The sequence below is a fragment of the Loxodonta africana genome, chromosome 19, assembly GCF_030014295.1.
Source record: "Loxodonta africana isolate mLoxAfr1 chromosome 19, mLoxAfr1.hap2, whole genome shotgun sequence".
Classification (NCBI taxonomy): domain Eukaryota; kingdom Metazoa; phylum Chordata; class Mammalia; order Proboscidea; family Elephantidae; genus Loxodonta; species Loxodonta africana.
This window is the reverse complement of record NC_087360.1, coordinates 34597074-34885431: the sequence shown is the minus strand read 5'-3', so window position 1 is coordinate 34885431 and position 288358 is coordinate 34597074. Positions and strand designations below refer to the sequence as shown.

At 44.5% G+C, this 288358-nt stretch overlaps 5 protein-coding genes across 10 annotated transcripts; 3 read left to right on the top strand and 2 right to left on the bottom strand.

Moving 5' to 3' along the window:
* Nucleotides 1-78684: 78684 nt before the first annotated feature.
* On the top strand, nt 78685-79555 carry LOC135228267 (protein FAM246C). Its single transcript, XM_064272951.1, has one exon. It carries the CDS (start codon nt 78685-78687, stop codon nt 79399-79401), a length of 717 nt encoding a protein of 238 aa, XP_064129021.1. The 3' UTR covers nt 79402-79555.
* A 4991-nt stretch (nt 79556-84546) lies between these two features.
* DGCR2 (DiGeorge syndrome critical region gene 2) lies at nt 84547-243537 on the bottom strand. 5 transcript variants are annotated; one of them, XM_064272582.1, is made up of 11 exons: nt 200767-202351; nt 200240-200362; nt 199825-200054; nt 146800-146925; nt 143960-144179; nt 143286-143362; nt 137297-137473; nt 130478-130681; nt 91093-91245; nt 89478-89714; nt 84547-87176 (listed from the first exon to the last, which is right to left on the bottom strand). In XM_064272582.1, exons 3-11 carry the CDS (start codon nt 199955-199957, stop codon nt 86920-86922), a joined length of 1584 nt encoding a protein of 527 aa, XP_064128652.1. In that variant the 5' UTR covers nt 199958-200054; nt 200240-200362; nt 200767-202351; the 3' UTR covers nt 84547-86919. The 5 variants fall into 5 exon arrangements, with proteins under 5 accessions (XP_064128652.1, XP_064128651.1, XP_003422332.2 ...); XM_064272581.1 differs by lacking the exons at nt 199825-200054; nt 200767-202351 and adding an exon at nt 243232-243536; XM_003422284.4 differs by lacking the exons at nt 199825-200054; nt 200767-202351 and adding an exon at nt 243232-243535 and having other exon boundaries at nt 143960-144170.
* Nucleotides 243538-243985: 448 nt separating this feature from the next.
* Nucleotides 243986-249369, top strand: TSSK1B (testis specific serine kinase 1B). Its single transcript, XM_023541443.2, has one exon. It carries the CDS (start codon nt 246192-246194, stop codon nt 247290-247292), a length of 1101 nt encoding a protein of 366 aa, XP_023397211.1. The 5' UTR covers nt 243986-246191; the 3' UTR covers nt 247293-249369.
* A 2721-nt stretch (nt 249370-252090) lies between these two features.
* TSSK2 (testis specific serine kinase 2) lies at nt 252091-253302 on the top strand. The gene has a single exon (XM_064272580.1). The coding sequence runs from the start codon at nt 252216-252218 to the stop codon at nt 253293-253295; it is 1080 nt and encodes a 359-aa protein (XP_064128650.1). The 5' UTR covers nt 252091-252215; the 3' UTR covers nt 253296-253302.
* A 1958-nt stretch (nt 253303-255260) lies between these two features.
* ESS2 (ess-2 splicing factor homolog) lies at nt 255261-267570 on the bottom strand. Of its 2 annotated transcripts, none has more exons than XM_064272577.1 (10): nt 267371-267570; nt 265989-266157; nt 265804-265899; nt 262665-262837; nt 262429-262546; nt 261952-262145; nt 261093-261195; nt 259381-259490; nt 256297-256412; nt 255261-255779 (listed from the first exon to the last, which is right to left on the bottom strand). In XM_064272577.1, exons 1-10 carry the CDS (start codon nt 267503-267505, stop codon nt 255500-255502), a joined length of 1494 nt encoding a protein of 497 aa, XP_064128647.1. In that variant the 5' UTR covers nt 267506-267570; the 3' UTR covers nt 255261-255499. The 2 variants fall into 2 exon arrangements, with proteins under 2 accessions (XP_064128647.1, XP_064128648.1); XM_064272578.1 differs by having other exon boundaries at nt 261952-262085.
* Between the last annotated feature and the right edge of the window lie 20788 nt (nt 267571-288358).

Sequence of the window (288358 nt, the reverse complement as noted above, 5' to 3'; positions counted from 1 at the left end):
CGCCACACCTTCAAAGTGGGATGCAGAATGTTTTCATAATAGAATTTATTTTGCCAACTGGCTTAGAAGTCCCCTTAAGCCATAGTCCCCAAACCACCGCCCTTGCTCCGCTGACCTTCGAAGCATTCAGTTTATCCCGGAAACTTCTTTGCTTTTGGTCCAGTCCAGTTCAGCTGACCTACCCTGTATTGAGTATTGTCCTTCCCTTCACCTAAAGTAGTTCTTATCTACTAACTAATCAGTAAATAACCCTCTCTCACCCTCCCTCCCTCCCCCCTCTCATAACCACAAAAGAATGTGTTCTTCTCGGTTTATACTATTTCTCAAGATCTTATAATAGTGGTCTTATACGATATTTGTCCTTTTGCATCTGACTAATTTCAGTCAGCATAATGCCTTCCAGGTTTGTCCATGTTATGAAATGCTTCATGGATTTGTCACTGTTCTTTATCGGTGCATAGTACTCCATTGTGTGAATATACCATAATTTATTTAACCATTCATCCGTTGATGGACACCTTGGTTGCTTCCACCTTTTTGCTATTGTAAACAGTGCTGCAATAAACATGGGTGTGCATATATCTGTTCGTGTAAAGGCTCTTATTTCTCTAGGGTATATTCCGAGGAGTGGGATTTCTGGGTTGTATGGCAGTTCTATTTCTAACTTTTTAAGAAAACGCCAGATAGATTTCCAAAGTGGTTGTACCATTTTACATTCCCACCAGCAGTGTATAATCTCTCTGCAGCCTCTCGAACATTTATTATTTTGTGTTTTTTGGATTAATGCCAGCCTTGTTGGAGTGAGATGGAATCTCATCGTAGTTTTAATTTGCATTTTTTTTTAATGGCTAATGATCGAGAGCATTTTCTCATGTATCTGTTAGCTGCCTGAATATCTTCTTTAGTGAAGTGTGTGTTCATATCCTTTGCCCACTTCTCGATTGGGTTGTTTGTCTTTTTGTGGTTGAGTTTTGACAGAATAATATAGATTTTAGAGATCAGGCGCTGGTCGGAGATGTCATAGCTGAAAATTTTTTCCCTATCTGTAGGTGGTCTTTTTACTCTTTTGGTGAAGTCTTTAGATGAGCATTGGTGTTTGATTTTTAGGAGCTCCCAGTTATCTGGTTTCTCTTCGTCATTTTTAGTAATGTTTTGTATTCTGTTTATGCCTTGCACTGGGGCTCCTATCGTCTTTATGTTTAGGTCTTTGATCCACTTGGAGTTAGTTTATGTGCATGGTGTGAGGTATGGGTCCTGTTTCATTTTTTCGCAAATAGATATCCAGTTATGCCAGCACCATTTGTTAAAAAGACTATCTTTTCCCCAATTAACTGACACTGGGCCTTTGTCAAATATCAGCTGCTCATATGTGGATGGATTTATGTCTGGGTTCTCAATTCTGTTCCATTGGTCTATGTGCCTGTTGTTGTACCAGTACCAGGCTGTTTTGACTACTGTGGCTGTATAATATGTTCTGAAATCAGGTAGAGTGAGGCCTCCCACTTTCTTTTTTTTCAGTAATGCTTTACTTATCCGGGGCTTCTTTCCCTTCCATATGAAGCTGGTGATTTGTTTGTCCATCACTTTAAAAAATGTCATTGGAATTTGGATCGGAAGTGCATTGTATGTATAGATGGCTTCTGGTAGAATAGACATTTTTACTATGTTAAGTCTTCCTATCCATGAGCAAGATATGTTTTTCCACTTATGTAGGTCCCTTTTAGTTTCTTGCACTAGTACTTTGTAGTTTTCTTTGCATAGGTTTTTACATCTTTGGTAAGATTTATTCCTAAGTATTTTATCTTCTTAGGGGCTACTGTGAATGGTATTGATTTGGTTATTTCCTCTTCGATGTTCTTTTTGTTGATGTAGAGGAATCCAAGTGATTTTTGTATGCTTATCTTGTAACCTGAGACTCTGCCAAACTCTTCTATTAGTTTCAGTAGTTTTCTGGAGGATTCCTTAGGGTTTTCTGTGTATAAGATCATGTCATCTGCAAATAGAGATCATTTTACTTCTTCCTTGCCAATCCAGATGCCCTTTATTTCTTTGTCTAGCCTAATTGCTCTGGCTAGGACCTCTAGCACAATGTTGAATAAGAGCGGTGATAAAGGGCAGTCTTGTCTGGTTCCCATTTTCAAGGGAAACGCTTTCAGGCTCTCTGCATTTCGAATGATGTTGGCTGTTGGCTTTGTATAGATGCCCTCTAATATGTTGAGGAATTTTCCTTCAATTCCTATTTTACTGAGAGTTTTTATCATGAATGGGTGTTGGACTTTGTCAAATGCCTTTTCTGCATCAATTGATAAGATCATGTGGTTTTTGTCTTTTGTTTTATTTATGTGGTGGATTACATTAATGTTTTTTCTAATATTAAACCAACCTTGCATACCTGGTATAAATCCCACTTGATCGTGGTGGATTATTTTTTTGATATGTTGTTGAATTCTATTGGCTAGAATTTTGTTGAGGATTTTTTCATCTATGTTCGTGAGGGATGTAGGTATGTAATTTTCTTTTTTTGTGGTGTCTTTACCTGGTTTTGGTATCAGGGATATGGTGGCTTCATAGAATGAGTTAGGTAGTATTCCGTCATTTTCTATGCTTTGAAATAGCTTTAGTAGTAGTGGTGTTAACTCTTCTCTGAAAGTTTGGTAGAACTCTGCAGTGAAGCCATCTGGGCCAGGGCTTTTTTTTGTTGGGAGTTCTTTGATTACCTTTTCAATCTCTTTTTTTGTTATGGGTCTATTTAGTTGTTCTACTTCTGATTGTGTTAGTTTAGGTAGGCAGTGTTTTTCTAGGAATTCATCCATTTCTTGTAGGTTTGCAAATTTGTTAGAGTACAATTTTTCATAATAATCTAATATGATTCTTTTAATTTCAGTTGGGTCTGTTGTGATATGGCCCATCTCGTTTCTCATTCGGGTTATTTGTTTCCTTTCCTGTATTTCTTTAGTCAGTCTGGCCAATGGTTTATCAATTTTTTCAAAGAACCAGCTTTTGGCTTTGTTAATTCTTTCAATTGTTTTTCTGTTCTCTAATTCATTTAGATCAACTCTAATTTTTATTATTTGTCTTCTTCTGGCGCCTGATGGATTCTTTTGTTGCTCACTTTCTATTTGTTCAAGTTATCGGGACAATTCTCTGATTTGGGCTCTTTCTTCTTTATGTATGTGTGCATTTATCGATCTAAATTGACCTCTGAGCACTGCTTTTGCTGTGTCCCAGAGGTTTTGATAGGAAGTATTTTCATTCTCGTTGCGTTCTATGAATTTCTTTATTCCCTCCTTAATGTCTTCTATAACCCAGTCTTTTTTCAGGAGGGTATTGTTCAGTTTCCAAGTATTTGATTTCTTTTCCCTGATTTTTCTGTTATTGATTTCCACTTTTATGGCCTTGTGGTCTGAGAAGATGCTTTGTAATATTTCGATGTTTTGGATTCTGCAAAGGTTTGTTTTATGACCTAATATGTGATCTATTCTAGAGAATGTTCCATGTGCACTAGAAAAAAAGTATACTTTGAAGCTGTTGGGTGGAGTGTTCTGTATAAGTGAATGAGGTCAGGTTGGTTGATTGTAGCAATTAGGTCTTCCATGTCTCTATTGAGCTTCTTACTGGAAGCCCTATCCTTCTCCGAAAGGGGTGTGTTGAAGTCTCCTACTATAATTGTGGAGGTGTCTATCTTACTTTTCAGTTCTGTTAAAGCTTGTTTTATGTATCTTGCAGCCCTGTCATTGGGTGCATAAATATTTAATATGGTTATATCTTCCTGGTCAATTGTCCCTTTTATCATTAGGTAGTGTCCTTCTTTATCCTTTGTGGTGGACTTAATTTTAAAGTCTATTTTGTCAGAAATTAATATTGCTACTCCTCTTCTTTTTTGCTTATTGTTTGCTTGATATATTTTTTTCCATCCTTTGAATTTTAGTTTGTTTGTGTCTCTAAGTCTAAGGTGTGTCTCTTGTAGGCAGCATATAGACGGATCCTGTTTCTTTATCCCATCTGAGACTCTCTGTCTCTTTATTGGTGCATTTAGTCCATTTACATTCAGCATAATTACAGATATGTGATTAGTGCTGTCATTTTGTTGCCTTTTTGTGTGTGTTGTTGAGAACTTCATTTTTCCACTTTTTTGTGCTGAGATGTTTTTCTTTGTAAATTTTGTGTTCCTCATTTTTGTAGTAGTTGAATTTATGTTTGCTGAGTGGTTATGTTTTTCTTTGTTTTTATTTTGAGTTATGGAATTGTTAGACCTCTTTGTGGTTACCTTAATATTTACCCCTATTTTTCTAAGTGAAAACCCAACTTGTATCATCCTGTATCAGCTTGTTTTCCTCTCCATATGGCAGTTCTATGCCTGCTGTATTTAGTCCCTCTTTTTGATTATTGTGATCTTTTACATAATGACTTCAATGATTCCCTGTTTTGAGCATTTTTTTTCTTTTTAAAATTAGTCTTAATTTTTTTGTGTGTGATTTCCCTATTTGAGTTGATATGAGGATGCTCTGTTCTGTGACCTTGTGTTGTGTTGGTATCTGATATTATTGATTTTCTGACCAAACAATTTCCTTTAGTATTTCTTGTGGCTTTGGTTTGGTTTTTGCAAATTCTCTAAGCTTGTGTTTATCTGTAAATATTTTAATTTCACCTTCATATTTGAGAGAGATTTACTGGATATATGATCCTTGGCTGGCAGTTTTTCTCCTTCAGTGCTCTATATATGTCATCCCATTGCCTTCTTGCCTGCGTGGTTTCTGCTGAGTAGTCTGAACTTATTCTTATTGATTCTCCTTTGTAGGAGACCTTTCTTTTATCTTTTATCCCTGGCTGCTTTAAAAAATTTTCTCTTTATCTTTGGTTTTGGCAAGTTTGATGATAATATGTCTTGGTGATTTTCTTTTTGGATCAATCTTAAATGGGGTTTGATGAGCATCTTGGATAGATATCCTTTCGTCTTTCATGATGTCAGGGAAGTTTTCTGCCAACAGTTCTTCAACTATTTTCTCTGTATTTTCTGTTATCCCTCCCTGTTCTGGGACTCCAATCGCACACAAGTTATTCTTCTTGATAGAGTCCCACATGATTCTTAGGGTTTCTTCATTTTTTTTAATTCTTTTACCTGATTTTTCAACTATATTGGTGTCAATTGCTTTATTCTCCAACTCCCCCACTCTGCATTCCAATTGCTCGATTCTGCTCCTCTGACTTCCTATTGAGTTGTTTCATTCTGCAATTTTACTGTTAATCTTTTGGATTTCTGAATGTTGTCTCTCTATGGATTCTTGCAGCTTATTAATTTTTCCACTATGTTCTTGAATAATCTTTTTGATTTCTTCAACTGCTTTATCAGTGTGTTCCTTGGCTTTTTCTGTAGATTGCCTTCTTTCATTTATGAGGTCATCCCTGATGTCTTGAAGCATTCTGTAAATTAGTTTTTTATATTCTGCATCTGGCAATTCCAGGATTGTATCTTCATTTGGGAAAGATTTTGATTCTTTAATTTGGTTTAGAAGCAATCATGGTCTGCTTCTTTATGTGGTTTGATATCGCCTGCTGTCTCCGAGCCATCTATAAGATATTGTAATGACTTATTTTATATTTGCTCACTGAGTCTTATCTTATTTTGTTTTCTGTCAATATATGTAGATGGGCTACTAGATTGCGCTGTCTTGATTGTTGTAGGCTTTGAATCACTTATGTCCTATTACCAGCTGGTTTGGGCTGTTACCAGATATATACGCCTAAGAGTCCATTCACTATTCTTGAGTAGAATCTGATTTTGGGTCATCAAGTGTGTGGTGTAGACCGTCACCTATCCACCTAGAGAAGTAGTGGTGATAGTTGTGTGCACCAGATTCTAGTAGCAGCAGGGTTTCACACTCCAGGGGGGACAGGATGCTGACAGGCTTCCCCCAAGTGCCAGTGAGGTAGATGTGTCTCTATTCCTAAAGCACTTTGGTGGGTGGGCTCTGCAGCTGTAGCTTAGGCACCCAATGCATGTACCTCTACAGATTTGTAGGTGTCACCATCCTCAGACCCCTATGGCAGGAGGCTAGGTGGTTTGGGTGGAGCTTCTGCCCCCAGTTCCCCATTGTTGGTCAGTGAGGGCTCTGTTTAATAGGTAGAGATATCAGACCTGGGAAACTTGTCTTTCCAGTAATCCGCTAAAACAGTTACAGTCAGATCAGTATCAGAATGGCCTTTGCATTATAATAGCCACCTGGTTGCCTGTAGGGATGAAAGCCCAAGACTGTGGATCTCATATGCTTGGCTGGAGGTGGTTCTGTATCTTTAGTCCAATTTCGGGAAGTCAGGGAAGGATTTTTGGCCCCTGGGCTTTTTGTAGTTGCTTCTCTCAGGGCAGGAGAATGGGTTAGGAAAAGACAAAAAACAAAACAAAACAAAACAAAACAAAACACCCCGCAGAGCACTTCGCTCCCGGGCCCAGGAAATTCCAATGTTAATAAAGCTGCCTGGGAAGGGGAGGGGAGGGATCAGATAGATAGGATAGAGTAGCACCAAGGAATATAGACAAAGTTACTTATCTTGCTTGGTGATTACTCTTTTATCTGAGATTCCCAAGGGGCATGTAGCCTGTGTGTGTTGGCTGGGTCAAGATTGCCCCTGAGGGTCAGGCCCATGTTCCGTGCTTGTGCTGTCTCAGAAGCCGTGGTCAGTTCCTCCGCTCCCAATCCAAAGCCCAGCACCAAGGTTCCCTGGCTGGGACCCGCACTCCAGGCTCCAAAACCAGTCGCTGCCTCCCAGTGACTTCTCCTCCTGTCAGCCGCATCGCCGCGCTGCCTGCATGTGCTGGCTGGGCTTCCCCCAAGGTCACCTCAGGGGGCTAGGGCTGTGTCCTGTGTTTGTGCCATCTCAGGATGCCATGCTCAGCTCCCCTGCGCCCAGTCCAAAGCCTGGCATCAAGGTTTTCTGACTGGGATGCTGGCTCCAGGTTCCGAAAACAGTCGTTGCTTCTCCGTGGTTGCTTGTTCTCTCGTTAGCCCCGTCAGTGTGCAGCCTGTTTGCACTGGCTGAGTCTCTACGGAGGTTACCCCCGGGGAGCTAGGGGTTAGGGCTGTGTCCCATGCCTGCCCCACCTCAGCAAGCTGCAATCAGCCCCACCACTCGGCACCTGGGAATCACGAGGGCTCAAGGCTGTGGTGTGGGTCGCCAGTTGCAGAAGTGGTCGCTGCTTCAGGGTGCAGCTTTTTGCTCCTCTGTCACTCAAGTCAACTCTTTAGATCTGTGTTTGATGGTCAGGGTTCATAGATTGTCATGTATGTGATTGATTTACTTGTTTTTCCGAGTCTTTGTTGCAAGAGGGATCCGAGGTAGCTTCTACCTAGTCAGCCATCTTGGCCCCGCCTCTCAGCTATATTTTGAACAGAGCCTGCACCATTTTCCAAGGACTAGAGATTTTTCTTTTTTTTTTTTAGAGATTAACCACAGCTTATACAGCTATATAAAAACATATAAGAAAATATATTCTCTCTAATACTAAAACACTAGAGAAAATGCATTTTCTCTACTTCATGTCTATCTATCTCCATTACCCATCTGTCAGTTTCTTGTACTGTGGTGACTTGGATGTTGCTGTGATACTGGAAGCTGTACCAGTGGCATTTCAAATACCAGCAGGGTCACCCATGGTGGGCAGGTTTCAGAGGAGCTTTCAGACTAAGACAGACTAGAAAGAAAGGCCTGGTGATCTACTTCTGAAAATTAGCCAGTGAAAGCCTTATGGAATATAACAGAACATTGTTTGACTTGCTTGCTTTGGTTGAACATGGCATCAGAAGGGATCAATCCCTAAAAGAGAATATCATGTTTGATGAAGTGGAGGGCCAATGAGGGCGAGGGAGATCCTCGGCAAGATGGATTGGCCCAGTAGCCGAAACGATAGTGCTGAACATGCTGGCGATCGTGAGGAAGATGCAGGGCTGGGCAGCATTTCTTTCCATTGTGCACGGAGTCACCATGAGCTGGGGACTGACTCGACAGCAGCTAACAACAACAGAAAGCCATGAGACGTGACAGGGGAGAGTTGTAGGGGCAAGGCTGTGGGGTTGAGTATCACCTCCAGTGACCTGCGAGTCCATGAAGTGTGTTAGATGAGGCTGTGCTTAGAAACAACCATGGCTGACCAATGATGGGGACCAGCTTGTGTACGGAGACATAGGCATAGAAGCTAATTCCAGTGCAACAAAAATCTCCAAGTTCAACAATGCAGAAGTCCACGGAATAAAAAGAGAATGCTTCCCTAAGCCACCCTCCTTTTGAGGCCTTTTTGTGTACAAACGTTAGACCATGATATTTATGTTTTCTAGAAATTACTTTTCTCTTTTATTTTAACATGGGCATGTGCCCATAATACTGCATGTGTAGAATGGTCTTGTTCTTTTTAATGGCTGCATAGTATTCCATTTTATGGACATATTAGGTTAAAATAGACTTACCAAAAGGGTGATTTTGATTTATTTAGCCATTCCCTTCTTGATGGGTAATTAAGTTGTTTCCAATTTTCTGCATGCTAGGGTTAACAATATTGCAATGGTCCTTGTTGAAAATATGTCTCTAAGCTCATGTGCAGGTATTGCTCTAATACAGATTTCTGAAAATGGAATTGCTGGGTCAAAGGGCAGACATATTTAAAAATTTGATGGGTACTGCTTACGTGTTCTCTAAGAAAAAATGTCACCCACTTGTACCCTTCCTGAGTGGAAACCGATATAGGGAAATTGTATTGAAACAGTATCTTTTGATTCTTGCTCCAAAGATGTTGTTTTTGTTGGGCACCTTTGAGTTGATTCTGGCTCATAGCAACCCTATAGGACAGAGTAAAACTGCCCTATAGGGTTTCCAAGGCCATAATCTTTATGGAAGAGCCCTGGTGGCACAGTGGTTAAGCGCTCAGCTGCCAACCTACAGGTTGGTGGTTTGAACCCACCAACCACTCCATGTGGAGAAGATGTGGCAGTCTGCTTTCATAAAGACTTACAGCCTTGGAAACCCTATGGGGCAGTTCTACTCTATCCTATAGGATCGCTATGAGTCAGAATCCACTCGACAGCAATGGGTTTAATCTTTATGGAAGTAGATTGCTACATCTTTCTTCTGCAGAGTGGCTGGTGGGTTCAAACCAGTGGCATCACTAGGGTTGGTGTCACCCAGTGTGGTAACTCATGGTGTCACCCTCCTCCTACCATGGAGCTCCTCCTGTACCAGACCATACAGAATCTTTAGTAATGTTTTCTGTACTAATGTTACTTGTGAATTGTAATCCCCGTCCATCATTCCTTCTTTTCCTATAATTACTCCTTCATTCTCAAAAAAGTTATTGATATAGGCTCACAAATACTAATTACCACAATACTGTAGCTAAAATACGGGAATATTTGACAAAATCAGTGCTGATAAAACATTGGCAGCAACGAAAACAACAGTGCGTGCTTGTAGCACGTGCAGATGAAACCTCATAATTTGAAGCATCACTGTAATTGCATAATGATGACAGCTCTGACTGGAGTGCATTAGAAAGTCCAAAAAGTAAATTAGCATAGAGTTTTAGCCTTGTAGGTATATTGATACATACGAGCTGGGCTTTCAAAATTTGTTTTGTTGTTATAACTAACTACAAGGATATTTTAAAAAATATATATATGTATTTCTGCTGAAACACTGCACAAAAATTTTATAGACAGTCATTTTGGTGTCACCCCTTCTGATAGTGTCACCTGGTGCAGTCTATGCCTCCCCTGCACCACCCTAGTGATGCCACTGATTTAAACCACTGACATTTTGGTTAGCAGCCGAGTGCTTAACCAGTGTGCCACCAGGGTTCCTTAGAGGCTACATAATAAATGACCACATCTTAAGGCGTATAACAAAAAGTATTTACTCTTGTGCTCCATAAAGACAGTATACACAGCGTTGGCAAGTGTCTATTTTACAGGATCCTCATGAACACTGTGTGTTACCAGTAAAGAAAAATATGCTGATTTGACCATTTAAAACTGTATCTGGTTTTGTAAATTGCATTTCTTTCAAGTGAAGTTTAGTTTGTGTTATGTGCGTTTTTTGGCCATTCCTTTGCCTTCTTTGATTAACTTACATTCATAGACTTCTTCCAGTTTTTTTTTTTTTTTCTATTTACTTTTGCTCTTTGGTTTCTTAATAATATCCAAGAGGTCTTTACATATATCATGTATATTAACCCTTTGCCTGGTGTATATGAAACAAATCATTTTCCACGGTTTATGGTATGTCTTTTTTTTTTTTTTAACCTGTTTTCATTTTTATGTAGTTTAATCAATCGGTGTTTTCCTTTACCGTTTATTGTTTTGTTTTTATACTAGAAACATCCTTACTATCTGAGGTCATAAAACGCTAACCTACATTTTGTCTAAGGGCTATAGAGTTTTATGCTTTACAGATAACTCCAATCCATTGGGAATTGATTTTGCTGAATGTCTGTGAAGTAACAGCGTAACTCTATTTTTGTTCTCTAAAAGGACCCATGGTGGCGCAAAGGTTAAGCACTTGGTTGCTAACTGAAAGATTGGTGGTTCGAACCCACCCAATGGCTCCACAGGAGAAAGACCTGGTGATCTGATCCTGTAAAGATTAAAGCCTAGACAACTCTATGGGGCAGTTCTACTCTGTCACCTGGGGTCTCTATGGGTCTAAATCAACTGGAGGACACCCAGCAACAACGATAGTTAAACAATTGTCCAGATGCTGAGTTGCAGTGCTACCATTGTCCCATGCAGTCTCTTACAAATCCTCATGTCTATTTCTGTTGTTGTTGCCCTCAAGTAGACTCCAAGTCACAGCAACCTTATGTATAACAGAACGAAACACTGCCAGACCTGTGCCATCCTCACCATCTTTGGTATGTTTGAGCCCATTGTTGCAACCACCGTGTCAATCCATCACATGGAGGGTCTTCCTTGTTTTCACTGACCCTCTACTTTACCAACCATGGTGTCCTTTCCTAGTGCTTGGTCTAGTCAGAGTTGACTCGATGGCAAAGAGTTTGTTTGGTTCTTTTTTTTTTTTGGTCTTTCTTGATGATGCATCCAAAGTAAACAAGACAAAGTCTCTCAATCCTTGTTTCTAAGGAGCTTTCTGGCTGTACTTCCTACAAGATGGCTTTATTCATTCTTTGATGACTAAGGTGTGCCTGACCCAACCTATGGTCATTTCAATCACCTCATATGCATATGAAAGCTGTACAATGAACAAGGAAGACAGAACAGGAATTGTAATCTGTTTCTAGGCCCTCTTATTTTTTTAAATAAATGAGCAAACACTTCTCTAATCCTTTCTTAGATTATCTTTCCTACTCTCCAGCTCTGCTCCTGAGGAAGACCTTTCCCATGTTTTCATTCATTCATTCATATTAGTCCTAAAGTTATGTGACCTCTAGGATTAATGATACAAAATGAGCTCAAGGTGGTTGTGCTTTCTGCATGGGACCATGAGCTACATAGGTCACTTACTCCATCTTATTGACTCCTCCAGACAACTCTTGCAGTAGGCACTATTTTTAGCCCCTTTTAGAGATGTGGAGACAGAGGCTCAGAGAGGACTTACCCAATGCCCCCTAGGAAGTAAGCTCTGAAGAGAGATTCAAACCCACTTCAGTCTAATGCTGGCACATTAAGTAGCACACTCTGCTGCTTCCCTTGTACAGTAATTGCTACGGTACATTGGGCACCTGAGGATCCCTGGTGGCTAAGTGGTTACGAACTTGGTTGGTAACCTAAAGGTCGGTGGTTCGAACCCACCAGCTGCTTTGCAGGAGAAAGGTGTGGCAGTGTGCTTCTGTGAAGATTAACAGCCTTGGAAACCCTATGGGGTTGTTCTACTGTGTCCTCTCGGGTTGCTATGAGTTGGAATCAACTTGATGGAAATGCTTTTTTATTGTGCATCTACTATATGCTGGAAATTGTGCAGTTGTTGTTATTAGTTGCCATCCAGTCCATTTGGACTCATGGTGACCCCATGTGTGCAGAGTAGAACTGTGCTCTATAGGATTTTCAAAGCTGTGACCTTTCAGAAGCAGATTTCCAGACCTGTCTTCTGAGGTGCCTCTGGGTGGGTTTGAACTGCCAACCTCGTAGTGGAGTGCTTAATCCCCAGGTGGCCAGACTCTGTCCTGGTCCTGGAGGAGATGGCAGCCTGATGGTTGAGGCAGGTCTTTCCTTGAGCAGACCAGTACAATCCAGTGTGGTTAGGGCTAATATAAGAGAGCGGAGCAGAAATGCAGTGAGGGCTTCCCCAGCTAAGCAAAAGCTTTCAGCTTCAGGAATAATGGCTTTGCTGTCTGCTCGGCAAATTAAAAAGCCCATTTAAAGGTGAGACTTGAAGATCCAAAGCCAGAATTTTCTGGCCCCATGGCCCATCCTTTTGCACGAGGTTGCAGCCTCCATGTAGGCAACATGAGCAGGAGGGGAAAAAAAAAAAAAGCAACATCCTTCAAATCGGCCTTCTGGGCCCCAAAGCTTCTGAAAACCTTGCCACCTGTCCACATGAGCATGTTCCAAAGTTTTAAGTACCTCTTTCATGAACTCCATTAAAGTTAACCTGGCCTTATACGGGGGAAATCTGCTATAAATAGAGGTAAACAGAGATTGTAAAGATAAATAACAATACGAGCATGTGAGGAGTGGTAATGTACTCTATTTATTGCCCAACTCTGAAAAGGAATGGCCGATGAGGCGATGTCTTTAATGACTTAATTTTGCCTTGGCAGTCTGGGCTCCCCATTAGGGTACTAAAGATTCAGTGACACAAAAACTTACCAAAAAAACCAAAGCCAGTGCCGTCGAGTCGATTCCGACTCATAGGGACCCTATACGACAGAGTAGAACTGCCCCATAGAGTTTCCAAGGAGCCCCTGGCAGATTCGAACTGCCAACCCTTTGGTTCGCAGCTGTAGCACTTAACCACTATGCCACCAGGGTTTCCCCAAAAAAAAAAAAAAGCTTACAAAACAAAAATCAAAATTTAATTATCTGTCTGCAAAAAGCTTACAGATAATTAAATTTTGATTTTTGTTTTCTAATCCTATATAAAAATTGTCCTGGGTCTCCTGATGGTGGTTTTATCTCACCAGGACATGGGGAGAGGGAAGGGCGTATTTTAACCCTCTTTGCTCTCCTGTTGAATCACGTTGGGGTGTCCTTTGGGACAGGGGGAGTGGCAGGCATGGCTCCATGGGCCTGTGAGCTGTGCAGGCACAAGGGACCTGCAGAGACAAGCCCCCAGCCCTTGGTTTAATGCTCAGCTGGCACCGTCTTGAAATTCTTAATAATTTTTGAACAGGGGGTCCTACATTTTCACTTTGCACCAGACCCTCTAAATTATGTGGCTGGTCCAGGGGCCTGGTTAGCCTTAGCAATCATGACAACACGCAGTTCTGGACCCTCAGTTCTCCCTGCTGACCAGCACTCTCTCTCTCCTCTCCCGAATTTCACCAGCCAAGTCAGGAACTTCAAGTCTGGGGAGAGGGCCAGGAAGAAATTTGTGATGAGAACAGTTCTTCTCCCACCCTCTGCTCCCTTCTCTCTCTCTTTCTCTTAAAAAAAAAAAAAAAAAAAAGCACCTCATTGTTATTTTGTTTCTGGAGTGTGGTGCAGGACATCTGGCAGTGTGGTGGAGTTTCCAGCTGACTCCTGCAAGGAAGTGGCATCCACCACCAGGCCCTGGGCTCCAGCCAACATGCAAGCAGTGTGCAGAGGGGTCACAGGGCCAGAAGTGGAGAGCAGGTCTGGAGCCAGGTCCTACTATCCATTTGCTTTGGGGTCTTGGGCAAGCGAAAACCCTTCTTTGCCTCTCATCTGTAAAATGGAGACATTAATTTTGATCCCACTGCCTGCCCCCTGAAAGCTTCAGAGCACTTAATTGTGCTCATGAGGAGCTTTTACATAGATCAAGAGGCAGTTGTTTGGACAGAACAAGGGCATACTGATTGGTTTAAAGTCAGGAAAGGTGTGCGTCAGGGTTGTATTCTTTCACCATACTTATTCAATCTGTATGCTGAGCAAATAATATGAGAAGCTGGACTATATGAAGAAGAATGGGGCATCAGGATTGGAGGAAAACTCATTAACCACCTGCATTATGCAGATGACACAACCTTGCTTGCTGAAAGAGAAGAGGACTTGAAGCTCTTACTAATGAAGATCAAAGACCACAGCCTTCAGTATGGATTGCACCTCAATGCAAAGAAAACAAAAATCCTCACAACTGGACCAGTGAGCAACATCATGATAAACAGAGAGAAGATCGAAGTTGTCAAGGATTTCATTTTACCTGGATCCACAATCAACAGCCATGGAAGCAGCAGTCAAGAAATCAAAAGATGCATTGCATTGGGTAAATCTGCTGCAAAGGACATCTTTAAAGTGTTGAAGAGCAAAGACATCACCTTGAAAACTAAGGTGGGCCTGAACCCCCCCCGCAAAAAAATCCCAAGCCATGGTATTTTCAATCACATCATGTATATGAAAGCTGGACAATGAATAAGGAAGAGAAAAAAAAAAGGGACCGAATAAGAATTGACGCCTTTGAGTTGTGGTGTTGGCGAAGAATATTAAATATACCATGGACTGCCAAAAGAATGAACAGATCTGTCTTGGAAGAAGTACAACCAGAATGCTCCTTAGAAGCAAGGATGGCGAGACTGCATCTTACATACTTTGGACATGTTGTCAGGAGAGATCAGTCCCTGGAAAAGACATCATGCTTGGCAGAGTACAGGGTCAGCAGAAAAGAGGAAGACCCTCAACGAGGTGGATTGACACAGTGGCTGCAACAATGAGCTCAAGCATAACAACGATTGTAAGGATGGCTCAGGACTGGGCAGTGTTTCATTCTGTTGTGCATAGGGTCGCTATGAGTCGGAACCAACTCGACGGGACCTAACAACAACAACAACAGCCTTCCCCCTTCTCCAGCAGGACTGTGGTGGGCAGTGTAAGTTAGAAAAGAAATGAGGATGTGCAAAGCATTAAGAATAATAGCTAACACTTACCTATTGGTTGTTGTTCCTGGGTGATGCAAATGGTTAAGGTACTCAGCTGTTAACCAAAAGGTTAGAGGCTCCAGTCTACCCAAGGGCACCTTGGAAGAAAGGCCTGGCAATCTACTTTTGAAAAATCAGTCGTTGAAAACCCTATGAAGCACAGTTCTACTCTGACACACAAGGGCTCACCATGAGTCAGAATCAACTCCACAGCAACTTGTTTTTTTTTTTTTTTTTCCTGACCTATTACTTACTAATAAACTATGAGTTGGAATTGACTCGACGGCACTGGGTTTTTTATTCACTGGGTTATTGCTTACGCACTTCACATAAGCTATTTATAGATGCTAATTAATTTTTTTTTAATTAATGTATTCTTACTAAAGGCTTAGCATAAGCTAACTCACTTAAGCCTCACAGCAGCTTCATGAAGTAGATGCTGTTACCAACATTCCATTCTACAAATGGGGAAACCAAGACACAGAGAGGTTAAGCAACTTAGCCAAGGTTGCCAGCCAGTAAACAGCAGAGTGGGAGTTTAAACCATGCACTCTGGCTGCACAGTCCTTGCTCGGTAGGATTGTCCCTGGTTCTTTTGTTTCCATGTTCTGCAGAAGGTGCCAACTGGGGGCTTGCAGGCCACGGTGGCTCACAGAGCATTTTTGATTGGTCTATCTACACCCTGGTGGCGTAGTGGTTAAGAGCTACGGCTGCTAATCAAAAGGTCAGCAGTTCGAATCCATCAGGTGCTCCTTGGAAACACTATGGGGCAGTTCTACTCCGTTATATAGGGTAGCTATGAGTCGGAATTGACTCGACAGCAATGGGTTTGGTTTTTTTTTTTTTTTTAATATACACCGTGTAGGCCTGCAAAGCCTTGGAAATTTGAATTAGTTATCATTATTAAAAATAAAAAAACCCTGAAGATTTCTACATTAGAACACAGATTTCCAGCATCTCTTAGATGCCTTGGTAATTATGATCTCCCATGCCTACACGGCAAAGATCAGCTCTGGTTATGTGGTTCTTCATCTGTCACAGTCCCCACCCTTCCCTATTGTCGCCCTGACACTAAGGAGCTGGGTCTATTTTCAATTATTTCATTGCACTTTCCCATTGTCCTCATATGCACTGGCTACCTAGCCACCAGGAAAACTAAGTTAGTGGCTGTTTCCTTGAGGTGGAAGGATCTACTTGTAAAGAGAAAAAACTCCCTCCTTGTGGCTTTACAGGTGGTGTCCCCTCTGTAAACCCATTGCCATTGAGTCAATTCCAACTCATAGCAACCCTATAGGACAGAGTAGAACTGCCCCGTAGAGTTTCCAAGGAGAGCCTGGTGGATTTAAGCTGCCGACCTCTTGGTTAGTAGCCATAGCTCTTAACCACTGCACCACCAGGGCTCTGGGGGGAAAAATTAACTTTATTGGTGGAGGGGGTGGGGTAAGGGAACCCAGAGGAGGGTCAAGCCACCAAAATGAGCTTGGAGCCCTGAGGCTTCTTCTAAGCTTGAGTTTCAATGGTCTCAATTTTAGTAATTCCAAGAAGCTACAATTGCAGGACCACACCTATCTGTCAGTTTGTCGTTCTGTGGTGGCTCATGTGTTGCTGTGATGCTGGAAGCTATGCCACCAGCATTCCAAACACCAACAGGGTCACTCATAGTGCACAGGTTTCAGCAGAGCTTCTATACTAAGACTAGGAAGAAAGGCCTGGTGATCTACATCTGAAAATTAGCCCATGAAAACCTTATGGCTCACAAGAGAATATTGTCAGACTCACTTCCTTTGTTCATGTCGTCAGGAGGGATCAGTCACTAGAGGAGCACATTATGTTTGGTGAAGCAGAGGACCAGGGAGGGCGAGGGAGACCCTTGGTGAGATGGATTGACACAATGGCCACGACAATGGACTCGAACATGCCAGTGATCGTGAGGAAGATCCAGGACCAGGCAATGTTTCTTTCTGTTGCACGTGGGATTGCCATGATTCAGAGTCAACTTGATGGCAGCTGTCTATCTATAATTGCAGGATACAAAGTTTGAAAAAGAGATCTATAATCAGGAAGTACTAAGATTCTACAATCCAAAGAATTTATAATTCTAAGACCCCCAAATCATAGTGTCCCATCCCTCCAAAATTCAAGCTCTTCATTGTTCAGATTTTCTGATCTTAAAACCTTGTGACTCTAGGTTCCGTCCCTTCTGAGATAATGTGATGCTCTGAATGAAGAGTGTTGGACCAGGGTTCGAGGTCACCAGCAAAAGACACTCACACTCTATTTGTGCATGGACTAACATTTTACTCACATAGAGAACAGACAGTGAGATTCGCTTTACCATTGGGCACCAGCCTCTCACGGCCAGCAGGATCTCCACACATGCGGCTGATGCAGGCAGATGTCTTACACACACCCCTCTCGTGTAGTAGACTGGAGGGACCTCATTCTATTCCCATCGGACAGATATAGAAGAGGACTGGCCAGGTGCCATAGGGTGCCCGCACATGTGTAAGAGGCAGAGAAGGTTACTGTGTGCCCAGAACAGGGGGAAGGCTTCTCTGGTAGGGAGAAGGAGCTGGGAGAGAGAAGGTGACCTAATTGCCAGCCTCCTTATCAGAGAAGGAGGCTCTACGCCTCCCCTTAGGCGGCCCAGATGGCCGGCATAGAGGCAGACTGTTACCCCAACAGAGTGCCAGAATGCTGTGGCTCCCTGGTGCCGAGGTCTCACGATTCTGTGATTCTGTAATGATCAGCTCTGGAAACTCAGAGAGAAGCTAATAAATGGTTAATTAAACAATAGAGACAAACGATGCAGCCTGAGTGCAACCCTGTTATGAGGGGAGCCTGGGATTTTCCCCAGGCCATTTAATCTGATGTGACTGTCCATTCATTTTCCTAATGAAATCAATGCCACGAAAAGGGACATGTGCAAGTCTGTGTCTCACTTTGAACAAAGCTAAGATGTAAACATCCAGAGCTAAGAAACAAGCTTTAGGGAAACTATATTTGTTATGCATGTATAGCAGGTGCCTCAAAGCCCCACCCAGATCCCTTCATCAGGTTGTATTTAAAGAGTGAGAACTGTGATGACTGTGGAGGCTGACTCCATAGAAGGCAGTTTGACTGAAGAACAAGGAACGTCGGCTGGGCCATGCTGGGCGTGAGCGGATTAACCAGTTGCTGCTGAGCGGACTCCGACTCATGGTGACTCCATGTGTGTCAGAGTAGAGCCGTGCTCTAAAGAGTTTTCAATTGCTGGTTTTTTGTAAGTAGGTAACCAGGACTTTCTTCCAAGCAGCCGCTGGGTGGACTTGAACTTCCAACCTTTTGATTAGTAGCTGAGCACAATGGAACAAACTTGAAGTTCTTCAGCTGGAACCAAGCCGAACCCATTGCTTTTGAGACAGAGTAGAACTGCCCCATAGGGTTTCCAAGAAGCACTGGTGGATTAGAACTGCTGATGTTTTGGTTATCAGTCCAGCTCTTAACCAGCACACCACCAGGGCTCCAGCTGGAAGGAGGAGGCTTGTTAGCACCACACTGGAAATGTCATGTTATCCGTGAGTCTGACCAATGGGAGATATGTTTTCAGATCAGCCTTAACTTGGGGGTGATTCTTCCCGAAGCCCATAGACCTGGCCTGGAGGGACCACAGAAGCAGCTGGCTAGGGACAGAGTGCTAAGTTGGAGAGAGAGAAAGCGGAGGGGCCACGGAAAGAATAAAAGGGGCCATACCAGGGTGCTGAGGGCATTTTGCACAACGCATTGTAGGAAACAGATCTCATTAGGTATGTCATTGCAAATATCTCAATACTTGGTGCTAAATTTCAGCAATTGCACCTATAAACTGGGAAACGCTCTGCAAATAAAAACAGGAGATCCTGACACCAAGATGCCACAGCCAGCACAGAAAAAGTGAGTCAAAACCAAGGTTTCTCAGCCTTGGCACTAATGACATTTGGGGCTGGATAATTCTTTTATGAGTACAGTTTTTCGTAGTAATCTCATACGATTCTTTTAATTTCAATTAGGTCTGTTGTAATATCTCCCATCTCATTTCGTATTTGGGTTTTTTGCATCCTCTCCTATTTTTCTTTTGTCAGTTTGGCCAATGGTTTATCAATTTTGTTAATTTTTTCAAAGAACCAGATTTTGGTCTTGTTAACTCTTTCAATTATTTTTCTGTTTTCTATTTAATTCTGCTGTAATTTTTATTACTTGCTTTCTTCTGGTGCCCGAGGGTTTCTTTCATTGCTCTCTTTCTATTTGTTCAAGTTGTAGGGATAATTCTTTGATTTTGGCCATTTCTTCTTTTTGGATGTGTGCATTTAATGATATAAATTGACCTCCTGAGCACTGCTTTCGCTGTGTCCCAGAGGTTCTGATAGGAAGTGTTTTCATTCTCACTGGACTCTATGAAATTCTTTATTCCATCCTTCATGTCTTCTACAACCCAGTCGTTTTTGAGCAGGGTATTGTTCAGTTTCCAAGTGTTTGCTTTCTTTTCCCTGCTTTTGCTGTTACTGATTTCTAATTTTATCGCCTTATGGTCAGAGAAGATGCTTTGTAATATTTTGATGGTTTGGGATTCTGCTAAGGCTTGCTTTATGACTTAATATGTGGCCTATTCTAGAAAATGTTCCATGTGCACTAGAAAAAAAAGTATACTTGGCTACTGTTGGGTGAAGTGTTCTGTATGCATCTATGAGGTCAAGTTGGTTGATTGGGGCATTTAGATATTCCGTGTCTTTACTGAGCTTCTTTCTGGATGCCCTGTCCTTCACTGAAAGTGGTGTGTTGAAGTCTCCTACTATCATTGTGGAGCTGTCTATCTCACTTTTCAATGCTGTTAGAGTTTGTTTTATGTATCTTGCAATCCTGTCACTGGGTGCATAAATATTTTATATGGTTATATCCTCCTGATTTAATCATTATATATCGTCCTTCCTTAACCTTTGTTGTGGATTTAGCTTTAAAGTCTTTTTATCAGAAATTAATATTGTTACTCCTGCCCTTTTTGACTGCTGTTTGCTTGATATATTTTTTTCCATCCTTTGAGTCTTAGTTTGTTTGTGCCTCTAAGTCTAAGACGTGTCTCTTGTAGGCAGCATATAAGACCGATGGTTTTTTTTTTAATCCATTCTGCTACTCTCTGTCTCTTTATTGGTGCATTTAGCCCATTGACACTCAGCGTAATTATGGATAGGTATGAGTTTAGTGCTGTCATTTTGATGTCTTTTTTTGTGTGTTGTTGACAGTTTCTTTTTCCCACTTAGTTTTTTGTGCTGAGTAGTTTATATATTGTCTTTTCCTCTTGTTCGTTTTTGTCGATTTTGTTTCTGCTGAGTCTCTATTTTTTCTTGTATTTTATTTTGATGAGTAGGATTGTTAGTCTCCTTTGTGGTTACCTTAATATTTACCTCTATTTTTCTAAGTTTAAACCTAACTTTTATTTCTTTATATCGCCTTGTCTTCCTCTCCATATGAAAGATCTATGACTATACTTCTTAGGTCCCTCTTTATTGCTTTAATGTTGTCTTCTTTTACATAATAACGGCACTGTTTCCCAGTTTTGAGCGTTTTTTTAATCTTGATTTATTTTTGTGATTTCCCTATCTGGGTTGACATCTGATTGTTCTGTCCAGTGTTCTAGTCTTGGATTGATACCTGATATTATTGACTTTCTAACTGCATCCTTCTTTTTATCTAGAAAGTTACATCTCTCCTGAAAGAAGAAGGTTTCCCTTTCTGTTACTTTGTCACATTTCAGGACCCAAATGTAAATAAGATTATGCCTCTAACGCACCGGGCACCACTCTCCTTGCAGAAGCTATGTACTCTTCCGGAACCTGCATGCACAAGGATGCAGAAACGTTAAATATTTTGCCCAGGAAAAAATGTTAGAGAAGATTTCTTGCGAAGTGAATTGTCTCCTCCTCCTTAGGGCTTCATCTGTGCTGAACCCTACCAACCCTTTTCTGAAGACAGAGCTAGTGAAAACCCTGAGAATAAAAGTGGGAGTTGATTTTGTGCTAATATACGTAAAGAATGTGACGACAGAGTATAGGTAACACAATGAACTTAGCTCTTTTCTTCCTTTTTATTGAATTATCAAGACTAGTTTCTGTAGCAATTGCTGCATGACGTTGTACATTGCCAGAAAGATCTACTTCACTGTTTCCCAGTCATCCTTGTAAACACTTCTACTTTTTTTTTAACGACGTTCTAGGGGAAAACACAAGCCCTTTCGGCTTGGCAGCAATTGGCTAGCCTGTTTCAGGAAATTAATAAAGCCGAGCAGGCTGTTTTTATTTTCTAAGTTCGGTAGTTGGTTTTCCATCCTCACCCTCAGCAGCTACTTGTCAGGCAGACAAAGAGGGAAGCGGGGAAGCAGGAGAAAACAGGGGTGATGGGGGATGGGAAAAGCTGTGCACCAGAGTCACCCAGAGCTGGCAGGAGGGACGTGAGAGATGGTGATGCAGATCCTAGACTTGCGTCTCTGTTGACTTGAGAGTAGCTTGGAGAACCGCTGTCCTGGGAACCTTCTCTTCTCAAACCAGGCTTGAGGGAGGACCAGACCAAACCAGTTGCCTTTGAGTCAGTTCCAGCTCATGGTGAGCCCCTGTGTGTCAGAGTAGAACTGTGCTCCACAGGGTTTTCATTGGCTGATTTTTCAGAAGTAGATTGCCAGGCCTTTCTTCCAAAGTGCCTCTGGGTAGACTTGAACCTTCTACCTATCGGTTAGTAGTTGAGCTCTTAACTGTGGGGCTACCCAGAGGATGTTTATAAGTTCACAGAATGTCCGGCATGAGGACCACATAGAGGTGTCCTGTCAGCTGCTTCCTAACTGTATGTCTCAGAGTTGCTCCCTGGGCCACTGTGGGGGCTGGAGAGATGACGTTCTGGATGCCCCTCCATTCAAAGCCCCCGCATCCACCAGTGGCTTACTTTTATGAGACTTCCATAATGGCTTCCCACATTGTATTTCATTTCCAGAAAACCATCTGTCACTAGTGGATATTTGCAGACACCCCTTTCCAGGCTACAAATGAGGAAAGCGACACCCAAAAAGGAATGGATTGGACTAGGAAGAAAGGCCTGGTGATCTGCATTCAACAATCAGCCAATGAAAACCCTATGGAACACAGTGGTCTCACCTGCAACTGATCATGGGGATGACACAGGACTGGGCAACGTTTTGTTCCACTGTGTGTGGGGTTGCCATGAGTTGGGAGCCGACTTAACGGCAGCTAACAGCAACAAACGGCATCAGTGAGGGCTATGGATGGCCAGAACTAGAACCCAGCTCGTCAGATTCGTAACTTGCCCCACTGTCCCCTGCACCCTGCTGAAGAGCCAAGCTTTGGGTCATTAGCAGAGGCCACTGTCATGAGCAGGGAGATTCTGAGCTGGGCTTTGGGAACCCCACATAGGGGCTCACAGCTTCCAACCTGAGAGGGAGCAGTGCCTGTAGCATGAGCCCTCAACACCTTTATTCATCTGATAAGGGGCCTGCTTCCCCTCCATTCGCACACCCTGTCTCCTGCCCCTGGGGGGGATCAGACAGGGGAGAGAGATGCCTAGACGGTGACTAGGAGCTCGGGCACTGGAGTCAGACAGTCTGGGTTTAAATCCAGCTGTGCTTCCTACTAGCTGTGTGCCTGGGGCCAAGTGACTTCCCTCTGCTCTGCCTCAGTTTCCTGACTTCTAAAATGAGGCCAGTGACAGACGCATGGCAGAGGGGTTTGTGAGTTTCCCAGAAGATGGTTGTGGATTAAGTGCTCACACCTATGAGGTGCTGTTGTCTTCAACGCACATGTATTCACTGGCATGTACCTGTGGGGCCACCTTGAGTGAGTTCATTGTCTCGGAGCCCTGGTTTTCCCAGCTGTAAAATTAGAAAAGTAGGCTTGGTGGTCTTGAAGGTTTCTCCTAGCTCTGAAATTCAAGGGTTTTTGGATTCTAACAGCATAGCTGGAAGGAGGAAGTAGGGAGGGCGAAGGAGAGACAGGAAGAGGGAAGGAGGGGAAGACGGAGGAAAAGAGGGAGGGAGAGAGAGAAAGGGAGAGCAGGAGGAAAAGAGGGATGGATTGATAGATGAATGGAGGGAGGGAGGTGGAGAGAGAGGAACATAGGAGCAGATGCCTTAAGCAGAAGGAAAATTCCCTAAGTAATGAGGAGCCCTGAGTTCACTAAAATGCTTAACCAAGATAAGAAGGATGTAACCGATGTTGGAAAGATTATTATGAGATTAATAAAAGTGATTAAGGGGTTAAAACTTCTCAACAGAGATAGTGAAAGGCCCACCAACGGGAAAATCCTTCCTCACCCTGTGTACTCTGCAGCTCTTCTGGATTTTCAAGTCCTCAGTCATGAAGACATCTAACAAAATGGGCTCAGCAGATGCTCAAATAGAATCCTGGCTTAAGCCCATCGCAGACACTGGGAAAGGTCCTGTGTGCCACGTATGCATAAAGCCAGCTGCTGTTGAATCAATTCTGACTCAGGGTGACCCCATGTGTGTCAGAATAGAACTCCGCTCCATAGTGATTTCAACAGCTGACTTTTCTAAAGTAGATCTCCAAGCCTTTCTTCCAAGGTGCCTCTGAGTGGACTCAAACTCCCAGCCTTTTGGTTAGTAGCTGAGTGCTTAACCATTTGCTTCACCCAGGGAGGAGCGATACATACATACACACACATACGCACACGTGTACACACACACACACACACACACACACATATATATGTGACACAGTGGTTAAGAGCTCGGCTGCTAACCAAAATGTTGGCAGTTCGAATCCACCAGCTGCTCCTTGGAAACTCTATGGGGCAGTTCTACTCTATCCTATAGGGTCACCGAGTCAGAATCGACTCAATGACAACGGTTTATATATATATATACATGTATATATATACATGTATATATGTGTGTATATATATATGCTGTTGCTGTAGTTGTTGTTAGGTGTCATCGAGTTGATTCCAACTTATAGCAACCCCACATGACAGAGTAAAACTGCCCGTAGGGTTTCCTAGGCTGTAATTTTTACGATAGGAGATTTCTAGGTCTTTTCTTCTGCAGAACTGCTAGGTGGATTCAAACCCCCAATTTTTTGTTTAGCAGCTGAGCACTTAACCATTGTATCACCAGAACTCATACACACACACACACACAAACACATATGTGTGTGCTCCACTGCTATTCATATGCATATACATATAAAAAAAATACACCTATATATTATACATATACACATACGTTTTAATAGATATACGTGTACAGCCTAGGAAACTCTGTGAGGCAGTTCTACTCTGTCAAGTGGGGTTGCTACGAGTTGGAATTAACTCGATGACACCTAACAATAACTACTACAATAATGGCAGTGACTACAACATGGGCTCAAGCATAGTAATGCTCAAGCATCCTCAAGATTGTGAGGATGGCATAGGACTGGGCAGTGTTTTATTCTGTTGTACATAGGGTCACCATGAGTAGGAACTAACTAAACGGCACCTAACAACAAAAACAAATGTACTCAAAAAAACCCAGTGCCGTCGAGTCGATTCCGACTCATAGCAGCCCTATAGGACAGAGTAGAATAACCCCACAGAGCTTCCAAGGAGCGCCTGGCAGATTAGAACTGCTGACCCTTTGGTTAGCAGCCGTAGCACTTAACCACTACGCCACCAGGGTTTCCAAAACAAATATGTATGTATGTATATATACGTATGTAACTGTGGGTTTATTTCTGGGAAGATCTAGGGGAGTTTAAGAAATACCTTTAGGGCCAGAGGTTTGAGTGGGGATTAATGAGTGAGGCTGTTCTGGTTTTTTTTTTTTTTGCCATATGCCAAGCACCACACCAGGCTGTTTTCATGTATTATTTTATTTCACCCTCACATCTCACCCATGAGACAGTGAGATCGTCACTGTTTTCCAGATGATGAAATGGAGGCTCAGAGAGGTTAAGTATGTCCCCAAGATCACACAGCTGGGAAAAGTTGGAGTCTGGTTTTGAGCCTAGGACTGACTGGCTCCAAAGCTCTTGAACTGACCATAAAGCCTCTCTCAGAGAAAATTGCTGATGGATGGGCACCATTGATCCAAGTTCCTGTTTGTTATCCCCAGAACAATAGAGAAGCTTAGAGTCTTCCAATGAGGGCACTGGACAGCCCTTTGCAGAGGAATCCCAGTAGGTCCTTTGTAGAGTGCTTTCCTACATGTTGTGTATTTCAACGCTGACAGTGGTGGGTATCCTTACCCTCATTTTACAGGTGAGGACGCTGAGGCCCAGCCAGCAGGATTGGCATCACTGGGGTCTTCCAGTTCCTAAGTACAGCCCCTACCCCCAACATGCCACTGGCTTCCTTAGGATGCCTGACTCCCATCCCAGCCACCCCGCCACGAGTTTCCCAATAAATGAAATAAAGGTATTGAGAACTCTTGCTTCAGGCACCCCTCCCCCCACCCCCTTCAGAAGTTTTGCACAACCCAGGGACTCCTGGCAGATGACACATACTCAAAAATTGCCAAACTTCCTCCCCATTAGTCAACCCCACCCTGATATTGTTTAAAGATCTTTGCCTTCTCACCTTTGTCTTCTGACAATGTGTGAGCCAGCCTCCAAGATGGCACCCAATGGTCCCCACCTCCTGGTATTCATATCCTCTGTGTGACCAACTGCATATAGTGGATGTGATGGTCTGTCACTTCTGAGGTTAGGTTATGAAAAGACTGTAACTTCCTCAGCTGAGGAAGAAGGAGACTCAAGACACCAAGAAGGAGCTGGACTGCAGGCCTAATTACATAGATCTAAGTCCATCCTCATAAGAACGAAATGGTGCCCAGCTACCATTTCTGATTGCTTCGATCAAGGATCCAATAGATTGATCCTGATCAAGTGGAGGAAAAGTATGGAACAGAATTTCAAATTCTTATAGAAACCAGACTTTCTGGACCCACTGTAATTGGGGGAACTTGCCCTGAGATAATCTTTAAGCATTAAACTGTAACTATCCCATGGAGCCAACTTTAAACTACAGTTTAGCTCAACTAGTAAATAAAGAACGTTCTTCTTGAGCAGTATGCTCTTTTAAAGAATTGTCAATATGAGATCAAATTGACAACAGTAACTCTAAAACGTACAGAAGAAGTTTAGGGAACAGAGAGTCTAAGTTAATGGTGGTGAAATGACATGGACAGAGATAGAGAGAATGGAGACATAATGCAAAGAATAAAACTGATGTCATTGAACTGTACGTGTTGAAAAGGTATATGTTTTATTATGCATATTTTCACACACACACACACACACAAAGACCATAACTTCCATCTTGGTCTATCTCTGCCATGGATCGCTCACTCTCGGGAGAGCCATGTGGTGATCGGCCCACATGGTGAGGAGCTGAAGCCTCCAGCCAACAGCCACACAAGTGAGGTTGGAAGTGGATCCTTCAGCCTCAATCAAGTCTTCAGAGACAGCAGCTTTGGCTGATAGCTAGACTACAACTTCATGAGACACCCTGAGCCAGCACCACCCAGCTAAGCCACTCTCAGAATTCTGACCTTCAGAAACTGTGAGATAATAACTGTTTCTTGTTTGAAGCTGCTAAGTTTTAGCATAACTAGTTTCTCAGCAATAGATAACCAATACAGGCAATTTCGCTAGCTAAAGGTCAGCCTTTCTGGAGTCTGTGTTAACAACAGACTGTTGTGCTCTAGATGGACCCACACAATGCAAAGTTGGTTTCCTGGTTTATTTCACAAGAATAATCTCAGCTACAGCCACCTCCCCACCCAACTCCAAAGGCTATTTTCTTGTTTTGAGCATTTGCTCAACAGTAAATGATGAGCTCCATTTTATAGAACAGTACACGGAGGCCAGGAGATGGGAAGTGGCTTGCTCAAAGTCACATGGCAGGTCACATGCAAAGCTGAGTAAAAAAATCAGGTCTCCAACACACCATCCATGCACTTCTTCACTCTCCGAGTAGGTGTTCATTGAGGGCCTTCTATGTCCTGAGCTCTGCACTAGGTGCTCCCCGCACTGTCCTGCCTCACTCAGGGAGGAGGCCTCAGGCAAGCCCTACTTCCAGGAACTCACGGGAGAGGATGTTATGCACCAGCTCCAGGACCAGATGTGTGTCCCGAGCTGTGTTCAAGTGAAGGGAGATAAAGGAAACTCTGATTGGTTGTAGCTGTTGGGTGCCAGCAAGTTGCTTCTGACTCACAGCAGCCCTGTAGGACAGAGCAGATCTGCCCCTAGGGTCACCTGGGCTGTAATCTTTACAGAAGCAGATCTCCGCATCTTTCTCCTGCAGAGCCACTGCGGGAGTTTGAACCACCAATCTTCCGGTTAGCAACCGAATGCTTAATCATTGTGCCACCAAAGCTCCTTCCCCTACTTTGAGGGAGATGCTGAAGGCCACCACCTTACAGGGGGAGAGAGCTCGCCAGACCCCCAGTTTCTCTGAGAGCCCCCAGTGCTGGCAGAGGCAGGAAGTGCCACCTCAGAGTGAACTAAGCCTCACTCTGGGAACTTCCTGGCCTGGGAGAGCCAGGCCCCCTGTCCTCACTCAGATGACCTTCGCTAGATCCCCCGCCCTGGAGAGCCACAGCCTGGCCCCCAACAGCCTTAACTGGGAGGACAGGGATGGCAATCATGTTTTTGCTGCTGCTGCTACTGCTGCTGGCAGGTTTCTTACCAGTTGGGTGAAAAATTTCTGCTGGCTCAGCTGCCACCATTGAGCCCAGAGGGACAGGGGAGGGGTAGGCACAGTCACCACACAGTGATGGGCTAAGCATGCTGCACCCAGGAACCAAGCTAGGGCACAGCCATCGGTGCTGGAAGCTGACTGCTCCTACAGGGTGGGTGTGGGCTGGGGAAGTAAATACCCAGGGACAGCACGGTTGGGCGGGGGCTCTGCTCAGATATAAGGTTGTGTCTCACCTCTTTTCCGGACATAGAAGCCATATGGGTTTGACTTCAATATCTCAGGCTTTTGGGAGGAAGGGGGTAGGCGTGCTCCCTGACCTAGGCTGCAACCCTGGGGAAGGGGGCATCCACTTAGCCAATTGTGAGCACAATTGACTTTTGGGGTTGGATAATTCTTTGTGAGGAGGAGGTCTGTCCTGTGCATTGTGGGATGTTTACCAAAACCATCTCCAAATATCCCCTGGCTGAAAGCTACTGACTTATATTCATAGCTTTCTCTCTTTGTGCCCCCTCCCTCCCCAATTTCCATATTCTTTGGATCTTCAGGATGAAACATCCAACAAGTCACCAAGCGCTGACTAGACACCAGCTAGTTATCTCCATGCTTCACTGTATCCTCACAACAACACTACTATGAGATGGGTACGAATGTGATCCCCATTTTACTGAAGAAGAAATTGAGGCTTGTTGTCAGGTGCCGTCCAGCCGACTTCTACTCATTGCAACGTTAAATGACAGAGTAGAGCTGCCCCACAGGGTTTTCTAGGTTGTAATCTTTATGGGAGCAGATCACCAGGTCTTTCTCCTGCGGGTCCACTGGGTGAGTTCGAACTGTCAACCTTTCAGTTAACAGCCAAGTGCTTAACGGTTTTGCTGCCAGAGCTCCTTAAATTGAAGCTGAAGAAGGTGAAATTTGCCAGATTCAAGGTGGCAGGAGGATTTGAATGCCATTACTCTGATTCCTGCCTTGGCCCTTAGAGTGTCTTGTTCTATGCTGTATTCAGTGTCTTATATAAAGTAGGTTCTCAATAACTAATTTTTAAATAAATGCATGAGTGAATGGAGAAATAAGGTTTCTCCACATCCACCTTGGTCAGAATGCTCCAAGCCTGGGGACCAGTGGGCTGAGCTAGAATATGCTGGCTGGTGGGAGAGAGGAGGCCTGGGGCTGAGCTGCTGCTACAGGGAAGGCTGGGTCTCTTGGCACCTCACCATATCCTGGGAAGAGAGAACGTACACAGGGTCCCATTTGGCCTTGATCCTTGCCTATTGCACGGGCCTCTGCACTGACCTCCCTGCCTTTAGCCTCTCTCCCTCCCTTCCTCTCAGCAGCCAGAGCCACCCCAGCACAGGCCAATTGGATCATGTCAGGGCCTCCCATGCAAACCTGCCATGGAGCCTATGAAGGACAGGGCCTTTGCCTGCATTGAAGATGCTTCAGATTTTGGTCCCAGGCAACTTAAAATAATCAAAATAATGACTGTCACCAGAGTGTGTAATGACATGTGATACATGGCTGGGCCTCAATAGGCATAAGCTCTTGCCACCATGGTTCTTATTATGAATATAACAGTGCACAGCCGTCAGCACTCTCAGGGACAACAGGCCAGTGGACAGTGGCTGGGAGCATGGCTCAGTGGCTGCACAGAGTATAAAATTCCCAGCCTCAGGGTCAGTGAGGCCTGGGTTTGAATCACAGCCCTGCTGTGTGCTCTTGGGAAGGTCACTGCACCTCTCTGAGCTTTAGCTATGACTTTTCTATAACAGAACTTTAAAAAACTGACTTTTCACATTGGTTGTGAGAACAAAATGAAATGATACGTGTCATGCATGTAATCACAGTGTATGGTATACAAAAGGCAAAAAAAAAAAAAGTTGCTGTCCAGTCAATTCTCACTCATGACCCCATGTGTGTTAGAGTGGAACTGTGCTCCACAGGGTTTTCGATAGCAGATTTTTCCAAAGTAGATCCCCAGACCTTTCTTCTGAGGCACTCTGGGTGGACTCGAACTTCCAACCTTTCAGTTAGCAGCTGAATGCATTAACACCACCCAGGGACTCCATACATCAGGCCCTCACTACTTATTATGGCAAGAACTCATGAATCATTTGATTCTGACAACACCCCCTGCAAAGTAGACCATTATCCCAATTTAAAGACAAGAAAACTGAGGCTGGAGGTAAAGGCTGTCCAAGGTGTCCTGGTCCTAGATATGACCCAGGTCCACCTGACTCCCCAGGTCACTCTTTGGAAACTGGTCTTGAGGTTCCAAGAAAGTTGGGGCACCTGGAGACATTCTCCCCACGGCCTGCACTGGAACTCTGAGTTAACCTACCCAAGGTGATGCAGTGAGTAGAAAACTTCAGGGTTCCCTTCAGGCCCTTGGTGTTGGTAGCTGAGTCATGCAGCAGAAGTAGCCCCTATGGAGACAGGCGCTGAGTGGGAAAACCAAGTCCCTGCCAGCCCTTTGGAGACCCTAGCACCTCTGTCCTCTGAGCTGGAGCAAACACCCCAGACAGGGCAGCCAGGCCAGAATCTTGCCACTTAGAGAGAGACTTAGGGGGTGTCGGTGGGAAATCCAGACACACTGGTTGCAAATTTTGCTGGTCTTTTTAGCGAGGTTGGCAGGAGGCCCTTCTGTGGCCAACTCTGTCAGCAGCTGGAGATGGCAGGGTTGGTGGAAGGGTCCGTGGTCTCCCTGTACAAGAGCGCTGGCCAGGGGAAGGAGACTTTGCTTGTATCCTGGAATTTTTGTGCATGGTGATTATAACTTCAAAGCATGGTCGTCTTCCAGGGAGCCCCATCAACTGTTACTAAGTGATCACTAGGAAGCTGGCCTGGCTCTGGACTCAGCCCAGGTGTCAAGGCATTGTCTCCATGTACAGACAAGGAATAGAGTCTCAGAGACAGGCTGGGTTTAACTTTGCACACACTGACTCAGTCACCATTGAGTCAGTCAACTCATGGGGATCTCATGTGTATCAGTGTAGAACTGTGCTCTGTAGGGTTTTCAAAGGCTGATTTTTGAGAACTAAATCATCAGGCCTTTCTTCTGAGGTGCCTCTGGGTGGAATCAAACTGCCAACCTTTTGTACCACCCAGGGACTCCCTGAACTACTAAATCTTCCAACAACTGAGATCCGAAGGGGTTAACTCATTTGCACAGGGTCAGCCAATTAATAAGAAATTGAGACTTTCCTAAACTTCTCCATTTTCTCATCCACAAGATGGGTATATTACTAATACCTATGGGTTGCTGATAGTATTCATCACAATACTGCATGTAGATTCTTAACACAAGTCTAGGCACACAGAAAGTACTCAAGAAATGGCAGCAATTGCTATGAACTCTGTTTTGATCAGAATAAACTAGCCAAAAACAAGAATAAGGGCTTTCCCAGAATCAAATTGTTAAAACAATTTGTGCATTCATTTAGGTAGCATATATTTATTGTTTTCTTTTTTTTTTTATTGTACTCTAGACGAAGGTTTACAGAACAAACTAGTTTCTTATCAAACAGTTAGTACACACATTGTTCTATGACATTGGTTAACAACCCCACGACATGTCAACACTCTCCCTTCTCAACCCTGGGTTTCCTGATACCAGCTTTCCTGTTCTCTCCTGCCTTCCAGACCCTGCCCCAGGGCTGGTGCACCCCTTTAGCTGCGTTTTGTTCCATGGGCCTGTTCACCCTTTCGCTGAAGGGTGAACCTCAGGAGTGACCTCATTACTGAGCTGAAAGGGTGTCGGGGCCATACTCTCAGGGTTTCTCCAGTCTCTATCAGGCCAGCAAGTCTGATCTTTCTTTTTGAGTTAGAATTTTGTTCTACATTTTTCTCCAGCTCTGTCCAGGACCCTCTATTGTGATCCCTGTCGGAGCAGCCCATGGTGGTAGCCAGGCACCATCTAGCTGTACTGGACTCAGTCTGGTGGAGGCTGTGGTAGTTGTGGTCCATTAGTCCTTTGGACTAATCTTTCCCTTGTGTCTTCAGTTTTCTTCATTCTCCCTTGCTCCCAAAGGGGTGAGACAAGTGGAGTATCCTAGATGGCTGCTCATAGGCTTTTAAGACCCCAGACGCTACTCACCAAAGTAGAATGTAGAACATATTCTTTATAAACTATGTTATGCCAACTGAGCTAGATATTCCCCGAGATCATGGTCCCCACAGCCCTCAGCCCAGTAATTTGGTCCCTCAGGGAGTTTGGATGAGTCTATGGAGCTACCACGACCTTGCCTTGTACAGGTTGTGCTGGCTTCTTAAAAAAAAAAGTAGCATATATTTATTGAGCAACGGCTATGGGCTAGGCTCTGTCCTAAGGATTACGGTTGCAAAAATAAACAAGATATGAAATGGTCTTCATGACTTTGAGCAGTGAGTTGCAAAATAAGTAAATTGTCATATAAACTGCTAGGAGGTTGAAGGGCCAGTATTTGGTCTGGGGCATCCAGGAGTGAATACCCCAGGGAGCAATATTTGAGTCCTAGGAGATGAAAAAAAAAAAAAATTTTTTTTTTTTTTTTTAGGAGATGAGTAGTTGTAAAACTGGCAGGGGGAAGGTAAGGGTGCGTATGCGTGTGTGTGTGTGTGTGTGTGTGTGTGTAGGTGTGTGTGAGTGTGTTAGGCAATAAGTCTGAGCTTCCAGGCAGAGAGAACAGCATGTGCAAAAGTATTTTGGTAGGAAGGTATTTCGTACACGCCAGTATCCTCTTATTTAATAACTCATCTACATTCAAGTCCCCCTTTTCCCCCAGAACATCCCTTTCAGTTGGTTCTGCAGAATATCCCACCTTCTGGGTTACTCTGGTTGCTTCCTTGTGGTATCATTAGCTTGTTCCTTTGTCCCCGTATTTCCTAAAAACGAGACGTTGGTTCTAAAGGCTGGATGGATTCAATGTAACCTCTTGTGGCTACAGGGCATCACAGGGAATGTTATCTTCTTCTTGTTAAATATCATCAGGAGAGCCTTCATGTCTGCATGACTGACCTTTTGTGATGTTCCATGAGAAGGTTCACTGGCTTAAGGTGATGATATATCTCTATCATATGCTTATGTTTTTCTCCTCAAGACTATAAAAATTTTTTTTTTTTTTTGTACAGAGGTCCAGACCCCTCACCAGACACTTAATAATTTTCACACCAAATAATCATCCTTGCCTGAACCAGTTACGTAATTGGGAGCTGGCTGACTCCTAATTTCCTAAATCTACATTATTCCTTCCCCACCATTAGCTGGCCTTCTCCAGTGAAGTGAAGCTTCTCCTTGTCAACTGGGCTATTGGTTATTATAAGATACAGTCTGAATTTTTTTTTAATTGTTCTAAAAGTATTTATAACACATTTGCCAATTAAACTTTTTTTGGGTATACAATTTAGTGATATCAATTACATTAGTCACGCTGTGCAACCATCATCCATGATCATTGCCAAATTGTTTATCTGCTTTTCCAGGGCAGGGACTATAAAGTGATCTTGTTTGAGCCCCGGTGCCGATTTAATCCAAAGGGTTTGAACACCTGGCAGGGGGGCTTCCTGGTGCTGTTTTCATGGTGATGTTTACAGCAGTTGCTCTGGGGAGGTGTTAAGCAAAAAGAAGTAGAAGCTGTTCTTAGAAAATCATAGAATCTGAGATCTCAGGACATACAGAGATCTTTTCATTTATTTTTATCTTTGTGTCTTCTGTTATCATCTTGTTACTTTTCTTTTATTATAGTAAATAGATAACAAAATATTTACCATTTCAACAGTCTTCACATGTACAATTCAGTGGAATTATGTTCATCATGTTGTTCAACCATCACCATCATCTGTTTGCAAGTTGTTCCATCACCCTTATAAGAAGCTCATTTTCCCCTAAACCATGAGTCCCCCTCTCCCTCCCTCCAGCTTGCCTGTGATAACCTGTAATCTACTTCTGTGTCTAGGCATTCACCTACTCTAGATATATCATATAAGTGTGATCATACAATATTTGTCCTTTTATGACTGACTTATTTCACCCAGCATAATGTTTTCAAGGTTTATCCATGTCATAGCATGTATCAGGACTTCATTTCTCTTTATGACTGAGTAATAGTCCATTTCTGTCTATACCATGTTTTGTTTGTCCATTCATCTGTTGATGGACACTTGGGTTGTTTCCACATTTTAGCTATCGTGAATAGTGCTGCAATGAACATCTGTGTGCATGTATAATTACCATGTTGCTGTTGTCATTGTTGTTAGATGTCATTGAGTCTATTTCGACTCATAGTGACCCTCATTAGGATTTTCTAGGTTGTAATCTTTATGGGAGCAGATCGCCAGGTCTTTTCTCCTGCAGATCAACTGGGTGGGTTGGAACCACCGGGTGGGTTTGAACTGCCAACCTTTTGGTTAACAGTTGAGTGCTTAACCATTGTGCAACAAGGGCTCCTTATAATTACCATTTAAAAAAACCCAAAACCGTCTGACTGAGACTAGAAGGACCCCAGAGGTCATGGTCCCCAGACCTTCTGTTAGCCCAAGACAGGAACCATTCCCAAAGCCAACCCTTCAGATGGGGATTGGACTGGACTAAGGGATAGAAAATGATACCAGTGAGGAGTGTGCTTCTTGGATCAAGTAGACACATGAGACTATGTTAGCAGCTCCTGTCTGGAGGAGAGATGAGAGGGCAGAGGGGGTCAGAAGCTGGTTGAATGGACACAAAAATAGAGAATGGAGAGAAGTGTGCTATCTCATTAGGGGGAGAGCAACTAGGAGTATATTGCAAGGTATATATAAATTTTTGTATGAGAGAATGACTTGATTTGTAAACTTTCACTTAAAGCACAATAAAAACAAAACAAACAAACAAAAAAAAAACCCCATTGCTATCTAGTCAATTCCAACTCATAGTGACCCTATAGGACAGAGTAGAGCTGTCCCATAGAGTTTCCAAGGAGTGCCTGGTGGATTCGAACTGCCGACCTTTTGGTTAGCAGCCATAGATCTTAACCACTATGCAATCAGGATTTCCTACAATTACCATACGTCCAGCAATTCCACCTCTAGGCATACACCCAAAAGAATTAAAGGTCTTTAAAAGCCCCTCCTTCTGGCTGAGGTGAAAACATCCTATAGGCTAGCACTTCTCACAATGTGCACGTGAATCACTGAGGTCTCACAGAGCAGAGGTGCCGGTGTTGTAGACCTGAGGGTTCCAGCATCTGCATTTCTGACAGCTCTCCTGGGTGCCTAGGGTGCTGATCCACACACCACACTTTGAGTAGCACAGCTCTAGAACACGCCAACCAAACCTTCTTCCAACGGCTGCTTGGAGGATTCCTGAACACAGCCTTTACAACCCTACTTTGTCTGATCCAATCCACCCTTCCAACCACGAAATCAGCATTTTAAATTATATGTTAAAGACTGAGAACCAATGCTACACCATACATATTAAATGAATTGACTGTTTTTTGCTCAATCATACATATGCAATTCTATAGACAAATGGAAGTGAGAATTTAAGCATCCATGTATTTATAAATTCTATACGTGTCTTTTCCTGACTCACCCACACAGCAGCCTTCACTTTCCACTTCTCTTCCAAAGAAAATTCTGGAGATGCTCAAACTGAGTGCAAGTTTACATCCATAAGCACTTCACGTTGTAAAAGAAGGTAACAAGAAGACTCAGTCTATCTCTTCTGAGCAATGCTGTTGGAATCACTTTGTAAAATCACTTTCACTGTGGCTACTATTGAAAGAGATCCTAAAGTAATCTTAAAGAAGATTAAGGCAGTGGTGCTCCAGGCATTGGGTTGATCTGGAAACCTCGGTGTGGCTTCTGTTTTGCCATGTTCATTGGGTAATCTTTACAGTCTTCTCTTTCCACCAGAGCCCATCATTCCTTTATTCATTGAACAGCTCTTCATTGCACACCTACTATGTGCCATGCCCTGTTGCAGCAGGGGTTAGGGTTACAGCAGAGAACAAAGCAGACAGGGATGGCCCCTGCCCTTGTGGAACTCGCGCTCTACGAGGGGACCCAGCTTTGAACAGTGTATCATACTGATGATGAAGCTCAATTTTTGGCAAAGGCCAGGAGTGGAATAGGTTTTTGTAAGCTGGAGCCAAGGAGGGAGATGGGGGCCATGTGGGAGAGCCTGCTGGGCAGAGGAACTGCAGACTTCTATGCCTAGAGGAGGGAGAGAAGGAAAATGAAGCTGGTGAGCTGAAAGCAGGAGGAGTGGGAAGAGATGGCACCAAGGACCAGGCATGGATCCTAGGCTGGCATCTTCCATGACCCCTGTTGACTACTCTCCACTCTGCTCCACCATGCTCTGTGCCTAGGACAATGGCCAGCTTAGGAAACCCTATGGGGCAGTTCTACTCCATTATATAGGGTCACTATGAGTCAAAGATCAACTCAATGGCACACAACAACAAATATATACATATACACACACACACACACATATGGCAAAAAGTTACATATATAATATATAAATAAACATATATATATACCTATAATACCTATTACATATATATATTTATAAATTTAGCAAAAATGAACTCGAAATGTGGTAACGATTTACAATCTATGGATTTGGATGAAAGGCAAAGTTATAATCTATAATATATTGGATATATTAGAATTTTTCTCTATCACTGGAGAATGTTTCCTTACAGATGCCCTCTCTTGGGGTGACCAATTGTCCTGGTTTGCCTGGGAATTTCCTGGTTTTAGCACTGAAATTCCCACGTCCTGGGAGATCCCACAGCCTGGGCAAGCCCATGGAGCTGGTCACCTGCTGCTAAATATTTCAGTGAGCCTTTCCTAAGTTCAGGGGCCCTGGTGGCACAGTAGTTAAAAGCTACAGGTTAGAACCCACCAGCTGCTCCTTGGAAACCATATGTGGCAGCTCTACTCTGTCCTATAGGGTCACTGTGAGTTGGAATCGACTTGACAGCAATGGGTTTTTGGGGGTCCTAAGTTCAAGAGCAGTCTCCTACATAACCACAGTACGATCACCAAAATCAGGACATTTATCCTTTAAAAAAAAAAGCTTTCTCCTGGACCACAGTCCCTACCCAAAATTCCACCCATTACCCTTTATAGTGATAACCACCAAACCCACTGCCGTAGAGTCGATTCCGACTCATAGCGACCCTATAGAACAGAGTAGAACTGCCCCATAGAGTTTCCAAGGAGCACCTGGCAGATTCAAACTGCTGACCTCTTGGTTAGCAGCCATAGCATGTCCATTATAAGGATTCCTCCATTCCAAGCTCCAGGCCTAGAAAACCAAGTCCAGGACCACACATTGCATTAGGTGTCACGGTTCTTTAGCTTGTTTTCACCTAGAGCAGTCCCTCAGTATTTTTTTTTTTATGACCTTAGTAGAATGGACTACAGGCCATTGCATAAAATAAAAATCTTTTCTGATCATAAATAAACAAATGTATTGACGACGAGGCACCTCTTCTCTAGCGTGAACAGAGAAGCCAACTAATAAATGTAGAAGGCATAATGGAGTTTAGAAACCAATGTTTTGCAACTGTCATGGCTTCGGTAGATTCAGGAAAGTATTGTTGATAGATGTTAAAATATAACATATATTTATAGAGTAAAAAATAACAAGGAGGAAGTCTAATGCTTGTGTGGTTGTCTCCTTGAACAACTGCCCCCTTTGCCATGAATCAGAAGAACTGGATGTTGCCTGGCTATCATTACTGAACGTTTTGATCAAGGATTCAATAGAAGAATCCTTGATCAAAATGGGGATTCAGAGCTATATCTATGTATCTATATATTTATATCTGTATCTGTGTCTCTCTGTCTACATATCCGTATCTATATCCAGATTTTGTTCAGGGATCCGGACCGCAGTAGATGTTATTTGCTTACGTCTGTGTCCCCAACTGAGAACACCAGCTCCATGAGGTGGGAGCTGTTTTGTTGGCTGCTGTGTTCCCAGCACTTAAAGAAATGTCTGAAACATACAAGGTGCTTGGTAAATATTTGCAAACTGAAGGAATGAATGGATGAGTGAGGTTTCCTTGGGCAGAGGCTGGCAAAAGAGAAATAAGTCTTTCTGAATCCCCTTTCCATGTTAGCTCTGTTGAGTTAGCCCCCAACTCATGGTGACCCCATGTACAATGGAATGAAATGCTGCCCAGTCCTTGCCATCCCATGATCAGTTGTGGATTGGACAATTGTGATCCTTAGGGTTTCCACTGACTGATTTTCAGGAGTAGATCAACAGGCCTTTCTTCCTAGTCCATGTTAGTCTGAAAGCTCAGCTGAAACCTCTTCAATGTCATAGTAACATGCAAGTCTCCACTGACAGAGAGGTGTGTTGGCCAGAATTAAACCCAGGTCTCCCGCATGGAAGGTGAGAATCCTACCACTGAGCCACCAACATCCTCCTAAAGACGTGACATTCTTCCCATTGGCAATCTAACCAATTGCCGTCAAGTCAACTTTGACTCATGGCAACCCCATATTGTGCTCCACAGGGTTTTCAATGGCTGATGTTTCAGAAGGATATTACCAGGTCTTTATTTTGTGGCCTTCATGGGTGGACTGGAACCTCGAACCTTTCGGTTAGCAGCAGAGCATGTTAACCATTTGCGCTACCCAGGGACTCCTTTCCTACAGGTGTTTATTTTCTTCTGTGCCAGATTCCAAAGCAGAAACGGTGATGGGTGCCCATTTTTAAATGTTAACCGTGCAATAAACATGAATTATCCAAAAGTGCTTTTAAAATAAGGTTAATGGAGCCAACTTTATCTCATTTTGTTGCATGGTTAACTAGATTACCAGTTCCACATTTATTGATGCCCGTTACAAGATTATTTGGAGATGCCAACATAGTCTCAAGTGTCCACCTGATCCAAGAAGCTCACTCCTCACCAGCATCCCTCTCCAACCCATCGTCCAGTCCAATCCATGTATGACTACATTTCTTAGTCCCTTTTTATTGTTTTAATGTTGTCTTCTTTAACGTAATGATATCGCTGTTTCCCTGTTTTGAGCGTTTTTTTACTTGATTTATTTTTGTGATTTCCCTGTCTGGGTCGACATCTGATTGCTCTGTCCAGTGTTCTAGTCTTGAGTTGATACCTGACATTATTGATTTTCTAACCAGAGAACTCCCTTTAGCATTTCCTGTAGTTTTGGTTTGGTTTTTACGAATTCCCCGAACTTCTGTTTATCTGGAAATGTCCTAATTTCACCTTCATATTGTGGAAACCCTGGTGGGGTAGTAGTTAAGTGCTACGGCTGCTAACCAAAGGGTCGGCAGCTCGAATCCACCAGGTGCTCCTTGGAAACTCTACGGGGCAGTTCTACTCTGTCTTATAGGGTCGCTATGAGTCAGAATCGACTCGACGGCACTGGGTTTGGTTTATCTGAGAGACAGTTTTGCTGGATATATGATTCTTGGCTGGAAATTTTTTTCCTTCAATGCTTTATATAGGTCATCCCACTGCCTTCTTGCCTGCATGGTTTCTGCCAAGTAGCCCGAGCTTATCCTTACTGACTCTCCTTTGTAGGTGACTTTTTGTTTATCCCTAGCTACTCTTAAAAATTCTCTCTTTATCTTTGGTTTTGGCAAGTTTGATTGTAATATGTCTTGGTGACTTTATTTTAACATCTACCCTATGTGGAGTTCGATAAGCATCTAGGATAAATATCTTCTCACCTTTCACAATATCAGGGAAGTTTTCTGCAAACCAATCTCCAACAATTCTCTCTGTATTTTCTGTTACCCCTCCCTGTTCTGGTACTCCAATTACTCGTAGGTTATTTCTCTTGATAGAGTCCCACATGATTCTCAAGGTTTCTTCATTTTTTTTAATTCTTTTATCTGATTTTTCTTCAAATATATTGGTGCCAAGTGCTTTATCTTCTATCTCACCAATTCTGCCTTCCACTTGCTGGATTCTGTCTAATTCTGTAATTTTATTGTTAATCTTCTGAATTTCTGATTGCTGTCTCTCTATGGATTCTTACAGCTTATTAAATTTTTCATTATTCTTGAATAACCTTTTTAATTTCTCAACTGCTTTATCTGTGTGTTCCTTGGCTTGCCTGATTGCCTCCCTGATGTCTTGAAGAGTTCTGTGTATTAATCTTTTGAACTCTGCATCTGGTAATTCCAGGAAGGCACCTTCATCCAGAAGATCCTTTGATTCTTTGTTTTGAGAGCTCATTGAAATGATTATGGTCTGCTTCTTTATGTGATTTGTTATTGACTGTTGTCTCCATGCCATCTATTAGTTACTGTATTGGTTTATTTTATGTTTGCTTACTATATCCTAGCTTCTTGCTTTGTTTTGTTTTGATAGGTCCAAATAGGTTGCTTGAGTGAGCTAGCTTGATTATGTCACCTTTGAAGCTCTAACGTTCTGTCACCAGAAGGCTAGAGCTGTTACCAGGTATACGAGCCTAGGAGTCCATTCACTTTTCTTGTATGGATTCAGCTCAGGCGTCCAGGTAGTTGGTCATCAAGTGTGTGGTACAGGCTCTGTCCTACAGTCTTAGAGGGGCAGGGGTGATTGGTGTAGGTACTGGTATCTGGTTGCAGCAGGGGGTCACACTCTGAACAAGGCAGGGGGCTGACAACAATCCCCCGAGTGTCTGTGAGGAAAGCATGTCCCTGTTCCCTAGAGCACACAGGTCGGTGGGTTCTGCAGGTGGACCTTGGGTGCTTTTAGTTGTAAGGACTGGAAGGTAACAGTTATCTTTGGTCCCCTGTCACTGGTGGCTGGGTGACCTGAGTTGAGCCACCAGTCCTTAGGCCCCTGATGTGGGTAGGTGAGGACCCTGTTTAATAGGCAAAGTGGTGTCAAACATCAAACACCCACCTATGCACCGCACAGCTGAAACAGTTGCAGTCTGCCAACAAGAGCCTATTCTCCTAAAATAGGCCCACACAGGTCCATGCAGCGGGGAAAGTTATTCAAAGTCCACAGACTGTTTATGCCTGGACAGGCGCCGCTTCTGTCTTGAGCTCCCCAGGTTAGTGGAGCTGGCAGACTATCTTTTCCCTGATTGTGAATTTATTCCTTCACCAAGGCTGGGAGAATGGCTCAGCATGTGCAGCAGGACCTGTCTCAGTCACAGGGAAATCAACAGCCACTGAAGCTGGCTTTGGGGCTGGGGGCACAGTAAAATATATGCAAGTACTTAGCTTTTGTCGAGATTGCCATTCTTCTCTGGTTCTGGAGGTGTGAGTAGGCTGTGTGGCTGGCTGTTTCTCCCTGAAGAAACTGTGGCCAAACACTACCACCACCCTGCTGCAGGCACTCTGGGGAATGGTGCCTGAGGGATCCCGGCGATTCAGGCAAGGCAACTCCTCTCTGCTTCTGAACCATCTCTTCCTCTCCCTGATGCTCAGTCTGTTTTCTAACTTCGCCTTTGATGTTAAGGGCTTCTGGCTTGTCATAAATGTAATTGTTTCACTTGTCTTTTGGGGTCTTTGTTGTAAGAGGGTTCATCGGAAGCATCTGACTACTCCACCGTCTTGGCCCCACCTCCCTGTGTGCTCCATTTTTTAGCCCAGTGAGCAAGCAGGCATGGTACTGACTTAATCCAGCTTGGCCAGCCTGGGTGTTTGGGTCCCAACCCAGTTCAGTGGTCAGTATGGCCAAATTTAGAGGGGAGGTGGTCGTCAGCATTTTGCTGTTGAAGCCTGTCTGCTTCTTCCCTGGCCTTATCAAAAACCATTCTCCTCTCCTCTGGAGTGGGTAAAATGTCACATAAGGCTTAATAGTCTGCCCAATTTGAGTGGTGGATTTTAAAAATAGAGGCAAAGAGAGCATGCATTCACTTAGGGTCCTCTCAATATGGTGGTAGATTGTTTTTTCAACTGAATAAGTCATAGGTTGTGAATGGGCTGTGTACCCAGACCATGGCTGGAGGTCCTGCAGCTCATCCTTGCCTCCACCTGGCTCAGGGAGTTGCCTTAATGGATATAGCCCTGTTAAGGGTTCTGTGGTCCCCTGACCAAGTCAGGCACCAATGCAAGTATGCGCCAGGGAAAGTATCTCAGCACCAGAGGCCTCAGGGTCTGACGGAGGGTTTACAGGACAAGGAGCAGGTCTGTGACCACCAGTTAAAACTGGGTCCTCTTCCAAAGGACTAGATAAAACAAGGGCTTTAACCTCAGTTTGAACCATGATTTTACATTGTTTCTGCAAGCTCTTATTTTGCCACAATGACATAAAAAGCTTCAACATACATATTCTCATATTGCTTTCCTTCCTTCTCTAGTACAGAACAAATCTCACTGCAGTAGGGTGTTGTAATTTAATGATCCTTTCTCAGGCCAGTGTTTGCCAGACCAAAGCATGTATTGGGGCCAGGCAGCGTTACAAAAAACAAATTCATTTTAGACTTTTTCATTCAGTCATAACCAAAATAAGATCAATTCTTTAAAATACACACTAATGGACTACATTCTAGAATGCTCACATTATTTCCCATGGTACCAAAACTTGAAACTACAGAATGCCTATTTGAAATGAAAGTATTTGACCCAAACTTCACTGGGTAAGCTCTACCATATGTATGGTCTGTCCACTCTCTGAACCATAGGACTTATTTCTGTACTCACCAAGGGTGCCTCTTCTCTCTTTCTGGGGCACCTTATACCATTCAATCTTCTTCTCATGTAGTCAGCCACCTAGTGGTCCAAGGTCACCTCTGACATCAAAGACCAAAGGTGAATGTCCTCTGGAGATAGGTTATTACCGGTGTGCACTTGGGAGAAGAAGTTCTTGTCAATCATCTGGAGGCAGTCTCAGGAGCCAGGCAGTGCTGGTGCCGCCTAGGCTCTCCAGAATGTGCTACCCAAAGCAGGTCATGCTCGGTGCAGCTTCTCATCAGTAAAGACACACCAAGGTGAGAATGGAGGAAGGGCAATTATTGTAAGCGTGCAGGCAAGGAACTAGGAGGTGTATACATCAAATCAAGCTCCCTGAACAAAGGAAGTCAGAACCTTTCATACTGTTCCTCAAAAGGAAGCACATACAAACATCATGGACTATATAGATTGTTATGGAGTGCAGGCACAGTAAGACAAATTGCATTTTTTTCTTTAGCATGTACAGAAAATGGTGGATAAGTCCTACCCTGGGCAGAGATTTTAGTATTCAAATAGGTCTTAATGAGAAGTTACTTTAGGACACTTCTGAGGCTAGTAAACTGGGTTTGACAGGCTTGAGGCAGAATCTGAGCCATGACAGTAGACTAGTCAGACACACTAAGATATCCTGCTGCAACAAAAACCTGAAAAAGCAAGTAAAACAGATGCAGATGCCAATCCTGGAACTCTGAACCTTAAATGAAGGGATAAAGTATTAGATCAGAAATCACTAAAGAGAAGAAGAAACTAGTAGAAAATAGGGAAGGAATAGAGATATAGAGTGGAGATTCCCAGCCAAACGGCATGACTCAGTGTGGCCGTCATGAAATAATACCAATAACCCCACATGCAGAAAGTCACTTCTATGGATTTCCAATAGGAGACAGGTGTGCAATGCGATAGAAGGTTTCAGGAGCAAATTTGAAATAATGGAAGACAGAATCAGTGAAATTGAAGCTAATTCATGGATGACAATTTGTTTGAGGAGAAATCAGAGATAAGAATGAAGAAAAATGAAGAAAGCCTAAGAACTATGTGGAATACAATCAAGAGCAAAATTGGAGTTCAACGATAGGGGAAGAAAATGAAAAACACAGAGAAGATCATTGAAGATTCGCTGATAGGAAACTTTCCTAATATCAAGAAAGATGCAAAGTTGACCATCCAAGTTCAATGAACTCCATATATGATAGACTGCAAAAGAAAGTCACCAAGACATATAATCACACTCACCAAAACCAAACCAAAAACAAAGACAGACTCCTGAGAGCAGCTCGAGAAAAACAACATCACATACAAAGGGGAAACAATAAGGCTAAGCTCTGATTACTTGACAGAAACCATGTAGGCGAGAAGGCAATTGGAGGACACATATAAAATCCTGAAAGGAAAAAACTGCCAACCAAAAATAACATATCTTGCAAAACTCTCAAATATGATGGTGAAACTAGCATATTTACAGATAAACAGAAATTAAGAAAATTTGTAAAAACCAAACCAAACTTAGAAGAATATTAAAGGCAGTTCTTTGGTTAGAGAACCAACACCATCAGAAAACAATCTGAATCTAGGACACAGGTCAGTATCAGCCAAATACCAACCTAGGTAATGAGCTCTAAAGAATAATGCAAAGCTAAAAGATTCAAAACAGGGAACTAGCGACATCAAATTGTAAGTGATGACAACATCAGAACAATAAAAGGGGGAATACACAGTGTAGGTATATGGAGAGGAATTCAAGGAAATATCAAGTAATAAAAGACTAGTTTCAAACTTAGGAAGATAAGGGTAAATTTCAAACTTAGGAAGATAAGGGTAAATTTCAAGGTAACCACAAAAAAAGGTAACAAATCTACTCATCAAAATAAAGAAGAAAAACATAAAGTCTTAGTAAACACAAAATCTACAATAACAAAAGAAACAAAAAAATTTCAGAAACAAAAGGAAGTCAGCTGAGGAGAATAAGAGGAACAAAGAAAACATCAGCACCACCAAAAAGTACTACAAAATGGCAGCAATGAACTCACACCTATCAATAATCACATCGAATGTAAATGGCTTACATGCACAGGTAAAGAGACAGAGTAACAGAATGGATTAAAAAAAATGACCCATCAATATTATGTCTACAAGGGACACACCTTAGACAAAAAGACATAAATATATTAAAAGTCAAAGGATGGAAAAATATATACATCAAACAGCAACCAAAAAAGAGCAGGAGTGGCAATACTAATCTCAGATAAAATAGACGCTAAAGCAAAATCCACAATCTAAGAAGAGGAAGGACACTACAGAATGATTAAAGGGACAATGCATCATGATCACATAGCCATAATAAATATCTATGCACCCAGTGACAGCCCTCCAAAATTTATAAAACAAATTCTAACAGCACTGAAAAGACAAATTGACAGTTCCACAATAATAGTAGGAGACTTCAACACATCACTCTTGGTAAAGGACAGAACATCTAGAAAGAAACTCAGCAAGGATACAGAAGATCTGTAGGCCACAATCAACTGTCTTGACCTCATAGACATATATAGAACACCCCACCCAACACAACTAAAGCATACATTCTCTTCCAATACACATGGAACATTCTCCAGAATAGACCAAATCTTAGGCTACAAAGCAACCCTCAACAAAATCCAAAACATTGAGATAATACAAGGCATCTTCTTTTATCACAATGCCACAAAAGTAGAAATTAGTAACAGGAAGAACAAGGAAAAAAAAAATCAAGTATAAGGAAACTGAACACCATCTTGCTTAAAAAACAGTGGGTAATAGAAGAAATCAAAGATGGAATAAAAGAATTTCTAGAATCAAATGAGAATGAAAACCCTTCATATCAAAACCTTTGGGACACAGAAAAAGGAGGGCTCAGAGGCCAATTTATAGAAATAGATGCATACATCAAAAAAGAAGAAAGGGACAAAATCAAAATGTTAGCCCTACAACTCCAACAAATAGAGAACAAAAGAAGCCCATAGCCACCAAAAGAAAGGGAATAATAAAGATCAGAGCAGACATAAATGAAATAAAGAACAGAAAAACAATACAGAGAATCAAGAAAACCAAAAATGGACAAATCATTGGCCAAATTGACAAAAGAAAAACAGCAGAGGAAGGAAATAACCTAAAGAAGAAATGAAATGGGGACATCACAACAGATCCAACTGAATTGAAAAGGATCCTAACAGACTACTATGAAAAACTACTCCAACAAGCAGAATAAAGTTTTTTTTTTTTTAGTGCTACTAAAAGTGTTTGAATTAATACCACTCAATCCACCGGTTTCTGAACTGTTCTCCTGGCTTGTCAGTAGTAGTTAGTTGGGCATCACGGTTTCAGAATGGTTTTCAAACAATATATATCTGCCCCTACTAGTAACTTTTTTTTTTAGTAGTAACTTTAATTAAGGTCATTTTCACTGCTTCTCACAGGTATTACCGCACATCTTTCATGTCCCCACTACCCAGGTGGCAAGCATTATTCATGCTCCTCCTCCATCCAGACCTAGGAAAACAAAAGCAGTAAGTCCACACCACTCAAGAATGTGGAAGCATTGCAGGGCCCATTGCACTAACAATTTACATCATTTTTGCTGCTTTTTCTGAGCTTCAGGCTCTTGCCCTTTGCCCTAGACTTAGGCCTCCTTTGGAGAACTAAAGGAAACACCCTTTGGTCCCATTTGATATTCTCCGTTGGTAAATGGTACTACTTCCCCCCTAGACAAAAACTAAAATTATTCCTACCCAACCACACAGAGACAAGCTAACTGCTTAACCCCACCCTGAAACCCCAATAAAGCAGCTGCCTGTGTCTTGCTAGTCCCTTTGTGGTTGCCCAATGTCCGGTCATACTCCTGTGTGGCCCTGTGTGGTGTGCTGTCTTGTGTACCCTCTGGGAAATGTGATGTGTAATATATTTAGTTACTTTTCATGGTCTCCCTGCTTCCTCCCTACTGCATTGCCCTGACTGGCCATAGTCCACATCTTTAGATTATGGATCTCTGGCCCTCAGCTCACTCCAGGATTGCAGACTCTAGCACTAGATTTGTGTAATGCACCTACTGACACAGGGCACACACAGTCTTACCTGGAAGAGGTAGACACTGGCTACTTCCTCTTAGAACCCAACTTCATGGATCAGGACCCAGAGGAAAATGAACTGATGAACAGCCTGAAATTTCTGTCTCCTACAAAGCTTTGGGCAGGTGATGAGGGAGCCATACAGGCAAGGCTCTGCTTTGCTTTGCTCTTGCCAGAGGCCAGGTTGCTTTGAGGAATGGCGGGGACGTTCATGGGCCTAGAAGAAACCTTGCTTTCAGGGTTGCTGGAAACTTCACCTGCAAAAAAGAGTCTCTGCTTGAGCCAGCCTCTGGGGGCCTGATTTAAGGTAGGGGTCGTAGCACCTGCAATCACAGGATTTTTCTTAGTCTTGCTGGGTTCTGTCTTCATTGCAGGGGTGCTCTGGCTAGTGAAGCCCCTGGTGTTCAGGACTAAGCCTTTCCTATTGTGGTTTGGGGTGCCAGGGGCCCCACTCATTTCTGTTCCAATGCTAAATGCTCTAAATTTGCAGCTGAGATCTGAGACAGCCCCTCTGCTCCCAAAGCCCACGGGTGCAGCTGAAACCTGCAACCTAGAGTATCCTGGGGTTGTGCTGGCACCAGGTGAGCAGTGCTGCCTCCCTTTGGGCCTACCATTGGTAATAGTGCCAGGTATGTAGGTGGTAAAGCCAGAGGTAGTAGTGGCACCAAAGATGAAAACAACACACCTGAGGCTGGCTGTGTTGTGACATGAGTGTCCAAGGTGGAAGTAGTGGGAAATGAACTCCCAAAAGCTGACCCTGTGGTGGTGCCCAAGGCTTGCTGACCTGGAGTACAGCTTGAACCTGGGGCTGAGGAGTTGGAAGGAGTTGTTTGAGGTGGTAGCTCCGTGCTGCCGCCCATCAGGGGTCCCAAATATTGGCTTGGGGGTGGCTCCAGGGTAAAAGGGAAGGCTCAATGTTGTTTTGGGGCTGCAGAATCTCAGTGCAGGTAGGCTTGTAGCATCTGTGGCTGAGGCAGTGCTCCCACTGTTGGGTGTCTGAAGGGCCTGGGCAGATGGGAAGGGCCTGCTGGTGTCCAAGGAAGGCTCCAGGAGAAGAAGCTGAAGGGGCAGAGAGATGTCCATGGGGGTGACCCCAAAGTAAGGAGCAGGAAGGGGAGCCAAACCTGCAGATGTGCTGGTTGAGGAGCTGGCACTGAGTGGAAAAGCAGCAATTGTCAGGCCGCAGGAGAGAGGGGCACGAGGATCCCTGGTTGAAGAGGGAGTCTCCAAGAAGGAGATAGGAGAATCTGCGCTCATGGATGTAGATGACTCCATCCTGCAGATGCTGGGAGCAGTGGGGATGGCAGCCACAGGAGCAGACAGGTGAGGAGGTGGGCTTCCCATTTTAGAGTCCAGACCTGTGGGAGGGAGCAGGCACGAAAGGGATTGGGGGCCCAGTGTGTGTGTGTCTGATGGTGGGGGGGGGGAGCAGGGGTCAGCAAGGTGAAAGCATTTGAGGGCAGCGAGTGTGACATGGTAGCTGGGAGGGGCAGTGGCAATGAGAAGAGGGGGCCTGGTGAGCTGGGTTTATTCCCACACATGGGATGGCTAGGGGTGGCCACTCCAGCAGGCTCCAGGACAGCCACTGAGAGCTGGTAGGGCAGCTGCTGGAGAAGCAGCCTCTGTAGCAGGAAAGGGGGAAGCACCTGAATGCTGAGGGGCGCTGCAGCCAGAACTGGCCTCCATCTCAAGCCTCAAATCGATGTTGATGCGCTAGAGTGCTGCTCTCTTCTCCCTCTCTAGGTCTTCAGCGGTGACTAGATAACCTGGCTGAAGGGATGGTGGCAGCACCAGAGAGTCCCCCTGCCTTGGTAGCAGCAGAGGAACCCTGCATTTCCAGGGCCTAGAGCTGTTAGATATGGGTGAACAGTCCCTCAAGTTGTGTTTCTGCCCTAAGGTCACATCTGAAACCTTTTCACAATAGATCTTCCTCTGCGACATTGCTGAAACTGAAGTTTGAGGTCCCTGGGCCTCCTGGCTCACTCTCTCTGTGGACCTGTGGGGCAGCTGGGACTGGGATGTGGCAGGACCCCTCCTCCTCTTCAGTGGTGGGAATCCTTGGGTGGAACGGTATGAACTCGTGATGGCATCTCATTTGATGCATGAGCTCAGAAAGAGGGTCTGGGATGTATTGACAGAATTATCTTCTGAGCTCTTGGAATGGAGGCTTCTCTTCAGGAACCTCTTCTAAGCACAAAGGAAGAGAGGCCTCCATTGCCTGTCAGGAGCCTAAATGTGGGTGTTGCTCTCCCTGTGCCATCAGGGCGTTTTCTCTCATGGTCCTGCCTCCCTAGGACCAAGGGTCTTGCTCCTGCTTCACCATCCCAATGGCCCTCTACACAGCCTTCTCTGCACCAGAGTCTTGGGCACACCAGAGTATTATGGGTGGCATAGTGGTGACTGCCTCATCTTGTGCCACAGAGAGGATCCATTTGCTGGCTAAGCTCACCGAGCTACAGCACACCATGGAGTGGTGTGCAGATAGCCCTCATCTCCTCTGAGAGTGATGGCAGTGCATGGAGGTGAGGGCCCCCAGGAAAGACCACAGGGTCTGCAGGATCCCAGGGTTTCACCTCCAGGAGGATCTGACAAAGCGCCCTTGTAAAGTCCCTGGAGACTTATAGACTGGCCTATGAGTCCCTCCATGGGCAGAGGCAGGGGCACCTGGGGGACCGCAGACAGCCCAGGAAACACAGTGGGAGCAGGGTGTGGGCTTCAGGCAACTGGGCTCCCCTGGTGGGACCTCAGCCCTCAGTCCAGGTGACCAAAGAGAGGGGCCAAGCTTGCCCAGGGAACTGCCCATTGGTATAGTTGTGGAAGTTTGGTCTTTGTGTGGGAACAGACTTGACAGCGGTTTGTTTTAGTTTTGGATTAGAGCCAAGTGCCGAGTGTTCTCTAGCTGCCAACCCAGACATTTGCCTGTTGCTGGAAAGCATCTTTTGAAATTGTCCTCAACGAGGGCATGCACACAGAAAGCATGCGAGGGAAGGGCACACACAGATTGCCAGAGGTGTGTGCGCATACACCAAGCACTCTGGAGGAACAGGTTGGAGTACAAAGGAACCTCGAAGAACAGGCACATGCGCAAAGAATGCTCCAAGTACAGGTGCAGGGAAGGAACGGTGCAGGCAGAAAGAACACTTGAGGAAAAAGCACGTGCCCAAATGACTCACAGGAACAAGGGCAGAAGCAAAGGACCTTGGAGGAAGGGGGGGGCACAGAAGATGGGGGAGAGCTGAGAGGGTGCATGGAAGAGCACTGAAGAATTGATGCATTTGAATTATGGTGTTGGTGAAGAATATCAAATATATCATGGACTGCCAAAAGAATAAATAAATCTGTCTTGGAAGAAATACAGCCAGAATGCTCCTTAGAAGCAAAGATGGCAAAACTTCGTCTCACATACTGCGCACGTTATCAGGAGGGGTCAGTCCCTAGAGAAGGATGTCATGCTTGGAAAAGTAGAGGGTCATCAAAAAAGAGGAAAACCCTCAATGAGATGCATTGACACAGTGGCTGTAACAGTAGGCTCAAATGTAACAGTGACTGTGAAGATGGCGCAGGACTGGGCAGTGTTTCATTCTGTTGTACATAGGGTCGCTATGAGTTGGGACTGACTGGAAGGCACCTAACAACCTGGACTCTCCAGGAACAGTTGTGAGTGCAAATGACTTGAGGAACAGGGGCAGGCGCATGCACAAAGACCTCACCACTAACAGGCGTGGGTGAGAACAGGCTCAGCAGCAAAGGCTGTGGCTGGCTCATCCCCTGGACCCTTTGGCACTTCTGCATCTTCCCTGAGGTTGAAGGTGTGTGACCTGAGCAAGGTGAGTTTATTGGCAGTTTGGTGGCCTCCTCTCACCCTGACCCGCCCAGGGCTGTCAGGGACTGGATAGGATGGGTCTCTGACCAGGCAGAGGAGAAACCGCTGGTAGCTGGGCTCTAGGCTTTGCAGCTTCCGCACAGGGCAGCAGCTTGGGGATCAGCCCCTGTGCATCCCCTCGTCCTTTCCCCTGGGGATCCTGGAAAGGTGACCTGATAAGAACAGAAGAGGGACAGCACAAAAAAAGAGAATTACAGACCTATATCCCTCATGAACTTAGATGCAAAAGTCCTCAACAAAATTCTAGCCAACAAATTCAACAACATATCAAAAAAATAATTCACCGTGACCAAGTGGGATTCATAACAGGGGATGGTTCAACATCAGAAAAACAATCAGTGTAATCCATCATATAAATAAAACAAAAGACAAGAGCCACATGATCTTATCAATTGATGCAGAAAAGGCATTTGAGGAGACTTCCAGCCAGTATGGTGCCATAGACAGAAGCACCACACCATACTTCTACAACAAAGGCCTGAAAAATTAAAACAGAGAAAAACATCATTCCTGGAACCTAAAGTGTCAAAAGAAGAAATAAAGAACTCACCCAAGCACCAAATGCGATACGAAACTGACAGAGGTCAGAGAGCGAGGAGAGATACGTGCTGAAGGCCCCATCAGCTAACAGAGCACAGATCCGTCATCTTGGACTTCTGTCAGGGATCGGCAGACAGTAGCATGGGAAAGCAGCTTTGTGAAACTCCCAGCAGGAAACAGAGCACCCAGTAACCAGGGATAAATGCTTTCGCACCCCCCGTTCTCTCCCACTGCTTTACCTTCAAGCCTCCTGGCTGGCTGTGGTGTCTTGGCTGGCCGGGAAGTGCAGTGTCAATGCTGCTTGGATTTGCACCACCCACCTCAGAGATCAGTGGATAGGGAGTGTAGGAAAGCAGCTTCAGGAAGGTCCCAGCAGGAGACAAAACACCCAGTAACGAGCAATGTACACTTTCCTAACCTTCACCCCTTCTTCCTGACCACTTCAGCCTTCTCTGCTTCCCGCCAGCCACTCTCTCTTGGCTGGGAGGCAAATGCTTTGGCCTCAGGCTGTGTGGATTCGCCCTGCCCGTACTGGCCGAGACCCTGAGCTGGTGCTGGTTCTTTCTGTCTCTTTTGGTCTCTTATGTGCCTCCTACTACCTCCCCCTCCTTTCTCTAGAACACCTGGTTCTGTGTGCCATCTTTGCTTCTTCTTGAAAGGCTGTGAAGCCACACTTGACTGGGGAACCACTCCCCTGGCCTGCAACACCATGCTGGTGGGATCCCTGGGTTTTTTTTTTTTTTTTTTGCTTTGTTCTGTTTTGTTTTCTTTCTCTTTTCGCAACTTCGGAGCCCCTTCTAGCTGGGCTGCACTGCACAGCTTAGGAGCCACTCCCCCAATCGGCGCAGCTGTGTAGGTGGGATCCCTAGGGGCATTTCTTTCTTTTTTGTTTCTTTTTTCTTTATTTTCTCTCTCTTTTTCCCTTTCTGTTTTCTTCATTTCTCAGTACTTGTCTCTCTACAGTTATCTTCTTTTCCTATCTCCCGAATACCTGGTGCTGTGTAACATCTATACCCTCTCTAACCAGGCTATACTGTGCATCCTGGGGGCCAATTCCTTCGTATTGCCAGCCCCACCAGTGGGACTCCAGGACTCCTGGGAGATTTTCTTTTCCAAATATTTATCTAGTTATTTTTTCTTTCTTTTTCCCTTTTTTCTTTCTCCATTTCTCAGTTTCTCATCTCTCTACTCCAATGGCAAGCTCCCTTAGCACTCTTTCTTTCTTTGCTTTTTTTTTTTTTTGGCTCCTGTTTCTCCTCTCTCTCCTCTTTCCCATACCCCTGTTAGCTCCACACATCACAACCCCACCTTTCCTGCCTACCTGCACCGTGCACTGAACATCGCACCCCCGAGCAGCACAGGCATAGCCTACTGGAACTTGTCCAGCACCGATTCTTGGCCCTCCCTGTTGGCCCCAATACATGCTACAACAACCCATCCCAGCCCCTCCCCTTCAGCCGGACCTGCCCTGCTGCACCACAGCTGATTAACTGGCCCTGCCCATTGGACAAGGAGGTGAAAAGTATCGTGACTACAGACGGACAAACAACAAAGAACACACAGCCCGCCTGCTCAGACATAACCAAATAAAAGAAAAAACAGGACAAAACAAACAAATCTACAATCAGGAAACAAAGAAAATAACTACAGAATGTCCCAAAAGACAGCAGACAATATCAAAACATATTAAAAAACAGGACAGGATGGTTACAGTAGACATCCAAAATAAAACAGTGGATGACTTTCCAGTAGAAGAAAAGGCACTAGAACTACCTGACAGGGAATTCAAATCTCGAATATTTAGAGTAACCCAAGAGTTGACTCAAAAGCAGACAAAAATGAGGAAAAAAATAGACAAATTTATGGAAAAGGCAGACAAATTTCATGGAAAATACAGACAAAAAATGGAACAATCCAGGGAAGTAATACAAGAACAAAGTGCTAAAATAAATTCACAACTGCAAGTCATACAGAAACAACAATTAGAAATCCAAAAGATAAACACCAAGATCTCAGAAATGGGCAGTGTCACAGAAGGGCTGAGGAGCAAGCTTGAAATGATGGAAGACAAAATCAAAGAAAAATTGAAGACAAACACTTGGATACTACTCTGAGGAAAAAATAGAAAAAAGAAAAATGAAGAAACCCTGAGAATTATGTGGGATACAATCAAAAGCAAAAATTTGCGAGTGATGGCAGTTCCAGAGCAGGGAGAGAAAACGGAAAACACAGAGAGGGTCACTGAAGACTTGCTGACAGAAAACTCCCTTAACATCATGAGTGAAGAAAAGCTGACCATCCAAGAAGCTCAACAAACTCCATATAGGATAGACCCCAAAAGAAAAACAGCAAGGCGTATAATAATCACACTGACTAAAACCAAAGACAAAGAAAAAATCCTGTGAGCAGCTTGAGAAAAACAGAAAGTCACATACAGAGAAAAACCAATAAGACTAAGCTCTGATTATCCTCACCACTGATTATATTGCAGAAACCATGCAGGCAAGAAGGCAATGGTATGCCATATATAAAACCTTGAAAGAAAAAAATTGCCAACCAAGAATAATATATCCTGCAAAACTTTCATTCAAATATGATGGTGAAATTAGGACATTTCCAGATAAACAGAAATTAAGAGAATACATAAAATCCAAGCTTCCAAAAACTATTAAATGGAGTCCTTCAGTCTGAGAACAAACATCAGACCACAGCCTGAATCTAGAAAGCAAGATTGTACCAGCCAGATACCAGGCTAGGAAAGGAACTCTCAAGAACTATCCAGAACCAAAACAATTGCAACAGGAAACAAGAGAGATTAATCTGTAAATGACAACAACGTAAGAACAATAAAAGAGGAAATAAATGGTATAGGTATAGATCTTTCTAATGGAAAGGAAGGCAAGACAATACCAAGTAATAATAGACTGGTTCAAACCTATGAAGATAAGGATAAATTTCAAGGTAACCCCAAAGAAAGTTAACAAACCTACTCATCAAAATAAAGAAGAAACACATAATGTCTCAATAAAAACAAAATCTACAAAAACAAAAGAAATACACAAACAAAAGGAACTCAGCACAGGAGAATAAGAGGAACAAAGAAAATGTTAGGACCACAAAAAAAAGCACTACAAAATTACAGCAATAAACTCACATCTATCAATAATTACAGTGAAGGTAAATGGCCTAAATGCACCCATTAAGAGACACAGAGTGACAGAATGGATTTAAAAAAAAAAAACAAAAAGCAGGATCCATCAATATGCTGTCTATAGGAGATATGCCTTAGAAACAAAGACATAAACTAATTAAAAATCAAAGAATGGAAAAAAATGTGTCAAGCAAATAACTACCAAAAAAGAGCAGAAGTGGCAAACACTAATCTCAGACATGGCATGCTTTAAAACAAAATCCACCATAAAAGACAAAGAAGGGCACTATATAGTGATTAAAGAGATGACCCGTAACGAAGACTTAACCATAATAAACATCTACACACCTAATGACAGGGCTCCAAAATACATAAAACTAACAGCACTGAAAACAGAAATTGACAGTTCCACAATAATAGTAGGAGACTGCAACACACCATTCTCAGTAAAGGACAGAACATCTAGAAAGAAACTCAACAAAGATACAGAAGAACTAAAGAGCACAATCAGTCAACTTGATCTTATAGACATATATAGAACACTCCATCCAACAGCTGCAAAATCCACATTCTTTTCCAATGCACATGGAATGTTCTCCAGAATAAACTACATCTTAGGCCACAGAGCAACCCTCAACAAAATCCAAAATGCTGAGATAATACAAAGTATATTCTCTAACCACAATGCCATCAAAGTAGAAATTAACAACAGGAAGAGTAAGGAAATAAAATCAATTACATGGAAACTGAATAACATCCTGCTTCAAAACCACTGGATAATAGAAGAAATCAAAGATGGAATCAAAAAGTTCCTAGAATCAAATGAGAATGAAAACGCATCATATCAAAACCTTTGAGACACAGCAAAGGCAGTCCTCAGAGATCAATTTATACCACTAGATGAACACATGAAAAAAGAAGAAAGGGACAAAATCAAAACATTAGTTACACAACTTGAACAAATACAGAACAGCAAAAGAAGCCCACAGTGACCAGAAGAAAGGAAATAATAAAGATCAGAGCAGAAATAAATGAATTAGAAAATAGAATAGAAAAACAATAGAAAGAATCAACAAAACCAAAAGTTGGTTCTTTGAAAGGATCAACAAAATTGACAAACCACTGGCCAAACTGACAAAAGAAAAACAGGACAGGATGCAAATAACCCAAGTAAGAAATGAAATAGGGGACATTATAACAGACCCAACAGAAATAAAAAGGATCATAACAGAGTATTATGAAAATCTATCCTCCAACAAATTTGAAAACCTAGAGGAAATGGACAAATTTCTGGAGACACACTTCCTACCCAAAATAACACAAAATAAATTGAAAATCTGAACAGACCCATAACAAGAGAAGAGATTAAAAGGGTTATAAACAAAAACTCCCAACCAAAAAAACCCTGGCCCAGATGGCTTCACTGGAGAATTCTACCAAACACTCAGAGAAGAGCTTACACCAGTACTACCTGAACTATTTCAGAACATAGAAAAGGAAGCGATACTTCCAAAGTCATTCTATGAAGCCAGCATAACCCTGATACCAGAACCAGGCAAAGACACCACAGAAAAAGAAAATTAGAGACCAATATCTCTCATGAATACAGATGCAAAAATTCACAACAAAATTCTAGCCAATAGAATACAGCATCATATCAAAAAAATAATACACCATGACCAAGTAGGATTCATACCAGGTATGCAAGGATGGTACAACACTAGGAAATCAATCAATGTAATCCACCACATGAATAAAAGGAAAGAAAAGAATCACGTGATCATCTTGGTTGACACAGAAAAGGCAAATGACAAACTCTGACACCCATTCCTGATAAAAAAAAATCTCAATAAAATATAGAAGGGAAATTTTTCAACGTAATAAAGGGCATCTATATAGGGTCGCTATGAGTCAGAATCGACTCCATGGCAGTGGGTTTGGTTTTGGTTTTGGATGCAAAACCAATGGCCAACTTCGTTCTCAACAGAGAGAGGCTGAAAACATTCTCCTTGAGAACAGGAACAAGACAAGGATGCCCTTTATCACCACTCCTATTTAACATTGTGTTGGAAGTCTTAGCTAAAGCAATAAGGCAAGAAATAAAGGGCATCCAAATTGGTAATGAAGAAGTTAAATTGCCCCTATTTGCAGTTGATATGATACTGTACTTAGAAAATCCAAAAGACTCCAAGAGAAAACTCCTGGAACTAATAGAAAGTTTTAGCACAGTGGCAGGATACAAGATAAACATACAAAAATCAGTTCAATACCTATACACCAATAAAGAGAATGATGAAAAGGAAATCGGAAAAACAATACCATTTATAAAAGCCCCTAAAAAAATAAAATGCTTGGGAATAAATCTAACCAGAGATGTGAAAGACCTATACAAAGAAAACTACAAAACGCTACTGCAAGAAACAAAAAGAGATCTACATAAATGGAAAAACATACCATGCTCTTGAATAGGTAGACTCAACATTGTGAAAATGACACTTCTACCCAAAGTGATTTACAAATACAATGCAATACCAATCCAAATACCAACAACATTCTTTAAAGAGACGGATAAACTTATCATTAACTTTACATGGAAAGGAAAGAGGCCCCAGATAAGTAAAGCACTATTGAAGGAGAAGAATAAAGTAGGAGGACTCGCACCACCTGACCTCAGAACAGCAACGGTAGTCAAACAGCCTAGTACTGGTACAATAACAGATACATTGACCAATGGGACAGAATTGAGAACCCAGATGGAAATCCACCCACCTATGGTCACCTGATCTTTGACAAGGGCCCATAGTCCATCAGATGGGGAAAAGACAGCCTTTTTAACAAAGGGTGCTGGCAAAAGTGGATGACATCTGCAAAAAAGTGAAACAGGACCCATACCTCACACCATAGACAAAAACTAACTCAAGGAGGGGGGCCAAGATGGCTGACTAGGTAGACGCTACCTCGGATCCCTCTTGCAACAAAGACTCAGAAAAACAAGTGAATCGATCACATACATGACAATCTATGAAACCTGACCAACAAACACAGATTTAAAGAGTTGACCTGAGTGACAGAGACAGAGAACAAACAACTACGGGGAAGCAGAGACTGTTTTCGGAGCCTGGAGCCAGCGTCCCAGTCAGGTAACCTTGGCGCCGGGCTTAGGATTGGGCGCAGGGGAGCTGAACACAACATCCTGTGATGGCACAAACACGGGGTGCAGCCCTACCCCCCTGAACTGACCTCAGGAGGGGGCCCATCCAGTCAGCACTGGCGGCACGACAACGCAGCTGGCAGAAGGAGAAGTTGCTGGGAGGCAGCAACTGGTTTTGGAGCCGGGAGTGCAGCGTCCCAGCAGGGGACTGGCAGTGGAGAAACTGACCACGGCTTCTGCGGGCCTGACCCTCAGGGGTAATCTCTACGCAGCCAGCACACATAGGTCACATGCCCCTCGGGAATCTCAGATAAAATAGTCATCCCAAGCAAGATAAGCAACTCTGGCTATATTCCGGGGTGCTACTCTCTCCTGTTTTTCTGAACCCTCCCCTCCCCTTCCCACGCGGCTTCATTAACATTGGAATTTCCTGAGCCAGAGGGAGAACTCCTCCGCGGTTTTCTTTTCCTTTTTTTTTTTTTTTTTGGTCTTTTCCTAACCCATTCTTCTGGCCTGAGAGAAGCAACCACAAAAAACCCAGGGACCAAAAATCCTTCCCTAATTGGACTAAAAACACAGAACCAGCTCCAGCCAAGCATATGTGATCCACAGTCTTGGGCTTTCATCCCTACAGGGAACAAGGTGGCTATTATAATGCAAAGGCATTTCTGACAGGGATCTGACTGCATTGTTTTTTACCAGATTTACTGGAAAGACAAGTTTCCCAGGTCTGATATCTCTACCTATTAAACAGAGCCCTAACTGACCCACAACAGGGAACTGAGGGCTGAAGCTCCCCCCAGACCACCTAGCCTCCTGCCTTAGGGGTCTAAGGAGGGTGACACCTACCAATCTGTAGAGGTACTTGCATTGGGGGCCTAAGGTACAGCTGCAGAGCCCACCCACCAAGGTGCTTTAGGAATAGAGACACACCTACCTCACTGACACTTAGGGGAAGCCTGTCAGCATCCTGTCCCCCCTGGAGTGTGAACCCCAGCTGCTACTAGAATCCGGTGCACACAACTATCACCACTACTTCTCAAGGTGGATAGGTGATAGGGTGCATCACACACGTGATGACCCCAAATCAGATTCTACTCAAGAATAGTGAATGGACTCAGGCATATATATCTGGTAACAGCCCAAACCAGCTGGTAATAGGGCATAAGTAAGTCAAGGGCTACAGCAATCAAGACAGCACAATCTAGTAGCCCATCCACGTATATTGAAAGAAAACAAAACAAGATGAGACTCAGTGAGCAAATAGAGAATAAATCACTACAATATCTTAGTGATGGCTTGGAGACAGCAGTCGATATCAAACCACATAAAGAAGCAGACCATGACTGCTTCTACAACCCCCCAAACAAAAGCATCAAAATCTTTCCCAAATGAAGATACAATCCTGGAATTATCAGATACAGAATATAAAAAACTAATTTACAGAATGCTTCAAGACATCAGGGATGACCTCAGAAATAAAATAAGGCAATCTGCAGAAAAAGCCAAGGAACACACTGATAAAACAGTTGAAAAACTCAAAAAGATTATTCAAGAACATAGTGGAAAAATTAATAAGTTGCAAGAATCCATAGAGAGACAGCATGCAGAAATCCAAAAGATTAACAATAAAATTACAGAATTAGACAACGCAATAGGAAGTCAGAAGAGCAGACTCGAGCAATTAGAATGCAGAGTGGGAAATCTGGAGAACCAGGGAATTAACACCAACATAGCTGAAAAAAAATCAGATAAAAGAATTAAAAAAAATGAAGAAACTCTAAGAATCATGTGGGACTCTATCAAGAAGGATAACTTGCGTGTGATTGGAGTCCCAGAACAGGGAGGGAGGACAGAAAACACAGAGAGAATAGCTGAAGATCTGCTGACAGAAAACATCCCTGACATCATGAAAGACGAAAGGATACCTATCCAAGATGCTCATCGAACCCCATTTAAGATTGATCCAAAAAGAAAATCACCAAGACATATTATCATCAAACTTGCCAAAACCAAAGATAAAGAGAAAATTTTAAAAGCAGCCAGGGATAAAAGAAAGGTCTCCTTCAAGGAAGAATCAATAAGAATAAGTTCAGGCTACTCAGCAGAAACCATGCAGGCAAGAAGGCAATGGGATGACATATACAGAGCACTGAAGGAGAAAAACTGCCAGCCAAGGATCATATATCCAGCAAAACTCTCTCTCAAATATGAAGGCAAAATTAAGATATTTACAGATAAACACAAGCTTAGAGAATTTGCAAAAACCAAACCAAAGCTACAAGAAACACTAAAGGAAATTGTTTGGTCAGAAAACCAATAATATCAGATACCAGCACAACACAAGGTCACAGAACAGAACATCCTGATATCAACTCAAATAGGGAAATCACAAAAACAAATTAAGATTAATTAAAAAACAAAAGCTCAAAACAGGGAATCATTGAAGTCAATATGTAAAAGATCACAATAATCAAAAAGAGGGACTAAATACAGGTGGCATGGAACTGCCATATGGAGAGGGATACAAGGCGATATAGGACAATACAAGTTAGGTTTTTACTTAGAAAAATAGGGGTAAATATTAAGGTAACCACAAAGAGGTATAACAACTCCATAACTCAAAATAAAAACCAAGAAAAATGTAACAACTCAGCAAACATAAAGTCAAATACTATGAAAATGAGGAACACACAATTTACAAAGAAAAAGTCTCAGCACAAAAAAGTAAGTGGAAAAATGAAATTGTCAACAACACACATAAAAAGGCATCAAAATGACAACAATAAACACATACTTATCTATAATTACACTGAATGTAAATGGACTAAATGCACCAATAAAGAGACAGAGAGTCTCAACGGGATAAAGAAACACGATCCGTCTATATACTGCCTACAAGAGACACACCTTAGACTTACAGACATGAACAAACTAAAACTCAAAGGATGGAAAAAAATATATCAAGCAAACAATAATCAAAAAAGAGCAGGAGCAGCAATATTAATTTCTGACAAAATAGACTTTAAAGTTAAATCCACCACAAAGGATAAAGAAGGACACTACATAATGATAAAAGGGACAATTGATCAGGAAGACATAACCATATTAAATATTTATGCACCCAATGACAGGGCTGCAAGATACATAAATCAAATTTTAACAGAACTGAAAAGTGAGATAGACACCTCGACAATTATAGTAGGAGACTTCAACACACCACTTTCGGAGAAGGACAGGACATCCAGTAAGAAGCTCAATAGAGACACGGAAGACCTAATTACAACAATCAACCAACTTGACCTCATTCACTTATACAGAACTCTCCACCCAACTGCTGCAAAATATACTTTTTTTTCTAGCGCACATGGAACATTCTCTAGAATAGACCACATATTAGGTCATAAAACAAACCTTTGCAGAATCCAAAACATCGAAATATTACAAAGCATCTTCTCAGACCACAAGGCCATAAAAGTGGAAATCAATAACAGAAAAATTAGGGAAAAGAATTCGAATACTTGGAAACTGAACAATACCCACCTGAAAAAAGACTGGGTTATAGAAGACATCAAGGAGGGAATAAGGAAATTCATAGAATGCAACGAGAATGAAAAGACTTCCTATCAAAACCTCTGGGACACAGCAAAAGCAGTGCTCAGAGGCCAATTTATATCGATAAATGCACACATACAAAAAGAAGAAAGAGCCAAAATCAGAGAACAGTCCCTACAACTTGAAGAAATAGACAGTGAGTAACAAAAGAATCCATCACGCACCAGAAGAAAACAAATAATTAAAATTAGAGCTGAACTAAATGAATTAGAGAACAGAAAAACAATTGAAAGAATTAACAAAGCCAAAAGCTGGTTCTTTGAAAAAATTAACAAAATTGATAAACCATTGGCTAGACTGACTAAGGAAATACAGGAAAGGAAACAAATAACCCGAATAAGAAACGAGAAGGGCCACATCACAACAGACCCAACTGAAATTAAAAGAATCATATCAGATTATTATGAAAAATTGTACTCTAACAAATTTGAAAACCTAGAAGAAATGCATGAATTCCTGGAAAAACACTACCTACCTAAACTAACACATTCAGAAGTAGAACAACTAAATAGACCCATAATAAAAAAGAGATTGAAACTGTAATCAAAAAACTCCCAACAAAAAAAAGCCCTGGCCCGGACGGCTTCACTGCAGAGTTCTACCAAACTTTCAGAGAAGAGTTAACACCACTACTATTAAAGGTATTTCAAAGCATAGAAAATGACGGAATACTACCCAACTCATCCTATGAAGCCACCATCTCCCTGATACCAAAACCAGGTAAAGACATCACAAAAAAGAAAATTACAGACCTATATCCCTCATGAACATAGATGCAAAAATCCTCAACAAAATTCTAGCCAATAGAATTCAACAACATATCAAAAAAATAATTCACCACGATCAAGCGGGATTTATACCAGGTATGCAAGGCTGGTTTAATATCAGAAAAACCATTAATGTAATCCACCACATAAATAAAACAAAAGACAAAAACCACATGATCTTATCAATTGATGCAGAAAAGGCATTTGACAAAGTCCAACACCCATTTATGATAAAAACTCTCACCAAAATAGGAATTGAAGGAAAATTCCTCAACATAATAAAGGGCATCTATGCAAAGCCCCTGGTTGGATGCAAAGCCAACAGCCAACATCACTCTAAATGGAGACAGCCTGAAAGCATTTCCCTTGAGAACGGGAACCAGACAAGGATGCCCTTTATCACCGCTCTTATTCAACATTGTGCTAGAGGTCCTAGCCAGGGCAATTAGGCTAGACAAAGAAATAAAGGGCATCCGGATTGGCAAGGAGAAAGTAAAATTATCTCTATTTGCAGATGACATGATCTTATACACAGAAAACCCTAAGGAATCCTCCAGAAAACTACTGAAACTAATAGAAGAGTTCAGCAGAGTCTCAGGTTACAAGATAAACATACAAAAATCACTTGGATTCCTCTACATCATTAAAAAGAACATCGAAGAGGAAATAACCAAATCAATACCATTCACAGTAGCCCCCAAGAAGATAAAATACTTAGGAATAAATCTTACCAAGGATGTAAAAGACCTATATAAAGAAAACTACAAAGCTCTACTACAAGAAATTAAAAAAGGACATACTTAAGTGGAAAAACATACCTCGCTCATGGATAGGAAGACTTAACATAGTAAAAATGTCTATTCTACCAGAAGCCATCTATACATACAATGCACTTCCGATCCAAATTCCAATGTCATTTTTTAAGGTGATAGAGAAACAAATCACCAACTTCATATGGAAGGGAAAGAAGCCTCGGATAAGCAAAGCATTACTGAAAAAGAAGAAGAAAGTGCGAGGCCCCGCTCTACCTGATTTCAGAACCTATTATACAGCCACAGTAGTCAAAACAGCCTGGTATTGGCACAACAACAGGCACATAGACCACTGGAACAGAATTGAGAACCCAGATATAAATCCATCCACATATAAGCAGCTGATATTTGACAAAGGCCCAGTGTCAGTTAATTGGGGAAAAGATAGTCTTTTTAACAAATGATGCTGGCATAACTGCATATCCATTTGCAAAAAAAATGAAACAGGACCCATACCTCACACCATGCACAAAAACTAATCCAAGTGGACCAAAGACCTAAACATAAAGACTAAAACGATAAAGATCATGGAAGAAAAAATAGGGACAACGTTAGGAGCCCTAATACAAGGCATAAACAGAATACAAAACATTACCAAAAATGATGAAGAGAAACCCGATAACTGGGAGCTCTTAAAAATCAAACACCAATGCTCATCTAAAGACTTCACCAAAAGAGTAAAAAGACCACCTATAGAGTGGGAAAGAATTTTCAGCTATGACATCTCCGACCAGCGCCTGATCTCTAAAATCTATATGATTCTGTCAAAACTCAACCACAAAAAGACAAACAACCCAATCAAGAAGTGGGCAAAGGATATGAACACACACTTCACTAAAGAAGATATTCAGGCAGCTAATAGATACATGAGAAAATGCTCTCGATCATTAGCCATTAGAGAAATGCAAATTAAAACTACAATGAGATTCCATCTCACTCCAACAAGGCTGGCATTAATCCAAAAAACACAAAATAATAAATGTTGGAGAGGCTGCAGAGAGATTGGAACTCTCATACACTGCTGGTGGGAATGTAAAATGGTACAACCACTTTGGAAATCTATCTGGCGTTACTTAAACAGTTAGAAATAGAACTACCATACAACCCAGAAATCCCACTCCTCGGAATATACCCTAGAGAAATAAGAGCCTTCCCACAAACAGATATATGCACACCCATGTTTACTGCAGCTCTGTTTACAATAGCAAAAAGCTGGAAGCAACCAAGGTGTCCATGAACGGATGAATGGATAAATAAATTGTGGTATATTCACACAATGGAATACTACGCATCAATAAGGAACAGTGACGAATCTGCGAAACATTTCATAACATGGAGGAACCTGGAAGACATTATGCTGAGCGAAGTCAGAGGCAAAAGGACAAATACTGTATACGACCACTATTATAAGACCTTGAGAAATAGTATAAACTGAGAAGAACACATACTTTTGTGGTTACAAGAGGGGGAGGGAGGGAGGGAGGGAGGGAGGGAGGGAGGGAGAGGGTTTTTTACTGATTAATTAGTAGATAAGAACTGCTTTAGGTGAAGGGAAGGACAACACTCAATACATGGAAGGTCAGCTCAATTGGACTGGACCAAAAGCAAAGAAGTTTCCGGGATAAAATGAATGCTTCAAAGGTCAGCGGAGCAAGGGTGGGGGTTTGGGAACCATGGCTTAAGGGGACTTCTAAGTCAGTTGGCAAAATAATTCTATTATGAAATCATTCTGCATCCCACTTTGAAATGTGGTGTATGGGGTCTTAAATGCTAACAAGCGGCCATCTAAGATGCATCAATTGGTCTCAACCCACCTGGAGCAAAGGAGAAAGAAGAACACCAAGGTCACACGACAACTAAGAGCCCAAGAGACAGAAAGAGCCACATGAACCAGAGACCTACATCATCCTGAGACCAGAAGAACTAGTTGGTGCCCAGCCACAATCGATGACTGCCCTGACAGGGAGCACAACAGAGAACCCCTGAGGGAGCAGGAGATGAGTGGGATGCAGACCCCAAATTCTCATAAAAAGACCATACTTCATGGTCTGACTCAGACTAGAGGAATCCCGGCGGTCATGGTCCCCAAACCTTCTGTTGGCACAGGACAGGAACCATCCCCAAAGACAACTCATCAGACATGAAAGGGACTGGACAGTGGTTAGGAGAGAGATGCTGATGAAGAGTGAGCTAATTATATCAGGTGGACACTTGAGACTGTGTTGGCATCTCCTGTCTGGAGGGGGGATGGGAGGATAGAGAGAGTTGGAAGCTGGCAAAATTGTCACGAAAGGAGAGACTGGAAGGGCTGACTCATTAGGGGGAGAGCAAGTGGGAGTACGGAGGAAGATGTATATAAACTTATATGTGACAGACTGACCAGATTTGTAAACGTTCACTTGAAGCTCAATAAAAGTTAATTAAAAAAAAAAAAAAAAACTCCCAAAGAGAAAAAGCCCTGGCCCAGATGGCTTTACTGCAGAGTTCTACCAAACTTTCAGAGAAGAGTTAACACCACTACTACTAAAGGTATTTCAAAGCATAGAAAATGACAGAATACCATCTAACTCATTCTATGAAGCCACCATTTCCCTGATACCAAAACCAGGTAAAGACATCACAAAAAAAGAAAATTACAGACCTATATCCCTCATGAACATAGATGCAAAAATCCTCAACAAAAGTCAAGCCAATAGAATTCAACAACATATCAAAAAATTAATCCACCACGACCAAGTGGGATTTATACCAGGTATGTGCAAGGCTGGTTTAATGGTAGAAAAACCATTAATGTAATCCACCATATAAATAAAACAAAAGACAAAAACCACATGATCTTATCAATTGATGCAGAAAAGGCATTTGACAAAGTCCAATACCCATTTATGATAAAAACTCTCACCAAAACAGGAATTGAAGAAAAATTCCTCAACATAATAAAGGGCATCGATACAAAGCCAACAGCCAACATCATCCTAAATGGAGACAGCCTGAAAGCATTTCCCTTGAGAACGGGAACCAGACAAGGATGCCCTTTATCACCGCTCTTATTCAACATTGTGCTAGAGGTCCTAGCCAGAGCAATTAGGCTAGACAAAGAAATAAAGGGCATCCAGATTGGCAAGGAGGAAGTAAAAGTATCTCTTATTTGCAGATGACATGATCTTATACACAGAAAACCCTAAGGAATCCTCCAGAAAACTACTGAAACTAATAGAAGAGTTTGGCAGAGTCTCAGGTTACAAGATAAGCATACAAAAATCACTTGGATTCCTCTACATCAACAAAAAGAACATTGAAGAGGAAATAACCAAATCAATACCATTCACAGTAGCCCCTAAGAAGATAAAATACTTAGGAATAAATCTTACCAAAGATGTAAAAACCTATGCAAAGAAAACTACAAAGTACTAGTGCAAGAAACTAAAAGGGACCTACATAAGTGGAAAAACATATCTTGCTCATGGATAGGAAGACTTAACATAGTAAAAATGTCTATTCTACCAGAAGCCATCTATACATACAATGCACTTCCGATCCAAATTCCAATGACATTTTTTAAAGTGATGGACAAACAAATCACCAGCTTCATATGGAAGGGAAAGAAGCCCCGGATAAGTAAAGCATTACTGAAAAAGAAGAAAGTGGGAGGCCTCACTCTACCTGATTTCAGAACATATTATACAGCCACAGTAGTCAAAACAGCCTGGTACTGGTACAACAACAGGCACATAGACCAATGGAACAGAATTGAGAACCCAGACATAAATCCATCCACATATGAGCAGCTGATATTTGACAAAGGCCCAGTGTCAGTTAATTGGGGAAAAGATAGTCTTTTTAACAAATGGTGCTGGCATAACTGGATATCCATTTGCAAAAAAATGAAACAGGACCCATACCTCACACCATGCACAAAAACTAACTCCAAGTGGATCAAAGACCTAAACATAAAGACAAACGATAAAGATCATGGAAGAAAAAATAGGGACAACCTTAGGAGCCCTGATACAAGGCATAAACAGAATACAAAACATTACCAAAAATGATGAAGAGAAACCCGATAACTGGGAGCTCTTAAAAATCAAACACCAATGCTCAACTAAAGACTTCACCAAAAGAGTAAAAAGACCACCTACAGACTGGGAAAGAATTTTCAGCTATGACATCTCCGACCAGCGCCTGATCTCTAAAATCTATATGATTCTGTCAAAACTCAACCACAAAAAGACAAACAACCCAATCAAGAAGTGGGCAAAGGATATGAACACACACTTCACTAAAGAAGATATTCAGGCAGCTAACAGATACGTGAGAAAATGCTCTCGATCATTAGCCATTAGAGAAATGCAAATTAAAACTACGATGAGATTCCATCTCACTCCAACAAGGCTGGCATTAATCCAAAAAACACAAAATAATAAATGTTGGAGAGGATGCGGAGAGATTGGAACTCTCATACACTGCTGGTGGGAATGTAAAATGGTACAACCACTTTGGAAATCTATCTGGCATTTTCTTAAAAAGTTAGAAATAGAACTACCATACAACCCAGAAATCCCACTCCTTGGAATATACCCTAGGGAAATAAGGGCCTTCATACAAAGAGATATATGCACACCCATGTTTATTGCAGCTCTGTTTACAATAGCAAAAAGCTGGAAGCAACCAAGGTGTCCATCAACAGATGAATGGATAAATAAATTGTGGTATATTCACACAATGGAATACTGCGCATTGGTAAAGAACAGTGACGAATCTGGGAAACATTTCATAACATGGAGGAACCTGGAAGGCATTACGCTGAGTGAAATTAGTCAGAGGCAAAAGGACAAATATTGTATACGACCAGTATTATAAGACCTTGAGAAATAGTATAAACTGAGAAGAACACATACTTTTGTGGTTACAAGGGGGGGGAGGGAGGGAGGGTGGGAGAGGGTTTTTTACTGATTAGTTAGCAGTTAAGAACTGCTTTAGGTGAAGGGAAGGACAATACTCAATACATGGTAGGTCAGCTCAACTGGACTGGACCAAAAGCAGGGAAGTTTCCGGGATAAAATGAATGCTTCAAAGGTCAGCGGAGCAAGGGTGGGGGTTTGGGGACCATGGCTTAAGGGGACGTCTAAGTCAATTGGCAAAATAAATTCTATTATGAAAACATTCTGCATCCCACTTTGAAATGTGGCGTCTGGGGTCTTAAATGCTAACAAGCGGCCATCTAAGATGCATCAATTGGTCTCAACCCACCTGGAGCAAAGGAGAATGAAGAACACCAAGGTTACACGATAACTAAGAGCCCAAGAGACAGAAAGGGCCACATGAACCAGAGACCTACATCATCCTGAGACCAGAAGAACTAGTTGGTGCCCGGCCACAACCAATGACTGCCCTGACAGGGAGCACAACAGAGAACCCCTGAGGGAGCAGGAGATCAGTGGGATGCAGACTCCAAATTCTCACAAAAAGACCAGACTTAATGGTCTGACTGAGACTAGAGGAATCCTGGGAGTCGTGGTCCCCAAACCTTCTGTTGGCACAGGACAGGAACCATTCCCAAAGACAACTCATCAGACATGAAAGGGACTGGACAGTGGGTAGGAGAGAGATGCTGATGAAGAGTGAGGTATTTGTATCAGGTGGACACTTGGGACTGTGTTGGCATCTCCTGTCTGGAGGGGGGATGGGAGGATAGAGAGAGTTGGAAGCTGGCAAAATTGTCACGAAAGGAGAGACTGGAAGGGCTGACTCATTAGGGGGAGAGCAAGTGGGAGTACAGAGTAAGGTGTATATAAACTTTTTTGTTACAGTTTGACTTGATTTGTAAACTTTCACTTGAAGCTCAATAAAAGTTAATAATAATAAAAAAAAAGAAATACAGAACACCAGCAAAAGTAATTACATATGTAAAAAGATAATATAAATGTAGTTTTTGTTTGCAACTTTTTGTTTTTACTATCTGAATTAAAGGCAACTGCTTAAATCAACAATTATACATCTATGATGGGCAAACAATGTATAAAGACGTAATCTGTGATGAAACAGCATAAAGGAGGTAAGGAACTATACAAGAACAAAGTTTTTGTATGCTATTGAAATTAAGTGCAAATTAATTTTTTGTTTAGATTGCTATAAATACAGATGTTGATTGTAATCCCCAGGAAAACCACTAAGAAGATAATTCAAAAATATATAGTAAAAGAAATGACAAGGGGAGAAAATGGTTAACTGGAATATCTATTTAACACAAAAGAAGGCAATAACGAAGGAACTGAGGAGCAAAGAAGACACAAGCCAGTTGCCATTGAGTTGATTCTGACTTGTGGCAACCGCATGTGTGTCAGAGTAGAACTGTGCTCCATAGGGTTTTCAGTGGCTGATTTTTCAGAAGTGGATCTCCAAGCCTTTATTCTGAGGCTTCTCTGGGTGGACTCATCCTCCAACCTTTGTGTGAGCAGCTGAATGATTTAACCATTTTCAATGCCCAGGGACTCCAAAAACACAAATAGCATAACGGCAGGTGTAAGTCCTGCCTTGAAAGTAATTACATTAAATGTAAATGGATTAAACTCTACATTTAAAAGGCAGAGATTGCTCTTCAGACAAATATTAGACTGGAGTATAAGATATAAAACGATACTGGTGAGGAGTGTGCTTCTTAGCTCAAGTAGACACATGAGACTATGTGCGCAGCTCCTGTCTGGAGGTGAGATGAGAAGGCAGAGGGGGACAGGAGCTGGTTGAATGGACACGGGAAATACAGGGTGGAGAGAAGGAGTGTGCTGTCACATTGTAGGGAGAGCAACTAGGGTCATGTAACAATGCGTGTATAAGTTTTTGTATGAGAAACTGACTTGAATTGTAAACTTTCACTTAAAGCACAATAAAATAAAATAGAAGGCAGAGTTTGGCAGAATGGATTAAAAAAAAAAAGTGACCCAACTGTATGGTATCTACAAGATACTCACCTTAGATTCAAAGACACAAATAGAATGAAAGTACAAGGATGGGAAAAGATATTCCATGTACACAGTAACCAACAGGGAGATGGAATGGCTATACTAATATACAACAAAATAGACTTTAAGTAACAAAAATTGTTACTAGAAGCAAAAAAGGACACTATGTAATGATAAAAGGATCAATTCATCAAGAATATATGTATCAATTATAAACACTTTTGTGTCTAACAAGAGAACTCCAAAATGCATGAAGCAAAAACTGCTAGCATTGAAGAGAGAAGTAGACAATTCAACAATAATAGTTGAAGACTTCAATACTTCACTTTCAGTAATGAATAGAACAATTAGACAGAATATCAGCAAGGAAATCGAGGACTTGAAAAACACTATAAACCAACTAGACCTAGCAGAAATGTACAGAACACTCCACCCCAAAACAGCAGAATAGATATTCATCTCAGTACATATGGAAGACTTTCCAGGATAGACCATATATTTAGGCCACAAAACCATAAATTAAAAAAAATGATTTAAATCATATAGATTATGTTCCCTGGCCATAATAGAATGAAATTAAAAATCATAACAGAGGAAAATTTGGAATATTCACAAATATGTGGGAATTAAGCAGTACACTCCTAAATAACCAGTGGGTCAAAGAAGAATTCAAGAGGCAAATAGAAAAATACTTTGAGATGTACTAAATTTAAAAAACAACATACTAAAATGTATGGAATGCAGCAAAAGGAGCACTCAAAGGAAAATTTAGAACTGTAAATGCCTACACTAAAAAAATAAGATCTGAAATCAATAACTTTTCACCTTAAGAAACTAAAAAAGAAAAGCAAACTAAACCCAAAGCAAGCAGAATCAAGAAAGTAATAAAGATCAGAGTGGAGCAAACAAAACAGGGGACTTGAAAAACAATAGAAAAAATCAATGAAACCAAAAGTTGGTTCTTTGAAAAAACCAAAAATACTGATAAACCTTTAACTAGACTGGCTAAAGAAAAAAGAAAGACTCAAATTACTAAAATCAAAAATGAAAGAAGGTATATTACTACAGACCTTACAGAAATACAAAAGATTGTAAGGAATACTATGAAAAATTATATGTCAACAAATTAGATAATCTAGATGAGATGGATAAATTCCTAGAAACAAATTATCAAAACTAATTCGGTCACAGTTAGAAAGCCTAATTTGACCGCTGTATTAATTTCCTAAGGCTGCCATAACAAATTACCATAAATGGGGTGACTTAAAACAGAAATTTATTCTCTCATACTTCTGGTGACTAGAAGTCAGAAATAAAGGTGTCAATAGGGTTGATTCCCTCTGAAGGCTCTGAGGAACAATCTATTCCATGCCCCTCTCCTAGCTTCTGGTGGTTTGGGCAATCCTTGGCATTCCTTGGCTTGTAATTGTATCGCTTCAATCTCTGTCTTCATCTTCACATGGCATTCACTCCTTGTGTCTATATCTCAGTGTCCAAATATCTCTCTTCTTATAAGGATGCCAGTCATATTGGATTTAGGACCCATCTTAATCCAGTATGACCTCATCTTAACTTGATTATATCTGCAAAGACCCTAATTCCAAATAAGGACACATTCACAGATTCCGAGTGGGCATGAATTTTTAGATAGACACTATTCAACCCAGTAGAACCACTAACAATGAAAGAAATTGAGACCATGTTCAAAGAGCTTAGTGGCTGTAATGGACTGAATTTTTCCCCCAAAAATGTGTGTCAACTTGGCTAGGCCATGATTCCCAGTATTGTGTGATTATCCACCATTTTGTCATCTGATGTGATTTTCCTATGTGTTGTAAATCCTACCTCTGTGATGTTAATGAGGTGAGATTAGACGCAGTTATGTTAAGGAGGCAGGACTCAATCTACAGGATTAGGTTCTACCTTGAGTCAATCTCTTTTGAGATATAAAAGACAGAATTGACCAGAGAGGAGAGGGACCTCATACCACCAAGAAAGAAGCACTGAGAGCAGAGCATGTCCTTTGGAGCCAGAGTCCCTGCACTGAGAAGCTCCTAGACTTGGGCAGGATTGATGACAAGGACTTTCCCCTGGAACCAACAGAGAGAGAAAGCACTCCCCTGGAGCCAGCACTCTGAATTTGGTCTTCTAGCCTCCTAGACTGTGAAAGAATAAATTTCTGTTTGTTAAAGCCATCTACTTGTGGTATTTTTGTTATAAAAGCACTAGATAACTAAGATGGCCTCCCACCTCTTTTTTAAAATTCCAGGCCTAGACAGTTTGATAGGTGAATTCTTTAAATTTTAAGGAACAGATCATTCTGATGTTATGACAGGTATCTAAGATAGAGTGCTTCCAAATTATTTTAATGAAAGTACCATAATGCCACATTAAAATCTAAAAGAGCATAAAAAGTAAAAATGTTAACCAATCTCATTTACAAATATCAATGCAACAAACAAACATTTCTCCAGTCTGGACTGACATTTTTAGCCAAGTTGAGTATGTGGTATGTCTCTATTAAATAATTTGGGGAGTGCAAACAAAGTCAGTATGTCCAAAAATTCTTTCCTACTCATGCCTGAAACTCCACCATTAATAATTCATACCTGTAGTTAACACCCTGTGCCTGGAAGGAAAGGACACAAAAAGAAATTTTGGCAGCTTCCATCCTAATTTTGCTTGATGACGTCCCATGACTAGAGTCATAGAGGGATTTCTGAATCTACAAATTGAAATGTCTTACAATTCCCCCAGTAAATGCTGACAGAATTTAGTCCAAGGCCTCAAAGCTTTGGAGTAGGGGACAGAAAATTAAAGAGGCTTTTAATGACTATTTTTCCAAGAGCAGATTCATGACAGTGAGCTGGGTTTGACCAAATCCAGGCTAAGTTATAGCTTTTAATATATACTCAGTTAAAGTTTACTTCAATGGGGGTTGCCATTTGGAGGATTGTGACTGGGAGAGAGCCTTCTGGATGCTATTAATATTCTAAATCTTGATCTGGGCATTTGTTACATGGGTATACACAAATGTAAGGTACATCTATACACCTAAGATGTATGCACTATACTATATGCAAGTCATGCCTTAATAGAAATAAATTCATTAAATAAGATTCCTATAATTCAGTATGAAAAAATAAACAATTCAACAGGAAACAGGCAAAAGATGTGAACAAGAATTTCACAAAGATGGAAACATAAATGTTGAATAAGCATACCAAAGGAGTCCCAGGGTCTACAAATGGCTAAGCACTTGACTACTAGCCAAGAAGTTGGCAGTTTGAACCCACCCAGAGGTGCCTCAGAAGTCCTGCCTGGTGATCTGCTTCTGAAAGATCACAGCCTTGAAAATCCTATGGAGCAGTTCTACTGTGCGCACATGGGGTCGCCACAAGTCAGAATTCACTTGACAGCAACTAACAACAACAACCATACCAGAACATGCCTGACTTCACCAGTAATGAAGGAAACACAAAGAACACTATGAAATCTCATTTTATACCTACTTGATCAGCAAAAACTAATTGTGTCAGTGTCAAGCATTGGAGAAGACATGGATTGAGAGAGATCCTCTAATCCTGCTTGTGAGGGTGTTAATTCATGAACAATTTGGCATTTTCTCAAAATACTTAAATGCCAAACAACCCACAAATCTTCACCCCTCAATATATTCCTTTTAGAAACTCTTGCATATGGACCTGCAGGGCAATGGGTTTCTCTTTATGTATATGTCCTTTCTGGCCCTGGGTTTTTAGTTCTGCCAAAATGATTTGCTAGGCCACAGTCTTACAAGGGGCTTGAAGAGTTTACTTTGCAAATAAGATGCATAAAACTCTTGTGGGTATTGGTTGATTACTATGCAAACTAGGTGACCTACCTATGGGATTGGTCAGCTTTGCCATCCTGCCATCCATGCCTGTGCAGGCACCTTCACTCACTGGTAATGGACAAGTATTTGTCTTGTACCTGCTGTGTGCCAGCATTTTTCTGGGACCTGGGGACACAGGGGATCCTTGCCCTGGGAGGAGTCAAATCCAGAGGGGGAAAGGGCAGGCCCCACACACTAGGAGTCACTTCAATGCTATGTGTCCCTGTAGAGCTCACCGGGACAGCCATGGAGATATACACAGGGCTTCAAGGAAAGCCTTCGTAGGAGGCAGCTTCTGAACTGTGTCCTGAGGCCAAGAATGGGGTGGGGGTGGGGGCTGGCCTCAGGGAATAGCACATGCAAAGGCCCAGAGGCCAGATTGCTGCATGGTAGGAGAAAGGGCAAGTGTCACTGCCCCAAAGCCTCTGCAGCCACAGCAAGGGCCTCAAATTCTTCTGGGAATGAGGTGGAAGCCTTTGGAGGATGCTGAGCAGAGGAGGGTCCCCACAGGCTCTCCTGGGGCCATATTCACTGCAGAGGTCAAGGGCAGGCCAGCAGCCTGGAAGTGAGGCAGGTAAGAGGCCTGGTGCTAGGTCCCGGTGATGACTGTGGGGGTGAGATATGCTGAGATCCAGGTCATTGTGTCAGCGTTGCTATGAGGTCAAGGAAGATGCAGGCAGTGACATGGTCTTGGGCCACAGAGAGGCTGCTGGGATCTTGAGGGGGCAGGCTGCCCCAGCTCATGGACTCCCCTCCCTGGTCCCCCAAGAGCCAGCCATCTGGAGGAGGCCCCAGCCCACCTGGCTGCGGAAAGAGAACCCTCACTGGGCACTCCCTGGACAGAGCATGTTTCTCTGAGCTGGCCCCCATGCCCTGCCCAACAATAGCCCTGTACATGGACCCTCCTTGTCCCCATTTGCAGGTGAGCCAGTGAGTCACAGGGTGACTAAGGGTTTTCTTGCTCAAAGTCAGGCAGCGAGGAGGCAGCAGACAGTCAGGAACCCAGAACTGTCCCACTCCAAGCCAGGCAGGGCCTTCAGAGCACACAGAGCACACAGAACCTGGTAGGCTCTGCTGTCCCACAGGGCAGGGGGGGACTTGGCCCATAGCCTAGACTGGTCAGAGCCACTTTAGTCCAGACATTCCAGGCCAATGACACCAGGACCAGGCAAACAAGGTCATCATCAGGTAATGACCCCATTACTTAGGTCAGGCAACGTCATTACTGGGTAATGAGCTGCCTGCCACAGAGCCACCTGCCCCAGGACAGTTCCTAAGAACACCTGGGTAGCCGGTGTCACAGTTCCTGGGCCTGGTGGCAGGGGGTGTTCAGGTGCAAGGTATGCCCCAAGTCCAGCCCCACAGAACGCCCAGGACTCGCAATAAGACCTGGAGTAAGCCACTTGCCCTCTCTGAGCCTTTGTAAATGAGGGCTACCTGTAGTTCAGGGGTCAAGGAGCCAGGGTCTCCTAGAGTAAAGGCCTGCCCTTTGGGCCCCTGGCCTCCCTTGGCTACTGCGTGGCCACAAAACCCTTCATATCCTCCACAGCCAGCCATGGTTTCCCCAGCAGCCCGTGTTACCTCTGCTGCCTTTGTCATCTGAGGCTAGGTGACAGGCTACCAGGATCCGTGAGGCATGATGAACTAGCCCAGAACCCAGAGTCCTGAGCAATGGTCCCAGCCAGGCCTGCTCCACTGTGTGGCCTGCAGTGTGAGGCCCCCAGGCACCAGGGCCTTCTTTTCCTCAGGGGCCAGTGCTCCCTGCTGGCATCCTAGTGGCAGCCCTCCAAAGGCCCATCCAGTCTGGCCTCCAGAGCAGGCAGTACAGTCAGAGCGAGGGTGGAGAGGTGGAGTCTGACCCTGGGCCATGGCTCACTCTGCAGCCTGCCCTCTCCAGGACCAGCTCCAAGAGTTCTGTTCCCTCACCACCACCCAGGGAGCCAGGGGACCCTAGGGGCAAATTGGACATACCTGTTGTCTGGTCTTAGCTCTCCTGCTGTCTCCTGGAGACCTTCACTTCACCTCTCAAGTCTTCCTCAGCCCCGCCCAGGCCTTCACCTGATGTGCCACCCCCTCACAAATAGACCCTAATGCCCTGCCAGCTTCAGGGACCCTCTCCCCCAGGGACCCTCCAGCCTTTGCAGCATTTTGTAGGCATTTCCACCTCTGCGCTTCACTGAGCACCTGACTAGGTGGGAACTTGGAGTGCAGACACATGAAGAACAAGACAGAGTGGGGCCTGGTCTCCAAGGCCTCCCACAGCACTCTGCCTCAGTGGGCCCTGACAATGGTGCTTCCCTATCCCCTCCTGACCTAGGTCCCTGCAACCCCTCGTCCCCCCCAAGGCCTCCAGAGCCCTCTCCCCCAACATGTAAAGCCAGTCTGGCCCTGCCCGATGGACGCTCCCCTGACTCCTGACTGCCCCCTCCCCCAAGTTCTAGGAAATAAATCACTCCTCAGGTGGGTGGCTGCCACGGTTTAATGACAACAGGGTGCTGGAGTGATGTCAGTTAGTCACACAAGTGCCACTCCATCCTGACTGCTGAGACAGAGCCCAGGGGTTGGGGCACCCCTTGGAGAGTTCCTGAGTGTTTGGCACAAAGGTGGAGGCTCATGGCCCATGCCCCTACTGGGAACGGCTGGTGCCCAAGGAGGGTGGCGGCAGCCGCGGGAGAGAGTGGCTTCTCCACACTCGGCCAGCCTTTTTCCCCACCCCATCATGCCTGGCTCTGCCTGCCTGCCCAGGCACACGGAGGCAGGGTGGAGCGGGGAGCCGGCATCAGCTCCTCTGTACCAGCTGCTAGAGCCAAAGCGGGAGCACAGACTGGGAGCCTGGGTGGGAGCTCCCGGGCTAAGAGGTCCCAGGAGGAACTGGAAGGCAGGCCTGTCTGCACCTCCCCCTCCTCACATCCTCTGCCCCTGCCCCTGCTTGCTGCTGGCCCCCCGCCCCCGACTCTGACAGAGTGCTTTCTGCCCTGCAACCCTGGCCCCAGGCAGGGCTCCCTGCTCCCCACAGCACCTCCTCACCTCGAAACCTGGCTTCTGCACAGCCACTCCACTGAGGAAGCTTGGCCAGGGTCACCACAGCCACTTCCTACTGCCCTTGACCTCCCAGGCTCAGGGTCGTGGTGACCACACGTGCCTGTTGTCTGCTCACCGGCACCTCTGCAGCCCTCACCGGGACCGGGGTCCCCAGAACCTCCCCTTCTCCCTTCCCTGCATGGCTCCTAGCCAACCCCTCTTCTCCATGCCATGGCGTTGGGACCCTCCCCCGCAAGCCCTGGTCTGCAGCCCTTCCAGGAGACCTGACTTCCAACAGAAAGTGCCCTAGCCTGAGCCCCTCATTGCAAAGGCTCAGCCATATCACAGCCTGGTTCTTCAACCTCAACAGTCAGACCAGAAGACAGCAGCTGCTGTCTGTTCAGGCCGATGTCCCCTCACCTCTCTGGCTCTGGCTACAAAACCGGAGTCTTCCCACCCCCTCTGGCCTCCCTGCTTTCGCCTCCCTCATTTCACAGGTGAAGACTCAGGCTCAGAGAGGGCAGAGGCCCCTGGGTCACACAGCTGGTCCTGTGGCCTGGGGACAGAACAGAGGGCTCTCTTGTCAGCAGTATTTTAATTACTGGGGGGGTGCGGGGGGGGGAAGGGTTGTGGCTAACGAGGCCCTAGGGATCAGCAGAGCTTTGCCAGAAGTCTCAGGGGGCGCAGGTGACTCAGCAAGAATGGGGGGAGGCTGAGGAGCTGACACGCCGAATGCCAAATGCTAATACACCCCACACAAACACACACAGACACACATATATACCCACATACTCCCCCACACATACATTGGCACACACACACTCATACACACACATATACCCACATACACACACCCCCATGCATACAGACACACATACACACCCATACACACACACCCCACACACACACATTAAACCTCCCAGAGACAGGCAGCAATGAATGAATGAACAAAGGAATGGAGAGAGCCGAGCCAGGGCTGCCCCCCCGCCCCCCCCCCCCACACACAGCACAGAGCTGGATCTGGGTACACAGGTCCCAGTGGCACTCTTGTCTTCTCCTTCCCAGCCCAGCCTAGATCCACGGTCCACCTGCCCAGGGCACCCAGAGTCCTAACTAGCCCCTGGGGTGCAGTGAAGACGTGGGGGGAGGGGGGGACTGCCCACCAGAGGACCCCCTGCCAGTGGCCCTGTGGTGGGCACAGCTGTGGTAGTGAGGAAGAGTGGGGCGCATGGGCAGGACTTCAGCACAAGTAAAAGGCTTCAGGGCCAAGAGCAGCAGGGAGGAGCCTCCAATGCCAGGCTGAGAGGGTGGGGGCTGGCAGGCCAGGGAGGGAGGCGGGCTGGATCCTCTCCTCAGCACCTCAATCAATGTCAAATGGAGACAGGCTCCCAAGCCCACCCCATCCAGGACCCTTGGCCCCAGACTCATCTCCCACTTACTGCTTCATCCAACGTTCAGCATGTTGGGCACCAGCTAAGGCCCAGGCCCTGGGAAGGACTTGGTCCAGAACAAGAAGGCCCAGCTCTGCCACACCCATGGGACCCAGCTGTGGATGGAAGCGGACAGAGAGTAACTGCTGTTGGGGAGGGGCTTGAGTTACCCGGTAGGAGGCAGAATGTTCCAGTGACTTTCAGCTGAAGGATGGGCGGAGCAGTCAGGCAAAAGCGGGGGGGGGGGGGGGGGGGGGGCATTCCAGGCAGAAGAAACAGTCCATGCAAAAGCCCCCAGAGATGGGATTACAGAAGGTTCAAGGGGACCCAGGCAGGGGCACAGTCTGAGATGGGACCTCACCGAGGGCAGGGGGACACTGGAGGGAAACTGAAACCCTGAAGAGCTTTAATGGAGGGGCAGGACAGGGCTGGAGATGCCCTTGGCAAGGGCAGATTTCTGCAGCTGTGTGTGGACTGGAGGGAGTGGAGTGGGGACACAACAGTGACCTGGACTGTGGCATGGAAGGAGGCGGCGCGTGATCCAGTGACAAGGGGCAAGCAAGGGGTCAAGGGATCCATGACCAAGTAAGTCCTCTCCTTCCCGTGCCTGCAATGGGGACAGTAGCTTCGAGTACAGGATGGAAGCTGAGATCTTGACCTTGGTAGATCTGGCTGCCTGGGCTTCTGCAGCTGCTGCTCCATGTCCTGCCGCCTCTGCCTAGAAGCCGGTCAAGCCCCTCTCAGCACCCGCTGCTGCGGGAAAGTCTGGCACGCTTGGGCTTGCGGGCGTTGCCCTCCCCCGACTCCCTGAGGCCCCGCCGCCCGGGACCTGGCCCTGCCCGGGGTTTCCCAGGCCCCAGGCGGGGTACCTCTGAGGCCTCGGCCGTTCCCACAGCTGTCCCAGGGGCCCTTTCCACGGTGCGTCGCCCAGGCCCCAGCGGTCGCTAGGCTGCGAGCTGGGGCTCCCGGCCAGGCCGGTGGCGGTGGCGGTGGCGGCTGCGGCAACGGTAAGGATGGCGGCGGAGCCGGGGCGCCAGTGGGCCCAGGCGGGGATTGCGTATAGCTCGAGTGAAGCACTGCGGCGCGGCGCCGGCCGCCGGCGAGACCCTGCGCCGCAGCCTAACGGGCCGGGTCCGGAAGTTGCCCGCAGCACGGGCCGGCTGGCTCGCCTGCGGGGCCAGCTCCGGGCGGAGGCAGCAGCACGAGCCGAGGCGCCGCGGCTGCTGCGGCTGGTGGAGCGCGCCGCAGCAGCGCCAGGGGACGGGGCAGGGCAGGGGCACGAGGAGCGGGCGGACGCGCGCAGCCAAGGCTCGGTGTGCTCGGTGTGCGGGGAGCCGCGCGGCGGGGCCACCTATCCCGCCGGAGTCCTGGAGGTGAGTGAGCGGCGGCTGCAGGAGGGCCTGGCGGCCGTGCGCGCCGAGCTGGGTGCCGGGCTCGAGGCGCTGCGCTCGGAGCTGCGGGCAGAGCTGGACGCCCTTCGCGCGCTGCTGCCGCCCGCGCCGCCGCCCGCCCGCCGCGAATGCCGGGCCGCCCCCCGCGCGCTGTCCCGCGGCCAGGCCCTGCTGCGGGCGCTTGGCACTGTGAACGCCCTGGCAGCGCCGGCAGTCCCGCGGCCCGCAGACGACGCCCCAGACGGTCCCACTGACGGCGGCGCGCCCGGGGGGCGGGCTCGGAAACCCTTCAAAAAGATGCCGGTGCCGCCCGGGGGTCCGCAAGGCGGCGAGGACTGAGGGCAGGCCGGGGTGAGGTGCGGGAGGCCTCGGCACTGGCGGAAAAGGGCTCGAGTGCCCTGGGGAGGGAGCGTTGGACATCTCTCTCTTAGAGTGTGCCTGGGAGTGAGTAGGGTCGCCCGACGCCGCCAGCCATGGCTCGGGTATAGGAGGGTGTGGGCAATGGGGACCGGCAGAGCCTGGGGCCAGCCCGGGATGGCCTCTGGGGAGCGCAGGTGGCTCTGCGCAGCCAGGGATCACCGCTGGAGCCTGAGTCCAGGCTGGGGGAGGGGGTGGGCCTGCCTCGGGAGGGCGCGAGGAGAGCCCAAGGGTCTGTGGGGGACTCCTGTGCCTCGGGTCAGGGGCTTGCAAGCTCCTTTTCTTTTCTTGAAGGGTTTTGGGAAGGGGGCAGGTCCTTCATGGACAGGAATAGAGTTTCACTCATACCCCAAGAGCAGACACCAGGGACATTGCTACCTGAACGCAGCCTCACTCAGAACAGCGTCACCCTGATACACTGCCACGTTCCACATAGCGTCAACCGGACACACAAGCTGATTCTGGACAGTCCCATCTACTGCCAGGCGTTCCCATGTGCTCAGTGGACAGCGTCACCCGGACACAGAGCTGGTCAGCGGCCCTTGGACTCTTGCTTCACTTTGGTCAGTGACACCAAGGATACCCCTTCACTTAGCCTCACCACAGGCTTGACCAAGTCTCTCTCCAGAAAGTGTCGTCCTACACTCAGACTCCACCGCCCGGCTTGTGAGCGTGTCACCTGGACATGGCTCCACCATGGACACACCTAATTCCGCTGTCTCCTGGGCCTACAGACCCAGCACGACTGAGCGCCTAGAACCAGCAGCTCCACACCTACTGTATGGGGACGGCCAGCTATGGCCATCATTCCCCACCCCCACCCCCGCGCCCCGCCGTCAACCAGACCTTTTTTAAAATAAAATCTGTATGTGTAAACCTTCACTGAAAACACAATAAAATATTACTAAAATTAAAAATATAAAAAAGTGTAACTTTTGGCTAATGGTAGCGTTTATATAAGACCTGTTAGCTCTTCTCCTTCCAACTGACCAAGGGATCCAAACATAACGAGTCTGTTGGGGGTGGAGCGCCTTCTCCCTGGGAGGGCTCTGGGGAGGTGGGCGGTTCTAGAGGGACGTCTGAGGCTGGCTGTGATGGGGCAGGGGAGGATCACTCGGGTATCCCCCTGTTGTGTGTACCAGCACACGGTTGGGGTGGGAAGAGGCAGCGCGCCCAGTACACACCCCCCAGCCGCTGGCCCCCGAGTGTGTGTACGGTTGACGACAGGAGGGGTGAGGCCCTGCAGGAGCCGCTGGCTGAGCCCCAGGGCCTAGCCCAGCTGAGAGCACGCGGACCCCGGCCGGGCGTCGGGCCGCTGCGCGGGCCGAGGCGCTGGGGGAGGCCGTGACCCAGCGGTCCCCGAGGGGCTGCTGCAGGCGGAAGTTTTCGGTGAGCGGCGCGGGGCGCAATCCGGGGGCCCAGGTCTGGAGCACTGTCTGGAACTGGGCCACCTGTGGGGCGGGGCAAAGACCGGTCATGATGGGCTCAGGCGGCCGGGCGGGACGGCGATCGGGGGGGAAGGGCCCACCTGCTCGCCCCCGTGGGCACCGGCTCCTAGAAGACGGTCCAGAGCGCGGCGGGCTGGCAGCCGTGAATGGTCAGCGACCCGGGGTAGCGGTAGTAGCGCGCAAGGCCGGCGGCGTCCGGCAGCACAGAGGCCAGAGGGAAGGTGGACGCCAGCTCTGCCGAGAGCCCTGGGCGTGGGGGCGGGGAAATTGAAACCCGCCTCCCCGAGCTCGACGCCCGCCATCCCAGAGGTAACCACGGTATCTCACTGCGCCCAGACACGTTCTTTAGGCCCGACACAAGGACCAAGAAGTTGGCGTTGTCAGCGTCCTGCTCCTGGGGGAAGGAGGGGTTCCAAGTGAGGGGGCTCTGAGTGGGGCGTCTCCAAAGGGGGAGCCCTGAGGGAGTCTGGGAGAAACTCTAAGTGGGGGGAGAATAGGCGCCAAGGAGGGTCTGGAAGGTGTGCGGGGTCATCCGCGCTGACCCTGCAGAGCCACGGCCGCATACTGGCCCTGTGCTCTACGTAACCCTTGAACACCCCCACGGCCCCTCCTCCACGGGCTGTGTCTGGGAGCGCTCGGCGTACACGGCCTATCCCTCACTGCCAACAGCACGGCCAACACCGCGAGCTGGGTGACCCAGCGCCTCCTGCAGGCTCCGGTAACACGTGCTTATGTGGACCACGTGCATCTGAGGAGGCACAACTGTCAAAAGTATCCCCGCTGCCCCATCAGCTCCCCAACACTTCCGTGGAGATCCACGGAGCGGCGCTGCCCGTCCAGGCTGTGCTGCGAGCCTGCGCGCGCCGGCGCTCCCCAGTGGAAGTGCAACTGCACCGCGCAATAGGCCGGCGGCGGCACCCCAGCTCCGTGCATCTCCAGGCGGCTCTGGAGTCCAGTGTTCACGTGCAGGAGCACTGAGGGTAAGGGAGCACGTGACACTCCAGCTCTCCCCACCACTGACCTGCCAGTGTGCCATTAGAGCCCAGGAGGCTGAATGGGGTGAGTTAGGCCCGTCTGCTTCTCCATGGGCCCAGGCCTCTCTGCTGGTCAGCCCACCAGCTCCACAAACTGCAACGGGAACCCCACTCTGCAGGACCAGAGAGGTCTGCCCTCCTGTGGTTGAGGCCCTGACCCCCAGGTATGTGGAACCATAGGGGATTGTAATTATCCGGGATGTCCTGGTCCTGGGGTGGATTCTGGCCTCTGGGTATATCCCGATTTCTGCTCCTCCCGGGCAGCAGTGGATCCTGTTGTATGTGCAGGTTCTTGTGCCCTGTTGGTGAAGATTCTGATTCCTGTGGAGAGTTCTCACCCTTGTGTGAAGGTTCTGAACCTGTTTGTGGGGGTCCCTGACTTAACATTTGTAGGGGTTTCTGAGCCTTGTGTGATATCCAAACCCCTCTGTGGGGGGGGGGCCTTACCCCTGTGTGTGTGCGTGAGGGTTCCCAACTTCTGTGTGGGGTTCCTGCCCCTGCCTGTAGGGTGTTCTGGCCTCAGGGTGCTGACCTGTATGGCCATCACTCTCCAGGGTCCACAGGCCTGGGGGTACAGAGTTGTAGCCTTGGAAGATTAAAGGTCCAAGGGTGGGGTCCCGCTAGACCTAGTGAAGGTCAATGTTGATGGGGGACTGGGCTGGGCCTCCACAGGCAGGGGCCATCTCCTTCCAGTGGCTGGGGCCTGAGGGGACAAGGTCTGGAACCTGTAGAGGGTGTCAGGGAGGCAGCCTGAGGGTAGCCCCTCCCTCTCTCCTACACACATCCAGAGAATTGCGCAACCTCAGGACACCCCTTACTTCCTCCACACTACCTCCACCACCACCTCAGGCCTCAACCTACCAGGATATGCAACACCATCACAGGGTAGACGGCCACACAGCCACATATACACTCAAGGAAGATGGGGGTGGGAGGGTCTCCTGGCACAGAGTCACATGCCCACACGACAGAACCCCCACCACATGCACACACGAGATGACCACACTGCAGGCATTCTGGATGCCCACATCGACTGACACACACCCAGGACTGAAGAACGTAACAGATACACACGAAAAGGGACAGTGTCACCCAGCCAGCAAACCCAGGAAAACAGAAACCTGCAGAGACCACAGGTGCCCTCAATATACATGGCTACCATACACCTTCTCAGGAAGCTGTTCTCACCACGCTTTGGGTCCTGGGAGTCGTAGCACCAGGCGCCTGCGGGCAGTGCAGGGGACCAAGCTAAGACTGAGCCCCCTGGGCTCTCTCAGCCCCATCCCAGCCTGCCGGTCCAAGGATGGGGGCGCGGGGCGGGCAGGAGAGGCTAGCGCCCAGCCTGCGGAGCTGTAGCGCCAATTCCAGCATCAACTTCCCAGAGAAAACCCCCCAGCAGCAGGTCCTAAGGCAGAAAGGCGAGCACACTCGAGGCTGGCTGGGCAGAGTCCCGGAGCTCATCCTCCGGCGCGACTAGCCGCACCGCGAGGAAGGCGAGGACGGCGAGGACGAAGCCCGCGGCCCACATGGTGGAGGCGGAGGCAGCGTCTCGGCAGGACCCGGCAGTGGCCCAGGGCCAGTGGAGCACAGCGGCCGGGACGACGCGGCCGCAGTCGTGAGCCCTGCGGCCGGGGTGGGGTGGGCTAGGGGCGGGTTGAGCCTCGTGGCGCTGGCCCGGCCCCCAGAGGGTCGGAGGGGCGGTGCCGGCAGGACCCCCGCGGGGAAGGCGGAGGCTGGGTCCGGGGCTACGCTGCGCGTGGGCGGCGAGTGCAGGCGTTTCTTGGAGCGAAGATGGGCCACATGATCCTGTCAGTGAATCTTCCGAAGGGTCCTATTATCATCGCACTTACAAATGAGGAGACAGAGAATGGGGCCCAGGAATGACATGCCAAGGTCACCAGCTGAGAAATTCACAGCACAGAGACCCGGCGGGGGGGCGGCCGGGGGAGGGGGGCTGAGCCTGAGTCCGACACCTTCCGGTCGCAGAGGCCGGCCCTGCAGGCCCGCCCCTTGAGGTGGTTGTCTCCTGGAACAAGGCCCTTCACTATGCGCCCGAAAGTGAGAATATTTATTCAAGCCGGAGGGGCGGGGCAGGCAGCCCCCGACCCTCTGAGACCTAAAGATGCCCCCGCTGGGGCCACAGGACAGGTTTGCAGGGGGCCCCCGGAAGGGCTTCGTGCCCTGGATGCTAAGGGGCAGCATACGGGAAATGGGGCTGTCCGTGTGTCACATAGGCCCCCCAAGTGCCTCCCCCGTGGAGGCCTATGTGACACACGGACAGATGGCCAGGCTGGCCAGTGCTGTCCTGCCTGCCATTTAGTGGACCCCATGCGAGTCAGCGACACTCAAGCCCCTTGGTCAAGAAGCCAGCACCTGAGCAGGGTTTGGAGCTAGGGTAGGGGGACAGAACCTGCCACCCTCACTGCTTAGTCCTTAAGCCAATGGCCTCAGGGGGTCTGCCTGATGCCCAAAACAGCTGCAAACCCTATGAGAGTCATGCAGGAAAGTGGGTGCCCCAGCCAACCCCCACCCCAGCCTGTGGGAGTTATGGGGGTTGGGTCACACCCAAGTACTGACCAAACCTCTTTCAGAACACAAATTTATTTGGCATTTGGATGAAATGGTTCTCGTATCATCTTAAGAAAAGGATTAGTGCCAACCCAACCAAAAATAAACCCAAACTAAAAACCCTTAGTGAAAGGAAAACATACAGAACAGGCAGAGACAATGTACAGTATCAAATTCCAGATCCACAGGCAGGTCAGAGAGCACCTGGTCTCAGATGCAGTGGCTCTGGGGCCTCCAACTCACAGGAACACAAGTTTCAGCAAGGGCTGGCCTTGGGGATTCATCAGACCCTGAAGTAAAGTCTTATCTTGCAAGAGGTGGCCGGTGGGAAGAAGCAAGGGCAGACGGTACACCCCCATGCTCTCCTTGCTCCCCTCACAGCTGCCTTCCAGCAGAGGGCACGGCTCTGGGACAGCCCCAGGTGCTGATGACCGGGTACCCAATAGTTGTTTGAGTACCTAGGGGAGGTCTGGCGAGGGGGAAGGAGACACTGGTAACTCTGGGAGGGAGCCCAGCAGAGGCAAGCCCACCTCCAAACCCCCAGGGCATGCTACAGGCCACCCCTTCCTCACTGACTCCCACACAGCCAGGTGGCCAACATCTTTCCGTCTCAGAAGGAAGCTTTCCAGTCTGACAGCTCTGGTAAGCCACCGTGCCTGTGCACAAGGCTGTCAGGTCTGGGTCAGGGACTCCCTGTGCTGTTCAGGCCAGGCCCCTGTGGGGCTGTTGGGTGGTCCCTCCAAGGCAGGCACGCTCAGAACCCTTGCTTGGCAACATCAAGACTGTGACAACTGCTCTGGAACTCGGCTTCCTGACAGAGCACACAGGGTTCTTGCTGTCTTTGGCGCCAGCATGGGTACGGGGCACAATTCACAAACGCAGATCAGCCCGTGGGTGAAGGACAAGCCTGCTCGGCAGGGCCTGCTTGTGTCAAGGATGGTAGGCTGCACAAGGACAGGCCAGCTCTCTGGAATCATTCTCTCATTCCATACAGGAAGGAAAACTGGTGGCTAATTCCAGATTGAGAGAATGTGCCTAGAACTGGACTGTGCCACGGAGGCCTGTCACCACAGATCCCCAGACTACACACTTCAGGGAAGGCTCCCTGTCACTGCTCATACCAGTCTGGGAAGATGGTGAGTGAAATAAGGAACAAGGGTCCTGTGGACTCCCCGTTCCAGTGCCCATGTAGGTGTGACACCCACTGTGAGCGGCCCTAACCAAGCTCCCGTTTACCACCACCACCTGTATGAACACGCATACACACAAGACAGGCGCGCACACAAAGAAAAGGTCCAGACATTCAACGTAGAAAAGGTATGGATGTGCTAAAAATCGCACAGAACACACTTCATCTCCTATCTCAGAAATGCTAGAGCCGACCCCCAGGCCACCGCCTGGTACTGCCAAGGAAGGCTGGGGGTGTCTGTACAAGTGACCGCCAGGCACTTGGCTCCAGCTGTTGTGGGGGTGTGCAAGGGGACTTTCAGGAGTTGGGAACAGCCTAGGATGTCTGTTTAAGCCACCCTCCCAAGACACAACCCTTTATGGCACAAACAAGGTGAGTAGGGGGAAGTTGGGCCCAGGACCAAGCCAACAGGAGGCAGGGCTCCAGGGTGCAGCAGATAGGAGTGGCTCAGGCCTGATCCCCAGCAGAGAGTCTAGGACCAGAACCTCCCAAGCACTGCCCAGGGCTTCAGCCAAACTGCAGAGCCTGGGAAGGAGGAGGGGAGAGACACAGCAATGCCAGGAGAGCAGGCAGAGAATTCACCCTCTTTCCATGCTCCATTCTCAGGGCCTTGGGTACTGGATCCCCAGGCCAGCCTCTAGCCCAGGGCAGGGTCACCGGACCATCCCCCAAGCAGCCATCGTTAGCACCCTCCAAGACTGCCTGCCCTGATGCAGACCCACTGCCCAAGCAATGCTGGCAGCCACCCCTAGCACCTGGAGCTGCCCTGGGCCCAGCAGTGTCTTGTGAGGCTCCCCCAGCTGGTAACCTGCTCCTCTTGATAGCACGCTGGAGAAGCAAGCTCACCAAAGACGAGTTTGATTTGGCCCCGGAGCGACGACCCCCAACAGCCTTTTGTCCCTACCTCTGGAACATGTGGTTTGAGCAAACTTTGTCTTTCTTCTGCCATTTAAAAAGAAAAAGACAGCGACCCAGAGCTATGCATGTTTGTGAAGCCCTCAAGGACTCTTGGTGGCACGTCCTTGCTCCCTGAAAGGCCAGTCTCTATGTACATACAGGTGCACGTACACATTTGGGTGGTATGGCAGCAGTGGAGCTGGGTCCAGGCTAAGCCCAAGGGCCCTGCAAGTCTCCCACAGGGGTTCGTGTTTTCTTGACAGCAAACGATGCTCACAGCCGTCGGGGGCGGCTAGGCTGCCCTCTACACCACGGTGTTGAGGGAATTGTGGCTGTGCAGGCCGCCCCCCAGCAGTGCCTCTGCCATCGGAGTGCACTCATTCTGGGTGGGGTTGGGGGGCACCAGCAGAGCGCTGCTGCTGTCGGCTGAGTCTTCCAGGTCTGCCAGAGGGGCCCCCACAGAGGGCAGAGACTGCTCCAGGTGCCGGGGTGAAGCTCCATCACTGCTGCTGTCCCCCAGGACTGGCGGGCTGGCTTCTGCTGGCTCAAAGGCATCGTCGTCTGCAGGGGGAGACAGAGGGCATCAGAGGTAGGGCTGGGGGCCTGGAATGGGGGAGCCTGGGGACATGCTTCCTGCCTGAATGCTCCCTCTGCTGCTGGGTGGGGTGGAAGCCCACCTGAACTGTTGGGACTCCGGGAGGGCCTGCTCCACGATGGCTCCTGCAGGACACACCCCTCCCCACGGCTGGGCACCCAGCATGTGCGAGGTGCAGGGGACAGCATGAGTAGGGCAGACATGGCTCCTGCCGTCACAGTGTACATGTGCAGGGAGACGCACTGATGGAGTCACCAAGTAGGACAAGAGGGCAAACTAACTCAGACTGACGGAATCTAAGACATGACAATCCATGTAGGCTCTGAAGCTCCTAGGCTGGGGCTGGAGGGAAAATATGCAGGGCGGGTGGGACAGACTGCACACACCCTGGCCAAGAACTGTGTCTGGAATGTGTGCGTCAGTGTGGGAGTCGGGCCAGAGCAGGCAGGGCCCTGCAAGCCATGCGGGCATCTGTAGAAAGTTCTGGTCTAACACGGGTCCTGTGGCAGGTCACTCGCTTCATTCATGACAGTTCCTGTTGCTAGGCTGTCTTTGATAATGTCTTTTTCTATGTCCCAAGGGCAGGGGTCAAATCCAAGTCTTTCCTGCCTCCCCAGACCACAGGTGAGCTGTACTGGCCGATTAAACGGACATAGGTGACTGAGACCATTCCCCTGGCAGCACCTGCCATCATGGATGAGGTCTGTGGGATACAGAGAGTGGCCACCAAACCGGGGCAGTGCCGGGAGTCACACTGCAGCGTGGGAACTCTCGTGGGAGCTCACATGTATGAGTCTGCATGTGCACACAGGGCATGAAGCAAAGGGAACACAGGCCGTGATGCCCCACACTGTACACCAGAGACAGGCCAATGAGTAAGACGCTCCACATTTCTTTGCAGACCAGTCCTGAAAGGAACTTTCCCCAGTATTCAGATGAGTAAATGGACTCAAGTAATCAGCCCAACATGGTAGCACTAGCTCCTCCTTCCACTTCACGGAGCTGCCTCCTGACCCGGGGCCTGGCGTGGTGGTGTCTCTTCACTCATCAGAGGGCATGCTTCTTTACAGCCCAGTGGCCAGCTCCTGGCACCTGGCTCTGGGTGGGCCTGGCCCTGCAGCCCTGGCTAGGAGGCTCTGAGCAGCCTCCCCCTCAACCACCATTGCCCTGCTCCCCACTCTCCACAGAGCCTGGCTGAAGGGGGTGTCCACAAAGGCTGTACAGCCAACAGTTGCTCAAGATGGAGAGGAAGAAGTGGTCCCTGGTCCCACTGGAGCCCTCTGCACCAATATGCCAGGGCAGGTGAGGGGCAGGGAGAACAGGGCTTGGCAGTGAGCATCGCCAGGCCCCTTCTGCACGACTTCCAGCAGTTCACCTGCATGTGCAACCCTTGGAGGAGCCAGCTGACAGGTGATGCACCTGCCCTGGAAAGAGCTTGCTCACAGACAGGCTGTGAAGTATAGAATCACCTTACAGAAAGCCATTTGGTCCTTCTTCTCGGTTCTTTAAAGCTGGTACCAACATCTGAGGCTAGTGAGTGAGGGCTGACCAGACCAAGAGGGACCACCTGGGGGCCAATGCCCACTAAGCCACATGAGGTCCTGAGCCCCAGATGGAGCTTCCTGGTTGGTAAGAGTTAAAATCTGCTTTTGGGAGGGTAGTGTATCCTTTTGGGACATGGAAGATTCGCGCTGTGACCCCTCCCAGACCTCACTGTATGAGTCTCTTTGTATCCTTTTTGGTTGTAAAAAATCTATAGTAAGTATAATATGCTCTCTGTGAGTTCTGTGAGTCATTCCAGCAAATTAACGAACCCAGAGGGGCTGGTGTCTGCCTGTCTGACATCTGAAAGCAAGTGTCCTTCTAAAGTGTGAGCTCTTACCCAGCTCTGGGTGGCTGGGCCTGTGAGAGAGTCAGGTGAGTAGCTGGTGATGAGGATGGAGAAGTGGGAAGGTGAGGACTGGATCCATTTCCACACTTTGGGAATCTCATTCATGCTGATCCTGACCACACAGTTAGCAATGAAGGTGGGACTTGCCCTTTACTTAGTGCACAGGTAATGCTGCCGGCGGCCCGGGGAAGGGTCTGCTCACTGCACTAGTCATAGTGCCGCCTTAAAGGGAAAACCAAAGAGAAGACATAGGGCAGAAAAAAGTGCAGGGGAGGAGATTACAGTTCTCTGGAGCTGCAGGGATCCCCGAGCCTTTGGCATGCATGCAGAAGGGTCAGATGATTCAGTGCCCTCTCCCTGGGGTATGGGCAGGTACCTGCAGGGTCAAAGAATACGCTGTCCGGGTTTATGGAGGCTTCATAGGGCGGCGGTGGGTCATCAGGCTGGTCAATATCTGGGTACTTATAAGCTGTGTAGGGCGGTGGAGGATCGTGGAAGTGGAAAGTCCCACCTTCCCCATCGTCTGAAAGATGCAGTGGTGTGAGCCCTGTGCCAAACCCATCCGGGCCATAGTCGAAGCCAGGGATCCTCCGGCCGAGGTTGAAGTGGTGTACTGTCAATCAAAAGTGGGAGACAAGACACAACCACGTCTCATGCAGGCCCGGGGCTGGCATCCCTGGATGGTGGCAGCAGTCGGCATACCACATGAGCGTCTGGTGCGCCAGGTGTCCCTGCCTCAGGCCTGCCCCTTCAGTGAGGGTGCTGGGCTTCCTTGCAGTCCCGACTCTGCATCCATCCAATCCAGCACCAAAGTTGGTCAGTTCTACAGCCAGGCCCCACTCAGGGCTGTCCACTGCCCCCAAGTGCCCTCACCATACCGTTCCCTTGCTAATGTGCCCCTGGGTGTCTAACCCTGATGACCTCTGGGGGTCTGCCCACCTGCAGCCCTATGAGCACTAAGGAAGCCTCAGGGGGAACTGGAAAGCCTCCCTGAGATTGCCTTCCTGGCCCATGGGGTGAGGGAGCAGGACCACAGTGATAAGGGGTCTTCAAACCCGACTGGTGTACCTGAGAGACATTCGGAGGCTCCCCTAAAAGCCATAGGCATGGTGTCCCCTCATGGGTCCCCCATCAGCACCCTGGTCACTTTGGTCCTGAGCTCCACACCCATCTGCCTGTCTGTACCATGCACTTCTTCCCCTGAGGGTGTGTGCAGGGACTGGGGACCTGGCCTCTGCGGAGGCACCTCTAGGGCTTGGGACTCTGCTAAAGAGCTCATCCTGAGGAGAGCAAACCATACTCTCTGCGGAGGCACCTCCAGGGCGTGGGACTCTGCTAAGGAGCTCATCCTGAGGAGAGCAAACCATACTCTCTCCACTATTTAGTAGCAACCAGTTTCTGCTGCTCCTCTTGGGCAGGCTCTGCCTCCTGGCAAGGAGCCCACACTCACTGCTCTGACTGTCACGAGAGATAAAATCACCAACTGGAATATGGCTGCTGCCCTCCTGCCTGTGAGGCCTTGGGGACAAAGGGGAAGGCAGATGCCCAGGGTGCAGCTGGCACCACTCCTATGATCCCCACATGGCCTTGGCCTGTCTCTAATTTCAGCCCCCCTGGGCTGTTCCTTGAATGCCATGTGTCTGCTTCTCCAGAAGTACACCCAGTCTAGGAACAGGGCAGGGTAAAGGATGGTGCAATGCCCTGGAGTGCCTGTAACCACGGGAACAGAGTCCCACCTTTGAAGGCTGTGTTGAGGTGGGCCCCACACGCTCCTAGGGTCACACTATAACACCTACACCATGGCCACGCCCCTACAGACAGCTCCTTCTCCCTGACCCTCCCTGCGCCCACTCCTTCTGATCCCCTCCTAAAGGAGCCACCTGTACCACGCCTGATCTCAGACTCAGTTTTAGAGGGAGCCAAACCTGAGGTATGGGGAGACCCCAGGCTGCCTCATGGCCGTCATGAACAGGAGACCAGGGGGCACTCACAGTTTGCCCCAATCAAGGACTCGATGCGCTCGCGGCGCCTCTGGCGCAGCCGATGGACCATGAAGAGCAGCAGCGACAGGATGAGGAAGGAGGAGATGCAGCTGACGATCAGGCGCATTCCGCTGGCCATGGAGTCGAACAAGCTGCTGCCGTCTGTCACGGGGACAGAGGGAAACCGCCAGCTCTTAGAAAAGTCTCAGCAGGTGTGACACCATGAGCCCAACCCCCACGTGCTCAGCACTGGCAAGAAGGCCAAGAGAATTACGTGGAAAAGGCACGTTGATTCCCAGATACCTTGAATTTGACAATCTCTCAGGATAAATATTAGCAATAAAACAGTTCAAAATCAAGAATACTATAATAACATCAAAAGCAGAAAAGGGGGCTCATCATTTAGGAAGGACGTTACCAAACAGCTCCACGTGAGGCCCCCTTTTCTGGCTTCAGGCATCACGGGGGTGGCTGGGAACCCTGGCTTCCCTGCAGAGGCCACCCTGCCACACCCCTGGCCTGTATCTGTTGGGAAACTGAGCACCTTCATTTGGAGAGCTCCAGGCCTTGAAAGCATGCAAAGGTCCTGGACTGTCACATGAGCAAGAAAGCTGAGTCTTCCGTCCCAGGACAGATATTTCTAAGAAATCGGATGAGAGCAGTGTTCTGTGTGTTTACATCGTGCAGCTGGGGAGGGCACAGGGACACATCTGCAGGGGACCACAAACACACACACGCATACACCCTCCTGGGGCAGGGCCTACATACCGGCTGGCAAGGCCACTGCACACTCCTCCCTCACTCTTCACGGCAACTCTAAGTGCTGGGGAGACAAGCTGAGGGCAAAGTGTCAGCATTCTGTCCTCACTGAGCTTATAGTCGTGTGAGAGTGCAATAATGAAGTATATAGTTTTAAACTAAGGGAAGTGCTCTCAAAACAATGAAACAGGATAAAGGAACAAAAAGCAAAGGGGACGGAGACTTCTGGTTTTCCAGTCCGGCACATAAGGAGTTGGAAGTCTTTATCCAGTCCTCACAGCAAGAAGAAGCGGAAAAACTGAAAAATAACAGCTCTTCTTTGATGCCACAGAGAACTGTGGTCACAGGATAAGCTGGAGAGAAAGATACACTGATACAGAGAATTGCCACTGACCAAAGCAGAAACTGCTGCTGCTGGACCCAGCATCACGTAGGAACACTTAAAGGGTAACTGACTGATTGCTGGGGACTGAGAGACTAGCTCGAGAAATAAAAACTTCTGGAGGGCCAGTCTTGGCGGGGGTGGGGGGGAGGCATACTTTCAAGAGTTTCACTTCCCGAAGACCCACCAGGTTCCCACTGTGAAGCTCAGAGAAAAGTACTCATGGTTCTGGCAGATGAAGGGGAAAGTAACCACTTTGAAGCAGTGCTCTATTCTCAACAGCCTGCTCTCACTGGAAAATAAAGAGCCTAACTAACATGGGTTTTATCAGAGCCTAATAAAAAAAAAAAGTTTTTTTTTTTTTTTTTTAAACCAACATTGAAAAAGGGAAATATCCAACTCCAGCCCCTGCACCTTACCTAAAAAAACCTAGTGCCTTACATGTGAGGAAAGAGAATTACCAAACTCCAGCTCCCTTCTAGCCTTCCTGTTCCTGTCTCACCTAAGGGGTAAAAAAAAAGGGGTAGGGGGGAAAAAAAAAACTGTGAGAAGCACTAAGATACAATCCAGGGAAACAGGCTCACTAAGAGACCTAATCATAGGATTATAAACTCTTCCCCTCCCCCACACCTTACCACCACATCAACATCAATAAGGCTTTACAGGAGATTCCAACTGAAAGTTTATTTTCTTTTACCTGTTATATCATGTCTGACTATCAACAAATATTACAAGGCATGCTAAAAGACAAAAATCACAGTTTAAGGAGATAGGGCAAGCATCAGAAACAAACTCAGATATGTCAGAGATTTTGTATTTATCAGTCCAGGAATTTATGATAATTATGACATATTAATGGTTCTAATGAAAAAGAATGGACAACATGCAAGAACTGGTGGGTAATGTAAGCAGAGAGATGGAGATTCTAAGAAAGAATCACAAAGAAATGTTAGAAATCAAAAGCACTTTTGTAAAAGATATGAAAACTGCCATTTGATAGGCTCCTCAGTAGACCAGACATAGCCACAGAAATCATCACTGATCTTTGAAGATCTGTCAGTAGAAACTCCTCGAACTAAAAGCAAAGAGAAAAAAGACTAGGGGGAAAGAAAAGAACAGAACATTAAAGAACCGTGGGACAATTAATTACAAAAGGTGTAACATGCTTAATGGGACTACGAGAAGGAATAAAGAGAAAGAAACAGAGGAAATATTTGAAGTAATATTGGCTGAAAGTTTCCTAAAGTTGTTAACAGACAAAAAAACCAAAGATCCAGGAAGCTCAGAGAATGCCAAGCAGAATACCAAAAAAACTACACTGATGTATATATCATATTCAAACTGAAGATAATCAAAAGACAAAGAAAAAAATCTTGAAACAAGACAGAGGAAAGAAACATCTTACAAAGATAACAATTACATCAGACTTCTACTTAGAAACCATGCAAGCGAGAATGGAGTAAAATATTAAAAAAAAAAAAAAGAAAAAAAAAAACAACCTAAAATTCTGTATCCACTGAAATTATCCTTCACAAATGAAGAAGAACATCCAAATCTTAAAGGAAGTAAAACTATCTCTGCCCACAGATGACATGATCCTAACCAAAAAACCAAAACCAAACCCACTGCCGTTGAGTCGATTCGGACTCGTAGCGACCCTACAGGACAGAGTAGAACTGCCCCATAGAGTTTCCAAGGAGCGCCTGGCGGATCTGTACTGCTGACCTCTTGGGGAGCACTTACATGATCCTGTATCGGGAAAATTCCAAACAATCACAGGAAAGCTACTAGAGCAATGCTTCAGGTTACAAGATCAATACGCAAAAATCAGTTGTTTCTATACACCAGCCAACGAACAATCTGAAAAGGAAATTAAGAAAACAATTCCGTTTACAGTAGTATCTAAAAGAATAACATACTAAGGAATAAACTTAACCAGGGAGGTGGTGAAAGACTCGTACACTGAAAACTATAAAACTTTGCTGAAAAAATTTTAAAAGAGACCTAAACAAATGGAAAGATAATCCATGTTCATTGATTGGAAGAATTAACATTGTTGAGATGTTAATTCTACCCAAAATGATCTATAAATTAAACGCAAACCCTACCCAAATTCCAAAAGACTTTTTTGCAGATATGGAAAAGCCAATCCTCAAATTACAATGGAATTTTAAGGAACCCCTGATGGATAAAACAATCTTGAAAAAAGAAAAACAAAGTAGGAGGACTCACACTTCTCAATTTCAAAATTTATAACAAAAAGTTACAGTAATCAAAATAGTGTGGTAGGTACTGGCCTAAAGACAGGCATACAGACCAAGGGAATAGAACTGAGAGTTTAGAAATAGACCCATTTATCTATGGCCTACTCATTTTCAATAAGGGTATCAGGTCCATTCAATGAGGAAACAATAGTCTGTCCAACAAATGGTACTGGGACAACTAGATCTCTACCTGCAAAAGATGAACCTGGACCCCCCTACTTCACATCATATATGACAATTAACCCAGAATATATCAACAACCTAAATATAAGAACTAAAACAACAACAACAAAATTCTTAGAACATAGGAATAAATGTTCAGGATCTAGTTTTGACAATAAACTCTTAGATAGGACACCAAAAGCATGAGCAACAAAAGGAAAACAATTGGACTTGAAAATTAAAAACTTCTGTGCATTAAACAACATTAAGAAAATGAAAACACAATCTAAAGAATGGGAGAAAATATTTGGAAATCATGTCTCTGGATAAGGGTTTAATATCCAGAATATATGAAGAACTCCTACAACTCAACAACAAAAAATGGGCAAAAGACTTTAATGAAGTTTTCTCCAAAGAAGATATACAAATGGCCAATAACAAATAAAAAGATGTTCAACATCATTAGCCATCAGGGAAATGCAAATCAAAACCACAATGAGGTACTAATTCACACCCACCAGAATGGGTATTATCAACAAAACAGAAAATAACAAGTGCTGATGAGGATGTGGAGAAATTGGGGCTCTCATCCATTGTTCGTGAGTCTGTAAAATGGTACAGCTGCTGTGGAAAAGTTTAGCAGCTCTTCAAAAAGTTAAACACAGAATTACTATATGACCCAGCAAGTCCACTCCTTAATACATATGCCCAGAAGAACTGAAGGCAGGGACTCTAACATACATGCACACCAGTGTTCACTGCAGCATTATTCACAATAGACAAATGGTGGAAAAAACCTAAGTGTCCAACAACAGATGAATGGATAAACAAAATGTGGTACATACATACAATGGAATATTACCCAGCCATAGAGAGAAATGAAAACGGAAGTCACACACACATACAAAAAAAAAAAAAAAAACCAAACAAGGGCAACAAATAGAAAGCAGTTACAAATAATGGTAGACATTAATTCCATAATATTAATAATCACTTTAAATGTGAATGGTCTAAATATACCAATAAAAGACAGAAATTATCAGAGTAGATAAAAAACCAAACCCAACTACATGTTGTCTACAAGAAATCCACTTTAAATACAAAGACACAGACAGATTAAAATAAAAGGGATGGACAAAGATATACCATGCTAATATTAATCAAAAGAAAAGTGTAGTAGCTATATTAATTTCACACAAAGCAGATTTAAGAGCAAAGAAAATTATCAGGGATAAAGAGGAGCATTACATAAAAGGGTCAACACTCCAAGAAGACCTAACAATCCTTAATGTGTATGTCCCAAACAAGAGCGTCAAAATATGTGAGGTAAAAACTGATAGAACTTCAAGTAAAGACAGATAAATCCACTATTATAGTTGGAGACTTCAACACTCCTCAGAAATTCAGTTAGGACATAGGTGAACTTAATATTAAGCATCATCAATCAACTGGAGCTAACTGACATTTACAGAATGCCTCATCCAACAACAGCCAGACTACACATTCCTCTCAACCTCAAATGGAACATTCACCAAGACAGACCATATTCTGGGCCATAAAACACATCTTAACAAATTTAAAAGTATAGAAATCATACAAAGTATGCTCTCAGACCACAACAGAATTAAACTAGAAATCAGAAACATAAAGATAAGCTAGAAAATCACATAATATTTGGAAACTAAACAACACACACTTCTAAATAACACATGGGTCAAAGAATTTTCAAGAGAAATGAAAAATATCTTGAATTAAATGAAAATGAAAACGCAACTTATCTGAATTTGTGCACTGAAGCTATAACAGTGCTCAATGGAAAATTTACAGCATTGATTTACAGCATTAGATAAGAAAAAGGATCTAATATCAACAACCTAAGCTTCCGAAACCTTAGGAAATTAGAAAAAAAGAGCAAATTACATCCAAAGTAAGCAGAAAACAAGGAAAAAAAAAAAATTAGAGTGAAATTAAGAGAGCCCCCACAGTGCTACATTAAAAATCCTATTTCCTTTGCTTGGCTTCCTATCCCCCAGCTTTGCACTTGAATTCTGTTTTTATGTAAACCCCACTGCACCCGCATTGTATGATTAAGAATGTTGCTGCTCACAGGGAGGAGGCGGGGCCAAGATGGCTGACTAGGTAGAAGCTACCTCGGATCCCGCTTGCAACAAAGACTCAGAAAAACAAGTGAGTCGATCACATACATGACAATCTACGAACCGTGACCATCAAACACAGATCTAAAATGTTCACCTGAGTGACAGGGGAGAGAAAAGCTGTGCCCTGAAGCAGCGACCGCCTCTGGAACTGGCGTCCCGCTCCAGTCTTGAGCCCTTGTGGTTCCCTGGTGCAGAGTGGCGGGACTGATTGCAGCTTGCTGAGTTGGGGCAGGCACCCGAACCCCTAGCCCCCGGGGGTAACCTCGGTAGAAACTCAGCTAGCGTAAGAAGGCTGCACACTGACGCGCCTAACGAGAGAACGAGCAACCACGGGGAAGCAGCGACTGTTTTCGGAGCCTGGAGCCAGCATCCCGGTCAGAAAACCTTGGCGCCAGACTTTGGACTGGGCACAGGGCAGCTGAACACGGCTTCCTGAGACGGCCCAAACATGGGACGCAGCCCTAGCCCCCTGAAGTGACCTTGGGGGAAGCCCAGCCAGCGCTGCCTGCAACGCGGCTGACAGGAGGAGAAGTCACTGGGAGGCAGCGACTGGTTTTGGAGCCTGGAGTACGGTGTCCCAGCAAGGGAACCTTGGCGCTGGGCTTTGGACTGGGAGTGGAGGAGCTGACCACGGCTTCTGAGAGAGAACAAGCATGGGACACGGACCTGACCCTCGGGGGCAATCTCGACCCAGCCAACGCACACAGGCTACATACCCCTCGGGAATCTCAGATAAAATAGTCATCTCCAAGCAAGATAAGTAACTGTCTATATTCCTGGGTGCTACTCTCTCCTATCTATCTGATCCCTCCCCTCCCTGCCCCAGGCAGCTTCATTAACATTGGAATTTCCTGGGCCAGGGAGTGCCCTGGCCTGGATAGCTTCACTGCAGAGTTCTACCAAACTTTCAGAGAAGAGTTAACACTACTACTACTAAAGCTATTTCAAAGCATAGAAAATGATGGAATACTACCTAACTCATTCTATGAAGCCACCCTATCCCTGATACCAAAGCCAGGTAAAGACACCACACAAAAAAGAAAATTACAGACCTATATCCCTCATGAACACAGATGCAAAAATCCTCAACAAAAATCTAGCCAATAGAATTCAACAACATATCAAAAAAATAATCCACCATGACCAAGTGGGATTTATACCAGGTATGCAAGGTTGGCTCAATATTAGAAAAACCATTAATGCAATCTACCATATAAATAAAAAAGACAAAAACCACATGATCTTATCAATTGATGCAGAAAAGGCATTTGACCTAGTCCAACACCCATTCATGGTAAAAACTCTCAGCAAAATAGGAAATAAAGGAAAATTCCTCAACATAATACAAAGCCAACAGCCAACATCATTCCAAATGCAGAGAGCCTGAAAGCATTTCCCTTGAGAACAGGAACCAGACAAGGATGCCCTTTATCTCTTCTCTTATTCAACATTGTGCTAGAGGTCCTAGCCAGAGCAATTAGGCTAGACAAAGAAATAAAGGGCATCCGGATTGGCAAGGAGGAAGTAAAATTATCTCTATTTGCAGATGACATGATCTTATACACAGAAAACCCTAAGGAATCCTCCAGAAAACTACTGAAACTAATAGAAGAGTTCAGCAGAGTCTCAGGTTACAAGATAAACATACAAAAATCACTTGGATTCCTCTACATCAACAAAAAAGAACATCGAAGAGGAAATAACCAAATCAATACCATTCACAGTAGCCCCCAAGAAGAGAAAATACTTAGGAATAAATCCTACCAAAGATGTAAAAGACCTATACAAAGAAAACTACAAAGTACTAGTGCAAGAAACTAAAACGGACCTACATAAGTGGAAAAACATACCTTGCTCATGGATAGGAAGACTTAACATAGTAAAAATGTCTATTCTACCAAAAGTCATCTATATATACAATGCACTTCCGATCCAAATTTCAATGACATTTTTTAAAGTGATGGAGAAACAAATCATCAACTTCATATGGAAGGGAAAGAAGCCCCGGATAAGTAAAGCATTACTGAAAAAGAAGAAAGTGGGAGGCCTCACTCTACCTGATTTCAGAACATATTATACAGCCACAGTAGTCACAACAGCCTGGTACTGGTACAACAACAGGCACATAGACCAATGGAACAGAACTGAGAACCCAGACATAAATCCATTCACATATGAGCAGCTGATATTTGACAAAGGCCCAGTGTCAGTTAACTGGGGAAAAGATAGTCTTTTTAACAAATGGTGCTGACATAACTGGATATCCATTTGCAAAAAAATGAAACAGGACCTATACCTCACACCATGCACAAAAACTAACTCCAAGTGGATCAAAGACCTGAACATAAAGACTAAAACGATAAAGATCATGGAAGAAAAAATAGGGACGTTAGGAGCCCTAATACAAGGCATAAGCAGAATACAAAACATTACTAAAAATGACAAAGAGAAACCAGATAACTGGGAGCTCCTAAAAATCAAACACCTATGCTCATCTAAAGACATCACCAAAAGAGTAAAAAGACCACCTACAGACTGGGAAAAAATTTTCAGCTATGACGTCTCCGAACAGCGCCTGATCTCTAAAATCTATGAGTCTGTTAAAACTCAACCACAAAAAGACAAGCCACCCAATTAAAAATTGGGCAATGGATACGAACACGCACTTCACTAAAGAAGATATTCAGGCAGCTAACAGATACATGAGAAAATGCTCTTGATCATTAGCCATTAGAGAAATGCAAATTAAAACTACGATGAGATTCCATCTCCAACAGGGCTGGCATTAATCCAAAAAAACACAAAATAATAAATGTTGGAGAGGCTGCGGAGAGATTGGAACTCTTACGCACTGCTGGTGGGAATGGAAAATGGCACAACCACTTTGGAAATCGATTTGGCGCTTCCTTAAAAAGCTAGAAATAGAACTACCATAGGATCCAGCAATCCCACTTCTTGGAATATATCCTAGAGAAATGAGAGCCTTTACACGAACAGATATATCCACACCCAGGTTTACTGCAGCACTGTTTACAATAGCAAAAAGCTGGAAGCAACCAAAGTGTCCAAGGATGGATGAATGGTTAAATAAATTATGGTATATTCACACAATGGAATACTACACATCGATAAAGAACAGTGAGGAATCTGTGAAACATTTCATAACATGGAGGAACCTGGAAGGCAGCATGCTGAGTGAAATTAGTCAGAGGCAAAAGGACAAATACTGTATAAGACCACTATTATAAGATCTTGAGAAATAGTATAAACTGAGAAGAGCACATTCTTTTGTGGTTAAAAGAGGGGGGAGGGAGGGAGGATGGGAGAGGGTTATTTACTGATTAGATAGTAGAGAAGAACTACTTTAGGTGAAGGGAAGGACAATACTCAATACAGGGAAGGTCAGCTCGACTGGACCAAAAGCAGGGAAGTTTTCTGGATAAACTGAAGGCTTCGAGGGTCAGCAGAGCAAGGGTGGGGGTTTAGCGACTATGGCTTCAGGTAACATCTAAGTAAATTAGCAGAATAAATTCTATTAAGAAAACATTCTGCATCCCACTTTGCAGTGTGGCGTCTGGGGTCTTAAATGTTAACAAGAGGCCATCTAAGATGCATCAGTTGGTCTCAACCCATCTGGATCAAAGGAGAATGAAGAACACCAAGGTCACACGATAACTATGAGCCCAAGAGACAGAAGGGACCACATGAACTAGAGACTTACATCATCCTGAGACCAGAAGAACTAGATGGTGCCTGGCCACAACCAATGACTGCCCTGACAGGGAGCACAATAGAGAACCCCTGAGGGAGCAGGAGAACAGTGGGATGCAGACCCCAAATTCTCATAAACAGACCAGACTTAAGGGTCTGACCGAGACTAAAAGAATCCCAGTGGTTATGGTCCCCAAACCTTCTGTTGGCCCAGGATAGGAATCATTCCCGAAGACAACTCATCAGACATGGAATGGACAATGGGTTGGAGAGAGATGCTGATGAGCAGTGAGCTACCTGTATCAGGTGGACACTTGAGACTCTGTTGGCATCTCCTATCTGGAAGGGAGATGGAAGGGTATAGAGGGTTAGTAACTGGCAAAAGGGTCACAAAAGGATAGACTAGAAGGAGGGAGCAGGCTGACTCATTAGGGGGAGAGTAAATGGAAGTATAGTAAGGTGTATATAAGTTTATATGTGAGAGACTGACTTGATTTGTGAACTTTCACTTAAAGCACAAAAAAAAAAAAAAAAAGAATGTTGCTTGATGTAACTTGTTTGAACTCTCTACTCGTAAACCTCTTAAAAGTAACTTTCCTGCCCACCCTTGGGGAGCAGTCTGGGTGGCAGCAGCTCTAACTGATTCCTTTTCCTTGTACAATGAAATACAGGTACCTTTCCTGTTCTCCCACCTCGGTCTCTCATTTATTTATTTTTATTACAACTCATGCCAAGCAAAAACCTGGGGTTTCTACCCTGTCAAGCCAGCAAGGAGCCACCTGCTCAGTTCCTGAGGTAGATGCGAAAACAGACTGGAACTGGTATCTGGTGCCACCAGATTTCCCGTGGAGACCTTGGATCAACTCTGAAAGCCAATCCCCCTGGGACCCAAACAATGGCTCTGTGGAGACACAAAACTTGCTTGGGTTGTTTGGTAAGTACCTAGGTAAGGCCTTAGTGGAAACCCTGGTGGCATAGTGGTTAAGAGCTACAGCTGCTAACCAAGAGGTCAGCAGTTCAAGTGCACCAGGAGTTCCCTGGAAACCCTGTGGGGCAGTTCTATTCTGTCCTATAGGGTCGCTATGAGTCAAAATTGACTCGATGGCATTGGGTTTGGTTTTTTTTTTTGGTAAAGCCTTAGAAGAGTCCCAAGAAGCGGGAAAACTTGACCATTGAGGGCATTAAGAATCTGAGGTTATTTGGTAAATAACAGGGTATTTCCTAGGTAAGGCCTTAGAAGAGTTCCAAGAAGCAGGAGGAATTGACCGCTGAGGGCATAGAAGGCTCAGGTACATGTTAAATTGGTGCACTGGATTAGGTTGTGTGAGTGTAAAGTATGTGTATCCAGAGAATGGGGAATATTTGAGGGATCCCAAAATGAGGCCCACTAAGATACATCCTTAAGAGCTGGGAACAGAGACTTGGACAGACATGGCTCTGGCAACATGTTTGTCCTTTTCCTACTTTTGCCTCTTTAAATATATGCCAAATAAAACCTTTCTTTTTGCTTTACTAAACTCTGCAGTGTTTTCACCCGACAAGAGTTAATGGTGTAGTTGTTGCTGGGAATCTAAAACCACGAATCCAGTTGACCTCAAGGAGACCTGGACTGTGGAGCAGAAGCTGGCAAAAAAAATAAAATAAAAAGTCCGATTTCCTGGGCCCACACGTTTGCACTCCCTGTCCCTTCAACACGGATGGGGTGAGTGCCCTCGGAAAACAAGCCTTCACTTATTCTTTTTGTTCCCTTTCCCATGTTTTCTTAAGCTTTGTTTGGCATATTTGTTTTGAAAACCAGTTGTTTGATTAAGGAGACTCTTAGATTTTTGCTTGATCATGTGGTTAAGAGTAATATCTAGTAACTCTTGATGAACTGAGTTTACTGTTGAGATACAGGCGTTTGAAACTTTAAAGAGGTAATTCTATTTTCAAACAGCTCTGAGCCACTATAAGCTGCAAAAATTCGGGCATGTGTCAACCAGTAAAAGCTATCAGGGTGGTCGCCAACGCTCACCATGAGGATAGGATAAAGTGGTCACGTGGCGTTCCTTGTTAGAATTTTTTCTGTGACTCAGAATATCTGGAAAACAGTGCCCTGTTTTGCCAAATTCGCAGGGGGAAGGTGGCAGCTCCTGAAGTGTTTTGCCAAATTTACTGGGAGAAGTGGTAGCTCCTGACCTGTGTTATGAAATTTGAAGGGAGAAGTGGTAGCTCCGGTACCTTTTTTTTATGATACAGTTTTTCAATAAAAATCACAATGTTAAAATTAAAATCATCAATAGCTACTTTAAAGTACTTTCCAAACAGGAGGAGCAGGTATATTTAAGGTCTAAAATAAGAGACTAGGTCCCTAGCCAGCAGAATGAATTAAGTTCAAAAAGAAGGAAACCAAAAGCTTGAACCTTAGAGCTTAGCACCTTTGATAAATGCTCCTGGATTCTTCCCTACACTACGGAGACACTGGTTTAGGGTCCACATTTAAAAATGCTATAAACTGAATATACTAGAAGTAATGTGGTATTTCAGCGACTACTTTGGGAAAATGAGCTTTTACTTGTGCTGTCTTTTCCTTTTGGGAGAACTTTTGCTTGATGCTCAGTTTTTGTCAAAGGGTCTAATATTCCTCCACCTGAGGCTCTGGCAACTTGGTAGGTTTTATCTAAAACCTGTTTTTTTTTTTTTCTTGCGAACTGAGTCAAGAGAGTGGGGGTGTGGCAAGATCAGACCTCCCCAGCCACCAGTCTTGGTAGCCAAGAATGGATGGATTCATTTACAAAACTGCTAAATGGCTTTGCTATTTACTGGGTAAACAGCCTTTCAAAATGCCTGTGTGGTTGTTAGGTGCCCTCAAGTCCGTTCTGAATCATAGCAACCATATGTACCACAGAACAAAACACTGCCCAATCCTGAGCCATCCTCACAATCACTGTTATTACATGAGTCCATGGTTGCAGCCAGTGTGTCAATCGACCTCGCTGAGGGTCTTCCTCTTTTCCGCTGACCATGTACTTTACCAAGCACATGTCCTTCTCCGGGGACTAATCCCTCCTGACAACATGTCTCGCCATCTTTGCTTCTAAGGAGCATTCTGGTTGTACTTCTTCCAAGACAGATTTGTTTCTTTTGGCAGTCCATGGTATATTCAATATTCTTTGCTAACACCACAATTCAAAGGCGTCAATTCTTTTTCAGTCTTCCTTATTCATTGTCCAGCTTTCACATGCATATGATGCAACTGAAATTACCATGGCTTGGGTCAGGCGCAACTTAGTCTCCAAGATGACATCTTTGCTTTTCAACACTTTTTTGAGGTCCTTTGCCCCAGATTTACCCAGTGCAATGCATCTTTTTGATTTCTTGACTGATGCTTCCATGGGTGTTGATTATGGATCCATGTAAAATGAAGTCCTTGACAACTTCAATCTTTTCTCTATTTATTATGATGTTGCTTATTGGTCCAGCTATGAGGATTTTTGTTTTATGTTGAGGTGTAATCCATACTCTAAGGGTGTGGTCTTTGATCTTCATCAGTAAGTGCTTCAAGCCCTCTTCACTTTCAGCAAGCAAGGTTATGTCATCTGCACAACGTAGGCTGTTAATGAATTATCCTCCAATCCTGATGCCCCGTTTTTCTTCATTAGTCCAGCTTCTCAGATTATTTGCTCAGCATACAGACTGAATAGGTATGGTGAAAGGATATAACCCTGACACACACCTTTCCTGACCTTAAACCACGCAGTATCCCCTTGTTCTGTCTTAATGACTGCCTCTTGATCTATGTACAGGTTCCTCATGAGCACAATTAAGTGTTCTGGAATTCTCATTCTTCACAATGTTTTCCATAATTTGTTATGATCCACACAGTCGAATGCCTTTGCATAGTCAAAAAAAACACAGGTAAACATCCTTCTGTTATTCTCTGCTTTCAGCCAGTATCCATCTGACACCAGCAATGATATCCCCTGTTCCACGACCTCTTCTGAATCTCGCCTGAATTTCTGGCAGTTCCCTGTGAATATACTGTTGCAGCCACTTTTGAATGATCTTCAGCAAAATTTTGCTTGCATGTGATATTAACAATATTGTTCAATAATTTCCACCTAGACCAACTTAAACATATGCAAATGAATTGGGATGACCCAATCTTGTCTTCCATGAGTCAAGAGAGTAAAGGGTGGGACAAGATCAAGCCTCCCTAGTGTCCAGTCTCTGAAGTTATATAGTTCCAGGGATGCTTTTTAAAGAGGCCTTCCAACTGAGTGAAGACTTTTTTACGACAAAAGAAAATAAGAAAAAAACTGTTGCTGTACTATAAAAACCAAAAATTAGAAAAATCTCAATCATAAAAGAACTGTAAACAAGTTCTATCGTAAGAGAACTCTAAAAAGCAAGAAATAAAAAAATCACCTAAAATGAACTAAAAAAAAAAATGTTTCCACCCCTAGCCAGAGATAAGGTTATATCCATCCCAATGAACTGGTGAGTTGAACAGAAACTTCGTGATTTCCAAAGCTGGTTGATAAAATCTTTAAGGGCTAAAATTAAATTGGGAAAATAGTATTGGAATGTTTGAACACACATCATTTCAACAATTATTTTTTATGGTATACAAAGCTTAAAATCATTTCCAAGACCTTTTAGGTAATTTTCAGATATTAAATTGAGTAAATAGATATGCGTCATAATTTAAGTTTATACACTTCTGCTTTTTATAGCACACACACACAAAAAGATATATATATATATATTTATTTTGGTCTGCTAATGAGTGTGTTCATTTTTGCCTTTTTAAAAACATGTACTATAAGAAATATAGAACAAAGACAACGTTTAAGAGGTTTATTTAAAAAGAACTTTAATATGGTCAAAAGTTTTATCTGTCTGACTAAAGTTTAATGGTTTAATTTATGAGATTTTTCAGGGCTTTAATGTTAAATAATATGTAAAACAAAGAATTGGGTTTCTCACTGTTAAAATAACAAAAATTTTCTTTGATTTCAGAGTTAGAGGGTTTTTATTCTTTGTATAATCTGCCTCGAAGACAAGGTTCAGCCTCTCATTAAAATAAAATTACTGAGTCAAAAACCAAGCCACACGGCTTGGGGCGGGGGGGGGGGGGATTTATACAAAGGAAAGGTTTATTTACTATGTTACAAATTACATGGAATGTGTGTAGTCAAAATCAAGGGAAACACCTGATTCTCTTGGGATCAAAATTTGTATGTATTTCCTCTTATGTTTTTGCCTAATATTAGACAGCAAATGCATAATATTATGTCATAATTTTAATATTATTTATTGCTAACTTAGCCAAAACTTTGTTTTTTTAAAATCTAGCATCAAAGCCAATGGTTTGACTGGGACACTCACATCGTTTATCTATGAAGTCTTTTTTATTACTATTCAGGTATTTAGAGACTTGATAATCTTGGCATATCCTGACTATACGGTTATTATGTCTCAAAATTATTATACAGTGTATTGTATCTGAAGCTCTTTGAAAATAAGGTAATCATTATATTAAAAAAAAACTTTTGTCTAAAACTTATTAAACTGACTTTATTTGGTTCTGAATTTTTTATAATTGAGAGTATTATGTTTATAAATTTTTCATGGCCATATTAAGATTTATTATCTGCAGGTAAGTTTTTACTTTGCTGATTTGCTGAAAACGCTTGACCAAAATATCTCAACAAAAAGATGGACTACATCAGACTTATGAAAAGAACGGTAACTTGACTAAACCAAGATTTTCCAAAACTCTTATGTAGAAGCTGACGAGTTCACAGACTGCAGCTGATTCGGAATCATATGGAACAGAAATTAACTACATAAGACTGAGCAAAGGAATACTATGGGTTTTATGTAGGAATACTGCTGATGTTTTAAGGTCTTACTTTCTGGGTATAAGAAACCATTTTCCTTTCTCCTAATGGGTTTATTTTAACTCTTGAATTAGAAGTTCTTCTCTCATAAAAAAAAGTTTTGTGACACTTCTGCTTCTGAGAAATTGACCCATGACTGTTAACAGACAAACCAAGGAGGGGCAGCTTGCCCTTTAGAAGAACACTTAGTATGTTTTAAACAGGTTAACTGAAGACTTCCGACAAGAGAGGTCCATCCTATATTATCTCGTTAATCATGTATTCTCTCATGAAAACCTGATTGTCACATGTGAATTTTTCTATACCTTCTGTTTCCTCTAGACAAACTTTATGTGCTCCTTATGGATAAAAATGTTTCTGTGCGGATATATGTTTCTCTACACGAGTTTAAATGATCCCTTTCCAACTGACGGTGAACCTATATGGGCAAACTCTTATTTAGATTCCTGGCGAATGCATGGGCGATGCACTTTGAGAACTTTAAGGTTACCTTTAGATATTCACAGTAATGATGCTAGTAAACACTGAAAAAGTAATGTTAAATTGTTATACATTATAAAACAAGGGTAAAAAAAGAAACCCATTGGTTCAATACTCAGGGTAGGGTTGGTGGCTTTAATTCCTATTACGGTATAGTGAAATTGGGAAAAAAAAAAAAACTTTAAGAAATTTATCAATCATTATGGGAAAATAACAGATGAAGTTGCTAATGAGATAAAAACACAACAGTATCTCTGACCTCATTAGCCAAGGTGACATAACAAAACAGCCTTAGATTTTTTTTTTATTAGCCCATGACAGTGTAGTCTGTGCTGTAGCAAATACCTCTTGATGCATTTGGATAAATAACACAGGAGAAGTACAAGAGGATATACACAGAATTAGACAACAAGATACTTGGCTACACACTATAACACCCTTACAAACACCAGATTTATTTGGTTAGTTACCCTCAAGAATAAATACATAAATAAATCACTACTGCAAGAAATAATTTTCTTAGTCTGCATCCTGACAGTATTGGGCATAATAAAACTTATGTTCTCGTCTTACGCTTAAAAAGCCTCAGGCTAAAATGTTGATGTACACTGTGCCTGCTTACTTTGGCAATGCAACTAACTGATGGGAATGTTGCTCTTACTTAAGATGCTGGTGAAGAACCAGATGGTATCCGGTGTAAAGCAGCACCATAAGTTTAAAGAGCATGCCATAGCTGCCGTTTAAGGGCTCTACTAAGTCCAGGTATTAATCATCAATGTTATCTCCAATCTTCAATCAAAAGAGAAGAATGATTTAGGAGCTAATACTGCAGCCATTATTCCCTGTCCTTGAGATCTGATATAATGTGATCAGCTCCACGATGGGACCTGCTGTGAACAGCCAATCAGTTGAAAGGGAGTTTCTTTGGGGGGTGTGGCCTGCATCCAATATAAAAAATAGGCTTTATTTTTATGGCAAGGCTCACTGGCTTTTGCTCACTCTGGATTCTGCAGCTGGCTCCTGTTTATCTGAACTGTGGTTCTTGGGACCTGAGCTAGCAGCTTATCTGCCGATCTTGGGATTCATCAGCCTCTGCTGTCTGGATCTTGGGTTCACCAGCCCCTGCACTTACATGAGTCAGGAGAAGCCTCCAGCCTGATCCACAGATTTGGGACTTTCCAGCTTCTACAACTGCATGACCTATTTCCCTGATCTCTCTCTCTGTGCATGTGTGCGTGTGTATATGCTGCACTGGTTTTCCCTGGAGGGCCCAGCCTAAGACAATGTCATTGGGAACTGCAAATTAAAATTAGATACTGTTACATACCTATGAGAATGACTAAAATCCAGAAAACTGGTAACACAAAATGCTGGTGAGGATGTGGAGCAACAGAACTTTCATTATTTGATGGTGGGAATGCAATAGAGCCACAGAGGATTCTGGGAAGATGGTGGCATAAACAAACCATCATTCCGACCCCTCCCCACCGCCCAACAAATACATTAAGAAATACAAGGAAACGGTGCTGGGGTTTGAGGACTCTGAATTAGGGAGCAGAAGACAGCAGTGGGGAATTGCAGATAGGTGAGAACCAATGAACCAATGAGTTGCATATGGTAGGAAAATCACTTGTCTACTGTCCCTACCCCTTGCCCCAGCAACATGCGCTGACGCTGCTGTGAACTGAGAAAGCGGCCCCAGCAAAACAGCCTGCTTCCCTAACCAGCACACTCCCTGCCTGTACAGACAGGACCCCAAACTTCTGCTCTAAAGTCAACAAGGTGGTCCATTTGGAGTATGACACCCCTCCCCCACCAGTAGCTGTCGGTTGCCAGGCTGCTGCAAATTGCTACAGAAGGTGACTGCAGTGAAGTCTGCTCCGATAGGTAGCACTCTACCTGCTTCCCTGCACACCCCACAGCTCAGGCCCCCAAAATCAATAAGACAAACCTCCCTGGTGGTCAGTTCAGATCTGTCTGTCCCCCATTTTGGTTGGTGCTGAGGACTAATGAAGCTGGTGTATGCTAGGAAACAGTGATCTTGAGTGGAGGCTGCACTTATAACCAACAATCTACCAGAGGAACTCTGATAATAACAAGGCAGACTTCCCTGGGGGTCCAATCAGAGCATGACAGTCCCTCCCTCATTTGACCATGGGCGGCTGCCAGTCTGCTGCAAAGTGCTACAGAAGGAGCCCTACAACTGAAGCTGTTCCCATGGTCAGCACTTGCCTCCCTATGCACCCCATAGCTCAAGACTCAGAAATGAACAAGACAGACCTCACTGGGGGTCACTTAAGGTCTGTCTGTTCTTTTCTGTCAGCGCTAAGTGCTGCTGACTGAAGCTGCTGTGTGCCAGAAAGAGATGTCTTGAGAGTGAAGACTATACCCACAGCCAACATAATATGGAGGGGGCTCTGAGAACAGGACAGACCTCCCTCGGGGTTCATTCGGAACATGATAGCCTCTCCACCACCCAGTAACTGTCAGCTGCTGGACTGATAAGAATTTCACCAAAGGTTGCCTACAGTGGAGCCAGGAGACAAGTCACCTAAGTGGAGACTGCTTGCCCAAACATCACAGGGCCACTGGGGCTCTGAAACCAACAAGGGAGATCTTTTGGAGATCCTTCTGGGGAATGCCAGCACCTCCTCTCCCTGGCATAAAGTCTGTATGTGCTTTTCCAGAATAGCAGCTCAGATATAAGCAGCCTCCACAGAGCAGGGAAGGAAGCCTTGGGCAAACCTGGAGGGCAATACCCAGCCTGGAATGGGGCTTGCTGGGTGTGGATATTCCAACTGAAAATGTGGTTGCAGAATCAGAGAAGGGAAGGCAGTGAAAGATAACCACAGAAAGGACTGCACCACCTTGTGAGTATCTCTCCTGAGTGGTGGTGTCCGTTGGTGGACAAACTGACCACAGCATGTTCTCTGGTGTGTCCCAAAGACCCTGAAAGATGAAAACTGAGATCTGTAAGTTCTGAATCCTCATCAAACAGGAAGGAAGAAGAAGCTATCACAGAGAGGAAGAATAAATGGGAAGCGAAGGCTGAAGGCTCTGCCCGCCTAAGAGTTTTTTGAACAAAGTAGTGTGGGCAAAAACACCAAATACTGGGGAGAATGGAGAAAGTTAACACCTTCAAAAATTCCAATGCCTCAATAACAACAACAAATCATAAGACACACAAAGAAAAGGAAAACAATGGCTCATCCAAATGAACATGACAAAGGGAGTGAAAGCACATCTAGGGAAGACCAAATAATGAAAAGGAAGAACACAACAATAAGTATATTTAATAAGTAAAGAGAAGCATAAAGATCTAAAAGAAGAAAAACAATGCAAGAACAAAATGAGGATCTACAAGAAGAGAAAAAGAAACCAAACAAGTTTTGCAATTTAAAAAAAGGAACAATAACTGAAATGAGAAACACAATGAAAAGATTTAACAACAGATTTAACCAGCCAGAAGAAAGAATCAGTGAATTAGAGGGTAAGACAGTCTAAATTACAGAGTCTGAAGAGCAACAAGAACAGAGGCTCAAGAAGGTTGAGCACAGGTTACTGGAATTACGGGACATCAAGAGACCTAATCATGGGAATCCAAGAAGGAGATGAGAGAGAAAATGGGACAGAAAGAATACTTGAAGAAAAAAATGACAGAAAATTTCCCCAATCTGATGAAGGACATGAATCTACAAATCCAAGAAGCTCAAAGAATTCCAAATAGGATAAACCCAAAGAGATTTACACTGAGACACATCACAGTTGCGCTTTCAAAAAGTAAGGATAAAGACAGAATCCTGAAGGCAGTCAGAGAGAAGCAAACAGTCACATACAAAGAATCCCCAATAAAAGTGCTGAATTCTGCTAAGAAACCCCGGAGGCCAGAAGGCAAATGAATGATATATTTAAAGTACTCAAGGAAAAAAACTGTCAACCAAGAATAATATACCCAGCGAAGCTGTCCTTCAAAAATGAGGGTGAAATTAAAACATTCTCAGACAACAGATGCTGAGAGTTCATGTCCCCCAGATCAGCCCTACAAAAAATACAAAAGGGGAGTTCTTCAAATGGAAGGGAGAAGACGCTAGAAAGTGATTCAAAGCCATACAGAAAAAGAAAGATGCCCAATAAAGGGAAATGTGTAGACAAGCATAAGGGCTAGTAATAAGGTATTCAGGCTTGATAATTCTAATTGTTCTGTCCATTATGCTTTTTAATGACAAATGTATAAAAAGTTAAGGATAACATTATGTTACAAACCACATAAAATCCAAAGATGTAATTAGTGATAACAGCAACAAAATGGAGGAAGGAGGACTGCATAGGTATAGAATTTCTTGTACGTAACTTAAGGTTTTAACTTAAGTTGGTATTAACTTACACTGGGATGTTAAAAAAAAAAATACAAGCTGTTAAACGTAATATTCATGGTAACTACTAAGAAAATATCTAAAGAACATACACAAGAAGAAAACCAAATGGCTGACTACAATAAACCAACAAAACACAAAAGCATACAGTAGTAAAGGACAAAAACAAAGAAAGCTTGTTGTCAGGTGCCATTAAGTCAGTTCCAACTCATAGCAACCCCATGTACAACAGAATGAAACACTGCCCAATCCTGCGCCATCCTCACAATCGCTGTTATGCTTGAGCCTGTTGTTGCAGTCACTGTGTCAACCCATTTCGTTGAGGGTCTCTTTTTCGCTGACCCTCTACCAAGCTTAAGAAACACAAAAATCAAGTAACAAAATGACAGAAGTCACTTCTTATCGGTAATTACAGTGAATGTAAATGGACTAAATGCTTCAATCGAAAGGCAAACAGTGGCAGAATGGATTAAAAAAAACATTGTCTAACCATGTGCTCTTTACAACAGACACATTTAGATTCAAGGACACAAACAGGTTGAAAGTGAAAGGATAGAAAAAAATATTCCATGCAAACAATAACCAAAAAAGAGCTGGGGCAGCAATCTTAGCATGAGACAAAGTAGACTTCGAGAGAAAATCTGTTAGACGAGATAAAGGTGGACATTACATAGTGATTAAAAGGTCAATTTACCAAGATGATTCAGCAATCATAAATATACATGTACCCAACACCAAAGGACTCATGGACCACAATTACCACAGCCTCCACCAGACTGAGTCCAGTGCAACTAGATGGTGCCTGGCTACCACCATGGACTGCTCTGACAGGGATCACAATAGCAGGTCCCGAAAAGAGCTGGAGAAAAATGTAGAACAAAATTCTAACTCACACACAAAAAAAGACCAGACTTACTGGTCTGACAGAGACTTAAGAAACCCCAAGAGTATGGCCCCCGGACACCCTTTTAGCTCAGTAATGAAGTCACTCCAGAAGTTCACCCTTTAGCCAAAGATTAGACAGGCCCATAAAACAAAAAGAGACTAAAGGGGCACACAAGCCCAGGGGCAAGCACTAGAAGATAGGAGGGAACAGGAAAGCTGGTAATAGCGAACCGAAGGGAGAGTAATGACATGTCGTGGGGCTGTTAACCAGTGTCATAAAACAGTATGTGTACTGTTTAATGAGAACATTAGCTTGTTCTGTAAATCTTCATCTAAAGTACAATAAAATAAATAAATAATAAAAATTATCTGTTAAAAAAAAGAAATAAAAACATTCCTCATTCAGGATTCAGAAAATGCTTATCAGTTAAAAAAAAAATTACAAACTTTTGTTCATCAAAAGACTTTACCAAATATGTGAAAAGACAAGTTACCGACTGGGAGAATATCTTCAGAAACCATGTATCCAATAAGAATCTAATAACCAAAAAAAGCAAACCTCGACAACAACAAAAAGACAAATAGCCCAATCATATAATGGGCAAAGGACTTGAATGGACATTTCAGCAAAGTGGCCACCAAACACATGAAAAGATGCTCAGCATTATTAGCCATCACAGAGATGCGAAACAAAGCCACAATAAGATGCCATTTCACTTCTACTAGGATGGTAAAGCCCGTTTGTTTGTCAGTTTGTTGTGGTGGTCTGCATGTTGCTGTGATGCTCGAAACTATGCCAATAGTATTTCAAATACCATCAAGGTCACCCATGGTGGACAGGTTTCAATGGAGCTTCTAGACAAATGAGGAAGAAGGAACTGGCAATCTACTTCTAAAATGACTGACCAGTGAAAAATTTATGAATAGCAGTGGAACACTGTCTGATATAGTTTTGGAAGATGAGCCCCTCAGACTGGAAGGCAGTCAAAATATCACTGGAAAAGACTCCTCGAAGTAGAGTCGACGCTAACGACGATATCCCAGGCATTAAAAAAAAATGCCTAGTGAGCTAAAACATTGGTCATTCTGAATCAAACGCCAATATGGTCTACTATGCCAGGAATGACAAATTGAAGAAGATAATGGCACAGCATTCATCATCAAAAAGAACATTTCAAGATCTGTCCTGAAATACAATCTTGTCAGTGACAGGATAACATTCATACGCCTACAAAAAAGACCAGTCAATGTAATTATTATTCAAATTTACGCATCCACTGCTAATGCCAAAGATGAAGAAACTGAAGGCTTTACCAACTTCTACAGTCTGGAAGTGATCAAACATGTAGTCAAGAAACATTGACAATTACTGGTGATTGGAACGTGAAAGTTGGAAACAAAGATGGATCAACAGTTGAAAAAATATGGCCTTGGTAACAGAAACAACATGGAGATTGTGTGACAGAGTTTTGCAGGACCAATGACTTATTCATTGCAAATTCTTTTTCTCTACAACATAACAGACCTTGCCAGACAGAATACACAGAAGTCAAATCCACTATGTCTATGGAAAGATACGATGGAGAAGCTCAGTACCATCAGTCAGTACAAGACCAGAGGCCAACCACAGAACAATCAATTGCTCACATGCACGTTTAAGTTAAAGGTGCAGAAAATTAAAACAGGTCCACAAGAGCCAAGATATGACTTTGAATATACCCCCCCCAATGTAGAGACCATCTCAAGAACAGATTTGATGCACTGAACACTAACGACTGAAGATCAAACGAGTTGTGAAATGACATCAAGCACACCATACGCGAAGAAAGCAAAATGTAATGAAAGAAAAAAAAAAAAAACCAAAATGGATGTCAAAAGTGACTCTGAACTTGCTCTTGAACATAGAGTAGCTAAAGCGAAATCAAGAAATGATGAAGTAAAAGAGACAAACAGAAGATTTCAAAGGATGGCTCGAGAAGACAAAGTATTATAATAACATGTGCAAAGAGACTTGGAGTTAGAAAACCAAAAGGGAAGACTATGCTCAGCATTTCTCAGGCTGAAGATACTGAAGAAAAACTTCAAGTCTTGAGCTGTGATACTGAAGGTTTCTACAAGGAAAATATTAAACAATGCAGGAAGCATAAAAAAAAAGATGGAAGGAATAGACAGAGTCACTGTACCAAAAAGAACTGATCGATGTTCAAACATTTCAGGAGGTAGCGTATGATCAAGAACGAGTGGCAATGAAGGAAGAAGTCCAACCTGCACTGAAGACACCAGTGAAAAACAAAGCTCCAGGAATTAACAGAATACCAATAGAGATATTTCAACAAACGGATGCAATGCTGGAAGTGCTCACTCGTCTATGCCAAGAATTCTGGAAGACAGCTACCTTGCTAACCGATTTGAAGAGATTAATATTTGTACCCATTCCAAAGGAAGGTGATCAAACAGGACAAGTAAATTATCAAACAATATTGTTAATATCACATGCAAGTAAAATTTTGCTGAAGATAATTGAAAAAATGGTTGCAGCAGAAAAACCAGACACGAGGGAAAGATCAGTCCAAAGGACTAATAGACCACAACTACCACAGTCCCCACCAGACTGAGTCCAGCACAACTAAGATGGTGCCCGGCTACCACTGACTGCTCTATCACAGATCGCAATAGAGAGTCCTGGGCAGAGCTGAAGAAAAATGTAGAACAAAATTCTAACTCACAAAAAGAAACCAGACTTACTGGTCTGACGGAGACTGGAGAAATCCCAAAAGTATGGCTCCGGACATCCTTTTAACTCAGTGCTGAAGTCGCTCCTGTTAGACAAGCCCGTAAAAAGAAATGAGACTAAAGGGGCACACCAGCCCAAGGGCAAGGACAAGAAGGCATGAGGGGATAGTAAAGGTGATAGTGAGGAATCCAAGGTCGAAAAGAGGAGAGTGTTGACAAGTCATGGAGTTGACAACAAATGCTGCAAAACAATATGTGTATTAATTGTTTAATGAGAAACTAATTTGTTCTGTAAACCTTCATCTAAATTACAATATTAAAAAAAAAAAAAAAGAGGTTGCAGCAGTACATCCGCAGGGACTGCCAGAAATTCAGGCCAGGTTCAAAGGAGTATGTGGAATGAAGGATATCACTACTGATGTTAGATGGATCCTGGCTGAAAGCAGAGAATACCAGAAAGATGTTTGCCTATGTTTTACTGACTATGCAAAGGAATTCAACTCTGAATATAACAAATTACGCATAACATTGTGAAGAATGGGAATTCCACAACACTTAATTGTATTCATGAGGAACCTGCACATAAACCAAGTGGCAGCTGTACATTCAGAACAAGGGGATACTGCGTGGTTTAAAGTCAGGAAAGGTGTGCATCATGGCTGTATCCTTTCACAATACCTATTCAATCTGTATGCTGAGCAAATAATTTGAGAAGCTGGACTATACTAAGAAGAACAGGGCACCAGGATTGGAGGAAGACTCATTAACAACCTGCGTTATGCAGATGACACAACCTTGTTTGCTGAAAGTGAAGAGGACTTGAAGCACTTACTGGTGAAGATCAAAGACCACAGCTTTCAAGTATGGACTACACCTCAACATAAAAGAAAACTCCTTACAATGGGACCAATAAGCAACATCATGATAAATGGAGAAAAGAATGAAGTTGTTTAGGATTTCATTTCACTTGAATCCACAATCAACACCCACGGAAGCAGTAGTCAAGAAATCAAAAGACGCACTGCACTGGGCAAATCTGCTGCAAAAGACCTCTTTGAAGTGTTGAAAAGCAACGATGTCATTTTGAAGACTAAGGCGTGCCTGAACCAAGTCACCGTATTGTCAGTCAAATCGCACGCAAAAGCTGGACAATGAATAAGGAAGACTGAAGAAGAATTGATGCCTTTGAATTGTGGTGCTGGAGAAGAATACTGAATAAACGATGGACTGCCAAAAGAACGATCAAATCTCTCTTGGAAGAAGTACAACCAGAATGCTCCTAAGAAGCAATTATGGCGAGACTATGTCTTACATACTTTGACATGTTGTCAGGAGGGGTCAGTCCCTGGAGAAGGACATCATGCTTGGTAAAGTACAGGGTCAGCGGAAAAGAGGAAGACCTTCGACAAGATGGACTGACACAGTGGCTGCAACAATGGGCTCAAGCATAACAATTGTAAGCGTGGTGGAGGACCAGGCAGTGTTTCGTTCTGTGGTACACAGGGTTGCTGTGAGTCAGAATCAACTCAATGGCGCCTAACAACAACAACATAACAACATTGTGGAAAACAGTGTAGCGGTTCCTCAGAAAACTATAAAGTAGAATTACAGTATGACCCAGTAATTCCACTGCTAGGTTGTTGTTGTTGTTAGGTACAGTCGAGTCGGTTCCGACTCACAGCGACCCTATGCACAACAGAACAAAACACTGCCCAGTCCTGAGCACTGCTAGGTATATACCCAAAAGACCTGAAAGTGGACTCAAAAAGAGGCTTGTACACTAATGTTCATTGCAGTACTATTCACAATAGCCAAAAGGTGGAAACAACCTAAATGCCCATCAACGGATGAATGGATAAATAGTGGTACATACATACAATGGAATACTACTCAGCCAGTAGGAAAAATGAAGTCTTGATACATATGACAATATGGTTAGAGCTCAAAGACGTTATGCTGAGTGAAATAGGTCAGTAAAAAAAGGACAAATATTGTATGACCTCACTTATATAAAAAGATAAGAAAAGGTTAATATATACAGAACAAAGTTTATTAGTGGTTTCCAGGTATGAGAGAGAGCGGGGAAAGCGGGTTAGCAGTGAAGAAAACAGTGCATTGATTAAAGGGTAGGGTTGCACAGCTGATAACTGTAATTACCGTCTATAAGTTGTACACTTGTAAAAAGTTGAATTGGCAAAAGTTGTCTGATAGACATATATACAAAAAAAAGAGTAGCTACTAAGGCTGCTTATGTGTAACCAAAAGCATCCCAACATCCTGGGATTTGGTTTCTTGGTTTGGAGGTTTAGGGTCATGGTTTCATGTAACATCACAGTTAATTAGCCTAATAACATGTTCTTTCTCCTACTTCATTGTGTAGTGGCAGGGATCTTAAAAGCTTGCAAGCTGTCATTCGATGTATAATAATTGGCCTATAATTGTCTGGAGCTACAAAGAAAGAATAAGAGTCAGGAATAGGAGGAGGAACGGAATGTGTGGCTAACTGCCTCTACAAACTGCCTCCTTTGCCATGAGACCAGAACTGGATAGTGCCCAGCTACCATCACTGAACTTTTTTTTTCTTTTAATTTTATTGTGCTTTAGGTGAAACTTTACAGCACAAATTAGTTTCTCATTCAAAAATTTACATACAGGGACAGCCTGTATTGCTACCGGGTCCCCGGTGATGCATGCATCTCTTTAATAAACTTTCTTACTCTTTCTGACTTGAAGTATGTTTCGTTGGCTCGACTGCTCCAGGGCACGGACCCTAATCCAGTAACAAATTTTTGGCGCCAACGTGGGGCTCAAATTATTCAGGCCCTGGTTCCATCTCCCTAAGGACCAAGCCCCTGGGGTGGACCCTGGAAGAGGGAAGGTACACCCCTCCTCAAATTGTGGCGGTCTCTCAACCTGTGGTGGCCCAGTGGTCTGGTGATGGGAGGATGCCACGGCAGCGAGCTCCTGACGGAGAAAGTTTCTGTTGGCCATGGTAAATCCTCTGTAAAAGCCACAGGGGCGTCGGTTCTCATAGACTCCCTCCAAGAACGGGTGACTAGGTCCTGTGAGGTTGAACGAGACCGGTGAGGTTCCCCGCTGCAACCGGGTACCCAGGAGGTAAGGTTCCGGCCGAGAGTCCAGTAAGAGTTGGACTTATGTAGGATGGGAATCCCTAAGAGACATCTTGATATTTTGCGTAATCAAGTGTGGTCTATAAATGGTTTTGGAGATTTTGTTACTGTTGTAAAGCTTGATCTGTTCTGTACTTGAACTAACGAGTGAGAGGAAAAACTGTATGCATAATGTTTTATGACTTTATGGCATGGAAAAAGGATAAAGCCTCTGTTTTAGCCCCTCTCGTGCAGGTGAATGATGATGATGAGATACAAGATGAAGAACCTGAGGATGTTCTTATTCACCCACGTGGAAAAACCCCGTTTGTGACACCTCCCAGGTGGTATCAAAAGATGAGAATGTGAAGGTGCTGAAAGAGGGAGCAGAGGAGGTGGGACAGATACGGTCTCCCCACCCCATACTAGCAAAAGGAAAAAAAAAAAAATTTTTTTTTTTTTGGCCTAGTTCCCCCAGGAAGGCTTTACCCACTCCAGGAGGTGCTAGTCCCTGCTGCAGAAGGGCCACCTCAGATAATGTGAGTCCATAATCTGTCCCTGGCATCTGAATGCATTTAAGGTCTTTACCAACAGAGATCAGGTAAAAGAGTTCGAGAAAAAGAAAGGAAAAGACCAGGACATGAAGAAACAGGCCGATCTACTGGCCGCTGTTCTAGGATCATCTGGAGGAAGACAATGAGACCAAGTTGAAAGAGTGGTTGATTCTGTGACCCCATGGGTTTGGGCCAGTGGCCGGCCAGGATGAGCTCCCTGTGACTATGGAACTGTTACTCAACGTCCTGCCTCCTCAGATTAAACAAACAGAGGCTCTGCTCACCTGGGGCTGCAGGGACTGACCAGTGGATACCTAGAGTGAAGACTGTTGTGGGAATGCTGATCCCAATTCAACACTCACGTTCAACCAGTGAAGAAGACATCGACTGGTGAGTACCGTTTTGTTCAAGATTTGCGGGCTGTTAACAAAGTTGTGAAGATCTTATACCTGGTAGTCCTGAACCTATATGCCCTATGGGCCCCGGCCCTTCCAGTACTGTTTACTGTTTTGGATTTAAAAAGACTCTTTTGTATCCCGCTGACTGCAGAGAGTCAGCTAATCTTTGCTTTCGAATGGGAAGGGGACAAAACGGAAGAAACAACTCTGTTAAGACTGTGCTACGAGGGTTTAAGAACTCCCTATGTCTGGAACAATGCTGGCCCAAGGTCTAGAGCGATTACCTCCCTTCAGCTGAAGAATATTCCCGCAATATGTGGACCTCCTGATAGAGAATAAATCTGAGAAAGACTCTTACAAATACTGTGACTGTCTTAAACTTTGTGGACCCAGTGTTACAAGCTAACCTCTATCAGGCTGCTCTGGCGCAGAGAGAGGTCCGTTCAAATGGATTCCCGAGTGTCAATGAGCCTTTTGTGATTTAAGGTCCCATTTAATGAAAGCCCCAGCCCTGGGGCTGCCAGGTTATCAAAATTCCTTTGAATTATATAAATAAAAGAAGAGGAGTAACTGTTGGTATATTAACCCAGTTCTTGGGACCGTACAGACACCCTGTCGCCCACCCATTTCTCTAAAAATCTGGACACTGTCTCAAAAGGCTGGCGGGCCTGCCTCCAAGCAGTTGCCACCACTAACATTATCAAAGTTAATTTGTTAATTTCTTTGGGACATGATACTATCCTGTTTGTCCCTCATGCAGTGACTGTATTATTGGAACAAAAAGGACATTTGTGGTTCACCTCCAGTCGGCTAACAGTACATCAAACACAGCTTTTGAGAGAAATCAAATTTAACTTTTGTAAAGTGTTCAAAACTAAACATCGGGTGAAATATTTAATGATGTGTGTAGCTTCTTTTTCAGGATGGGCAGAGATTTTCCCTGCCAGACCACGGCGGCTAGAGAGAGGTACAACAGGTTTTAACTGCCTTAAGAATTAAGTGGAAACTCCACACAAAATGGAGACCTCAATCTATCGGAAAAGGGTGAATCAGACCATAAAACATCATCTTAGTAAACTGTGCCCTAGACAGACAGATGTTCTGCCACTGGCCCTCCTCTGAGTCTGTATTGCACCCTGGGGAAAACTTAAAATCAGTGCTTTTGAGATACTTTATGAGAGACCATGTTGTCTCCACCAACTCTCCACATGATCCTCCACCCAGCCCCTAACGTAGTATCTAAAATATTTGCTTTCTCTAACCAAAATTCTTTCCCAGTTATATCTGATAAAAGTTCCCTCTTCAAATAGCTGTGACCAGGTGCTCCTTCGGAAGTAGAAGGACCTCCCTGTTACAACCTAAGTGGACTGGACCCTTCACCTCACCACTCAGCACTGACACAGTTGTGAAGCTTGCAGGAGTCACGCCATGGATCCATCACTCCCCAAGTCAAGCCCTGCCTGGTCTACAGTGACAAGGAGTAGAAAGCCCAACAGTTCAACGGCCTGAAGTTAAGGCTTTCTAGGGTTAAAAAGGTAAAAATGTTTTTAATGCTAACTTAGATGAGACTACTATTAGGGGCCTGAGAGACTTTTACCCAGGGAATCTTTGTCCCTGAGATAAACATACCCCAACCCCTTGTTAAGAGATAAAAACTTTTAGACCTATATTGCTAGAGAAGTGTTAAATATTACGGATTTCTGTCTGCCCTGTCTGGACAGAGGGTTACATGCCTAACTCAGGCCTCAAGTCCTGTCTTATCAAAGTTTGTACTCTTGTACACAGAGTTAATGTTCCAATACTTACAGCTGACGCCTGTTACAAGATTCATGAAAGATATTATTTTTCTTTACTGGCAGATTTTACATGGCTAAAAACCTTATTTATTAGTGAAATTAGATTGGTTGTTATAGGCCTGTTTATCTGTTGCCATCTCCAATTTAAGCTTATATGTGAGATTACATTCTGTGCCCAATAGATGTCTCAAATCTGTCACAGGCAGGAGGCATCTTCACCTGTAACACTGTGATCTATAAGCAATAGGCTGAAACTTGGGATAGGTGAATATGGTCAGCCAAGTTTCAAAGGGGGGAGTGTGTGACCCCAATACCACCCAGCATGTTTTCTCCTTTTTCAAAATGTGCAACTGAGAGCTTAACATAACTAAGGCCATGATAAACCTATAAGTTGCTCTTCCTCTGCCTGCCTCCTCACATACCTCTGTTAATGACTTTGTTTTGACCAAATGTTAATGACTTTGTTCTTTGTTTTAAACTGATGCAAATAATCTTTTGTTCTGGCGGGACCACCTGTGGCATACAACCCCCACAGGAAAGTTGGAGCCCAGGTATCAGATACGTCTTTAGCCTAATAAAGAAATGTCTGGCAGGGGACTACAAAGACACTTGTAACCCCTGCAAGATTCTGTATAAGCTCTAATGTAAAACTGCTCTTTGGGACTCCACAGGGACAGCCTGTGTTGCTGCCCGGTCCCCAGTGATACATGCATCTCCTCAATAAACATTCTCACTCTTTCTGGGGAAAAAAAAATTTACACACAAATTGTTTTGTGACATTGGTTGTAATTCCCTCTATGTGCCAGCACTCTCCCCTTTCCTTCTACAGTCAGGTTCCTCATCTCCATTCATCCAGGTTTCCTGTCCCTTTCTACCTTCTCGTCTTTGCTTTTGGCCAGGCGTTGCCCATTTGGTCTCTTACACTTGACTGAACTAAGCAGCACGTTCCTCACGTGCTATTAACTTGTTTTATAGGTCTGTCTAATCTTTGGCTGAAAGGTGGACTTTAGGAGTGGGTTCAGTTCTGAGTGAGCAGGGTATCCGGGGTCACAGTCTCGAGAATTTGTCCAGTCTCTGTCAGACCAGTAATCTGGTCTTTTTTTTTCTGACTCTCAATTTTGTTCTACATTTTTCTCTTGCTGTCCAGAGCCCACTATTGTAATCCCTGTCAGAACGATTGGTAGTGATAGCCTGGCACCAGGTAGCGCTTCTGCGCTCAGGCTGGTGGAGGCTGTGGTTCACATGGTCCATTAGTCCTCTGAACTAACATTTTCCTTGTGTCTTTGGTTTTTTTCAGTTCTCCTTTGCTCCAGACAGGATGGAACCAACAGATGCATCTTAGGTGGCCATTCGCAACATTACTGAACATTTTGATCCAAGATTCCGCAGAAAAATCCTAATGAAAAGGAGGGAAATGCAGAGCAGAATTTCAAATTCTTAAGGACTCCGGACTTCCTAGAGCCATGGAAGGTAGATGAACAGGGGTTCATCCCTGAAACTACTGCCCCGAGATAATCGTTAAATCTTAAACCAGAAATATTCCCCAAAGTCTTCTTAAAAGCAAACCACAATTTTAACTCACCTAGTAAAAAATGCCTGCCTTGAGCATTATGCTCTTTTAAGGACTATCTAGATGGAATCAAGATGCCAACAGCAACTCAAAAGATTAGATAGGAACCTTAGGGGGCAGTAAATTTATGTTAACAGGGGAAAAACAACTTAGAAAAAGAGGGTGAGAATGTTTGCACAACTTGAAGAGTATAATCACTGTCACAGAATGGTACATGCAGAAACTGTTGAATTAGTGTGTGTTTTGCTGTATATTTTCAACAACAAAAAAAAAATTAAAAAAAAAAAAAACAACAGATTAAAGACCTACATGTGAAAGCTAAAACCATAAAATTCTTAGAAGAAAATGTAGGGGACAATGCCGATGGGCCAAGTTTTTAACCCTTTCATAACTCATGGAACACAGATACCCAACCCACTTTTTATACCTCTGGAATTCTTTGGGAGTGTATTTTTCCCACTGAAAGTATTTGCTTCCCTCCAGTGGGGACTTGTGTAACTGTGAAAGGTGAAAGAAACATTCACTGAAGCGAAATAGCTGGGGTATTAGGCAAAACCAGAAGTGCACCATGTACCCAAATGGAAGGCGCCCTGCAATAAAGCCTGCTACCCAAGTCCAGTGGCCCAGACAGGGTCCCCCAAATCATATATTTTCATTAATGTTTCTCAAAATCTGTCTTACCAACGAAAAATTTAAACACACTCAACGACTCAGCATGCATTCCACTTCCGAAAACACATAGTATCAACAAAAAATTCAAAGCAGAAAATAACTAGGTCTTGAAAGGGTTAATAATAAATTAATATAATAATAAAAGCACAAACAGCAAAAGACAAAATAAATAAATAAATGGGACCTTATAAAAATTTAGAACTTTTGCTCATCCAAAGACTTTACCAAAAATAAAAAATAAAAAGACAACCTTCTGACTAGGATTATATCTTCAGAAACAACACATCTGATAAGAATCTAATAACCAAAATATATAAAAACTTTGAGAACACAACAATAAAAAGACAAATAACCCAATCATATAACGGGCAAAGAATGTGAACAGACATTTCCACAAAGAGGATATTTAAGTGGCCACCAAACGCATGAAAAGATGCTCAATGTCATTAATGATCAGAGAGATGCAAATCAAGACCACAGTGAGATACCATTACACTCCCACTAGAATGGCTTAGAAACCCTGGTAGTATAGTGGTTAAGAGCTATGGCTGCTAACCAGGTCAGCAGTTCGAATCCATCAGGCACTCCTTGGAAACTCTATGGGACAGTTCTACTCTGTCCTGTAGGGTTGCTATGAGTTGGAATAGACTCAGGGGCAATGGGTTTTTGGTTTGGTTTAGGATGGCTAAGAAACAGAAACCCTGGTGGCTTAGTGGTTAATTACCATGGCTGCTAACCAAAAGGTCGGCAGTTCGGATCCGCCAGGCGCTCCTTGGAAACTCTATGGGGCAGTTCTACTCTGTCCTATAAGGTCGTTATGAGTCGGAATCAACTCGCTGGCAGCGGGTTTGGTTTTCTTTTTTTAAGATAAAAATAACAAACGTTGGCAAGGAAGTGGGGAAACAGGAACCCTTATTCATTGCTGGTGAGGATGCAAAATCGTTCAGCCATTATGGAAAACTGTGATAGTTCCTCAAAATTAAAACAAAGCCCATTGTCATCAAGTCAATTCCAACCAGCAGGATAACCCATGGAGGACAGGTTTCAGTGGCGCTTCCAGACTAATACAGACTAGGAAGAAAGACCCGGTGATCTACTTCTTAAAAAAAAATTAGCCAGTGAAAACCTTATGAATAGCAGTAGAACACTGTCTTTTTATATAAGTGAATCGATACAATATTTGTCCTTTTGTGCTTGACTTAATTCACTCGGCATTATTTCTTCATGCTCCATTTATATTGCAGCATGTATTTAAGACTTTGTTTCTCTTACCGGCTGATTGTATGTATGTACACATTTTGCTTATCTTTTCATCTGATAATGGGCGTTTAGGTTGCTTCCACCTTTGGCTATTGTGAATAGTGCTGTGGTGAACACTGGTGTTTAAGTTTCTGTTTGAGTCTGTTGTCAGGTGTTTTGGGTATATACCTAGAAGTGGAATTGCTGGGTCATGTAGTAGTTCTGAGGAGCCCTGTGGTGCAGTGATTAAGTACTCAGCTTCTCTTAATTGGCTGTCAGCTCAGAGATCCCAGAGAAGCAACCCCTTTGCAATGACTGACTCCTATTCTAAAATAAACTCAAGAACTCAAGTCAAGGTCCCTGACCACCCCTCCACACTGGGTACCAGAAAGATGCACTTCCTAGAACCAAGCCATCTGTATTCAGATACAAAGAGCTTTGTCCCAGGAGCCAGAGACCCCAGGGGACCCCCAACAGGGCTGGTACCTTTACAGTGTTCTGGAAAGTGCCAGACAGGGCTGTCTTCTGTCTTCCAGGCCTGTTGGCTCTCAGCTATCCCTGGCCCCCCAAACAGAGGACACATCCTGCTGGGGCAAATGCTTTTGTGTTCTTGATCAGAATACTACTGTGTTCCTGATCAGAACATTCAGTTGTGGTAGCTGGGCACCATCTAGTTCTTCTGGTCCCAAGGTGAAGGAGGCAGTGGTTCATTTAGACAATTAGTCCTGTAATCCATTTCCTTCTGTGATTCTTCGGTTTCCTTTATTCTCTTTTGTTCCAGATGAATAAAATCCAGTAGTATTTTATATGCTCGGTGTTATGGGCTGAATTATGTCCTCCCAAAATGTGTGTCAAATGAGCTAGACCATAATTCCCAGTACTGTGTGACTGTCTACCATTTTGTTATCTGAAGTGATTTTCATACGTGTTGTAAATCCTACCTCTCTGATGTTTAATGAGGCACGATTAGAGGCAGTTATGTTAATGAGGCATGACTCAATCTACAAGATTAGATTGTATCTTCAGTCAATCTCTTTTAAGATATAAAAGAGAGAAGCAAGCAGAGAAACAGGAGCCAGGAGAATTGTGTGCCATTTGGATCCAGGGTCCCTGTGCTCAGAAGCTCCTAGACCAGGGAAAATTGATGACAATGACCTTTCCCCAGGGCCAACAGACAGAAAGTCTTCCCCTAGAGCTGGCACCCTGAATTCGGACTTCTAGCCTCCTAGACTGTGAGAAAGCGAGTTTCTCTTTGTTAAAGCCATCCACTTGCGGTATTTCTGTTATAGCAGCACCAGATAACTAAGATAGCCACTCATATGCTTTTAACATCCCAGATACTACTTATCATACTGGGAAACAGAACATAAACTTTAAGGACCATATTATGCCAATTCACTGGACTGTCCCATGAGACCACGACCCTAAGCCCCCAAAATCAACAGAACTAATACCATGAGGTGGCTGGTTATGTCTAATTAGCATCAGCATCTATAAACCCCTCCTTCATCGAGTTGTTGTTATTGTTGCAAAACCATACACAACCTACCATTTGCCCATTCACTCCTTTTCCCTATGTACAGCTTACTGACCTTAGTTATATCAGTCATGCTGTACAAACTTCACCCACATTCAGCGCCGTCTTTCCCATTTCAATACACAAAAAGTAACTACTGCCTAAGGAGTATTTCTCCCTTTTCTCCTCCCCCACACCCTTGGTAACCACTAATGAACATTAGTTTCTGTACATTTACCTGTTCATGTCATTTCATAAAAGTGAGGACACACAACGTTTGTTTTTTTGGGCTTAACTTATTTCACTCAAAATAATGTCCCCCAGGTTCAGCCACGCTGTTAAGATGTTTTAGGAACTCATTTTCTTTATCACTGGGTAGTAGTTCATTTCATGTATGTATCTCATTTTACTTATCCATTCATCTGCTGAAAGGCACTTACATTGTTTCCATCTTTTTACTATTCTGAATGCGCTGCAATGAACACAGCTGTGGATATGTCTGTATGTGTCACTTCTATTAGGTTCCTAGGATATAAACCCAGGAGTAGAACTGCTAGGTGACACAGCGGTTCTACCTATAGATTTTTGAGGAACTTCCAGACTGTTCTCCCCGATGGCTATACCATTCAGTATTCCTACCAGCAATGGACAAGGGTTCTAATTTCCCCACATCCTGGCCAATATTTGTTACCCTCTTTTTTTTAAATCTTAGCCATCCTAGTGGGAATGAAATGGTATCTCATTGTGGTTTTGATTTGCATTTCTCTGATGGTTAATGACACTGAGCATCTTTTCATGTGTTTGTTGGTCATCTGAATTTCCTCTTTGGTAAAATGTCTGTTAATGTCCTTTGCCTGATTTTTGACAGGGCTATTTGCCTTTTTGTTGCTAAGCTATAAAAGCTTTCTATATATTTTCGTTATCATTCCTGGAGATTTTTCTCCAGTCTGTATGTGGTCTCTTCAATGGCAGTGGGTAGTGGGTTTGATGTGGTCTCTTTACTCTTTTGATAAAGTCTTTTGATGACCATTAAGTACTAGTAGTCCCCCACTTACAACATATTTGAGTTACAACAAACCGCACTCATGACCATGTTTTTTTTGGTACATCTTATCGTTAGTGATATGTACTACCTACAATCTTGCTGCTCGTAATTTCCTGTTGTTTCTACATGTTTCCACACCCGAAAGACAAACATCAGATTTATAAAGCTATTGATAATAAAAGGCAATAATAATGAAAACTAAAAAAAAAAAAAAAAGAGGTATTCAACTTATGTCAAATGGATCCCCACTGTAAGTCAGGGACTACCTGTATTTAACTTTTATGAGGTCCCAGTTATCTATTTTGTTTTCTGTTGCTCATGCATTGTTGTGTTTGATAATGTATCATTGAAAAAAATTAGGTCCCAAAGCTTTGCTCCTCTATTTTCTTTCAGGAACATGATGGTTTTAGATTTAACATTCAGATCCTTGATTCAATTTTGAATTAGTTTTTGTGTATGGCATGAAGACCTTTTTTTTTTTTTTCCATTTTTATTGTGCTTTAAGTGAAAGTGTACAAATCAAGTCAGTCTCTCATGCGAAAATTTATATACACCTTGCTATATACTCCTAATTGCTCCCCCCCATTAATGAGACAGCACACTCCTTCTCTCTACCCTCTATTTTTGTGTCCATTCAGCCAGCTTCTGACCCCCTCTGCCCTCTCCTCTCCCCTCTAGACAGGAGATGCCCACATAGTCTCACCTGTCTACTTGATCCAAGAAGCTCACTCCTGACCATTACCATTTTCTATCTTATAGTCCAGTCCAATCCCTGTCTGAAAAGTTGGCCTTGGGCTAACAGAAGTCTGGGGACCATGACCTCCAGGGTCCTTCCAGTCTCAGTCAGACCATTAAGTCTGGTCTTTTTATGAGAACTTGAGGTCTATATCCCACTGCTCTCCTGCTCCCTCAGGGGTTCTCTGTTGTGTTCCCTGTCAGGGCAGTCATCGGTTGTAGCCAGGCACCATCTAGTTCTTCTGGATTCAGGCTGATGTAGTATCTGGTTTATGTGGCCCTTTCTGTCTCTTTTGCTCCAGGTAGGCTGAGACCAATTGATGCATCTTAGATGGCCACTTGCTAGTCTTTAAGACCCCAGGTGCCATTCTCCAAAACGGGATGCAGAATGTTTTCTTAATAGATTGTCATGCCAATTGACCTAGATGTCCCCAAACCCCCACCCCTGCTACGCTGGCCTTCAATGCATTCAGTTTATTCAGGAAACTTCTTTGCTTTTGGTTTAGTCCAGTTGTACTGACCTCTCCTGTACTGTGTGTTGTCTTTCCCTTCACCTATATTAGTTCTTGTCTACTACCTACTAGCTACCGAATACCCCCCCCCCCACTCTTGTAACCTTCAAAGAATATTTTCTTCTGTTTATTTCTTGAGTTCTTATAATAGCGGTCTCATACAATATTTGTCCTTTTGCCATTGACTAATCTCACTCGGCATAATGCCTGCCAGATTCCTCCATGTTATGAAATGTCTCACGGATTCATTTTTCTTTATCGATGCATAGTATTCCATTGTGTGAATATACCATAATTTATTTATCCATTCATCCACTGATGGGCACCTTGGTTGCTTCCATCTTTTTGCTATGGTAAATAGTGCTGCAAAGAACATGGGTGTGCATACATCCATTTGTGTAAAGGCTCTTATTTCTTTAGGATACAGTCCAAGGAGTGGGATTGCTAGATCATATGGTAGTTCTATTTCTAGCTTTTGAAGGAAGCACCAAATCAATTTCCAAAGTGGTTGTACCATTTTACATTCCCACCAGCTGTGTATAAGTGTTCCAGTCTCTCCACAACCTCTCCAACACTTATTATTTTGAAAACAGCCTATTTTTGTATTCTGATCTTGTACCCAAAGACCTTGCTAAACACAATTATTAGTTCTAGTGGCTTTTCTGTAAACTCTCTTGGATTTCCTATGTAGACAATCACGTCACCAGCAAAAACAGATGGTTTCATTTCTTCCCTTCCAGTCTGCGTGCCTTTTTTTTTTCTTGCCTTCTACACTGGCCTTGACCTTCTGTACAATGTTGAGTACCGTGGTGAAAGTTGAAGGAGACACTTTAAGGTTAACATCCGAGATACTATTTCCAGTGCCCCTAGTTCCAGTGGCAGTGTCTCCATCCTGCGTATGCTATGAGCACTTTGTCTGGGTGGTAGAGCAGGCCCCTGAGAGAGAAAGCCCTCTGAGCTACACAGGAGAATGGGCCTGCAGCAGCACAGGACAGGCCTTGGTCCCCTTGAGGGCCCTGCTCTGCAGAGAGGTCCTCAGGGCTGGGCAGGCCCCAGGGCTACACATGCTCAGATGGGTCATCATTCCATTCATCTGGTCTTGATTATAAAGCTAGGACAGGGTGCAAGGCAGTGCTGGGGGATTCCTGAAAAATGGAACCAGGAATCCAGGTGACATGGCTTGTGGGAGACAGATCCTGACGCCTACACAAGGTAAGTCAGCTAGAGTTTCAGAGTGATGTGGCTGGGGGTAGAGGATTTCTCACAACCTTGCAGGAATGCACCCTGCACAAAGAAGCAGAGTGCTATCATCCCTGTGAGACAGAAGAGGCCGAGAACCCCCTTGCACCAGTCTGCAGCTCTACGTCGTCTTGGGGACTCTGCTTCAAGTATGTCCTTTGTGTTCACTATAGGCAACTGCACACTTTTTAGGATACCTGTGCCACTATGCTTCACATGCAGCCTCTGAAGGGCTCCTTGACCCTCTTCTCTAACAGCGTGGAGGGGCTCAGTGTGGGACAGCGCATTATGCTGGTCCTCACACCCAGGCCCCAGGTTCTCCTTCCACAAGCCCCAGGCAAACCAACCTCTCCCAGGCAAACAGGGCTCTCTCTAGCTACTCTCCCATAGGGTCCATGAGCCCAGGCACCTCCACAGATCCCCACCCATGCCATTTTCACAGGGTGGCAAATTTGTATCGTCTGCTTCTGATTTACTTTTCTCTTGAGCTGCTGAATTCACACAGAGCCACTGACTGCACTGGTGTGGAGAACAATCAGTACGTTTCACAGAGCCCAAAGCTTGCCAATGACCCCTAAGAGCAGGGTGCCGTGGACTGCTCTTTTTTTTGTTGTTGAAGCTGAAGGAGAGGGTCATCCAGATAGAGGCCACATTCCTATGTAGGGCCCACTTTCACAGCACCATCCAGTAGGGAGGAGTTTTATTTTGAAACTGGGGGGAATATGCTATCTTTTTCTTCAAGATTTGTAACAGTAAAAGTTGACAAATGCAAGCAATAAAAATTGTCATCACTCTCCACAAACAACATAGTAAGAAAATAGGAAGAGCTCAAATGTGGACATAAGCTGGAAGTGTGGTTCTGAATCTTAAAAGGAAAGAAGAAAGACAGGTTTGAAGCCATCAGTTACAGCCAATCTGTGAACATATAGCCACACTCAAATTCTCAGAATTCGTGAATGAAATCTTTGACCTGAGAGTTGAACCGAGCCAATTTGAGAAGCAGTAGTTAAAGGAGGCCAGGCCATGTGAGACACATGGCTACTAGAGTAGCTTGTACCAAAGCCTCCGAGTCAGCTCTATGCTGCAAACACCACCAGTGGCTGCTATACCATGTGCTATGAGCACTTGGGTATCCTCACCACTAAGGAAGCAAAGCGATGTTTAGACTCTGTCCCTGAACGAGTCAGCTGACTTGCAACCCACCATCAGTCTTACCTGGATCCAGACACATGAACTTGCAGCACTCCTTGGGGTCCTTGAGGTACTGCTGGCAGCCCTGCGGCCGCTCGCAGAGGGCAGCCACGCACATCTCTGGCTCTCCACCATGGCAGGTACAGCTTAGGCACAGGTCATCACCTTTAGGGGTGAAGGAAAAGCCTTCATCTACCACGTTGTCCTTGATGTCAACACATGTCTGACCTACAGAAGGAAAACACATACACATACGTATGCGTTAACAGCAGAACAGACACAGCAGCTACAGAGCTGGGGACTATCTTTATTCTCCCCACCTGGGCCTGTGGGGTGAACATGACAACCGAAGAGTTGGCAAGACTGTGTCTGAGGGACCTCCCAGTGCTGGATTTCTATGTACTGCTGCACCTCCTCAGGGAACAGCTGATAGGTCAAAGGTACAAAGCACCCCTGGCCAGGGCAAGCCTTGCCCACGGAGCCTGGGGAGCCAGGACAGAGAAGAACATCAGATTCCAGGGGCAAGTGCATGGAAAAGTGTCTGTTTTTAAGTTGTCTAAGTAGTTTTTACCCACAAGATTTCCTCAATTCTAAGATGCAGCTGTTGTGCATTTTATCCGCATTAAAATCAGACTATGTCTTAAACACATCTCAAAAGAAACTGTTAACTCTGCTTGGGTAAGAAGGTTCACTGGACCTGACACACCCACCAAACCTGAGGCACACATGAAACTATGCAAATCTTACCTAGGACTAGTCAACGGGAATGGCTGTGGCCACAGACAAGGAGTAAACTGAAAACTCAGAGCCTTAAGCTAGTAGGCAGACACAACAGAGGCCGGGGTGGGAGAGAAAGGGATGAAGTGAGGACAGATCCTCAAAGGGATGCTTGCTCAGTGAAAACCAAAAGGACAGGAGAAGGAAGTTTGTTCCAGCCTCTAAATGGGAGTAGGGTAGCTAGAAAAACTTCAGAAATTTCACAATAATGGGGCTATGCCTCCCTTGAGATTGGGGTCCAAATTACAAAAGCTAGAATTTATGAAAAAAATGACAAAGATTTCTTAAAAAAAAAAAAAACACAAAAACCATCTAGAAATAATAATTACAGTTGATGAAACTGAAAATGGACTTAAGAATATCAATGAAGAGAAATTATAAAAAGGAACCAAGTAGAAATTCTGAAGCTGAAAAGTATAATATCTGGAATGAAAACTTCACTAGAGTGTTTCAACAGCAGATTTGAGCTGGCAGAAGAAAAAAAAAATCAGTGAACTTGAAGATAAAACCACTGACATTACCTGTCTGAGGAGCAGAAAGAACAAAGAAGAAAGAAAAATGAACAGAGCCTAAGGGATCTACGGGACACCATCAAGCATACCAACATACACATGATGGGAGTTGCAGAAGAGAAATGGGCAGAAAATATAACGGCCAAAAACTTTCCAAATTTGATGACAGACAGGATTCTACACATCAACTCCCACAGGATAAACTCAAGGAGAGCAACACCAAGACACATTATAACAAAGTGTTGAAGGCAAAACACAAAGAGAAAATCTCTAAAGCAGCAGGAGATAAGTGACTCATCACATAAAGGGATCCTCAATCAGATTAACAGCCTATTTCTCGGCAAAAACCATGAAGGCCAGAAGGCAGTACTATGACATATTTAATATCCTGAAAGGAAAGAACTATCAACTAAGAATTCTGTATCTGGCAAAACTATCCTTCAAAAATGAAGCAGAAATTAAGACATTTCCAGATAAACAAAAGTTAAGGGAGTCTGTTACTAGGAAGAGATAGTGGAAATTGTGGTGATGGTTACAAATTTTTAATGTAATTAATATCACTAAATTGTACACTTAAAAAGAGTTAAAATGGCAAATTTTATGTTATATATATTTTACTGTAATTTTTTTTTTTTTTTTTTGAGCCTCATGGCTCAAGACTCACCATGTGGCCATGATAGATTACATCATGTCTCTTGAGGCTTAGTCTGCATTGGGTGGGGCCCCTGTTGGTCTGGTCAGCCTCCACTAATTAGCCTCTGTTGTTAGTACAGCTCAAGATACCCAAGAACAAAGGGTCAAATTGCTTTCTGCAATGTGTTTCCACACGTTGCACACAGATAGAGGAAATTTTTAAAAACTATGTCAAAGACTGGGATGCAGACCCCAAATTCTCATAAAAAGACCAGACTAAATGGTCTGATTGAGACCAGAAGGACCCCGAAGGTCAAAGTCCCTAGACCTTCTGTTAGTCCAAGACAAGAATCATTCCCAAAGCCAACTCTTCAGACAGGGATTGGACTGGACTATGGAATAGAAAAGGATACTGGGGAAGAATGAGCTTCTTGGATCAAGTAGACACATGAGACTATGCTGGCATCTCCTGTCTGAAGGGGAGATGAGAGAGTAGAAGGGGTCAGAAGCTGGCCGAATGGACACGAAAAGAGAGAGTGCAGGGAAGGAGTGTGCTGTCTTATTAGGGGGAGAGCAATTAGGAGTATATACCAAGGTGCTTATAAATCTTTTATGAGTCCGACTTGATTTGTAAACTTTCACTTAAAGCACAATTAAAAAAAAACAAACAAAAAACTACGTTAAAAGCCCTAAAAAAAAGGTGGACAACATGCAAAATCAGATAGGTTATTCAGCAGAGAGATGGGAACTATAAGAAAGAATCAAATAAAAATGCTAGAAATGGAAAACGCAGATGAAGTAAGCTGTTAGAGCTCTTGATCTGCCTTCAACAGGCTCATGAGCAGACTTGAGCCTGCCATGAAAGTGTCAGTAAACCTGAAGGTCGGCCAATAGAAAATGACTTAAACTGAAAGACAAAAAAGAGACGAAAGAGGACAACGAAGTGCAATGCATGAACCTGGGCTGGATCCTGGACAGGATCCAATAAGTAATATTATTGGAACAACTGGTAAAATCCGAATAATGGACTGTGGATTAGACGATAGCATTGTATCAATGTTAAATGTCCTGACTTTGATCACGGTATTGTGGTTAGGTATATATTTCCTTGTTCTTAGAAAACACATACTGAAGTATTTAGGGCTTAAGGGGCACTTAAGGTTTGGAAAAGAATATGCAGAAAGATAGAATGATAAAGCAAATGTGGCAGAATATAAACAATTAGCAAGTCATTATAAAAGGTATAAGAGGGGGAGTTCCATGTACTGGTCTTGAAACTTTCCTGTAAGTTTGAAATGATATCTAAATAACAAGTTACAAAAAATAAAAAACTAGACCTCTAACCTCCCCACTTCCACCCAAATGGTCCTATAAGGTGTGGTCCACCAAATACTTAAGGACAAGATTATGTGCAAGTTGTACAAACTCATCTGCAGACTGGAAAAGAGAATGTTTCCCAACTAACATAAATGTGATACAAAAACTAGTCAAGAAGAATACAGAAAAGCAATATAACTGTTTAAAAGTGTTAATAATACTAAATAAAACATCAGCAAACTGAATCCAACATTAAATATATAAAAGCCACAAGGACGGCTGAACATGAGAAAGTCATTTACTAATGAAAAACAGTAAATAATGTAAAGAAGAAAAACCATATAATCCAATAAATGAATAAAAGGTCGAAAAGAATCTGGAATCCAGACTTTCTGAAGCCATTCAGGTTGGATGAACCCCCCAAACTACTGCCTTGAGGTAATCTTTAAACCTTAAACCAAAAATATCCCTTGAAGTCTTCTTTAAACCAAATAGTAGTTTAATTAGTAAAGAATACTTGCCTTGGGCATTGTGCTCTTTTAAAGAACTATCTTTATGGGATCAAACTGACAAGAGCAACTTGAAAGAATACAAAGGAAACTTAGGGGGCAGCAAGTTTGTTAGTGGGAGAAGAGCGATTTGGAAAAGGAGGGTGAGAATGGCTGCAAAACTTAAGAATGTAATCACTGTAACTGAATTGTACATGTAGAAACTGGTAAATTGGTGTGTATGTTCTGCTGTATATATTCTTAAAAAGCCCGAAAAACCAAACCCATTGCCATTGAGTCAATTCCGACTCATAGCGACCCTATTGGACAGAGTAGAACTGCCCCCGTAGAGTTTCCAAGGAGTGCCTGGTGGATTCAAACTGCCAACCTTTTGGTTAACAACAGCTGTAGCACTTAACCACTACGTCACCAGGGTTTCCATATTCTTAATAGCAACAAAAAAATTATTTTTAAAAAATATCAATACATTTTTGTAATGCAAAAATTCCTAGCAAACTAGGTATAGTTACTTCCTTAGCCTCATAAAGGGTGTCTTCTAAAACCCTATAACCAAACAAACCCCAAACCTATTGCCATCAAGTTGATTCCAACTCATAGTGACCCTACAGGACACAGTAGAAGTGCTTCATAGGGTTTCCAAGGAGTGGCTGGTAAATACAAACTGCCAACCTTTTGGTTAGCAGCGGAATGTTTAACCACTGCTCTACCAGGGCGCCATATAGAAGCCTACAGAAAGTATTATACCAATGCAGAAATGCTAAAAGCATTCCCTTTTATGTAAGAAAGAATGCTCACTATCACCATTTTTAATCAACACTGGAAACCTTAGCAAGAAAAGTAACACCTGAAAATAAAAAGGTAAAGAAAAAAAAGCTAATGAGATTTCAAAGAACAAGAGAACTGTCTGAATAGAAGATCTAGGAGAATCCACGAACTAATAAGCGAATTCAGAAAACCGATTCTAAAATCCATACAGACATGGACCAAGAACAGCCATAGTAATAGTCAAGAATAAGGTAGGCGAAGTGACAATACCAGCTGTCAGAATTTATCACAAAGCTGCTGTAAACAAGTGTGGAATTGATGTGCTGTTGGTAGGTGTCGTGGAGTCGGTTACAACTCATAGTGACTACAGTGTTTCCTTCTGTTATACTCATAGTATAACAGAAGGAAACACTGCCCAGTCCTGCGCCATCCTCACAATTAAGCTCATTGTTGCAGCTGCTGTGTCAATCCATCTCATCAAGAGTCTTCCTCTTTTTATTGCTGACCCTCTATTTTACCAAGTATGATGTCCTTCCCAGGAACTGGTCCCTCCTGATAACATGTCAAAGCACCTGAGATGAAGTCTCAACATTTTTGCTTCCAAGGGGCACTTTCACTGTATTTCTTCCAAGGCTGACTTGTTCATTCTTCTGGGAATCCATGATATATTCACTATTCTTTGTCAACAACATAATTCAAAGGCATTAATTTTTGTTCAGCATTCTTTACTCACTGTCCAGCTTTCACATGCATATGAGGTGACTGCAAACACTATGGCTTCGGTCAGATGCACCTTAGTCCTTAAAGTGACATCTTTGCTTTTTAATGCTTTAAAGAGGTCTTTTGCAGCAGATTTGCCCAATGTGATGTGTGATCTGATTTGACTGCTGCTTCTATGGGCATTGATTGTGGATCCAAGTAAAATGAAATCCTTGAAAACGTCAATCTTTTGTTTATCATGATACTGCTTACCAGACCACTTGTGAGAATTTTTGTTTTCTTTATGTTAAGGTGTAATCCATACTGAAGGCTGTAGTTTCTGATCTTCATCAGTAAGTGCTTCAAGTCCTCTTCACTTTCAGCAAGCAAGGCTGTGTCATCTGCATATCTTAGGTTGTTAATGAGTCTTCCTCCAATCCTGATGCTGCATTCTTCTTCATATAGTCCAGCTTCTCAGACTGCTTCCTCAGCATACAGACTGAATAAATATGGTGAAAGGATACAACGCTGACACACACCTTTCCTGACCTTAAACCAGAAAATATTCCCTTGAACTGCCTCTTGGTCTATGTACAGGTTCTGCATGAGCACAATTAAGTGTTCTGGGATTTCCATTCTTCGTAATGTTACATCGTAACATTACTTCATAATGTTAACTGACATAGGATACACAAATAGCCAAGGGACAGAATCAGAATCCAGAAACAGACACAAACACATGTCTACACTTGATATATAGCAAGTCAGCAGGGAAAAGGGTATTTATCTAAATAAATGGTACTGAGATCATTGGCTGAAATCAGACCCCTACCTTACACCCCATATCTGAACATGTCAGTGAACAGTCAGTGCTAACACCATTCCCCTGCACCCCCCAATGCAGAGGACTGGCCAGGGGAAAAAGTCCTGCACTCTGGCAGCACAATCATGCTGTCAGCCCCCAACGCTGCCAGAGATCTTGATCAACCACTTATGATAGTGGCCTCACAGGACACAGAGGTTTGGGACTCACTGACATAGAAGTGTTAGTGGAAGTCAAGGGAAATCAATGAAACAGATGGAGAGTGAGTGGGCATAGGGGCAGGGAAAGAGCTGTGACACAACTGACTGAGGAAGAGAAAGCAATCCCACGCTGCAAACAGAGTAGAGAGAAGGACTGCAGGAGTGGAGGGGAAGCTACCAATGAAGTCAGATCCAGGGATACCACAAGACTTGGCAAGTCCTTTAGTTACCATCTCACTTAATTTTCTAATACCACTGTGGGGCAAGTAGGACAGAGATTACCTTCTCCATCCCAGGAAAGAGTAACGTGGGTTCAGAGATCTCAATCCCCTGCCCAGGTCACAGACCTAAACCATGGCCCAGTGAGGGCTCGCCCCATTCCTTGGCATCCCACCTCAGGCTCTTCCCACTCATCCCCAAGGAACCTTGTGCAACCATAAGAGTAATGTGTGAGCCAGGTAAGGCTGCAACTACTACTCTGCCGAGAACACCATAAAATCAAAGTTCACTCAAGGCTGACATCAAGGCCCAGAAATTCAAATGCCACACTTTCATGGCAGTGTCCTTCCTCATAGCTGACTAGAGAAGTCAAGGTAAAGGTGGCTTACTTCTTTTACAGAGAAACGAAGATTTCTCATAGCAGTTCTCAGCATGCCAGCTGTGTAAATCGTGGTGTCGAAGAGTGGGGAAGTGGAAACACTGGAGCTGGGCACAGAGCACATTTTCATTTTCAGACATGGCAGAGGCAAAGATGGGGTCTGGAGGCAGGAACACCTCTGAAGAACCTATGGAAGGAGAAAAAAGGTAGAGGCCACACATTACAACACAATGTCAACACACAAATCACGCCATAGTCCTAGGGCACCAAAGTATTAAATAGAACCATCAAGCAAAGACATTGTCCCAAGTACGAGTTGGTATTGCTATTCTGGCATCGACTCACTATTTTACCAAGCATCCCTGGAGCACAGCCTTGGGCTGGGAATACACCACCCAGAGCCTAGGGCATGCATGCAAGAGCCTCCATGGATCCAACAACAAGCAAAAACACTGGGCAGTAAGTACTATGCAAAGAACCAAATAAGGTGCTATAGTGTGATCAGCTGGTGGCGTTTAAAGCTGGAGCAACACAAGAGCAGGATCTCATCTTAGGCTCTTGACAGCAAGCACCACTCAGTGGGCACTTCACCCACAACGCTTCTGAACCGCCTCTTTAGGGGCCACCAAGGGGCCATCTAAGTCCTCCAAATGTTCCACTACTGAAGACAGCTCCCCAGCTATGAGGAGTGTCTTCTCTCTGAGGATTCATGCCCATCTGACCGCTCCTTCTCCAGAGGGCGGGGTCTATGTCTTCTAGCAGTGCTAGACCAGCCCAGTACCACCCCCCCCCCCCCCCACACACACTGCTGGCCAGGGACTCCTAGAGCCAAGGCACACAATTACAGGTACTGGACCCCAGCCCCATCTGCTGACCTCATCTGTCAGGGCAAGGCTCCTCTTCTTCAGTAACACAATTCCTGATTTCCAGCCAATTTTAACAAGAGTAAGCCCTGAGGTGTACATGCTGAGACACGAGGCAGACACACAGGGACAAGGTACCAAATGCATTTTAAATTAGCAAGTTACAGAACACCATGTGCACATAACACACAAAATATATTTGCCCTTTTATATTTTAAAACAAATATCAAGTATGAAAAACCAGAAACTTGAAGTCACACCATTAACGGTAATCATCTTGAGTGTGGGCAGCGCATGGGAAAACATGGATGATTCTCTCTAGACACTAGGATTTGTTACGTCAAACTTTCTGCCATCAATTACAAATATTAGAGAAACAATGGTGAAGTTGTTCCAGGGCGGCAGCTCTTGGCCTCCAGAGCACACCAGGACCCGTGAGGTCAAACCCTCAACGTACATCACCCTGGGGCTGGACTCAAGGGCGTGTGCAGATGTGAGCTAACAGAGGCAGAATCACCCTCCTGGGGCAGAAGTCAGGCAGGGTGCATCATCAGGAACCCTGCAGGAGTCGAGCTCTTTGCTGAGTGGAGCCTAGATGTAAGTGTTGTGTGTACGTGCATATGTACAATACTGTGCATATACTAATGTTCCAAGGCATAACACATATAAAACACACCAAAAAATAGAAAAAAACTGGACAAGGTGTAGATGAAATAAACATTTTAACCATCTTACTATGATTCCTTTACGCTAACCAAAAAAAAAAAAAACCAAACCCATTGCCATCTAGTTGATTTTAGGTGTAATTATTTTCTTAGGAAAGGTTTCATCATTAAAGATGGAAAATTTAAATCTATTTCACATTGTCTTTGTGGTAATTTTTCTTTTGGTCAACTTCTCTCAGACCCAACTGGATGCCCTGTGAGGTGCCCCATATTCAAATGGACAAAGAGCAGGTGAGTCAGCTCTACCATTCTCCTGGTTGCCTGTGTTTCAATATTCTCTTTAAACTGCAGTTTCTTAACAGAAATGTTTAATGCTTTTTCTATGTAAATTTTCAAATAGACACAAAAATAGAGAAGAAACAAATCTTTCTACGGCTCTGACAATGGTTTGCATTTTGCAGCCTGGTGTCATCTCTTCATGCCTCTTATAACATAGCATAATGAGTTGTCTAAATTCATGAGGGACAAGAACCAGGATCAGCACAAAGCTGGTTCCTATTAGGCAGAAGTTAGGTTTATCTCCACATTCCTACTCCTCCCTTATTTCTGACACCAGCTGCTCCCCCAATGACACTCTCTACTTCTCCGCAGAGGTTGCTAATTTGTTGCAATACCACACAACTCACAGACCATACTCACAGTTATGTGGTTTATTAGGGAAGCCACAAACTACAACCTGGGATGAGGATCAACTTGGAAGTTAACAGGAACAACTCAGGATTTGGTCGGGAAGTGCAATGCAAAGTCTTAAGGGTCCCTGAAGTGGATAGCTCATCCCACCCTTCTTCAGCGTAGAAAATTTTCCAACCGGGACAGCTCTCTCAGCTGCTCTCTGCTGTCAGGTCTCTGTGCTGCTAAATGGTCCAGCTCATAGCCAGGGTAGCAGCCCACTCAGTTCTCTCAACTGTTGCTCTCTAGCAGCAGCTCTCCACCATCAGGACTCTCTGCTGTTAACTGGCTCAGCTCATAGCCAGTTGTGATGGTTAAAATTATTTGTCAACTTGGCTAGGCCATGATTCTCAGTGGTTTGGGGGATACAGTGTAATCATCCTCCATATTGTCATCTGATGTGAGCAGCCAATTGCAACCAATCAGAAAAGCCAATCAACTGAAAGTCAATCAGTTTCCTTGGGAGTGTGGCCTGCAACCAATATATACAGATGTTCTGACAAAGCTCTCTCTGGATCCCACATCCAACTCGTCATTCTCTGACCTCCGGTTCTTGGGACATTAGCCAGCAGCCTACCAGCTCACCAAAATTTTGGGTTTGTCAGTCCCTGCAGCCACATGAGTCAGGAGAAGCCTCTAGCCTGATAGCCAGGGGATGATTAACCAGTAAGCATAATAAGCACCAGCTTAATTGTGTTTATTTACTAATCTGTAGTGAACAATTTTACATGGGTGAAGAAGAGATGAAATTGTACACTAAAGTAAGTACAACTGATGCCATGCGCACCTTGCTTATTGGATAATCCATCCCTGCTGAGACCTGACCCACGAATTTGGGGCTTGCCAGCCTCCACAAATGTGTGAGCCATTTCCTTGAGATAAATCTTTCTCTCTCTCCCTCCCTCTCTCTTTATCTATATACTTTTCACTGGTTTTGCTCCTCTAGAGAACCCAGCCTAAGACACCTAGTGTAGCAGCTTGCTCAGCTCTCTCAGCTGCTCTCTGCCATCAGGTCTCTCTGCCACCAGCTCTCCACAGTCAGCCTCTCTGCCGCTAACTGATCCAGCTCACAGCCAGTGTAGCAGCTTTCTCAGCTCTCTTAGCTGCTCTCTGCTGCCAGGCTCTCTTCCATCAGGCCTCTCCATCACTGGCCTCTCTGCCAATAACTGGTCCAGCTCATAGCCAGTGTAGCAGCTTCAGGACCACTTGACTCCCATGTGGCTCTGCTTCTCTGCCAGCCTAGCTCTTAACATTTTTCTCTCAAGTAGAAAGCCTAGAAAACCTCTGTGTTTCAGCTATTTATATATCACAAGCCTCATCAGTTACAAAGCAGAGCCCCCCTCACCAGACCAGGGTTCAACCAATTCTCTACCACCTATAAGGTGTCAACTGAGGTCTTACACAAAAGTAACACTTCCTGCTGACAGAAACCAGCTTCTTCCCTGGGCAAAAGTAACCACCCTCTGGGGTAGAAAGCAACCTGTGAAGTCCCCCAAGTTGTTTCTCCAAAGAACTAGGGTAAAGGTAATAACTCCTCAAGGCTTAGGGGAAAAAATCTCCCAAGCTGTTTTAAAAACAAACAAACAAGGCAAAAGGCCACATAAAGGAACTCAGTGCACTGTGCATCCACCTTTCCTCTACAGGGACAGAGCACTCACAAACACAGGCATGCATCTCTGAAAATTCAGGACATTCTTTGACACAACCATGATACTATTATGACACCTAAGAAAATTAACAATAGTACAATACCAACTAAAATTCATATTCAAATTCCCCTAATTGTCCCCAAAAATGCTCTTTATAACCCTCCCTCCCAATCCAGGTTGCCAACAAGATTCATGCTATTACACTTAATTTCCTGTTTATTTGTCTTGAATCCAGAATAACTCAATGTGTTGAGTTATGTCTAGAGTGCGGGCCAATTATCTTCTGTAAAGAAATCTCTTTAAGCCACTTACTCATGTTATGACCATGAATTAATTCAGACAACATAATGCCCAAATCCATTTAACTAGGCCCAAGCCCACAATACCATGCTGCAACCCCTGCCGAGCTGCGAAGCACTCAGGTGCCACCTTGGTTCCCACCATGTGGGATGCCCCTACCCCAGCCTTGGGACCACAATGAGCCACACATATGGGCTACTACACACCAGTCACGACCACGAGCAGACACAGGGGTAATCTCTCTAAAGTTTAGGTTTACTCTCCTGGTAATGCCCCAATGGAGCCACTGGGATAAATATGGCTGTCAGAGCTCCTGATTCCCATCAGGGCCCTAGCCACTCTCAAGCCAGGAGAGAGGGTCCCATGTGCCCCAACTCAGAATAGGCTGTCATTGCCATGCAGACAGTGTCAGGAAGACAGTCATGTCTAGGAGTGTCTACACTGTCCTGAAGGCCAGCACCTTTTGCTGGGGTCAGTGGGAATGTGCCCTGGACTACAACATTTCAAAGATTCACCTCCAACCACTATGAGTTAGACAGATGACAAACTACCAAGTGAATTATTCTCTAAGAGGCCCATAGTGACTGCAATCCAAAAGATGTTTGTTAACTGTTCCTGCGGGAAATCTAAATAGTAAACTCACAAACTTTTGGAAACCAGGTATTTGGTGGCTGCTTCTGTAAAGCACTCAGGAGACACAGAATAGAAGATGCTCCTAAGTGGAAGTGGGATGCCAGACAGCCCCTTGTGCAGGCTTCTACAGCCCCCAACTCTGCCCCATGCTCTTTCTCAGTTGCTGGGCACAGTACCCTCTCTGCCCTGGTGGAGCTCCCACTCTCTCCAGGAAGCCAGCTGCCCAGGGCCCTGACCCTTCTCAACAGTGTCTTCCGGAGACACAGCCCAGCAACCTGCCAAAAGGTTACCCAGAGAGAGGCACTGCTGAGCTCTGCCCAAGCTCAATGATCCTTCACTCTAGCAGTGAGGAGACAGACGGAGGTGCCTGGTGCCCCAGCTCACCACTCCTCACATGTCCCCTCTCAGAGATGCTTAAGACATTACCAGCAGCGCTGGTATGTGCTTGGGGAAAGAAATCCCAAGCCAGATACCCAGAAAGGAGTTCAACAGGCAGGGCCTGTGGGGACTAGCTGGCCAACGGAGAGGCCAAAACTAGAGTGTGCCCAGGGAGCTCTTGCAGAGCCAGGGCAATGGGCAGGAGAGGAGTGTGCCGGCCAGGGAACAAGAGCTCAGCAGCGCACTTCTGCTATTTTTCCTTTACATTACCTCTGTATTCCCAAACAACTCAGCATAAAATCCTTACATACTCCTGTACCCACCTCATAGTTTTCCTTGAAATTTTGGATTCTAAATCTCAACTTTGGTCCTAGAAAACTTGTCCTTCCCTCTCTGGCCCATGTCAGCTGCATTTTGTATGCTCATATTTATGCCCCAATCAAAGTCTTTTAACTAAAGGAGAAGGAACAGTCTAGAAATCTGGCCAAAGTGAGAAGCAGCAACAGACCTAGAGAAGACCCCACGTAGGCAAGGGCCTGGCCGGCTACAGTGTGTCCCTAGGGTACCACTCCCGTTGCCACAGCCCTCCCCGAGCCTTTGGTAACACAGGCCTCCAAGGACTTTCAGCACACTCTTCTCCATGGTCCCTGCACCTACTACAGGGCCAGGCATTATCAGTAAGGTAGGAGGAAGGAGGGAAGACCCCAGCCAGCAGGACACCCCTCGTCAACAAAATTCGCCCATTTTCAAATTCAACACTGCTGCAGACCAGAAAGGCTTACCTTTAAACGCTACTTCCCAGTGACCCTCTAAGGAGCGGTTCCGGCCAGTGATGACGTATTGATAGCCAACCCACAACCTGTACCAGAAGGCAGAAACAGGAGACCTCAGCACAGGAGCAGGAAGCAGACCTTGACAACTCTGTGTGTGTGTACAACTGTGTGTGTGCGTGTGTGTGTATAAGATGGTTAAACTGACTTTTAAAAAAACTCAACTTCTAAAGCACTAATGCTTTGACAAGTTTTAAAACTTAGAAAATGCATTGAAATTCTAAACATTAGATTTACAACTCAGAAAAATTTTGCTGTTCCAATAAAAGCTTAAGCGCTTAAAGCAAGACCAACCTTACTTTTGGTGGACATCAAGCCCTGTGAATACAACTCTGTAAATATAGTAAGCCACCAAATTATACATTTTAAGAGGGTGGGTTTTATGGTACTTGACCTGAATCAATAAAAACACAGCCCCTGTGAAGCTCACCTTGCTGTGCTGGTTGACAACACAGCCTGATCCCCACTGCCACAGGCACTGAAGAGGCCTTCCACCATGTGCCTCCAACGGGGGGTGGGGGGGTGTGTTTGTGTATGTGGCTGGCCTTCCCTCAAATGGTGGCTGCCACCTGTGCCATATACTCAGTGGGTCACCAGGTCCCTCAAGTCTCCAGCCCAGGACTCACTTGTGCTGGTCCTTCCACCCGAAGCTCCGCTCTGGCTGGTCCCATTCCTGGGCCAGGACAAAGCGTAGCTCTTGGTCAGTGGAGAAGGTGGCGAGGGAGCCATTCACCCGCTGGCAGGTCTGCGCGGCATCCCAGTAGTTCTCCCCACTCAGGTAGACCCTGTAGCAGCTGGCTGTGCCTTCGTAATGGTGCCACCCAGTCGGGCACTTCCCTAGGAAACATGAAGGACAAAGGGAAGGTGTCCCCCAAATTAGGATCCTCACTACAAAAATATTTATATATGCTGCATTAGGAACCAGCATACCTGAGAAATCACACTAGAGAAATGAGAAAACTGAGGCTCAAGAGGAAAAGCTCCTGCCTCTAAGACAATATACTTTCTAGAACTGTAAAAGTTGCCGTAAAACACAGATTAACCTAAAGTACAAGTGCATTCAGTGATTATTCCCATTTCTGTACCCATAACCCCACTGCAGTCGAGTTGATTCCGACTCAAAGCAACCCTACAGGACAGAGTAGAACCACTCCAGAGGGTGAAACCTTTGTGAGAGCAGATTACCATGTATTTCTCTCAAAGAGCGGCTGGTGAGTTTGAACCACTGACCTTTTAGTTAGCAGCTGAGCGCTTACACACCACGCCACCAGGGCTCCTCCATTTTTATAAGGACTTCTAGTTTACATGGTAGTAAAGAACAGCTGCTGAACTAACTTCTGTGAAGTGAATTTGTTTTCTGAGTAAGCCTGGTTAGCAAGATAGCAGGGTTTCTTCCACCTGCATGGCTCTCACTCCCCGCTTGGCCACATCCTCTAACACCCAGCTCTCCCAGTGCTGAGGCCCCAGCCTAACCTTCCCCCAGAGACCCACAGTGCTCTGAACCTGTTACCTGGCCCTCCTTTTCCGTGCACACAGGCATTTTCAGTAGGGTGCTGGTGGAGCTCCCCTAAGACAGAAGCTCAATGAATCGGAGCTGGAAGGGCCATTGAGACTGTGTGACCAATTCCTGCCTCCCACAGATGAGAAACTGAGGCCCAGGTGGCTCTGTTGCTGGCAACAACTTGAGTGACCAGGAGTCTTTTCACTACATCGACCTACCCTCTGGCATGACAGGTTCCTTGTACTTTGAGGCTTACCTGAAGTGAGGTGACCTATTTTATAGAATCTACAACCTCCAAATGTTGGAGTACTTCCTAATGGTATGATGAAGAGCCACAATTTTAGCCATCAGTTGTTTAAAAAAAAAAAAAGGAATTTTTAATGCATTTACACCCTGTGGGACTAGTGAACCTTCTTATAGATATTATGTTTTTATTCCTTTGAGCATGTGTGCGTATGTGTGTAAAACTTATTAACAGAAGTACAGAGACTGTAAGACAAACAATGGCAGCCCTGTCTGCAACAGTAGAAAGGAGGAGAGCACCACCTATTGGCAGGTATGGTCCTTGTAGACAAGGAGGGAGTCTCAAAGAGGGTATCAGGGAAGAAGAGAAGGTGCAGTAAAGTGTGTTTAGAGAAATAAAGCAAGGGAAGGAAGGCCAAAAAACGAGAGGCATTTATCACATATCTCCCAAGCTCTCTACACAGGGAGCTCCGTTCCATCTGAACGTTCTAGGTGAGGACACGGAGGTGTGGGGAGGCTGAAAACTCAGCTAGTGAGCGGGTAGCGCTAGGCTTCCATCCCAGGCTCTTCGTGGACATCTCGGGACAGGGCCAGAAGAAACCCTCTGGGGACGAAATCTGGGTGGCTGGGGGCAATGGAGGAAGGGAAAATGACACCTTACTGGCTCATATGTTTCATCTTTTGAATTCTGTGGAACTATTATCTAGGCAGAAGTATTACCTGTGCAAAAGAAAACAGAAAGACACATGCTCATGTACCTGACAGGCGTGCACACACACTCACATGCCCCGGCAGGTGCACACACACACACTCACATACCCTGGCAGGCGTGTACATACATACTCAGGGCCTGTAGGTGCCAAGCTCTTTAAGGCTCACTAACTCCAACTGGGGCAGGGGTTCGGGGTGTGGCATTAGGAAGGAAAGAACCTATTCCTACCCCCTAACTTCATTAAATCATATGAAAGAGGAATCAAAAAAATGTCCTGGGGGAGGCGCTGTAACCGTACTCCACATTACCCCACATCTGTGGCAGGCAGAACTGTCAGTGCCCAGACACCAGGGCAGGGGTGGGCTATTGTGTGGGGTCCACGCCACCCACACAGTGGACTGCTGAGGAGAATGGTGGGCAGAGTTGCCTTCACTCCTTGCCCCATCCCTGCTGCTAAGTCCCCAGCCACGATGAGCAAGCAGGGACCTCAGAAGCCTGTGACAGGGCCCCCACTGCTGACCTGAACAGCCCCTCTGTACAGGAGGGCTTGGGGGACACTTGCACTGAGCATCTGAAACCACCCAATGGCCAAACAGAGGTCCGGGGACTCAAATCTGGGTCCATTTGCTTAAGGCAACACTGGACACATCACCTTATGTCTTTGGAGCCTGTTTTTCCATCTATAAAAGGGAACAACAACTCAATGCGGGGATTTGCAAAGGCTGGTGCACTCGAGTTCTGAAAGGCAGTAGTTTTGTGAACACCAAGCAGCCAGATTCCAGAGCCAAGTCAGCCCCACTCAGGGCTTACCTCCTCATTCATAAAAGAAGGACAGTGCCAACAATGTAAACGGCTGTTTTAGGGAAGAGAACTAGCATTTTCAGAGCTGTTCACACAGCCCAGCGGCCTCGGTAGAGCCAGGGGTCGAACGGAAGAAATAAGCCTGAGGCCACACGTACACGGTCACCTGCCTGAAGAGGGCAGGATGGGCAGGCAGGTCTGCAACTTACTGCTGAAGCGAACGGGCTGTGCCACATTCACCGCATGGAAGTGTGTGGGGTCGCTTCCTCGGGCCCGCCCCGGCCGCGGATCCACAGCCTCCTTCCCATGGTAAGGACGTGCCTCCCCGGTCACTTCTGAAAGTAAAAGAAGTCCACTGTAAGCATCATCACCCAGCAGCAAGGCCCAGGGCTGGAAGGACCAGGCTGGAGTATGGTAACACATATTCCCTTTATTCACGTTCTCTTTAGAATGCTATCAAATATTGCCACTCACTTCAAATGGGTCACAAGTACTTATTAAAATTGTGCCTTTTTAAAATTAGGACTGTGAAATGAGATCTCGTCTTCTTTATGGAAACCCTGGTAGCATAATGGTTAAGAGCTACAGCTGTTGATCAAAAGGTCAGCGGTTCAAATCCATCAGGCGCTCCTTGGAAATCATATGCGGCAGTTCTACTCTGTCCTATAGAGTCGCTATGAGTCAGAATCGACTCGACAGCAACGGGTTTGGGTTGGTCTTCTTTACATTCTCTAACAGGTTACTGCTAACTAAGCAGAGTCAGCCTTAGCAACAATCCTCAGGTACAGAAGGTGGCTCTCAATGTCACTGGACCCTGGACAAGAGAGTTCTTTCCAGGGCCCAGCTGCCCTCCTCATCACCCTCCTCATTCCTGCCTGGGAGCCTCCCATTAGCACAAGAGGGACCTGTTGTGTGTGACCCTCCTCTGCATCCCTCATCCCTGAGGCCAGAAGCCACCTGACAACTTGTCTTGCCACCCTGTGGGGGCCTCAGGCCCAGGGCTCTCAGACTGGCCAGGTCCTGGTGAGCAGCAGCGTCAACACAAGGCTGAATGGTGTCAACAGTAAGTGGGAACACTTTTGATCTGAAGGTGGAGGAAGAATTTTAGTTTTATATATCATTACCCAATAATAATTTACAGAGTGGTGCTTCCACAAACATTCTCTCCTTGGAGTCCCCAAGCTCCCTTGTAAGAGAGTAGACACACTCTCCTTCCAACCTCATAGGACTCAGAGGAAGAAAGTGATTTACCCCAGGCCACAGAGCAAGGGAACAGCAACACCTTCCTGTGTCTTGCCCTCCCCTCCACTGCCTGCATGAGGTTCACCTCAGTACAAGGGTAGAGAACACCTGGGGCAAGGGCAAACGGTGACTTGGTCTGCATGGTTATACACAAAGACAGACAGTCGCCAGCAGGTGGGCTCTCTGGCTGCAGATGACGAGATGAGGGGTTCTTAACTCCATCAGGCTGGCCTGGAGTAGAAGGACGCGATGTGCCTGGTGGCTCTGACCCAGGGGGACAGTGCTACCTCAGCACCAGTACCACCCATATCTGGGAGTGCTTCCTGGAGAAGGGATGATCCTGCTGGGCTTCTGAGGGATGGCTGGACTGGAGATCGAAAAATAAGGAGAGAGGGTATGAGGTGCAGAAAGCAATCTGGCTTCTTGTTCTGGGTTCCTGAGATGCTGCTTGCCTAGGGGCCCGAAGCTAAGGCATGACAAAATCTATCATGGCCACCTGGAGAGGCCAATAGAAGCCCTGAATGCAGAGGCTCAGATGGAACTTCCTGGTTGGTGGCTATGGGAGAGGGTAGTGTGTCCTTCTTTGGGACATGGAGGCTCCATGCTGTGACCCCTCCCAGACCTTTCCATATGTGTCTCTTCATTTGTACCCTTTCTTGTCATATTAAAGTTGTTATCGCAGGTACAGTGTTTCCTATAAGCTCTCTGAGTCATTCCAGCAAATTAAAGAACCTAAAGGAGCAGTAGACACTGGCTGGTCTAAAGTGGAGAAGAACATCTGGACTCTTGCGTTTGCAACTGGTACCCTGAGGTGGTAGAGAAAAACCCCCAATTTGAGGCTGGCTGGTCTGAAGTGCAGAGTCATGTAGACTCCAAAGCTTGCAGCCAGTACCCACTGACCCAGCCTCACGTGGCTAAGGATGAGAGAGAGAAGGGCTGCATGGGCAGCTGGGTCTGAACAGAACACAGAAGGGAAGCTGAGACTTCCACAGGACACAGTCGGCATGTAGAGTAGGATTTGTTACCTACCACACAATTTGGCATCAGAAGTGGGTGATCTTAGTCTCCCTCCCTGGACTGGTTCCCACAGAAGCTAAAAGAGGTATTTCTGGCACAGAGGAACAGCTCGGGCAAAGGCCAAAAGCAACCACATATGGAACATTTCACTAGACCTAAATTTCACAGCTCACTTCTGTCTGCTCAAGATGAGCAAGACCTGTGCTTCCTCTTCCTTTCGTGGCCTCTTGCCCAAACCAAGCAGTGCCTGGTATATAACAAGCCAAACTGCTCACAGAAAGACAAAACAAATTGAGAGTGAGCAGAGGGAGGGGGAGGAAAAAAAGGGTGACAGAGAGGGGCTGTTGCTTGGGCACAGGGGCACTGAATACCAGGTTGTGAGGGTGCTGTTTGCAAACAAAGCCATCTGCAGCTTAAGTGGAGGGAAGGAGGTGTTAAGACTACACATGAAATATTTAAAGAAGTCATTAGAAAGCCTAAGGTGACCGTCTCAGTTATCTAGAGCTGCTATAACAGAAATACCATAAATGGATGCCTTTAACAAATTAATTTTCTCACACTTTAGGATGCTTAACTTGTTGTCGTTGAGTCAATCCCAACTCGTAGCAACCCCACAGGGCAGAGGAGAACTGCCCCACAGAGTTTAGAAGGCTAAAATCTTTATGGAAGCAGACTGCCAAGTTTTTTTCCTGCTGAGCAGCTAGTAGGTTCAAACCGCTGACCTTTCAGTTAGCAGCCTATGGCTACAAACCACTGCACCACCAGGGCTCCTCCTTTAGGAAGCTAGAAGTCCGAATTCAGGGCACTGGCTCTAAGAGAAGGTTTTCTCTCTCTGTTGGCTCTGGAGAAAGGTCCTTGTCTCTTCTGAGTTTCTGCTCCTAGGCAATCTTCATGTAGTTTGGCACCTCACTTCCCCTAACTCTGCTCGCTTGCTTGTTCGATCTCTTTCATATCTCAAGAGAGACTGATACAAGACACACCCTAACCCTGCCTTATTAACATAACAAACACAACCCATTCACAAATGGGATCATAACCTCGGGCAGAGGCCAGAATTTACAACACATATTTTGGGGAAACACAATTAGATCCATAACTGTGATAAAGGATGTTGTCTTGAGCTGAGCAGACTTCTCTGTGGTGGAGGTGGCAGTTACCTTTTTTCCATTAAAAATTTTTTTAATTTTTTCCATCATTTCTTTCTGTATCCAAATGCTCACATCATTTCTTCACTCATTCATTCATTCAGCACATGTCCACTGAGTACCCATCACTGTCTAAGACACCGGCCAGCTCAGATGCAGATCTTTGCCAGCAAGAAGGTGAAGGACCTGGCTGACAGAGGATGCTGCTGATGACAAACAAGTGATTCACAAGTGTCCTGGGGGAAAGCCTGGGGAGAGGCAGGAGGAGGAGGTCAGGCTGGAGAATAGGTAGAGCCCAGGCTTGGGCACCCTTACAGATCTCTTAGGACCCTCTGAAAACTGAGAGTCCTTCTGAGACCCAGTGTACATTTCTCCCCTTAGGGGGCCAGCTCCTGTAAATGTGCAGTTGGACAGCAGGCTGAGCTCCCAGCCCCAGGCACTACTTTCAGGATGCAGATACCCCAGCAACTTTCTCTCTTCCTCTCTTTTCTATTTCTTCGTCCCTCCCTCCTTTCTTGCTCTCTCCCTGACTGTCACCTGCAAATGTTTACTGAGGACCTACAATGTGCACAGGGAACATTTTCTCCCTTAGAGAAAAATCATGCCCTCCTTCTCATCCACCCAGCAATTGGCGAGGGGAGCATTCACCCTGTTACTTGAGACGAAAATGAGCCCCAGTCCAAGCTCACCCTCCAAAGTCCTGAAAGGCAGTACCAGGAGTACCCTCTGCACCAGGACATAGGTTATTCTTTGTGCTTTTGCAAAAACAGCTCATTTCTCCACAGATGTCCTCAAAAGACTTCAGAGCAGCTCCAGCTGCCAAAGATGAAATGGGAGCACACACACAGGAGGAGACATGAAGCAAGGAGGGGACAAAATGGCTGACTTCCCGCTTTTGAAAAAGCTGAGGAAGAGGGAAAATGTTTTAAAGTTGATAAAACAGGCTCAGCAGTGGGAAGAGACTGGCCTCAGAGCAGGAGTGGGACGTGAAGTGAGCTAGGGCCTTCTCTGCCTGCATAGACAGAGGCTTCCAGTAGTGGGGGCGGCGAGGGGGGGATGTTTCAAAAAAAGGACATAGCACTGGAAGTGCTCACTCATCTATGCCAAGAAATCTGGAAGACAGCTACTGGGCCAATCAACTGGAAGGGATCCCAATTTGTGCCCATTCCAAAGAAAGGTAATCCAACAGAATGGAGAAAGTATTGAACAATATCACTAATATCGAACGCAAATAAAATTTTGCTGAAGATAATTCAAAAGCGGTTGCAGCAGTACATTGATATGGATCTGCCAGAAATTCAGGCCAGATTCAGGTGTAGAACAAGGGATATCATTGGTGATGCCAGTTGGATCTTGACTGAAAGCAGAGAATACCAGAAAGATGTCTACCTGTCTTTTATCGACTATACAAAGGCATTTTACTATGTGGATCATAAGAAATTATGCATAACATTGGGAAGAATGGGAATTCCAGAACACTTAATTAGTGCTCATGAGGAACCATTACATAGATCAAGACAAGCAGCTGTTTGAACAGAACAAGGGATACTGTATGGTTTAAAATCAGGATTGGTGTGCGTCAGGGTTGTATCTTTACATCATACTTATTCAATCTGTGTGCTGAGCAAACAATCCAAGAAACTGGACTACATGTGTCTTAGTTATCTAGGGCTGCTATCATAGAAACATCACAAGTAGATGGCTTCAACAAAGAGAAATGTATTCTCTCACAGCCTAGTAGGCTAGAAGTCTGAATTCAGGGCATCAGCTCCAGGGGAAGGCTCTCTCTCTGTTGGCTCTGGAAGAAGGTCCTTGTCATCAATCTTCCCCTGGACAAGGAGCTTCTCTGCATAGGAACCTCAGGTCCAAAGGGCGTGCCCTGCTCCTGGCACTGCTTTCTTGGTGGTATGAGGTCCCCATGTCTCTCTGCTTGCTTCTCTCTTTAATATCTCAAAAGTGATTGGCTTAAAACACAATCCAATCTTGCATATTGAGTCCTGCATCACTAACGTAGCTGCTGCTAATCCCACCTTATTAACATCATAGAGGTACGGTTTACAACATAAATGAAAATCACATCAGATCACAAAATGGTGGACAATCACACAATACTGGGAATCACGATCTACCCAAGCTAACTCACATTTTTGGGGAACACGATTCAATCTATAACAACATGCAAAAGAACACAGCATCCATTTGCTGAAACCATCAATCCCTGGAGCTTGTTTTTCGCCAATGCATTCAGTGTTGCTTGGATCTTTTCCTTCAGTACCACTGGTTCTTGATCATATGCTACCTACCTCCTGAAGGCTGAAAATCAACCAATTCTTTTTAGTACACTGACTGCGTATTCCTTCCCTCTTCTTTAAATGTTTCCAGTGTCATTCAATATTTTATCCATAGATTCCTTCAATACTGCAACTCGAAGGCTGAATTTTTTCTTCAGTTCTTTCAGCTTGAGAAATGTCGAGCGTGCTCTTCCCTTTTGGTTTTCTAACTTCAAGTCTTTATACATCTCATTATAATACTTTATCTTCTCAAGTCTGAAATATTCCATTCATCTCTTTTACCTCATCATTTCTTTCTTTCACTTAAGCTACTCTACATTCAAAAGCAAGTTTTGGGGGCAGGGCCAAGATGGCGGAATACTCAGACACTTCCGGTGAGCCCTCTTACGCCAAAGACCCCAAAAAACAAGTGAAATGATTATATTTATTACAAGCTAGGAGCCCTGAACATCAAAGGCAAAGTTAGAAAACGGGCTGAGCGGCAGGGGGAGGAAGAGATGGTTCAGAAGCAGAATGGAGTTGCTGGACCTGAAACACAGGGATCATTCAGGCACCATTCCTGGAGCAACGGAGGCAGGCTGGTGGTAGTGTTCGGTCCCAATTTCCTGAGGAAGAAAACAGCCAGCTGCACAGCCTACTCACCTCCAGAACCAGAGAAGGATGGCGCTCTCGGCAAAAGCTAAGTACTTGTGTATATTTTACTGTGTCCCCGGCCCCTAAGGGGACTTCAGCAGCTGTTGATTTCCCTGGGACTAAGACAGGTCCTGCTGAGTACCCTAGGACATTCTCCCAGCCCTGGAAAAGGAATAAATTCACAACTGGGGGATAAGATACTCTGCCAGCTCCACTAACCTGGGGAGATCAGGACAGAAGCGGCTCCTGTACAGGCATAGTCAGGCCTGTGGACTTTGAATACCATTTCTCCCTGAATGGACCTGTGCAAGCCTATGTCAGGAGAACAGGCCCTTGCTGGCAGACTCCAACTGTTTCAGCTGTGCGGTGGAGAGGTGGGTGTTTGATGTTTCACACCGCTTTGCCTACTGAACAGGGTCCTCACCTATCCACATCAGGGACCTAAGGACTGGTGGTTCCACTCACGTTACCCAGCCACCCACAACAGGGGTCCAAGGAAAACTGTTACCTCCCAGTCCTTACAACCAAAAGCGTTGGGTGCCCATGGTAGGTCTGCAGACCCCACCCACCTGTACACTCTAAGGAAAAGGGAAACGCTTTCCTCAGAGGCACCTGGGGACGGTTCTCAACCCCCTGCCTTGTTCAGAGCGTGACCCCCCCCCCGCCACTGCAACCAGATACCAGTACCTATACCAATCACCCCTGCCCCTCTAAGGCTGTAGGACAGAGGCTGTACCACACACTTGATGACCAACTACCTAGACAACTGAGCTGAATCCATATAAGAAAAATGAATGGACTCATAGGCTGATATACCTGATAACAGCTCTAGCCACCTGGTGTCAGGATGCTAGACCTTCAAAGGTAGGAATCATCAAGCTAGCTCACTCAAGAAACTTCTTTGGGCATAACAAAACAAAAAAAGTAAAAAGCTAGGATACAGTAAGAAAACATAAAATAAATTAATACAATAAATTATACATGGCTGACAGAAAACAGTCAATATCCAATCACATAAAGAAGCTGCCCATGATCACTTCAATAAGCTCTCAAAACAAATAATCAACGGGTCTTCTGGATGAAGATGCCTTCCTGGGATTATCAGATGCAGAATACAAAAGATTAACATACAGAACTGTTCAAGACATCAGGAACAAGATCCAGAAGGAGATCAGGCAATATGCAGAACAAGCCAAGGAACACACAGATAAAACACCTGAAGAAATTAAAAAGCTTATCCAAGAACATAATGAAAAACTTAATTAGCTGGCAAGAATCTATACGGAGACAGCAATCAGAAATTCATAAGATTAACAATAAAATTACAGAATTAGAAAACAACAGAAAGTCAAAGGACCAGAACCGAGCAAGTGGAACAAAGAATTAGTGAGCTTGAAAATAAAGCACTTGGCACCAATATATTTAAAGAAAAACCGGATAAAAGAATTAAAAAAAAATGAAGAAACGTTAAGAACGATGTGGGACTCTATCAAAAGAAATAATCTACGAGTGACTGAAGTACCAGAACAGGGATGGATAAAAGAAAATACAAAGAGAACTGTTGAAGATTTGTTGCCAGAAAACTTCCGTGATATCGACAAAGAAGATATCAATTCAAGATGCTCATCGAAATCCACAGAAGGTAGATTTTAAAAGAAAATCACCAAGGCATAATCAAACTTGCCAAAACCAAAGATAAAGAGAGAATTTTAAGAGTAGCTACGGATAAACGAAAAATCACCTACAGAAGACATTCAATAAGAATAAGCTCAGACTACTTGGCAGAAACCGTGAAGGCAAGAAGGCAATGGGATGACATATAAAAGCAATGAAGGAAAAAACCACCACCCGAGAATCATGTATCCAGCAAAACTGTCTCTCAAATATGAAGGGGAAACTAGGGCATTTCCGAATAAACAGAAGTTTACGGAATTTGTAAAACTCAAACAAAAACCACAAGAAATACTAAAGGGGGAGTTCTTTGGTTAGAAAATCAATAATATCAGATATCAACTCAAGGCTAGAACACTGGACAGAGCACTCAGATGTTAGCCCAGAGAGGGAAATCACACACAAAAAAAAATCAAGATAAGAAAACGCTCAAAACAGGGAAACAACAATGTCATTTTGTAAAAGAAGACAAAATTAAAATAATAAAGAGAGCCTAAGAAATGTAGTCACAGGTCTTTCATATGGAGAGGAAGACAAGGGGATACAAAAACATAAAAGTTAGGTTTAAACCTACAAAAATAGGGGTAAATATAAAGGTAACCACAAAGGAGACTAAGAATCCTACTCATCAAAATAAAATACAAGAAAAAAATAGAGACTCAGCAGGAACAAAATCAACAACAATGAATAGGAGAAGAAGACAATATATAAAGATAAACTGCTCAGCACAAAAAATTAAGTGGGAAAAGGAAAGTGTCAACAACACACAAAAAAAGGGCATCGAAATGACGGCACTAAACTCATACCTATCCATAAATATGCTGAATGTTAATGGACTAAATGCACTGATAAAGAGACACAGAGTGGCAGAACAGATTGAAAAAAAAAGAACATGATCCATTTACATGCTGCATACATGAGACACACCTTAGACTTAGAGACAAACTAAAACACAAAGGATGGAAAAAATATATCAAGCAAACAACAATCAAAAAAGAGCAGGAGTGGCAATATTAATTTCTGACAAAATAGACTAAAGTAAATCCACCACAAAGGATAAGGAAGGACACCATACAATGTTTAAGGGACAATACACCAGGAGGATATAACCAAATTAAATATATATGTACTCAATGTCAGGGCTACAAGATATATAAAACAAACTCTAAAAGCACTGAAAAGTGAGAGGGACAGCTCTACAATTATAGCAGGAGACTTCAACACACCACTTTCGGTGAAGTACAGGACATCCAGAAAGAAGTTCAATAAAGACACAGAAGATCTAAATGCCACAATCAACCAACTCGACCTGACAGACATATACAGAACACTCTACCCAACAGCAACCAAGTATACTTTCTTTTCTAGTGCGCACAGAACATTCTCTAGAATAGACCAGATATTAAGTCATAAAGCAAGCCTTAGTAGAATCCAAAACATCGAAATATTACAAAGAATCTTCTCTGACCATAAGGCCATAAAAACAGAAATCAGTAACAGGGAAAATAAATCAAACACTTGAAAACTGAACAATACCCTGCTCAAAAAAACGGTTATGGAAGACATCAAGGATGAAATAAAGAAATTCATATATTCCAGTAAGAATAACAACATTTCTTATCAGAACCTTTGGGACACAGCAAAAGCAGTGCTCAGAGGACAATTTATATCAATAAATGCACACATACAAAAAGAACAAAGGGCCAAAATGAATTATCCCTACAATTTGAACAAATAGAAAGAATGCAACAAAAGAAATGTGCAGACACTACAAGAAAAGAAAAAAAAAAATTAGAGCAGGATTAAATGAAATAGAAACAGAAAAACAACTGACAGAGTTAAGACCAAAAGCTAGTTCTTTGAAAAAATTAACAAAATTGATAAACCACTGGCCAAACTGACAAAAGAAAAACAAGAGAGGAAGCAAATAACCCAAATAAGAAATGAGATGGGTGATAGTATAACGGACCCAACTGAAATTAAAACAATCATATCAGATTACTATCAAAAATTGTACTGTTAACAAATTTGAAAACCTGGAAGAAATAGATGTATTCCTACAAACACATTACCTATCTAAACTAAAACAAACAGAGGTAGAACTACTAAATAGACCCATTACAAAAGAAGAGATTGAAAAGGTAATCAAAAAACCCCCAACAAAAAGAAGCTCTGGACCGGATGGCTTCACTGCAGAGTTGCACCAAACTTTCAGAGAAGAATTAACACCACCACTACTAAAGGTATTTCAGAACACAGAAAAGGATGGAATACTTCCAAACTCATTCTATGAAGGCAGCATATTCCTAATACCAAAACCAGGTAAAGACACCACAATAAAAGAAAATTATAGACCTATATCCCTCATGAACTTAGATGCAAAAATCTTAAACAAAATTCTGGCCAATAGAATTCAACACCATATCAAAAAAACAATTCACCATGACCAAGTGGGATTCAGACCAGGTATACAGGGATGGTTCAACATTAGAAAAACAATTCATGTAGTGCATAATATAAATAAAACAAAAGAGAAGAATCACATGATTTTATCAATCAATGCAGAAAAGGCATTTGGCAAAGTTCAACACCCATTCGTGATAAAAACTCTCAGCAAAATAGGAACAGAAAGAAAATTCCTCAACATAATTAAGGGCATTAAACAAAGCCAATAGCCAACATCATCCTAAATGGAGACAGTCTGAAAGCATTCCCCTTGAGATCAGGAACAAGACAAGGATGTCTTTTATCACCACTCTTATTTAACACTGTGCTTTTGGAGGTCCTACCCAGAGTAATTAGGCTAGATAAAGAAATAAAAGGCATTCAGATTGGTTAGGAAGAAGTAAAAGTATCTCTATTTGCAGATGACATATATGCAAAAAAACCCTAAGGAATCCTCAAAGAAACTACTGAAACTAATACAAGAGTTCAGCAGAGTATCAGGATACAAGGTAAACATACAAAAATCAGTTGTATTCCTCTACACCAACAAAAAGAACATCCAAGAGGAAATCACCAAATCAATACCATCTACAGTAGCCCCCAAGAAGATAAAATACTTAGGAATAAATAACCTTTACAAAGAAAACTACAAAACACTACTGCAAGAAACCAAAAGAGACCTACATAAGTAGAAAAACATAACCTTGCTCAAGGAGAGGAAGACTTTAACGTTGTAAAAATGTCTATTCTACCAAAAGCGATCTATAGATAACAATGCAATTTGGATTCAAATTCCAACAACGTTTTTTAAAGAAATGGAGAAACAAATCGCCAACTTCATATGCAAAGGAAGGAGGCCCGAATAAGTAAAGCATTACTGAAAAGGAACAACAAAGTGGGAGGCCTCACTATACCTAATTTTAGAACCTATTATACCACCACAGTAGTCAAAACTGCCTGGTACTAGTACAAAAGCAGATACATAGACCAATGAAACAGAATTGAGAATCCAGACATAAATCTATCCACATATGGGCAGCTGATATTTGACAAAGGCCCAAAGTCAGTTAAATGGGGGAAAAGAGGATCTCTTTAACAAATGGTGCTGGCATAACTGGATATGCATCTGCAAAAAAGGGAAACAAGACCCACACCTCACACCATGCACAAAAATGAACTCAAAATGGATCAAAGACCTAAATATAAAATCTAAAACAATAAAGATCATGGAAGAAAAAATATGGACAATGCTAGGAGCCCTAATACATGGCATAAACAATATATAAAACATTACTAACAACACAGGAAGAGAAACTAGATAACTGGGAGCTCCTAAAAATCAAACACCTATACTCTTCCAAAGACTTCACCAAAAGAGTAAAAAGATTACCTACATACTGGGAAAAAGTTTTTTAGCTACAACATTTCCGATCAGCGCATCTCTAAAATCTACATGATAATGTAAAAACTCAACTACAAAAAAACAAATAACCCAACTGAAAAATGGGCCAAGGATATGAACAGGCACTTCCCTAAAGAAGACATTCAGTTGGCTAACAGATACATGAGGAAATGCTCACAATCATTAGGCACTAGAGAAGTGCAAGTCAAAACTACAATGAGATTCTATCTCACGCCAGCAAGGCTGGCATTAATCCAAAAAACACAAAATTATAAATGTTGGAGAGGTTGTAGAGAGAGTGGAACACTTACACACTGCCGGTGGGGATGTAAAATGGTATAACCGCTTTGGAAATCGATTTGGCACTTCCTTCAAAAGCTAGAAATAGAACTACCATAAGATCCAGCAATCCCATCCCTTGGAATATATCCTAGAGAAATAAGAGCCTTTACACAAACAGACAGATACACATCCATGTTCACTGCAGCACTGTTTACAAGAGCAAAAAGATGGAAGCAACCAAGGTTCCCATCAATGGATGAATGGATAAATTATGGTATATTCACACAATGGAATACTACACATCGATAAAGAACAATGATAAAGCTGTGAAACATTTCGTAACATGGAGGAATCTGGAAGGCATTATGCTGAGTGAAATTAGTTGCACGAGGACACATACTGCATGAGACCTCTATTAGAAGAACTCGAACAATAGTTTAAACAGAGAAGAAAATATTCTTTGATGGTTACGAGAATGGGAAGGGAGGGAGGGAGAGGGTTTTTCACTAATTAGATAGTAGATAAGAACTATTTTAGGTGAAGGGAAAGACAACACAATACAGGAGAGGTCAACACAACTGGACTAAATCAAAAGCAAAGAAGTTTCTAAATAAACTGAACATTTCAAAGGCCAGCTTGGCAGGGGTCGGGGTTTGGAGACCATGGTTTCAGGGGATATCGAAGTCAACTGGCATAATAAAATCTATTAAGAAAACATTCTGCATCCCACTTTGGAGAATGGCATCTGGGGTCTTAAACACTAGCAAGCGGCCATCTAAGATGGATCAACTGTACTCAACCCACCTGGAGCAAAGGAGAATGAAGAATACCAAAGACACAAGGTAATTATGAGCCTAAGAGGCAAAAAGGGCCACATAAACCAGAGACTGCATCAGCCTGAGACCAGAAGAACTAGATGGTGCCCGGCCACAACCGCTGACTGCCCTGACAGGGAACACAACAGAGAACCCCTGAGGGAGCAGGAGAGCAGTGGGATGCAGACCCCAGATTCTCATAAAAAGACCAGACTTAATGGTCTGACTGAGACAAGAAGGACCCCAGAGGTCATGGTCCCCAGACCTTCTGTTAGCCCAAGATAGAACCGTATCAAAAGCCAACTCTTCAGACAGGGATTTGACTGGACCATGGGATAGAAAATGATACTGGTGAAGAGTCAGCTTCTTGGATCAAGTAGACTCATAAGGCTATGTGGGAAGCTCCTTTCTGGAGAGGAAATGAGAGGACAGAGGGGGTCAGAAGCTGACCGAATGGACACGAAAATAGAGAGTGGAGGGAAGGAGTGTCCTGTCTCATTATAGGGAGAGCAACTAGGAGTATATAGCAAGGTGTATATAAATTTTTCTATGAGAAACTGACTTGATTTGTAAACTTTCACTTAATAAAAAAAACAAAATTTTTTTTTTTAAAGAGCAAGTTTCATAGTCTATTCTGATAACCAGTTTGATCTTTTCTGTCTTTTAAATGACCTCTTGCTTTCTTCACATATGGTATTCTTGGTTTCATTCTACAACACACCTAGCCTTTGGTCATCAGTGTTTAATACATCAAATCTTTTCTTGAGATGGTCTCTAAGTTCAGGTGGGATATACTCAAGGTCATATTTTCAGTCTCATGGAGTTGCTTGCCAAAACAGAATTTCTAAAACCAGAGAGTCAGAAAATACAAGATTCCTGATGTTATTTCCATTGTGTCATACATGTTCTTTATATTCTTTTCCCGCTCAGCTAAGGCCAGGACGCCTTGCTTAACGAGAACCTAATAGAGGCTGATACCTGCCAGTTTGAGCATGCCCCAGTGACTGCCATCTCTGTCCCTATTCTATCAAGTTCTTGAGGCCTATGCCTTGGTGGCACAGTAGTTAAGCACTCAGCTGCTAACCAAAAGGTCAGTGGTTCAAACCCACCAACCACTCTGAGGGAGAAAGATGTGGCAATCTGCTTCCATAAGGATTTACAGCCCTGGAAACCCTATGGGGGCAGTTTTACTCTCTCCTACAGGGTCGCTATAAGTTAGAATTGATTTGATGGCAGTAGGTTTTGTTTCGTTTATACTTTTTTACCACCAATACAGCACTTTTGTTTTTCCATTTTATACCCATGTGGACAACATATGATCCAACACAGAAAGGAACTGCAAAAATACAGCTTTTCAAATTCTACATTCAAAATTTGTTTCCCTCCTGGTTTCCTGGGTCCATGAATGTCTCAGGCACAAATGCAGAGAGAGAATGTCTAACCTTTCACTACCAGTCGGTGAAAGAACTTGAAGCCACCAGATTGTCCTATAATACATTCAAGCTCTGGCTTGGTCTCAACTGCCAGTATTGACATTGCAAGAGCAGACTGACTTGAGTAGGAATCCTCGCCTGAGGTTTTTTCAATTTTTATGTATGTTCATCAAAGATGAAATAGAAAGCTCCTGCCTCACCCTCCCCACCCTGTGTTCCTAATCCTATTTCCCAGGGATACTTATTTTTTCTGGTATTTACCTCCATATTTCCAATAGGTTTACATAGCCACTTCTAGTTTGATATATTTTAAATGTTATCCACTGTCTTAATGCTACAGTAGATTAAGATTTAGTTCACATACTCTCTTACTTTGTCTTCCCAATAGAGTAGAATCACTTTCTTAATTAAATCAGGTCAGAGAAATACTGTAACAATGTAATTATTCTTCACTTGTGAGCTAAATACTATAAGATTGTTTCATTTCTCTAAAAACTTTCTTTTCCCCTTGAGTTAATATCTACATCAATTTTTAAATTTACTTAGTTTTTTACTTAGTTTTCTTTATATCTACTGCCGGTTTTTCCAGATGCTACAACAGGTAACAATGGTAACAATGGCTAGCAATACATTTTTTAAATACTTTCAAATATCATCTGAGAGTCTTGGAGCTCTGCTTGTTTCCTAGAAACCTCCCTCCTAAAGGCCTCTATCTTCTTGTTCCAGTCTAAATGAGCTGCTCTCTGGATAGGGCATAGCCATGATCCTGAAATCCATTTGCTCTTCTCCTGAACTGGGAACCCATTTCCTAGAGCCCAGGTCATCTTCTTTCTTGCTTTACCCTCTCCTTTTATAAGATCAAGTGGCATTGGTGGTACAGTGGTTAAAGCTCTCGGCTGCTAACTGAAAGGTCCTTAAGAGAAAGGTGTGGCAGTCTGCTTCCATAAAGATTTACAGCCTTGGAAACCCTACGGGGCAGTTCTTCTACTCTGTCCCGTAAGGTTGTTATGAGTCGGAATTGACTTTACAGCAGTGGGTTTGGTTTGGTTTTACAAGATCACATATTCCATTATGTATCTAAAAAAAGAGTATGAAACTTTTTTGCCCTCTTTCAAGCCTATCTATATCTGAAGATTTCTTAATTCTAACTTCATGCTTAACTGATAAGTTTCTTAATAACTCTTTGAAGCTTCCAGCTAAAGATATCAGAATGAACAAATGCTTTCACCCCTAGTGTCTCCTGAAACCCACTAAAACAACAGCAATGGGACTTTTACAAGGGCATATACTCATAAGGATAAATAATACTGGAAAAAGAATGACAAAGATTTAAAAACTGAGAAACAGAACGATAAGTGACAATTAACTTAGAGAAGGTGACCGTGCAATGTAGTATGCCTGGAGACAATCCTGGTTTATGCCTGCTGTCCCAGTATCCTGCCCAGGTTAGCATTTGTCACTCTCAAAATTGTCTTGTTTTAGAAGTAAATAATTCCAAATCATTAGAGCCCAGAAAGCCAAATTCTGGGCCAACACCTAAGAAAGTAGAAAAGCAAGGAACTTGGCGATATCTAACAAAACTAAGTATGTATTTACCCGTTGCCCAGCAATCTCATTTTTAGGAATTTACACTGAAGATAAATCTCTAACAGTTTGAGGGAGGAAAAACATACACACAAGGTTATTAATTGTGCTATGTATAGTGGCAAAAGAATGAGGATAATCTAAAGGCCCATACATATGAGACTGGTTAAACAAAGTATGGTATGTTCCCAAAACATGGAGTCCTTTGGTGGCGCGGATGGTTAAGTGCTCAGTTACAAACCAAAAAGTTGGCGGTTTGAGCCCACCCAGAGATGCCTGGGAAGAAAGTCCTGGTAATTATACTTCCAAAAGATCACAGCCACTGAAAACTAGGGAGCAGCTCCACTCCGAAATGCATGGCATTGCCATGAGTCAGAATCAACGTGATGGCAACTGGTTTGGTTCCGGTTTGGTCCCTAAAAGGAAGAGCAATTTAGCTGTAAAAAAGATTGAGAGTCATCTATGAATTAATATAAAGCGACTGCAAGGATATTTTGTTAAATTAAAAAAGAAAAAGCACCATGCAAAGAGTATACATAGTAAGATATTTTTCTGTGCAAGAAAGAAGGGGTAAAGAAAAAGAGAGAAGAGGAAATAATATATACATGTATTTGGTTATTTTCCTAAAAAGAAACTTGGGGAAAATAAGCCAGAAATTAACGAAGCTGGTTACCTAAAGGATGTGGGTGGGAAAAGGGTGAAGGATAGAAAACGAAACAGTATACTTTTTTATATAGTTCTAACTTTTGAATCTTATGTTTTACATATTCTATAAATAAAATTAAATCAGTTGCACAACCTTGTGAATATACTAAAAACCACTAAATTATATACTTTAAAAGGATAAATTTTATGATCGATGAATTATATCTCAATTTTTAAAAATTAAAAATAAGTAAAATCAACAAGAGGGCAAAGTCTTAAAATTGAATACAAAGAGAATCAAATGTTAACCACACAGAAAAAAAAAAAAAAGGATGAATCCGAGTAAATCATGACTAGAGAACTCTAGTGACTATATTCCCTCAGTGGGAGACAACCTAAAAACATAAAGAACTGCAACAACAACAACAAAAATCCTGAAACTTACTTAGTAAGTTTGTTATTGGTAGCAGTACAGGATTAATAATTCCAAAACTATTTTATGTATACACCAAATGAGTAAATATATACATAGATGTTGGCAACTATGGTTCGTACAATGGAAAAAGAAAGATACAAATATGTAATGGGAGAAGAAATCTAGTATGGATTGGAATTAGAGGTATCAATAAATACAAACTCATGCTTTAAACAAAAAGTTTTCTAGCTTTATCCACTGAAAGTGCCTAGAAATGATGCCACCCCAGTAACAACGAGCATAGCTAACATCCAGATCTTGCTTTCTTAATACCATTTCCCACTAAAAGGAGCAGGGCTCCTTCAAGAAATGGCTGATCGCATGTTGGGGCAGCGAACGTACAAGATGAGTCTGGAATATCTTATAGTGCCAGAAAGCAAGGAAGAAGAAATATAAAAGCTTTTATAAAAATTCTGTTGTTGTTAGTTGCTGTCCATTAGGCGCCAACTCATAGTAGCAACCCCATGTACAAAAGAACATTACACTGTCTGGTCCTGCACCGAGTCCATGATCATTGGTACGCTCAAGTCCACTGTTGCAGCCAATAGGGGGCTCCCTGTCTAACACTACAATTCTGCTGGGATTCATAGGGTTTCCACTGGTTAATTTTCAGAAGTTGATCATTAGGCCTTTATTCCTTGTCTGTCTTAGCCTGGAAGCTCTACTGAAACCTGTCCACCATGGGTGACCCTGCTGGTAATTGAAATATGGTTGGCATAGTTTCCAGCATCATAGCAACATGCAAGCTACCACAGTATGACAAACTGACAGACAGGTGGTGGCTTTATAAAATAATATCTATTAAATGTGATGGGTATGACAGAATTATAAAAATTACCGTTTTTTAAAACAACCGTTGTTATAGCTGATTCAGAAAAAAAGCCATCAATATAAATTAAAACAACTGGGTGTAAGGTTGTTGAAAAACATCTAGAATCCGGCAGATATTATCTTAATCAAGTGATCATATTTAACATCACCAATAGTGGGAAAAACTAGATATCATGTGACCAGCAATCACTAGGCCAGACTGGGGCACCCAAGGGGCTCTGAGAGAGAAGATGCCAACACAAATCTGGTAAAATATTTGATAGAGCTGAATGTACTGAGACTCACACAACTGGGGGTCGGGGGTGGGGGGCCTGGGGGGTCAAGAAAGATGTACCACTAAGTACATAAAGAAAAGAAAAAAAGTAAATCTAGCCACTCTGAAAACCAGTTTGGCAATTTCTTAAAAAGTTAAGTATGAATTTACCATATGACTCAGCAATCCCACTCCCACATATTTATCCTAAATAAATAAATAAATAAACGTATGTCTACACGAAAACTTGCACACAGATGTTCATAGCAGCATTATTCATAATAGCCAAAAGTGGAAGGAAAACAAAAAAACTGACACGGCCATCAACTGATGAATAGATAAATAAAATGTGGTATATCCATACAGGAGCCCTGGTGTCCCAGTGGTTAAGACATTGGCTGCTAACCAAAAGGATGGCAATTCAAATCCTCCAGCCTCTCCTGGGAAACCCTACGGGGCAGTTCTACTCTGTCTTATAGGGTCGGTATGAGTCAGCATCAACTCAGCCACAATGGGTTTGGTTTCTGGTTTTTTTTACAGCCATACAATGAAATACTACTTGGTGGTAAAGAGAGTAATCTGATACATTATGCTAAGTGAAAGAAAACATTATCCTAGGTGAAAGAAGGCAGATGGAAAAGACCACATATTCTGATTCCACTTACATGAAATGTCCAGAAAAGGCAAATCTATAAGAGACAGAAAATACATTAGTGGTTGCCAAAACTAAGGAAGGGAACAGGGAGTAGCTGCAAATGGGCATGAGGACTCTTTGGGGTGGCAGAGATGTTCTAAATTGGACTGTAGTTATGACTGCAGAGCTCCGTAAATATACTAAAAATCACTGAATCACACACTTAAAGCCAGTAAATTTTCGGTATAAAAATATATCTCAATAACCAGACCAAACCTGTTGCCGCTGAGTCAATTCTGATTCATAGCGACCCTACTGGACAGAGTAGAACTGCCTCACAGGGTTTCCAAGAAGCAGCTGGTAGATTTGAACCACTAACCTTTTCTTTAGCAACTGAATTCTTAACTATTTTACCACCAGGGCTACATATCTCAATAAAGCTGTTAAAAAATGAAATGACTCAAAAAAACAAACAAAAAATTAAATGACTATCATGGGAGATATAGCTTTTAAAAAAATTAAAAAAGGTTCACAGATAAACCTTAAAAACATTACCAATCAGAGTCACGGTTTCATGGGACATCCCAGTTAACTGGCCTAATACAGTTCCTATGGCTTTTGTTCTATCTCCTAGTTTGTTGCATAGCACCTGGGACCTTAAAAGCTTGCAAGCAGCCATCCAAGGTACAACACTTGGCCTCTATTCACCTGGAGCAACAGAGGAAGGAGGAGCCTGGAATAGGAGGAGAAAACAGAATGTGTGGCTTGTCTCCATGAAAAACTGCCCTTTTTTGCCATGAGAACAGAAGAACCGCATGATGCCAGCTACCATTACTGATATTTTGATCAAAGATCCTATAAAAGAATCCTGATCAAAAGGGAGAAAATAAACAGAACTTCAAATTCTCAGGCAATCCAGATTTTCTGGTACCGTGGAGGCTAGATGAACTTCCAAAACTATTGCCCTGAGATAATCTTTAAACCTTAAACCAAAAATATCTCCTGAAGTCTTCTTAACACTGAACAATAGTTAAGCTTAACTAGTAAAGAATGTCTGCCTTGAGTACTGTGTTCTTTTAAGATCTGTCTATATGGGATCAAGCTGACAACAGCAATTTGAAAAATCAGACAGGAAACTTAGAAGTAAATGAGTTTATCTTGGGGAGAAACAATTTAGAAAATGAAGGTGAGAATGGTTGCACAACTTGAAGAATGTAATCAGTGTCACTAAAATGTAAATGCAGAAAACTGCTGAACTGGTGTATGTTCTGCTGTGTATATTCTCAACAATGACATCAAAAAATAAATTATTAAAAAAAAGAAGTAAAAATATAAGGTAGAACATGACAAGGAAGGTAGGGGGAGACTATGTTGTTGTTGTTAGGTGCCACTGAGTCAGTTCCAATTCACAGCGACCCTATATGTACCACAGAACACTGTCAGTCCTGCACCATGCTCACAAGTGTTATGCCTGAGCCCGCTGTTGCAGCCATTGTGTCAATCCATCTCGTTGAGGGTCTCTTTTTCACTGACCCTCTCTCCTTTACCAAATATGACATCTTTCTCTAGGGACTGATCCTTCCTGACAATATGTCCAGAATATGTAAGACATAGTCTCTCCATCCTTGCTTCTAAGGAGCATTCTGGTTGTACTTCTTCCAAGACAGATTTGTTCATCCTTTTGGCTGTCCATGGTATATTCGATATTCTTCACCAACACTGCACCTCAGAGGAGTCAACTCTTTTTCAGTCCTCCTTATTCACTGTCCAGCTTTCATATGCACGAGACTGAAAACACCATGGCTTGGGTCAGGTGCACCTTCGTCTTCAAGGTGACATCTTTGCTTTTCAACATTTTAAAGAGGTATTTTGCAGCAGATTTGCCCAACGCAATGCGTCTTTTGATTTCTTGACTGTAGCTTCCATTGGTGTTGATGGAAAATACTGTCAGTAGAAATCAGTTTACTTCTGTCTCTGGGCACTAGGGGACGTTTGATGAAAGACATGGATTCTGAGTTGGTTCTTGAAAGAGAGGATTGGGGCATGAGATGGGAGGGGAGTCAAAAGAAGAAAATGAGTTTCCCTAGCATGAAAAAGCCAGTGCTTTTTAGTTGGAAACATTACAGAGCAGTAGCAGAGGCTGGCAAGATGGAGGCTTAACTGTCTGGAGCAAGGGAGAATGAAGAAAACCAAAGACACAAGGGAAATATTAGTTCAAAGGACAAATGGACCACAACTACCACAGCCTCCAGCAGACTGATTCAGCACAATTATATGGTGCCCAGCTACCACCACTGACTGCTCTGACAGGGATCATAATAGAGGGACCCAGGCAGAGCTGGAGAAAAATGTAGAACAAAATTCTAACTCACAAAAAAAGACCAGACTTACTGGTCTTACACGAGACTGGAGAAACCCTGAAAGTATGGCTCCCAGATACCCTTTTAACTCATTACTGAAGTCACTCCTGAGGTTCACCATTCAGCCAACGATTAGACAGGCCCATTAAGCAAAATGAGACTAAATGGGCACACCAGTCCAAGGGCAAGGACAAGAAAGCAGGAGGCGACAGTAAAGCTGGTAATGGCGGACACAAGGTCGAGAAGGGGAGAGTGTTGACACATTGTGGGATTGGCAACCAATGTCACATAACAATATGTGTATTAACTATTTAATTTTCTATGAAAGCTGTCATCTAAAGCACAATGAAAAAAAAAAAAAGATGGCGGCATAAGCAGTTGAACATTCCTACCTTCCCACAACAATAAAAAAAAAAACACCAAACCCACTGCTGTTGAGTCGATTCCAACTCATAGCAACCCTACAGTACAGAGTAAAACTGTCCCGCAGAGTTTCCAAGGAGCACCTGGTGGATTTGAACTGCCAGACTTTTGGTTAGCAGACCTAGCTCTTAACCACTACGCCACCAGGGTCTCCCAACAGTTGTAGAAAAATAACAAAATATATAATGTGGTAGAACTAAAGGACTCAGAACTCTGGAAACCAGTCAAAGAGCCAAAGCACCTAATAGAAAGCTGGACAAAGAACAAAGCAGGTAAGTTTGTCTCTCTATAGTATACAGCTTCACCTATCAGCTTCCGCCGTACTGCAGGCTCCTGGCACAGTGAGCTATGAACTGGAACCCATGACCTATGCTCTCCATTTGACCAGGAGTGTGGAAACCAGACTTAGCTTTAGCTGGTGGGCTTCTGTATCTTCACAGATGTCTGGGGCAGCCAGAAAAACTGAGGAGACCCAGGATCTTTCTTTACGGAAAGGCCAGACCCGCACTTCTGGCAGGGTTGGAGAGAAAAAAAAAATTTGGAATGCCTGCAGACACCATGAATCAAATGAAAGTAATTCACCATCATGGCTGCAAACAATAGGCCTCCAAGGACAGAAATCTGAGAAAGGCCTGTGCCGGGTAGTTTAACAGTTAAAATCTGAAAACCAAAAAGGCTGTTTAAGAAGCAGTAAAGATCTGCCTCTCCACCAAATCATCTATTGCCCACAAAAGAGCTTTTAGAACTATTTTGGGGCTCTGGAGGCAGATTAACTAAGGAACTGCTAAATGAAGGGATAAATTGCTGATCTTTCCTAGAAAGCCATGTGTACCAACCAGCTAACACTCCCCATTCCTCAGCCCTGCCACAATGGTGGGGGTGGTGGCTTGTGTTTTTGATCAGCTGCCTGGTGACAGAGCAAACAGTGGAGACCTTCTCCTCCAGGGATGAGGGTTGCACAATTTGCAGAGGCTTGGTCTAGGCATGTTCTGAAAGATTCAAACAAGAGCGGGAGTTCTGGCCTTTCGCAAGAGGTGTGACATTGTCAGCAAAATCAAAGGGCCAGACTACTCTCTAGTGAAATCACTCATACCACACAGTGACTGCAAAGATAACAGAATTGGAAATCACACTTTATAAAAAGTAGCTTAGAAAAACACTTAACAAACAGTTGAATACAGCCTACATCAAGTAATAACAGCAATCCCTGCAGACTGGGAGAATCAGATATTTTCAATATACTGCTGTTCTTTTTTCTCCCTGAAGTACCCAAAAATCTCCTTCAAGACACTGTGAGGACAAAGGCTTTGGATCACAGCCCTTGATGACACACATTCTGGAAGGAAGTTCTTTCAACAATAGAGGAGGTTACTGAGCAGACAAACTACTACAGTATTCTATCAGCAAGAAAAAAAATACATAAATTTATCATCTCTGGGAAAGAAAGAAATTCTGAGATCTAGAGTCACCACAGTATAATATTCAAATGTCCCAAATCCAACAAAAACTTACAATGGATACAAAGACGTAGGAAAGGATGACCTAATCGAAAGAACAATACAAAGAGACAGAAACTTAGGAAAACCTGGATAGTGGGCAAAATAGAGGACTCTCAAACAACACTACATATGCTCAAAGAATTTAAAGAACACATGGACAACAAACTAAAGGAAATCAGTAAATGAGAATCTCGATACAGATATAAGAAAAAAAAAATACTAGAGCTGACGAATAACTGAAATGGAAAATACATTGGAGGTATTCAACAACAGATTTAAGCTGGCAGAAGAAAGAATAATTGAGCTAGAGGACAAGATAATCAAAATTACTGAGTCTCAAGATAAAAGGAGAAAAGAACAAAGAAAAATGAGTGGACACTGTCGAGCGAACCAACGTATACATCATGGGTATCCTGGAAGGAGCAGAGAGAAAGGAACGGAAAGATTATCTTTGAAGAAATAATGGCAGAAAACTCTACAGACTTGTTTAAAGAGCTTAATCTACAAATCCAGGAAGACCATGAACTCCAAATAAAATAACTTCAAAAAGACCTATTCTGAGACACATTGTGAACAAACTTGAAAATCAAAGATAAGGAGAGAATACTGAAAGCACCAACAGGGGGAAGCCCAGTAGAACATATAAGGGAGCTACAGTGCAACGGAATGATATACACAAAGTGCTGAAAAAAAGAACTGTCAATAGAGAATTTTTTGTCTGGCAAAAATGTCCTTCAAAAACAAGGATGAAATCAAGACATTCTCAGATAAACAAAAACTGAGAAAATTGGTTACCACAAGACCTACCTTGAAAGAAATGCTAAAGAGAGTTCCTCAGATTGAAAAGAAAAGGACACTAGACAGTTATTCAAAGCTGTACATGTGAAGGTTAAAAAAAAAAAGAGAGAGAGAGGGTCTGATTAAAATGGTGACTTAGTTATTACACGCAATGGAACATCCCCCTGCAACAAAGACTCAAAAAACTAGGTAAAAGAGACACAAATAACAACCTTGGACCCCTGAATTCTAACAGAGGGCTGAAGAATAAGATGGATCACAGATCGGAAGGAGAGACAGAACGAAACCAGTGGGAACAAAGGAACCATGGATCTATGACCTGCCTGCTGGCCCGGCGCAGCATTGCCATTCTGGGATGGAAGCAAGCATCATCCCCAGGTGAGGTGCCCAGGAAGACAAAGACACGGAAAACACAGCCAGAGGTAGAGGTACTGGGTAAACGAACCTGGAAGAAATCAAGATGGGCTGAACCTGTTCCAGGTCTGACGGAACCCGAGTGGGTAACACATGGGCATGCCACATCTTTGAAATCAGAAAAACACAGGGAAGTGCTACTGGAGCAAACTAAGGTAATCTGTACCACCAGAGCCTGAGAACAGAGGACAGGGAGTGCAGATCTGCAGAGGAGAGAGATCTAATATCCCTGAAGAGTGCAGAGAGGAAAAGGAACTACGGCTGAGATTGGCAGTCAGCAGCAGCGCCCATCCATCTGGACTAGAGATGCTCTTTGAATAGTAACCCGCAGAGTAACAACTAGAAGCTACCACCTCAAACGACCCCAGGCCTTCCCCATTCCACTCCCTTCGAGAGGCCCCTTTCCCTGTACAGGTCTCCATGCCTCCACCAGGCTACTGCTGCAGAATCCCAGTGCCCAGCCCCCCAACAGATATCCACCCAACTCTGCCCAGCCAGCCTGCACACACACGCACACACACCAGCACCCCAACCCCCACCCACCCCTGCCCAGGTGGTTCATACATGTACTGGCACTCCACATCTGACCAACCCCTACCTGCCCCTACCTGGCCAGACTGCACACACACTGGCGCTCTACCCCTGACCAAGCCCCACCTACTGCAGCCTGGCCTGCTAGCACACTGGCACCCCGCCACCCTTCCCCACCCGACCTGCCCACTCAGGGGCTGAGGTACTACCTCTGTCCAACCCCTACCTGCACACCCCAGCAGCCCACCCCGCCATCCAAACTGCTGCTGCAGGCCCTGACACCCTGCCCCTCTCCGTACCCAGCACCTGTCCTATTCCCCAGGGCCACACTATACATTTGCACCAAAGCAAAGGGACCACACTGTCCCTCAAGAGCTGTGACGCGGGATCCTGACCACCTGACACCTGGCATTTCATGTCAGAGACGGAACCTGCGCTCGCAGCTCCACCCAATCCTCCAAGGGAAGTCATACACAACTCACGACACAGGATACCCAGGCGTATGCGACACACCACACTCATCAGAGAGCAAAGCAAACCCAGTCAACTGACAGTGCCAAAGTTATGCAGACCAATAACACGAAAGTACAACAATTAAAATATCACAACTAAAAGGAAGCAACCCGCCAAAAAATGACCAAGCTCCTGAGGTAACAAAACAAATAATTAAAAAAAAAAATATATATGTAGAGATAAAATCCTTAATGCCTCAAAGACAATAGTCAATTACCAACCACCTGAAAAGGCAAGAAAAGATGGCTCAAGTAAATGAACAAAATAGAGGGAAAGAATGGTCAATGTGGAAGAACAGATACTAGAGCTACCGGCCAGAGAATTCAAAAAGCTAGCATCAAGCCTCCTCAAAGAGATCAAGGAAAGCATGGAAAAAAAGACTGGAAGAATTCAGGAAACCAAGACATGAAGAAAATGTCAAACTAAATAAACACAGAATCCTTACAAAAGCAAGAACTAGAAATTCAAAAACTTAAGATCAAAATAACAGAAATAAACAACTCAATGGCAGGACACAAGCAGAAGTGAGACAAGTTGAAGGAAGAATCAGTGCACAGAGGACAAAACCTTTGATATTACTCAAAATGAGAAACAAACAGAAAAACGACAGAGGAGAAACAATGAAAGCCTATGGGTTATGTGGGATACCATGACGAGAAATAACACACACATAATAGGAATCTCAGAAGAGGAAGAGGAAAAAAAGTACAGAAAGAACTTTTAAAGGATTAATGGCAGAAGAACTACATGGTGCCCGGCTACCATGACCAACTGTTCTGACTAGGAACACCAGAGAAAGTTCCAGTCAGAATGGGAGAAAATGTAGAATAAAACTCAAATTCATTAAAAAAAAAAAAAAAAAAGACCAGAATTACTGGAATAATAGAGACTAGAGGAACCCCCAAGACTATTGCCCTAAGATACCCTTTTAACTGAAGCCACTCCTGGAGGTCGCCTTGCAACCAAGTAACAGATTGGGCTATAAAATAAACGGTAACACCCATGGAAGAATGTGTTCCTTTAAACAATCAACTATACGAGACCACATGGTCAATATTTACATAAAACCAAAGATGAGAGAGCAAGGATTGGTAGGGAAACTGGATGGGTGGAAACGGGGCAGGCGGGGTTAAAATGGTGACAGTGCTGACACATTACTGGAATTGTAACCAATGTTACAGAACAATTTGTGTATGAACTGCTGAATAGGAATCTAATTTGCTGTGTAAACTTATACCTAAAACACAAAAAAAAAAAAAAAATGAACGAATGCCAAAAAACTTCCCAAATATCATGAAAGACGAGAAGGCTATTATCCAAGCAGCTCAATGAACACCATATAGGACAGACCCACAAGAAAAAGTCACCGAGACATATCATAATCAAACTTTCCAAATCCAAAGACAAAGAAAGAATTCTGAAACCAGCATGTGAAAAGCGAAATATCACCTACAAAGAGGCCCCGATAAGAATAAGCACTGACTTCTCATCAGAAACTATGCAGGCAAGAAGAAAATGGGTTGACATACAAAGCCTGAAATAAAAGAACTGTCAATCAAGAATTATATATCCAGCAAAATTATCATGCAAAAAATGAGGGAGAAATTAGGACAGTCTCAGACAAACAGAAATTAAGGGAACATGTAACCACCAGATCCCATTAAAGGGAGTCCTTCAGATAGAAAACCAACAACAGGCAACAACCTGAGGTAAAAGGACATGACAGCATGACCTCAATACTAAGGCAGGTGAACACGTCACAATAGTAAAGTTAAAAAATGATTACATGGAACTAAGTCAAGAAACAATATTTGTAATTAAGTCAAACATCAAAACAAAAGGGGGAATGAATGATGCAGTTATAGAACTTCCCCATGAAGAAGAAATTAAGGTGATTTGAAGACATAACAGACCATTTTAATTGTAAGATGTTAAATATAAACCTCAGACCAACAAAGAAGAAAATTAAAAAATCTACTCACCAAGCTGTAGAAGAAAAACAAAGTCTCAGTAAACAAAAATCAACAATGAAAGAAAAAGAAAATTCGTATGCAAAAAGAACTCACCACAGAAAGTGAAGAGCAAAAAAACCTTTATCAAGATTAAAAAAAAAAAAAAGGATAACAAAATAGCAACAGTAAATTCATCCTTATTGATAATCACTGAAAATAAGTGGACTGAATTTACCAGTCAAAAGACAGAGGGTGGCAGAATGAATTAAAAAAAACACCACTCATCAATACGTTGCCTAAAAGAGACATACTTTAGGCACAAAGAGATAAACAGGTTAAAAATTAAAGGATGGAAAAAAACATACCAAGCAAACAGCAACCAAACGACAGCAGGAGTGGCAATATTAATATCTGACAAAACAGACATTAAGTAAAAATATAAGAGACAAAGGACAGTATATAACGATAAAAGGGACAATGTATCAAGAAGAAATAAAAACTATAAATATTTACATATCCAATGCCAGTGCCCTGAAACTTTTAAAGCACACTCTAACAGATCTAAAGAGACAGACAGCTCTACAATAATAACAGAGATTTTAATGTACCACAGTACGCGATAGGCAGAAAGAGAAGGAAGAAAATCAATAAAGATATAGAAAACCTGAATAACAATATTAACCAACTGGACCTAACAGATATATATACAGCACATCACCCAACAGCAGCACAATAAACATTCCTCTCCAATGCACGTGGAATATTCTCTAGAATATATCATATCTTAGGCCACAAAGGAAACCTCAATAAATTTTTAAAAATCTGTATCATATAAAGCATCTTCTCTGACCCTAAGAATGTGAAGCTAGAAATCAGTAACGGGAAGAATAACAAAAAAGGAAACTAAATAACACACTGCTAAAAACCCACTCGTCTGTCAGTTTGTTGTACTGTGGAGGCCTGTGTGTTGCTGTGACGCTGTAAGCTATGCTATCAGTATTTCAAATACCAGCAGGGTCACCCTTGGTGAACTGGTTTCAGCAAAGCTCCAGACTAAGAGACTAGGAAGAAAGACCTGACAGTCTACTTCTGGAAAAACCCGGCCAATAAAAACTTCATGAATAGCAGCAGAACATCGTCTGATGTAGTGCCGGAAGATGAGCCCCCCAGGTTGGAAGGCACTCAAAATATGACTGGGGAAAAGCTGCCTCCTAAAAGGAGAGTCGACCTTAATGACTTGGGTGGAGTCAACCTTTCAGGACCTGGATTTGCTAATGTGGCATGACTCAACATGGCAAGGCATAGCTGCAAACATCCATTAATAATCTGAATGTGGAATGTACAAAATATGAATCTAGGAAAATTGGAAGTTGTCAAAAATGAAATGGAATGCATAAAGATCGATATCTTAGGCATTAGCGATCTGAAATGGACTGGTATTGGTCATTCTGAATCAGACAATCATATATGGTCTACTATGGCACTTTTTTTTTTTTTTTCCATGTCACTGGGTTTTTTTTATGCTGGGAATGTCAAATTGAAGAGGAATGGCATCGCATTTATCATCAAAAAGAACATTTCAAGATCTACCCTGAAGTACAATGCTGTCAGTGATAGGATAATATCCATATGCCTACAAGGAAGACCAGTTAATACAGCTATTATTCAAATTTATGGATCAACTGCTAAGGACAAAGGTGAAGAAATTGAAGATTTTTACCAATTTCTGCAGTCCCAAATGGATCAAACATGTAATCAAGATGCACTGATAATTACTGGCAATTGAAATGTGAAAACTGGAACCTACGAATTAGGATCGGTAGTTGGAAATATAGCCTTGATGATAGAAACAATGCCACAGATCATGTGATAGAATTTTGCAAGACCAAAGACTTCTTCGTTGCAGATACCTTTCTTCAACAACATACACGTGGACCTCACCAGGTGGAAAACACAAGAATCAAATAGACTACATCTGTGGAAAGAGATGATCGAAAAGCTCAACACCATCACTCTGATCAAACCCAAAGGCTGACTGTGGAACAGACCATCAAATCACTCACACGTAAATTCAAGTAAACTGAAGAAAATTACAGCAAGTCCGCAAGAGCCAAAATATGACCCTGAGTATATCCCACCTGAATTTAGAGACCACCTCAAGAACAGATTTGATGCGTTGAACACTAATGACCGAAAACCAGGCAAGTTGTGGAATGACATCAAGGGCATCATACATGAAGAAAGCAAGAGGTCATTAAAAAGACAGGAAAGAAAGAAAAGACCAAAATGGACATTAGAAGAAACTCTGAAACTTGTTCTTGAACATAGAGTAGCTAAAGTGAAAGGAAGAAATGAAGAAGTAAAAGAGCTGAACAGAAGATTTTAAAAGGCAGCCCAAGAAACAAAGTGAGATGTTGAAATGTGCAAAGACCTGGAGTTAGAAAATCAAAAGGGAAGAACACACTAGGCATTTCTCAAGCTGAAGGAACTACAGAAAAAATTCAAGCCACTGAATGACACAAGAAGTATCAAAAGAAGATGGAAGGAATACATAAAGTCACTGTACCAAAAAGAACTGGTCAACATTCAAACACTTCAGGGACAGCATATGATCCAGAACCAATGGTTCTGAAGGAAGAAGTCCAAGCTGCACGAAAGGCACTGGTGAAAAACAAGGCTCCAGGAATTGACAAAATACCAATTGAAATGCTTCAACAAACGGATGCAGCACTGAAGGTGCTTATTCGACTGTGCCAAGAAATTTGGAAGACAGCTGCATGGTCAACCAACTGGAAGAGATCCATATTTGTGCCCACTGCAAAGAAAGGTGATCCAAGAGAATGCACAAATTATTGGACGATATCATTAATACCACATGCAAGTAAAATTTTGCCAAAGATAATTCAAAAGCAGAAATTCAGGCCTGATTCAGACATGGAACGAGGGATATCACTGCTGATGTCAGACATATCTTGGCTGAAAGCACAGAATACCAAAAAGATGTATAACCTGTGTTTTAAGGACTTCGCAAAGGCATTCAACTGTGTGGATCACAACAATTTATGGATAACACTGTGAAGAACGGGAATTGCAGAACATTTAATTAGCACTCACGCAGAAATCTGTACATAGACTAAGAGGCAGTCATTCGAACAGAACAAGGGGATTCTGCGTGGTTCAAAATCAGGAAACGTGTGCATCAGGGGTGTGTATCCTTTCACCATATTTATTCAATCTGTATGCTGAGCAAATAATCCAAGAGCTGGACTACATGAAGAAGAACATGGCATCAGGATTGGTAGAAGACTCATTAACAACCCGCGTTATGCAGATGATACAATTTTGCTTGCGGAAAATAAAGAGGCTTTAAAGCACTTACTGATGAAGATCAAAGACTACAGTCTTCAGTATATGGATTACACCTCAACTTAAAAAAACAAAAATCCTCACAACTAGACCAATTAGCAACATCACAATAAACAAGAAAACAGTGAAGTTGTCAAGGATTTCATTTTACTTGGATCCACAATCAACACTCCTGGAAGCAGCAGTCATGAAATCAAATGACACAGTGCACTGGGAAAATCTGCTGCAAAATACCTCTTTGAAGTGTTGAAAAGCAAAGGTGCCACTTTGAGGACTGAGGTGCACCTGACCCAAGCCATGATATTTTCAATCACCTCAAGTGCATGCCAAAGCTGGACAATGAATAAGGAAGAATAAAGAAGAACTGCTGTCTTTGAATTATGATGTTGGTGAAGAATAAAGAATATACCATGGACTGTCAGAAGAATGAAGAAGTCTGTCTTAGAAGAAGTACAACCAGAGTGCTTTCTGGAAGCAAGGATGGTGAGACTTCATCTCATGTACTTTGGACATGTTATCAGGAGGGACTGGTCTCTGGACATCATGATGGTCAGTGAAAAAAAGAGGAAGACTCAATAAGATGGATTCACACAGGGGCTGCAACAATGGGCTCAAACATAACAATGACTGTGAGGATGGCACAGGGCGGGGCAGTGTTTTGTTCTGCTGTGTGTAAGGTCACTGTAAGTCAGGATCTACTGGACAGCACCTAACAACAATGTAACATGCATCTATAAAGTACATGGGGGGCACAAACACAGATACTAAGTAATATTAAATATTTCGGAGGATTGGTTTATGGGGTCTGAAGTCTTAGGACCATAGTCTTGTGGTACAACTCATTCTATTGGCATAATATGGTATGTAGATTTATGTTCTACGTTCAATTTTTATGAGTAGCATCTAGGATCTCAAAAGCTTTTGAGCAGCCATCTAAGATACAACTATTGGTCTCTGTGCATCTGGAGTAAAAGATCATGAAGGAAGCCAAAGACTCAAAGAAGAAAGCAGTGTACAGGACTAACAGTCTACACAAACCACGACCTCATCTACCCTGTTACTAGAAGAGCTAGATGGTGACCGACTATCACTGTTCTGACAGGAATACAATAGATGGATCCTGACAGAATGGGAACAAAATGTGGAACAGAATTCAAATTCTTAAAAAGTCCAGACTTACTGGACCAGTTGAGACTAGAGGACTCAAGATTATTGCCCTGAGATATTCTTTAAACCTTGAACCATAACTAGTCCATGAGGTCATCCTTTAGCTAAATAACAGATTGACTTATAAAATAAACAGTGTCACCCATGAGTACTGAGCTCCTTTAAAAAAATCATCTATATGAGACCAAACGGTCAACATTTACCCTAAAGCAAAGATGACAAGGCAAGGGAGCAGGGAAACTAGATTACTGGAATCAGAACAACCACAACAGAAATAATAATAAAACTGACACACTGTGTAAAATGTCACTGAACAAACTGTGTAGAAACTGTTAAATGGACACCTAATTTGCTGTGTATACTTTCACCAAAATCATAGAGATATCTCCAGTAAAGGTGAAGACGGGGGTGGACACAATTATGGTATTTTCAGTGGGTAAATTTAGTTGTCACCTTCTGTAAGTTTTATAAGAGCAAATGCATAGGAAATAAGTGTAAATTTATCTCAATGGACATATGAGGTACAGTGATGTAATTAGTGGTAACAACAGAGAAGGGGGGGAGCAAAAGAACAGAGTCTGTTAATGTGTGTTACTTGCCTATATGTTACTTATTGGCATCAAGTTAAACTAGGTTGTTGTAAACATGAGGTATTAAATATAATTTTTATGGTAACCACTATGAAAATATCTAAGAAATATACACAGAAGAAGGAAGCCAGAAGAGCTCAGGATAAAAAAGCAACTACACACAAATGACAACAAAACTGCAGAAATGAGGGTCAGCAAGGGGATAAAACAAAAAAAAAAATTAGCGGAGGTCGAGGCCAAGGTGGCTGACTAGGTAGATGCTACCTCAGATCCCTCTTGCAACAAAGACTCGGAAAAACAAGTGAATCGATCACATACATGACAATCTACGAACCCTGAACAACAAACACAGATTTAAAGAGTTGACCTGAGTGACAGAGACGGAGAACGAACAACTACGGGGAAGCAGCAACTGTTTTCGGAGCCTGGAGCCAGGATCCCAGTCAGGTAACTTTGGCGCCGGACTTAGGACTGGGCGCAGGGGAGCTGAACACGACATCTGTGACGGCGCAAACAAGGGGCGCAGCCCTACCCCTTGAACTGACCCCAGGAGGGGGCCCAGCCGGTCTTCACAGGCGGCACAGCCACGCGGCTGGTGGGAGGAGAAGTCCCCGGGAGGCAGTGACAGGTTTTGGAGCCGGGAGTGCAGCGTCCCAGCTGGGAACCTTGGCGCGGGGCTTTGGTCTGGGCACAGAGGAGCTGAGAGTGGCATCTGGTCACGGCGCAAACACACGGCGCTGCCCTACTCCCCTGAACAAACCCCAGGAGGGGGCCCAGCCGGTGCGCGGAAGCGGCGCGGCGACGCGGCTGGTGGGACAAGAAGTCCCCGGGAGGCAGCGACTGATTTTGGAGCCAGGAGTGCAGCATCCCAGCAGGGGAACCTTGACGCTGGGCTTTGGACTGGCAGCAGAGGAACTGACCGCGGCTTCTGCGGGCCAGACCCTCAGGTACAATCTCCACACAGCCGGCACACATACGCGACACGCCCCTCAGGAATCTCAGATAAAATAGTCATCCCAAGCAAGATAAGCAACTCTGGCTATATTCCGGGGTGCTACTCCCTGCTGTTTTTCTGAACCCTCCCCTCCCCGTCGCAGGCGGCTTCATTAACATTGGAATTTCCTCAGCCAGAGGGAGAATGGCTCCAGCTCCGCGGCTTTGCTTTTCCCTTTTTTTTTTTTTTGGTCTTTTCCTAACCCATTCTTCTGGCCTGAGAGAAGCAACCACAAAAAACCCAGGGACCAAAAATCCTTCCCTAATTGGACTAAAAACATAGAATCAGCTCCAGCCAAGGATATATGATCCAAAGCTCGGGCTTTCATCCTTACAGGGAACAAGGTGGCTGTTATAATGCAAAGGCATTTCTGATAGGGATCTGACTGCATTTTTTTTAAGCGAATTTACTGGAAAAACAAGTTCCCCAGGTCTGATACCTCTGCTTATTCAACAGAGCCCTAACTGACCCAAAACAGGGAACTGAGGGCTGAAGCTCCCCCCAGACCACCTAGCCTCTTGCCTTAGGGGTCTAAGGAGGGTAACACCTACCAATCAGTAGAGGTACTTGCATTGGGGGCCTAAGGTACACCTGCAGAGCCTTCCCACCAAGGTGCTATAGGAATAGAGACACACCTACCTCACTGACACTTTGGGGAAACCTGTCAGCATCCTGCCCCCCCTGGAGTGTGAACCCCAGCTGCTACTAGAATCTGGTGCACACAACTATCACCAATACTTCTCGAGGTGAATAGGTGTTAGGGTGCAGTACACACTTGATGACCCAAAATCAGATTCTACTCAAGAATAGTAAATAGACTCAGGCATATATATCTGGCAACAGCCCAAACCAGCTGCTAATAGGTCAAAAGTGAGTCAAGGGCTACAACAATCAAGACAGCACAATCTAGTAGCCCATCCACGTATACTGAAAGAAAACAAAACAAGATAAGACTCAGTGAGCAAATAGAGAATAAATCACTACTGTATCTTAGTGATGGCTCGGAGAGAGCAGTCAGTATCAAACCACATAAAGAAGCAGACCATGACAGCTTCTACAACCCCCCAAACAAAAAGAATCAAAATCTTTCCCAATGAAGATACAATCCTGGAACTACCAGATACAGAAAAAAAAAAACTAATTTACAGAATGCTTCAAGACATCACGGATGACCTCAGAAATGAAATAAGGCAAATGGCAGAAAAAGCCAAGGAACACACTGATAAAGCAGTTGAAGAACTCAAAAAGATTATTCAAGAACATAGTGCAAAAATTAATAAGTTGCAAGAATCCATAGAGAGACACCATGCAGAAATCCAAAAGATTCACAATAAAATTACAGAATTAGACAACACAATAGGAAGTCAGAGGAGCAGACTTGAGCAATTAGAATGCAGAGTGGGAACTCTGGAGGACCAGGGAATTAACACCAACATAGCTGAAAAAAAATCAGATAAAAGAATTTTAAAAAATGAAGAAACCCTAAGAATCATGTGGGACTCTATCAAGAAGGATAACTTGCGTGTGACTGGAGTCCCAGAACAGGGAGGGAGGACAGAAAACACAGAGAGAATAGTTGAAGATCTGCTGACAGAAAACTTCCCTGACATCATGAAAGACAAAAGGATATCTATCCAAGATGCTCATCGAACCCCATTTAAGACTGATCCGAAAAGAAAAACACCAAGACATATTATCATCAAACTTGCCAAAACCAAAGATAAAGAGAAAATTTCAAAAGCAGCCAGGGATAAAAGAAAGGTCTCCTTCAAGGAAGAATCAATAAGTTCAGACTACTCAGCAGAAACCATGCAGGCAAGAAAGCAATAGGATGACATATACAGAGCACTGAAGGAGAAAAACTGCCAGCCAAGGATCATATATCCAGCAAAACTCTCTCTCAAATATGAAGGCAAAATTAAGATATTTACAGATAAACACAAGCTTAGAGAATTTGCAAAAACCAAACCAAAGCTACAAGAAATACTAAAGGAAATTGTTTGGCCAGAAAACCAATAATATCAGATACCAGCACAACACAAGGTCACAGAACAGAACATCCTGATATCAACTCAAATAGGGAAATCACAAAAACAAATTAAGATTAAAAAAAAAAAAAATGCTCAAAACAGGGAATCATTGAAGTCAATATGTAAAAGATCACAATAATCAAAAAGAGGGACTAAATACAGGTGGCATGGAACTGCCATATGGAGAGGGATACAAGGCGATATAGGACAATACAAGTTAGGTTTTTACTTAGAAAAATAGGGGTAAATATTAAGGTAACCACAAAAAGGTATAACAACTCCATAACTAAAAATAAAAACCAAGAAAAACGTAACGAATAAACAAACATAAAGTCAAATACTACGAAAATGAGGATCTCACAATTTACAAAGAAAAACGTCTCAGCACAAAAAAGTGGAAAAGTGAAATTGTCAACAACACACATAAAAAGGCATCAAAATGACAACACTAAACACTTACTTATCTATAATTACGCTGAATGTAAATGGACTAAACGCACCAATAAAGAGACAGAGAATCTCGGACTGAATAAAGAAACACGATCCATCTATATGCTGCCTACAAGAGACACACCTTAGACTTAGAGACACAAACAAACTAAAACTCAAAGGATGGAAAAAAATACATCAAGCAAACAATAGGCAAAAAAGAGCAGGAGCAGCAATATTAATTTCTGACAAAACAGACTTAGAAGTTAAATCTACCACAAAGGATAAAGAAGGACACAACATAATGATAAAAGGGACAATTGATCAGGAAGACATAACCATATTAAATATTTATGCACCCAATGACAGGGCTGCAAGATACATAAATCAAATTTTAACAGAACTGAACAGAACACCTCCACAATTATAGTAGGAGACTTCAACACACCAATTTCGGAGAAGAACAGGACATCCAGTAAAAAGCTCAATAGAGACACGGGAGACCTAATTACAACAATCAACCAACTTGACCTCATTCACTTATACAGAACTCTCCACCCAACTGCTGCAAAGTATACTTTTTTTCTAGCACACATGGAACATTCTCTAGAATAGACCACATATTAGGTCATAAAACAAACCTTTGCAGAATCCAAAACATCGAAATATTACAAAGCATCTTCTCAGACCACAAGGCCATAAAAGTGGAAATCAATAACAGAAAAACTAGGGAAATGAAATCAAATACTTGGAAACTGAACAATACCCTCCTGAAAAAAGACTGGGTTCCAGAAGACATTAAGGAGGGAATAAGGAAATTCATAGAATGCAACGAGAATGAAAAGACTTCCTATCAAAACCTCTGGGACACAGCAAAAGCGGTGCTCAGAGGCCAATTTGTATCGATAAATGCACACATACAAAAAGAAGAAAGAGCCAAAATCAGAGAACTGTCCCTACAACTTGAACAAATAGAAAGTGAGCAACAAAAGAATCCATCAGGCACCAGAAGAAAACAAATAATAAAAATTAGAGCTGAACTAAATGAATTAGAGAACAGAAAAACAATTGAAAGAATTAACAAGCCAAAAGCTGGTTCTTTGAAAAAATTAACAAAATCGATAAACCATTGGCTAGACTGACTAAAGAAATACAGGAAAGGAAACAAATAACCCGAATAAGAAACGAGAAGGGCCACATCACAACAGACCCAACTGAAATTAAAAGAATCATATCAGATTACTACGAAAAACTGTACTCTAACAAATTTGAAAACCTAGAAGAAATGGATGAATTCCTGGAAAAACACTACCTACCTAAACTAACACAATCAGAAGAAGAACAACTAAATAGACCCATAACAAAAAAAGAGATTGAAACTGTAATCAAAAAACTCCCAGCAAAAAAAAAGCCCTGGCCCGGATGGCTATACTGCAGAGTTCTACCAAACTTTCAGAGAAGAGTTAACACCACTACTATTAAAGGTATTTCAAAGCATAGAAAATGACGGAATACTACCCAACTCATTCTATGAAGCCACCATCTCCCTGATACCAAAACCAGGTAAAGACACCACAAAAAAAGAGAATTACAGACCTATGTCCCTCATGAACACAGATGCAAAAATCCTCAACAAAATTCTAGCCAATAGAATTCAACAACATATCAAAAAAATGATTCACCATGAGCAAGTGGGGTTTATACCAGGTATGCAAGGCTGGTTTAATATTAGAAAAACCATTAATGTAATCCACCATATAAATAAAACAAAAGACAAAAACCACATGTTCTTATCAATTGATGCAGAAAAGGCATTTGACAAAGTCCAACACCCATTTATGATAAAAACTCTCAGCAAAATAGGAATTGAAGGAAAATTCCTCAACATAATAAAGGGCATCTATGCAAAGCCAACAGCCAATATCACTCTAAATGGAGAGAACCTGAAAGCATTTCCCTTGAGAACAGGAACCAGACAAGGATGCCCTTTATCTCTTCTCTTATTCAACATTGTGCTAGAGGTCCTAGCCAGAGCAATTAGGCTAGACAAAGAAATAAAGGGCATCCGATTAGCAAAGAGGAAGTAAAATTATCCCTATTTGCAGATGACATGATCTTATACACAGAAAACCCTAAGGAATCCTCCAGAAAACTACTGAAAGTAATAGAAGAGTTTGGCAGAGTCTCAGGTTATAAGATAAACATACAAAAATCACTTGGATTCCTCTACATCAACAAAAAGAACATCGAAGAGGAAATAACCAAATCAATACCATTCACAGTAACCCCCAAGAAGATAAAATACTTAGGAATAAATCTTACCAAAGATGTAAAAGACCTATACAAAGAAAACTACAAAGCTCTACTACAAGAAATTCAAAAGGACATACTTAAGTGGAAAAACATACCTTGCTCATGGATAGGAAGACTTAACATAGTAAAAATGTCTATTCTACCAAAAGCCATCTATACATACAATGCACTTCTGATCCAAATTCCAATGTCATTTTTTAAGGTGATAGAGAAACAAATCACCAATTTCATATGGAAGGGAAAGAAGCCTCGGATAAGCAAAGCATTACTGAAAAAGAAGAAGAAAGTGAGAGGCCTCACTCTACCTGATTTCAGAACCTATTATACAGCCACAGTAGTCAAAACAGCCTGGTACTGGTACAACAACAGACACATAGACCAGTGGAACAGAATTGAGAACCCAGTTATAAATCCATCCACATATGAGCAGCTGATATTTGACAAAGGCCCAGTGTCAGTTAATTGGGGAAAAGATAGTCTTTTTAACAAATGATGCTGGCATAACTGGATATCCATTTGCAAAAAAATGAAACAGGACCCATACCTCACACCATGCACAAAAACTAACTCCAAGTGGATCAAAGACCTAAACAGAAAGAGTAAAACGATAAAGATCATGGAAGAAAAAAATAGGGACAACATTAGGAGCCCTGATACAAGGCATAAACAGAATACAAAACATTACCAAAAATGATGAAGAGAAACCCGATAACTGGGAGCTCCTAAAAATCAAACACTTATGCTCATCTAAAGACTTCACCAAAAGAGTAAAAAGACCACCTACAGAGTGGGAAAGAATTTTCAGCTATGACATCTCTGACCAGCGCCTGCTCTCTAAAATCTATATGCTTCTGTCAAAACTCAACCACAAAAAGACAAACAACCCAAACAAGAAGTGGGCAAAAGATATGAACAGGGACTTCACTAAAGAAGATATTCAGGCAGCTAACAGATACATGAGAAAATGCTCTCGATCATTAGCCATTAGAGAAATGCAAATTAAAACTATGATGAGATTCCCTCTCACTCCAACAAGGCTGGCATTAATCCAAAAAACACAAAATAATATATGTTGGAGAGGCTGCGGAGAGATTGGAACTCTCATACACTGCTGGTGGGAATGTAAAACGGTACAACCACTTTGGAAATCTATCTGGCGTTATCTTAAACAGTTAGAAATAGAACTACCATACAACCCAGAAATCCCACTCCTCGGAATATACCCTAGAGAAATAAGAGCCTTCATACAAACAGATATATGCACACCCATGTTTATTGCAGCTCTGTTTACAACAGCAAAAAGCTGGTAGCAACCAAGGTGTCCATCAACGGATGAATGGGTAAATAAATTGTGGTATATTCACACAATGGAATACTACGCATCGATAAAGAACAGTGACGAATCTGTGAAACATTTCATAACATAGAGGAACCTGGAAGGCATTATGCTGAGTGAAATTAGTCAAGAGGCAAAAGGACAAATATTGTATAAGACCGCTATTATAAGATCTTGAGAAATAGTATAAACTGAGAAGAACACATACTTTTGTGGTTAGGAGGGGGGAAGGGAGGGAGGGTGGGAGAGGGTTTTTTACTGATTAATTAGTAGCTAAGAACTGCTTTAGGTGAAGAGAAGGACAATACTCAATACATGGAAGGTCAGCTCAGCTGGACTGGACCAAAAGCAGGGAAGTTTCCGGGATAAAATGAATGCTTCAAAGGTCAGCGGAGCAAGGGCGGGGGTTTGGGGTCCATGGTTTGAGGGGACTTCTAAGTCAATTGGCAAAATAATTCTATTATGAAAACATTCTGTATCCCACTTTGAAATGTGGCGTCTGGGTCTTAAATGCTAACAAGCGGCCATCTAAGATGCATCAATTGGTCTAAACTCACCTGGAGCAAAGGAAAATGAAGAACACCAAGGTCACACGACAACTAAGAGCCCAAGAGACAGAAAGGGCCTCATGAACCAGAGACCTACATCATCCTGAGACCAGAAGAACCAGTTGGCGCCCATCCACAATCGATGACTGTCCTGACAGGGAGCACAACAGAGAACCCCTGAGGGAGCAGGAGATGAGTGGGATGCAGACCCCAAATTCTCATAAAAAGACCAGACTTAGTGGTCTGACTGAGCCTAGAGGAATCCCTGCGGTCATGGTCCCCAAACCTTCTGTTGGCACAGGACAGGAACCATTCCCGAAGACAACTTATCAGACTTGAAAGGGACTGGACAGTGGGTAGGAGAGAGATGCTGATGAAGAGTGAGCTAATTATATCAGGTGGACACTTGAGACTGTGTTGGCATCTCCTGTCTGGAGGAGGGATGGTAGGATAGAGAGTGTTGGAAGCTGGCAAAATTGTCATGAAAGGAGAGACTGGAAGGGCTGACTCATTACGGGGAGAGCAAGTGGGAGTACGGAGTAAGGTGTATACAAACTTATATGTGACAGTCTGACTTGATTTGTAAACGTTCACTTGAAGCTCAAGAAAAGTTAATTAAAAAAAAAAAAAGAAAGTTACAGACCAATATCTCTCATGAATATAGATACAGAAATTCTCGACAGAATTATAGCCAATAGAATTAAAAAAAAAAAACAATTAGCAAGATGACAGAAGTAGTTATCAGTATTTCCTTAAATGTAAACAGATTAAATGCTCCGAGCAAAAGGCAGAGAGTGGCAGAATGGATATATATATATATATATATATATGTGTATATGTATATGTATGTATGAATGATTCATCTATATGCTACCTACAAGAGACACATCTTAGGCCCAAGGACACAAACAGATTGAAAGGTAAAGGATGGGAAAGAATATTCCATGCAAATAGTACCCAAAAGAGATCAGAAGTGGCCATATTAATACAAAATAGATTTTAAGTAAAAATCAGTTATAGGGACAAATAAGGACATTATACAATAATAAAAGGGTCAATTCATCAAGAAGATATAACAAATACATATGCACCTAACATCAATGCCACAAAATATATCAAGCAAACAATGACAGAACTAAAGTGAGTGACAGACAGACAGTTCTACAATAATAGCTGAAGGCTTCAACACGCCACTTTCGATATTGGACAGAACACCTAGAAGGAAGATTAGTAATAAAACAGAGAACCTCAACGATACTATTAACCAATTAGACTCAGCAGACATATTTAGAGCACTCCACTTAAAAGAATACACATTCTTATCCAGTTCACATGGGTTATTTGCCAAAACAGACTGTATGCTAGGTCACAATAAAAGTCTCTACATTTTCAAAGACTGAGATTATAACAAAGTATCCTCTCCAACCACAAGGGAATGATACTAGGAATTAGTACCAGAAGGAAAACACACATATATGTGGAAATTAAACAACATACTATTAAACTAACATTGGGTCAAGTAAAAAGTCAAGAGGAAAAAAACAGAGTCAGACAAAAATGAAAACACAACATAACAAAACCTACAGGGTGCAGTGAAGGCAATGCTCAGAGCAAAGTTTACAGCAGTAACCACCTACATTAAAAAAGAAGAAAGATCTCAAAATAATAGCCTAACTCTACAACATGAAGAACCAGAGAGCAAACTAAGCTTAAAAATGCCAGAGGAGGAAATAATAAAGATCAGAACAGAAATAAACGAAATAAAGAGAAAAACAATAGAATCAACAAGAATTGACACCAATCCTGCTCAAACTGTTTTAAAAAGTGAGGAGGAAGAAACACTCACTAATTCATTCTAGGAAACCAACATTACCCTGATACCAAAGCCAAAGATACCACAAGACAAGAAAACTACAGACCAATATCCCTTATGAATACAGATGCAAAAATTCTCACCAAAATACTAGCAACCAGAATCCAACAGCATCTTAAAAGAATTATACACCAAGATCAAGTGGGATAAATTCTAGGAAACACAAGGACAGTATGACATTTAAAAAAATCAATGAAAATAATACACTACATTAATATAACAAAGGAAAAGAACCACATGAACATCTCGATCAATGCAGAAAAGGCATTTGATAAAATCCAACATACTTCCTTGATAAGAACACTCAACAACTGGAGCAACAGTTTAAACGGAGAAGAAAATACTCTTTGATGGTTATGAGAGTGGGGAGGGAGGGAAGGAGAGGAGTATTCATTAATTAGATAAGTTTGATTTCAGGTGAAGGGCAAGACAATACACAATACAGGAGAGGTCAACACAACTGGACTAAACCAGAAACAAAGAAGTTTCCTGAATAAACTGAACGCTTCCAAGGCCAGCGTAGCAGGGGCGGCAGTTTGAGGACCATGGTTTCAGGGGACATCTAAGTCAACTGGCATAATAAAATCTATTCAAAAAACATTCTGCATCCCACTTTGGAGAGTGGTGTCTGGGGTCATAAACTCTAGCAAGCAGCCATCTAAGATACATCAATTGGTCTCGACCCAACTGGAGCAAGGAAGAATGAAGAACACCAAAGACACAGGTAATTATGAGCCTAAGAGACAGAAACGACCACATAAGCCAGAGACTACATCAGCCTGAGACCAGAACAACTAGATGGTGCCCAGGCACAACCAATGACCGTCTTGACAGGGAACACAACAGCAAACCCCTGATGGAGCAGGAGAGCAGCAGGATGCAGGCCCCAAATTCTTGTAAAAAGACCAGACTTAATGGTCAGACTGGGACTAGAAGGACCCCGGAGGCCGTGGTCCCCAGACCTTTTGTTAGCCCAAGACAGGAACCATTCCCAAAGCCAACTCTTCAGACATGGATTGGACTGGAATAAGGGATGGAAAACGATACTGGTGAAGAACGATCTTCTTGTATCAAGTAGACACATGAGACTATGTTGGCATCTCCTATCTGGTGTGGAATGAGAGCGCAGAGGGGGCCAGAAGCTACCTGAATGGACATGAGGAGAGAGAGTGGAAGGAAGAACTGTGCTATCTCATTAGAGGGAGAGCAATTAGGAGTGTATTGCAAGGTGTATGTAAATTTTTGTATGAGAGACTGACATGATTTATAAACTTTCACTTACAACACAATAAAAATTAATTAAAAAAAAAAAGAACACTCAACAAGATAGGAATAGAAAGAAAATTCTTCAGTACGATTAAGGGCACATATGAAAAACCAACAGCCAACATTATACTCAAAAAAGAAAGACTGAGAGCTTTCCCTTTAGATTACACACAAAACAAAGATGCCTGAATAATCACTATTATTCAATATTGCACTAGAAATTCTTACCAGAACAATAAGACAAGAAAAGAAAAAAGAGTTATCTAAATCAATATAGAAGAAGTAAAATTAACCCAGTTCACAGATGACATGATCCTACATAGAGAAAATCTGGAAGAATCCACAAGAAAGCTTCTAGAGCTAACAGAGGAATTCAGCAAAGTTGCAGGGTACAAGGTCAACACGCAAAAATCTGTTGGGTTTCTATACACCAGCAATGAGCAATATGAAAAGGAAATTAAGAAAACAATTCCGTTTACAATAGCATCTAAACAAATAAAATATTAAGAATAAATTTAACCAGTGATTTCAAAGACTTATACAAAGAAAATTACAAAACATTGCTGAAAGAGATTAAAGAAGACCTAAATAAATAGAAAGATGTTCTGTGTTCATAGATTGGAAGACTTAACATTGCTAAGATGTCAATACTACCCAATGCGATTCACAGATTCAATGCAATCCCTATCGAAATTCTAATAGCCTTCTATGTAGAAATAGAAAAGCAAGTCCTCAATTCTACATGGAATGGCAAGTGGCCCTGAATGAAGAACAAAGCAGGAGGACTCACACTTCCTGATTTCAAATCATACTATACAGCTACAGTAATAAACAGTCTGTTATTGATATAATAATAGACACACAGACCAATGACATAGAATTCAGAGTCCAGAAAGAAACGCATACATCTACAGTCAATTCATTTTTGACAAGAGTGTTAAGTCCAGGCAGTGAATCCATTTTTGACAAGAGTGTTAAGTCCATGCAGTGGCAAAAAATATATATACTCTTGTCAAAAATGAATTGACCGTCTAATTGTGCTAGGACAACTGGATATTCACATGCAAAAGAATGAAGCTGGACTCATACATCACACTATACATGAAAATTAACTAAAACAGGATCAAGGTCCTAAATGTAAAAACTAAAACAATAAAAAAAAAACCTCAAAGAAAACATAGGGGTATGGCTTCAGGACCTAGTTTTTAACAATGGATTCTTAGTTGACACTAGAAACACTAGCCACAAAAGATAAAATAGATATACTGAACTTCATCAAGATTAAAAACTTCTGTTCCACAAAAGATTTTAACAACAAAGTGAAAAGCCAACCTAAAGACTGGGAGAATATTTTTAGAAACCATATATCAGATAACAGTTTTAATATCCAGAATATATAAATAATTCCTACAACTTAACAAAAAGACATGCAACCCATTCAAAAAATGGGCAAAGAGGTTGAATATTCATTTCACTAAAGAAGATACACAAGAGCAAGCTAAGCCTAAAACTACCAAAAGAAAAAAGAGTAATAAATGATATAGAAAACAGGAAAACCATAGAGAGGATCAACAAATCCAGAAGTCGGTTCTTTGAAAAGATCAATTGACAAATCACTTGCTAGGCTGACAAAGAGAAAAGACACAAATAACCAAAATGAGAAGTGAAAGCGGAGACATTACAACCGACCCAAAAGAAGAAAAAAGGATTATAACAAAATACTATGAACAATTATACTCCATCAAAATCAATATTTTGGTGAAATGGTCAAATTCCTAGAGACACATAACCAAACTAAACAGACTCAAAAGGAAGTAGAAAACCTTAACAGAGCCAGACAGAATCAGTAATAAAAAGCCTCCCAACAAAGAAAAGTCCAGGACCAGATGGCTTCATTGGGGAATTCTACCAAACATTTAGAAAACTGACACCAATCCTGTTCAAACTCTTCTAAAAATAGAGGAAGAAGGAATACTCTCTGTGAAGTGAGCATTACCCTGGTACCAAAACCAGACAAAAACACCAAAAGAAAACTACAGACCAATATTCCTTATCAAGAGAGATGCAAACATTCTCAACAAAATACTAACAAACAGAATCCAACAGCATATTAAATCATGATTAAGTGGGATTTATTCCAGGAATGTAAGGTTGGTTCAACATTAGAAAATCAATGTCATACACCGCATTAATAGAACAAAGGAAAAGAACCACATGAACATTTCAATTGACACAGAAAAGGCATCTGATAAAACCCAGCACCCTTTCTTGATATAAACTCTTAACAAGATTGGAATAAAAGTTAAGTTCCTCATTATGATTAAGGGCATTTATGAAAAACCAACGGTTAACATCATACTAACTGACAACTTCCCCCTTGAAAACAGGGTCAAGGATGCCCACAATCACCTCTCCTATTCAATACTGTACTGGAAATCCTAGCCAGAGAAATTAGGCAAGAAAACAAAAGGTATCCAAATTGGAACGGAAGAGGTAAAACTACCTCTATTTGCAGAGAACATAATACTACATATAGAAAATCCCGAAAAATCTACTAAAAAGCTTCTAGAATAGAGACATTTAGCATAGTTGCACGATACAAGGTCAACACACAAATCATCTGTGTTTCTATACATCAGAAATCTGAAAAGCAGATTAAGAAAACCACTCCTAAGTGACTAAAAGATCTAGGAATAAATTTGCCCAGGGATGTTAAAGACATATACAATGAAAATCATAAGACATTTCTGAAAGAGACTAAAAAAAAAAAAAAAGATCTAGGAATAAATTTGCCCAGGGATGTTAAAGACATATACAATGAAAATCATAAGACATTTCTGAAAGAGACTAAAGAAGACCTAAATACAAGAGAAGACATTCCATACTCATGGATTGGAAGACTTAATATAGTCAAGATGTCAATACTACCCAAAGTGATTTTCAGGTACAAGACAATCCCAAACAGCATTCCAACAGCATTTTTTACAGAAATGAAAAAAACTAATCCTCAATTTTATGTGGAAAGACAAAAGACCCTGAATAGCCAAAGCAATCTTTGAAGAAGAACAAAGTAGGAGGTCTCACACTTCCTTACCTCGAAATATATTACACAGCTATAGTAATCAAAACAACCTGGGATAGACACACAGACCAATTAAATAAAATTGAAAACCTATCTATGGTCAATTGATTTTCGACAAGGGAACCAAATCCACACAATAAGGAGAAAAAGTCTCTTCAACGAATGGTTCTGGCAAAACTAGATTTTCACATGCAGAAAAATGAAGTAAGATCCACACCTCACACCATACACAAAACTAATTCAAAATTGAACAAGGACCTAAATGTTAAATCTAAAACCAAGAAGTTTCTGGAAAAAAATACAGGAGCAAAGCTATGGGACCTAATTTTCTTCAATAATAGGTTATTAAACACAACAGTAAATGCATGAGCAACAGAAAACAAAATAGATAACTGGGACCTCATGAAAGTTAAATACTTGTGTTCATCAAAAGGCTTTAACAAAAGAGTAAAGAGACAACCTACAGACTGGGGAAAAGCCTTTGGGAATGACATAACTGATAAGGGTCTAGTATCTAAATAGAAAACTTCTATAACTGAACAACAAAAAGACAAATAACCCAATCAAAAACTGGATATAGGATAGAAACAGATGCTTCACCGAAGAGGATATTCAAATTGGCCAACAGACACATGAAAACATGTTCAATGTTATTAAGCATCAGAGAAATGCAACTCAAAACCACAATGAGATATCATTTCACTCCCACTAGGATGGCTAAAATAATAACAAGTGTTGGAGAGAATGTGGAGAAACTGGAACCCTCATCCACTGCTGGTGGGAATACAAAATGGTACAGTCAATGTGTACAACAGTCTGCAAAAAAACTAGAGGTTGAACTGCCATATGACCCAGCATTTCCACTCCTAGATATATACCCTAGGGATCTAATAGAAATGACAGACACATGCTCACCTATGTTCATCACAGCACCATTCACAATAGCAAAAAAGATGGAAGCAACCTACGTGCCCATCGACGGATGAATGAATAAGTAAAAAGTGGTACATACCTTATTTTTATGCAAGTAATGAAGGCCTTCTATGTTTGTTTGTCAACCACACCCTCCCTCCTCAAGGTATTGTCATAAGAGCCGCTGCTATGTCAATTTTTTTTTTACATGCTGCTATAAAAAAATTAGCACAGCGCACTTAATACCTTGAGGCAGGAGAAAGTGAGTTAAAAAAAAAATACGGTACATACAAAGGAATACTAATTCAGTGATAAAGAAAAATGAGTTCCCAAGCATCTTACAATGTGAGCCTGGAAGACATTATGTTGAGCGAAATATGTCACTCACACACCCACACACAAAATAAATCTTTGTTTTCACTTTTATGAAATTACATAAAGAGGTAAACGTACACAGAAAGTAATGTTCATTAGTGGTTACCAGGGGTGTGAGGGAGGAGAAAGGGGAGAAGTACTCCTGAGGTAGTAGTCACTATTTGTTTATTGAAATGGGAAAGATGGTGTTGAATGTGGATAAAGTTTGCACAGCATGACTGATAAAATTATTTCAATAAGCTATACTTTTTTTATATATATGCATAGGGAAAAGGGGTGAATGGGCTAATGCTAAGTTGTGTGTGGTTTTACAGCAAAAAAAAAAAAAAAAGGAGGGGGCTACAGATGCTGATACTAATTAGACATAACCAATCACCTCATAAAGAGTACTGGATTGATCTAACTGATGTCAACAAGCTATAGGTAGGGAAAAGGAACGAATGGGCAAATGCTAGGTTGTGTATGGTTTTACAACAACCAAAAAAGGAGAAAGGGCTACAGATGCTGATACCAATTAGATATAACCAATCACCTCATAAAGTGTCCTGATGATTGATGTAACTGAATCGATATGCTCTGCATAGGAAAAAGGAATGAATGGGCAAATGCTAGGTTATATATGGTTTTGCAAATATAACAACAACCAAAATAAGGGGGGGAAGGCTACAGATGCTGATAATAATTAGACATAACCAATTACTTCATAAGAAGCCCTGTTGGCACAGTGGTTAAAGCACTCATGCTCAGCTGTTAATCGAAAAGGTAGGCAGTTTGAACCTACCAGCCACTCCGAAGGAGAAAGATGTGGCCATCTGCTTCCGTAAAGACTAACAGCCTAGAACAGTTCTATTGTCCTACAGGGTCCCTGTGAGTCAGAATTGAATTGACAGCAGTGGATTTGTTGTTTTGTTTTAATCACCTCATGGAATTAGTTTTCTTGGTTTGGGGGCTTAGGGCCATGGTCCCATGGTACAATCCAGTCAACTGGCATAATACAGCTTTTTTTTTTAAATTGCGCTTTAGGTGAAAGTTTAAAGAGCAAATTAGTTTCTCATTCAAAAATTTATACACACATTGTTTTGTGATCCTGGCTGCAATCCACGCGCTGTGTCAGCATTCTTTGCCTTTCCCTTTCCGCTCCAGGTTCCCTGGTTTCATTCATACAGTTTTTCTTTCCCTTCCGCCTTCTCATCTTTGTTTTCAGGCAGGTGTTGTCCAGTTGGTCTCATATACTTGATTGATCTAAAAAGCACGTTCCTCACATGTGTTACTGTTTTATAGGCCTGCCTAATCTTCAGCTGAAAGGTGAACTTTGAGAATGGCATCAGCTCTGAATTTGAAGGGTATCCAGGGGCTCCTCCAGTCTCTGTCAGACCAGTAAGTCTAGTCATTTTCGTGAATTTGATCTTTTGTTCTACATTTTTCTCCTGCTCTGTCTGGGACCCTCTGTTGTAATCCCAGTCAGAGCAGTCGGCAGTAGTAGCCAGGTACCATCTAATTCTTCTGGTCTTGGGGTCGTGTAGGCTGTGGTTTCATGTGGTCCATTAGTCCTTTGGGCTAATTGCTTCCTTGAGTCCTTAGTTTTTTTTCACTCTCTTTTGCTCCGGACTAGAAGAGACCGGTATTTGTATCTTAGATGGCCACTCTCAGGCTTTAAAGACCCCAGACACTACTCACCAAAGTAGGATGTAGAACACTGTCTTAAGAACCATGCTGTGCCAACTGATGTAGATGTCCCCCAAGTCTACGGTCCTTTGCCTCTGAGCCTTGGAACTTCATCCTGTGAGGTGTTTAGTTATGTCTAAGAGGTTTCCCCGACTGTGCCATTTGTGTGCTTTACTGTCTATATCAATACATGAGAAGAACCTACACTCATGTATTTAGGAATTTCCACCACCAAACCTGTATCTGCCAGTGGGTGTGCTCCCTTACCGCCCCCTCACATCTTGGCATATCTATGCATCCATTTGTAGATTACTGTTTGTTAATACCATTTTTGCAGGATCATCTATGCTATAGTAGTTACCACAGTTGTCCTTTATTCCTGCCATAACATAGTTCTTAAAGTTTATGTTCCACCTCCCAGTATGGTGAGCTTATGAGCAGCCATGTAAGATACACTTATTGGTCTTTATTTGTCTGAAACAAAAGAAAAATAAAGAAACCCAAGAATCAGAAAAGGAACTAGACTACAGAACCACTTCTTCCACCTTGAAACCAGAACTAGACAGTGGACCTACTGAGGCTGGAGGAGTACCTCAGACTATGGTCCTGAATTGCTCTTCAAACTTTGAATTGGAACTATCCCCTGAAGTCACCTTTAAGGTGGTAACAGTTTAGCCCAAAAAGTAATGACTGTCACCCTTAGGTATTGCGTTTCTACAAAAAATTATCCACGTAAGACCAAAGGGTCAACAGCTATTTTAAAGCATAGATGAGAAGGTTAGTGCAACAACTAGAACAGAGATAATGAGAATGTTGATACCATGTGAAAAATGTGACCAATGTCACCTATTGTTATGTCTAGAAATGTGGAATTGGGGTAGGTTTCGCTGTGTATTTTCAGCAAAAATTAAATTAAAAAATCTTACACATCTTTTGCTAGTTCTATCTGTGTCAAAGATGGTTCAGTCAGGAAAACAGAAACTGCACCAGGTATTTCAAACAAAAGGGGTTTAATATGGGCAATTAGGTGCTTTCGAAACTATTGGAAAAGGTAGAACCAACCGAAGCGTCCACTGACAGATAAACAAAATGTGGTACATACATACAATGGAATATTATTCAGCCATAAAGAGAAATAATATTCTGATACGTAGATCAACCTTGAAAATATTCTGAGTGAAATAAGTCAGACACAAAGGACAAATATTTTATGATCACACTTGTATGAAATGTCCAGAACAGGCACATGCATAGAGACAAAAGTTAATTCATGGTTACCCGGGGCTGGGGGGTGAGGGGAAAGGGAATTTATTGCTGAAAGGGTGATGCAAAATACTTGGAAATGTAGTGCTGATAGTAGCACAACATGACAAATGTAATGTCACTGAATTGTACACTTAAAAATGGTTAAAATGGCAATTATTCTATTATATACATTTATCACAATAAAAAAAATCTTGGAAAGGCTAGAATTTGAGCAAAAGTAAAGTGGCTCACCTCTAACATTCCATCTCATCTCTGCAGTTATAGTCAAGAGTCTGGGGCTGCTACAGCCATCCAGAGGTTCGGAAGATGCAGAAAACCGCCACCAATCCAGCGGCTCTGCAGCCTTGAGTTGGATGATCAAGAGGGGAATGTAGTGCACACACATACACACACATTGGTCTAAGCCCATGTACCTGCACCATGGCCAAAGGAAGAAAGGGTTCTACCTCCCATCTTCCCTATGTCATGAGAATACATCTCATGGGCTAAATGCCAGAAACCTGCTGGCAGAGGGGGTCTAAGCATTATGGTTCCAGCCTTCCAGCCCCTGAAATGGAAGGCATGGAAAGGAATGGGAATGTAGTCTGAATGCGCAGACTACATCTAGTACACCACCCGTTTCCCAACTTCCAAAAACACGCCCAAATTACGATCTGTTACATCGCCCATTTTCTTTCTTCCTGTGGTTTTACATCTTCTATACTCTTTTACTGCAACTTTAACAGGATTTTAGCAATATGACAAAATAACCTCATGTGGTCACTCCAAAAGTCTTGAAGTCTATGCTCAAAGGCAACTTGACCTAAAATGGCTAGGGCTTCTCACAGGTTTATTGAACCTCTCTTCCACTTATGGAAACCCCGGTGGCATTGCAGTTAAGAGCTACAGCTGCTAACCAAAAGGTTGGCAGTTCAAATCTACCAGGTGCTCCTTGGAAACTCTATAGGGCAGTTCTACTCTGTCCTATAGGGTCACTATGAGTCAGAATTGACTTGACAGCAAGAGTTTTTTTTTCCCCCCCACGTATGGGCAGGTCACAACGTTGGGACCAAAGGTAATCCCTCCTTCCAGCCCCACCCCCCCTCCAAACCCACTACCTGTAACAGGACAGTTATTACATACAACCTTAAAAACTAAGCCAAAAGGCACTTTGACAACAGCAAGTAAGCTGTGCTTCCATTTTAAAGCAAGCCAAGAACCATTTGGTTCTTCCTTCAGAAAATTCTCCAAGAGGCTGGATAAGAGATCTCGCTCTATGAATCAAACTGGGAGGCTTCCAGTCATGATTCCTTGGTCCTTATCGGGCTAACAACCTCAGAACATCTGCATCCCATGCTCACTATGACTCAATGAACGACCAGGGATGTCCCAGAAGCTCCTGACTGGGCCACTGCCATTCAAAATCTCCTTTGGAAAGGCAAACACCCTGATGTAGACATTCACAATTCAAGGAAGGAGGAAGACACCCAGGGCAGGATTAGGAGGAAAAAAAAAAAAAAAAAGGATTAGGAGGAGTCCCCTATAAAACTGTCATTTCACAGGCAAAGAGGGTCCAATCAGACCACCTCTGTTTACTATTTTGGAACATCCTCCAACCCCCAAAAAAGAACTATCCCAAGCTCAAATGTCGTCTTCTATTTGATACCCTACCTAATCCTTTTGGTTGGAATTAATCATTTTTTTTTCAGCACTTGGCTTATAGGAACTACACAATGTCTTTCATTTACTGAATGCTTAAAAGGACCCCAGTTGGTTAGAAGGTGGCAGAATGGACACAAAAAGAGAGTGGAGGGAAGGAACAGCCTTATTAGGGGGAGAGCAATTAGGAATATATAGGAAGGTGTATACAAATTTTTGTATGAAAGACTAACTTCATTTGTAAACTTTCAGTTAAAACACAATAAAAATTAAAAAAGGGGGGGGAGGGCCCTGTCCCAGGCCAGATCCCAGTGAGGAAAGGGATAAGTTTCCTGCCCTAGGGAGTTCACAGTCTAGAAGGGGAGATTAAGCATGGGTACAAGTAATGGTGAGCACTATAGACAGTGCTACAGCTGTAAGAGAGGGATAGATCAGGTGCTGGTGAAAGCGAACCTATGATCAAAGGAGCTGGAGACACCTTCTTGTTGTGGTGGCATCTGAGCCAAGCCTTGAAGGATGGGCATGACTTGTACATACAAAAATAGAACAAAGAATTCCAGGAAAAGAGAAAGCTATAAACAAACCATGCAGCTAGTAAATTAATGGGGTAGGTATAGGAAACTGCCCACCTGAGTTGCTATGGAAAGGAGTGATAAATCAGACTGGCCAAGTAAAATAAATCAGGCATGCCAGGCTCTGAAGGAATCTGAATGCTGGGCTGAAGAGTACACATCCACGATTCTAAAGCTGGGAATTAAACACACCTTCCTCTTTTTTTTTTTTTTTCCTCTTAGAGGCTTTGTCAGAATCACTAGGGTCTCAAACAAATTAGTATGAGAGTGTGTGTGTGTGTGTGTGTGTTGCGAGCTGCTATGCCTTCCACCCTAACACAAGTTGAGAACCACAGATGTAGTGAACACTGTCACTCACAGAGTATGTTTTATTTCTCAAGGGTGTTGGGGCAGAAACAGATGGAGAACCAACAACTTAGACTTTCTGTGACAACTCCATACATCTCCATATACTAGGAGAAAATTCACTTGTGGAAGACTACTAGTGAGCAGGAGCTTGGTAATACCAAGGGGTTTGGTAGTACCTGTGTTTAAAATAACACACTCTTCATGATGCCAGCGAAGTCTCAAGAGGTACCAGCAACCAACCAGCCCTGGAATGAGGCAAGAGAGGCGCATGGGGCCAACATCTAGGGAGGCGCTCGCTCTCAGAGTCATGTAAGTCAGGGTTGGCTGTGCCTCCTCCTGTGTCCTCGGAGCCCCTCTTGCCTCACCACTGTCCTGGCCCTGCTATCTTGCAACTTCTGGGACCTGCCTATGTCCGGGACCCATTTAAACAAAAAGACAGAAAGAAAGGGGTTAGACGGAGCGTGCAAAATAACTTTCCAATGCTGGCAAGTAGCCCAGATTCTCAGTCCACACCACCACCCTCCTCAGGGAAGCACACCCGACTCTGACAAAGAGAAGGGCGTGTGTGTGGCGCCTGCTCCACAGACTCACCTGGACAGTCAGCTTCATCGCTCTCATCCTCACAAGTTGCCCAGCCGTCACACTGCCAGGGGAGGGGGATGCACTGGATGGCGCCACTGCGACAGGCAAACTGCCCAGGGTTGCACCGCAGCTCTGTGGAACCAAAGGGCAAGAGACTATTGAGGGAGGTGGGGCCAAGATGGCTGAACAGCCAGACGCTTCCTGCGACTCCCTCTGACAACAAAGACCCCAAAAAACAAGTAAAACAATTATATTTATGACACCGTAGGAACCCTGAGGAAACCCTGGTGGCGTAGTGGTTAAGTGCTACAGCTGCCAACCAAAGAGCTGGCAGTTCGAATCCGCCAGGTGCTCCTCGGAAACTCTATGGGGCAGTTCTACTCTGTCCTATAGGGTAGCTATAAGTCGGAATCGACTCGAAGGCACTGGATCTGTTTTTTTTTTTTTTTAGGAACCCTGAACATCAAAGGTAAACTTAGAAAACAGACTGAGCAGCAGGGGGAGGAAGAGATGGTTCAGAAGCTGAGAAAAGTTACCAAATTGAATCACTGGGATCCCCAAGGCACCATTCCCAGAAGCAGCTGGGATCCCTCAGGAACCATTCCCGGGAGATGCTGTGGCAGGCTGGTAGTATTGTTCGGCCGCAGTTTCCTCGGGGAGAAGCAGCCAGCTGAACAGCCTACTCACACCTCTGGAACCAGAGAAAAACGGCGCTCTTGGCAAAACCTAAGCACTTGTGTATATTTTACCGTGCCCCTACACCCCCAAGCGGGCTTCAGAGGCTGTTGATTTCCCTGGGCCTGAGATAGGCTCTGTTGAGCTCATGGACCCATCCTCCCGGCCTTGGAGAAGGAATAGATTTGCAACTGGGGGAAAAGATAATTTCCCAGCTCCACTAACCAGGGGAGCTAGGGACAAAAACGGCTCTTGTCCAGGCATAAGCGGTCCATGGACTCTGAATACCTTTCCCCACTGCATGGACCTGTGTGGGCCTATTTCAGGAGAATAGGCCCTTGCTGGCAGACTACAATTGTTTCAGCTGTGCGGTGGAGAGGTGGGTATTTGATGTTTGTCAATGCTTTGCCTGTTAAACAGGGTCCTCATCTACCTACATCAGGGGCCTAAGAACTACTGGCTCCACTCATGTCACCCACCTACCCATGACAAGGGTCCAAGGATAAATGGGACCTCCCAGTCCTTACTACCAGAAACACTAGGTACCCATAGTCCACCTGAAGAACCCACCCACCTGTACGCTCTAGGGAAGAGGGACGCAATTTCCTCAGAGACAATTGTGGGAAGATTTCTCAGACCCATGCCTTGTTCAGAGCATGACCTGATGCTTCAACCAGATGCCAGTACCTATACCAATCACCCCTGCCCTTCTAAGACTATAGCACAGAGCCTATACCACACACTTGATGAGCAGCTACCTTGACACCTGAGCTGAATTCAGACAAGAAAAGTGAATGGACTCTTAGACTGATATACCTGATAACGGCTCTAGCCATCTACGGACAGGATGTCAGAGCTCCAAAGGTGAAAATAATCAAGCTAGCTCACTCAAGCAACCCATTTGGGCATATCAAACCAAAACAAATCAAGAAGCTACGACACAGTAAGCAAACATAAACTAATTCAATAACTTATAGATGGCTTGGAGACAACAGTCAATATCAAGTCACATAAAGAAACAGACCATGGTCAGCTCAACAAGCTCTCAAAAGAAAGAATCAACGAAACTTCTGAATGAAGGTGCCTTCTAGAATTACCGCATGCAGAACACAAAAGATTAACATACAAAACTCTTCAAGACATCAGGAAGAAAATTAGGCAATACACACAAAAAGCCAAGGAACACACAGATAAAGCAGTTGAAGAAATTAAAAGGGTTATTCAAGAACATAATGAAAAATTTAATAAGCTGCAAGACTACAGAGAGACAGCAATCAGAAATTCAGAAGATTAACAATAAAATTACAGAATTACACAACTCAATAGAAAGTCAGAGGAGCAGAATTCAGCAATTGAAACGCAGAATTGGTGAGCTTCAAGATAAAGCACTTGGCACTAACCTATTTGAAGAAAAATCAGATAAAAGAATTAAAAAAAAATGAAGAAACCTTAAGAATCACGTGGGATTCTATCAAGAGAAATAACCTATGAGTGATTGGAGTAACAGCACAGGGAGGGATCACAGAAAATACTGAGAGAACTGTTGAAGACTTCTTGGCAGAAAACTTCCCTGATATAGTGAAAGATGAGCATATACCTATCTAAGATGCCCATCGAACTCCACGTAAGGTAGATGTTAAAAGAAAGTCACCAAGACACATTATAATCAAACTTGCCAAAACCAAAGATAAAGAGAATTTTAAGAGCAGCCAGGGATGAACGAAAATTCACCTAACAAAGGAGAGTCGATAAGAATAAGCTTGGACTACTCAGCAGAAACCATGCAGGTAAGAAGGCAACGGGTCGACTTATATAAAGACTTGAAGGAAAAAAATTGCAAGCCAAGAATCATATATCCAGTAAACCTATCTCTCAAATATGAAGATGAAATTAGGACATTTCCAGATAAACATAAGGTTAGGGACTTTGTAAAAACCACACCAAAACTGCAAGAAATACCAAAAGGGAGTTCTTTGGATAGAAAATCAATAATATCAGGTATCGACCCAAGACTAGAACATTGGGCAGAGCAATCAGATGTCAACTAAACAGGAAAATCACAAAAATAAATCAAGATACAAAAAACACTCAAAACAGGGAAACAGCGATATTATTATGTAAAAGAAGACAATATTAAAACAATAAAAAGGGGCTAAGAAATGTAGTTGTGGATCTTTCATATGGAGAGGAAGGCAAGGCGATACAAAGAAATAAAAGTTAGATTTAAATTTGGAAAAATAGGGGTAAATATTAAGGTAACCACAAAGGAGACAAACTATTCTACACATCAAAATAAAATACAAAAAAAAAAAAAGAGAGAGAGACTCAGCAGAAACAAAATGAACAACGTTGAATAAGAGGAAAAGACAATATATAAAGATGAACTACTCAGCACAAAAAATGAACTGGGAAAAAGAAACTGTCAACAACACACAAAAAAAGACATCAAAATGACAGCACTAAATTCAAAACTTTCCCTTAATTATGCTGAATATAAATGGACTAAATGCAGTGATAAAGACACAAAGAGTGGCAGAATGGATTAGAAAAACACGATCCGTCTATATGCTGCCTACAAGAGACACACCTTAGACTTAGAGACACAAAAAACGAAAACTCAAGAGAGGGAAAAAAATATATCAAGCAATCAACAATCAAAAAAGAGCAGCAGTGGCAATATTAATTTCTGACAAAATAGACTTTAAAGTTAATTCCACCACAAAGGATAAGGAAGGACACTATATAATGATTAAAGGGACAATATACCAGGAGGATATAACCATATTAAATATTTATGTACCCAGTGACAGGGCTGCAAGATACATAAAAGAAACTCCATCAGCACTAAAAAGTGAGATAGACAGCTCCACAATTATAGTAGGAGGCTTCAACACACCACTTTCAGAGAAGCACAGGATATACAAAAAGATGCTCAATAAAGACACACAAGTTCTAAATGTCACAATCATCCAATTCAACCTTATAGACAAATACAGAACACTCAACCCAACAGCAGCCAAGTATACTTTCTTTTCTAGCACACATGCAACATTCTCTAGAATAGATCATATATTAGGTCATAAAGCAAGCCTTGCAGAATCCAAAACATTGAAATATTACAAAGCATCTTCTCTGACCTTAAGGCCATAAAAGTAGAAATCAATAACAAAAAAAGCAGGGAAAAGAAGTCCAACACTTGGAAATTGAACAATGCCCTGCTCAAAAAAGACTGGGTTAGAGAAGACATGAAGGATGGAATAAAGAAATTCATAGAATCCAATGAGAATGAAAACACTTCCTATCAGAACCTTTGGGACACAGCGAAAGCAGGGCTCATAGGTCAATTTATATCAATATACACACATACAAAAAGAAAAAAGGGCCAAAATCAAAGAATTATCCCTACAACTTAAACAGAAAAAGAGCAACAAAAGAAATCCTCCGGTACCAGAAGAAAGCAAATAATAAAAATTAGAGCAGAATTAAATGAAATAGAAAACAGAAAAACAATTGGAAGAATTAACAAGACCAAAAGCTGGTTCTTTGAAAAAATTAACAAAATTGATGAGCCATTGGCCAAACTGACAAAAGAAAAACAGGAGAGGATGCAAAAAACCCAAATAAGAAATGAGATGGCCAATATTTCAACAGACCCAAGTGAAATCAAAAGAATCATATCAGATTACTATGAAAAATTGTACTCTACAACAATTGAAAACCTAGAAGAAACGGATGAATTCCTAGAAACACACTGCCTACCTAAACTAACATAAACAGAGGTAGAACAACTAAACAGACCCATAACAAAAGAAGAGATTGAAAAGGTAATCAAAAAACTCCCAACAAAAAAAAAGCCCTGGTCCAGACAGATTCACTGCAGGGTTCAACCGAACTTCCCAATAAAAGTTAACATACTACTAGAGGTATTTCAGAGCATAGAAAAGGACGGAATACCCCCAAACTTATTCTATGAAGCCACCATATCCCTAATACAAAAACCAGGTAAAGACACCACAATAAAAAAAGAAAATTACAGACCTCTATCCCTCATTATCCCTCATGAACTTAGATGGGAAAATCCTCAACAAAATTCTACCAATAGAATTCAACAACATATCAAAAAAATAATTCACCATGACCAAGTGGGATTCATACCAGGTATGCAGGGATGGTTCAACATTAGAAAAACAATTAATATAATCCATAATAAATATTTAAAAAAAGATAAGAATCACATGATTTTATCAATTGATGCAGAAAAAGCATTTGACAAAGTTCAACACCCATTCATGATAAAAAAATCTCAGCAAAATAGGAACAGAAGGAAGATTTCTCAACATAATAAAAGACACTTATACAAAGCCAACAGCCAACATCATCCTAAACGGAAACAGTCTGAAAGCATTCCCCCTGAGATTCGGAACCAGACAAGGATGCCCTTTTTTCACCACTCTTATTCAACGTTGTGCTGGAAGTCCTAACCAGAGCAATTAGGCTAGACAAAGAAATAAAGGGCATCCGACTGGTAAGGAAGAAGTAAAAGTATCTCTATTTGCAGATGACATGATCTCATACACAGAAAACCCTAAGGAATCCTCAAGAAACTACTGAAACTAATAGAAGAGTTCAGCAGAGTATCATGATACAAGATAAACATACAAAAATCAGTTGGATTCCTTTACATCAACAAAAAGAACATCCAAGAGGAAATCACCAAATAAATGCCATCTACAGTAGCCCCCAAGAAGATAAAATACTTAGGAATAAATCTTACCAGAGATGTAAAAGAGTTATACCAAAAAAAAAAAAAAACTACAAAACACTACTGCAAGAAATCAAAAGAGACCTACATAAGTGGAAAAACATACCTTGCTCATGGATAGGATGGCTTAACATTGTAAAAACATCTATTCTACCAAAAGTGATCTATAGATACAATTCAATTCTGATCCAAATTCCAACGATATTTTTTAATGAGATGAGGAAACAAATATCCAACTTCACATGGAAGGGAAAGAAGCCCCGGATATGTAAAGCATTACTGAAAAAGAAGAACAAAGTGGGAGGCCTCACTCTACCTGATTTTAGAACCTATCATATCGTCAGAGTAGTCAAAACAGCCTGGTGCTGGTACAACAACAGATACATAGACCAATGAAACAGAATTGAAAATCTAGACATAAATCTATCCATGTATGAACAGTTGATATTTGACCAAGGCCAAAGTCAGTTAAATCAGGAAAAGATAGTCTTTTTAACAAATGGTGCGAGCATAACTGGATATCCACCTGCAAAAAAATGAAACAAGACTCACGCCTCACACCATGCACAAAAACGAACTCAAAATGGATCAAAGACCTAAATATAAAATCTAAAACATGAAAGATCATGGAAGAAAAAATAGGGACAATGTTAGGAGCCCTAATACATGGCATAAACAATACACAAAACATTACTAACAATACAGAAGAGAAACTAGGTAACTGGGAGCTCCTAAAAATCAAACACCTATGCTCATCCAAAGACTTCACCAAAAGAGTAAAAAGATTACCTACAGATTGGGAAAGTTTTTAGCCATGACATTTCCGATCAGAGCCTGATCTCTAAAATCTATATGATTCTGCAAAAACTCAACTACAAAAAGACAACCCAATTAAAAAATGGGCAAAAGATACGAAGATGCACTTCACTAAAGAAGACATTCAGGTAGCTAACAGATACATGAGGAAATGCTCACAATCATTAGTCATTAAAGAAATGCAAATCAAAACTACAATGAGATTCCATCTCCAATGAGGCTGGCATTAATCCAAAAAACATGAAATAATAAATGTTGGAGAGGCTGTGGAGAGATTGGAACACTTCGACACTGCTGTTGAGAATGTAAAATAGTACAACCACTTTGGAAGTTGATTTGGTGCTTCCTTAGATAGCTAGAAGTAGAACTACCATATGATCCAGCAATCCCACTCCTTGGAACATACCCTAGAGAAATAAGAGCCTTTACAGATATACGCAGACTCATGTTCACTGCAGCACTGTTTACGATAGCGAAATGATGGAAGCAACCAAGGTGCCCATCAACGGATGAATGGAAAAATAAATTATGGTATATTCACATAATAGAATATTAAGCATCAGTAAAGAACAGTGATGAATCTGTGAATCATTTCATAACATGGAGGAATCTGGAAGGCATCATGCTGAATGAAATTAGTCAGCTGCAAAAGGACAAATACTGTATAAGACCCCTATTATAAAAACTCGGGAAATAGTTTAGAGAATATTCTTTGACAGTTACGAGATGGGGGAGGGAGGGGGGTGGGAGGAGGTGTTCACTAATTAGATAGTAGATAAGAACTACTTTAGGTGATGGGAAAGACAACACACAATACAGGCGAGGTCAGCACAACTGGGCTAAACCAAAAGCAAAGAAGTTTCCTGAATAAACTGAATGCTTCAAAGGGGAATGTAGCAGGGGCAGGGGTTTGGGGACCATGGTTTCAGGGGACATCTAGGTCAACTGGCATGACAAAATCTATTTATAAAACATTCTGCATCCCACTTTGGAGAGTGGTGTCTGGGGTCTCAAATGCTAGCAAGAGACCATCTAGGATGCATCAATTGGTCTCAACCCACCTGGAGCAAAGGAGAATGAAGAACACCAAAGACACAAGGTAATTTATGAGTCCAAGAGTCACAAAGGGCCACATAAACCAGAGACTACATCTGTCTGAGACCAGAAGAACTAGATGGTACCCAGCCACAGGGAACACAACAGAGAACCCCTAAAGGAGCAGGGGAGCAGTGGGACGCAGACCTCAAATTCTCATAAAAAAACCAGATTTAATGGTCTGACTGAGACTAGAAGGACCCTGATGGTCACGGTCCCCAGACCTTCTGTTAGCCCAAGACAGGAACCATTCCCAAAGCCAACTCTTCAGACAGGGATTGGACTGGGCAATGGGACAGAAAATGATACTGGTGAAAAATGAGCTTCCTGGATTAAGTAGACACATGAGACTACGTTGGCATCTCCTATCTGGAGGGGAGATGAGAGGGCAGATGGGTCAGAAGCTGGCAGAATGGACACGAAAACAGAGTGGAAGGAAGGAGTGTAGTGTCTCATTAGGGGGAGAGCAATTAGGAGTATATAAAAAAAGGAGTATATAGCAAGGTGTATATAAATTTTTGTATGAGCAACTGACTTGATTTGTAAACTTTCATATAAAGCACAATAAAATTTTTTTTTTAATTTTTTTAAATTTAAATTTATAGTATGATCTGCCTTCAACTGTGGATATAAAGAATGAGGGGAAATGAGAAAAGTTTTCATATTAGTTCCTTTCCCCTAAAAAAAAGAAGCAAAGATGCCTTATGCAGCTCCATCTGAGTATGGTGTTTTACTTTCTTTAGCTCCATTTTTTATAAAACCATAAGTAACAGCTGGAAGAAGACTGGCATGAGTGGTTTTCCAGTTCAGAAGATGTTGATGGACCCTGTAGTATGATCTGCCTTGAACTGCAGACATAAAGAGTAGGGGGAAATGAGAAAAGTTTTCACATTCCTTTCTCCTAAGAAAAGAAGCAAAGATGCCTTACACAGCTCCATCTGACTACAGCGTTTTATATTCTTTAGCTCCATTTTTTATAAAACCATAAGTAACTTTCTCTCTTCCATCCAAGATAAGTCTTTGGGTGTCTGTTTATTCTTCTAGGTGATTGCTGTAATGTTAGGCTGAAAAGCCTAGGACTCAGTTAACTCTCTAGTTGGAACTTAAGCTTCTCCTTAGAGAATGGGCCTCGAAGTAATGTTCCCAAATTTGTGGTTGTATCAGTGTAGATTTAGGAAAAATTCAGGGTCTGAAAAAAAAACCTCAAGAAAGAGAATTTCAACAAGAAATATGAATCTTTTCCTTCACTTAAAAATTATACCACATGAACAGACTAGAAGAAACCTATCCTGAGTTCCAAACCAACAGGACCATTGTGTCAATTGTCAGGTTCCTACATAAGAAGAGAAATTTATTTACGATGCTCCGTGATTAGAGCAAATTTTAAATTTCTTTAGATGAAATTAAGAACAGATAGATTGTTTGTGTTATAACGAATGTTTGCCCAGATCCACGAATGCTCTGATGCTAGGAATTTAGAGCAGGTTTACTAGAATTTGAGATTGATAGAAATGGCCAAAACTGGGAAATGCTGGACACTCTAATGATTAGTCAAAAAGAAAGCTTTTTAGTAAAATTATTACCTAATGTTAAAAAAAAAAAAAAACTCCTATGGTAAAATACAGAAAGGAAAAAAAAAAAGAGGCCACTGAGGAAGGGGCAGGGGGAGCAGCCACCTGGCAAGGGCAAGGCTCTGCCACCAAGAGTCCTGGGGCATGTGGTGCCAAGGCGCTGGCAGCATTCTCACAGTCCACTGGCTCAGGGAGGGCCTGGGCCCTCAGCCCAAGGAAAATGCCAAGATCCATATGACAACACTACAAGTCAACGGAGCAAAGATACCCCCAGATGATCATTCTCACGTATCACTTCAAACAAATGCTTGCTCAGTTTCTACTCTGAGTCGAGCCCTGCACTGGACTGCAGAGGAGAAGAAACAAGAGGGCACACTTTTCTCTCTCACAGGTTTCTGGTTCAATAGGGCAGGCACACACAGACACACACACACACCACACACACACACACACACACACAGAGATTTCCGACAAAGAGCAAATGGCAGAAGCCACCATGAGACTGCTTCAAACAGCATGCTAAAACAACATGAAGGAAGGAGGCATGACCAGCTAAGAGACTCTGGAATGCTTCTTAAAAAAGATGGGATTAAAAAAACTAAAGACCCAAGGGAGTAATCTGTCCAAAGGACTACGGGACCACATGAACCGCAGCCTACACAACCTGAGACCAGAAGAACTAGTTGGTACCCAGCTACCACTACCTGCTGCTCTGACTGGGGTTACAACAGAGGGTCCCGGACAGAGTGGGAGAAAAACGTAGAACAAATGATCAAATTCACACACACACACACACACACACACACAAAAAGAGGGACCTGGACAGAACAGGAGAAAAATGTAGAACAAATGACGAAATTCACAAAAAAGGCCAGACTTACTGGTCTGACAGAGAGTGCAGGAAACCCCGAGACTATGACCCCCAGACACCCTTCTAACTCAGACTTGAAGCCGCTCCTGAAGTTCACCTTTCAGCCAAAGATTAGACAGGCATATAAAACAAACAATAACACAGGTGAGAAATGTGCTTCTTAGATCAATCAAGTATAAGAGATCAAATGGGCAACACCTGCCCAAGAACAAAGACAAGAAGGTGTGAGGGGACAGGAAACTGGACAAATGGACACAGTGAAAAGGGAGAGAGTGCTGAGACCATGCGGGACTGCAGCCAATGCCATGAAACAATTTGTGTATGAATTTTCGAGTTTTTTTGTGGTTTTTTACAGTGCTTTAGGTGAAAGTTTATTAACATTTTATTGGAACACAGTCACAAATACGTAGTGTCTATGGCTGCTTTTAAGCTGCAACAGAGTCTATATGGCCCAGAAAGCCAAAAATATTTACTATTTGGCCCTTTAAGGAAAAGGGCAAACCTGAGACCAGAAGAACTAGACGGTGCCCTGCTATCGCTATCACCCATTCTGATAATGAACACAATAGATGGACCCTGATGGAACTGGAGGAAAACGCAGAACAATACTTAAATTCTTAAAAAGTCCAAACTTACTGGACCAGTTGAGACTAGAGGAATCCCCAAGACTATCACCCTGAGATATCCTTTATACTCTGAACCAAAACTACTCCCGGAGGTCACCTTTTAGCTAAATAACAAATTGGTACATAAAATAAACAGTATCACCCAAGAGTACTGTGCTCCTTTTTAAAAAAAAAAAAAAAAAAAAATCCTTTTGAGACCAAAAGGTCAACATTTACTCTAAAGCAAAGATGGGCGGGGGGGGGAAGGGGCCCGCAGGGAAAGTGAATTAATGGGAAGGGAACTACCAGGATGGAAACAATGAGAGTGTGACACATCTTGAAAAATGTAACCAATGACACTGAACAAGCTGTATAGCAATGTTAAATGGGAACCTAATTTGCTGTGTAAACTTTCACCGAAAACACAGTAAAATATTATTTAAAAAAAAATAAAAAAGGCAGGCTTCTAAATCGAGGTGCCAGCTGATGACTAGGCAAACCTGGAACCAATGTAAAAACAGAGATGTGAGGGATGGAGTCCTTCACAACAACCTGATGACACAGGAAGAAGTAACAAAAAGCAGCTCACTTACAAACGACTATATTTGCACCAAATGTCTTCCGTCTTCTGGAATCTTTCTACTCAAATACAAGGAAGAAAAAGGAACTATTTTTGCACCTAAGTCCTGTTCCATCACTGCCCTAAGTAATCAGACCCAATCATCACTCCAATAATTTATCTAGGAAGAATAACACACCATGTGAGTTAGTGAACTGGAATCTATACCTAAGCACCTTCCCTGCTGCACCGCCCCGGCAGGCCCTTGGGGGCAATGGGAGCCCACGTGTAGAGTATATGCCGGTGTCTGTACATTCAGAACACAGTATTTTCAAAGAGAGCTACAAGCACGGCCGGACAGTGGGCACACCCCAATTCCCTATCTCCTCACAGGGAAATGCATACACGTGAAAGTTCTTCCACCCGAGACTGAATGATTTCCTAGACTGGAAAGAGAGAGAGGGCTGGGGGAAAGGAACTGTGAATTCTATGTTCTGCCCCCTCCACTTGCCACCACACACTGCAGTACATCAATGAAATACAACCATAAGGAAAGTCTCTAGGAAACATGTTAACACTGATGAAATATTCACAATGTTATGTATTTTATAAAAGGCTTTTGGTCAAGATGGAGTTCAGGGAACAGATTTAACTGCCCACCTGAAACTTAAATAAAAAGAAAAAATACAACGGACAAAATATAAGAAACAGCAACCTCCCGACACTGGACATCAGAAAATGAAGAACAGCAATGTCAGAGTCAGGGAACACACAGGTGTCCCTTATCGCCTGAAGAACACTTCTAGGCTGCAGGGCAGAGAGGGAGAAGCCAGGCAGAGCCCTGCCAACTCCCCTGAGTTGAGGAGACAGGAGTTGAAAGTCCAAGGAAGCTAGAGTTTACAGGACAGAGTACTGGTCAGCACATGTGTGTGAGGAAACCAGCCCAGGCTGGGGAAAGAGTCATCCTAAAAAATAAGAGGGAACAATAACCAAAGGTAAACAGAGGCAGGAACAGTGCCTGTTCTTACCAGCCAGACTGGAAAAACTCACAATTCATAGGGCATCAGGTAAAGTACTCAGCAGAGTCTTGCCTCAATGGGGGTGGGGTTGAGGAAGTAACTCCACACTAAACACTGCTAACAGGCAAGAACTGAAAGAATCAAAATATTTCCAAGCTGCACCCTAGGGCAAAACCCAAGAATAATTACAGATGAGGTACCACTTCACACCCACTGCTGTTGTTAGTTGCTGGAGTCGGCCCCCCAACTCATGGCAACACTATGCACAATGGAGTGGGAATTGTGATCCACACGGTTTTCATTGGCTGATTTTCAGGTAGACTGCAAGGCCTTTCTTCCTAGACTGGAAGCTCCACTGGAACCTGTGCAGCATCATAGCAACACATAAGCCTCCAGTGACAGAAGGGTGGTGGCTGCACATGAGGTACATTGGCCGGGAATTGAACCTGGGTCTCCTACACAGAAGGTGAGAATTCTACTACTGAACCACCACTGTGCCTCCTTACACTCACTAGGATAGCTACTATTTAAAAAAAAAAAAAAAATGAAAATAAGCTTTGGTGAGGATATGAAGAAGATGGAACCCTTGTCCATTGTTGGTGAAAATGTGAAATTGTGCAGTCACTATGAAAAACAGTTTGGTGGTTCCTCAAAAAATTAAATGTAGACTTACAATATAATCCAGCAATTTCATTCAGAGTAATATATCAAAAAGAATTAAAAGCAGGGACTCAAAAAGATTTTTGTACACAAATATTCACGGTAGCATTATTCACTACACCCAAAAGGCAAAAACAACCTAAATGTCCATCAAAAGATGAATGGATAAACAAAATATGGTATATCCATACAATGGAATATTGTTCAGCCGTAAAGAGAAATGAAGTTCTGATGCATGCCACAACATGAATGAACCTTGAAAACATTATGCTGATAAACAGTATACGAAACATTACTAACAATGGACAAACATCAGAAGAGAAACTAGATAACTGGGAGCTCCTAAAAATCAAACACCTATGCTCGTCCAAAGACTTCACCAAAAGAGCAAAAAGATTACCTACAGAGTGGGAAAAAGTTTTTAGCTATGACATTTCCAATCAGCATCTGATCTCTAAAATCTACATAATACAGCAAAAACCCAACAACAAAAAAGACAACCCAATTAAAAAATGGACAAAGGATATGAAAAGACACTCACTAAAGATTAAGACATTCAGGCAGCTAACACATACATGAAGAACACAATCATTAGCCATTAGAGAAATGCAAATCAAAACTACAATGAGAATCCATCTTACTCCAACAAGGCTGGCATTAATCCAAAAGACACAAACTAATAAATGTTGGAGAGGCTGCGGAGAGACTGGAACACTTACACACTGCTGGTGGAAATGTAAAATGGTAAAACCACTTTGGAAATCAATTTGGTGCTTCCTAAAAGCCAGAAATACGTCTGGGGTCTTAAACGCTAGCTAGCGGCCGTCTAAGATGCATCAATTGGTCTCAACCCACCTGGAGCAAGGAAGAATGAAGAACACCAAAGACATGAGCCTAAGAGACAGAAAGGACCACATAAACCAGATACTACATCAGCCTGACACCAGAACAACTAGATGGTGCCTGGCCACAACCGATGACTGCCCTGACAGGGAACACAACAGAGAACCCCTGAAGGAGCTACAGAGCAATGGGATGGAGACCCCAAATTCTCGTAAAACACCAAGCTTAATGGTCAGACTGGGACTGGAAGGATCCCGGAGGCCATGGTCCCCAGACCTTCTGTTAGCCCAAGACAGAAACCATTCCCAAAGTCAGCTCTTCAGTTAGGGATTGGACTGGAATATGGGGTGGAAAATGCTACTGGTGAAGAATGAGCTTCTTGGATCAAGTAGACACATAAGACTATGTTGGCATCTCCTGTCTGGAGGGAAGATGAGAGGGCAGAGGGAAGCAGAAGCTACCCGAATGGACACAAGGAGAGAGCGTGGACGGAAGAACTGTGCTATCTCATTAGAGGGAGAGCAATTAGGAGTGTATAGCAAGGTGTATGTAAATTTTTGTATATGAGACTGACCTGATTTGTAAATTTTCACCTAAGGCACAATAAAAATTAAAAAAAAAAAAAAAAAAGAAGCCAGAAATAGAACTACCATATGATCCAGCAATCCCACCCCTTGGAATATATCCTAGAGAAACAAGAGCCTTTACACAAACAGATACATGCATACCCATGTTCACTGCAGCACTGTTTACAATAACAAAATGATGGAAGCTACCAAGGCACCCATCAACGGATGAATGGATAAATTATGGTACATTCACACAATGAAATACTACACATCAATAAAGAACAGTGACGAATCCGTGAAACATTTCATAACATGGAGGAATCTGGAAGGCATTATGCTGAGTGAAATTAGTCAGCTGCAAAAGGACAAATATTGTATGAGACCACTATTATAAGAACTCAAGAAATAGTTTAAACAGAGAAGAAAATATTCTTTGATGGTTACGAGAGTGGGGAGGGAGGGAGGGAGGGAGGTATCCATTAATTAGATAGTAGACAAGAACTATTTTAGGTGAAGGGAAAGACAACACGCAATACAGGAGAGGTCAGCACAACTGGACTAAACCAAAACCAATAAGTTTCCTGAACAAACTGAACACTTTGAAGGCCAGCGTAGCAGGGGTGGGAGTACAGGGACCATGGTTTCAGGGGACATCTAGTTCAAATGGCATGATAAAATCCATTTATAACACATTCTGCATCCCATTTTGGAGAGTAGCATCTGGGGTCTTAAACTCTAGCAAGAGGCCATCTAAGATGCATGAACTGGTCTCAACCCTACTGGAGCAAAGGAGAATGAAGAACACCAAAGACACAAGGCAATTATGAGCCCAAGAGACAGAAAGGGCCACATAAATCAGAGAACCCCTGAAGGAGCAGGAGAGCAGTGGGATGCAGACCTCAAACTCTCATAAAAAGACCAGACTTAATGGTCTGGCTGACACTAAGAAGGACCCTGGAAGTCATGGTCCCCAGACCTTCTGTTAGCCCAAGACAGGAACCATTCCCAAAGCCAACTCTTCAGAGAGGGATTGGACTGGACTATAAGATAGAAAATGATACTGGTGAGCAGTGAGCTTCTTGGATCAAGGAGACACACGGAACTATGTGGGCGGTGCCTGTCTGGAGGGGAGATGAGAAGGCAGAGGGGGGCAGAAGCTGGCTGAAAGGACACAGAAACAGAGGGTGGAGAGGAGTGTGCTGTCTCATTCAGGAGAGAGCAACTGGAAGTATATAGCAAAGTGTATATAAGTTTTTGCATGAGACTGATCATTTGTAAGCTTTCACTTAAAGCACAATAAAAATTAAAAGAAAAGATTTTGCTGAGTGAAGTAAATCAGACACAAAAGGATAAATACTGCACTATCCCTCTTACATGAAATATCTAGAATACGTAAACGCATAATAAGTTTATGAGTGCTTATCAGGGGCCGTGGAGAGGACGGAAAGGGAAATTTGCTGAGAGAGGTCAAGAACAATCCCTGTTAAGTGTAGAAGGAAGTCAGCAAGAAAGAGGAAGCTGACCTTATTTCAACCTGCTCAGCCATGTAGATTTCTTGGCAACAGGAGCCCTACAGGACAGAGAGGGAAAATGAAGTGTTGACCAGTATGTGAAAGCGGACATTCTGATTTCTGAACCAAGATGGTATCTTCAAGTTAAAATGACTGTTCAACTCTGTATTTACTAAGAGTGTCCAGAAAAGTCTGTGACTTTTCATTCAGATGCAGGTGGCAGTGGGAGAGAAAACGGAGTTGGCTTTGTAAATCAAAAAAATAAACAAAGGAAGGAAGAACTACTATAACTGCTAACACAAATAGACAAATTCACATTTATAGTTGGAGATTTCAATATCCCCCTTTCAATAATTTACAGAACAAGCAGACAGAAAAACAGCAAAGATAAAATAAACCACCTGAACGATACTATCAACAACTTAACCTAAGAGACACTTATGGAACATGCTACCCATCAACAACAGAATACACGTATGTTTAAAATGCATACATTAAAAAAAAAAAAAAAAGAGTCCATTTCAACTCACAGCCACCCTACAGACATTCCACCATAATAAAACCAAAAACCCAGTGCCACTGAGTCGATTCCAACTCATAGTGACCCTATAGGACTGAGTAGTTTCCAAGGAGCACCTGGTGCTTTTGAACTTCCGACCCTTTGGTTAAAGCAATAGCACTTTACTGCTATGCCACCAGGGTTTCCTCCACCATAATAGGTATTATTGTAGGCCATAAAACAAGTCTCAATAAGTTTACAATGATTCAAATCATACAAATTATGTTTTCTGACCATGATTGAATTAAAAATCAATACCAAAAAGATATCTGGAAAACTCAACTATTTGGAAACTAAATGAGACACTTCTAAATAGCTATAGGTCAAAGAAGAAATCAAAATGGAAGTCAGAAAGTATTTTAAATTAATAAAAATATATGGGATTTATCAGTTGGTCTCAACCCACCTGGATCAGTGGAGAATGAGGAACACCAAGGACACAAGGCGATTACGAGCCCAAGAGACAGAAGGGGCCACATGAACCAGCAACTACATCATCCTGAGACCGGAAGAACTAGATGGTGCCCAGCTACAACCGGTGGCTGCCCTGACAGGGAACACAACAGAGAACCCCTGAGGGAGCAGGACAGCAGTGGGATGCAGACCCCAAATTCTCATAAGACCAGACTTAATGGTCTGACTGAAACTAGAAGGACCCCAGTGCTCATGGCCCCCAGACCTTCTGTTGCCCCAGTACAGGAACCATTCCCAAAGCCAACTCTTCAAACAGGGATTGGACTGGACAATATGTTGGAGAGGGATGCTGGTGAGGAGTGGGCTTCTTGGATCAGGTGGACACTTGATGTTGGCATCTCCTGCCTGGAGGGGAGATTAGAGGGTGGAGGGGGTTAGAAGCTGGCAAAATGGACATGAAAAGAGAAGAGTGGAGGGAGAGAGCGGGCTGTCTCATTAGAGGGAGAGTAATTGGGAGTGTGTAGCAAGGTGTATATGGGTTTTTGTGTGATAGACTGACTTGACTTGAAATGTTTCACCTAAAGCACAATCAAAATTATAAAAAAAGAAAAAATATATATATGGGATACAAGTATTCTCAGAGGCAAATTTATATCATTAAACTCCTGTATCAGAAAAGAAAGGTCTCAAATCAATGACCCCAACTTCTACATTAAGAAATTAGAAAAGAAAAGCAAATGAAACCCAAAGTAAGCTGCAAAACAGAAATAATAAAGATCGGAGTAGAAACTAAGGAAACAGCATAATAGATAAAATAATGAAAACAAAAGCTGGTTCTTTGAAAAGATCGGTAACATTGATAAACTAAGGAAACTGATCAAAAATAAATAAAAAACAAAAATACCACTATCAGAAGAGAGGTGTCATCACTACAGTTCCACAGAAATTAAAAAAGGATTTCTAAAGTAAGTGGGGAGAATAATAAAAGAATAGTACGAACAACTTTATGTCAATAAATTTGACAACTGAGATAAAATGGACAAACTCCTTGAAAGGCACAAAGTATCAAAGCTCACTCAAAAAGAATCAATAACCTGGAGACGGAGCCAAGATGGCGGAATAGACAGACACTTCCAGCGAGCCCTCTTTACAACACAGACCTGAAAAAACAAGTGAAATGAGTATATTTATGACAAGCTAGGTGCCCTGAGCATCAAAGGCAAGCTTAGAAAATGAACTGAGGGGCAGGGGGAGGAAGAGACAGTTCAGAAGCGGAGAGGAGCTACTGGACCTGAATCGTGGGGAGCCCTCGGGCACCATTCCCAGAGCAGCCAGTGGGGGGCTGGTACTAGTTTCCTCAGGGAGAAGCAGCCAGCTGCACAGCCTACTCACACACCTGGAACCAGAGAAGTACAGTGCTCTCGGCAAAAGCTAAGTACTTGCATGTGTTTTACCGCATCCCCCCACCCCCGCTCCCAAGCTGGCTTCAGCGGATGAATTCCCTGGGCCTGAGATAGGCACTGTTGAGCGCCTAGAGCCATCCTCCCGGCCTTGGAGAAGCAAAAAAATTGCAATTGGGGAAAAGACAATTTGCCAGCTCCACTAACCCGGGGAGCTCAGGACAGAAGCGGCTCCTGTCCAGGCATAAACAGTCCGTAGATTTTGAGTATATTTCCCCTCTGCATGGACCTGTGTGGGCCTACTTCAGGATAATAGGCCCTTGTTGGCAGACTCCGACCATTTCAGCTATGTGGCGGGGAAGTAGGTGTTTGAAGTTTGGCACTGCTTTGCCTATTAAACAGGGTCCTCACCTACCCACATCAGGGGCCTAAGGACTGGTAGCTCCACTCAGGTCACCCAGCCACCTGTGACACGGGTCCAAGGATAACTGGTACCTCCCATTCCTTGCAACCAAAAACACTGGGTGCCCATGGTCCGTCTGCAGAACCCACCCACCTGTACGCTCTAGGGATCAGGGACACGCTTTCCTCAGAGACACGTGGGGGACAATTCTCAACCCCCTGCCTTGTTCAGAGTGTGACCCCCCTGCTGCAACTAGATGCCAGTACCTACACCAATCACCCCTGCCCCTCTAAGACGGTAGGACAGAACCTGTACCACACACTTGATGATCAGATACCAGACACCTAAGCTGAATTCATACAAGAAAAGTGAATGGACTCCTAGACTGATACACCCGATAAGAGCTCTAGCCATCTAGGGACAAGACGTCAGAGCTCCAAAGGTGAAAATATAATCAAGCTAGCTCACTCAAGCTACCCATTTGGGCATATCAAACCAAAACAAAGCAAGAAGCTATGACAAAGTAAGCAAAATAATAATAATAATAATAAACTAATTCAGTCATCTATAGATGGATCAGAGACAACAGTCAATATCAAGTTACAAAAAGAAACAATGATCACCTCAACAAGCTCTCAAAACAAAGAATCAAGGGATCTTCTAGATGAAAGACCATTCCTGGAATTACCAGAAGCAGAATACAAAAGTTTAATATACAGAACCCTTCAAGACATCAGAAAGGAAATGAGGTCATACGCAGAACAAACCAAAGAACACACAGATGAAGCAACTGAAGAAATTAAAAAGATTATTCAGGAACATAATTAAAAATTTAATAAGCTGGAAAAATCCATAGACACCAATCAGAAATCCAGAAGATTAACAATAAAATCACAGAAGTAGGAAAATCGATTAAAAGTCAGATGAGCAGAATTGAGCAAGTGGAAGGCAGAATTTCTGAACTTGAAGATAAATCACTTGGCACTAATACATTTGAAGAAAAATTAGCTAAAAGTAATTAAGAGAACAAAGAAACCTTAAGAATCATGTGGGACTCTATCAAAAGAAAAAACCTACAAGTGATTGGAGTACCAGAATAGGGAGGGATAACAGAAAATAAGGAGAGAATTGTAGAAGATTTCTTGGCAGAAAACTTACCTGATACTGCAAAAGATGAGAAGATATCTATCCAAGATGCTCATTGAACTGCACATAAGGTAGATGTTAAAAGAAAGTCACCAAGACATATTACCATCAAACTTGGTCAAAATCAAAGACAAAGAGAGAATTATAAGAGCAGCTACGGATAAAAGAAAACTCACCTACAAAGGAGAGCCAATAATAATAATATCGGAGAGGAACTAGATGGTGCCTGGCTACAACCGATGGCTACCCTACAGGGAACACAACAGAGAACCCCTGAGGGAGCAAGAGAGCAGTGGGATGCAGACTCCAAATTCTCATAAGACCAGACTTAATGGTCTGACTGAGACTAGAAGGACCCCGGTGGTCACGGCCCCCAGAGAGGAATGATTCCCGAAGCCAACTCTTCAGACATAGATTGGACTGGACAGTGACTTGGAGAGGGATGCTGGTGAGGAGTGAGCTGCTTGGACCAGGTGGACACTTGAGACTATGTTGGCATCTCCTCCCTGGAAGGGAGATGAGAGGGCGGAGGGGGTTAGAAGCTGGCGAAATGGACACGAAAAGAGATAGTGGAGGGAGAGAGGGGGCTGTCTCATTAGGGAGAGAGTAACTGGGAGTGTGTAGCAAGGTGTATATGGGTTTTTGTATGAGAGACTGACTTCATTTGTAAACTTGCACTTAAAGCACAATAAAAATTATTAAAAATAATAATAATAATAATATCGGACTACTCGGCAGAAACCATGCAGGCAAGGAGGCAATGGGAGGACTTATATAAAGACTTGAAGGAAAAAAATTGCCAACCAAGAATCATATATCCAGCAAAACTGTCTCTTAAATATGAAGGTGAAAATTAGGACATTTCCAGATAAACAGAAGCTTGGGGAATTCATAAAAACCAAACCAAAACTACAAAAAATACTGAAGAGAGTTCTTCGGTTAGAAAATCATTAATATCAGGTATCAACCCAAGACTAGAACATTAGGCAGAGCTATGAGCAGTCAACCCACAGAGGGAAATAAAAAAAAAAAAACAAAGCAAGATAAAAAAAAAAAAAAAAAAAACTCACAAAAGGGTAACAGTGATGTTATTACGTAAAAGAAGACAACATTAAAACAATAAAGACGGACTAAGAAATGTAGTCAGAGATCTTCCATATGGAGAAAAAGATAAGGTCATACAATGAAATAAAAGCTAGGTTTAAATTTAGAAAAAAAGGGGTAAATAATAAGGTAACCACAAAGGAGACAGACTATCCCGCACATCAAAATAAAATACAAGAAAAAATACAAACTCAGCTGAAACAAAATCAACAACAACAAATATGAGGAAAGGAAAATATATAAAGATAATCTACTCACCACATAAAATTAAGCGTGAAGGAGAAACGGTCAACACCACACAAAAAAACACATCAAAACGACAGCACTAAATTCATACCTATTCATAATTACGATGAATGTAAATGCACTAAATGCACCAATAGAGAGACAGAGAGTGGCAGAATGGATTAAAAAACAAGATCCATCTATCTGCTGCCTACAAGAGACCCACCTTAGACTTAGAGACACAAACAAACTAAAACTCAAACGATGGAAAAAATATATCAAGGAAACAACAATCAAAAAACAGCAGGAGTGGAAATATTAAATTTGTGACAAAATAGACTTTAAAGTTGAATCCATCATGAAGGATAAGGAAGGACACTATGTAATGATTAAAGGGACAATATGCCAAGAAGAAATAACCATATTAAATGTTTATGCACCCAATGACAGGGCTGCAAGATACATAAAAGAAACTCCATCAGCATTGAAAAGTAAGACAGACAGCTCCACAATTACAGTAGGAGACTTCAACACACCACTTTCGATGAATGACAGGACATCCAGAAAGAAGCTCAATAAAGACACAGAAGATCTACATGCCACAATCAACCAACTTGACCTCGTAGACATATACAGAAAACTCCACCCAACAGCAACCAAGTATACTTTCTTTTCTAGTGCACATGGAACATTCTCTAAAATAGACCACATATTAGGTCACAAAGCAAGCCTTAGCAGAATCCAAAACATTGGAATATTACAAAGCATCTTCTCTGACCTTAAGGCCATAAAACTGGAAATCAATAACATAAAAAGCAGGGAAAAGAAATCAAACACTTGGAAAATGAACAATATCCTGCTCAAAAAAGACTGGATTATAGAAGACATTATGGATGGAATAAAGAAATTCATAGAAACCAATGAGAATGAAAACACTTCCTATCAGAACCTTTGAGACACAGCAAAAGCAGTGCTCAGAAGTCAATTTATATCAATAAACGCACACATACAAAAAGAAGGGCCAAAATCAAAGAATTGTCCCTACAACTTGAGCAAACAGAACGAGAGCAACAAAAGAAACCCTCAGGCATCAGAAGAAAACAAATAATAAAAATTACAGCAGAACTGAAATAGAAAACAGAAAAACAACTGAAAGAATTAACAACACCAAAAGCTAGTTCTTTGAAAAAAATCAACAGAACTAATAACCATAGGCCAAACTCACAAAAGAAAAACAGGAGAGGATGCAAAAAACCCAAATAAGAAATGAGATGGCCAATATTTCAACAGACCCAAGTGAAATCAAAAGAATCATATCAGATTACTATGAAAAATTGTACTCTACAACAATTGAAAACCTAGAAGAAACGGATGAATTCCTAGAAACACACTGCCTACCTAAACTAACACAAACAGAGGTAGAACAACTAAACAGACCCATAACAAAAGAAGAGATTGAAAAGGTAATCAAAAAACTCTCCAACAAAAAAAAGCCCTGGTCCAGACAGATTCACTGCAGAGTTCAACCAAACTTCCCAAGAAGAGTTAACACACTACTAAAGGTATTTCAGAGCGTAGAAAAGAACATAATACTACCAAACTCATTCTATGAAGCCACCATATCCCTCATACCAAAACCAGGTAAAGACACCACACAGAAAAAGAAAATTACAGACCCATATCCCTCATGAACTTAGATGTAAAAATCCTCAACAAAATTCTACCAATAGAATTCAACAACATATCAAAAAAATAATTCACCGTGATCAAGTGGGGTTCATACCAGGTGTGCAGAGATGGTTCAACATTAGAAAAATAATTCATGTAATCTAACATATAAATAAAAAAATGACAAGAGTCACATGATTTTATCAACTGATGCAGAAAAGGCATTTGACAAAGTCCAACACCCATTCATGATAAAAACTCTCAGCAAAACAGGAACAGAAGGAAAATTCCTCAACACAATAAAGGGCATTTATACAAAGCCAACAGCCAACATGATTCTAAATGGAGAGAGCCTGAAAGCATTCCCCTTGTGATGAGGAACCAGACAAGGATGCCCTTTATCACCACTCTTATTCAATATTGTGCTGGAAGTCCTAGCCAGAGCAATCAGGCTATATAAAGAAATAAACGGCACCCAGACTGGCAAGAAAGAAGTAAAAGTATCTCTATTTGCAGATGACATGATCTTATACACAGGAAACACTAAGGAATCCTCAAGAAGATGATTGAAACTAATAGGAGAGTTCAGCAGAGTATCGGGATACCAGATAAACATACAAAAATCAGCTGGATTCCTCTACACCAACAAAAAGAACATCCAAGAGGAAATCACCAAATAAATGCCATTTACAGTAGCCCCCAAGAAGATAGAATACTTAGGAATAAATCTTACCAGAGATGTAAAAGGTTTATACAAAGAAAAGTACAGCAAACTTCTGCAAGAAACCAAAAGAGACATACATAAGTGGAAGAACGTATCTTGCTCAGGGACAGGAAGACTTAACATTATAAAAATGTCTATTCTACCAAAAGCAATCTATAGATTTAATGCAATTCCGATCCAAATTCCGACGACATTCTTTAATGATATGGAAAAACAAATCACCAACTTCATATGGAAGGGACACAGGCTCCAAATAAGTAAAGCATTACTGAAAAAGAAGAACGATGTCGGAGGCCTCACTCTATCTGATTTTAGAAACTGTTGTACTGCCACAGTAGTCAAAACAGCCTGGTACTCGTACAACAGATACATCGACCAATGGAACAGAATTGAGAATCCAGACATAAATCCATCCACATATGAGCAGTTGATATTTGACAAAGGCTCCAAAACCATTAGGGAAAAAGACAGTTTTTTTTGCAAACGATGCTGGCGTAACTGGATATCCATCTGCAAAAAAATGAAAAAAGACCCATATCTCACACCATGCATGCACAAAAATGAGCTTAAAATGGATCAAAGACCTAAATATAAAATCTAAAATGATAAAGATCATGGAAGAAAAAATAGGGACAATGTTAGGAGCCCTAATACATGGCATAAACAATATTCAAAACATTACTAACGATTTTCTTATGCTCATCCAAAGATTTAACACCAAAAGAATAAAAAGATTACCTACAGACTGGGAAGAAGTTTTTGGCTATGACATTTCCGATCAGCGCCTGATCTCTAAAATCTACATGATATTCCAAAAACTCAACTATAAAAAGACAAATGACCCAATTAAAAAATGGGCAAAAGATATGAACAGATACCTCACTAAGGAAGACATTAAGTAGCTAACAGGTACATGACGAAATGCTCACGATCATTAGCCATTAGAGAAATGTAAATTAAAACTACTATGAGATTTCACCTCACTTCAACAAGGCTGGCATTAAGCAAAAAAAATACAAAACAATAAATGTTGGAGAGGCTGTGGAGAGACTGCAACACTTACACACTGCTGGTGGGAATGTAAAATGGTATATCCACTTTGGAAATCGATTTGGCGCTTCCTTAAAAAGCTAGAAATAGAACTACCATATGATCCAGCAATCCCACTTTTTGGAATATATTCTAGAGTGATAAGAGCCTTTACACAAACAGATACATGCACATCCATGTTCACTGCAGCACTCTTTACAATGGCAAAAAGATGGAAGCAACCAAGGTGCCCACCAACGGATGAAGAGAAAAATAAATTATGGTATATTCACACAATGGAATACTAAGCATCGATAAAGAACAGTGATGTATCTGTGAATAATTTCATAACATGGAGAAATCTGGAAGGTATTATGTTGAGTGAAATTAGTCAGCTGCAAAAGGACAAATACTGTATGAAACCACTATTCTAAGAACTGGAGAAACAGTTTAAATAGAGAAGAAAATACTCTTTGATAGTTATGAGAGGGGGAGTGAGGGGGGTAGGAGGTGGTATTCACTAATTAGACAGTAGATAAGGACTACTTTAGGCGATGGAAAAGACAACACACAATACAGGGGAGGTCAGCACAACCAGACTAAACCAAAAGCAAAGAAGTTTCCTTAATAAACTGAATGCTTCAAAGGCCAGTGTAGCAGAGGCGGGGGTTTGGGGACCATGGTTTCAGGGGACATCTAAGTCAATTGGCATAATAAAACCTATTAAGAAAACATTCTGCATCCCACTTCAGAGTGGCAACTGGGGTCTTAAAGGCTAACAAGTGGCCATCTAAGATGCATCAATTGGTCTCAACCCTCCTGGATCAAAGGAGAATGAAGAACACCAAGGACACAAGGTCACAAGGTAATTACGAGCCCAAGAGACAGAAAGGGCCACATAAACCAGAGACTACATCAGCCTGAGACCAGAAGAGATAGTTGGTGCCCGACTACAACGGATGACTGCCCTGACAGGGAATGCAACAGAAAACCCCTGAGGGAGCAGGAGAGCAGTGGGATGCAGACCCCAAATTCTCATAAAAAGACCAGACATAATGGTCTGACTGAGACTAGAAGGACCCCGGCGGTCAGGGCCCCCAGGTCTTCTGTTGACCCAGGACAGGAACCATTTCCAAGGCCAACTGTTCAGACAGGGACTGGACTGGACAATAGGTTGGAGAGGGATGCTGGTGAGGAGTGAGCTTCTTGGATCAGGTGGACACTTGAGACTATGTTGGCATCTCCTCCCTGGAGGGGAGAGGAGAGGGTAGAGCGGGTTAGAAGCTGGCAAAATGAACACGAAAAGAGAAAATGGAGGGAGGGAGCAAGCTGTCTCTTTAGGAGGAAAGCAATTGGGAATTACGTAGCACGACGTATTTAAGTTTTTGTGTGAGAGACTGACTTCATTTGTCAACTTTTAGTTAAAGCACAATTAAAAAAAAAAAAAAAAAGTCCAGCAATGAGGCAGTTGCAGTGATCTGACCTGGCAGAAGGCTAGGTGAAGGCCATGGTTGTGGGTGCGGTCACACAAGGTAGTAGAGTTGAAGAAACTTAAATCCCTGCTGTAAGAACCTCAGGTACTATGGGCTGCAGGTGTGAAGTGTCCAGAGGCCTGCTTCATTCCTGCTTTCTCTGTTTCAAGTGTAGCCCTCCTTTCAAGACCATCTGTCATGGATTGAATTGTGCCCTCCCAAAATGTCTGTCAACTTGGCTAGGCCATGATTCCCAGCATTGTTTGATTGTTCACCATCTTGTCACCTGATGTGATTTGCCTATGTGTTGTAAATCCTGCCTCTATGATGTTAATGAGGAAGAATTAGAGGTAGTTATGTTAATGAGGCAGGACCCAGTCTAGAAGATTAGGTTGTGTCTTGAGTCAACCTCTTTTGAAATACAGGAGAGAGAAGGGAGCAGAGAGACATGGGGCCCTTATACCGCCAAGAAAGCACTGACTGGAGCAGAGTGCATCCTTTGGATCTGGGGTCCCTGTGCCTGAGAAGCTCCTCGACCAGGGCAAGACTGATGACAAAGAATCTTCCTCCAGAGCCAACAGAGAGGAAACCTTCTCCTGGAGCTGACTCCCTGAATTTGTACTTCTAGACTCCTAGACCGTGAGAGAATAAACTTCACCTTGTTAAAACCAAAAAAAAAAAAAAAGAACCAATAACCTGAACAGCCTACAGTCATAAAAGAAATTTAACTTCTACTTTAACACGTTTGCATATAAAAATCCAGACTTCAAATCAAACAATAGTTCAGCTTAACTAGTAAAAAATGTCCACCTTGAACATTATGCTCTTTAAAGAACCATCTATTTGGGATCAAAGTGACAACAGCAACTCGGAAGATTAAATAGGAAACTTAGTGGGCAGTGAGTTTATGTTAATGGAGAGTAACAACTCAGCAAAGGAGGGAGGGTAAGAATGGTTGCACAACTGGAAGAATATAATCAATGTCACTGAACTGTACATGTAGAAACAGTTGAACTGGTATATATTTTGCTGTATATATTTTCAACAACGAAAAATAATAATAAAAAAAGTCTAGACTTACTGGACCAGATGAGGCTAGAGGACTCCCAGAGATGATTGCCCTGAGATACTCTTGAATCCTTGAACTGAAATTAGCCCCTGACGTCACGTTTTAGCTAAATAACAGATTGGCTTATCAAACAAAGAATATCACCTATGAGGACTGTGCTCCTTTAAAAAAAATCTATACAAGACGAAACAGTCAACAATTACTTTAAAACAAAGATGAAAAGGTTAGGGCCAGGGAAACTAGATTATTGGAAATGGAACAACCAGAAAAGGAGTAATGAGAATGTTCGTACATTATGAAAAATGTAACCAATGTCACTGAACAATCCATGTAGAAACTGTTGAATGAGAATCTAATCTGCTGTGTAAACTTTGACCGAAAACACTATTAAAATAGTATTAAAAAAAAAAAAAAAAACTTTCACATACCCCCTGGGTGCAAAGACTTAAGCACTTGACCACAAACCAAAAGATTAGAAGTTCGAACCCACCCAGAGGCACCTGGGACGAAAGGCCTGGTGATCTGCTTCTGAAGGGTCACAGCTTAAAAAACCCAACAAAGTGCAGTCCTACTCTGCAACATACGGTAGAGTCACCAAGAGTCAGAATCGGCTTGAGGGAAACTGGTACTGCCAGTGGTATATTCCATAGGAAAGACAAAAAATACAAGTAATAAAATGATCCTGCATAAAACTTTTGCATAAAGTCTCAAGCCCAGATGCCTTCACTGGGGAATTCTACCAAGAATTTAATGAAGAAACAATACCAATTCTATACAAACTCTTCCAGAAGCTGTAAAAAAATTACCATTCATAATACCTTCAAAATATATGAAATAGCTATAAATAAATCTAACAAAAGATGTACAAGACCTGTACGCTGAAAATTACAAAACACTGCTGAAATTTTTAAAAGATGTGACATACACAGAAATCTATCATGTTCATGAATTGGCAGATTCAATATTGTTAAGATATCGACCCTCCCCAAATTGATCTATAGATTCAATGCAACCCCAATCAAAATCCCAGGAAACACCAAGGTCACACGACAACTGAAGAACCCAAGAGACAGAAAGGGCCACATGAACCAGAGACCTACATTATCCTGAGACCAGAAGAACTAGTTGGTGCCCGGCCACAAACGATGTCTGTCCTGTCAGGGAGCACAACAGACAACTCCTGAGGGAGCAGGAGACCAATGGGATACAGACCCCAAATTCTCACTAAAAGACCACACCTAATGGTACGATTGTGACTAGAGGAACCCCAGAGACAATGCTCCCCAGAACTTCTGATGGCACAGGACAGAAACCATCCCCGAAGACAAATCATCAGGCATCAAAAGGACTGGTCAGTGGCGGGGAGAGAGATGCTGATGAAGAGTGAGCTAATTAAATCAGGTGGACATGGGAGAGTGTGTAGGCAACTCTTGACTGGAGGGGGGATGGGAAGATAGAGAGAGAGGGAAGATGGCAAAATTGGCACAAAATGAGAGACTGTAAGGGCTGACTCAATAGGGGGAGAGCAAGTGGGAGAAGGGAGTAAGATGTATGTAAACCTACATGTGACAGACTGATTGGAATGGTAAATGTTCACTTGAAGCTTAATAAAAATTTAAAAAAAAAAAATCCCAGGGAGCCTTTTTGTAGAAATCTACAAACTGATCCTAAAATTCATAAAGAAATGCCAAAGACTCAGAGTAGCCAAACAACTTTGAAAAGGAAGAACAAAGTTGGAGAGCTTATACTACCTAACTTCAAAATTTACTATAAGGGTACAATGATCAAGACAGTGTGGTATAAGCATCAAGACAGACAAGAAGACCAAGATGTAAACAGACCCCTACATACGTGTGGGCAACTGACTTATGACAAAGGTGCAAAGGTAATTCACCGAAGAAAGGACATTCCTTTCAATAAATGGTATGGAAAACTGGATACCCATATATGAAACAAACAAAAAAAGAATTTTAACCTATTTGTCCCCCCCACATCTGTCAGTCTGTCATACTGTGGTGGCTTTCATGTTGCTGTGATACTGGAGGCTATGCCACCGGTATTCATACACCAGCAGGGCCGTACATGACCGACAGGTTTCAACTGAGCTTCCAGACTAAGACCAGAAAGAAGGACCCGGCGGTCTACTGCCGAAAAGAATTAGCCAATAAAAACCTTATGAATAGCAGCAGAACATCATCTGATATAGTGCCAGAAGACGAGCCCCTCAGGTTGGAAGGCACTCAAAATACGACTGGAGAAGAGCTGCCTCCTCAAAGGAGAGTCAACCTTAACGATTTGGATGGAGTCAAGCTTTCAGGACCTTCATTTGCTGACCTGGCACAACTCAAAATGAGAAGAAATGGCTAGAAACGTCCATGAAAAACTGGAACATGGAATGTATGAAGTATGAATCTAGGAAAATTGGAAATCATCAGAAATGAAATGGAATGCATAAACACTGATATCCAAGCTGAAATGGACTGGTATTGGTCATACTGAATCAGACAATCATATGATACACCATGCCAGGAATGACATATTGAAGAGGAATGGCGTTGCATTCATGGTCAAAAAGAACATTTTAAGATCTATCCTGAAAATACAACACTGTCAGTGATAGGATAATATCCATATGCCTACAAGGAAGACCAGTTAATAAAACTACTGTTCAAATTTACACACCAACCACTAAGGCCAAAGATAAAGAAATTCAAGATTTTTACCAACTTCTGCAGTCTGAAACTGATCAAACATGCAATCAGCATGCACTGATAATTACTGGTGATTGGAATGCGAAAGTTGGAGACAAAGAAGAAGGACTGGTAGTTGGGAAATGTGGCCTTGGTGACAGAAATTATGCCCGAGATCCCATGACAGAATTTTGCAAGACCAACAACCTCTTCATTGCAAACACCTTTTTCACCAACATAAACGGCAGCTATAAGCGTGTACCTCGCCAGATGGAATACACAGGTATCGACCGCACCTGTGGAAAGAGACAATGGAAAAGCTCGATGTCAGTTAGAACAAGGCCGGGGCCAACTGTGGAACAGACCATCATTTGCTCCTATGCAAATTCAAGTTGAAACTGAAGAAAACTAGAACAACTCCACAAGAGTCAAAGCATAACCTTGAGCATATCCCACCTGAATTTAGAGATCATCTCAAGAATAGGTTTGACATGTTGAACACTAATGACCCAAGACCAGATAAGCTGTGCAAGGACATCATACATGAAGAAAGCAATAGGTCACTGAAAAGACAGGAAAGAAAGAAAAGACCAAGATGGACGTCAGAGGAGACTCTGAAACTTGCTCTTGAACTTCGAGCAGCTAAAGCAAAAGGAAGAAATGATGAAGTAAAGGAACTGAACAGAAGATTTCAAAGGGCACCTCGAGAACACTAAGTATTATAACGACACATGCAAACCCCTGCAGATGGAAAACCAAAAAGGAAGAACACACTTGTCATTTCTCAAGCCGAAAGAATTGAACAAAAAATTCAAGCCTCGAGTTGTAATACTGAAGGATTCTATGGGGAAAATGTTAAACAACTGAGGAAGCATCAAAAGAAGATGGAAGGAATACAGAGTCACTATACCAAAACGATTTGGTCACTGTTTAACCATTTCAAGAGGTAGCATATGAGCAGGAACCAATGGTACTGAAGAAAGAGGTCAAAGTGCACTGAAGGCACTGGTGAAAAACAAGGCTCCAGGAATTGACAGAACACCAGTTGAGATGTTTCAACAAAGGGAAGCAGCACTGGAACTGCTCACTTGTCTATGCCAAGAATTTGGTTAGACAAAGATTTCTTGGATACATACACCAAAAAAAAAGGTTGAGAAATTGCACTTCATCAAAATTAAAAACTTTTGTTCCTCAAAAGACACTTCAATTTCACATGCAAAAGAATTAAGTTGGACCCCTACCTCACACCATATACAAAAATCTAAAACTGAATCAATCTCCACAAAACTCTTGGAAGATGTAGGAGTAAATCTTTAGGATCTTATATTTGGCAATGGATTCTTAGATACAACAGCAAAAGCGTAAGAGGTGGCCAAGAATTTGGAAGACAGCTACCTGGCCAACCAACTGGAAGAGATCCATATTTATGCCTATTCCCAAGAAAGGTGATCCAACCGAACGTGAAAATTCTCAAACAGTATCATTAATATCACATGCAAGCAAAATTTTCCTGAAGATCATTCAAAAGCACCTAAGCAGTATACTGACAGGGAACTGCCAGAAATTCAGGCCAGATTCAGAAGAGGATGTGGAACCATGGATATCACTGCTGATGTCAGATGGATCCTGGCTGAAAGCAGAGAATACCAGAAAGATGTTTACTTATGTTTTATTGACTATGCAAAGGCATTCAACTGTGTGGAACATAACGAATTACAGATAACATTGTGACGAATGGGGATTCCAGAACACTTAATTGTGCTTATGAGGAACCTGCACATAGATCAAGAGACAGTCATTCGGACAAAAAAGGGGGATACTGAGTGGTTTAAAGTCAAGAAAGGTGTGCATCAGGGTTGTATCCTTTCCCCATACCTATTCAATCTGTATGCTGAGCAAATAATCTGAGAAGCTAGACTATATGAAGAAGAATGGGGCATCAGGATTGGAGGAAGACTGATTAACAACCTGCATTATGCAGATGACACAACCTTGCTTGTTGAAAGTGAAGAGGACTTGAAGCCCTTACTGATGAAGATCAATGACCACAACCTTAATTATGGATTAGTGGATTAGTCCCTGGAGAAGGACATCATGCTTGGTAAAGAACAGCGTCAGCAGAAAAGAGGAAGACCCTCAATGAGATGGACTGACACAATGCCTGCAACAATGGGCTCAAGCATAACAATGATTTTGAGGATGGTGCAGGACTGGGCAGTGTTTCGTTCTGTGGTACACAGGATCGCTATTAGTCGGAATCAACTTGATGGCACCTAATAACAACAACAACATTCAATCTGTATGCTGTGCAAATAATCCTAGAAGCTGGACTATAAGAAGAGGAACCGGGCATCAGGATTAGAGGAAGACTCATTAACAACCTGCATTATGCAGATGACACAACCTTTGTTGCCAGAAGTGAAGAGGACTTGAAGCACTCACTGATGAAGATCAAAGACCACAGCTTTCAGTATGGATTACACCTCAACATAAAGAAAACAAAAATCCTCACGATAGGACCAATAAGGAACATCATGATAAATGGAGAAAAGGTTGAAGTTGTCAAGGATTTCATTTTTCTTGGATCCACAATCAACGCCCAAGGAAGCAGCAGTCAAGAAATCAAAAGATGCATTTCACTGAGCAAATCTGCTGCAAAGGACCTCCCTAAAGTGATGAAAAGCAACGATGTCACCTTGAAGACTAAGGTGTGCCTGACCCAAGCCATGGTGTTTTCAATGGCCTCATATGCATGTGAAAACTGGAAAATAAATAAGGAAGATGAAGAACTGACACCTCTGAATAGCGGTGTTGGCAAAGAATATTGAATATACCTCAGGCTGGCAAAAGAATGAACCAGTCTGTCTTGGAAGAAGTACAGCCAGAATGCTTCTTAGAAGCAAGGATGGTGAGGCTATATCTCACATACCTTGGACATGTTATCAGGATTATCAGTCCCTGGAGAAGGACATCACGCTTGGTGGAGTAGAGGGCCAACAAAAAAGAGGAAGACTCTCAATGAGATAGACTGACACAGTGGCTCCAACAGTGGGCTCAAGCATAACAACAACTTTGAGGATGGTGCAGGACCAGGCAGTGTTTCGTTCTTTTGTGCACGGGGTTGTTATGAATTGGAGCTGACTCGAAAGCACATAACAACAACAACAATCTATTGTTACTACTTACAGAAATTAACTCAAAATGGATCACAAACCTAAATGTAAAGCCCAAAACTAAAATTTCTAGAAGAAAATCTTCATGACCTTAGGTTAGACAAAGGTTCCTTAGATACATACACCAAAAGCATTATCCACCAAAGAAAAGGTTGAGAAATTGCACTTCATCAAAATTAAAAACTTTTGTTCCTCAAAAGACACTTCAATTTCACATGCAAAAGAATTAAGTTGGACCCCTACTTCACACCGTATACAAAAATCTCAAACTGGATCAATCTCCACAAAACTCTTAGAAGATGTAGGAGTAAATCTTTAGGACCTTATATTTGGCAATGGATTCTTAGATACAACAGCAAAAGCATAAACAATAAAAGAAAAAAAATTGGACTTCATCAAAATAAAAACCTTTTGTGCATCGAGGGCTTTATCAAGAAAGTGAAAAGACAACTTACAAACCAAGAGAAAATATCCGGAAATCATGTATCTGGTAAGAGTTTAATATCCAGAAAATATAAAAACCTCCTACAACTCAACAACAAAAAGACAAACACAATTAAAAAATGGGCAAAGAACTTGAACAGAGATTTCTGCAAAGAAGATACAAAAATGGCCAGTAAGCAAATGAAAAAATGCTCAATGTCATTAAACCAAAACCAAACCCAGTGCTGTCGAGTCAATTCTGACTCACAGTGACCCTACAGGACAGAGTAGAACTGCCCCACAGAGTTTCCAAGGAGCGCCTGGCAGATTCGAACTGCCAGCCCTCTGGCTACCAGCCGTAGCACTTAACCACTACGCCACCAGGGTTTCCGCACACCCACTAGAATGGCTGTTATCAAAATTTTTTAAATAAATAAATAACAAGTGCTGTCAAGGATATGGAGAAAGTGGAACCTTCACTCACAGCTGATGGGAATGTAAAATGATCCAGTCACTGTGGAAAACAGTTTGGCAGTTCCTCAAAAATTTAAACACGGAATTACTCAGCAATTCCTCTCCTAGGTATATACCCAAAAGAACTGAAAGCAAGAATTCAGACACGTATCCAGCACTTTCATTGCAGCATTATCACAATAGCCGAAAGGCTGAAACAATCCAAGAGTCCATCAATACATGAATGGATAAACAAAATGCGGTATATAAATACAATGAAATATTGTTCAGCTATAAAAAGAAATAAAGTTCTGATACATGCTACAACGTGCGTGAACCTGGAAAACATTAGCTGAGTCAAATAAGTCAGACACAAAAGGATAAATATTGTATGGTCCCACTTATATGAAATATCTTGGAGCCCTGGTGGCTCAGCAGTTAAGAAGTCAAGCTGCTAACCAAAAAGTCGGCAGTTCGTATCTACCAGCTGCTCCTTAGAAACCCTATGAGGCAGTTCTACTCTGTCCTCCAGGATCACTTTGAGTCAGAATCAACTGCAGAGCAATGAGTTTGTTTTTTGATATGAAATATCTAAAATAGCCCAGTGCATAGAGACGAAAGTTTATTAGTCACTACCTGGGGCTGGGGGGAGGGGGAAACAGGAGTTATTGCTTAAGAGGCACTGAGTTTCTGTTCGGGGTGATGAAAAACTTATAGAAATAGTGGTGATGGAAGCACAACATGGTGAATGTGACTAATGTCACATAAAAATGGCTAAAATGGCAAATTTTGCTATATTTTACCTCAATAAAGAGAGCAAATCCCAAGCACATGTTCCATTGTTCCATTAGCCATCAGAGCACTGACATCATCACACATCAAGTAATCACTAGAAAAGGCCACTATATCCTTGTGAAAAATGAGAAAAAAAAAAGGCAAGTAACATCTTGGTATTATTATGAAAGTAGTTCTGACCTCAAAAACCCCTGGAAGAGTCTCAGGGACCCTCCCAGAGACCTCTGGTCACAGTTGGAGAGCTACTGCTTTAGACCACCCAGTGTCTGAGAATTGGAGGATTCATGGTCCTGCAGAAATTCTCTGCAAGTGATTCCTTCTCAGATTCAATCTCTTTTTTGTCAGAAAGGCTTGGCCTCATTTTAAATTACGTAAACTGAGCTGTCTCAAATTACTGTACGAAATTTAGCATGCTGCCTAAATTGTTTGGAATTGATTTCTCAATATTTGCCTACAAAGAAAGAGAGGAAGACAGGATGTGCGGAAGCATACATGTCCAAGGTCAAAAGGTTTCCAGCTAAAAAAATACAGGAGAAAATTCTATTCCATCTTTTCCCACTGCCCACAGCCGACTCCAATGAGTCTCTGCCAGAGTTCTCTGAGTTACCTGAGACCCAGCCCTTCACACCTGCAGAAGTGGCCACCATGCCCTGGAGTGTCCCCAGGTACCAGGAAATCACAATTTTCCCAGCAGGGCCATTCCCCAGCTGGGCAGCTCAGCTTCAAGAGATCAGTCATCCTTATGAAGAGTAACTAGCAGCTTCCCAGCCAGTCCTTCCAAAGGGTTCTCATTATGCCCTCTATAGGAGGCATTAATGAGAAAGGGGTATTTTATCAAGCACCACACTTAAACCACTGGCAATGGGGAAAGTATGTGAAAGTAAAGGCCACCTGGGCCCTGCTGTACTAAGTGAATCCAATAGCTTCAAGAAATCAGACACTGGGAAACCCTGGTGGCATGGTGGTTAAGCGCTGCAGCTGCTAACAAAAGGGTTGGAAATTCAAATCTGCCATGCACTCCTTGGCAACTCTGTGGGAGCAGTTCTACTCTGTCCTGTAGGGTCGCTATGACTCGACGGCAATGGGTTCGGTTTTGGTTTTGGTAGGACACTGGGATCCGGCCCTAGCACCACGTTACTCAGGCCAGTGTGCTCCTTTCTCTGCACACCTTCAATAGGGGACAGAGACCACTGGCAATAACAGAAATAACTAACACACAAAACAGACAGCACCCCTGCTAAGTGGGCCCCTGAGGGGAAAGGGTTACCTTCTGTTCTCAGGTAAGAGGGTGAAGAGCTTGGACCTGACACTGTGTCTCAGCAATGAAGCCCAATTAATGCTGCTGTTAACTGGAGGCCTAGACAGTCAAGAAGGGGCTCGAATCAGTCTCAGAGATGGACAGCACCTAAACAACCAGAGACCATGGGGAAGGCCTACAGGCCAACGGGCCCAGCCTGAGCAAGTGCAGCAAAGCAGGAAGGGTGCCGTGCATGCTCTGAGAAATACTGCTCCACTCTGGCTGGAGCCCGGGGAATACGAAGGGCCCAGCAGGAGATGAGACCAAAAGGTACAGAAGGACCGGTAACAGTGGGCTTCACAAGATGAGCTATGGCCCTGGGAATGGATACTGTGAACAATGGAGAAGAGTTTCTCAGTATATCAGTCAGCACCAGGAGACAAAATGGACCTGGTAAGGATGGAACCAGAAGGGAAGGACAAAGCACTACCAAACATTTGTAAGAATCCACATGAAATCATTCTGGAATCCACTGTGAATGGATTACCAAACCCCCTGCCTGCCCTGATTATTCTGAATGTTGTTTGCCATTTTCATAAGATCCAAGGGCCACTCCCAGCCTTCCCCAGCACCCCCTGCAGCAGCACCATCAGCCATATGCTGCCTGTAAGCTCCCAAGCCCTCCTGGAAGGATGTATGGAGAGATCCGCTTTGAAAGAGGCCCCACAGATCTGTCACAAGACAAACCACAGATCTCAGCTTCCAGGTTGCAGTGAGGCCCCAACTTAGCTGTGACACCTACTCAGCCTCTCTGAGGCTCCATTCCCTCATCTGTAAAATGTGGAGGTGATAATTCTTGCCCTTCCCTGCCCTCCTAACTTTCTGGGTGGTCACAGAACCCAAATGAAAAACCAATAAAAGTGTGGACATTATGCTGAGTGAAATCAGTCAGTTGCAAAAGGACAAATACTGTATGAGACCACTACTACAAGAACTCAAGAAACAGTTTAAACAGAGAAGAAAATATTCTTTGATGGTTATGAGAGGGGGGAGGGAGGGAGGGTGGGAGAAGGGTATTCACTAATTAAATAGTAGATAAGAACTACTTTAGGTGATGGGAAAGATAACACACAATACAGGCGAGGTCAGCACAACTGAACTAAATCAAAAGCAAAGCAGTTTCCTGAATAAACTGAATGCTTCAAAGGCCAGCGTAGCAGGGGCAGGGGTCTGGGGACCATGGTTTCAGGAGATATCTAAGTCAGCTGGCATAATAAAGTCTATTAAGAAAACATTCTCCACCCCACCTTGAAGAGAGGCGTCTGGGGTCTTAAACGCTAGTAAGCGGCCATCTGAGATGCATCAATTACTCTCAACTCTTCTGGATCAAAGGAGAATGAAGAACACCAAGGACACAAGGTAATTAACAGCCCAAGAGACAGAACGGGCCACATAAACCAGAGACTACATCAGCCTGAGACCAGAAGAACTAGATGGTGCCTGGCTACAACCGATGACTGCCCTGACAGGGAACACAACAGAGAACCCCTGAGGGAGCAGGAGAGCAGTGGGATTAAAAAAAAAAAAAAATTTTTTTTCCAGACCCCAAATTCTTATAAAAAGACCAGACTTAATGGTCTGACCGAGACTCGATGGACCCCGGTGGTCATGGCCCCCAGACCTTCTGTTGCCCCAGGACAGGAGCCATTCCCCAAACCAGCTCTTCAGACAGGGATTGGACTGGACAATGGGTTGGAGTGGGATGCTGGTGAGGAGGAGTGAGCTTCGTGAGACTATGCTGGCATCTCCTCCCTGGAGGGGAGATGAGAGGGTAGAGGGGGTTAGAAGCTGGCGAAATGGACATGAAAAGAGAGAGTGGAGGGAGGGAGCAGACTGTCTCGTTAGGGGGAGAGTAAATGGGAGTACGGGGGAGAGCAATTGGAAGTACGTAGCAAGGTGTATGTAAGTTTTTGTGTGAGAGACTTGATTTGATTTATAAACTTTCACTTAAAGCACAATAAAAATTTTTTTGAAAAATCCAGTGGGGGGGTGGGTGGGGGAAGTGTGCCTGGCCATCACAGTTTCACCAATCCCATCACTTTGAAGAGGCAGGTGCTCCAAAAGGGACATCAACTGGGTTCTGACTGGACAGGGCAAGAGGGGCGTAGCCAGTATGGGCAGAGCTTGGCCCTGTCACTATGTCTCAGAAGCAACTCCCAATCGATGCTGCAGAGCCTCGCCAGCATTCTCTGGTGGGCAACAGTCAGGGTTGGAGTGGGCAGGACACCAGCATCTGAACTTCCAGCTGCCAGAGCTCAGAGACCGTCTAGCCAGTGATTCTCATACATGAGGGCCCAGGGTTCAAACAGGGAGACTCTCAGGGTTCACAGAAAATTGAAAGGAATGGAAGTTTTATTAGTAAAAATTAAAGGAAGGCCTAAAACTATTATATTAAAATAAGACATGAGTTTAAAACCATAGAGAAACAAATATTTGGAGACACTCATTTACTCTAGGTCCTGCCTCAAGCTGGCAGCAGCAGAACTGGAACAGGAACCCAGGCTCTGGGCACCAGGTGCTAGGCTCTGTCATCAAAACCCCGACTCCAAAGCCACTGTGGCTGAGCAGGTATCACGTCAGAAACAAGAGTTGCCCCGACAAGGACGCTCTGCCTTCTGATACAGGGCACACAACCTCCCTCCAGGGCTGGATCCAAACCTACCAATTCTGACCCATCTCCTCTTTGACAAGCCAGAAGGCAGAGGTGCTTTTAGACAGTATAACATCTCCCTGGTGGCTGGCCAGACAAAGTCCCAAGGGGACCACGAGGGGGCAAACACACCTAACTGGGAGATGTGGCCTGCAGAGCTAAGACATATTCAACACAAAGACACTCCCGCTGTGGTTTAAAAATATGTCCACAAATTCTTTGATAAACCCGTTGCCGTCCAGATTCCGACTCAGAGCAACCCTACAGGACACAGTAGAACTGCCCCATAGGTTTCCTAGGCTATAATCTTTACGGAAGCAGACTGCCACATCTTTCTCCCAGAGTGGTTTGCAGGTTCAAACCGCTGACCTTCTGGTTAGTAGCCGAGCACTTAATCACTGCGCCACCAGCGCTCCTCAAATTCTTTGATGTTCCTCCCTAAATACCAATAGCTCCTCCCCTCCCCCCTTTACTGTAGCCACCAAACCCATTTCCAAATAGCCCCCAGGGCAGGTGGGGAATCACTGAGCTGGAGTCACACCCCACCCCTATGTCACTGCTCCACACCAGAGGGGGAGAGACATTTGACTGCAGAATCTGGGAGCTGGATCTGAGCGAGATCCACCTGCCCCACACTCTGCAGACGACAGCCAACAGCCTGCAGACGACAGCCAACGGGGAAAAGTGGCTGACCAGCTCTGCTTCTGTCTGTGGATATTGGGGAAGGCTCCTAACACAGGGTGGCACGGCAGTCATTCTCAGATCCGTGAGGGGGCAATCCGGCTGATGCTGGAAAATGCCACACCAGGACAAAATGACAGACAATATCCACACTTTTGTATTTCTCGCTCACAAATAACAAGCACTTTCTAAATCCAATCGATGACATCCCCATCACCTGTTACCTCTATCCTCAACTGTCCAACCAGGACAGTTTCTTCTTAGGCAGGATGTTTAGGGGAGAAGGCCCCGCTTAATTAAGTTATAGTTATCCTAGAAGAGAATGAGGCCCTAAGAAAAGAAATCTGCTGCCTTGAGTACTGTGCCATTTTAAGATTTATCTGTACAGAATCGAACTGACAAGAGCAACTCGAAAGATTAGATAGGAACCTTAGGAAGCAGGGAGTTAGCGTTAATAGGGGGAGGAATAACTCGGAAAAGGAGGTTAAGAATGGTTGCACAGCTCAAAAAATGTAATCAATGTCACTGAGTTGTACATGTAGAAATTGTTGAAATGGTGTACGTTCTGCTGTGTATATTCTCAACAACAACAAAAAATGGATCTGACCCTAGAAGATGACAGAAGAGAAGAGAGGTAGACTCACCAAGCATTTCTATTAAGTCACTGACACCTTCAAGAAAAGCACAGCAAGACCAGACTTAATGGTCTGACTGAGACTAGAGGGACCCCAGTGGTCATAGTCCCGAGACCTTCTGTTAGCCCAAGACAGGAACCATTCATTTCCAAAGCCAACTCTTCAGACAGGGATTGGGCTGGACAATGGGATAGAAAATGATACTGGTGAAGAATGAGCTTCTTGGATGAAGTAGACACGTGAGACTATGTTGGCATCTCCTATCTGGAGGGGAGATGAGAGGGCAGACTGGATCAGAAGCTAGCCAAGTGGACATGAAAAGAGACAGTGATGGGAAGGAGTATGCTGTCTTATTAGGGGGAGAGCAATTAGGAGTATACAGCAAAGTGTATATAAATTTTTGTATCAGAGACTGACTTCATTTGTAAACTTTCAATGAAAGCACAATAGAAAAGAAAAGAAAAGCACAGCAACCTGCAAGCAGTCTATATTTTATGGTGAGGGGAATAAGACCAGGGCAAAAGAGGGTGGGGCAGAAGTAGAGTAACAGCTATACCGCATGTGATGTAATATCTACCAGCAGTTTCATCCAACGCTCATACCACATTTTAATCAGAGGCATGATGTGGTATTTGGACGAGAAGGCCAGCTGACCTCAAGAGAAACAACAGCCATAGCAAAATCAGATTTCTGAGTGCACATTTTGTGTGCACTCAAGTGCACAGGCAGTATTCAAGTGGTTAAAATACATTTTTATTAATTTATTTTATTTGTATTTACAGACAACATGATTCCAGAGATTCCACAAGAAAGCAACTGGACGTAATAGAATTCAGCAAAGTAGCAGGGTACAAGATCAACACAAAAATAAGCCGGGTTCTCTTACGCTAGCAAGAAACTCCAAAATCAAGAAAAAAATACCATTTACAATAACCCTGAAATGATAAAATACCTAGGAATAAACATAACCAGGAATGTAAGGGATCTACACAACGAAAACTATAAAATACCACTGCAAGAAACTAAAAGCGACAGAAGAACATTCCATGCTCATGGATTGGAAGACTTAACATAGTGAAAATGTCAACACAACTCACACTCAAGTATGGTTGTAAGCCAAGACCCCTGATAAAAAGAATCCAGGCTATGACCAGAAAAGCATTTCCATCCCCTAGCACCAGCACGGCGGACCCTGCCTGGCACTCTGAGGAAGGACACAGGGTAAGCATGTGAAGGGACACACACAGCACACAAGAGAAACATCTGACCAGAGGGAGACCCACCCTCACTGCCAACTGGAGCCAGGGTTTTCCAGGGCCATTCAAGATACCCCCAGGGGCTCCTGCAAAGTTCTGATTTGGAGGGACATGGAATTAAAGGGTTACTATGCTCCCCCACCAGAACTACTCCCCCCAACTCAGACCTAAGTGTGAGGTCTCCCAGGAAGTCTGCTTCCCCAAGTACAAATGGCTGGTCCCTGCTTGACCGGCCTCAGAGCTCCCATACTAGTGGGGCTTACCACACAGTAGTGAAAATGTTGATTTACACCTGGTCTCTGCTTCCACACCCAACCAGAAACCAAACCTGTTGCAGTCCAGTTGATTCTGACTCATAGCGACCCCATAGAACAGAGTAGAACCGCTCCATAGGGTTTCCACGGAGCGCCTGGTGGATTTACACTGCTGACTTTTTGGTTAGCAGCCATAGCTCTTAACCACTATGCCACAGGTTTCCGCTTCCACACCAGGTACTCCTATATGGAGCAGTTGTTTTCTCTTCTCCATCGTTTGAGTATTCCTAACGCTGGGCATGCAGCGAGCACTAACAGATACCTTCTAAATTGCTGCTGGCTGGCTGACAATTCTGTGGACAGAATGGTAAGGCAAAAGCAGCCTGGGACATTGGTCACCAGTACCAGTCAGGCAGGAGATGCTAGACCTGGAATCAGTGGACCCCAAAAAAGACAGGTACCTTTACCTCTCAAGCCCAGTGACCCAATCTGCAAACCTGGGGCCTGATTACTGGGACCCAAGACATGACGACCTTCACTTCTCCACAGGTTTATACATGCAGTGAGCAATTAATCACAAGAACCCATACAGCCCATATCGTAACCTCCCTCCACAGGTGCCTCTGTCCTGGCTTCCGTTCCCCCCAAGACACACTCACAACCAGTCATCTCGCCACCCAGAAAGCAGTGAGCAACCAGCTCTACTAGTGGAACAAGAAAAGGATCACTGAAGACTCTGGGTTGAGCATGGGCCCATGGCCTTGGCTACCATGTAGACACTGGGGAGGAGGCAGAGCATTCCATGCAAATGGCAAAGACAAAAAGCCCAGAGGTGCAGGAGTGGCAAAAACCCTTCCCCCTCCCCCCCCCCCCCACGGCTCTACACACTAGAAGATGGTGGACACTTATGCCTTCAAGGGCCCCTTCCTCCATGGAAATAGTAAGAACTATACTTTTTGGTATAAAGATGAATGTGTTAGTACATATATTCAAAAAATTTTGTTCGACCAAAAATTAGTTTTTTCCTTCTGACTCAAAACGTTTTTGAGGGCCTCTAAAGCATTGTGGTTCCCAAGCTAGCACTGTGTCTCCTAGATCACTTAGTCCTGCATGTGCGGGATTTGTGTGATTGTCTTAGAACAGTTCAAGAAGGAGGGGTACATCAGGAACAGGAGAGAAAATTTATCAGGAGCCTTCTGATTCTCCACCACAGACTCATAAAAACACAAGCTCCAGAGAAGTTCCAGAAACATTTAATCATTCGTGGCATAAACTGAGCACACCTAAATGCCTGGCACTGTTCGCGCTCTGGCGACACAGCAGCAATGCAGTCCCCAGAAGCTTGCTTCCTGCACAGGATGCTTCAAGGACTCCTAGTACTTCCTCTGGGCCCGTCTCTGAGCCGAGTACTTCTCAAGCGCAACACCTGAGTGACAATAAGGACACAGCTACCGCTTTATAGCCGAGGAGTTCCTAGGACTGAGACGCCGGCATGAAGCCACTGCCGGGCGGAAGCATATGAAACCAGGTGCCTCCACGAGCTGCGCTCTCGCCCCCACCCCCAAGCCTGACACCAGACGCTGGACCCGCAAGGAGGGCATGCTTAAGAGTTGCAGCTCCTCGTCTAAAGGACTCCCAGGCCCCAGAAGTAAAGTCGAGTCATGCAAATCATTCTCGCTTTCATCAATCTCAAAGCACGCAGCTCTCAATAAACGTGGATCCGAAGGGAACATCCCCCGAGAACAAATTTCCACGATGTATAAGGCGTCTGGACCCAGGTAAAACTCACAGCTCGGTACCAGGAGTGGGGCGCGTGGCTGCCCGAGACCCAGGCCTCGGCCGGCCCCTTCCCGTTGGAAGGAGATCCCGGGAAGACCCTGGCCGCGCCGCCGCACCCCCCACACCGCCCCCACCGCGCCGCGCACCTGGCCGCAGCGGCTCGGTGACGGTGAGCACGAGCAGGAAAAGCAGGAGGAAGGCACCGCTGTCTGCCTTGGGCACCATTTATCCTCCGTTCATTGTCCCCGGGGCGGCCGCGTGACCCCGCGGGGAGGCCGGACTGGGCCGGGCTGAGGGGCTGGGCGCCAGGGACGGACGCGGAAAGGCAGCGTGAGAGGGCTCCGCTGGGCTGAGGCTGCGCTAGGCCGCCAGCTCGTGGGCACACTAGTTCTTAGCCTCTGGCTCCGACTCCAACTCCGGCTCCACACAAGATGGCGGCCGTCCTGTTCGGCGCCGCGCTGCGCCGCCCCGCCTCGCCTCCCGCCGCGACGCCGGCGTGGGCCAATGGACACAGGGGCGGGGCGGGGACCGCGTTCCCAACCGCTTGAGGACCATTGGCTCAGGGGGCGGGGCCTGGGTGGAGGGCGGAGCCTGAGCGGCAGTGGCTCGGCAGGAGGGGCCTAAGGGAAAGACGGTGGGGGCGGGGACTAAGGGGCGTGCCCGAACGGAAGGGGCAGGACTACAGGGAGAGTAGCATACTATTAGCGAAGCAGACAGGTGGGACTCGGGGGCGGGACCTGAGCTGCAGAGCCTCCCAAGAGCTTCCGGTCCCAAGGCACAGGGGAGGGGCAGCGAGAGCAGGACCACAATGACGGGCACAGAAAGGGGCGGGACACAGAGGGGTGGGGCCGCGGGGTCTGTGGGCAAAGGACACGGTGGCCCGCGGGCGTGTCCACCAGGCAGAGCGTGAAGGGAAAGGGGCGGGACGCGGAGGGAGTCACGAGGGCGGTGGATGAACCGGGACCCTGGGACGGGAAGATCTTCGCACCTTGCACACCTGCAGGTCCAGTCAGCAGCCCAAGGGTGCGCCCTAAACCAAAAAATCCGTTACCATCAGGTCGATTCTGATAGCGACCCTAAAGAACAGAGTTGAACTGCCCCATAGAGTTTCCAAAGCTGTAATCTATATGCAAGCAGACTGCATCATTCTCCCGTGGAACAGCTCTAACAGACTTTTATTAGCAAGGGAGCACTTAACCACTGCGCCACCAGGGCTCCTTGGGTATGCCCTAGAGTGGTCGTTCTAAGTCCAAACCGCTACAGAGGGAGGAGGCAAGCTGGAGGGCCTGGGCTATCGTTAAGGAGGTTGAGGGTTGGGTGAGGAGGGTAAACCCTGACAGGCAAGTGCGGCTTCACAGCCACACACAACTCAAAATGTTGCAAACAGATGAGGAAATAGCCTAAAAGAATTGAATCAAAACAAGAAAAGTTACCAGATCCTAAAGACACTAGTGCAAAGCTGGCCTCTGGAGAAAGGGTCCTGCTACCACAAACCAAATCTGCATGGAGGAAAGCCCCGTGTCTTGAGCAGCTGCTGGGACAGGGATGACAGCTGAATGGCTCTGGAAACAGTGCTCCTAGTGCAGGTCTCACACCTGTCATCAGTAACAAGGTGAATGTGGAAGGGCAGCTGCAGATGGGGGTGTCCTCAGCAAGACCACCAGCCATGTGTGAAAGGCCTGCCAGAGGGTGTCAGTGCTGGGGAAGAAGGGTTGCTGAGAAAGGGGGAAGGGCCAAGGTTGGTGGGGACCTGGCACACCCCAGCCCAGCAGACTTCCACCCCACTGCCCAGAAGCAGCCCTCCCATGCCCCTTACACAGTTGGGGGCAGCTGAGAGAGGGGTGCCCATTCAACCTGGGTGGGTAAGGCCACAGTCGAACACCACGTGAGGCCTGGAGCATGCGGTGGACAAAGGACCTATCCCAGCAGAGGGGCCCCACTGCCCAAGGAAACAATGTCCCCTGCCCAGTGCTGCCCTTGTTGTTTGTACCTTCAAAGTACATACCCAGGAGCAGCTGCTGGCACCCAGAGCAGGATCCAGTCCCAGCCTTCTGACCCGGCCTGCTCTAGGAGCCCAGCCAGGGAAATGGGCTGGGCAGGGCCTGCAAGGGGCCTGAAAAGCCAGGAGCAGAAGTTCCCATCAGTTGTCCCCCACAGAGCCACTGCCAGAGAAGCAGGCCCACAGAGCTTCAGACGAGGAACAAGCAGCACAGGAAGGTGGAAAGTCCAGCCACAAAATTCAGGGAGAGAGCAATCCTGGCTTCTTCCTACAGCAGCAGCTACTGCTGGGCCTCCTGATTCACCTCCACACTCTATACCCTGCTGGGAGGCTGCCTGTGTGGGCCGGCCACGTGGGATCCCCAGCAGGAAGGTGGAGGCAAAAGAGGTCAAGGAACTGCTCCCCCTTTGTCCCCCCCTTTCTTCCTCTGGGGACACTGCAGGCTGGCTTTTTCCCTCCCTCTACTGAAGATCACTGCCTCTTTCCAGGTAGCCCAGGTTCCAGTGATCATTCCCTCCCTCCTTCCATGTGGGCCAGGGGTCATTACTAGCCTCAGGGTACTGCACTCTGCCCCCACCTTTGTAAATAGTCCCATTATTAAGCCTCCTCAGATGATCTTAATCTGAATATGTCTTCAATTTCCTGCTGGGACCATGACTGATACAGCCCTGGGATTCCTGGAATGCCCCAATTTGCAATCATCAGCCCCATCGGTTCACAAGCAGTCCTGGCTCTGGGCCAGGGAAGCATGGGCACACCCATGAATCCCCATAGCCCCTACCTCCAATCCCAGGCTGGCATGAGACCACTCTCTGCAGGCTTTTGGTCCACTCCAGCACACTGCCCGGCCTTCTAGGGTTCCAAGGCCAAGCAGCACAGGCCAGAGCCTCATTCCCCCAGGGCACTCCTCCTTTGTGACTTCACCCACTGAAGTCACCTGGGAGACAATGCTGAAAGTTCCAACCCAGTCTTGGCCTCTAGGAGGCAGAGACAGGGCTGGGCCAGCCCAGAGGACTCTCTGTCCACAGTGTAAATGAGGATACTGCTGGCCCATGTCCCGCAGGGATGTAGAGGGCAGCCCCAGAGGCACTGGGCGCTCCCGGCACCATGGATGACGCCGCCGTCCTCAAACGACGAGGCTATATCATGGGGATAAATTTGGGAGAGGGCTCATATGCAAAAGTCAAGTCTGCTTTCTCCGAGCGCCTGAAGTTCAATGTGGCGGTCAAGATCATCGACCGCAAGAAAGCCCCCACAGACTTCTTGGAGAAATTCCTTCCCCGGGAAATTGAGATTCTGGCCATGCTAAACCACCGCTCCATTGTCAAGACCTACGAGATCTTCGAGACTTCTGATGGCAAGGTCTACATCATCATGGAGCTCGGGGTCCAGGGCGACCTCCTTGAGTTCATCAAAACCCGGGGAGCCCTGCACGAGGATGATGCACGCAAGAAGTTCCGCCAGCTCTCCTCAGCCATCAAATACTGCCATGACCTGGATGTTGTCCACCGAGACCTCAAGTGCGAGAACCTTCTCCTAGACAAGGACTTCAACATCAAGCTGTCTGACTTTGGCTTCTCCAAACGCTGCCTGAGGGACGACAGTGGCCGACTCACGTTGAGCAAGACCTTCTGTGGGTCCGCGGCATATGCAGCCCCCGAGGTGCTACAGGGCATCCCCTACCAGCCCAAGGTGTATGACATCTGGAGCCTGGGCGTGATCCTCTACATCATGGTCTGCGGCTCCATGCCCTACGATGACTCCAACATTAAGAAGATGCTGCGCATCCAGAAGGAGCACCGTGTCAACTTCCCCCGCTCCAAGCACCTGACAGGTGAGTGCAAGGACCTCATCTACCGAATGCTTCAGCCGGACGTCAACCGGAGGCTGCACATCGACGAGATCCTCAGCCATTGCTGGGTGCAGCCCAAGGCACGGGGCCTGTCCTCCGCGGCCATCAATAAGGAGGGGGAGAGTTCCCGGAGCACCGAGTCCCCATGGACCCCTGATCCCATTTCTGACAAAAAGTCTCCCACCAAGCTGGAGCCACGGGAAGAGGCTGGGCCCAAGACAAGTCCTGAGGAAGAGTCAGTGGAAGTGTCAAGGCAGTCGGAGACCCTGGGCTTCAATGGTGAGCGTGTGGCCAGTGAGCCTGAGGAGGGGGCTCCCCAGCCCCCACAGCAGCCTTCAGAGACGCACAGCCAGTAAGCCTCTCGGCCCAGGGCGCCAGCAGGGAAAGAAGCAGAGCTCACGGCGTCCAGTCCGAGCTCAGAAGAAACCAAGGGACAAGCCAGAAAATGAGCACAGTCCCTGATGAGCCACTATTTTCATTAGCTTTTCCTCCCTTCGTCTGCATTCCATAACCCACATGGCTAAAGAAGCAATAAATTACAGACTATATTAGTGCTGATCCGTAGGTGAATGTCTTTACTCAGCTAAATGCGGTCGCCCAGGGAGAGGAGCCTGGGCTGTCCCTGGCTTCCTACTCTAGGTTCGGGAAAATACATGCCAATGTGTCCAGCCCAGACTGTGATCTCAGGCCCAGGCTGCACAAGTCAGGTGGGGGCGGGAGGTCTGGAGGAGCAACTCCCAGAGCAGAGAGCTGAGAAGAAGATGATGCTTCCAGAGAGAGGCCCCGAGTGAAGAGTGTAGTACTGGGCAGGAGGGGACTGGATGGTGGATCCCCAGGAAGTGGCTTCCTATGCCAGGGACCTCTCAAGTTGAGAGTGCTGGCTCTGCTTGCAGTTGTGGCTAACGGTCTGGGCAGCCCCACAAGGCTGCCAATGGGGGAGGAGACATTGCTGAGGGTAGCTGCTCCAGCCCCTCGGCCCCTTTTTAGTCCTCCAACCTGCCAGGCAGCTCATGTTTTCTGATCTGTCACCATGCCATCCCACCAGCCCAGAAGGAGGGATGCTGCTCCGAGATGTGTCCCTCAGTCACTATGTGGCCCTGACTACACCTCATTCCCCTCCAGGCCCCAATCTGTCCACAGGGGTGATGCCTCCCTGCCAGAGGTGGCAAGCAATACTGGCAAGGAGAGGAAAGGACCAGCATCCTTACCAAAGCAGCCTGGCACCTGCTGGCAGGGAAAGGGGCCCCCGGCGGCCACAGAGGGAATGGCCTGCACGTAGCACTGTGGCTGCAGTCCCACGCATCCTCACCTAGCCTGCCGTGCCCCTCTTCTAACTCTGTACCACACTCCAGACCACCTCTTCTGGACCTGTGGCTCTTGGCTGTCTCCTGAGGACAAGAGCCTTCACACAACTCTCCCGAATCTGCCATCCCCTATCTGCATCCCTATTTTGGGCAGACCGCAACCCAGGGGGCTGGGAAAAGAGGTAGGTCCACTCTGGGCCTGCCCTCTGCACCTGCCATATCCAGTCCACCTCTCTGCCTAGCCCCTCCCTCTCCCCACAGCCCCCTAGTCTCTTCCCACAGCAACTAGAGCCCACCTCCATCATCCTGCTCTCATTGCCCATGAAGGAGCCCAACGGCTAGCCCTGGAGGTCCTCAAAGGTCTAACCTCCTGCTGTTTCCCCTCCCTCCTCTGCTGGCCTCCCAGCCCATCCCTCACCCCCACCCCGCCGTCGTCACACTGCGCACTGGTCTGGGCAGACATGCCCAGGCTGTGCTCAGGGGCAGAGACCCCGCCCTTTCTCATACCCTCCCGGTCTAACTCCTGCCCATCTCACCAGGATCCACAAGGCCTTCTGGGAGTCCCCAGAGGTACTTGGACACACGCATCCCAGGGCACAAGCACAAACCAGGCCCCAGGTAATACTGGAGGAGTCAGAGCCAGCCCAGACCATGCTACTCACCTCGTGGTCAAGCACACTGCACAGGTGGCAGCGGGGGTGGGGGCCTTCTGGAGGCCAACTTGGGGAAGTCCTGAGGAGGAGCTCATGAATGTCCTCCCTCTGTCACATCCGTGCAGTTCAGCCAAGAGGCAAGCCTGGGTGGGAGGGGCCGTGGGAAAGAGCACTCGTGTACCTCCTCGGCAACCAAATCCATGAGGTGGGCATCCAATGGCTGCCTTCACGGTGAGAAGACAGCTCGGGGGGCAGGTGGCCTGCCTGAAGTCACAAGCCTGGGGTGGGGCCTGTGACCAGCTCAACCCAGGGGCTCCACCCTCATCACCCCAGCCCCACGAGGCTGCCAGTGGGGGAAGGTCATTGCTGAGGGCAGGTGCTCCAGCCTCTCAGCCCCTTTTCAGCCCTGCAGCTTGCCAGGCAGCTTGTGTTTTCTGATCTGTCACCGTGCCGTTCTCCCAGCCAGCACCCAGCTCTCAACAATGCCGAGCTGTCCCACTAGCCCAGGAGAAGAGGGGGTTAGACCCCTTCAGTGACCCCCAAAGACCCTCAACATGGCCCTCCATGGCCTGTCCGAGCTCCCATCAGCCCCTGCACACTCTTGCCACACTGCTTCCTCAGAACTTCAGCTGCCCCCCACCCTTCATTTGATGAATTTCCCTGACAGTAGTCTTCTCCAGCCTCCCTAAGTCCAGTCCCGAAGCTCTACGTCCTCACAGCACCATGGGCATCTGCCACAGAACAGCCACCATTGTCAATTCACACTTGGTGTGATAATGAGCCATGCAAATCTCCTTCCGCACCTCTGGGCTCCCTGAAGGCCAGGGCCTGCCTCTAGTTTATCAGCATCCCCAGCACCTAGAACAGACTCTCAAGTATTTGTAGAACGAATAAGTACATGGGTACCCACTTTATAGAGGAAACAAGCTCAGGGAAGTGGCTTTCGTGGTGTCAAAGGACCCAGGTCTGTAGGTCTCCAACCCAGAGGACTTTAGCACTAGGAATAACCCTGGAGGGCCCCAGGTCCAATCTCAGCCCCTCAAACACACACACCTGAGTCCCCACCCTGCCTGGAAGGCTCAAGGATGAGGAGGCTCCCTCCTCCCAGAGCTCCCTGCTCCATGCCCACAGCTCCCTTGGTGATGCTGATCCTGGGCAGAGTCAAAGTGCAAGGGATGGAACTCACAAGAAAGGGAGGAGTCAGTGTGCTCAGCCAAGAAGGCAGACACACAGAAGGACTCCCCGGAGCATTTAGGAGCACTGGAGGGATGGGGAGTAAACTCCTGTGCCACATGCTCCCGGATCCAGCCTGCAAATCCACACAGTCAGCCCCTTCTGAGTCCTGCAGGAGTGAAGTTCTGGTAGTTTTAGCCGAAGGGGGTGCCCAGGAGAAAGGAAATGTACTGAGCTACAACTATTAACAATGGATGCTCTTGAGAAAGAGTGGGCCCAGGGGAGAAGGGCTCAACAGGGACAGGGGGCTGTAAGCAGGGGATCACCACTCTGCTCCCACCTGACATCTCACCAGGATCCACAAGGCCTTCTGGAAGTCCCCAGCAGGACCTGGACACACGCATCTCAGGGCCCAAGCCCAAGCCAGGCCCCAGGTAATACTGGAGGAGTCAGAGCCAGCCCAGACCATGCTACTCACCTCGCGGTCTGCCCTGCCCCTGGAGCTCTTCCACACTAACCTCTGGACAGAAAGCTCCTGGTCAGGTCACCAGACAGGTCCACACGGCCATACTTCTGGCCAAGATAACATCGGCTGGCACCCCTGCCTCTTGTCAACCCAGAAGAAGCTCCTCCACGTCCCTGCTCCAATGTCACTTCCTCTTGGGAACCTTTCCTGGCCAGCCACCTAGAAGCAGGAACACTGAGCACACGGCAGGCCTGCCTGGGCACCTCAGCCACAGCTGCCAGACAGAGCTCCTGAGCCAAGGAGAGCAAGTGCTCCAGACGTGTGGGCTCAGGGTGCTCCTGACAGACGAGAAGCAAACATCGGAGCTTCCAAAGGACTTAAGGAGACACATAAGGATGGTGCAAAGCAAAAGCCCATGCACGTATCCTGAGCAAGCACCTGGGTGAGGAGCGGGGCCTGATGCATGGTGAGGAGTCCAGCAGGCAAAAATACTCCCACTCTTCATGAAGGTCCCAAGTGACAGAGTTCAGGCCCCCCTCCTCACCCAGGTGCTTGCTCTTAACAGTCAATGGTTGGGGTGCCACCCCGCCACACACACACCCAAGGCCTGCCAGAGGCCCCACCCACTCACTGACCCAGGCAGCCCCATTCAGCCTCGTCACCTCTTACCTGGTTAAAGGCACTGGCCTCTAAACATACCCTAAAGCCCACTATCTACGCTCGCTGCCAATGACCGTCTTAAAATGCGACTTGGGTCACGGCCCCTTCCGTCCTGTGCCGTGCAACAGCTGCCTGTCACCCAGGACAAAAGCCCTCCACAAACTGGCCACAACTCACCTTCTCTTCCACTTCCCACACAGCCATCAGGATGCCCTACCTCCTCCTCTGGCTGGCCAAAGCCTTTCCCTTCCTCAGGCTGGCCCCACTCCTTGAAACACAGGTCTGTCTGCCCTGGGCTACAGTACACACAGCTGGCCATTGCAGCATCCCTGCGCCCTGCCCACCCTGCCACCCACTCACACACTCCTGCTCACTGGAGCAGTGACTCCCTCTACCTACCTCCCAACCCCAAAGAGCTGCAGCTCCTGTTCCCAAACATGGAGCTGCTCCTAGCCACCAGGCTAGATGTCGCCACCTGGCTGGGCCAGGACAGTCCCTCCCAGTCGTCACTGGCTTTAGAGACATACTTTAGAGACAATTTTCTTCACCCCCACAAGAAAGCTACAGAAAACCACCCCTACTGGAACCAGGACCAATGCAGGTTCAGCCCCCACAACCAGGGGTGTGAACTAGGCCCCGGCCACCCCCCTTCAGGCCTGACGCTGAAGGCATTCCTTGTATTGCCCACCCTGGCAGGAAAGGCACAGCAAAGGAGGTGAAGGGAGGGTCACCACAGTCCTGGGTGCCAACTTCCTCCCCACAGGTAGGCAGCGGGCGCTCTTGCCAGGCCGACCTGGCTTTGCATTCTAGGGGCCCATTCACCCCACCTTAGTCCCCACTCCCAGCAGCCTGGCTTTATGACTTCATTTGCTGAAGTCACCCAGGGACAATGCTGAGCATTCCACCCTCCAACTCCAAGCCCAGCCCACTCAAGCACTCCCCACAGTGTAAATGAGGACAATGTCTGCTGGCCCACGTGGGGAGGGGATGTAGAGGGCAGCGGCACCGGCCGCTCCTGGCACCATGGACGATGCCGCAGTCCTAAGGAAGAAGGGTTACATCGTGGGCATCAATCTGGGCAAAGGCTCCTATGCAAAAGTCAAATCTGCCTACTCCGAGCGCCTCAAGTTCAATGTGGCAGTCAAGATCATTGACCGCAAGAAAACACCCACTGACTTTGTGGAGAGATTCCTTCCTCGGGAGATGGACATCCTGGCAACCGTCAACCACCGCTCCATCATCAAAACCTACGAGATCTTCGAGACTTCCGATGGGAGGATCTACATCGTCATGGAGCTTGGCGTCCAGGGCGACCTCCTGGAGTTCATCAAGTGCCGGGGAGCCCTGCATGAGGATGTGGCACGCAAGATGTTCCGCCAGCTCTCTTCGGCTGTCAAGTACTGCCATGACCTGGATGTTGTCCACCGAGACCTTAAGTGCGAGAACCTTCTCCTCGACAAGGACTTCAACATCAAGCTGTCTGACTTCGGCTTCTCCAAACGCTGCCTGCGGGACAGCAGCGGGCGCATCCTCCTCAGCAAGACCTTCTGTGGGTCTGCGGCATATGCAGCCCCCGAGGTGCTACAGGGCATCCCCTACCAGCCCAAGGTGTATGACATCTGGAGCCTGGGTGTGATCCTCTACATCATGGTCTGCGGCTCCATGCCCTACGATGACTCTGACATAAAGAAGATGCTGCGCATCCAGAAGGAGCACCGCGTGGACTTCCCCCGCTCCAAGCACCTGACGAATGAGTGCAAGGACCTCATCTACCGCATCCTGCAGCCAGACGTCAACCGACGGCTGCACATTGATGAGATCCTCAGCCATGCTTGGCTGCAGCCCCCCAAGCCCAAAGCCATGTCTTCCAGTTCCTTGAAAAGGGAGGGTGAGGGCAAGTACCGGACTGAGTGCAAACTGGACACCCGGCCAGGCTCGCGGCCTGACCACCGGCCCGACCACAAGCTGGGGGCCAAAACCCAGCACCGGCTGCTGGTGGTGCCTGAGAACGAGGACAGCAGGATGGAGGACCGGCTGGCCGAGGCCTCCAGGGGCAAAGACCATCACCCTTCTGGAGCCGAGGTGGGGAAAGCAAGCACCTAGCAGTAGTGAGGGCCCCGGGTGGCTGGTGAGTGGTTGGCACTCACGTAAACTAAGTAGCCAGCTAGGAGCTGAAGAAGGCACAGGTGCAAGGAACAAGTAAAATCCGTCAATTAAACCACTATTTTGATTATGTTCTATTAGCTTTCTTCCACTCAGTAGCAAAGACATTAACTACTGACCACCAAATAAACCACAAAGTATATAAAGCTGCAACAGTGCCCAGTGAGGAGTCTTTTTCTCTAGGACTCAGCCAGCCCCGTCCCTGCGCGTGGGGGGTTCCGGTATAGGGACACAGGAAGATTCATCGCGAGGCCTGTGGGCACAGACCCCACATCTGTCTCCCTCTGACTTGCTCCCAACCCTACTGCCAACACAGGCTGGGATAGGTCCATGTCTGGCCACCTCAGATGCAATGCAGCTCACTTGACCCCACCACACTCTCATACTATCCTTTCACAGCATCTTCCTCTCCTCCCACCCCTGGGGGTGCCCTGCTAGGACTGGTCCTCTACACCCTCCCCAACCTCTCGCTTGCCCTGTGAGCTCTGACTTCCCCAGTGTGTCTGTCCAGCCCCGTGCAAGGCCCTCAGCAATGGTTCACGGGCCAGTTTCTGCTTTGTTCCCCACATGACCCCAGCACATGCCCCACACTAGCCAACTGCTCAAGGTGTTCTGGCTGCAATTCCTGACCCTGTGGAGGGCCCTGTCTGGAGAATACCCCCTTCTCTATCTGACTCATGCCCACCTCTGCCTCCCCACTTCCTGGGGGCTCCCTGAGGCCAAAGCTCACCCTTTCCTAAGGGGAAAAAGCACCGAGAGCCCCACCTTCCAGACCCCTAGGCAGTCCCAGACCCACCACACCCCGCCCCCATCCCTTGGTGGTAGAGGGCATGCTGGGGGCTCAGCCCCACCAGGAGCTTGCAGGAACTGTCAGGAGCACAGGTCAGTGCTGCCCTAGGCAGCGGGTGTCAGGTCCTGGGTTGGGCCTCCAGAGAACATCAAGGACTTATGGGAGGGAGTGGCCAGATGTAGGAGGCCCGGGTGCAGGAAGCTTAGAGAAGATTGCCAGGTGCAGCCTGAACAGACTCCCAAGTGTGCTTCCCTGAGTACCCTAGGCTCCGGAGCCCCCACTGTCCAGGGGGCACAACCTGTGTTCCCCACTTAAGGCCTGAAGAACCCTGATTCGACAGCCTTGGTCCCAACTCTGCCCCAAAGGCATGGCCCTCTCTACCTTGGCTGTAGAGCAGGCTCACAGGACCAGTGGCTGGAGGTGTCCCATGGCTGAGGCATCGATATCCTCATACTTCTGGGCAAGTGCTGTGGCCAGGGGTACACTCAGCCCTCCCAGGTCTACGGGGATCCTAGGCTGTCTTTGTACCCTGAGGCCCAGGTTACTGATATCTAGGGGCTCCTGCTGTGGTGTAACAAGGAGAAGCTGGTGGCTCCGGTGTATGATAGGCAGAGGTCAGTGCGTGGAAAAGGGCAAGAAGATGGAGGCAGCCCTGCCCTACCCTTCTTGAGCTGGAAGCCAGGTGCTTGGGAGAGGAGGTGGTTGAAGCCACAGGGACAGTGCCTCATGCTGGGGTAAGTTCTGATCTATAGACCCCCAAGCAGTCCTGGTCACTGGCAAACCAAGCAGGGTCAGGCCAGGTGGGAAGGCTGAGGACTGGCCGAGTTCTAGACTGGCCTAAGGGGGCACAAGGGTCTCCATCCCTCCTCCAGAAGAGTAGAAAGACAAGGTGGGTAGTCATGCTACAAGCTTAGTTCAGAGGCAGGTTACGGGCCCTGGATGCTACCAAAAGCCATGCAGGAGGTGGTAGGAAAGGCCTAGTCACCCTGACCCTCCAGCAGTCACCCTATCACAGCTTCCTCCCTGGGGAGCCCCACAGTCCTGAGACACAGGTGCCACAGCCAGCCCAGGACCCAGTCAGTGCACAGCCGGACGGAAAGGCAGCCCTGCCAAACTACACCAACTGCTCTTTAATGATGCCACAGACAGCTTAAACAGAAAACAGTACTGACGAGTCCCACAGGGTGCCGGGGTGTCCTGTGCTGCTGCGCCTGGCCGTAGCACTGCACCTTTCCTCTGGCAGGTCAACTTCCTCTGTCCCAGGGCTGGGCCTCCAGCAGGCCAGAGTCTTCTGGGGGGTGAGCGGCTACCCTGCAGGCTCCAGGAAGGCCCACTGGCCCAGCCAGATCTGGCCCTAGAAGAAGTCTGAGGCTTTGCGCCGGGCAGGCAGCTGCAGCAGGTTGTCTGTGATGGAGGCGGGGTCCTGGATGAGGGGGGTGCGAGTGGCAGAGCCAGGAGCCGGTGTGCCTGTGGGGGTCTGGGGCCCACCAGCCGGGGTCTTGAGGTGGACTGAGCGTGCTGGAGATGGTGTATAGCTGGCCCGCAGAGCTCGGTCTGTGTACTTGCTGGCCGTCCTGCTCACGAGGCGCTGCAGGGCTGGGGACATGGCTGGGCTCAGGCCTTTGGGGGTGAGGCTGGAATGAAGGGGCAAAAAAGAGAGGCAGGGTTAGGCCAGGCCAGGCCAGGTACCCCGGCAACAGGGCCTCCCCTCGGGAAGCACACAGTCATTCTGGGCTGACACAGAGGACACTGACAGGGCAGTGGTGGAGCCTGGCACACCACAGCGAGGCCAGACTGAAGTCAGGCCGCAGTGCTGTCCTTCGCTGGGAGCCTGGGGTGGAGCCCCAGACCCCTCCAAGGTGAATGACAACACCTGCCTTCATAGTGCAATAGGAGCTCATAGTGGGCAGCATGGGTACAGGGCCTCTCGGGGCATGCCACAGAGGATACTGAAGAAAGACAGAGGGAGGCCATGTGTTCTGGTTCACAACAGCCACATTCTGGGTCAGAGGAGCTACCATGAGAGCCCATGGAACCCCAGGACCTCCCCTAGACTCTGCCCTGCAGGCCATGCGTCCATGCTTCCAGGGCTGGGGCAGTCTGGAGCAGGGCAGAGAGCTCCCCACCTCACCCAACCAGGCTACCCCTTACCTGGCCAGGTTCTCTGTAACTCTCCGCAAGGCCTCCTGCTTCTTGGCCCGGTTCTTGGCAGCAGCCTCATTGGCCATCTTCAGCCCCAGCCGCTCCCGGCGCCCCGGCTCCAAGATCTACAAGGCAGGAGTGGCATGGGTGGCCTGTGCAAGCCCTGCAGCCAAGTCCCAGACCCTTGCACTGAGAAGCAGCTGCTGTGAGCACCAGCCTCTTCCCCTTAGCCTCTATGATCTCACAACCTACCAGTGCCTCCCCTAAGAGCCCCTTAAAAACCCCGCTCAGCCTGAGCCACCCACCTGCCTCAGGCATGGCATCCCTGGCCTATCCTCATCTTCCTCTTGGGGAGTACTGCCAGGTTATCAACCTCTGACAATCTCTTAGGGAAGAAGAGTTTTAATTTGCCTCCCTGTGATTACTAAGTGATTAGCTTTCTGTTTAGGGACCATCTGTATTTTGAGAATTTCTCACGTGTCCTTGACCTATTTTTCTATCAAGGTGCTACTTTTGTTTTGCTTTTTTTACTTTTAAGAACTTTACCTAGGTCAATTACATTAAGCTACATCATATACATACCTGTTGTCATCAAGTTAATTCCCACTCAGAGTGTCCCTATAGGACAGAGTAGAAATGCCCCATAGGGTTTCCAAGGCTGTAAATCTTTACAGAAGCTGACCACCACATCTTTCTCCTGCACAGCGCCTGGTGGATTTGAACCACTGACCTTATAGCTAGCAGCCAGGGGCTTAACCACTGTTCGTTGTCTTCTCAGTAAATTGCATTTAATTACATTTATGATGTTTTCTGATGCTTGTAATTTTTATATAGAGTAATCTAGCCATCACTTCCTTTGGATTTCTTTGTTTTTATGTTTGCAAAGTTCTTCCTACCTTAAGACTGATTAACTCTTCACCCATATTTTCTTCTGATTGTTTGATGATTATTGTTTTTATGTTTAACTTTTAAAACTTTCTGGAATTTGTTCTGCTACCATATTAAGGATGTAGTTCCCTTGACTTACGGAGTCAAGGGTGACCAGTGGTGCAGCAGTCAAAACCAAAAGATCAACAGTCTGAATGCACTAGCTGCTCCGGAGGAGAGAGATGTGGCGGTCTGCTTCCGTGAAGATTTACAGCCTTGGAAACCCTATGAGGCAGTTCTACTCTGTCCTATAGAGTCATTATGAGCTGGAATCAACTTGATGGCAGTGGGTTTGGTTTTGGGTTACTTGATTTCCAGATACTCTGCTTTTCCGCACAGTTTAAATTGCCATCTTTATCCTATCTTGCACTCTGACTTGGGCTAGGGTTTCAGAATTTCTCATCTGTTATTGACCTACAGTGTCTAGTCTCAGTGGCACACTTTAAAACATCTTTAGCCTTACAATATGCTTTAATATCTCAACTTTTTCTGCATTATCCTTGTGTTCCACATTTTAGAATCAAGGTAAATAAAAATTCTGTCCACATTTTGTCTGGACGTGCATCGCCTTTATGAACTACTCAGAATTGGGAGGGCTATGCTGGGCATCTTTCCACCTGAGAAGCTGGCCCACGGAAAGCTCTGCCAAAAGGCACGGTCCATGTCCGCGGGCTCTGCCTCCTGGTGGGGGTCCTTCTCATGTCTGTGATAAAGTTCTGTGGTTTTCTTTATGAAAGTTTATTCTTAGTTATGCTAAATTGTCTGTTGCTAACAGTCAGTGAGATCTCTTCTTCCATTGCATTTCAAATTGATTATTGTCACTGTTTTAAATGGACTGGCTCAAGATTAGGTCCTCGGGTGGCACAAGTGGTTTGCACTTGGCTACTAACCTAAAGGTTGTTGGTTTGAACCCACCCAGCAGCACCACAGAAGAAAGCCCTAGCAATCCACCTCTGTAAAGATTATAGCAAAGAAAACCCTGCACTATGGAGAGGTTCTCCTCTCAAACATAGGTAGTTGCCATGAGTCAGAATCAACTTGACAGCAATGCATTTGGTTTTTTTGTTGTTGTTGTTCAAGATTACCTTTTATCTATCTGCCTAGTTTCCTGCTGTTGTTTTATGTGCCGTGAAGCTGATTCCAACTTATAGTGACTCTACAGGACAGACTGGAACTGCACCATAGGATTTCTGAGGCTGAGAGCAGATTGCCAGGTCTCTTCTCCCATGAAACAGCTGGTGGGTTTGAACCGCCAACCTTTTGGTATGCAGCCAAGCGTATAATTATTTCATCACCAAGGCTCCTTTTCTATATTAACTCTAGGCTTCTATACTTCTTTTAGAATTAAGTATAAAACAGGCAATCTAAACTGTCCACCCTTTTATCTCTGCTTCTTATATTCTCTCGGCACTCCAGCGTCAGGGCCCAGCCCCCCAACAACGGGACCTGCATGATCCCAACTTTCAGGCACCTCTTTTCCTTCCCCTTCCAAACCACAAGTCACTCAGTTTCCCCAAAACACTTTCTACAGACTGGAGTACCTCGCCTTCCCAACAGCTCTCCAGGACCAAACCTGCCTGCCCATGTGCCCACACTCTCCTGGGCAACCCCAATTTCTAAAGACATTCTGCCTCCCCACTCCGTCCCTCCTGTGCTGTACCCACATCTGACCCAGCCCACGCAGAGCCTGCCTCCCCTGCAGTCTCATGAACCTCCACTTTCACCAGCTCTACAGTGCTGGGTTCCAGTTTCACAATTTGATGAGTCCGCAATCATGCTTTCCCGTAATCAGAGTCCTTTCTCCGCAGGCACACAGACCTTCTGAGGACAGAAACCATGTCCCATAGAATGTGGTAGCTCTGGGAACCCTTCCCAGTGCCCAGGCCTGCAAAGCAGTTGGAACCCATAGGGCTCTCTGAACCCCGTCTTAGTGCCTTGGCCCCTAGTCCCCCAGAATTCTCCTTGACCCACCCACTCACTGCTCACACCTGTCTTCAGCACCCTGTTCCCATTCAAAGGTGCCATGCCCTCTGGTGAAGCTTTGTAAGCGGTGGCTGGAGTCTGAGCCTCTGTACTGACCACAGGGGCTCAGGGCCAGCTTCAGGGCCCTGTTCTCCTGAGGTGTCCACCTGGAGTCCTGCTACTGCTCCCTTTGCCACAACCTACCTTGAAGGCTGGCCCTGGAGTCCTGTCCACATAGGGTGTTTCTGGTCCTTCTACTCTCAAGGGTGTATTCTCGACTTCACCCCAGGTCATCAGAGGGGACTCGTTCACACCTGCAGAGGTAGAGCCCACCACAACCACCTCAGGCCAGGGGACCCCAGGAAGTGGCAGTGCTCAGACCCTCTCTCCTACTGCAGCCAGTTCCCCTCATGCACATCCCAGCAGCTGAACCCTCTCTCCTTCCCCGGGGATTCCAAAATTCTGGAACCTCTGCCCTCTGAGAAGAAAATGCCAAGTCCGTGGGGGCCCAAACAGCCGTGGGGCTTAGCCTGGAGCCTCCACAGAGAAGCTGGGCTGGGTCAGTTAGCCCCCCGCACCCCCAGCACAGGGCCAGGATGCTGGAGGTCCCTGTGGAGCCTCCTGGCAGTCAATGACAATACCCCACCACGAAGGCAGAGATGCTTGGTGCTTGGGGAATCCAGGACTTCCCAGCCACCTAGGACCCCACAGCAACCAGCCCAAGAGTGTAGAGGCCCATGCCAGTGTCTTGGAGGGTGGAGGGACCCAAGTCCCAGGTGCCTCTTCTGTGAATGGCAGATGTGAGAAAAGACCCAGGGACTCCCTGCCCTACAATACTATTTGAATTTGTTTGTAAACGTCACATACGTAACGCTGCTGACAAGATGGAGAACCACAACCAGAAAATGTTATCCCAAGACTGTTGGTGACACAAAGAGCCCTGGTGGCACAGTGGTTTAGCACTTGGTTGCTAACTAAGGAGTTGACAATTCAAAGCCACCAGCCGCTCTATGGCAGAAAGATGCGGCAGTCTGCTTCCATAAAGGTTACAGCTTTGGAAACTCTATGGGGCAGTTCTGCCCTGTCCTGTACAGTCGTTATGAGTCAGAATCGACTCGATGGTAATGGTTTTGGAGTGGTGACACAGGCCAGGAGGATCTGTGCAGAGGAGGCGGGGATACCAGACCAGGCAGGCAGCAGAGATGGGTGGCCTGAAGGAGGGACATGAGGGCGGAAGTATGCAGCACAGACCCAGCCCACCAGGGAACTCACCTGGCACCACCCTGACCACTGGACCCTGCAGCCCCCAGATGCACCTTGTCTACCGCCCCTGCACTAAGCCAGACACAGCACCCTCAGGCCCACATGAAGCGCCTCCTGCAGACCATGGCTTGGCTTCTACACGTTTCACACAGAAGAGCACACCCTGACAGCCCGCCCACTGCACAACTCTGCTCTTGCCACAAACCCAGACAGCCAGCCCACTGGACAACTCTGCTCTTACCAGGCCTGGCCCACACCTGCTCACCTGAGGACAGTCAGTGTAAGCAAGCCTGTCCACCAGAGCCCCAATACCTCACTTCACCACAAACTCAGATTCTGTCCTGGAGTTTAGGACGAGCCATGGAGCCTGCCCAGGTAGTGGGCGGAGAAACACACCGTAGGCCTGGTCTGCCTGAGCCCTCCTGCCATGCCCAGACAGCGAAGGTCACCTAAAAACCCAGGGCATGACAGGCCCAGAGCCCAGGCTGCCCCTGCACAGAAGGGGAGCCCAGGTCCCTAAGTCACACAGGTATGGGGCAGGCCCAGGGCAGCACTGGCAGTGGCTGGTGCCAACTGAGGAGCACCCCCCCTCCTCCACAAGGGAACCCCATAGAAGGCCAGCCAGCCAGCCAGCCAACAGGCACATATCTTACCAGGGGCAGGAGACGGGGTGGCAACAAATCCAAATCCGCCCACTCTCGGGGACTCCTGGGGAATCAGCTCCTTGCCGTCAGGGCCCACCTTGCCCTGTTTGTGCTGGAATGACAAGTACAAGGCTGAGTCAGGGGGGCCTGGCATTGGCAGGCAAGAGCCACTCTCCTCAGCTGGCCGAAGGGCAGGTCCCCAGGCACACACTGGAACACTTCTCCTCAGGGCACAGTCAGCACTCTGGGGCTGGCAGCCCCCCTGGGAAAGAGACTGAGAAAAAGGACAGAAGGAAGCCATTGCAGACCTGTTCAAGCAGGCATTCCCAGCAAGGGAAGTGCCCCTCCTCACAGCCAGGGCAGTGACAGACCCCTCAGCCTCACCCCACCCACATGGGCTACTTTCAGAGGATACTGACTCCAACCCCCTGCAGGGGCAATGCTGACCACAGACATCTGTGCTCTGGTAGCTTTCCCGTGAGGCACTTCTAAAAGACTCCAGTTTCCCCACCTCCTGCCTACCCCACAGTCCACCCCATAATCCTGCCTGGTGCACGGGCATGGATCTGGCCAGACTGAGCAGTCTCCCAGAAGCCTCTGTTCTCTCATGCCCACCCAAGGGAACTGGCACAGATCCGGACCCACAGGCTGTGTATGACCAAGATAGTACCCCAAAGAAAGTCCACCCAGGCCAAGAAAAGACTTGGGGACCCTGCCACACAGAGGTCCCAAATACATTAGCACTGCTCAGCTCGCCAATCCCAAGAACAGTCCTAATTTACAAGCAGCCCAAACTCAGAGAGCAGGTTCAGGTGTGGTGCCATAATCAGGTCATACCACACCTGATGTGCTATCCTTTCCTGCTCACCTGGGCGTTGAGGGCAGCTGCCTGCTGGAGCTGGGATCTGCTTAGGGCCTGGCTGAAGGGGTCCCTGAGGAAGCGTGTATTCTTATGCACCACTTGCCGAGGCTTCTTGAACAGCTGCTCTTCATCAGGAACGCCTGGCAAGTTAAGCAGAAACAGCAACAGGCTCCGAGGCGTGGGTAGGCTCCAACTCAGCCCTGCTCACCAAGTAAGAAGAGCATGCTCTCTCTCTCACCCAAACAAAAGCATTGGGCCTAGTTCAGGCTCACATCTGTGCAGCTTGAACAAAGCTGGGGAGGGCTTCATTCCCTTGCTGACTTCACACACAGACCCACCCCCCTCCCCAAGACAGACCAGGACACCAAGAGAGCACTTACCCACTCATTAAAGGTCAGATCTTCACACAGGGCCAGATGCAAATGGCTCTAGCCCTCACTCTGCTATCCCGTCCCAGCCGGCTACCTGGCCCCACCTGCTCACCCTCTGGGTAGTACATAAGGGAGTTCTTGGCCTTGTACTTCCAGGTCTCCACTCCAGTCTGGTTGCTCTCAATGGCTTGTTGCTCTGCCGATGGGACTGCAAGACTATCCTCCTGCCTCTGCAATCACATGGGGGAAAGTGGGTGTCAGAGAGGCTCCCAGACACTGTGCCCCTGAGCCAGAGATGACCCCTACCCCTCCAACACAGTGCTCTAGGCCCCTGCACCCCAGGGACACCTTCTCAAACTCCTCCTCGGCCTGGTAGAGCCAGGCGTGGCGTGCCCGGCTCTTCTCCTTAGCCACCTCCATTATCTCCTGGAAGGAGGCATTGTCCTCGCTTGTGTAACGGCTCAGAAAGACATCCAGGCTGGGCAGTGGCTCCTTCTCCTCCTCCTCCTCTCCAGTCTCTCCTGCTCAGGGTTGGCAGTGGGGGAAGAGGAACACGGCACTATAAATGGCATGGATACCACTCTGCACAGTCACCCATTCCCAGGAATCACATCATCCTACAAATAGGGCTGGAACCCCCAACCTTAACCCTTGCTCCTGCGTTCTGTCTGTGAGAGCCCACGCTGCAAAGGACTCCAGACCTGTGGGTAGAATCACCCACCCCAACTGCCCAGGGAGTTCCCATGTGGCGTCCTGCAGATGCCTTGGCCAGCTCTACTCATCTGCTATATTCCAGGTAAAACAAGCAATGTGATTCTGAACTGGAAGCGGGGAGGGGGGGAGGGGGGTGCGGCACACAGGCCTTAAAGCAAGATGATCACAGCCAGGCTCTTCCCGGGCCAAAACCGTACCAGTCCTATAGGCTCTATCGCCAAAGCCCCCACTGCTATCAAGCCTGCCTGGAACTCCCAGAGCAGGGCTCTCCCTCCCACCCTAGGATTTCTCTACCCTAATCGCTCTTCTCTTTCTCATACCCACGCTACAGATGGTTGTCTGTCACATAAGTCTCCCTTTCTGTCAGCAAGCCCTGATAGCAGGGACCCCATAAGACCTAGTGCTTTGGACAGCAGCTTGCATGCTCTGTGCACAACCCAAACCATCAGAGCCACAAACACCACCATCAAATGTGATTCTGCTGCTGCAGTAGTGCCATCACACTGTGAGGGGTGCTGCAGACTTCAGCAGGGCCATCAGGGAGAAAGCCTTTCCTTCACATTCTAGTGACAGTCTTCCATACCTACAACATGCTACACTGCACACAAAGTACAGTGGTTAAAAGTTCAAGATGTGGGGTCAGAAAGATGAGGATGCAAACCCCATCCTGCTGCCTATCACCTGAGACCTGTAAAAGTTACTGCCTCCCTGCAGTGAAGCAAATTACTTAATATGGCCCTTCGAACCATACATGGTCCTGTGACTCCCACAAAATGACTGGGTGGGACCATGCAAAAAAGGTGTATGGAACCCTAACTAGGGGATTGGTCAGTTTTGCCATCCTACTAAGCTTAAAAAGAGAGCCAATCCCAGAACAGAGGGGGAACTTCACTACCATCAAGAAAGAAGAGCCAGGAGCAGAGCGCATCCTTTGGACCTAGAATCTTTGCGCTGAGAACCTCCTAGACCCAGGAGACAAAGCTGTAATACCAGAGAACGTACGAGACAGCGAGAAGCAGGGGCAAGGGCAGCAGAGAAACGGCAGCAGCACAACCAGGAGACCGATGCTAGATGGCTGTGGTGGGCTTCCCAACCCACCAAGTGAAGAGGCCAACCCACAGAGCAAGAAGCACAAGACATCTGTGTAGACACATACAGCATGCCAACCCACAGAGCAAGAGAGCAGAGCCCCTTTGGGCAGGAGGCTTCCTCAGGAGTGCGATACCTCCAGGCACTCATTGGTAGAGCTAAAAGAACTTTGTAACACTTGCCCAAGCAGGGCAGAGGCCATGCCAAGGGCTAAGGGCCAAGAGAGGAGCCCTGCATGGCCAAGAGGAGCTGAGGGAACTGTCCCGCACTGAAGAAGGGAGACTTTGCCTACATGCTTCCTGATCCTGAATTGTAACCTGCTACTTCCCTAATAATCTCCATAAATGTGAGTATAGTCTGTGAGTTCCATGTGACCACTGCAATGAATTATCAAACCCAGTGTCAGGACTGGTAAGAAGGTTAGAGAGAAAAGGTATGTTTGACCTCTACCTCACAGTGATCAGGCTTGTGCTGATGATCTTGATTCTCCTCCCGCCTTGTGAAGTTAAAGGAAGTCAGATGCTACCACACCATTTTTTCACTCCCTGAGTCTCAGTTTCCTCATCGGTGGATGTGAATGACAATGGTACCTACGACTTAAGTTGTTGGAAGAATTCCTGTATTTACGGCAGATAAGGTGATTCATGTGTCAAATTTCACCTGGAGAATCAAGCTCTGAGAACACAACACGATGGAATGTGCTAATGTGAGAAGAGCTGGGTTTTGAAGCAGAAGACATCACATCTCTGTAGACACACACAGCATCCATGTTAGCACAGCATACCGTAGCTACAACCTAGTAGAAAATAACGTCTGTCCAACTGTGCATGCAATGACATTCTACTAATGACAAGGAGATAACCTGAATATGAGAAAGTCCCAGTCACAGGCTTTCAACCCCAAGAAGTTTGCCCCTTCCAATACACTCATATTGAACAGTACTCAAAATGCTCTACCCTAAGAAACTTCCTTGTGAAATTTGAATGGAACGTATATACCTGAATGCCTTACACCCCAGTAAACACATGGGAGACAACTTGTTCATTTGTTCAAATTACACATATTTGCCAAATGCCTACAACATACCATGCACTGTTCTAGATGCTAACGATACAGATGGAAGCAAAACAAAGTCCCTGTTCTCACAGAGAGAATGCTAGGTAAGGAGAGACAATAAACAAATACGATTTTTTTTTTTTTTTAATGTTAGGCCCTACCGTGAGAAAAGTAAAGCCACGTGGGAAGGCACAAAGTGCCAGGAGTGTTGCTACTTTTCATTAGGAGCTCAGGAAAGGTTTCCTTGAAAGGGTAACATATGAGCAGAGGCCTGAAGGAAGGGAAGGAACAAGCTGTACAGTTATCTGCAAAGGCTCTGAGGGGTCTTATGGAAATAGCCAGGAGAGGAGCACTCTGAGGTCCATGAAGTGCCTGGGCAGTGCCTGGCACACAATGAGCAGTCTGGAGGAGGTGGCATTATTCCCAGTCTAGAGAGGAGGGCCAGAGGCTCAAAGAACTGCCCTATGTCTGGGAGATGGACCTAGATCTTTCCGTTTCCTAGACCAGTGCTCTTAGACCCCTGGGGGACAAGAAGTAATCTACAGCCCTCTTAGACCACCTCAGGACTTCATAGGATGAGAATCTTGGGCAATCCTAACTGTGGGACTGAAGGAGGGCATTCACTCACCATCCTCTGGTCCTCGGCCCCGGGGCTGGGGCTTGCTGCCCACCATACCAGGGCCTGTGTACACCTCAGGGGTTTCAAAAGTGGCTGGAGTCACATCTAGGAGATGAGAGGGGATGGAGATTAGAGCGAGCCTGAGGCAACAGTTCAGCTGGCTTTCTCATCTCTGCCACCCGCAGAGTCCTTACAGGGGGGCGGGGGCTCTCGGGACATCTTGCCCAGGGCAGAGCCAAACTTAATGGCGATCTGGCGCATTCGCTCCAAGTCTCCATTCTCCTCGGCCTCCAGGTACTCCTTCTGTGCTTGTAGCTTCTCCACATCAGGAAAAAAGTCCCGCTGGATGACTGTCTGGAGGCCCTGTCAGGAGAGATCAGAACAAAAGTCACAGTCGCCATCTGGGCACCCCCACCTCTAAGTCCACTGTTGCTGAGTCTCTCCAACCTTTGCTTGCCCCAATGACCAGCAACCAACCAATTCCCAGAGCTTGGGGGCACTTTCTATCAGGGAAGAACATCCTGTGTGGCATACCTGCAACATCTAACACTACTAAACTCTCCTTCGATTTCCACAAAATCCTTCGCTCTTCCCTTCATTGGTTGTTCTCATTCTCCTTTGCTGGCTCCACCACAGTACCAGCAGGACCAATGTGAGTGTTGTCACCTCCACTGCCACTAATGTGAGTGTTGCCACCACTTCCTGTTTCCAATCTAAACTCTTTTTTCCCTGGGTGACTTCAGCCAGTCATCCCATGGCCTACACCACCACTACCACCAGTTGAGACAACGCTTGTCTGAGAACTTGCTCCTAAGCTCCACACCTGTGCACCCAGCTGTTCACAGATAACACCTACCTGTATATCCCCGACCAAAACCAAACCAAATCCCTTGCCATTGAGTCGATTTTGACTCAGCAACCCTACAGGACAGAGCAAAACTGTCCCACAGGGTTTCCAAGGAGCGGCTCGTGGATTCTAACTGCTGGCCTTTGGGTTAGCAGCAAGCTCTTAACCACTGCTCCACCAGAGCTCCGAATATCCCAGAAGCATCCCAAATTTTACCAGTCTAAAAGCGAAATAATTTCCTCCAATCCCCCTGCCAATTCCTTCTACATGTTTACGGTAGGACCAACACCGACTTCAAGTTACCAACACCCACTTCAAGGGTCCACCAAGGTCTCCGCACTCAATGATGCCGCCACAACCGCAGCCTGTTTCCAGCACCTAGTCTTTGCACTTGCTGTCATCGCCCTCTTCGCCACCATCCTTCCTCTCTGCCAGACTTCTACTCATTCTTTGACAGAAAACTTCCCTTCCCTGACCCCCACCACATACAGACGGAGCCGCTGCCGCCTCCTTCCCCTGATAACACTACTAATACCTCGCCCCTCAAAGACACCTCCCTCTGCACTGTTTGCCTGCCCCTCGGGACACTCCACACCACAAGGGCAAGGACTCGGGCTGCTCCAACTCTGCAAAGCGACAAGGGGCGCGCCACGACCCCAAAGGAGCAACTCAAGAGACAAGAAATGACCAAAAAGCGGGGAGGGGCCGGCCTCCGCACCAAGATCGTACCTCGATGTACTCTTCCTCGTCCAGGATCTGCTGCTTGCTCGTTGCAGCCCCCGCTGCCCTCGCAGTGCGCTTCCTCCCGGACCCCGGCGCATTGGGGAGCACCAGGACCCGGGCCGAAACTCCCGGGATCTCCATTGCTATCCCAACACTGCTCCGACGGCGCAGAAGCGTCACAGGGCGGAGGGGAACATCATCAGAATTGCACCAACTGCGCAGGCGCTTTACACAGCCAGCCAACCGGTGAGCTGCGTGCGTCGAAGGCCGGCCCGCGCTCCGATGTGACGTCACTACGAGCGCTGAGCCTGAAGGCAATTGCAGCCTCCGTCCTGCCCTACGTTGGTCAGCGTGGCTGGGCTATGGACGCTGAGGACCTCGGTTGCGGCGGCGTGTGTTCACTTTAATGGTGAAAAGTTAATCACTACGTGTGCCATCTATATTGTTAACGAAAATTGCTCTTCAGAAACTTTGGTTATATACGCGTTTCAAAGTTTAAATTCAAACTTTATGCAAGAAAAAAATCAATTATTTTCTGATAGTTATCTAACGACAAAAAAAGCATGGTGGCTCAATAAACAAATGTCTAGTTACAACACACAATACAGGGGAAGTCAGCACAACTGGACTAAAGCAAAAGCTAAGAAGTTTCTGGAATACAACCAAACACTTTGAGAGACAGAGTAGTAGGGGTGGGGGCCTGGGGACCATGGTTTCAGGGGACATCCAGGTCAATTGGTATAACAAAGTTTTTTAAGAAAATGTTCTGGTGAGTGGCATCTGGGGTCTTAAAAGCCTGCGAGTGGCTGTCTAAGTTGCATCAATTGGTCCCAACCCACCTGGAGCAAAGGAGAATGAAGAACACCAAAGACAAAAGGAAAATTTGAGTCCAAGAGACAGAAGGGCCATATAAACCACAGACTCTATCAGCCTGGGACAAGAACTAGATGGTGCCTGGCAACCACCAATGACTGCCCTGATAAGGAACACAACAGAGAGTCCCTGACAGAGCAGGATAAAAGTGGGGTGCTGAATGAAAATTCTAGTAAAAAAGACCAGACCTAATGGTCTGACTGAGACTGAAGGAACCCCAGAAGACATGGCCCCTGGACTCTCTGTTAACCCAGAACTAAACCATTCCTGAAGCCAACTCATCAGATAAAGATTAGCCTAGACTATAAGACATAAAATGATAATTGTGAAGAGTGTGCTCCTTAGTTCAAGTAAGAACTGAGACTAAATGGGCAGCTCCTGTTCAGAGGCTAGATGAGAAGGCAGAAAGGGACAGGAGCTGGTTGAATGGACACACGAAATCCAGGGTGAAAAGGAGGAGTGTGCTGTCACATTATAGAGAGAGCAACCAGGGTCACATAACAATGTGTGCATAAATTTTTGTATGAGAAACTAACTTGAACTGTAAACTTTCACTTAAAACACAATTTTTAAAAATTCAAAAAGAAAAAAAAAGAAATGTCTAGTTAAAGATCATTAGGTCCCTGAATGACAATCAGCAGAGTGGGCTTCCCAGAAGAGGACTAATTCTCACTAAAGTGGACCAAAAGTTGTCTTAAGCATTTTTCAGGAATAATTTCTTTCCAAAAGGAGAAACACATCAAATAAGTTCTACCCAAACAAATTTAGTATAACTTTACTTTTATAGTATGCAGTCAATCTTTCATTCCCTGGGGACTCCGTGGTGATAGTTCCTGCCCTCATATTGATGACAGTCCAGTGGGGAAGACAGACACTAGTTAGATCATCCCACAAACAAGCATAAAAGTGCAGCTGTGACAAGTGCAAGAAAAGAGCTTGTATTTGGAGAATCTGACCCAGTGGGGTAAGTCAGAGGAAGTTTCCCTGAGCAGAAAGTGATTGCAGAGCCAAAGGATGAACAGGCATTGATCAGGGAAAAATGAAAGAGCATGTGCAAAGGCCCAGTGGTGGGAGGGAGCAAGGCAAGTTCCAAAACTGACCTTTGGAGTACAAGGAGGAGTAAGGTATGAGATGACACCAGAGGTGCAGAACCCAAGCCACACAAGGCCTCATGGGCCATGGTGAGTTTTAACTTATTCTGGGAGCAATGAGAAGCCCTTGGAGTGCTGCAGGCAGGGGAAAGGTAGGTTCAGATTTGCACTTGGATTTTATGGAGAATGAATTAGAGGAGACAGAGTGGGTGCAAGTAGACAAGCCTGGAGGCAACTGCAATAGTCAAGGTGAGAAATGGTGGTTCAGGATGGTGCAGCAGAAGCTGGAGAGAAGACACATTGAGGGGTGGGGCTGTGCAGGTAAAATCAACTTGCTGTTGGCCTGGGTATGGTGAGTGAGGAAGAGGGAGGAGTCAGGGTGATTATCAGCCCCCTGGCTCATGTGCTTGGTTTGAACCTGGGAAGAGTTCACTGTGGACAAAGTGGCTGAGGAGCCTGTGGGCTTTCAGGTGGAGTAGTCAAGGGAACAGTCAGGGGAGAGGCCTGGGACTGACATGTAAATGTGGCAGAGAGAAGAAAACCAGATCCTGAGGGTGGAAGAGAAAAGCCAGGGAAAGAATGGAGATGGGAGGGGAATGATTGGGACTGAGTCTTGAGAATGCCTATGTAAATGGCCAGGTGAGCAGCTAGAGAGGAAGGAAAAATGCCAGGAGAGTGGCATAGCCACTGGTCCCTGGAAGGCGGAGTTCGGGCTAGTTCTGACTCATGGCTGCCCTGCATAATAACAAATATCCACTCAGCCAAAGGAGACAAGGGGCCTGGAACCCAGTGAGAGGGGGGGTGTCCCAGTCTTCAGGGATGCTGGCCAGGATATGGTCATGTCCTTAGATCTACAAGTGCAGTTTCCAAGGGCGAGGCCAGGGTTCAGGGAGAAGAGCAGCTTTGTGACAGCCAGAAGCTAGCCTCTGCCTCTGCCTGAGGCTTCTGGCTGTCACAAAGCTGCTCTACCAGCATACTAGGGCAGTCTGGGCTGAGGGACACCATGCGTTGGAGTGTCCCAGGAGCTAAAGCCCTGATTTCTGCATGTTTTATAGCTGGACTTTGTCTCCTGCCAGATACTCAGTACCAGCTGCCATCGTGTTGATCCTGAGTCATGGTGACTTCATGTGTGTCAGAGTAGAATTGTGCTCCACAGGGTTTTCAGTGGCTGATTTTTCAGATGTACATCACCAGGCCTTTTTTCTGAGGTGCCTCTGGGTGGACTTGAACCTCCAGCCAGCTGATGCATTAACCTTTTATACCACCCAGGGGCTCCCCTGCCAGAGGCACCTCCCCCAATTCCCACCAGTAACTACAGAGAGACAAAATAAGTTTCTCAAGTCAGATGAAGGGGGTGCTGGGTTCCCTGGACCCACTGTATGGTCCCACTTGGAGAACAGAAACTATGTTTTCATGCTATACTTCACCCTGGGGCCAGGATGATGGAGGGAAGGGTAAGCATTTTCCAGAGCAGCGGGGGTCTTCCCAGGCCAACCTCCCCACCCTAGGATGGCAGAGATTGATTGCCCTGTGAGAGGCCAACACCACAGCATGGAAACCCTCCAGAGAGGAGGAAACCAAGGAACCCGCCACCCATGAAGTGGGTTAACAGCACCTAGTGGCCAGCATTGACCCCAGGGTGCCAGGCTATGATCCAGGGGGCAATTTGCTCTGCTGGGGGAAAGCTTGGCACAGGGACTGTGCAGGCTCACTCCACCTGAGGGCTCCCTCAACTGTGCTCCCTCCCAAAGACATACCAGGCTTCAAATCCCTGAAAAGGAAGGAGGAGGGGCAGGGCCCCAGCTGGGCTCTGAAGGGGAGCCACACAGTGAACTTCATACTCTGGACTGCTTTTGCAGTCTAATTGCTTGTTTTATTTCTCAGTATCAACATGAGACTCACAGGACTAAGGAGCAGGGGAGGGGGCTTCTGGGGATTACATCATCCAATCTTCCTATTCTATAGGTCCTGACACACTAGGATGTGCACAGATTCCCCCACCCCCCACAGCACCTATCCAGGTGGGGGGCGAGGTAGTACGCCAGGTCAGCTGTGACCAAGTAGGACTGTATGTCCATACTGGAAGAGAGAAGAGAGGCAGAATGGCAGAATGTCCTCAAGTGGGGAAGGAGACTCCAGTGGAGAAGACTCTGGGTCCCAGTGTTCGTAAGAGGTGGTTCCTTTTCTGGTGTGGGGTTAGCACTTCCTGAGGGGCTTTGGGGAGTCTGGCCTGCATGCTCCTTCCTCCATGGGACCTGCTCCCCTGCCAGCCCTCCCCTTCACTGGGGAAGGAGAGGGCACTAGGGGCTGAGCATGCCCTCCTCTCTTGGTGGCAGGTGACCTGACCAGGGCCCAAGGGATGTCCCCTTCCCGCTGAGGGGCGCTGCTCTGAGCATTAGCTTCAGGACTCAGAAAGCTGTGGGGGCAGAAGCGGCTGGGATCCTCTCCCAGCTTCTTTTTGAGTAAATCTGTCCTCTCTGAGCCAGCCCCAAAGGACACGGCCAAGCCCCAGTGGTGCTTCCAGAACATCAGCAGCCCTCCTTGGGTGGTTTCTTGGCCCCGGGTAGGACCCTCGAGGATGTTGAGGTGCGTTTCTGATGTCGCCACTTGGCCCGGCGGTTCTTGAACCAGACCTGCGGACGAGGGGGAGGGGATTACTCAGTCTCAGCCCCAAGACTCGCGTCCCCCACCCCCTAGCCCCCATCCTGGAGCGGCTGTGGGCAATTGAGGGCTGCAGAGCCGGCATCTGGCAGGGCTGCGCGCCAACGCCCCTTGTCCGCTGCAGAGGGACTGTGGCCTGGGCTGTGGGACAGGAACCCTTTCCCACCCTCACCCGGAGGCACCCAGGATGCCCCTTCTGCGTTTTGCGCTTTTCAGAGCTCCCCAAGTTCTGGAATATGAACGCGTGCCTCCTTTATCATCAGGAAAAAAAAAAAAAAGTTTAAAACAAAGTAGTAAAAGAAAACTAGTCTCACCTCCTTTCATTTCCAGTTCCAGCAACACTCACGACGCGCCTGCCCCCTCCTGCCCCTCAACCCCGGAACCGCCCAGAACGCCACTGCAGCCCCGGGGCCCTCCAGCGCGTCAGGCCATGCTCAGGCCGCGGATGTCTTTGAAAATGGAAGAACGAAGGCGAGAAAGTCCACAGGGACGCCTCTTCCCGTCCGGCCGCGCCCCCGCCCCACTCCGCGGCACCCAGCCGGCGGGCACCCACCTCTACGCGCTCCTCGCGCAGGCGGATGCGGCCGGCCAGGCGCTCCCGCGTGCCCACGTCGGGGTACTGGTTTTGTAGGAAGAGCGCCTCCAGGGCCTGCAGCTGTTCCTCGCTGAAGATGGTGCGGTGGCGCCGCGTGCGCCGCTGCGGGCCCGGGCCGGGCAGCACCGCGGGGCCTCCGGACGGCGCGGACGCGGCCAAGGGCAAGGGCGCTGCAGCACCCAGCCTCAGCGGCCACGGCAGCCGCGCGCCTGCAGGCGGGGGCGCGTGAGCCTCGGGGCCCAACCCGGCCACTCTGCCCGCACCGCGCCGCGCCTCCCCCGGCCCAGGCACCGCACCGCCAGGCTCCCCGGCGCGCCCACTCACCCAGGCTAGCGGCGGGCTCCCGGGGCCCACGGGGTGCGGCGTGGGGACCGCAGCAGCAAAAGCAGGCGCAGGGCGCGGCCTTGGTTTCCCCGGGCCTCGCGGGCTCCGCCGGCTCCCCAGGGCTCTGGCGGCCCGCGGGCGGTGGCGGGCAGTCGGCCAGGGCCGGGGGGCTCCGTTCGCGCCGGCCGGAGAGGATGTGCTCAATGGAGAAGGGACAGGGGCGCTCGGGGCCCCTGCGGCTTGCCGCACCCGGGGCTGCCGCCATGCCCTCCCCCCCGGGCCCCGCCGCCACAGCGGCGCGGATATATACATCGGGGGAGCGTGCCGTAATCCCTGGGCCGGGCGCCGGGTCCACGCGAGCTAATCCGGCCGCGCCAGCGAAGAGCGCACTAATCCCCGACTGCGGAGGCCCTGCGCCGCCTCGGGGGCGGCGGCCGCGAGTCCGCAGAGGGGTCTGGCCGGGCAGCGGGGGGGCCAGAGGAGTCTCGGCCCCAGCATGCGTCCCTCGTTCCCACCAGCGGCTGGCCGACCGTGCAGGCCCCACGCCGCCCGGGGAGCCTCGCTCTGGTACAGTAGGCCCGAGGGGACCCGACCCGGCCCAGTCCCCCGGCTCAGCCCCCTCTCCCCTCCCCAGCCTCCTCAGGTAGCCACAGCAGCAAAGCCTAGCTCCTCATCCACTTCTGGGCTGTACCGAGGCTGGTGAGCAAGTCTGGAGAAACATCCCCCCCCCCCAAAAAAAAAACCCATTGCCATTGAGTGAATGCCGACTCACAGCGACCCTATAGTACAGAGTAGAACAGCTCTATAGGGTTTCCAAAGAGCACCTGGTGGATTTGAACTGCCGACCATTTTTGGTTAACAGCCGTAGCTCTTAACTACTATACCACCAGGGTTTGCCTTGGAGAAACACCCAGCCACGCAGATTCCTGGCCCCTAAACTTCTGGTCTCCAGCCCCAGAGAGGACCCAACGCCGTCCGGTAACCCTGCAGTCCGACCACACATTGGCCCCAAACTTCCCACTCATCACCCAGGAATTAAATAGCTTGGCGGAAAGCTGCGTCTGCTCGTTCCTAAATCCACAACCCTATAGTCCCTGTGTCCAGTTCTCTGCCTTCTCCCCTGATACAGGGTAGCCTTCAAGGCCTCATCTCCTGCTGTCCCACATGTCCTAGGAGACCCTGCAAAACATTAAACCCCTTTCCTTCACCCCACACTACCACCTCCTTGACCCCATGGAGCGGCCCAATGTCACCACTCCCACCAGCCAGCTTCTCAGGAGTTGTCTCCAGCTGGGTCTGGACCCCTTACTCTTCCACGTAGGCCATCTAGGCTCTGTCCACACCATCTCTGGGGTTCACTCTGCCCAAAACTTGCTGATGACCTCCACTTTGCCAAATTTTGTGAAGACGATTTCATTCTCAATTTAGCGGCATCGAAGGGCTTATGAGGACTTCTGTTAATACCCTCCTTCCTTGATGTCTGAAAATATACTGTGCAGCCCACAGATGCAACAGACAACTTGGCTTATACCCCAGCTGTCACTTACTGGCTGTGTGACTGTCACCCCTCTGTGCCTCATTTTCCCAATCTATAAACGAATTGCTCTCAGGACTCAACCTGTGAGGTGTTTAGAACCCTGTTGTTGTGGGAGGGGGCTCTGCGAATGTTAGCTGACTAGGGCAACACAGTCACATACCCACCATTCCCACCTCACTGGCCCTTCTTTGGGCTCCTTTGCTGCCTCCACTCCAGCATCAGTGAGAGCACTGTGGACTGCAAGTGACAGAACCTGCTGACTCAACTCCTGTCACAAGAGGTCTAATGTAGGGTGCCTGGGCCTTGTGAATCTGGCAGCTTGGTGATGGAGCTGACCCCCTCTGTGCATGGCCCTGCCCCGCCCAGCCTGCCTCGTGGTTGCAGGATGGCTGCTGTGGCCCCAAACCTCCCCATCTCTTCCCATATACTCCCTGTGACTGCCCATGGAAACCTCTCCCAGCATACCTCCTTCAGAGAACCACGTCAAGTGCATGCACCTAAACCAACTACAATGCCCAGGAATACAATGCCCACCATTAGATCAGGGAGACGGATGGAGTCAACTAACTACCCACTCAAGTCAGAGTTCTGCTAGAAAAAGGGCAGCAGGTCAGTTTCAGGAGGGCTACCACAATGTCCACTGTGCCCTCCTCCTCCCAGCCCTGGCAGATCCATCATCTTTCCCCATTCTCAACCTTGGTGCTTCAGACATCATCTCTGTGACAGTCACTACCAAACTGATACCTCCAGCCTGACCTCTCCCTCTGCTCCAGGCTTGTGTTTCCTGAAGCCAGCCCTACTCTTTTTGGATGACCAATAAACATCTGGTCACCATGCCAGGAATGAACTCAAGATCATCTTCTCAAAATCTGTTTCTTCTGGGACACAGCAAAAGCAGTGCTCAGAGGTCAATTTATATCGATAAATGCACACATACAAAAAGAAGAAAGAGCCAAAATCAGAGACAGAGAACTGTCCCTACAACTTGAACAAATAGAAAGCGAGCAAAAAAAGAATCCATCAGGCACCAGAAGAAAACAAATAATAAAAATTAGAGCTGAACTAAATGAAATAGAGAACAGAAGAACAATTGAAAGAATTAACAAAGTCAAAAGCTGGTTCTCTGAAAAAATTAACAAAATTGATAAACCATTGGCCAGACTGACTTAAGAAATACAGGAAAGGAAACAAATAACCCGAATAAGAAATGAGATGGGCCACATCACAACAGACCCAACTGAAATTAAAAGAATCATATCAGATTATTACGAAAAATTGTACTCTAATAAATTTGCAAACCTAGAAGAAATGGATGAATTCCTAGAAAAACACTACCTACCTAAACTAACACAATCAGAAGTAGAACAACTAAATAACAAAAAAAAAGAGATTGAAACAAAAGAAAGAGATTGAAAAGGTAATCAAAAAACTCCCAACAAAAAAAAGCCCTGGCCCGGATGGCTTCACTGCAGAGTTCTACCAAACTTTCAGAGAAGAGTTAATACCACTATTACTAAAGGTATTTCAAAGCATAGAAAATGATGGAATACTACCTAACTCATTCTATGAAGCCACCATCTCCCTGATACCAAAACCAGGTAAAGACACCACAAAAAAAGAGAATTACAGACCTATATGTCTCATGAACACAGATGCAAAAATCCTCAAAAAAATTTTAGCCAGTGGAATTCAACAACATCAAAAAAATAATACACCACGACCAAGTGGGATTTATACCAGGTATGCAAGGTTGGTTTAATATTAGAAAAACCGTTAATGTAATCCACCATATAAATAAAACAAAAGACAAAAACCACATGATCTTATCAATTGATGCAGAAAAGGCATTTGACGAAGTCCAACACCCATTCATGATAAAAACTCTCAGCAAAAAAAAAATTGAAGGAAAATTCCTCTACATAATAAAGGGCATCTATACAAAGCTAACAGCCAACATCATTCTAAATGGAGAGAGCCTGAAAGCATTTCCCTTGAGAACGGGAACCAGACAAGGATGGCTTTATCACCGCTCTTATTCAACATTGTGCTAGAGGTCCTAGCCAGAGCAATTAGGCTAGACAAAGAAATAAAGGGCATCCAGATTGGCAAGGAGGAAGTAAAAGTATCTCTATTTGCAGATGACATGATCTTATACACAGAAAACCCTAAGGAATCCTCCAGAAAACTACTGAAACTAATAGAAGAGTTTGGCAGAGTCTCAGGTTACAAGATAAACATACAAAAATCACTTGGATTCCTCTACATCAACAAAAAGAACATCGAAGAGGAAATCACCGAATCAGTACCATTCACAGTAGCCCCCAAGAAGATAAAATACTTAGGAATAAATCTTACCAAAGATGTAAAAGACCTATACAAAGAAAACTACAAAGTACTAGTGCAAGAAATTAAAAGGGACCTACATAAGTGGAAAAACATACCTTGCTCATGGATAGGAAGACTTAACATGGTAAAAATGTCCATTCTACCAAAAGCCATCTATGCATACAATGCACTTCCAATCCAAATTCCAATGACATTTTTTAAAGTGATGGAGAAATAAATCACCAACTTCATATGGAAGGGAAAGAAGCCCCGGATAAGTAAAGCATTACTGAAAAAGAAGAAGAAAGTGGGAGGCCTCACTCTATCTGATTTTAGAATATATTATACAGCCACAGTAGTCAAAACAGCTTGGTATTGGTATAACAACAGGCACATAGACCAGTGGAACAGAATTGAGAACCCAGATATAAATCCATCCACATATGGGCAGCTGATATTTGACAAAGGCCCAGTGTCAGTTAATTGGGGAAAAGATAGTCTTTTTAACAAATGGTGCTGACATAACTGGATATCCATTTGCAAAAAAGTGAAACAGGACCCATACCTCACACTATGCACAAAAACTAACTCCAAGTGGATCAAAGACCTAAACAGAAAGACTAAAACGATAAAGATCATGGAAGAAAAAATAGGGGCAACGTTAGGAGCCCTAATACAAGGCATAAACAGAATACAAAACATTACCAAAAATGACGAAGAGAAACCAGATAACTGGGAGCTCCTAAAAATCAAACACCTATGCTCATCTAAAGACTTCACCAAAAGAGTAAAAAGACCACCTATAGAGTGGGAAAGAATTTTCAGCTATGACATCTCTGACCAGCGCCTGATCTCTAAAATCTATATGATTCTGTTAAAACTCAACCACAAAAAGACAAACAACCCAATCAAAAAGTGGGCAAAGTATATGAACACGCACTTCACTAAAGAAGATATTCAGGTGGCTAACAGACACATGAGAAAATGCTCTCGATCATTAGCCATTAGAGAAATGCAAATTAAAACTACGATGAGATTCCATCTCACTCCAACAAGGCTGGCATTAATCCAAAAAACACAAAATAATAAATGTTGGAGGGGCTGCGGAGAGATTGGAACTCTTATACACTGCTGGTGGGAATGTAAAATGGTACAACCACTTTGGAAATCTATCTGGCATTTTCTTAAAAAGTTAGAAATAGAACTGCCATACAACCCAGAAATCCCACTCCTTGGAATATACCCTAGAGAAATAAGAGCCTTTACCCGAACAGATATATGCACATCCATGTTTATTGCAGCACTGTTTACAATAACAAAAAGCTGGATGCAACCAAGGTGTCCATCAATAGATGAATTGTTAAATAAATTATGGTATATTCACACAATGGAATACTACGCATCGATAAAGAACAGTGAGGAATCTGTAAAAGATTTCATAACATGGAGGAACCTGGAAGGCATTATGCTGAGTGAAATTAGTCACCTGCAAAAGGACAAATACTGTATAAGACCACTATTATAAGTTCTTGAAAAATAGTACAAACTGAGAAGAACACATTCTTTTATGGTTACGAAATGGAGGAGCGAGGGACGGTGGGAGAGGGTTATTTACTGATTAGTTAATAAATAAGAACTACTTTAGGTGAAGGGAAGGACAACACTCAATACAGGGAAGGTCAGCTCAACTGTACTGGGCCAAAAGCAAAGAAGTTTCTGGGATAAAATGAATGCTTCGAAGGTCAGCGGAGCAGAGGCGGGGGTTTGGGGACTATGGCTTAAGGGGACTTCGAAGTCAATTGGCATAATAAACTCTATTATGAAAACATTCTGCATCCCACTTTGAACGGTGGTGTCTGGGGTCTTAAATGCTAACAAGCCGCCATCTAAGATGCATCAATTGGTTTCAACCCACCTGGATCAAAGGAGAATGAAGAACACCAAGGTCTCACGATAACTATGAGCCCGAGACAGAAAGGGCCACGTGAAATAGAGAGATACATCACCGTGAGGCCAGAAGAACTAGATGGTGCCCAGCCACAACCGATGACTGCCTTGACAGGGAACACAACAGAGAACTCCTGAGGGAGCAGGAGAACAGTGGGATGCAGACCCCAAATTCTCATAAAAAGACCAGACTTAATGGTCTGACTGAGACTAGAAGAATCCCATCAGTCATGGTCCCCAAACCTTCTGTTGGCCCAGGACAGGAACCATTCCCGAAGACTACTCATCAGACATGGAAGGGACTGGACAATGGGTTGGAGCGAGATGCTGATGAAGAGTGAGCTACTTGTATCAGGTGGACACTTGAGACTGTATTGGCATCTCCTGTCTGGAGGGGAGATGGGAGGGTAGAGAGGGTTAGAAACTGGCAAAAGGGTCACAAAAGGAGAGACTGGAAGAAGGGAGCGGGCTGACTCATTAGGGGGAGAGTAAATGGGAGTATATAGTAAGGTGTATATAAGCTTATATGTGACAGACTGACTTGATTTGTAAACTGTCACTTAAAGCACAATCAAAATTATTAAAAAAAAATCTGTTTCTCACCTACAGTCATGGTTTGAATTGTGTCCCCCCAAAATGTGTATCAACTTGGCTAGGCCATGATTCCCAGTATTGTGTGATTGTCCACTGTTTTGTCATCTGATATGATTTTCCTTTGTGTTGTAAATCCTACCTCTATGATGTTATTGAGCTGGGGTTAGTGGCAGTTATGTTAATGAGGCAGGACTACAAGATTAGATTGTGTCTTGAATCAATCTCTTTTGAGACATAAAAGAGAGAAGTGAGCAGAGAGACACGTGGGAAGTCATACCGCCAAGAAAGCAGCACCGGGAGCAATGTGTGTCCTTTGGACCCAGGGTTCCTTCTCTGAGAAGCTCCTAGACCAAGGGAAGATTGATGACAAGGACCTTTCTCCCGAGCCAACAGAGAAAGCCTTCCCCTGGAGCTGGTGCCCTGAATTTGGACTTCTAGCCTATTAGGCTGTGAGACAATAAACTTCTGTTTGTTAAAGCTGTCCACTTGTGGTATTCCTGTATTAGCATCACTAGATAACTAAGACACCTAGTGTTCCCCACCTTGGTAAATGGAGGACCTACCCACCTGTCTACCTCAGTAAATACACCATCTTTGCACCTGTCCACCTCTGCATATGCCCCATCTCTTCACCATTCGACCTTGGTTAATAGTCTCCAGTGGTGGTTCTCAGACATGTCAGCAAATTCTGTGACACTCCTCCCTTCAAGAGGTGGAAACTAAATTCCTTCTCCTTAAACATGTGCTGCCTTAATGACTTACTTCTAACCAATAATGCAACACAACAGGCACGGAGTGATACTAGAGCCTGGTCATACATCATATAGCTGGGTGATACAGCTCCCCTCTCTCGGGATGCTTGCCTTTGGAACCCAGCCACCAGGCTATGAGGAGACACAAGCAGCCACAAGGAGAGGACATGCATAGGTGTTCCAACCACCAGCCCCAGCTGCAGGACCAGTCAACAACCAGCATTGAGCACCTACAAGTGAGTGAGGATGACTTCGCAATGACTCCAACCCAGCAATCATCTGACTGCAAAATGAGAGTCACCTAGCTACACCAAGGAGACCCTTGTTATGTAGTGGCAGAAAGTTTAGGAACACTGTTACCTGTGGTGGAGCAGAAAATGGAAAACGTATCTAATGAATGCAGTGATCTAGCTGAGGAGATTTCTAGGCAGAGTGTTCAAGGTGCTGCCTGGCTACTAGCTGCCTACAATAGGAGAGAACTGTGCTAAAGAATGAACTGTTAGAAAGAGGCCAACTTATAAAGTTACACATACACTTGCCATATGAACCAGAGTATGTACCCTAGAGAAATTAAAACTTATGTTTACACCAAAAGCTCTACAAAATATTTAGAGCAGCTCTACTCATAATCGCCAGTGCTTGAAAACAACCCAAATGTCTATTAGCCAAGGAACGGGTAGACAAACGGTGATACATCATACCGTGGAATACTATCACAATGAAGAGGAAGTAACTGTAGAGGAGCTGAGGGGAGGTGAGACACACAACAACACGGGTGGATCTCAGAGACGTTCTGCTGAGTGAAAGAAGCCAGGCCCTTTCCCATACTGTGAGATTCCATTTACATGGCTTTTCGGAAAAGGCAAAACTATGGTGATGGAGAACAGATCAGTGGGTGTCAGGAGCGGGGGATTGGGAAGGGGCAGCAGAAGGCAGTTTTTTTGGGGTGGAACTACTCTGTATCCTGACTGTGGTGGTTGTTACATGAATCTATACACATATTAAAACTTAGAATTGTACACCAAAAATAGTCAATTTTGTCATCATTTTCATCAGTTGCCATCGAGTGGATTCTGACTCGTGGTAACCGTGTGTATTACAGAGTAGAACTGCCCCATAGGGTTTTCTTGGCATGAATCTTAATAGAAGCAGGTCACTAGGCCTTTTCTTCTGCAGTACTGCTGGGTGGGTTCAAACCTAAAGGTTAGCAGTTGAGCTCAAACCATATGTGCCACCCAGGAATTTTTACTGTGTATCAATTTAAACATAAAATGAAAAAGAGCTAGGACTTGCTGGGTTTAAAGGAAACGTCATTTCTCAATCTCAACCTCTCCAGATGGCAAATGATTCTTAAATTAAGAAATGGGTTGGAACAAAGATCAAGTCAAGAGGGCTGACAGGAAACCACTGTCTAGACACAAAGCCAAGGATGTTACTGTACCACCTTTTGTTAAGACCCCCAGAAAGAACATAAGAGGGTGCTTCTTTGACAGAGGGGTCAGCTGCCAGTCATCATTATACACCAGAGGGTACCCACCAGGAAAGGGGCTCTCGGTGGGCCAGCAGGATGGCCTGGCCCACCCACCATGCTCAGCTCCACTGGCTTCTCTCACTGGTCACTCCATCCAGACCAGTTTCTCAGACAATTTCCAGGAAAATGCACACATGGAAGGTTAGAAGATGACCTGCAGACCTGCTGCTTGCCAGCCATAACTCAGAGTCTCCCTCTTCCTCCTCTTCCATGGTCCTCCTCCCCCATTACCTCTCCTGAGGGTTTGGGTGGCTCCCTTGTTGGGCTGGCCCAAATGCTCAACCCTGAGGGCTCTTATCAGGTGGTGGTGGCTGTACTTAATTGCCCATTTACAGTGACAATTGTGCTGGGAACACCACAAGATATCACACACATTCCTCCCTGCCCCCAATGTACAGCAGCAGCCCTGGCCCTCAGGAGGCTGCGGGTCAGTTAGCTGTGCCAGGGTGCGGACTCCTCTATTTGCTGGCAAGAGCTGCACAGAGTGCCCAGATGTTACAGATTGAATTTCGTCTCCCCAAATATGTGTCAGAGTCCTGTATGTGTGGATGTTATCTTATTTGGGAATAGGGTTTTCTTTGTTGTTTAATGAGGCCATATCAGTGTAGGGGGTGTCTTCAACTTAATGATTTTTGAGGTATAAAAAGAGCAGATTAGCCACAAATGAGGGAGAAGACAGACGCCATGTAGAGATTGCCAAGGACCCCAGGAATTCTGGGGCTACAGAAGCTGAAAGAGAGAGACAGAGACAGAGAGACTTCCCCCAGAGCCTGCATCTTGAATCTGGACTTCTAGCCTCCTAAACTGTGAGAAATAAATTTTTCTCCTTTAAAACCACCCACTTGTGGTATTTCTGTTACAGTAGCCCTAGATAACTATGACACCAGGCACCTGTCACAAGTTTATGTGTGTGGGACTCCATGTCCCTGGGGAAAGCAACCCCTCCTCTTCGAGGGTGGGTACACAGACTCCCCACATCATCACTGGTAGGGGTAGGGAACTGGGCCCCCGACCTCCACGCCTGGGCTCCAATCAGAAACACACAACCATATGATGCCAGTTCTTTTGTACCACCTCCCAGAACTTCCTTGTCTTCAGTCTTCTATCTGTGCCCTGTCCAGGCCTCTGAACAAACCAGCAAAACTAGCTGCTACTGCCCTGGGTGGGTCTGGATCCCCTTTGCCTTGGCCACTCCTTCTTCTACGCAAGTGTATGACCGAGTGCCCTGAAGAAGCTCCGCAGCTGGGGGCTGTTCCCTCACCCCTGACTCTCAGGGCTACAGGATTGAGCTGAGGGAGAGCTGTCAGTGCCATGGGGGCACACAGGGGCCTTGGCCACTTGCTTGTGCAGCCTCTGTGTGTCCTCTGGACTTGCTTGAGATTACTCCTGGCCCTGTCACTCCGGTTTTATGACTGCAGTACGATGAATCTCTTTTATACGGCCTTTCTTGCCATGGTCTTGTAATTTCCACAAAATGATTGGGTGGGACTATGCAAATAAGGTGCACAGAACCTTTGCAGGGATTGAATAGTCTGCTAATGTAAATAAGGTGTATGGAACCCTAATGGTGGAGATTGGTCAGTTTTACCATCCTGCTAAGCTTAAAAGGAGGCTCGGAGGGGACTTCATTACCATCAAGAAGAAAAGCTCAGAACAGAGCATGTCCTTTGGATACCTGTGCTGAGAACCTCCTAGACCCAGGAGACAGAGATCTGTAACACTGGAGATGGCAGTGGCATCAGATGGCAGGGCACAAGATGGCTGTGGTAGGCCAGAGTGATAGAGTGCCTTCAGGCAGGAGGTTGACTGGAGGGATGGGGTGTCTTCAGGCACTTATCAGAGAAGCTAAAGATCTGTAGTACTTGCCCCAAGCAGGGCAGAGGCCAGTGGCAGAGGCCAGGGCCAAGCAGGGCCTGGCAGCAAAAGCCTGTCTGTGGGCACAGCGAAGAAGAAGCTGTCCTGATTGAGGAACTGTATCCTGTGTTGTTCCTGTCACTTCCAAGTTGATCCTGATCCTGAATTGTAACCTGTTACTTCCCTAATGGAAACCCTGGTGGCGTAGTGGTTAAGTGCTACGGCTGCTAACCAAAGGGTCAGCAGTTTGAATCCGCCAGGCACTCCTTGGAAACTCTATGCGGCAGTTCTACTCTGTCCACTAGGTTCTCTATGAGTTGGAATTGACTCAACGGCACTGGGTTTTGGTTTTTACTTCCCTAATAAACCCCATAATCACGAGTATGGACTGCGAATTCTGTGTGGCCATTGCAACAAGTTATCAAACCCAGCAGAGTAGTAGAGAGTGCCATGGGAGGGATGGCTGGTGTCAGAATTGGTAAAAAGATTGGAAAGTGGAGATGTGTCTGACCTCCACCTCATAGGAATCAGCTTTAGGCTGATAGTGATTATCCTCCCCCCTCAGATGTTAGAGAGCCTCAGAGGATGCAGCTTTTTTATGATGATTGCTGCTGGGTCTGACCAACATTATGATTTGGTGGCTCTGGGAACACCCAGCTCATGATGAGCCATTATGCTCACTTTCTTCTAGGGCCCACTAACATGGTTCTGTTTTGTGAATGGTATACAGCATTGCCTTGCTCCTGAACTCTAGGGGTTTCTACTACAGTGCCCTTGGGAGCTGGCCAGAGGCTTCCTGTGAAATCTTTCTCTGCCATAGGAGTCATCACAGGTTCTGCCAAGGGCCCAAGCTCAGGGCTTTGGTATTGCATCTTGGGACCTTTCTTGCTCTGGGCTCCATTCAGACATAGTATCCTTCTGTATCACTCAAGAAATGGCTTGTGGCGCTCTTTCTAGGTACAGAATGTGCTGCCTCCAAATCCCAAAGAGGCCTCCCATGATGGTGTCCTTCTTTAGTGGTAGGAGACGGAGGCACAACAACTTGTTCTTTACCTGGCGGGGGATGTCTGAGCATTCCCCAGACCACTGAACTAGAAACTTCATTTATGCGGCAGGCACTTGAATCTGTGGAGGGATTATCTCTCACATTCTGAAGAACATGTGTCTTATGAGGCATCCAGAGAACTTGCCACTTCTTGTTAATCATGTCTGGTTAATACGTTGTCAACAAGATGGTGGAACACCATGATATTTCGTTGTATGTATATACTACATTTTGTTTATCCATTCGTCTGTTGATGGACATTTTGGTTGTTTTCACATTTTGGCTAGTGTGGAAAGTTTTGTAATGAACGTTGGTGTACAATTTTCTGTTTGAAACCCCGCACCTCTTAGCCATCACCTAATCTACTTTTTGTGTCTATGGATTTGCCTATTCTGTACATTTCATGTAAATGTATCATACAACATGTGATCTTTTGTGACTGTGTTCTTTCAATTAGCATAATGTTTTCAAGGTTCATTCATGTTGTAACATGTATCAGCACTTCAGTCCTTTTTATTGTTGAGTAATATTCCATTGTATGGATATACACATTTCTTTTATCCATTTGCAGTGCATTGAATTGCTTAATACGCCCCTTCTAGCCACCATTTTTGTGACTCACACACAATGATTGAGCGGAACTATGCGGATGAAGTACATGGAACCCTAACAAAAGGATTGGTCAGCTTTGTCATCCTGCTAGGATTAAAATGAGCCATCCCAGAGGTGGGAGAAGAGGATCTCACCACCACTGAGGAAGAAGAGCCAGGAGCTGAGCAAGTCCTCTGAACTTGGGATTCCTGTGCTGAGACTTTCTTATATCCAAGAGACAGAGAGAAAGCTGTAACACCAAAGACGGCAAGACAGTGAGAAGCACCAACAGAGAAACGGCAGCAGTAGAGGCAGCAGTACCAGGAGACTGGTACAAGTCAGCTTCAGTGGGGCTTTCCAGCCCACAGAGTAAGAAGGCTGACTGCCTTCCGGCCAGGGGCTTCCTGGCAGAGTAGGGTGCCGCTGGGCATTTGGTAGAGTTAAGTCTGCTGACCCACAGAGTTAGAGCTGAGCGCCTTCAGGCTTTCTGGCGGAGCAGGGTGCCTCTGGGCACTTATTGGCAGAGTTAAAAGAGGTTTGTAACACTTGCCTGAGCAGGGCAGAGGCCAAGGGCCAGAGAGAGGCATGCCTGTGGGCATGGCTGAGAAGAGGGTGTCCTGATGAAAGAACTGTATCCTGAACATTCCTGAACCTGAATTGTAACTTGTTACTTCCCTAATAAACCCCATAACTGTGAGTATGGTCTGTGAGTTCTGTGTGGCTGTTGCAATGAATTATCATACCCAACAGAGAAGTAGAGAGAGCAGTGGGAGGGATGGTTGGCGTCAGAATTGGTAAAGATGGTGGAGAGAGGAGGCATGTCTGACCTCCACCTCAGAGGAATCAGCCTTGGGCTGTTGATCTTGATTCTCCTTCCCCCTCGTGAAGTTAGAGGAGGTCAGATGCCTCTGTCACGCCATTTTACACCATTCGTCAGTTGATAAACATTTGCATTGTTTCCACTTTTGGGCTATTATGAATAATGCTGCTATAAAAATTCATGCACAAGTTTTTGTGTGGACATGTTTTCATTTCTCTGGGGTGTATACCTAGGAGTATAGGTGGGTCATATAGTAACTCAATGTTTAACCTTTCAAGGAACTGCCAGATTGTTTTCCAAAGTGGCTGTACCATTTTACATTTTCACCAGCAGTGAAACCCCATTAAACTTGTTGCCATTGAGTCGATTCTGACTCACAGCAGTCCTATAGGACAGAGTAGAACTGCCCCACAGGGTTTCTGTGGAGTGGCTAGTGGATTCAAACTGCCAGCCTTTTGTTTAGCTCTTAACCGCTGTGCCACCTGGGCTCCACCATCCATGTATGATGGTCCAATTTCTCCACATCCTTGTCAACGTTTATTATGTCTTTTTTATTTTAGCCAAACAGTGGCAGGTGTACATTGGTATCTCATTATGGTTTTCAGCACCTTTTCCTGTGCTTAATGATTATTTGCATATTTACTTTGGAGAGATGTCTATTCAGATCCTTTACCCATTTTTTAACTGAGTTTGTCTTTTTATTACTGAGTTGTAAGAGTTCTTTATATGTTCTAGATATAGGTCCCTTGTTAGATAAATAATTCACAAATATTAACTCATTCTGTGCGTTGGCTTTTCACTTTCCTGGTTGTTGCTGTTGTTAGGTGCTGTGGAGTCAGTTCGGACTCATAGCAACCTTATGCACAACAGAATGAAACATTGCCCGGTCCTGCACCATCCTCACAATCGTTGTTATGCTTGAGTCCATTGTTGCAGCCACTATGCCAATCCATCTTTTTGAGGATCTTCTTTCTCACTGACCCTGTACTTTACCAAGCATGATGTCCTTCTCTAGGGACTGATCTCTCCTGATAATATGTTCAAAGTATGTGAGATGAAGTCTTGCCATCCTTGCTTCTAAGGAGTATTCTGGCTGTACTCTTTCCAAGACGGGTTTGTTTGTTCTTTATTCAATATTTATTCAATATTCTTCACTAACACCATAATTCAAAGGCATCAATTCTTCTTCAGTCTTCCTTATTCATTGTCCAGCTTTTGCATGCATATGAGGCAACTGAAAACACCATGGTTTGGGTCAGGCACACCTTAGTCTTCAAGGTGATACCTTTGCTTTTTAATACTTTCAAGAGGTCTCTTGCACCAGATTTGCCCAGTGCAATGCATCATTTGATTTCTTGACTGCTGCTTCCATGGGTTTTGATTGTGGATCCAAGTAAAACGAAGTCCTCGACAACTTCAATCTTTTCTCCGTTTATCATGATGTGGCTTATTGGTCTAGTTGTGAGGATTTTTTTTTTTTATGTTGAGGTGCGATCCATATCGAAGGCTGTGGTCTTTGATCTTCATCAGTAAGTGCTTCAAGTTTTCTTCACTTTCAGCAAGCAAGGTTGTGCCATATGCATATCACAGGTTGTTAATTAGTCTTCCTTCAATCCTGATGCCTTGTTCTTCATATAGTCCAGTTTCTCGGATTATTTGCTCAGCATGCAGATTGAATAAGTATGGTGAAAGGATACAACCCTGACACACATCTTTGCTGACTTTAAACCATACAATATCCCCTTGTTCTGTTTGAATGAATGCCTCTTGATTGATCTATGTACAGGTTTTGCATGAGCACAATTAAGTGTTCTGGAATTCCCATTCTTCGAAATGTTATCCATAATTTGTTATGATCCATAGAGTTGAATGCCTTGTTATAGTCAATAAAACACAGGTAAACATCTTTCTGGTATTCTCTGCTTTCAGCCAGGATCCATCTGACATCAACAGTGTTATCCCTCATTCCATGTCTTCTTCTGAATCTCTCTTGAATTTCTTGCAATTCTCTCTCGATGTACTGCAACGGCTTTTGAGTTATCTTCAGCAAAATTTTACTTGGGTGTGATGTTAATGAAATTGTTCAAATAATTTCTGCATCCAGTTGGATCACCTTTCTTTGGAATAGGCATAAATATGGATCTCAGACATTTTTAATTTTGATAAAATCCAATATATTTATTTTTTCTTTGGTTGCTGGTACTTTTCCCGTCACATCCTAAGGAACCATTGCCAAACCCAAGGTCATAAAGATTTGTCTCTGTGTTTTAAAGTTTTTATAATTTTAGCTCTTACATTGATTTATTTTGAGTTAATTTTTCATGTGAGTTTGTATGTGAGCATCTAGTTGTCTTAACACCATTTACTGAAAAGACTATTCTTTCTCCCCATTGAATTGTTTTTGCACCCTTACTGAAAATCAGTGACCATAAATGTGAGCACTGATTTGGGGAT

What these genes read in the sequence shown, in the direction of transcription:
- LOC135228267 (XM_064272951.1), top strand. Translation starts at nt 78,685, where the DNA reads ATGGCGGCGGAGCCGGGGCGCCAGTGGGCCCAGGCGGGGATTGCGTAT.
- DGCR2 (XM_064272581.1), bottom strand. Translation starts at nt 243,310, where the DNA reads ATGGTGCCCAAGGCAGACAGCGGTGCCTTCCTCCTGCTTTTCCTGCTC. An exon ending in ACAGCCCGTTCGCTTCAGCA is followed by an intron (nt 144,180 to 146,799) that starts GTAAGTTGCAGA and finishes TTTGTCCTTCAT; the next exon opens with GTTTCCTAGGGAAGTGCCCG. An exon ending in GGGTGGAAGGACCAGCACAA is followed by an intron (nt 143,363 to 143,959) that starts GTGAGTCCTGGG and finishes CTTCTGGTACAG; the next exon opens with GTTGTGGGTTGGCTATCAAT.
- TSSK1B (XM_023541443.2), top strand. Translation starts at nt 246,192, where the DNA reads ATGGATGACGCCGCCGTCCTCAAACGACGAGGCTATATCATGGGGATA.
- TSSK2 (XM_064272580.1), top strand. Translation starts at nt 252,216, where the DNA reads ATGGACGATGCCGCAGTCCTAAGGAAGAAGGGTTACATCGTGGGCATC.
- ESS2 (XM_064272577.1), bottom strand. Translation starts at nt 267,505, where the DNA reads ATGGAGATCCCGGGAGTTTCGGCCCGGGTCCTGGTGCTCCCCAATGCG. An exon ending in GGGCCGAGGACCAGAGGATG is followed by an intron (nt 262,838 to 265,803) that starts GTGAGTGAATGC and finishes AACCCTGAGCAG; the next exon opens with GAGAGACTGGAGAGGAGGAG. An exon ending in CAGCTGCCCTCAACGCCCAG is followed by an intron (nt 261,196 to 261,951) that starts GTGAGCAGGAAA and finishes TTGTCATTCCAG; the next exon opens with CACAAACAGGGCAAGGTGGG.